Source organism: Elephas maximus, chromosome 3 (genome assembly GCF_024166365.1).
Source record: "Elephas maximus indicus isolate mEleMax1 chromosome 3, mEleMax1 primary haplotype, whole genome shotgun sequence".
NCBI classification, from domain to species: domain Eukaryota; kingdom Metazoa; phylum Chordata; class Mammalia; order Proboscidea; family Elephantidae; genus Elephas; species Elephas maximus.
The window spans coordinates 208656257-208944614 of record NC_064821.1 but is presented as its reverse complement, the minus strand read 5'-3'; the positions used below and the strand labels follow the sequence as shown (position 1 = coordinate 208944614).

At 41.8% G+C, this 288358-nt stretch overlaps 2 protein-coding genes and 1 long non-coding RNA gene across 4 annotated transcripts; all 3 read right to left on the bottom strand.

Moving 5' to 3' along the window:
- Positions 1-75: 75 nt before the first annotated feature.
- Positions 76-9808, bottom strand: RHOU (ras homolog family member U). Its single transcript, XM_049881173.1, has 3 exons — positions 9538-9808; positions 7791-7849; positions 76-2786 (listed from the first exon to the last, which is right to left on the bottom strand). The coding sequence occupies exons 1-3, from the start codon at positions 9806-9808 to the stop codon at positions 2331-2333; spliced, it is 786 nt and encodes a 261-aa protein (XP_049737130.1). The 3' UTR covers positions 76-2330.
- Positions 9809-142570: 132762 nt separating this feature from the next.
- On the bottom strand, positions 142571-226636 carry RCSD1 (RCSD domain containing 1). Its single transcript, XM_049881172.1, has 7 exons — positions 226440-226636; positions 169311-169412; positions 167362-167451; positions 162539-162610; positions 158291-158494; positions 155151-155900; positions 142571-148710 (listed from the first exon to the last, which is right to left on the bottom strand). The coding sequence occupies exons 1-7, from the start codon at positions 226443-226445 to the stop codon at positions 148678-148680; spliced, it is 1257 nt and encodes a 418-aa protein (XP_049737129.1). The 5' UTR covers positions 226446-226636; the 3' UTR covers positions 142571-148677.
- A 10504-nt stretch (positions 226637-237140) lies between these two features.
- Positions 237141-273171, bottom strand: LOC126073925 (uncharacterized). Of its 2 annotated transcripts, none has more exons than XR_007516876.1 (3): positions 272970-273171; positions 242134-242907; positions 237141-237551 (listed from the first exon to the last, which is right to left on the bottom strand). It is a non-coding gene; the product is annotated as an uncharacterized LOC126073925 (long non-coding RNA). The 2 variants fall into 2 exon arrangements; XR_007516877.1 differs by lacking the exon at positions 272970-273171 and having other exon boundaries at positions 242134-242313; positions 242770-243784.
- Positions 273172-288358: the final 15187 nt, after the last annotated feature.

Sequence of the window (288358 nt, the reverse complement as noted above, 5' to 3'; positions counted from 1 at the left end):
ATATTTGCTTTAATATAAAAATATTTAAAATGACTTACCAGTTAAATAACTCCCCCCCCCATGTCCCTCCCCCCCACCACCTAGGAAGAGGCTCCACCTTGCCTTGTGGTCTCCATCTGTGCACATCAAGGCAGGTAAATCCCACGCGGAATGGCTTTCCACACACAGGTAAGCTAGGTATGGCAGGAGGTTTATTCTAAGCATTTCTACAAACGAAGCAATTTTAATTATTCAGGTTGTACCTAAGTGTTTCTGAAAACGATGATATAATCGATTTCAATGTATTGAAAAATAAACAGTGAACAGTACGTGTATTTTAGCGATTTAAAGATTAACCTTTGTTAAGTGAAGAAATTCTTTGATTTTACTTACTAACAGAATTAAGAGAGTCCTTGTTTTTTGTTTTTTTTTTTTTTGACCTAAAGCATAATATGATCTTTTACTTTTTCTGTAGAAAAACAAGTTGGATTTTTTTTTTTTTTTAAATAAAAAAATCCCCCACAAAAAGATAAAACTCTTCTATCCACTGGCTTTATAAAGATTTTCCTGGAGTTAGTTATTTCATTGATGTTGATAAACCTGTTTAACCCACTGCAAGCTTGGCATTACAATTTAATACATTTACACTACCTTTTGGCATGCCAGAAACATACCTATCACGCGGTAAAGACTGCTCTCCTGATAGAGCCTTTGTTTCTCCCAAAGATTAAGCTCTAGAAATCGCTACACTGAGGGACACAATGTTTCAGATACATGCAGTTTTCTTAGCATCCCTCCTGAGGAAGCCGCAGAACATGTGGGAGGTGGTCCCAGCACCCACCTTGCTTTTGATCAGGCCACGGCAGACAGAACCTCCTGGGAGCATTCAGAAAAGTCATCTGGGGATTTAATGGACGGTCTTACCAGGTTTTAAGATGATTTTATTTTTTGCTTTGTTTTAAGGTGGTCAAAAATGTATAAATCAAGATATACTTGCAATCATATCAGGGTAGAATAAAAAAGAAGTCTACTAAAGAACGTTTTAACTTATTCTGAAGCCAATCTTTCTTGAAGTCTGTTTTGTGTGGCCATGCTTTTTCCCCATTAACTTTTTAGAAGACTGAATCAGCAGTAATACAGCCATATATACACACTTGTGTGGGTGTGGGTGTGGGTGTACACAGTGAAGCACATTTTGGCTGACAATGATAAAAATGTACATTTCGTGTTCCATAAACATTTGCTGTAGACCTTTCAAGAATATTCACTTTCCTACAGGTGGAACAGTTTAAGTACAGAAGCTTAAAAAAATTCAGCTAATGCTTCCTATTCCTCTAATGGTCTAGGATTTAGGCAATCTGGTACATCCACTCCAGCACCGAGCAGAGAACACTCCAAACTAAAGACCACGTAAGAGCTACTGACGAACGCCTGTTTCGCGCCAGGTGGCACTATGGCTGTGCTTATACAGTGTAACACAGCTGATCTAAGAATAAAAAATCCCAATATAAGTTTCCTTTTTGGTCTGAACTGTGCCATAGAGTCAGTAGGTGGCTTGTTGGTTGGTTGTTTTTACATCTTAATCAACCAGGTACGACAAAGACAGAGGGCTCTTTATTTTTTCTCAGATTTTTGCTCTTGATAAAATAAAGCGTAGTTTGCATGGAGTTTCAAAGCTAAATTCTTACCATGGTTGACCTGTGTGCTATAGTGCACTATGCATTAAACTAAAAAAAAAAAAAAAACCAAAACCCTTGCTGTGGAATCAATTTTGACCCACAGCAACCCTATAGGACAGAGTAGAACTGCCTCATAGGGTTCCCAAGGCTGTAATCTTTACTGGAGCAGACTGCCACATCTTTCTACCGCAAAGCAGCTGGTGGGTTCAAACCACTGACCTTAGGAGCCGAGCACTTAACACCGCGCCACCAGGGCTCCTTCGCTATGCATTAAGTAGCCTTTAATCAAGGGAGGGTTAATTCCAACATTCACCCTTTCGTTCTTCTGTACATCAGAATGTGGCAAAATTCCATTCTTGACGTCCAGCTCTGAGGTGTCTTTTCCATGTGAGATGTAAATTAATTCAGAGGTGTGGAATTCTAAATTTCCAGAGTTGTGAAAATTTCTTTCTTAATTTAGTTCAAAAATATTTTGCATAAGTATCTCATCCTTAGCTCAAACAAACAAGAAGAAAATGAAAGGCAAGACAGAACCCGGAAATTGTGAACACCCCGTCTAATACACCCACGTTCTCCACACAGGTTCTACACAGTAAAAGGAATGATTTCAGCTAATATAGCTTCGAATATCGATTTCATCTGAAGATTGCTTTTCTGAGTTTCTTGCCAGCATTATACGAAACAGCAATATTTCTTCCACCAGGACTTGGAGAGGTTTTTCATCTTATCTGGAGTCCTGCTCTTGGACTTCTTTGGCTGTTGCTGAGTGTCTGAGTATTGAATGCCGGCAACAATGGCTGCGTCAAAGACTTCTTTGAGGTTTTTCTGAGTCAAGGCAGAACATTCTATGTAAGAGGAGGCTTTGATTTCTTCGGCACACAACTTTGCCGCCTCTTCAGGCACTGGCTTCTCTTTGCATTTGTCCAACTCAATGAGGACTTTGACATCTTCTCTGAGATCTGACTGAGTCCCTACTAGGATGATGGGGGCTTTGGGGCAATGGCACCGGATCTCTGGTACCCACTTCTCAGTCACATTCTGGAAAGACGAAGGGCTCATGACACTGAAGCACAGCAAAAAGATGTCTGTGTTCGTGTAGCAGAGAGGCCTGAGCTTGTCAAACTCATCCTGCAACCAATGGAAGCATCCAGAAGTTACTTTTCTAATCAATTGTCATCACCAAAAAGAGCAGTCTTAACATTAGCCTTAAAAGGGTTCTGGCAGGTAACAGAAACCCAACTGATCATGGAGGGAAGAGACAGCATTTTCAAGACACTATTCTGTTATCTAAGCTGGGTCTATGCTCCCAACGCAGATATAACAGCTGTCTTCTTCAAGGGTCAGCTATGACACTAAGCCAAACCCAAACTCATTGCCATCAAGTCAATTCTGACTCATAGCGACCCTGTAGGACAGAGTAGAACTGCCCTATAGGGTTTCCAAGGAGCAGCTGGAGGATTCCAACTACCCACCTTTTGGTTAGCATCCGAGCCCTTAACCACTGCACCACCAGGGCTCCACGCTATGTTGCCATTCACATCAGGACCTACTTACAACTTACAGAAAAAGTACTTACAGTAGATGAATTTTATAAATAAAAATTTAGCCTTTAGCCCAGAGTAATCCAGACTTACTCTCTTGACTCTTGGTACTTAGCTACTCTTGTAAAACTTAGACTGTATCTATACGAGTCCCCAAAACTTCAACCTGACACCAATGAATTTCAGTCTATCACCATAGTTCCTGTCTTTTAGACCCAGCCCTATGACGGCTATGAAGTATGAAGCGTGCAGATACCATCTCATCTGCACTGAGCACACACAGTACAGAGAATAATGTTAACCAGATGAACTGGCCAACCCAGAAATGGAACTGATGGCCTTGTTAGATCAGACTCTCACTGGCAACTCAGAGAACACGTGCCTCTCAGTGCCACTTAAGATGCTGGTTAGTGCCCTTCCTTGTTTAATACACCTCTTTCTTTTTGCTTCATCTTCTTTTTCTGCTGCATGTGTAATATTACTAACAATTTCCCAAAGGCAAGAAAAAGTTAAACATTAGCTGGGTTTTTTGGTTACTCAACTTGCATTAGCTATAAATTAATATGTATATATGCATTATTCTCTGCCCATGGCTTTTTCTCTAGGTATAAAGGAAACCTGTTTCTCTTTTATCTGAATGTGCTTTCTTCATCTGAGACTCTGTATTACACCGGTGGGGCAATAACCAACTAAATAAATATTAAAGTCAACCAGCCAAAATGACCAGAAATAACTATGGCATTTCAGAATACCACAGCCATTTGCCAGCCTTCTAGAAGTGGGGGTGAAAAGAAGAACAACTTAAGTTTCTTGGTGCCACTGTTGCACTGAAAGAATAAATACAGAAACTCAACCAGGTAGACTATAACTCAGCTCTGAATAAATTTTAATTAAACGTTCCCTCTGTTATCAGAGGATCTCGAAGTAAGAAGTCTAAAAAAATGAGATCAGTTGAAATCAATCCCGCAGGTTGCTACACTTCGCCACTGGAAGGCCAGTCATCCTGGCTATGCCCTGGCCTCTGGGGTTACATTGCCAATAAAAAGAAAGGCAAGCACAAGGGAGCCTGGGTTTGTGACAGGGGAGTGGAAATCTGACTTCACCAGACCTCTTGAGAGTCTCTCTGAAGGGCTCAGGAAGCAAAACAGAAATTAAACACTGCTGCTCATTGCCTGACCAAAAAGCTTATATATTTGCTAAAACAAATGCAATACACATAAGCGTAATAGGGCCGGCTGGAACGCACTACTCAGTGTGCCGTGGTCTGGGGCCAAGTGACTTGCACGTGCTTGCCAGGTCTGCTTCAATGAAACTGTACAAGATTACACTGGGTGGCTGGGTGCAGGTAGGCAGGGCACCGGAGAAACAGGCAGCTCAATAGCACTCTGGTCAATCAGCAACCTGATTTTTTTTTTTCCCCTGAGTAAAAAATTTTTCCAAAAACCTCACAGGTCAGCAGGTTGAAGAATTTTCAGCTCCTGTTGGCAGTCTGCAGTGAACTACTCCCATTTCAACCATACTCCATTTTCCTATGCCAAAGGTATGTTTCTCAGAGTTGTTAGTCTCCGGTCTGTTTTCCCTTGGGTAAAACTATGAGTCCAGTGCTAAAAACTCCTTTTAACATCTTAAATACTCACATACCCTCTGTAACGAGAAAACCCAAAGGCACAAGATGCAATTTCCAGTTACCGATTCAGGTAGTAAAACTATGCTCTTCTCTCTCGCGTCCTCAGCTTCTGTCTGAACCTGCATTTTAGTCTCCCTTTCTGGATTATCTGTGCTCAGGTGCAGTGGGGGTAGTGAGAGGCACTTCCTCAACCCTAGGACGTTATCACCAGCACTGCCTAGAGCAGGGTTGAATTCCATTAGCTGGGTCAACAATAAGAAAACACTGCGGGTATCAATACAAGTCTGTTCAAAAGGAGTTTATCTGGATTAGAAATAGACCAGCTTCACTAACAGTTGAAACAAATGCTAATATATACTATATAATATATATTTGTATATATTATAGCAGTAAAAAAATATGATTTTATTTTTCTGTCTCTGTATTGTCCCCCAGAAAAGCACTTTTTCATAAATGGTTTCTTTTTTTTTTTTTTTTTCGAAGTTGGTTTTCTACAAATTTTTAGATGTTGGTCTCATTACTTAACAGGTATATTTTACTAACCAGTACGTCAGTTAAGAAATATGGTAAATCTCATAAAAACATTGCTGGGAAACCAGAAAAAGAATTTCCAATAAACTGAAGCTTAACAATGTTAACACCACAATCTTTTTTTTCCCCGCTTATAAACTTTTTCTGTAAAATCTCTCTAAAATGATTTTCATGCCTCCCTGACTTTCAGACACACAATACTAAGGATGACTAAGTTCTTCCCTGGTAATTCAAGATCATCTTTACAGTTTTTCTGGTAAAAATCCTATTCCTCTTTCAAAACTCCAATAAGGCCGCTTTATCTCTGGAAACTCGCCAATAGCCTCAGAGCTACCACCTCCCTCTCTCCTCTGTATTCTCCACCAGCTTCTATTAATTAACCTGTTCGCCTCAACTCTAGGCTCAGATTCAGGAAGGGCAGGCCCATGACATCTTTGTATCCCCCAAAACCTAGCACTTCATTCTTCATCCATTCTACAAATCTTTATTAAGCCCCTACTGTGCGCAGTGATTAAGAGCTCAGCTGCTAACCAAAAGGTCAGCAGTTCCAATTCACCAGCGGCTACTTGGAAACCCTATGGGGCAATTCTTCTCCGACTCCTATAGGGTTGCCATGAGTCAGAATTTAAGTGAAGGCAACAAGTTCATTTTTTTGATGTGCCAGACACTGAGCTAGGCTCTAGAAATCAAGCCCCCAGCCTCAGGAGGCTGAGTATTGTGTGGAGAACCCACATGTTACAGAAGAATGTCCACAGGGCAGTGGGATGTGCTGAGCCACCTGCTCCTCCCAAGGACCCCTGACAGCCATGCCTCTTCCTTTCCTGAGTTTTTCTGTCTTCTGTCTTATCCTCAGGCTGTGAGCTGTCACTTCTTACTTCAGTGGGACTGCCTGTATTTAGTGAGGTATTACTCTGCCCACGTTGTAGAGGTCAGAAAACCTATCCGTAATAGGAAAAATTTCTCATTTTATTCAAAGCAGTTAAGCTTTAATTATAAATACCAGTATGGCATTCCGAAAGATTAAATACTAGAAAAGACTGTGTTCTCCGAATTTTCTTTCCATAAACACTGGAATACAGATTGTTCTTTTTTTTTTTTTTTTTTTTCCTGCTCATGGTGAAGGGGAGGCTGAGGGTAAGAAGAGGACAGAAGGGGCTGGGGTACAACTGCTGTGGCCACTGCCAAACTGGTGTTCAGCTGGGACCCAAGGCGGCCAAGGCTGTCATACCTTTAGGTTAAAAAGAACACCTGTCCTCAGCTCCTAACTTACTGTCTCAGGTAAACAACTTGGCTACCCTGTCTTGAACAAGGGGCCTGGGGCCCTGGAAAGCCAACTTCTTAAACACATATGCTGAGATGACAGCACCAGAAAGTGAAGTTACCTGTCTAGGAAGTACCGAACTTCACTTTCCCTAGCTCTAGAGAATACAAGAGAGACAACTTGTCACTAACCTGTCACTTCAGCAAATTCAGGAGGCACACCTCACATCTCTGGGTTCTGATGAGGCACAGAATGACACCAGCGACTTCAACATTTGTGCCAACGGTGTTTTATGAGACGCTGAGCACCCCGTCTCAGGGTGTCCATGGAACACCCCAAAGGGAAGTCACCCAGACCAGTCCCACATCTGTACCTTTCCCATCACTCCCTGATGGTCTCATCTAAGTGGCTGGCCCTTACGACAAGAATAAATGTCCACAATGATTTTGAAAGAATAAGTCCTAGTTTACTCATTTTTTTCAGTTTAGGACATATCTAACATCTGTGTCATTGTTTCAAGAGATGGGGTAGTCCTCAGTGAGTAAAATCATAAATCAGGAAGGGAAAGATTAATACTTACCGACCTAACCAAAACCAAACCCAATGCCATCGAGTTGATTCCAGCTCATGGTGATCCTATAGGACAGAGTAGAACGGCCCCATAAGGTTTCCAAGGAGCGGATGGCAGATTCGATCTGCTGAACTTTTGATTAGCAGCCAAGCTCTTAACCAGGACTCACCTAAGCACCATTTTTTTCTCGAGTAAATTTCTTAAACATTTAGTTCATTGACCTTTAATAAAAATTGTTACCAGATATTGACAACTTATATTCAGAAACAATTGCAAAGCATGACTGATAAATTTTGATAAAAACCCAAAATTAAATGTTAGAAGTTTTTGTAAGATAAGAGCTGTTCTTGACCCCACTTTCCCCTTTCCTGCCGCCCACCCCCAGAGCTGGGCTGGATCCTGTTTGATGAGTGAGCGCCAAGGTGCTCTGCTTGCTTCCCCCATCCCCTTTGAGGAGCTGCCAGCCAGGGTGAGTTTACTTCATGAGGCTGTAGAATGACCGGGTTATTGAAGAAATCATTTGGAAACTCATAAAACGTTATTTGGAAACCTTTAAAAGGCTATTTCCTCTCACAGGACTGGGCAGTAAATTGATACTGACCTGGCCAGCTGTGTCACAGAGCTGGAGTTGCACAGGCCGCCCATCCACAGACACCACGGCTTGAAAACAAGAACAAATGACCGTCAGAAGGTGGCTTTTTAACCCATTTCAGAAGAGTAATACTTTTAGCTTGTCCTGCCATTCTTGCTCCAAGCCATTCAACTCCTATTCTGGGTACTTCAATGAATTAAAGACTTGCCTAAAACCAAGAAACCCGATCCAAGGTAAACATTTTTGTATACAAACCCTTCAGGCTCCACAAGTCGCTCCACAGCAATAGAGGAGACCGCAAATCACTGAGCTCTTTGATGGCACCACCAGAACGGCCCTTGGCTTTCCTTCTAGCCCAAGGAGATTTATTTTCCTGTCACACTTGTTTCAAAGGACCTAAAAACAACACTGGGGCTAAGTGGGAACTAACCTTGTCTTTTTAAATCAGTGGAAAACCTCACAGATAATTCTGTTTTCCTCAGGAAATTTTCCTGAATCCAGGGTTGATCATAAAATCCTAGTTTGTTTTGCGAACATGTGCAAACACTGCCTGCCCTCGCTGTCCTGTTTAGGAGCCAGGTTACTGCTTATCTCCCCAGGCCAGTTCAAAGACAGAATTAAAAAAAGAAAAGAAAGAACACCAGGGTGCTGGTATGTGATGGAGGGGAAGGGGGTGGGGCACTTCATTAGGGAGGCCTTGGAGGTTTCTATTTGGATTAAGTACTCAGTTTTGTCTTCAAACAACTTTCTAGATTGTTCCCAAGTGTTTATACTAGTCAGAAGGGAAAAAAGAAAAGAAACAAAATACTATTTAGGCTGGGAAACTCACTACCATACTGTCTTGGCTGCCCTTGAAATGGAAGAAATCATGGCCCATCATGTATTAGAAAAACCCCAGAAAGAGGTCAGTAAAGTGTTTGTTTTTCTCTTAAAGGGGGCAAGACAATGTTTCACACTAGCTTCTGTGGATTTTAACTTTTTTCTTAAAAGCCAAAAAGACCTGAAATATTAAAAATCAGGCTGTAATTAAAAGGATTCCTTTAGCTTTGTACCTACTAAACCATGTGACATTACAACCCAAATGTGAGAGCTTTAAGTAGCTTAAAGAGACACTGACAAGACTGTTGTGTGCCTTGGAGTCTCTTCGGACGCATTAAAAAAAAAAAACCAAACCCAATGCCGTCGAGTCGATTCCGACTCATAGCGACCCTATAGGACAGAGCAGAACTGTCCCGTAGAGTTTCCAAGGAGCGCCTGGCGGATTTGAACTCCCGACCTTTTGGTTAGCAGCCATAGCACTTAACCACTACGCCACCAGGGTTTCCTTCGGACTCACAGCGACCCAATAAGGACAAAGTAAAACTGCCCCATAGGATTTCCTAGGCTGTAATCTCAGATCGTCAGGCATTTTCTCCTGTGGGTAGGCTGGAAAGGCCGACCTTTCGATTAGCAGTCTAGTGCTTAACCATCCAGGGCTCCTTCCCAATTCCCCAGACTCAGGAAGAAATTGATCTATTTCCCAGCTGAAGCCTAGCACCGTGCCCTGCCAACCCTCTTGGAAACCTTCGAACATTGAACATCGTAATGTCTTCCGGTTGCCAGTCCCTTCATCCTTTCTAAAACCCTGTTAACACCATGGCCGTGGGCAGCTGCTACGATAACTCTCAGGGTGCCTTTCAGCCAGAGGGCTTGACAGCGCGGGAGCGGCGCCCCCCACTCGCAACCCCAACCCCACCCCGGCCGCCAGCTCCCTCACCTGAGAAGTTGTCGAAGGCGGTGGGGATGTACTCGGTGGGGTAGCCGTTGGTGGTGTAGCTCACCACCAGGCTTGTTTTCCCCACCGCGCCGTCGCCGACCAGCACGCACTTGACGCTGCGCCTCTCCGCGCCGCCTGCCCGACAGCGGGTGGCTAGCGGTGCGGTCCGGCCGCTGCGCACGCGGCGCGGGGGCACGGGCGGCACCTCGCAGCCGCAGCAGCCCGCCACCGGCTTGCTGATGTACTCCGGGTCCCCTTGCTGCGGCGGCATCGGTCGCTTGCTCTCGAACGTGGAGGCAAAAGGGTCGGGGGGAAGCAGCGGCTGCGGGTGGGGAAACGGGAGGAGCCCAGGGTCTCCGAGTGCTAACAGCTCCGTCCCTTCACCGCAGTGGCCGCCGAGCGCCCGGGGCGTCCTGGGAGCCGGCTCGTGTCCACGCCGCGGACCCCGGCAAGAAAGGTGAGCCGGGACGGTCTGGCCAACGGCCCCGTGTCCTCCTTCCTCCCGAACAGGGGTGCTGGCGAGCGGAGGGCATCCGCCGGGGACCCGGGAAGTACCCGCGGCCACTCTCCCCTCCGCCCGAAGGTACGCGCGCGGGAAGACCCAGGCTCAAGGAGGCCGGTATCTGTCATGGGCCGTGGGCTGTGGCCATGGGATCTCCCAGAAAGCGGCGTGGCCAGACGCTGCGGCTCCGAGACAAAGGCGATACGGGGGAGGGTCGCAGATAGCGCGCACGGGTGGCTGCACGACCGGCTCCGCTCGCCGGGCGCAGAGAACTGAAGTCGAGGACCGGAGCCCAGCACCGCCTCTCTGCCGGCTCCGCGGTGACACGACTCGTGGGGTGCGGACGGGGAGGGGAAGAAAGAGGCGGCCCGGCAGGCGCGGCGGCGGCGGCTCCCTCCCTGCGCCGGGGCCACAGCGCTCTCTGCCTGCACGCCGCGCCCCTGCACCTTCGGCCCCGCTCGCGGCCGAGCGCGCACACCAGGAGCTGAAGGCAGGCTCCCAGTGGGCGCGGCCGGCGCACGGGACTGCTTCCTCCGGGACAGGAGTCCGAGCCGAACCGCCCGCGCCCATTGGCTAAGGCGGTGGTCCGCCCCTCGTCTCCGCGCTGGCCCGGAAACCTGAGCCACCTTCTTCTTTCTCTCCCCGCTCCCTCCTCTCTCGCTGCTTTCAGTTCTCTTGGTCCTTTACCCACACTCCCGGGGGGGCCCTCCCCGCCGGGGTGTACCCTTAATCCCACCCTACAGCCCGTCTCCCTTGGAGTCTGGGGTATGAAGTTCCCTTCCTCTGCTGCTCACAGCTCGCCACCAAGGGAAGGGGAATGAAGTATCTTGGGGGCCTGTCCTCTGAATGAGACTGGATTAACACAGCCAACTTTTTTTTTTAAGTCTAGGTACAGGCCCGCAGTCTGAGTTTTCTTCTCAAATATTCTCATAAGATTTTGTAGCAAAAGGATGCCAGCTCTATTTTTAGAGCTGATTTACTTTCGCTTTGGCATGCCATAAACCTTTACACTTTTATGGTCCAACAAATTTCTTTATAGCTCCAATTTCTTCATTTACTTAAATGTAATTTGGGAATGTTAATATGCCCTGAAAACAAGATTGCTTATAGCTTTGATTCCTTCCTCCCACAAGATAAATGTATTATACATTTTTTTATGGGACATGAAATAGAATTGATCTGAATTCCTTTGTGCGGAAGGACACAAGCCTGTAGCAGTATCACAAATAGTAAGTTTGTGTAAATTATCTCTCAGTTCTTTCTATAAAGAATATATTAGTTACAAAATGGCAGTGATCAAAGAGTATGAGGCAAAAAACTGCAGAAAAAATAGTATTACAGAGATGTGTGAGGCAGTTAATTGGAATATTGTTTTCTTCCTAATTTTTTTGAAGTTTATGATGTATGTCAGTCTTTAAAATGTGTAATTATGATGCGTTTCTCAGTTTAAATAAGTACCCATTTTTGTGGTAATTTTCCATTCATAATTTTTTATTTCTTAACCCTTTTGTGGATGATTTTAATTTTTGGTGATGTAATTTTTTTTATAATGGAAAGCATCCTGAATCAAAGAGTGTTGGTAATCTTTTCTTACGTAATATGGTTTTTTTATTAATATTATGTGGTGGACATACATACCCGTGAACTCTGGACTTAAGATAGGTTGAATTCAATAAGGGAACATTTTTGTCTTATCAATTCTTTTGTTGTTGTTGAGTGAAACTTTTGAAAATGTGGGGTAACACATAAAGGCACCCTACATTATTGCATAACTGCCCTTACAACTGATTGGCTGACCACATCAGAACACATCATGGAGGATGATTACATCATTATGTAAATGCCAAACCACTGTGAATCATGGCCCAGCAAAGTGGACACACAACCTGAACCATCACAACAAGGTAATAAAAATACCATACCTGGAAACCAATATGAGAATATATAAGTGGAGACATTGCATAATTCCAGCCTCCTGTAAAGCTAACACCCCAAAAGAAAGTGCTGTGGTGGGAACATTACCACAGCCATCAATTGTCTCTTACTACAAAACAAGTACTTACAGCTCAGAAACCCGAAGACAGGTACTTGGTGATTGCACTGCACGAAACCTACATGCAGTACATCAAGGACGCTACAACTTATACCTTCTTTCTCCTAAAAATAATCTTTTCACATGAATATTACCTAACTACCCAATAACACAAAGAAAACTGTAAATATCCTTCCAAGGCTTACGTCGCTGTGCAGAATTCCAAACTACCCCAAAATGTACTTGGTACTTATTTGTTCCTGTGTACATCAAGGATCCGTGTTTACAATGTATTTGGCCTGAAAATAACTTACACATTTGAATATTGCCTAATGTCAAAAACCACACCCTCCCAATAACACAAAGGAAACAGTAAGTTCACTTACAAGCCTTATCTTGCTGAACAGAAGGAAAAAGAGACAAAAGTCATTCGTGGTCACTCCTCCCTGCTGTAGCACCTCCTGCAATAACCTCTCGGCACAACAACATGGCGCCACAAACTCCCTTCCGGGTTACACATTTACAGAAGTCTCTCCCCCACTCCAGCACATATTGATAATGTTACAAAAGTGTACCTGTAAACCTCAGAGGTGGAAAATATGAGGAGCCTCTGGGTGGGTTCAAAACGCCTCTACTTCTGGCCAGTCGTTGATTCTGGTACCCTGTAGCCACCAACTCTTGCTCCCCTTTTGTTTATGCTTTTCTTTTTATGTGGAATATTGTCCCATCCCCACTTTTGCTCCATTTTTCTAGACTCCATCAACTCCCTGCAGCCTTGTCTAAAATGCCCAGAACTAATTCTTCCCCTAGAAGTCCCTGAGTGGTGTAAACCATTAAGCTCGCAACTATTAGCTGAAAAGTTGGCAGTTTGAACCCACCCAGAGCCTCCTCGGAAGACAGGCCTGGCAATTTGCACCTGGAACGTCACAATCTTGAAAGCTCTATGCAGCAGCTCTACTCTGCACATAGAGTTAACTAACACCAACAGCACTGCTTCCCCTATTTATAACACCCCTTTGCTGGCAATGAAGGAGACCAAATCCCATGTCCCATCCACGTCCAAAGTAGAGAGATGATTTGGCAGGGCAGAGCACTAACCAAGACACAGAAAAACGGTGCCGACTACGGATAAGCCACTGAGGTTTGTGTCCCCAGATTGTATATATTCTTTGGTTTATTTCTTTATTGTTTGTCTCCCCTAACAAGCTCCATGAAGTTAGGGACTTTATTTTATTCATTACTATATCCAGACCTTAGAATAGAGTGGGGCAAATAGTAGACTGTTGTTGTTGTTGTTAGGTGCATCTATTCGGTTCCGACTGATAGAGACCCTATGCACAACAGAACGAAACACTGCCCGGTCCTGCGCCATCCTTACATTCGTTGTTATGCTTGAGCTCATTGTTGCAGCCACTGTGTCAATCCACCTCGTTGAGGGTCTTCCTCTTTTCCACTGACCCTGTACTCGGCCAAGCATGATGTCCTTCTCCAGGGACTGATCCCTCCTGACAACATGTCCAAAGTATATAAGACGCAGTCTCGCCGTCCTTGCCTCTAAAGAGCATTCTGGCCGCACTTTGTCCAAGACAGATTTGTTTGTTCTTTGGGCAGTCCAGGGTATATTCAATATTCTTCGCCAACACCACAATTCAAAAGCGTCAACTCTTCTTTGGTCTTCCTTATTCATTGTCCAGCTTTCACATGCATACGATGTGATTGAAAATACCATGGCTTGGGTCAGGCACACCTTAGTCTTCAGGGTGACATCTTTGCTCTTCAACACTTTGAAAAGGTCCTTTGCAGCAGATTTGCCCAATGCAATTCGTCTTTTGATTTCTTGACTGCTGCTTCCATGGCTGTTGATTGTGGATCCAAGTAAAATGAAATCCTTGACAACTTCAATCTTTTCTCTATTTATCATGACATTGCTCATTGGTCCAGCTGTGAGGATTTTTGTTTTCTTTATGTTGAGGTGTAATCTATACTGAAGGCTGTGGTCTTTGATCTTCATTAGTAAGTGCTTCAGGTCCTCTTCACTTTCAGCAAGCAAGGTTGTGTCATCTGCATAACGCAGGTTATTAATGAGTCTTCCTCCAATCCTGATCCCCCGTTCTTCTTCATATAGTCCAGCTTCTCGGATTATTTGCTCAGCATACAGATTAAATAGGTATAGTGAAAGAATACAACCCTGACGCACACCTTTCCTGACTTTAAACCAATCAGTATTCCCTTGTTCTGTCCGAACAACTGCCTCTTGATCTATGTAAAGGTTCCTCGTGAGCACAATTAAGTGTTCTGGAATTCCCATTCTTCGCAGTGTTATCCACAGTGTGTCATGATCCACACAGTCGAATGCCTTTGCATAGTCAATAAAACACAGGTAAACATCCTTCTGGTATTCTCTTTGTTCAGCCAGGATCCATCTGACATCAGCAATGATATCCCTGGTTCCACGTCCTCTTCTGAAACCAGCCTGAATTTCTGGCAGTTCCCTCTCGATATACTGCTGCAGCCACTTTTGAATGATCTTCAGCAAGATTTTGCTTGCGTGTGATATTAATGATATCGTTCTATAATTTCCACATTCGGTTGGATCACCTTTCTTGGGAATAGGCATAAATATGGATCTATTCCAATCAGTTGGCCAGGAAGCTGTCTTCCATATTTCTTGGCATAGACGAGTGAGCACCTCCAGCACTGCATCTGTTTGTTGAAACATCTCAATTGATATTCCATCAATTCCTGGAGCCTTGTTTTTCGCCAATGCCTTCAGTGCAGCTCGGACTTCTTCCTTCAGTATGATCGGTTCCTGATCATATGTTACCTCCTGAAATGGATGATGGTCAACCAATTTTTTGGGGTATAACGGCTCTGTGTGTTCCTTCCATCTTCTTTTGATGCTTCCTGAGTCGTTTAATGTTTTCCCTGTGGAATCCTTCACTATTGCAACTAGAGGGTTGAATTTTTTCTTCAGTTCTTTCAGCTTCAGAAACGCCGAGTGTGTTCTTCCCTTTTGATTTTCCATCTCCAGTTCTTTGCACATGTCATTATCATACTTTGTCTTCTCTATAGGCCCCTTGAAATCTTCTGTTCGGTTCTTTTACTTCATCAATTTTTCCTTTTGCTTTAGCTGCTCGACGCTCAAGAGCAAGTTTCAGAGTCTCCTCTGACATCCATCTTGGTCTTTTCTTTCTTTCCTGTCTTTTCAATGACCTCTTGCTTTCTTCATGGATGATGTCCTCGATGTCATTCCACAGCTTGTCTGGTCTTCAGTCACTAGTGTTCAATGCGTCAAATCTGTTCTTCAGATGGTCTCTAAATTCAGGTGGGATATACTCAAGGTCATATTTTGGCTCTCGCGGACTTGCTCTGATTTTCTTCAGTTTCAGCTTGAACTTGCATATAAGCAATTGATGGTCTGTTCCACAGCTGGCCCCTGGCCTTGTTCTGACTGATGATATTGAGGTTTTCCATCATCTCTTTCCACAGATGTAGTCAATTTCATTTCTGTGTCTTCCATCTGGCAAGGTCCACGTGTATAGTCACCGTTTATATTGGTGAAAGAAGGTATTTGCAATGAAGAAGTCGTTGGTCTTGCAAAATTTTATCATTCGATCTCCAGCATTGTTTCTATCACCAAGGCCATATTTTCCAACTACTGATCCTTCTTCTTTGTTTCCAGCTTTCACATTTCAATCATCAGTAATTATCAATGCATCTTGATTGCATGTTCGATCGATTTCAGACTGCAGCAGCTGATAAAAATCTTCTATTTCATCTTCAGCCCTAGTGGTTGGTGCATAAATTTGAATAATAGTCATATTAACTGGTCCTCCTTGTAGGCATATGAATATTATCCTATCACTGACAGTGTTGTACTTCAGGATAGATCTTGAAACGTTCTTTTTGACGATGAATGCAACACCATTCCTCTTCAGGTTGTCATTCCGAACATAGTAGACTATATATGATTGTCCGATTCAGAATGGCCAATACCAGTCCATTTCAGCTCACTAATGCCTAGGATATCGATGTTAATGTGTTCCATTTCATTGTTGATGATTTCCAATTTTCCTAGATTCATACTTTGTACATTCCAGGTTCTGATTATTAATGGATGTTTGCAGCTGTTTCTTCCCATTTTGAGTCGTGCCGCATCAGCAAATGAAGGTCCCGAGAGCTTTACTTCATCCACATCATTAAGGTCGACTCTACTTTGAGGAGGCAGCTCTTCCCCAGTCATCTTTTGAGTGCCTTCTAACCTGGGGGGCTCACCTTCCAGCACTATATCAGACAGTGTTCCGCTGCCATTCATGAGGTTTTCACTGGCTAATGCTTTTCAGAAGTAGACTGCCGGGTCCTTCTTCCTAGTCTGTCTTAGTCTGGAAGCTCAGCTGAAACCTGTCCTCCATGGGTGACCCTGCTGGTGTCTGAATACTGGTGGCATAGCTTCCAGCATCAAAGCAACACACAAGCCCCCACAGTATGACAAACTGACACGTGGGGGAAATAGTAGGCACTCAATAAATATTTATTGAAGGACATGCCCACTGAGATGGAAAACAACAGGTGTTGATAAAGATGTAGAGAAATAGGAATTCTCACCTATTAGTGGTAGAATTGTAAAATGGTACAACCACTGTGGAAAATGGTCTGGCAGTTCCTCAAAAAGTTAAATGTAGAATTACTATTGTCATTGTCGTTAGGTGCTGTTGAGCCGGTTACAACTTATAGCAACCCTAGGTACCACAGAACAAAACACTCCCCGGTCCTGTGCCATCCTTACAATCGTTGTTATGCTTGAACGCATTGTTGCAGCCACTGTGTCAATCCATCTCATTGAAGGTCTTCCTCTCTTCTGATGACCCTCTACTTTAGCCAGCATGATGTCCTTCTCCAGGGACTGATCCTTCCTGACAACATGTCCAAAGTATGTAAGATGCAGTCTTGCCATTCTTGCTTTTAAGGAGCATTCTGGTTGTACTTCTTTCAAGACAGATTAAGTACATAGAATTACTATATGATCCAGCAATTTCACTTCTAGGTAAATATCCAAAAGAATTGAGTGCAAAAACTCAAACAGGTACACCAATGTTCATTGCAGCATTATTCACAATAACCAAAAGATGGAAAGAACCAGCAGACGAATGGATAAACAAAATGTGAGACATATATACAATGGAATATTACTCAGCCACAAAGATAAATGAAGTCCTGATACGTGGTACAACATGGATGAACCATGAATAAATTAAGCTGAGTGAAATAATTCAGTCACAAAAGAACAATTAGTGTATGATTCCACTTATATGAAATACCTAGAAAAGGCAAGTGTATACAAACCTAAGGTTATTAGTGGTTACTAGGGGCAGGTGGAAAAGAGGGGAGAAGAGAGACTCATTGTTTCAGGGACACCGAGCTTCTGCTAAAGGTGATGAAAAAATTTGGAAAAGGATAACAGTGATGGTTGTACCATATGATGAACATAATTAATGCCACTCAATTGTATGTGTGAAGAATGTTGAAATATATGAATGTCACAAATATACTTATTACAATAAAAAGTATTTATTCAAGGAAAGAGTAAAACATTTACTATTTCCTCTTTTATGCTATTATAAAATATTTTAGAATACATGAATCAAATTCGGCTGCTTGCAGTAATTAATTTGAGACCATTTTTTGGCTCTCTTTTAAAACAAGAATGCATTGTATTGTATGTACTCCTGTTGGTATTCTATCAGTACAGCATAATTTTTTAACTCTGCCGTGAGTCTAATAAATTTGGGAAACACGGGGCAATTACTTGGACACAGAGTTTACATCCCTTCATGATCTGGTCCCTGTGTGGGCTTCCATCCCCAGCTTTAAACATTTCCTTCCCCATCACAATTCATCTCATCTAAGCCTTTCAACATCCTACCCACTGGCTTAACTGCAGCCAGACAAATTCATTATGCTCTCTCTTATCTCCCTCCACTTTGACAGAACCCGACTGTGAATCTGCAGCCCCTGTCCTTCTTCCTCTAGTTTGGTCCTATTTGTCACTCAGATCTCAGCTTAGATAGTTCTTCCCCCAGGAAGTTTTCCCTGACCCCTTACCTTTGGTTGTATGTCCCTTTTATGTGCTGTACTTATCCCCATCATTGTTGTTGCTAGGTGCTGTTGAGTCGGTTCTGACTCATAGCTTCCTATGCACAACAGAACGAAGCACTTCCCAGTCGTGCACGGTCCTCACAATCATTCTTATGCTTGAGCCCATTGTTGCAGCCACTGTGTCACTACATCTCCTTGAGGGTCTTCCTCTTCTTCACTGACCCTCTACTTCACCAAGCATGATGTCCTTTTCCAGGGATTGATCCCTCCTGAAAACATGTCCAAAGTATGTGAGATGTAGTCTCACCACCCTTGCTTCTAAGGAGCATTCTGGTTGTGCTACTTCCAATACAGATTTGTTCCTTCTTTTGGCAGTCCATAGTACAGTCAACATTCTTTGCCAACACCACAATTCAAAGGCCTCAATTCTTCTTCAGTCTTCCTTATTCATTGTCCAGCTTTCACATGCATATGAGGCAATTGAAAATACCATGGCTTGGGTCAGGTGCACGTTAGTCTTCAAGATTATGTCTTTGCTTTTTAACACTTCAAAGAGATCATTTGATTTCTTGACTGCTGATTCCGTGGGTGTTGTTTGTGGCTCCAAGGAAAATGAAAGCCTTGACAACTTCAATCTTCCTGTATCATGACATTGCTTACCGGTCCAATTGTGAGGATTTTTATTTTCTTCATGTTGAGGTGTAATCCATACTGAAGGCTGTAGTCTTTGATCTTCATCAGTAAGTGCTTCAAGTCCTCTTCACTTTCAGCAAGCAAGGTTGTGTCATCTGCATAACATAGGTTGTTAATGAGCCTTCCTCCAATCCTGATGCACCCTTCTTCTTTTTATAGTCCAGCTTCTTGTATTATTTGCTCAGCATACAGATTGAATAAGTATGGCGAAAGGATAAAACCCGATGCACACCTTTCCTGACTTTAAGCCATGCAGTATACCCTTGTTCTGTTCAAATGACTGCCTCTTGGTCTAAGTACAGGTTCCTCATGAGCACAATTAAGTGTTCTGAAATTTCCGTTCTTCGCAATGTTATCCATAATTTGTTATGATTCACACAGTCGAAAGCCTTTGTGTACTCAGTAAAACACAGATAAACATCTTTCTGGTATTCTCTGCTTTCAGCCAGGATCCAGCTGACATCACTTATGTTATCCTTGGTTCCATGTCCTCTTCTGAATCCGGCTTGAATTTCTGGTTCCCTGTCGATGTACTGCTGCAGCAGCTTTTGAATGATCTTCAGCAACATTTCACTTGCCGAAAATTTGTTGCCTCTGTCAGTTTGTCATACCGTGGGGGCTTGAGTATTGCTGTGATGCTGGAAGCTATGTCACTGGTATTCAAATACTAGCAGGGTCACCCGTGGCGGATAGGTTTTAGCTGAGCTTCCAGAGTAAGACCGACTAGGAAGAAGGACCCAGAAGTCTACTTTTGAAAAGAATTAGCCAGTGAAAACCTGATAAATAGCAGCAGAACATTGTCTGTTATAGTGTCAGAAAACGAGCCCCTCTGGTTGGAAGGAACTCAAAAGACAACTGGGGAAGAGACGCCTCCTCAAAGTAGAGTTGCCCTTATGACTTGGGTGGAGTCAAGCTTTCAGGTCCTTCATTTGCTGATGTGAAATGAAAAGAAACAGCTGTAAATATCCATTAATGGAAAGAAACAGCTGTAAATATCCATTAATAATCAGGAAGTGGAATGTATGAAGTATGAACCTAGGAAAGTTGGAAATTGTCAAAAATGAAATGGAACTCACAAACATTGATATCCTAGGCATTAGTGAGCTAAAATGAACTGGTATTGCCATTATGAATTGGACAGTCATATGGTCTACTATGCCAGGAATGACAACTTGAAGAGGAATGGCATTGCATTAATCATCAGAAAGAACATTTCAAGATCTATCCTGAAGTACAAAGCTGTCAGTGATAGGATAATATCCATACGCCTACAAGGAAGACCAGTTAATATGACAATTATTCAAATGTATGTACCAATCACTAAGGTCAAGCATGAAGAAACTGAAGATTTTTACCAACTTCTGCAGTACGAAATTGACTGAACGTGCAGTCGGAATACACTGATAATTACTGGTGATTGGAATGTGAAAATTGGAGACAAAGAAAAAGGATCAGTAGTTGGAAAATATGGCTTTGGTGATGATGGAGATCACATGATAGAATTTTGCAAGACCAATGACTTCTTCATTGCAAATACCTTTTTTCACCAACATAAATGGTGACTATACACATGGACCTTGCCCGATGGAATACACAGGAATCAAATCGATTACATCTGTAGAAAGAGATGATGGAAAAGCTCTATATTATCAGTCAGAACAAGGCCAGGGGCTGACCGTGGTTCTGTTGCTCATATTCAAGTTCAAGTTGAAACTGAAAAAAATTGCAACAAGTCCAGGAGAGCCAAAGTATGACCTTCAGTATATCTCATCTGAATTTAGAGAGCTCCACAAGAATAGATTTGACACTTTGAACACTAATGACTGAAGACCATCATGTTGTGGAATGACATCAAGGACATCATACATGAAGCAAGCAAAAGGTCAGTTAAAGAAATAGGAAAAAAAGAAAAAAACAAAATGGATGTTGAAAGAGACTCTGAAACTTGCCCTTGAGCATGAAGTAGCCAAAGCAAATGGAAGAAATGAAGTAAAAGAGCTGAACAGAAGATTTCAAAGGTTGGCTCGAGAAGACAAAGTAAAGTATTTTAATGACATGTGCAAAGAGCTGGAGATAGAAAACCAAAAGTGGAGAACAAACTTGGCATCTCTCAAGCTAAAAGAACTGAAATTAAAAATTCAAGCCTTGAGTTTCAATTTTGAAGAATCCTACAGGGAAAATATTAAAACACGCAGGAAGCATCAAAAGGAGATGGAAGGAATACACAAAGTCACTATACCACAAAGAACTGATCCACGTTCAACCATTTCAGGAGGTAGCATATGATCAGGAATCGATGGTACTGAAGGAAGAGAGTCAAGCTGTGCTGAAGGTACTGATGAAAAACAAGGCTCCAGGAATAAACAGAATACCAACTGAGATGTATCAGCAAATAGATGCAGCACTGAAGTGCTCACTCATCTGTGCCAAGAAATTTGGAAGACAGCTACCTGGCCAACCGACTGGAAAAGATTCATATTTATGCCTATTCCCAAGAAAGATGATGCAACCAAATGTGGAAATTATCAATATCATTAATATCCCTATCATAGTCCTTCTCTGTTGAAACAATGTATCCACTTGTCCAACTCCTACACTTGATCATAATTTCCTAGGGGGCAGGATCCCTTGCTTTGCTGAACTCTTTATCGCCAGCACAGCACCAGCACATTTTCTAGGATTTTTTTCCATAAAGTACTTTTATCTGTTCCACTAGGAAAAAGTAGCTAATTTTCACAAATTTACTAATTATAGTGAATTTATAGTTTTTTACTATTTTTTTTTTACTAATATATATATATATATTTTACTAATATAAAAAACTGTCCTAATAGACTTTCTTCTGTGTACCTCTCACCTTTTTATCTTTTGGCATATTCAAGAAAAGTTGTTGTTGTGTGCTGTCAAGTCAATTCCTACTCATAGCGACCCTATACGACAGAGTAGAACTGCTTTATAGAGTTTCCGAGGCTGTAATCTTTAAGGAAACAGATTGCCACATCTGTCTGTCATGGAGCAGCAGGTGGGTTCAAACCACCAACCCTTCATAATCAGCTGAGTGTTGCACCACTATGTTATCAGCGTTCCTCATGATAAAATTTAGGGCACGGAGAAGAGTAAGGACAGGGGGATTTCAATAGCATACTTAAGTATAAGCGTTATGGCTTTCACATGCATATGAGGTGATTAAAAATACCATGGTATGAGTCTGATGTACCTGAGTCGTCAAAGTGACATCTTTGCTTTTTAAGATTTTAAAAAGGTCTTTTGCAGCAGATTTTTCTAACGCAATACATCGTTTGATTTTTTTGACTGCTACTTTGATGGGTGTTGATTGTTAATCCAAGTAAGATGAAATCCTTGCAAACTTCAGTATTTTCATGATGTTGCTTATTGGTCCAGTTGTAAGGATTTTTGTTTTCTTTAAGTTGAGGTGTAATCTATACTGGAGGTTGTAGTCTTGGATCTATATCAGTAAGTGCTTTACATCCTCTTCACTTCTGGCAAGCAAGGTTGTGTCATCTGGATATTGCAGGTTGTCAATGAGTCTTCCTCCAATCCTGATGCCATATTCTTCTTCATACAGTCCACCTGCTTGGATTATTTGCTCAGCATGCTGATTGGATAAGTGTAGTGAAAGGATACAACCCTGGGCACACCTTTTCTGATTTTAAACCAGGTAGTATCCCCTTGTTCTTTTCCAATGACTTCCTCTTGGTCTATGTACGGATTCCGCATGAGCATGATTAAGTGTTCCAGAATGCCCATTCTTCACAATATTATCCATAATTTGTTAGGATCCTCACAGTCAAATGCCTTTGCACAGTCCTGTAGTATCTCTAGGTTGGGTGTTACCCAGTGCAATAACTCATAGTGTCACACCCCTACCCATGTGGGTGGGGCCAGCTGGGAATCCACCCCTGGTGGACAGAATGGCCAGGCTGTGCCCCATCCCTGCACAGAGCCCAGCATTGCTCATAGCCCTACCCTTTCTGGCCTGCTGCTCCCAATCCCGCCCCCTGCAGGTCATCCCATCTCCCATAGCCCAAGGCAAAGACCCTTCCTCTGTGCCCAATGGCTGACACTGCAGCCCGGCAGTCCACACCCTGAATGGCAAGTGGGGAGTGGTGGTGACAAGTTACTGCACTAGATGACAGATGACACCAACCCTAGTGACTCCACTGCCTTGGCGGCCCCTCTTCTAGCAACATCAGCTTGCCCGCCACTGCCACAGACCCTGAGGTCCTTTTGGTGTCACACCTCCCCAGTGATGCCACTGGCACAGTCAATAAAACAAAGACAACCATCTTTCTGGTATTCTCTGCTTTTGGTCAAGATCCGTCTGACATCAGCAGTGACATTCCTCATTCTATGTCCTCTTCTGAATTTGGCTTGAATTTCTGACAGTTCTCCTGTACCTATCCCTGGTGGTCTAGTGGCTAGGATTTGGTGCTTTCACCTCCATGGCCTGGGTTCTAGTCCAGTCAGGAAAATTTAGGAAGTTAGTTTTTTAGTAGTTAATTTTTTAGTCATGCAAAACCCCCTGCAGGCCTAATGACTCTCCAAGGTATTTCCTTTCCAAGTTGTTGCATCTTGTAGCTATGCCATGTGGGACGCATGGTTTCCAGGAAAGACAGGGTGAAGGGTCATGTACTGACTATTAACTGCTTCATCCTGGAAATGACTTCTTACAGCTCATTGGTCAGAGAACTTGTCACATGTCCCTAACTAATGGGTAGACAGATGGGAGACACTGGGGAAGCACATAAATATTCACTGATCAGTAAATGTCCTTGTCATACATTTCACACCATAATTGGCTTTTTCCCCTAGAGTAAAGTAGGAACAACAAAAATCCTTAATTTTTCATTAATTATTTTGAAAGTATTGGATTTTTTGATGATTGAAGAAAAAATACACCAAAGTACAGATTTAGGCAAGTTTTCCTTTAGGGAGGAGACTGTCGTAGGCCTTCAAACACATGAGTTTCCCAGTGATACCCCTAGATGTTAGTTGTTATGGATTGAATTATGACCCCCACAAAATGTGTGTATCAACTTGCTTAGGCCATGATTCCCAGTATAATGTGGTTGTCCTCCATTTTGTAATTATAATTTTACGTTAAGAGGATCAGGGTGGGATTGTAATGCCATTACCAGGTCACATCACTGATCTAATGTAAAGGGAGTTTCCCTAGGGTGTGGCCTGCAGCACCTTTTATCTCTTAAGATATAAAAGGAAAGAGAAGCAAGCAGAGAGCTGGGGACCTCACACCACCAAGAAAGCAATGCCAGGAGCAGATCGTGTCCTTTGTACACTGAGTTCCTGTGCAAAGAAGATCCTAGTCCCTGGGAAGATTGATGAGAAGGCCAACAGAGACAGAAAGCCTTCCCCTGGAGCTGACACCCTGAATTTGGACTGTTAGCCTACTTTACTGTGAGAAAATAAACTTCTCTTTGTTAAAGCCATCCACTTGTGGTATTTCTGATACAGCAGCACTAGATGACTAACACATTAGTTAACCCGTGTGTCAAAGGAACCATTGTCTCTATGCTGAATGGCAAACAAAGTTTTCCTAGTTTTAGGTAAAGTAAAATATATAGCATTTTTAGTAACATTCTAAGAGTAGAATGGAAAGGTTACATGTGTCTTGGTGTTCAAATGTCACTCCCTGAGTGAGCATTGCAAACTAAAACCCAACACAGAATCAGATGTTTGTTAAATGAATGTGCTGTTGCCCTCTGATATGAGTTCAGACCTTTTAAGATGTTTCCTATTCACCCCTATAGTCCTCCATCCTTAAAATTTATACCCTCTATGTGCTAGCTAACTACTGGGTGATACAAGGGGTTTGTGATGGGCTGCTAACCTAAATGTTGTTGGATCAAACCCAGCCAATGGCTCCATAGAAGAAAAGTCTGGCAAACTGCTTACATAAAGATTACAACCAAAAAATCCTATGAAACAGTTCTTCTCTGTAATAAATGGGGTTACTATGAGTCCCAATCAACAATATGACAATGAGTTTGGTTTTTGGTTTATGTGCTAGGCCAAATTATACAATTAGCAAACTATTCTTTTAATTGAAAAGTTTTGTCCTGTATTGAGATTAAAAAAAAAAAAAAAACTTTAAGATGGGAATAAAGAATTTCCTTTTTTTTTTGAGGAAAATGCTAATATATGGAACTGGATTTCTTTTCAGATATAGTTTATTTTTATTGCGATAGGTACACATCCAAATTAAAAAGGTTAGTAAAGTCCTATCTTTAACAAGAACTTAGAACTTTTGATTTAACATTATAAGTAAAGCCTATTTATATTTGAAAATAGTATTTTAAAATTCAAACCTGTGCAATAAGACAGTGTAAAGGAAGAAGACATTTTCAACGGGCATTTGGAACTATAAAGGTCTTTTATCCAAAATAATAAAGAAACACTACAAGCTGATAAGAAAAAGATAGAGGGTGGGGCCAAGATGACGGAGTAGTCAGATGCTTCCGATGAACCCTCTTACAACAAAGACGTGAAAAAACAAAAGAAAAGATTACATTTATGACAAGCTAGAAGATCAGAACATCAAAGGCAAAGTTAGAAAATGGACTGAGCAACAGGGAGAGGGAGAGACAGTTCAGAAGAGGAGAGGAGTTGCAGGACCTGAATCATCGGGAACCCTCAGGCAACATTCCCAGGAGTGGCTGCAGTGGGCTGGTGGTAGCCTTTGGCTGCAGTTTCCTCAGGGAGAAACATCCAGCCACACAGCATACTCACACCTCCGGAACCAGAGAAGAACTGCGTTCTTGGCAAAAGCTAAGTATTGCATATATTTTACTGCGCCTCCCACCCCAAAGCTGGATTCAGTGGCTGTCGATTTCCCTGGGCCTGCAATAGGTCCCATTGCATGTCCTGAGCCATGCTCCCAGTCTTGGAGAAGAAATAAATTCACAACTGGGAAGAAAATAATCTGCCAGCTCCACTAACCTGGGGAGCTCAGAACAGAAGCAGCTCCTGTCCAGGCATAAATGGCCCATGGACCTTGAATACCTTTCCCCCCTGCATGGACCTGTGTGGGCCCATTTCAGAAGAAAAGACCTTTGTTGCAGACTGCAACTGTTTTCAGGTGGAGGAGTGACTGTTTGATACTTGACACCGCTTTTCCTATTAAACAAGTTCCTCGCCCACCCACATCAGGGGTCTCAGGACTGATGGCTCCACTCAGGTCACCCAGCCATCCACAATAGGGGTCCAAGGATAACTGGTACCTCCCAGTCCTTACAACCAAAAACATTGGGTGCCCATGGTCCATCTGCAGAGCCCACCCACCTGTACGCTCTAGGGAAGAGGGACACACTTTCCTCTGAGACACTTGGGGGATGATTCTCAGCTTCCAGCCTTGTTCAGAGCATGACTCCCTGCTACAACCAGATACCAGTACCTACACCAATCACCCCTGCCCCTCTAAGACTATAGGACAGAGCCAGCACCACACACTTGATGATCAGCTACCTGGACACCTGAGCTGAATCTATACAAGAAAAGTGAACGGACTCCTAGACTGACGTACCTAAAAACAGCTCTAGCCATCTGAGGACAGGACATTAGAGCTTCAAAGGTGAAAATAATCAAGCTTGCTCACTCAAGAAACCCATTTGGGCATATCAAAACAAAACAAAGCAAGAAGCTAGGAAACAGTAAGCAAACATAAAAAAAACTATTACAATAACTTATAGATGTCTTGGAGACAACAGTCAATATCAAATCACATAAAGAAGCAGACCATAATCGCTTCAACAAGCTTTCAAAACAAAGAATCAAGACATCTTCTGGGTGAAAGTACCTTCCAGGAATTGCCAGATGCAGAATACAAAAGATTAATATACAGAATTCTTCAAGACATCAGGAAGGAAATCAGGCACTATGCAGAACAAGCCAAGGAACACACAGATAAAGCAGTTGAAGAAATTAAAAAGTTATTCAAAAACATAATGAAAAATTTAATAACCTGGAAGAATCCATAGAGAGACAGCAATAAGAAATTCAGAAGATTAACAATAAAATTACAGACTTAGACAACTCAATAGAAAGTCCGAGGAGCAGAATTGAGCAAGTGGAAGGCAGACTTTGTGAACTTGAAGATAATGCACTTGCCACCAATATACTTGAAAAAAGTCAGGTAGAAGAATTTTTAAAAATGGAGAAACCCTAAAAATCATGTGAGACTCTATCAAAAGAAATAACCTATGAGTGATTGGAATACCAGAACAGGGAGGGATAACAGAAAATATAAAGAGAATTGTTGAAGATTTGTTGACAGAAAAGTTCCCTGATACGGGGAAAGATGAGAAGATATCTATCCAAGATGCTCATCGAACTCCAGATAAGGTAAATCTTAAAAGAAAGTCACCAAGACATACTATACTCTAACTTACCAAAACCAAAGATACAGAGAGAATTTTAAGAGCAGCTGGGGATAAATGAAAAGCCACCTACAAAGGAGAGTCAATAAGAATAATCTCAGACTACTCAGCAGAAACCATGCATGCAAGAAGGCAATGGGATGACTTATATAAAGCATTGAAGGAAAAAAATTGCCAGCCAAGAATCATATATCCAGCAAAACTGTCTCTCAAATATGAAGGTGAAATCAGGACATTCCCAGATAAACAGAAGTTTAGGAAAACCATAAAAAATAAGCAAAAATGACAAGAAATACTAAAGGGAGTTCTCTGGCTAGAAAATCAATAATATCAGATATCATCACAAGACTAGAACACTGGACAGAGCAATCAGATATCAACCCAGATAGGGAAATCACAAAAATAAATCAAGATAAAAAAAATGCTCAAAACAGGTAAACAGCAATGTCATTATGTAAAAGAAGCCAACATTAATACAATAAAGAGGGATTAAAAAATTTAGTTATACATCTTTCATATGGAGAGAAAGACAAGGCAATATAAAGAAATAAAAGTTAGGTTTAAACTTAGAAAAATAGGGGTAAATATTAAGGTAACCACAAAGGAATCTGATAAAAAGAAAAAAATAGAGACTCAGCAGAAAAAAAATCAACAACAATGAATAAGAGGAAAAGGCAATATATAAAGATAAGCTACTCAGCACAAAAAATAAAGTGGGAAAAAGAAACTGTCAAAAACACACAAAAAAAGACATCAAAATGATAGCACTAAACTCATACCTATCCATAATTATGCTCAATGTAAATGGACTAAATGCACCAATAAAGAGACAAAGAGTGGTAGAATGGATGAAAAAACATGATCTGTCTATACGCTGCCTACAAGAGACACACCTTAGGCTTAGAGACACAAACAAACTAAAATTCAAAGGATGGAAAAAAATATATCAAGCAAACAACAATCAAAAAACAGCAGAAGTGGCAATATTAATCTCTGAAAAAATAGACTTTGAAGTTAAATCCACCACAAAAGATAAGGAAGGATCCAACACCCATTCATGATAAAAACTCTTACCAAAATAGGAATTGAAGGAAAATTCCTCAACATAATAAAGGGCATCTATGCAAAGCCAACAGCCAATATCACTCTAAATGGAGAGAACCTGAAAGCATTTCCCTTGAGAACGGGAACCAGACAAGGATGCCCTTTATCACTGCTCTTATTCAACACCGTGTTGGAAGTCTTAGCCAGGGCAATTAGGCTAGACAAAGAAATAAAAGGTATCCGGATTGGCAAGGAAGAAGTAAAGTTATCACTATTTGCAGATGACATGATTATATACACAGAAAACCCTAAGGAATCCTCCAGAAAACTACTGAAACTAATAGAAGAGTTTGGCAGAGTCTCAGGTTATAAAATAAACATACAAAAATCACTTGGATTCCTCTACATCAACAAAAAGAACACCGAAGAGGAAATAACCAAATCAATACCATTCACAGTAGCCCCCAAGAAGATAAGATACTTAGGAATAAATCTTACCAAGGATGTAAAAGACCTATACAAAGAAAACTACAAAGCTCTACTACAAGAAATTCAAAAGGACATACTTAAGTGGAAAAACATACCCTGCTCATGGATAGGAAGACTTAACATAGTAAAAATGTCTATTCTACCAAAAGCCATCTATACATTTAACACACTTCCGATCCAAATTCCAATGTCATATTTTAAGGGGATAGAGAAACAAATCACCAATTTCATATGGAAGGGAAAGAAGCCCCGGATAAGCAAAGCACTACTGAAAAAGAAGAAGAAAGTGGGAGGCCTCACCTTACCTGACTTCAGAACCTATTATACAGCCACACTAGTCAAAACAGCCTGGTATTGGTACAACAACAGACACATAGACCAATGGAACAGAATTGAGAACCCAGACATAGATCCATCCACGTATGAGCAGCTGATATTTGACAAAGGACCAGTGTCAATTAACTGGGGAAAAGATAGCCTTTTTAACAAATGGTGCTGGCATAACTGGATATCCATTTGCAAAAAAATGAAACAGGACCCATACCTCACACCATGCACAAAAACTAACTCCAAGTGGATCAAAGACCTAAACATAAAGACTAAAACGATAAAGATCATGGAAGAAAAAATTGGGACAACCCTAGGAGCCCTAATACAAGGTATAAACAGAATACAAAACATTACCAAAAATGATGAAGAGAAACCCGATAACTGGGAGCTCCTAAAAATCAAACACTTATGCTCATCTAAAGACTTCACCAAAACAGTAAAAAGACCACCTACAGATTGGGAAAGAATTTTCAGCTATGACATCTCCGACCAGCGCCTGATCTCTAAAATCTACATGATTCTGTCAAAACTCAACCACAAAAAGACAAACAACCCAATCAAGAAGTGGGCAAAGGATATGAACACACATTTCTCTAAAGAAGATATTCTGGCAGCCAACAGATACATGAGAAAATGCTCTCGATCATTAGCCATTAGAGAAATGCAAATTAAAACTATGATGAGATTCCATCTCACACCAGCAAGGCTGGCATTAATCCAAAAAACACAAAATAATAAATGTTGGAGAGGCTGCGGAGAGATTGGAACTCTCATACACTGCTGGTGGGAATGTAAAATGGTACAACCACTTTGGAAATCTATCTGGCGTTATCTTAAACAGTTAGAAATAGAACTACCATACAACCCAGAAATCCCACTCCTCGGAATATACCCTAGAGATACAAGAGCCTTCAAACAAACAGATATATGCACACCCATGTTTATTGCAGCACTGTTTACAATAGCAAAAAGTTGGAAGCAACCAAGGTGTCCATCAACGGATGAATGGGTAAATAAATTGTGGTATATTCACACAATGGAATACTACGCATCGATAAAGAACAGTGACGAATCTGTGAAACATTTCATAACATGGAGGAACCTGGAAGGCATTATGCTGAGCGAAATTAGTCAGAGGCAAAAGGACAAATATTGTATAAGACCACTATTATAAGATCTTGAGAAATAGTAAACCTGAGAAGAACACATACTTTTGTGGTTACGAGGCGGGGAGGGAGGGAGGGTGGGAGAGGGTTTTTTATTGATTAATCAGTAGATAAGAACTGCTTTAGGTGAAGGGAAAGACAACACTCAATACATGGAAGGTCAGCTCAATTGGACTGGACCAAAAGCAAAGAAGTTTCCGGGATAAAATGAATGCTTCAAAGCTCAGCGGAGCAAGCGCGGGGGTCTGGGGAACATGGTTTGCGGGGACTTCTAAGTCAATTGGCAAAATAATTCTATTATGAAATCATTCTGCATCCCACTTTGAAATGTGGCGTCTGGGGTCTTAAATGCTAACAAGCGGCCATGTAAGATGCAGCAATTGGTCTCAACCCACCTGGAGCAAAGGAAAATGAAGAACACCAAGCCCACACAACAACTAAGAGCCCAAGAGACAGAAAGGGCCACATGAACCAGAGACCTACATCATCCTGAGACCAGAAGAACTAGTTGGTGCCCGGCCACAATCGATGACTGCCCTGACAGGGAGCACAGCAGAGGACCCCTGAGGGAGCAGGAGATCAGTGGGATGCAGACCCCAAATTCTCATAAAAAGACCAAACTTAATGGTCTGACTGAGACTAGAGGAATCCCGGCGGCCATGCTCTCCAGACCTTCTGTTGACACAGGACAGGAACCATCCCCGAAGACAACTCAACAGAAATGAAAGGGACTGGTTAGCGGGTGGGAGAGAGACGCTGATGAAGAGTGAGCTAATTATATCAGGTGGACACTTGAGATTGTGTTGGCAACTCTTGTCTGGAGGGGGGATGGGAGGATAGAGAGAGAGGGAAGCCGGCAAAATTGTCAAGAAAGGAGAGACTGAAAGGGCTGACTGAAGACGGGGAGAGTAAGTGGGAGTAGGGAGTGAGATGTACGTAAACTTATATGTGACAGACTGATTGGATTTGTAAACGTTCACTTGAAGCTTAATAAAAGTTATTAAAAAAAAAAAGATAAGGAAGGACACTATGTAATGATTAAAGGGACAATACACCAGGAGGATATAACCATATTAATATATATGCACCCGATGACACAGATGCAAGATACATGAAACAAACTCTAACAGCATTGAAAACTGAGATAGATAGCACCACCATTGCAGTAGGAGACTTCAACACACCACTTTTGGAGAAGGACAGGACATCCAGAAAGAAGATCAGTAAAGACACGGAAGATGTAAATGCTGCAATCAAACAAATTCACTTCGTAGACATATACAGAACACTCCATCCAAAAGCAGCCAAGTATACTTTCTTTTCCAACGCACATGGAACATTCTCTAGAATAGGCCACATATTAGGTCATAAAGCAAGCCTTAGCAGAATCCAAAACACCAAAATATTACAAAGCATCTTCTCCCACCATAAAGCCATAAAAGTAGAACTCAGTAACAGAAAAAGCAGGGAAAAGAAATCAAACATGTGGAAACTGAACAATACCCTGCTCAGAAATGACTGGGTTATAGAACACATCAAGGATGGAATAAAGAAATTCATAGAATCCAATGAGAATGAAAACACTTCCTATCAGAACCTGTTGCACACAAGACAAGCAATGCTCAGAGGTCAATTTATATCAATAAATGCACACATCGAAAAAGAAGAAAGGGCCAAAATCAAAGAATTATCCCTACAACTTGAACAAACAGAAAGAGAGCAATAACAACAACAATAAAAAACCTCAGTCACCAGAAGAAAGCAAATAATAAAAATTAGAGCAGGATTAAATGAAATAGAAAACAGAAAAACAATTGAAAGTATTAACAAGACCAAAAGCTTGTTCTTTGAAAAAATTAAGAAAATTGATAAACCATTGGCTAAACTGAAAAAAAAAAAAAACAGGACAGGAAGCAAATAACCCAAATAAAAAATGAGATGGGTGATATTAAAACAGACCCAACTGAAATTAAAAGAATCATATCAGATTACTATGAAAAATTGTACTCTAACAAATTTGAAAACCTAGAAGAAATGCGTGAATTTCTAGAAACACACTACCTACCTAAACTAACACAAACAGAGGTAGAACAACAAAATAGACCCATAACAAAACAAGAGATTGACAAGGTAATTTAAAAACTCCCATCCAAAAAAAAAGCCCTGGCCCAGACAGCTTCACTGCAGAGTTCTACCAAACTTTCAGAGAAGAGTTAACACCACTACTACTAAAGGTATTTCAGAGCATAGAAAAGGACGGAATACTACCAAACTCATTCTATGAAGCCAGAATATCCCTGATACCAAAACCAGGTAAAGACACCACAAAAAAAAAAAAAAAAAGAAAGAAAGAAAACTACAGACCTATATCCCTCATGAACTTAGATGCAAAAATTCTCAACAAAATTCTAGCCAGTAGTATTCAACAACATATTAAAAAAATAATTCACCATGGCCAGGTGGGATTCATACCAGGTATGCAGGGGTGGTTCAGCACTAGAAAAACAATCAATGTAACCCATCATAGAAATAAAACAACATATAAAAATCACATGATTTTATCAATTGATGCAGAAAAGGCATTTGACAAAATTTAACACCCATTCATGATAAAAACACTCAGCAAAATAGGAATAAAAGGAAAATTCCTCAACATAATAAAGGGCACTTATACAAAGCCAATAGCCAACATCCTCCTAAATGGAGAGAGTCTGAAAGCATTCCCTTGAGATCGGGAATCAGACAGGAATGCCCTTTATCACCACTTGTATTCAACATTGTGCTGGAGGTCCTAGCTGGAGCAATTAGGTTAGATTAAGAAATAAAGAGCATCCAGATCAGTAAGGAAGAAGTAAAAGTTTCTCTATTTACAGATGACATGATCTTATACACAGAAAACCTTAAAGAATCCTCAAGAAAACTACTGAAACTAATAGAAGAGTTCAGCAGATTATCTGGATACATGATAAACACACAAAAATCAGTTGGATTCCTCTACACCAACAAAAAGAACATTGAAGAGGAAATCACCAAATCAATACCATTTACTGTAGCCCCCGAGAAGGTAAAATACTTAGGAATAAATCTTACCAGAGATGTAAAAGAAAACTACAAAACACTTCTGCAAGAAATGAAAAGAGACCTACATAAGTGGAAAAACGTACCTTGCTCATGGGAAGGAACACTTAACATTATAAAAATGTCTATTCTACCAAAAGCAATCTATAGATTTAATGCAATTCAATCCAAATTCCAATGACATTTTTTGATGAGATGGAGAAACAAATCACCAACTTCATATGGAAGGGAAAGATGCCCTGGACAAGTAAATCATTACTGAAAAAGAAGAACGAAGTGGGAGGCCTCACTTTACCTGATTTCAGAATCTATTCTACCACCACAGTAGTCAAAATAGCCTGGTACTGGTACAACAACAGATACGTAGACCAATGGAACAGAATTGAGAATCCAGACATAAATGCATCCACGTATAAGCAGCCAATATTTGACAAAGGCCCAAAGTCAGTTAAATGGGGAAAAGACAGTCTTTTTAACAAATGGTACTAGCATAACTGGATACCCATCTGCAAAACAATGAAAAAAGACCCATACTTCACAGCATACACAAAAACTAACTCAAAATGTATCAAAGACCTAAAAGTAAAATCTAAAACGATAAAGATCATGGAAGAAAAAAATAGGGACAATATTAGGAACCCTAAAACATGGCATAAACAGTATACAAAACATTACTAACAATGCAGAAATAAAACTAAATAAATCTCCTAAAAATCAAACACCTATGTTCATCCAAAGACTTCACCAAAAGAGTAAAAAGATTACCTACAGACTGGGAAAAAGTTTTTAGCTATGACGTTTCCAATCAGTGCCTGATCTCTCAAATCTATATGATACTGCAAAATCTCAACTACAAAAAAACAAATAACCCAATTAAAAATGGGCAAAAGATATGAACAGACCCTTCACTAACAAAGACGTTCAGGCAGCAGATACATGAGGAAATGCTCACAATCATTACCCATTAGAGAAATGCAAATTAAAACTACAGTGAGATCCCGTCTCACTCCAACAAGGCTGGAATTAATCCAAAAACACACAATAATAAATGTTGGAGAGGTTGTGGAGAGACTGGAACACTTATACGCTACTGGTGGGAATGTAAAATGGTACAACCACTTTGGGAATCAATTTGGTGCATCCGTAAAAAGCTAGAAATAGAACTACCATACGATCCAACAATCCCACTCCTTGGAATATATCCTAGAGAAATAAGAGCCTTTACACGAACAGATATATGCACACCCATGTTCACTGTAACACTGTTTACAATAGCAAAAAGATGGAAGCAACCAAGGTGCCCATCAACGGATGAATGAATAAATAAACTATAGTATATTCACACAATGGAATACTACGCATCGATAAAGAACAGTGATGAATCCATGAAACGTTTCATAACATGGAGGAATCTGGAAGGCATTATGCTGAGTAAAATTTATCAGGTGCAAAAGGACAAATATTGTATGAGACCACTATTATAAGAACTCAAAAAATAGTTTAAACAGAGAAGAAAATATTCTTTGATGGTTACGAGAGCAGGGAGAGAGGGATAGACAGGGATTTTCACTAATTAGATAGTAGATAAGAACTATTTTAGGTAAAGGGAAAGACAACACACAATACAGGAGAGGTCGGCACAACTGGACTAAACCAAAAGTAAAGAAGTTTCCTGAATAAACTGAATGCTTCGAAGGCCAGTGTTGCAGGGGCAGGGGTTTGGGGACCATGGTTTCAGGGGACATCTAAGTTAATTGGCATAATAAAATCTATTAAGAAAACATTCTGCATCCCAGTTTGGAGAGTGGTGTCTGGGGTCTTAAATGCTAGCAAACCATCATATAAGATGCATCACTTGGTCTCAACCCACCTGGACCAGAGGAGAATGAAGAACACCAAAGACACAAGGTAATTATGAGCCCAAGAGACAGAAAGGGCCACATAAACTAGAGACTACATCAGCCTGAGACCAGAAGAACTAGATGGTGCCTGGCTACAAACAATGACTGCCCTGACAGGGAACAAAACAGAGAGCCCTTGAGGGAGCAGGAGAGCAGTGGGACGCAGACCCCAAATTCTCATAAAAAGACCAGACTTAATGGTCTGACTGAGACTAGAAAGACCCCAGAGGTCGTGGTCCCCAGACCTTCTGTTAGCCCAAGACAGGAACCATTCCCAAAGCCAACTCTTCAGACAGGGATTGGACTGGCCAATAGGTTGGAGAGAGGTGCTGGTGAGGAGTGAGCTTCTTGGATCAGGCGGACACTTGAGACTATGTTGGCAACTCCTGTCTGGAGGGGAGATGAGAGGGTAGAGGGGGTTAGAAGCTGGTGAAATGGACACTAACATAGAGAGTAGAGGGAGGGAGTGGGCTGTCTCATTAGGGGGAGAGCAATTGGGAGTATGTAGCAAGGTGTATATAAGTTTTTGTGCGAGAGACTGACTTGATTTGTAAACTTTCACTTAAAGCACAATAAAAATATTTAAAAAATTTTTTTTGGTTAAAATTAAAAGAAAATGATACTGGTGAAGAGTGAGTTTCTTGGATCAAGTAGACACATGAGACTATGTGGTCAGCTCCTGCCTGGAGAAGAGATGAGAGGGCAGAGGTGGGCAGAAGGTGGCCAAATGGACACGAAAATAGAGAGGAGAGGGAAGGAGTGTGCTGTCTCATTAGAGGGCTAACAACTAGGAGTATATAGCAAGGTGTATATAAGTTTTTGTATGAAAGACTGACTTGGTTTGTAAACTTTCGTTTAAAGCACAATAAAAATTTTTTTAAAAAAAGAAAAGAAAATGCTGAAGAATAATGAGCAAGACTCTTAAACAATTTACGAAAGTCTTCTAAAGGGCTAAACAACATATGAAGAAATGTTCAGCCTCAATACTATCAAGGAAATGCAAATTAAAACAAACAAAATACCACGGCATACCTACCAGAGAAAGTAAATATTAAAAAGACTCGAAATACCAAGTGTTAGCAAAGATTTAGAGCAACAGAAACCCTTATATATTGCTAACTAAAATGCAAATTGGTAGAACCAGACTGGAAAAGTATTTAGTATTATCTACCAATGTCAAAGAAACACAGTTTAAGTTATGTATTGCTATATAACAAACCACCCCAAATCTTTGTCACTTAAAACAACAGTACTTATTGTTTCTCATGATCCTGTAGGTGGTTGGGCAGTTTTTCTGCTCATCTCACCTGGGTTCATGCATATGGCTACATTCAGCTGGTGGGTTCATTGGGGCTGAGCATAGCCTGGATGGTCGAACAGCTGGGCCTCTCTTTCCATGTGGTCTAGTATTGGCCTGGCAGGGAGAGATGAGATGTTCTAAGACATTGAAAAAAAATACTATAAGAATTCATAAGGCCTGGACTCGAAATTCACATAGCATCCATTTCTCTACTTTTTCATTGGTTGAAGCAAGTCACATGGCCAGCCATGATTCAAAGGAAGATGAAAAGACTTTACATGTTAACACTTTCATGGATGATTTTTTTTTTTTCTTAAGTTTTTGGTGATGCCATGTTTTTTCACTAAAGGAATGGATGCTGAATCATTATTGGTAATTTTTTATTATTTGAAAAAATGGGATGCCAATTACAAGTGGGCCATATCACTAACATGTTCCATGGAGTACATTACATACACGGTACATATTGGTACCATGGCTCAGGAAGTGCATCACACTTCCTGGTTACACTTCAACCAAAAATATCTTACTCGACTTTCAAAAAATACACAAGAAATACTAAAATATTGCACTTGCTGCACATAATTGTCATTTTGATTTAGAGTGAGCAATATTGGTACCATGTTCTATGAAAAACGTCACACACACGGTACATATCAGGACCAGGGCACAGAAAGTGCATCACAAATTGTTTTCACCTCCAAAATAACTCATTTACTTGAATACTTCTGAATGTTAGTACTTGTACCTTCCCAATAACACAAAGAAAATATAAACATACTCGCAAGCCTTATCTCACTGTACAGAAGCCAAAAGACACTAAAGTTTCACACAATCACTCTTCCAAGAAACATCCCTTCATACAAATAGCTCTCAACACTCAAAAGTGGTGCAGACCAACTTCCTTGTTTTTTAGACAGTTGCACCATTATCTGCCACAATGCCAGAGCATAGTAAAGTGGCTCAAATACCTGCCAATACACCTCCAGGAGCAGAAAATGTGGGTGACAGGTTTGTCTACACATTTTTTTTCCAGTGCCATCAAGTCAGTTCTGACTAATAATGACCCTATAGGACAGAGTAGAACAGCCCCATAGAATTTCCAAGGAGTGCCTGGCAGATTCGAACTGCTGACCCTTTGGTTAGCAACCATAGTACTTAACCACTACGCCATCAGGGTTTCCAACCATTATTAATTCAGGATCTGTGGACTATATGGTTGCCTATCCACTTTTTCCAGCTCTCATGTTTTTTGGGAAGCCATGTTCCCAATAATAGTGCAGGCTGCCCCAAGGCAAAGGCCTTTATGACTGTTTGAAACTAAAAAAATGGGTGTGTGCTGCCAATTACAGTGTTTACAGGATATTGTATGAGATGTGTGCATTTTTGTTAGGAAAAAAAGAAAACTTTTATGTGGGAACCCGTATGTCCCACTGGACATGGTTGGAACTCTGTGATTTTCAGGGTTTGATTTAGTGGGACAATGTATTGTCTGAGGGTAGGCTTGTGCGAGGAAACAAAAAAAAAATCATACCACCTACCAAAAATTTAAACACACTCAATGATTCTTCAGACAGTGTTCTGCTGCTATTCATAAAGTTTTCACTGGCTAATGCTTTTCAGAAGTAGGCTGCCAGGTCCTTCTTCCTGGTCTGTCTTAGTCTGGAAGCTCAGCTGAAACCTGTCCTCCGTGGGTGACCCTGCTGGTATCTGAATACTGGTGGCATAACTTCCAGCATCACAGCAACATGCAAGCCCCACAGTACAACAAACTGACAGACACGTGAGATGTTTCAACAAACAGATGCAGCACTGGATGTGCTCACTCTTCTATGTCAAGAAATATGGAAGACAGCTTCCTGGCCAACTGATTGGAAGAGATCCGTATTTGTGCCTACTCCCAAGAAAGATGATCTGACTGAATGTGGAAATTGTAGAACAATATCATTAATATCACACACAAGCAAAATTTTGCTGAAGATCATTCAAAAATGGCTGCAGCAGTATATCAACAGGGAACTCCCAGAAATTCAGGCCAGATTCAGAAGAAGATGTGGAACCAGGGATATCATTGCTGATGTCAGATGGATCTTGGCTGAGAGCAGAGAACACCAGAAGGATGTTTACCTGTGCTTTATTGACTATGCAAAGGCATTCATTATGGATAACATGGCCAAGAATGGAAATTCCAGAACACTTAATTGTGCTTATGAGGAACCTTACATAGATCAAGAGGCAGTTGTTCAGACAGAACAAGGGGATACCGATTGGTTTAAAGTCAGGAAAGGTGTGCCTCAGGGTTGTATTCTTTCACCATACCTATTCAATGTGTATGCTGAGTAAATAATCTGAGAAGCTGGACTTTATGAAGAAAAATTGGACATCAGGATTGGAGGAAGACTCATTAACAGCCTGCGTTATGCAGATCACACAACTTTGCTTGCTGAAAGCGAAGAGGACCTGAAGTACTTACTAATGAAGATCAAAGACCACAGCCTTCAGTATGGATTGCACCTCGACATAAAGAAAACAAAAATCCTCACAATTGGACCAGTGAGCAACATCATGATGAACGGAGAAAAGATTGAAGTTGTCAAGCAGTTCATTTAATTGCATCCACAATCAACAGCCATGGAAGTAGCAGTCAAGAAATCAGAAGACACATTGCATTGGGTAAATCTGCTGCAAAGAACCTCTTTAAAGTGTTGAAGAGCAAAGATGTCACCTTGAAGACTAAGGTGCACCTGACCCAAGCCATGGTATTTTCAGTCACATCATATGCATGTGAAAGGTGGAAAATGAATAAGGAAGGCCGAAAAATTGACACCTTTGAATTGTGGTGTTGGCGAAGAATATTGAATATACCATGGACTGCCAAAAGAACGAACAAATCTCTATTAGAAGAAGTACAACCAGAATTCTCCTTAGAAGCAAGGATGGTGAAACTGCGTCTTACATACTTTAGATATGTTGTCAGGAGGGATCAGTCCCTGGAGAAGGACATCATGCTTGGCAAAGTACAGGGTCAGTGGAGAAGAGGAAGACCCTCAACAAGGTGGATTGACACAGTGGCTGCAACAGTGAGCTCAGGCATAACAACAATTGTAAGGATGGCACAGTACTGGGCAGTGTTTCCTTCTGTTGTGCATAGAGTCGCTATGAGTTGGAACCAACTGGACAGCACCTAACAACAACAACAATGATTCATCAAGTATCAACAACAACAACCAAAAGAAAACAGAGCAGAAAATAATAGAGTCTTAAAAGAGTTAATGGGAGAAATGGGATTCACATTCAAGGACAGGAGGAATTGCTGACAGCAAACTTGGCATAAAATCTACTTAATGTATCCCTGGCCAGCAATTTACGTTCCCTAGTATATATATATATATATATATATATATATATATATATTTTTTTTTAGTATATACTTAGGTCCCCGAATGGCACAAACAATTCATGCTTGACCTAGTGGACCAGTGGTTAAGAGCTCAGGCTGCTAACCAAAAGGTCGGCAATTTGAAACCACCAGCCACTTCTTAGAAACATTATGGGGCAGTTCTACTCTGTCCTATAGGGTCACTATGAGTTGGAATTGACTTGACAGCAAACGGTTTGGTTTTTTTGGTACTAACCAAAAGGTTGATCGTTCAATTTCACTCAGACACTGAGGAAAAAAGAGCTGGTGCTCTACTTCTGAAAAATCAGCCACTGAAAACCCTACAGAGCATAGCTTTACTTTGCCACAAATGGGGATCATCATAAGTTGAAATAGACTTGACAACAACTGGTTTGGTTTTTTGGTTTAGGTATATACTCAACAGAAATGCATGTACACATGAATTTAATTCTAGGCATGTACACATTCATTTCTCTATGTGTACACATGCATTTTCTGCATTAATACGGGCACGAAACAGTATTTCTTTTGTAAGAACTCAAAACTGTGAACTATCTAAATGTGTCCAGAATAGTAAAATAGATGAGTTACTTTTGGAATATATGTAGTACTATTCAGTTGAGACATTGTGTGAAAACAGACACAAATGGCAAGAAGGAACCTCATCAACACAATGAGGAGTGAAAGAAGCTAAACATAAAAAGAAGACATACTCAATAAGACCAGAAGTTGGTTCTTTGAAAGGATCAATGAAATTGACAAACCATTGGCCAAATTGACAAAAGAAAAGCAAGAGAGGAAGCAACTAACCCGAATAAGATATGGGTGACATTGCAACAGAACCAACTGAAATAAAAAGCGTCATAACTGAATACTATGAAAAATTGTTCCCCAAGAAATTTGAAAACCTAGAGGAAATGGACAAATTTCTAGAAAAACACTACGTACCTAAACTAGCACAAACTGAAGTGGAAAAACTGAACAGAACCATAACAAAAGAAGAGATTGAAGAGAATTTTAAAAAGCTCTGAATCAGCTGGCTTCTCTGGAGAATTCTGTAAAACATTCAGAGAAGAGCTCATACCAATAATACTCAAACTATTTCAGAGTATAGAAAAGGAAGGAATACTCCTTGTATTCCTATATTTTCATTCCTATGAATTCATTCTGTGAAACCAACATAACCCTGATACCAAAGCCAGACAAAGACACCACAAAAAGAAAATTATAGACCAATATCTCCCAGGAATATAAATGCAATGAAATTCAGCATCATATAAAAAATAATAATAATACATCACAACCAAAGTGGGATTCATACCAGGTATGCAAGGATGGTTCAACATTAGAAAATCAATCAACGTAATCCAGCACATAAATAGAACAAAAGAAAAAAATCACACGATCATCTCAATCAAAGCAGAAAAGGCATTTAATAAAGTCCAACACCCATTCCTGATTAAAAAAAAAAAAAAACTCTCGGCAAAATAGGAATAGAAAGGAAATTCCTCAACATAATGAAAGGCATTTATACAAAACAGATAACCAACATTATTCTCAAATGAGAGAGACTGAAAGCATTCCCCTTGAGAACGGGAACCAGACAAGGTTGCCCTTTATTATCACTCTTATTCAATGTGCCGGAAGTTGTAGCTAGACCAATAAGGAAAAAAAGGAAATAACATGCATCAAAACTGGTAAAGAAGTAAAGCTATCCCTATTTGCAGATGATATGATCCTATACCTAGAGAACCCCAAAGATTCTACAAGAAAGCTACTGGAACTAATAGAAAGATTTAGCAAAATAATGGGATATAAGATAAATATACAAAAATCAGTAGGATTCCTCTACACCAACAAAGGGAACTTCAAAAAGGAAATCAGTGAAGCAATACCGTTTACTACACCCCCCCTCCCGAAAAGATAGAATACTTAGGAATGAATCTAACCAGGAAGTAAAAGATCTATATAAAGAAAACTACAAAACACGACTGCAGGAAACCAAACGAGACTTACATATATGGAAAAATATACCATGTTCATGGATAGGAAGACTCAACATTATGAAAGTGTCAATTCCACCCAAAGCAATCTACAGATGTAATGCAATCCTGATTCAAATTCCAAAAATGTTCTTTAACAAGATGGAAAAACTAATCACCAACTTTATGTGGAAAGGAAAGAGGCCTCAGATAAGCAAAGCACTACTGAAGAAGAACAAAGTAGGAGGCCTCACTACCTGACGTCAGAATGCACTATACAGCCACCGTAGTCAAAACAGCCTGGTACTGGTTATGACAACAGACACATAAATCAATGGAACAGAATTGAAAACTCAGACACAAATCCATCTACCTATGGACAGCTGATCATTGACAAAGGGCCGAAGACCATTACATGGGGAAAAGACACTCTTTTTTTTTTTTACAAATGGTGCTGCCAAAACTGGATGTCCTTCTTTAAAAAAAAAAAAAAAGAAAGAAAGAAACAGGACCTATACCTCACACCATACACAAAAACTAACTCAAGATGGATCAAAGACCTAAATATAAAACCTAAACAACAAAGATCATGGAAGAAAAAAAGAGAAAATGCTAGGGGCCCTAATGTATGGTATAAATAGGATACCAAACATAACTGAAAATACACAAACAGCAGAAGATGAACTAGAAAAATGGGACCTCCTAAAAATCAAACACTTATGCTTATCAAAAGACTTCTCCAAAAGAGTAAAAAGAGAACCTGTAGACTGGGAAAAAAAAAATTGGCTCTTATATATCTAACAAGGGTCTAATCTCTAATATTTATAGAAAACTTCAATACCTCAACAACAAAAAGACAAACAATCCAATTAAGAAATGAGCAAAGTATTTAAGGACAGGATTTCACCAAAGAAGGTATTTAGACAGCTAACAAGCACATGAAGACACGCTCATGATCATTATCCATTAGAGAGATGCAAATCAAAACTACAATGAGACACCATCTCACCCCAAAATTACTGGCACTAAAAAAAAAAAAAGAAAGAAAGAAACAGGTATTAACAAATGTTGGAGAAGTTGTGGGAACACTGGAACTCTTATACACTGCTGGTGGGAATATAAAATGACACAACCACATGGAAAATGATGTAGTGCTTCTTTAAAAAGCTAGAAATAGAAATACCGTATGACCCAACAATCCACCTCCTAGATATGTTCTCTAAAGAAATAAGAGCTGTCACACAAATAGACATGTGCACCCATGTTCATTGCAGCATTATTCACAATAGCAAAAAGATGAAACAACCTAAGTGCCCATCAACAGGAATGGATTAACAAAATGTGATACATACACACAATGGAATACTACTCAGCTATAAAGAATAATGACGAATCCATGATACATCTTACAACATGGACGAATTTGGACTACATTATGCTGAGTGAAATAAGTCAATCGCAAAAGGACAAGTATTATATGAGATCACTATTATAAAGAAACAAGAAAAGATTTAAACCCAGTGCCATCGAGTTGATTCCAACTCATAGCGACCCTATAGGACAGAGTAGAACTGCCCCATGGAGTTTCCAAGGAGCGCCTAGCGGATTCGAACTGCTGACCCTTTGGTTAGCAGCCGTAGCACTTAACCACTGTGTCACTAGAGTTTCCAAGAAAAGATTTACACACAGAAAACAAAAAAAATTCTTTGATGGCTACCAGGAATGGGAGGGAGAGGGAGGGAAAATTACCAAGTATATAGAAGACGTGTTAATACCCATGAAGGGAAATGCAATACGCAATATGGGGGAAGCCAACAAAACATGACCAAGGCATGGGAGGACACTGAGAGGAATGCAAGAACAAAGAGCGACAACGGTAATTACTATAGCATAGGCAATCCAGCAACAATAGTATAAGCAAACACTAATTTATGAATGGATACATAGGTAGATAGGTATGCCAAGAGGTGTAGGAGGGTGTAAGGGAATAGGCTGCAGATATAGGCTTGGTGGTGGATATTTCTCCATACATAATTAGCCTATATGCTAAAGTAGACAATAGAGCACACAAGGGCCACAGTCAGGGCAACTTCTTGGACATAACAAAACACCTTGTAAGACGAAGTTGCTAGGCTCAAAGGTGAAGGACCATAGACTCAGGAGACATGTATGTCAGTTGGCACAACCTAGTCCATAAAGACAAAGTTCTGCATCCTACTAATGTCTGGGGTCTTGAAAGCTTGCGAGTGGCCATCTAAGATACACTGGGGTCACAACAGAGGGTCCCAGACAAAGCGGAGAAAAATTGTAGAACAAATCAAATTCATAAAAAATACCAGACTTACTGGTCTGAAAGAGACTGGAGGAAGCTCTAGACTGTGGCCCTAAGATAGCCTTCTGAACTGGAATGGAAGCAATTCCTGGAGACCACCTTTCAGCGAAACCATAGACAGGCCCATAAAATAAACAATAACGCCCAAGAGGAACGTGCTTCTTAGAACAACCAATTATACGAGGTCAAAAGTGCCACATTTGCTCGTAAGTAAGGATGAGAAGGCAGGAAAATGTAGAGAATCAGGACGAATGGAAATGGGGAGCCTAGGATGGAAATAGGGAGAGTGCTGACACTTTGCAGGGAATGAAACCAATGTCATGGAACACTTTGTGTACAAACTATCGAATGAGAAACTAATGTGCTCTGTGAACTTTCTCCTAATGCACACTAAACATTAAAAAAAAAAGGCATACTATGTGATTTGATATATATAAAGTTTAGAAACAGGCAAAATTAAACAACAGTGTTAGATGTAAGGATAATTGTCACTGTTGAGGTGGGGGGCTTTAGGAGGCTTCTGATGTTCCTATGATGTTCTATTTCTTGACCTGAGTGGTGGTTACGTGGGTGTTCACTGTATACTAATTAATCATGCTGTCCACTTGTTTTATTCACTTTATGAATTGCCTTATATTTCAAAATTATAATGGTTAAAATATTCAAATCTATAAATCATATTAAATGGGACTGATGGTTATTTGTATTTCAAAGAACTATTTATTTTTTAGTCTAGCGCAGTTATAATTACACATTGCATACTTTTTAAACCAAACTCCTTGCCATCAAGTCAATTCCGACTCGTAGTGAGCATATAGTAAGATTTAAACATAGTTTAATTTACCATAACTTTACTTATGAAACTTTTCCAGGAACACATGTCATAGAGCACCATTATGCATTATTTGTTATAGTTGTTGTTACGTGCCATCAAGTAGGTTACAACTAATAGCAACCATAAGCACAACAGAAGGAAACACTGCCCAGTCCTGCACCATCCTCACAATCTTTCTTATACTTGAGCCCTTTGTTGCAGCCACTGTGTCGATCCATCTCATCGAGGGTCTTCCTCTTTCCTGCTGACCACGTACTTCACTAAGCATGATATCCCTCTCCAGGGACTGATCCCTCCTGAAAACATGTCCAAAGTATGTAAGACTCAGTCTCGCCAACCTTGCTTCCAGGGAGCATTCTGGTTGCACTCCTGCCAAGACAGGTTTGTTTGTTCTTTCCGCAGTCCAAGGTATATGCAATATTCTTCACCAACGCCACAATTCAAAGGGGTCAATTCTTCAATCTTCCTTATTCATTGTCCAGCTTTCCCGTGTATATGAGGCGATTGAAAATACCATGGTTTGGGTCAGGTGCAACTTAGTCTTCAAGGTGACATCTTTGCTTTTCTACACTTTAAAGAGGTCCTTTGCAGCAGAATTGCCCAATGCAATGTGTCTTTTGATTTCTTGACTGCTGCTTCCATGACTGTTGATTGTGGATCCAAGTAAAATGAAATCCTTGACAACATTAATCTTTTCTCTGTTTATCATGATGTTGCTCATTGGTCCAGTTGTGAGGATTTTTGTTTTCTTTATGTTGAGGTGTAATCCATACTGAAGGCTGTGGTCTTTCATCTTCATTAGTAAGTGCTTCAAGTCCTATTCACTTTCAGCAAGCAAGGTTGTGTCATCTGTGCAACACAGGTTGTTAATGAGTCTTCCACCAATCTTGATACCCTGTTCTTCTTCATATAGTCCAGCTTCTCGGATTATTTGCTTAGCATACAGATTGAATACGTATAGTGAAATGATACGACCCTGACGCACACCTTTCCTGACTTTAAACCAATCAGTGTCCCCTTGTTCTGTCCGAACAACTGCCTCTTGATCTATGTAAAGGTCCCTCATGAGCACAATTAAGTGTTCTGGAATTCCCATTCTCGGCCATGTTATCCATAATTTGTTATGATCCACGCAGTTGAATGCCTTTGCATAGTCAATAAAACACAGGTAAACATCCTTCTGGTATTCTCTTTGTTCAGCCAGGATCCATCTGACATCAGCAATGATATCCCTGGTTCCATGTCCTCTTCTGAATTTGGCCTGAATTTCTGGCAGTTCCATGTCATTATACTGCCCGTCACTTTTGAATGATCTTCAACAATACTTTGCATCCATGTGATATTAATGATATTGTTCGATAATTTCCACATTCGGTTGGATCACCTTTCTTGAGGATAGACATAGATAGGGATCTCTTCCAGTCAGTTGGCCAGGTAGCTGTCTTCCAAATTTCTTGGCATTGATGAGTGAGCACTTCCAGCACTGCCTTCTTTTGTTGAAATATCTCAGTTGATATTCTGTCAATTCCTGGAGCCTTGTTTTTTGCCAGTGCTTTCAGTGAAACTTGCACTTCTTTCTTTTGTACCATCGGTTCCTGATCATATGCTACATCTTGAAATGGTTGAACACTGACCAATTCTTTTTGGTATAACGACTCTGTGTATTCCTTCCATCTTCTTTTTTTTTTAATTGAATGTTAGATGAAAGTTTACAGAACAAACTAGTTTCCCATCAATTAGTACACACATTGTTGTATGACATTGGTTAACAACCCTATGATATGTCAACACTCTCACTTCTCAACCCAGGTTTCCCCATTACCAGCTTTCCTGTTCCCTCCTGCCTTCCAGTCCCTGCCCCACAGCTGGTGCACCCCTTTAGTCTTGTTTTGTTTCATGGGCATGTTCAATCTTTGGCTGAGGAGTGAACCTCAGGAGTAACTTCATTACTGAGCTGAAAGGGTGTCTGGGGGCCATACTCTCAGGGTTTCTCCAGTCTCTGTCAGGCCAGCGAGTCTGGTCTTTCTTTTTGAGTTAGATTTTGTTCTACATTTTTCTCCAGCTCTGTTCAGGATCCTTTATTGGGATGGCTATCAGAGCAGTCAGTGGTGGTAGCTGGGCACCATCTCATTGTACTGGACTCAGTCTGATGGAGGCCATGGTAGATGTGGTCCGTTAGTCCTTTGGACTAATCTTTCCCTTGTGTCTTTAGTTTTCTTCATTCTTCCTTGCTCCCAAAGGGGGGAAACCAGCGGAGTATCCTAGATAGCCACTCACAGGCTTTTAAGACCCCAGATGCTATTCACCAAAGTAGAATGTAGAACATTTTCTTTATAAACTCCATTATGCCAGTTGAGCCAGATGTTCCCTGAGACCATAGTCCCCACAGCCCTCAGCCCAGGAATTCAGTCCCTCAGGGAGTTTGGATATGTCTATGGCACTACCACGGCCTTGCCTTGTACAGGTTGTGCTGGCTCCCGAGTATTGTGTACCGTCTTGCCCTTCACCAAAGTTACTGCTTATCTTTTGTCTATTAAATGTTTTTCCATCCCCCTCTCCCCTCCCTGGTAACCATCAAATATTGTTTCTTTTTTATGTAAACTTTTCAATGAGTTTTTACAGTAGTGGTCTCATACAACATTTGTCCTTTTGTGATTGACTTAGTTCACTCAGCATAATGTCCTTCGCTGAGTTCCTTTTGTTTGTGGATTTCTTTTTCATTTCTTTTGTTTTTGTATATTTTATTTTTATTGAAACTTTATATTTTTCTTCTTTTTATTAACTTTCTTTGTGGTTACCTTGAAATTTACCCTTACCTTCCTAGGTTTGAGCCAGTCTCTTATTACTTGGTATCACCTTACTTTCCTCTCCATTAGAGGGTTCTATACCTGTATGATTTATTCCCTCTTTTATTGTCCTGACTTTGTTGTCATTTACAAATTAACCTCTCTGGTTCCCTGTTGCAATTGTTTAGGTTTTAGATAGTCCTTGAGAGTTCATTTCCTAGATTGGTATCTGGCTGGTACAACCTTGAGTCCTAGATTCAAGCTGTGGTCTGACGTTGTTTGTTCTCAGACCAAAGGACTCCCTTTAATAATTCTTGTAAGTTTGTTTTGGTTTTTATATATTCCCTTAATTTCTCTTTATCTGGAAATGTCCTAATTTCACCATCATATTTAAATGAAACTTTTGTAGGATATATTATTCTTGGTTGGCAATTTTTTTCTTTTCAACTTTTTATGTATGTCATCCCATTGCCTTCTTGCCTGCCTGGTTTCTGCTGAGTAATCAGAGCTTAGTCTTATTGTTTCTCCCCTGTATGTGACTTTTTGTTTCTCTCGAGCTGCTCACAGGATTTTTTCTATGTCTTTGTTTTAGCAAATGTGACTATGATATACCTTGGTGTTTTTCTTTTGGGGCCTATCCTATATGGGGTTCATTCAGCTTCTTGGAAGGTTTTCATCATTCTTTATATTAGGGAAGTTTTCTGTCAGCAATTCTTCAATGATCTTCTCTTGTGTTTTCCATTTTCTCTCCCTGTTCTGGAACTCCAATCACTTGGAAATTTTTGCTTTTGATTGTAGCCCACATAATTCTCAGGATTTCTTCATTTTTCTTTATTCTTTTTTCTAAATTCTGGTGGGATATACTCAAGGTCATACTTTGTCTCTCTTGAACTTGTTCTAATTTTTTTCAGTTTCAACTTGAACTTGCCTATGAGCAATTGATAGTCTGTTCCACAGTCAGCCTCTGGCCTTGTTCTGACTAATGATATAGAGCTTTTCTTTCCACAGATGTACTCGATTTGATTCCTGGATATTCCATCTGATGAGGTCCATGGGTATAGTTGCTATTGATATTGGTGAAAAAGGTATTTGCAATGAAGAAGTCATTGGTCTTGCAAAATTCAATCATGCGATCTCTGGCATCATTTCTATCACCAAGGCCATGTTTTCCAGCTATCAATCCTTCTTCTTTGTTTCCAAGTTCCACATTCCAATCACCAGTAATTATCAATGCATCCTGATTGCATGTTCAATCAACTTCAGACTGCAGAAGCTGGTAAAAATCTTCAATTTCTTCATCTTTGGTGTGTAAATTTGAATAATAGTCATATTAACTGGTTTTCCTTGTGGCATATGGATATTACCCTATCACTGACAACATTGTACTTCAAGATAGATCTTGAAATGTGTTTGACGATGAATGCAATGCTATTCCTCTTTAACTTATTCCTGGCATAGTAGACCATAAGATTATCCAATTCAAAATGGCCAACACCAGTCCATTTCACCTCGCTAATGCCTAGGATGTTTATGCATTCCGTTTCATTTGTGACAATTTCCAATTTTCCTAGAGTCATACTTTATACATTCCACGTTCTGATTATTAATGGATGTTTACAGCTGTTTCTTTCCATTTTAAATCATGCCACATCAGTAAATGAAGGTTCCTAAAGCTTGACTCCACCTACATCATTAAGGTCTGCTCTACTTTGAGGAGGCAGCTCTTCCCCAGTCATCTTTGGAGTGCCTTCCAAGCTGGGGGCCTCATCTTGCAGCAGTATATCAATGTTCCACTGCTATTCATAAAGTTTTCTCTGACTAATTCTTTTCAGAAGAAGACTGCCGGATCCGTCTTCCTAGTCTGTCTTAGTCTGGAAGCTCAGCTGAAACCTGTCTGTCATGCGTGACCCTGCTGGTATCTAAATACCGGTGGCATAGCTTCCAGCATCACAGCAACAGGCAAGCCCCACGGTATGACAAACTGACAGATAGATGGGGGATACGGTATTTACACCTCTACTATTTGTTTTTAATACGGGTATTACCTTCCACGAGTGCTATTTGTAGGTTTTTAAGTATTTTTAATAAGGTGAACTAGTTTTGCAGGATTATGCATATAGATGTCAGTTTATATCTATTAGTTTCTGGAAAAAAATGAAAGCACCAGGGAGACCCCTTGGAGGGATGGTAGGTAAATTTGCACTAGGAGCTCCCTAGAGAGGAAAGGCTAGAGTCACTGCTGATTTTGAAAACAGATGCTGTGCGAGGCAGTTCGAGCTCTGCTGGAGGCACCTTTCTCCCTAGGTCTTTGTTTATTTTCCTCTTTAGTATCTCCCATCCTGGGTCTTCCCAGCTGTTGCAGCTCTGCCCTCCCCCTTGGCCAGAATTGCCTTTTCCATCCCTGCAGAACTGCTGCTGTAACTTTCCCCATTTGACCTCCCAGCTGTTCTGACCCCACTTATAGGAAGAACTCCTTCCCTCCTTCCCTGACCTTTTTAGCAACTGATAAGCTACAGCTTTCCTCCCCAAATACATATCATAGAAACTTCCAAGGACAAACATTTTCCAGCTGCCCAAATTCTCGAAGATGAAAAGAACACTTTAAAACCCCTCTTAGCTGTTGCAAAACCTTGACCTCCTCTAACTTTCAGTCATCTTGAAAATAAGAACTGACCATGTAATTGGTTCATAGCAACCCCAATCACCCTGGCCGGTAATTCTGAAATGATGAGGCTGTCCCACCACCTTCCAGAAACTGTAACGCTCTCTCTTTTCTAGGTCTGACCAGTTGAGGAGACAGAAGCACCTGTAATCTTACAAAACATTTTTTCTATTTTCCAATAGATGTAAAAATACATTGCTGAATTTACATTAACGGTATGGGACTTAAATATGTGAATAGTCAAATGCCATACAAACACACTGTGGTAGGAGATCTGTTTTCTCGTCATATGCATTCTAGAAGAATATGTTAGAAGATAAATGCTGCTTCCACACATTAATATCATGAAATAATCTTACTTTAGGGGTACAGGGGTATGATCTTCAGCTATGTTATTGATCAGAGGGATCCAACTTATGAACTTTGTATGAAAAGCTAAGTGCAAGGAATGGCTATTGATACAAACATTTTTAAAGGAGACTCTTGACTGCAAAGAATTTACAATCCTAATAAGAGAGATATCTGTAAAATAATTGTAGTGTGAAATTATGTATGGTTAGCATAATGAGATGTGCAAAGTGCAATCGAAATTCAGAAGATGCTGCAAACAGACTCCACACACACACACACAAAAAACCTGTTGCCATCTAGTTGATCCCAATTCATAGCAACCCCGTAGGACACAGTAGAACTGCCCCCTAGGGTTTCCAAGGAGCAGCTGGTGGATTCCAACTGCCAACCTTTTGGTTAGCAGATGGGCTCTTAACTGCTATGCCACCAGTGCTCTGCAGAAACCTTCCTGTGCCTGCAGGAGAGAAAACTGCTCAGACAGCCACCTCTCCAACCCCCATTTTCTGGTTGATCATAAATCTTGAACACATTACAGCCACATTGATTAAGCTCATGGTGTCCTCGGTATTTTACATGCATTTTCATATTTAATCCTTACAAAATCTGAACATCCCCAGCTTTACAGATTAGAAAATAGTGGCTTATAGAGATTAAATCTTCCAAGCTTCCCCAGCTAGTCACAGTCAAGACTCTGTCCCAGTTCTGTCTGATCTCAAAGTCAGCAGTTTTTAGCACATCGTATAATCTCTTCATCAAACCACCTGACTTGCACATGACAACAGGCAGTGAGGCAGTCTTCATAACAATAAGTCTTAAGAAACTTCAGCAGCATGGTCACAGTACAGTGCATCTTATTAAATGGTGCATTTGATCATGAATTCCATATGAGATACACACTGATCTGCAAAGAATGACAAAGGAAACAGGCCTCAGATGTTGCGGTAGATATTAGGAGAAGGGAGAAAATTATAAAAGCACGTAAAATAGTAAAACCTAAGAACTAGGAGGGGGAACCCACAATAATTTGAAAGCTTTAAAAATCCTAAACCAGAGATTGGGTAAAGTTTCTCCTCTTAACAGCTATTTTTTTAAGTTTAATTTAAGATATTAAGAGGATAGTAGAGAGAAATCTTAAGTATCATGCTTTATTGAAACATCATTTCACACGTGTGCATTGCAAATAAAAAAATCTTTATGTATTTAATTAATTCCACAAGCATTTATTGAGTCCCTTTGTTAACTTTGTGGGAGCCCTGGTGGCGCCATGGCTAAGCACCCAGATGCTAACCTAAAGGTCGGCGGTACAAACTCACCAGCTGCTCCACAGGAGAAAGATGCGGCACTCTGCTTCTATAAAGATTAAAAAAAAAAAAAAAAAAAAAATTGTGCTGAATCAATTCCAATTCATAGTGGCCCTATAGGACAGAGTAGATCTACCCCATAGGATTTCCAAAGAGGAGCTAGCACAGACTTTTTGGTTAGTGGCCAAGCTTTTAACCACTGTGCCATCATGGCTCAACCTAGGAAACTCTATGGGGCAGTTTTACTCTGTCCTATAGGGTCCTATGAGTTGGAATCAACTTGCTGGCAAGTGGTTTGGTTTTTTGTTTTTTGGTTAACTTAGTTGGGGCTTTTTTTTTTTTTAGTTGAGGCGACTCCAGTTAAAATGATCAAATTTTTTACACTTTAATTTTCTTCTGTAATTCTAAAATTTTATTAATTCAGATAGCTTTCTAATCAGTAAGTCAGCATTGGAATGTTATGAGTTGTATTAAAAATATTTCATAGGATTATCACTGTCTGAAAAGACTGTTCAATGGTCTTTACTTAATGAAAGCATACAAGTCTCTCCAGGACCAGTTGAAGGGTTGGCCATCATTCCACTCTCCATGCTCCCCACTCTGGAGGATGTCCTGTCCCTTCTTGACAATTTCATAGCGCTCAGACGGTGCCACCACTCATGTCAGCTTTCATGGCTCCAGGGCTGCAAAGGGATGGAAAATGAGGAGAGATGCTTAGCTTTGCCGATTGCTGGTCCCATAAGGAGCCTCAGGAAGCTCAGGCAGAGGGGTTCTGTGGCAGTGAGCCTCTTTAAATTGCTGTTACCACACAGCCATTAGAATTCTGGAGCTAAAATCCTAGACCTCTGTTACCTGCCAAGCATGGCAGAGAACCAGATTTGGAAACCACTGGATGAAAAATTCTTCCTAGGCTATTCCTCCATAGGAATGTAGACATAACCTGGTTGTTATTGGGCTCAAATTCCTGTAAACTTTGAAACTCTTCCCTTTGGGACTTGAGTCTATAGAATGAATTTCTGCAGCATATTTCAAAGTGAATGCTTTTAATTTAATTGATCTGAAGTAACCCAGAAGATGAGTATGAATGATAGGAAGGCTTAATACCATTGAGTAAAAAAATATCAGTTTTCTTTTTCTTCTATCTCTGTAGCCATAGAACTGAGATTGAAAAAAAAAAAGCAGAGAATGACTGCCAGGAAAGGAAAGATTCAAGGGCAACCAACCAAAATGACTGACTTTGCTCTGCACCTGGAAAGGAAATGAAGCAGGTCAAATCAATTTTGCTCACTTCAGCCCTTATCAGTTGAATGCCTTTTGTGTGTCGGTGGTGTATTTAATGTCTAAGAGGATAGAAAATGACATAATGAAAGAGGAAGAGTCCCCAAATTATACATATTTAATAAGTAAACTCTTTACCTTGCCTGAGGAAGGAACTTCAAAACAACACATGCTGGCTTTAAATTATTTTGAAGGGAAATTTTTCAAGCTACCATAGATGTAACCTTGTTTCTGAGACTGAGGTACTTTCCAATCTAAATAGAGGAGATTGTGTAGAAGGAATTCTATTAATTCACTCATTCAACAAATATTTATTAAGCACCTACTACATACTTTTTTTTTTTTATACTAGGCACTGTAGTAGTTGGGAATACATCAGTGAACACAACAAAAATCTCTTGTGCTCATGGAGCTTACATTTTCTTGGGGGAAACAGACTGCAACCAAGATAAACAAATTATATAAAACATTACAAATGCAGTAGAGGAGAAAAAAAAAGCAAAGAAGGGGAATAGGAAGTAGGGAGAAGAGATTATATTTTAACCAAGTTGTTGGGAAAGACCTCCCAGAGGCCACATTTGAGCTAAAACTTTGAAGGAAGCATGGGGGCAATTGATGTGGGTAACTAGGGAAAGAGTGTTCTAGGCAACAGAAACTGCAAGAGCAAAAACCCTAAATCTACTAGAACAATTGTGCAGCATGTTGGAGGAACAGCAAGGCCAGTGTGGCTAGGGCAGAGTTAGCAAGAGATCATAGTACAAATTTTAAAAAGAAAATAAATGTAAGTCATGATAAAGATTTTAGTGATCCTGCATGAGCCTGGAGCCACTGAGATTGAGCAGAGTAGTGACATTGACTTAGGTTCTAACAAGATCACTCAGGCTGCTGGACTGAAAATAGGCTACCAAGGTAAGGAAAGCAGGGAGACCAGTTAGGGAACTAAGTTCCAGGCTGGAGATGGTGGAAGCTTGGACCAGGAGTAGCAGTGGATGTGGTGAGAGATGGTTGGGTTCCGGATACGCTTTGAAGGTAGAGCCAGCATGATTTTTCTGAGGCATTGGATCCTGAGTTTGAGTGCATGAGATAAATCAAGGACAACTCCAAGAACTGTGGCCTGACAAACTGAAATTGCCATTAAATAAGATAGATTAGGGGAGAAAGATTAGGAATTCAGTTTTGTACATATGAAGTTAGAGTTGCCTATTAGAAGCCCAAGAGAAAACATTGGGTAGGCAATTGAACCTGTAAGTCCGAAGTGCAGAGGGAGGTCCAGGGTAGAGATATAAGTTATAGTCTCATCAGTATATGAACCAAGCCCTGAAAGTGGACTAGATTTCCAAGAGGGGCTGTGTAGACAAAGAAAAAGGGGCAGTCTAAGGATGGAACTCTGGGAACCCCAATATTAAAATGAAAAGGACAAACAAAAAGTTAAAAATATTAAGTAAGACCAAATAGCAGAAGCTGGTAATGGAGAAACAGAAAAGTATCTGCTCTGTCCCGAGTTAAGTGCCTGGATGAGTAAGAGTTTATCGACACAGGTGCTCAGCACCTGATTTCACTGTTAGGAGTTTAGCTCCATTTGTGTTTGAAATGATCAACTATGTCCTCTGTTTACATTGTTGGCAACCACAAATCTGATACTGACACAGTCTCTATCTATTTACAAAATGCTTGCTTTGTTGGTTTCTAGTACTGGGTTTGAATTTCAGTGGAGAGGACAACAGCAGTAGAAAAACAAATAGTTCTGATGTGTCCTCAGCACACAGCCTAAAACAAAACAGTCCAATTTTCTTAGTTCAGCATCTCTACTGGAATTGGACATTAGATCTGGTTATGTTGATAAATAGACTTGCCCTGAGTTACTATTTCCTGATAAACCCCATGTGTTTCCAAGCTTACTGGAACTAAAGGAGGAACCATAGAGGTTTTCCAGCTCAGCTTTAACTAATAATGAAACTGCAGCCATCAATTTCATTTGAAAAAGTATTAAAATATATAGTTTATGACAAGTATGCCCTAGGAAAAGAAATATTGCCTTGGATTCTTTGAATCATGTGTGAAGCTTTTACGGTTATTGTTTTAAAAGACAAGGCAACAATTAAATTGTAAGTCCATAGTGGGGAGTCAGAAGGCCTGTATAACACGGAATGCCACTAGTAATCTGCTCAGCAAACCAGAAAAGGGCTGTAAGGAGGATTGAGGGGGGATAGAAGAATATGAGTAAAGTAACTTCATTAGAGAAAGGTACTAGTTAATACACAAGAAAAAAGAATATTTCCATGGACTATGTTCCGTTGGGGGAGGCAAATGAGTACAAATTTGAATCAATTGCTTATATGCAAGTTCAAGTTGAAGAACATTAGAACAATCCGCTAGACCCAAAGTACAACCTTGAGTATATTGCATCTGAATTTAGAGACCATCTCAAGAATAGGTTTGACACATTGAACACTAATGACCAAAGACCAGACGAGTTGTGGAATGACATCAAGAACATCATACATGAAGAAAGAAAGAGGTCATTAAAAAGACAGGAAAGAAAAAAAAGGCCAAAATGGATGTCAGAAGAGACTCTGAAGCTTACTCTTGAACACTAAGTAGCTAAAGCAAAAGAAAGAAATGATGAAGTAAAAGAGTTGAACTGAAGATTTCAGAAGCCTGCTAGAGAAGACAAAGTAAAGAATTATAAAGAATTGTAATGACCTGGAGTTAGAAAACAAACAGGGAAGAACACGCTCAACATTTCTTATGCTGAAAGAACTGAAGAAAAAAATTCAAGCCTCAAGTTGCAATATCGAAGGATTCTATATGGAAAATATTAAACGATGCAGGAAGCATCAAAGGAAGATGGAAGGAATACACAGAGTCACTGTATCAAAAAGAATTGGTCGATGTTCAAACATTTCAGGAAGTAGCATATGATCAAGAACCAATGGTACTGAAGGAAGAGGTCCAAGCTGCACTGAAGACATTGGTGAAAAACAAGGCTCCAGGAATTGATGGAATACCAATTCAGATGTTTCATCAAAGAGATGCATCCCTGGAAGCCCTCGTTTGTCTATGCCAAGAAATTTGGAAGAGAGCTACTTGGCCAACCGAATGGAAGACATCCATATTTGTACCCATGAGAAAGAAAAGCAATCAAACAGAATGTGGAAATTATCTAACAATATCATTAGCATCACACACAAGAAAAATTTTGCTGAAGATCTTTCAAAAGCAGTTGTGGCAGCACATCAACAGGGAACTGTCAGAAATTCAAGGATTCAGAAGAGGATGTAGAACAAGGGACACCATTACTGATGTCAGCTGGATCCTGCCTGAAAGCAAAAAATACCAGAAAGATGTTTACCTGTGGTTATTGACTATGCAAAGGCATTCCACTATGTGGATCATAACAAATTATGGATAACATTGCAAAGAATAGGAATTCCAGAACATTTAATTGTGCTTGTGAGGAAACTGTACTTAGACCAAGAGCCAGTCCTTTGAACAGAACAAGGGGATATGGTGTGGTTTAAAATCAGGAAAGGTGTGCTTCATGGTTGTAATCTGTATGCTGCACAAATAATCCAAGAAGCTGGGCTATATGAAGCAGAGCAGAATATCAATTAAGATGTTTCAACAAATGGATGCAGCTCTGGATGTGCTCATTCATCTATGCCGGGTCAGCATTTCTCAAGCTGAAAGAACTGAAGAAAAAATTTAAGCCTCGAGTTGCAATACTGAAGGATTCTATGGGGAAAATACTCAATGGTGTGGGAAGCATCAGAAGAAGATGGGATGAATACACAGAGTCACTATACCGAAAAGAATTCAGCCATTTCAGGAGGTAACATGTGATCAGGAACTGATGGTATGGAAGGAAGAAGTCCAAGCTGCACTGAAGGCATTGATGAAAAACAAGGCTCTGGGTATTGACAGAACACCAACTGAGATGTTTCAACAAATGGATGCAGTGCAGGAAGTACTCACTCATCTGTGCAAAAAAATTTGGAAGACAGCTACCTGGCTGTCTTAGTCATCTAGTGCTAAAAAAAAAAAAAAAGTGCTGCTATAACAGAAATACTGAAAGCAGATGGCTTTAACAAAGAGAAATTTATTCTCCCACAGTCTAGTAGGTTACAAGTCCAAATTCAGGGTGTGAGCTCCAGGGAATGGCTTTCTTTCTCTGTTGGCTCTGGAGGAAAATTCCTCGTCATCAATTTTCCCCTGATCAAGGAGCTTCTCAGGCGCAGGGACTCCAGGTCCAAAGGACATGCTCTGCTCCTGGTGCTGCTTTCTCGGTGGCATGAGGTCCCCAACTCTCTGCTAGCTTCCCTTTCCTTTTTTTTCTCTTGAGAGATAAAAGGTGGTACAGGCCACACCCTAGGGAAACTCCCTTTACATTGGATCAGAAATGTAACCTGGGTAAGGGTGTTACAATCCCACCCTAATCCTCTTTAACATGAAATTACAATTACAAAATGGAGGACAACCACACAATACTGGAAATCATGGCCTAGCCAAATTGATGCACACATTTTGGGAGGGACGTAATTCAATCCACGACATTCCACCCTTTGGCCCCCCAAAAATCACATCCTTGCAACATCCAATCACATCCATGAACAAGGTATGTTTTTTCACTTATATAGGTCTCTTTTGGTTTCTTGCAGTAGCGTCTCGTAGTTTTTTTTGTATAGGTCTTTTATGTCTCTGGTTAGATTTATTCCTAAGTATTTTATCTTCTTGGGGGCTATTGTAAATGGTATTGATTCTGTGATTTCCTTTTTAAAGTTCTCCTTCTTGGTGTAGAGGAATCCAACCGATTTTTGTATGTTTATCTTGCTTCCCGATACTTCGCTGAAATCTATTAGTTCCAGTAGTTTTCTTGTGGATTCTTTGGGGTTTTCTGTGTATAACATCATACCATCTGCAAATAGGGATACTTTTACTACTTTCTTACCAATTTGGATGCCCTTTGTTTCTTTTTCTTGCCTTATGGCTCTAGCTAGGACCTCCAGGACAGTGTTGAATAAGAGTGATGATAAAGGGCATCCTTGTCCAGTTCCCACTCTCAAGGAGAATGCTTTCGGACTCTATCCATTAGGATGATGCTGGTTGTTGGCTTTGTATATAATGTCCTTTATTAGGTTGAGGAATTTCCCTTCTATTTCTATTTTTCTGAGAGTTTTTATCATGAATAGGTGTTGGACTTTGTCGAATGTCTTTTCTGCATCAATTGATAAGATCATGTGGTTCTTTTGTTTTATTTATGTAATGGATTACATTGATTGTTTTTCTAGCCTTGAAATTTCCCTGCATATCCCCTGGTCATGGTGAATTATTTTTTTGATATGTTGTTGAACTCTTTTGGCTAGAATTTTGTTGAGGATTTTTGCGTCTATGTTCATGAGGGATATTGGTCTGTAACTTTCTTTTTTGGGGTGTCTTTACCTGGCCTTTGTATCAGGGTTATGCTGGTTTCATAGAATGAGTTGGGGAGTATTCCATCCTTTTCAATGCTCTGAAATACCTTTAGTAGTACTGGCGTTAACTCTTCTCTGAAAGTTTGGTGGAAATCTTTAGTGAAGCCATCAGGGCTAGGGCTTTTTTTGTTAGGAGTTTTTTAATTACCTCTTCAATCTCTTCTTTTGTTACAAGTTTACTTAGTTGTTCTACCTCTGTTTGTGTTAGTTCAGGTAGGTAGTGTGTTTCCAGATAATTGTCCGTTTCCTCTAGGTTTTCAAATTTGTTAGACAGCAATTTTTCATAGTAATCTGATATGATTCTTTTAATTTCAATTGGGTCTGCTGTGATATCTCCCATCTCATTTCTTCTTCAGGTTATTTGCTTCCTCTCCTGTCTTTTTTTTTTTTTTTTTTTTCAGTTTGGCCAATGGTTTATTGATCTTTTCAAAGAACCAGCTTTTGATCTTGTTAACTCTTTCAATTGTTTTTCTATACTCTATTTCATTTATTTCTGCTCTAATTTTTATTATTTCCTTTTTTCTGGCACCTGAGGACTCCTTTTGCTACTCTTTTTCTCTTTGTTCAAGTTGTAGGGTTAATGTTTTGATTTTGATCATTTCTTCTTTTTTGCATGTGCACATTTATAGCTATAAATTGACCTCTGAGCACTGCTTTTACTGTGTCCCAAAGGTTCTGGGAGGATGTGTTTTCATTGTCATTTGATTCTGTGAATTTCTTTATTACATCCTTGATTTCTTCTATAACTAAGTAACTTCTGAGTTCTTCAGTTTTCCTGTATTTTTTTTTTCCTTGCTTTTTCTGTTATCGATTTCTATTTTTATGGTCAGAAAAGATGCTTTGTAATATTTCGATATTTTGGATTCTGTTCAGGCTTGTTTCGTGGCCTAATATGTGGTCCATTCTGGAGAATGTTCCATGTGCATTGGAAAAGAAAGTATACTTGGCTGCTCTTGGGTGAAGTGTTCTGTATATGTCTGTGAGATCAAGTTGATTGATTGTGGCATTTAGATCTTCCATGTCTTTACTGAGCTTCTTTCTGGATATTCTGTCCTTCACCGAAGGTGGTGTGTTGAAGTCTCCTACTATTATTGTGAAACTATGTCCCTTTTCAATGTTGTTAGAGTTTGTTTTATCTATTTTGGAGCCCTGTTGTTGGATGTGTATTTATTATGGTTATGCCTTCCTGGTGTATTGATCCTTTAATCATTATATAGTGTCCTTTTTTTTTTTTCTTCTGGGTTTCCTTATCCTTTGTGGTGGATTTTGCTTTAAAGTCTATTTTGTCAGAGATTAATATTGCCACTCCTGCTGTTTTTTGATTGTTGTTTGCATGATATTTTTTTCCCCTCCTTTGAGTTTTAGTTTGTTTGTGTCTTTGAGTCTAAGGTGTGTCTCTTGTAGGCAGCATATAGATGGATCATTTTTTTTTTAAATCTATTCTGCCACCCTCTGTCTCTTTATTGGTGTATTTAGTCCATTTACATTCAGCATAATTATTGCTCGGTATGACGGCACTGGGATATGAGTTTAGTGCTGACATTTTATGTCCTTTTTTGCATGTTGTTGACAGTTTCCTTGTTCCACTTAATTTTGCGTGCTGAGTCATTTTTCTTCATGTATTTTCATCTTTTTCACAGTTGATTTTTGTATTTGCTGAGTCTATTTTTTTCTTCTTTTTTATTTTGATGTATAGGATTGTTAGCTTCCTTTTGGTTACCTTAATATTTACCTCTGTTTTTCTAAGTTTAAACCAGTCTTTTACTTCTCGATATTGCCTTGACTTCCTCTCCATGTGAAAGTTCTATGAGTACATTATTTAGTTCTTCTTTTTTGTTTTAATGTTGTCATCTTTTACGTATTGACATCTCTGTTTCTGTATTTTTAGTGTTTTAGCTTTGATTTATTTGGTGACTTCCATATCTAGGTTGATATCTGGTTATTCTGTCCTGCGATCTAGTCTTGGGTTGTTATCTGATGTTATTGATTTTCCAACTGGAGGACTCTCTTGTAATTTTGGTTTGGTTTTTACAAATTCCCTTAACTTCTGTTTAGCTGGAAATGCCCTTATTTAGCCTTCATAGTTGAGAGGCAGTTTTGCTTGATATATAATTCTTGGGTGCCAATTTTTTTCCTTCAAGGCTTTATATATGTCATTCTATTGCCTTCATGCCTGCATGGTTTCAGCTGAGTAGTCAGAGCTTCTTTATTTATTTATTTTGCATGATACAATTTTTTAAAATTATTTTTATTGGACTTTAGGTGAAGGTTTACAGAACAAACTAGCTTCTTATCAAACAGTACACACATTGTTGTATGACATGGGTTAACAGCCCCACAACATGTCCACATTCTCCTTTCTTAACCCTGGGTTCCCTATTACCAACAGTCTTGTTCTCTCCTTGAGTAGTCAGAGCTTAGTCTTATTGACTCTCCTTTGCAGATAGTTTTTTGTTTATCCCTAGCCACTCTTAAAATTCTCTCTTTATCTTTGATTTTGGCAAGTTTGATTATAATATTTCCTGGTGACTTTCTTTTGGAATCTCCTGGGTAGGGTTCATTGAACTTCTTGGATAGATATCTTCTCGTCTTTCACAACATCAGGGAAGTTTTCTGCCAACAAATTTTCAATAATTATTTCTGTAGTTTCTGTTATTCCCTCCCCCCCCCCCCATTCTGGTACTCCAATCACTTGTAGGTTATTCCACATAATTCTTAGGGTTTCTTCATTTTTTTTAATTTTTTTATCTGATTTTTCCTCAAATAAGTTGGTGTTAAGCGCTTTATCTTCAATCTCACTAATTATGACTTCCATTGCCTCAGTTCTGCTATGTCTTTCTATTTAATTAACTAATTCTGAAATTTTGTTGGTAATCTTTTAGATTTCTGTTTTTTTTGTCTCTGTATGGATTCTTGCAACCTGTTAAATTTGTCATTAAGCTCTTGTATAACCTCCTTAAATTCCTCTGTTGCTTTGTCTTTGTGTTCCTTGACTTGGTCTACATTTTGCCTGACCTTCCTCCTGATTTCTTGAAGAGCTCTGGATATTAATCTTTTGAATTCTACCCCTGGTAACTCCAAGACTTTTTCTTCCTTTGGAAGTTTTGTTGGTTCTTTGTTTTGGTCACTTGCTGAAGCCATCATGTTCTGCCTTTTTATGTTATTTAATATTAACCATTGTCTCCAAGCCATCAATAAATTATTATATTTATTTTATGTTTGCTTACTGTGTCCTAGCTTCTTGATTTGCTTTGTGTTGACATGCCCAAATAGGCTGGTTGTGTGAGCTACTTTGATTAATGGCATCTTTGAAGCTCTCATGTCCTGTCACCAGGTGGTTAGAGCTGTTACTTGGTATGTGAGCCCAGGAGTCCATTTACTTTTCTTGTGTGGGTTCAGCTCAGGTGTCCAGGTCATCAGTCACTGAGTGTGTGGTACAGACTCTCACTTAGAGTCCTAGAGAGGCAAGACTATGTAGGGATGATTGGACTAGGCACAGATATCTGCCTGCAGTAGGGGATTATGCACTGAGCAAGGTAGGGGGTTAGCAGCTGCCCCTGCGTGCCTGGGTGGAAGACGTGTCCCTGTACCCTAGAGCATGTAGGTGGGTAAGTTTTGCAGACAGACCTTGACATTCAATGCTTTTGGCTGTAAGGACTGGGAGGTACCATCTATTCTTGGTCCCCTGCTGCAGGTGGCTAGGTGGAGTGGGTGGAGCCGCCAGTCCGCAGGCCCCTGGTGTGGGTAGGTGAGGACCCTGCTTAATGGGCAGAGCAGTGTCAAATGTCATGAATCTGCCACTCCCCCTTAGCTGTTGCAGTTGAAAATAAGCGTCAGCTATATAAAAATTAATTAATTAGTTAATTAAAAAGTTTTTTTTATGTACCCTGTGGTACTTGTTAATGAGGGCCTATGCTGCTGAAATGGGCCCACGTAGGTCTAGGCAGGGTTAAAAGGCATTCAAAGTCCATGGACCTGGTACACCTGTGACTAGGCAAAGGATCTATGCCTGCCCCGAGTGCCTGGCTTGGGGGAACTGGCAGATTTTTCCTGTTTGTTAATTTGTTCCCTCTCCAAAGCCAGAAAAATGGCTCAGGGGGTACGACAGGTCCCATTTCCAGCCCAGGTGACATGGCAATCACTGAAGCCAGACCAGGACTGGAGCAGAGCGGGGAAGGCATGGGTAAATGGAAGAGAGGACTTCCCAGAGGGGAAAGAGTGTTTTTGACCCCTTATGATAGGTTAGATGCTTGCTCTTAACTTTCACAGATTCAGAGCCACTTCTCTCTGGTTCCAGAGTCTTGAGCAGACTCTCTGCCACTCAGTTTCTTCCGGTGTAGAAAACACGTCCCGAGTGCTACTACATGCCTCACCCCGTGAACGCCAGCTGATCCAGCCTGCAGGGTGCTGGCCAGGTCAGGTCTGCCAAACCCTCACTGATTCTGGACTTTCTCCCCCTCCCCCTGGCACCCAGTCCAATTTGTCAACTTTGTCTTTGATGTTCAGGGCTCCTAGATTGCCATATATAATTGAGGCACTTGTTTTATCTTTGTTGTAAGAGGGACCACGGGAAGCATCTGACTACATCACCATCTTGGCCCTGCACTCTCAATGTTTTGTTTTTAAATGTTATTGTCTATGCACAGAAAATCTTCACTTAAGTGCCCATAATCCAACCCATAGGGATTATTATTACAATGTGAGACCAATACAGATGTTCATAAACAGGTATTTTAATCTAACTTTTTTAAGGTATGGGGATATTTTAATGTAATTTTCTTTGGGGTTATTTCAGTTCTGCTTGGGGGCAATGGGAGCATTATCCAAAGAAGCAACAAGTAATGCAGGTCAGGAGAAAGAACTGCTGAGTTAAGACAAAATTAAGATGAATTATATTAGCAGGTGTGATTAAAAGGGCATAAACAAACAAAAGGGTATGGACAGACCTGGCCAACCTGAATTCAATCACAGATTTATCAACTATTAATTGTGTGACTTTGGCTGTCAACAAATATTAGCTCCCTTCTCCTTGATTAGTATGGTAACATACTAATTACACAATATTGTGATAATGACTTTTGGAAAGCAAATAATTTTATGAATTGAAGTTTCAACAGTTGGGTTGTTCTCTTAAGTATCAATGCACAAAGTAAAAGATCAATAAATATTGGAGGGAGGGATGGATGAATGGACCAATGGGCATAAAAGCAAAACATTACAGAAACATATGAGAATTTTTTTCTGAGTCCCACTTGATCTAAAATCTAGCCAAACATTGATTTTTCTGGAGAATCTGGCAGGAAATCTCACTCTTCCTCTTTCTATTCTGTTTATCCTCTCTGAGATAGATGAAGTAGAATAATAAAAAAAATAAAATGTTACATTTCTGTTTTTAAAGCCAGACTGCCTTTTGTTTTATCAGCCATGTAGCTGTGGCTGATTTGGTTTGGCACTGGGTATGATGAGATTCTCACTCCCTCTCAAAACCTACTTCCCCAGCTTGTAAAATATCCAATCCCTCCACAGTAAACTTCCAGGACCATTTGCAGTGTGAACATTCCCAAGTGTTTTGCTCGTGAGCTATCAGATGTTCATATCACTCTGCAACCATCCTAATCCTCCCAAATCACACATGGTTGTTGTTGTTACAGGTGTCTTCGAGTCATTTCCAAATCATAGTTAACCTATATACAACAGAACCAAGCACTGCCTGGTCCTGCACCATCCTTAAAATCACTGTTAAGCTTGAGCCCATTTTTGCAGCCACTGTGTCAATCCATCTCATTGAAGGTCTTCCTCCTTTTCGATGACCCTCTAGCTTACCAAGCATGATGTCCTTTTCCAGGGACTGATCTCTCCTGATAACATGTCCAAAGTATGTGAGAGCTAGTCTTTTGGTTCTGAGGAGCATTCTGGTTGTACTTCTTCCAAGACAGTTTGTTCTTTTGGTAGTCCATGGTATATTCAATATTGTTCTCCAACACCACATTTCAAAGGCATCAATTGTACTTTATTCATCGTCCAGCTTTCACATGCATATGAGGAGATTGAAAACACCATGGCTTGGGTCAGGGGCACCTTAGTCTTCAAGGTGACATCTTGGCTTTTTAAGACTTTCAAGAGGTCTTTCACAGCAGATTTGCTCAATGCAATGCATCCTTTGATTTCTTGACTGCTGCTTCCATGGGCATTGATTGTGGACCCAAGTAAAATGAAATCCTTGACCACTTCAATCTTTTCTCCATTTATCATGATGTTGCTTATTGGTCCAATTGTGAGGATTTTTGCTCTCTTCATGTTGAGAGCCTATTGAGTAATCCATACTGAAGGCCGTAGTCTTTGATCATCAGTGGTTCAAGTCCTCTTCGCTTTCAGCAACCAAGTTTGTGTCATCTGCATATTGCAGGTTGTTAACGAATCTTCCTTCAATCCTGAAGCCTTCACAGTTTAGTTTCTCAGATTATTTGCTCAGCGTACAGATTAAATAAGTATGGTGAAAGGATACAACCCTGACTCACACCTTTCCTGACTTTAAATCACACAGTATCCCTTGGCCTGTTCAAACTACTGCCTCTTGGTCTATGTACAAGTTCCTCATGAGCACAATTAAATGTTCTGGAATTCCCATTCTTTGCAATGTTATCCATAATTTGTTATGATCCACACAGTTGAATGCCTTTGCGTAGTCAATAAAACACAGGTAAACATCTTTCTCATATTCTTTGCTTTCAGCCAGGATCTATCTGACATCAGCAATGATATCCCCGGTTCCACGTCCTCTTCTGAATCTGGTTTGAATTTCTGGTGATTCCCTGTTGATGTACCACTGCAACCACTTTTGAATGATCATCAGCAAAATTTTACTTGTGTGTAATATTAATGATATTGTTCGATAATTTCCGCATTCTGTTGGATCGCCTTTCTTTGGAATAGGCATAAATATGGATCTCTTCCCGTTGGCTGGCCAGGTAGCAGTCTTCCAGATTTCTTGGCATAGACAAGTGAACAACTCCAGCACTGCATCAGTTTCTTGAAACATTTCAATTGGTATTCTGTCAGTTCCTGGAGCTTTGTTTTTTGCCAGTGTCTTCAGTGCAGCTTGGACCTCTTCCTTCAGTACCATCAGTTCTTGATCATAGGCTACCTTCTGAAATGGTTGATTGTCAACCAATCCTTTTTGGTGTAGTGGCTGTGTGTATTCCTTTCATCTCTTGATGCTTCCTGCATAGTTCAATTTTTCGTCCACACAATTCTTCAATATTGCAACTCGAGACTTGAATTTCTTCTTTAGTTCTTTCAGCTTGAGAAATGCTGAGTGTATTCTTCCGTTTTGGTTTTCTATCTCAAGGTCTTTGCAAATATCATCATAATACTTTACTTTGTCTTCTCCTGTCACCCTTTGAAATATTCTATTCAACTCTTTTACTTCATCATTTCTTCCTTTTGCTTTATCTACTCAATGTTCAAGAGTAAGCTTCAAAGTCTATTCTGACATCCATTTTGATCTTTTTTTTTCTTTCCTGTCTTTTTAATGACCTCTTGCTTGCTTCATGTATGATGTCCTTGATGTCATTCCACAACTTGTCTGGTCTTTGGTAATCAGTGTTCGATGCATCAAATCTGTTATTGAGATGGTCTCTAAATTCAGGAGAATTTACTCAAGGTCGTACTTTGGCTCTCGTGGACTTGTTCTAATTTTTTTCAGCTTCAACTTGAACTTACAAATGAGCTATTGATGGTCTGTTCCACAGTCGGCCCTTGGCCTTGTTCTGACTGATGGTATTGAGCTTTTCCATCATCTCTTTCCACACTTAGTCTCTAAATTTCTGGATGAGAAAGGTCATTTTCTAACTTCTCCCAAGTATTCTGCATCTGTACTTTTAGCCACCTTGTGCTTACTTTATGTATCTGTCCTATTCCACCTCTCCCAAAGCTCATAAAGACTCTTATCTTCCTATTGTACAATACTTGTCCCAGCCCATTTCTTCATCCAGGATAAGGTAGTTCCGACCTTTGAAATGAAGCTCAGTTTTTCATGCACTCTTCTTGGCTGCCATTAGGCATGATCTCTTGTGGTAGCCAGCCTTCAGGAGGATCCCAATGATCTCACCTCCTATTATTCATACCCTTGTGTAGTCCCCTCCCATAGTGAATAGGGATGGCTTATGTAACCAATTCTATATTGTGGAAAAGAAGGTATGTGACTACTGGGGCTAAGTTGTAAAAAATATTGCAGCTTCCGTCGTGTGCTTTTGGATCACTCTCTCTGGGGAGAGCCAGTAGCCGTATTGTGAGGGCATTCAAGCACACCTATGGTGAGGTCCACATAGTAAAAAAACTGAGGCCTCATGCCAACATCCATGTGAGTGAGCCATCTTGGAAGTGGATCCTCCAGTCCCAGTAAAGCCTTCAGATTACTGCAGTCCCAACTGACATCTTGGCTACAATCTCATGAACCAGAACCACCCAACAAAGCTGCTCCTTAATTTCTCACCAACAGATACTGAGACAGTAAATATCTGTTGTTTTAAGTCACTATGTTGTGGGTTAATTTATTATGCGACAATAGGATACGTAGTATACCTCCCAGGTTGCCGAAAACTTTGTGTTTTTTGTTGTTAGGTGCCGTAGGGACGGTTCCAACTCATAGCGACCTTATGCACAACAGAACAAAGCACTGCCCGGTCCTCAGGCATCCTTACAATCATTGTTAAGCTTGAGCTCATTGTTGTAGCCATTGTGTCAATCTACCTCATCGAGGGTCTTCCTCTTTTCCGCTGACCGTGTACTTTACAAGGAAGATGTCCTTCTCCAGGAACTGATCCCTCCTAACAACCTGTCCAAAGTATGTAAGACGCAGTCTCACCATCCTTGCTTCTAAGGAGCATTCTGGTTGTACTTTTTACAAAGCAGATTTGTTCATTCTTCTGGCAGTCCATGGTATATTCAATATTCTTCGCCAACACCACAATTCAAAGGCATCAGTTCTTCTTTGGTCTTCCTTATTCATTGTCCAGCTTTCACATGCATATGATGTGATTGACAATACCATGGCTTGGGTCAGGTGCACCTTAGTCTTCAAGGTAACATCCCTGCTTTCAACACATTAAAGAGTCCTTTGCAGCAGATTTACCCCATGCAATGAGCTTTTTGATTTCTTGACTGCTGCTGCCATGGCTGTTGATTGTGGATCCAAGTAAAATGAACTGCTTGACAACTTCAATCTTTTCTCCTTTTATCATGATGTTGCTCATTGGTCCAGTTGTGAGGATTTTTGTTTTCTTTACACTGAGACGCCAGCCATACTGAAGGCTGTGGTCTTTGACTTTCATTACTTCAATGGTGGATCCCATTTGTCCCTGAAACTTATTTGCATCATCCTACCACCTTCCCCTCATGGCCAGAATCAAACTCTTCGGCTGTTTCAAAGCTCTCCTTTCTTTCCTTTTAGCCCATACACTAGAAACAAAAAAATAGGTAATTTTTTTTTTCGGGATGTCGCGGAACTCAATATTATCACCTCTTCATCTCACTTACCTAGATTCTCATTATGACTTCTAATTTGTTTTTTTCCAACACAAATACCAAATGGTGTTTTCTGTATAGAATAAGTACAGACGTAATTTTCACAAAGGAAGCTAACCCACATGAAGTGATCTGTACGTATGTGTATCCTTTATATTCCGATATAACACTACCCTATTAGGCAAATGTATACACTAACTGTGCTAATGATGGACGTGGAATTATCCCAGTCCACTTACTCTTATCCAGGTCTTCTTATGATTCTAAATACACTTTTTAAATGACTGACTAGATTCATGGGTGCTGTGTTCCATCCAAGAACAAGAAACTGTATTATTTTGAAGAAAGAATTAGAACATTACTCTCATTAACTGAGGTGACTGATCACCAATAAATTTTCTGTTCCTGTTAAGAACATTCCACTAAAACTGATTCTCAAACTTTTTCCTACACCAAGATGCCTCCAGTGTAACTCTGTAATGGGAGCTCACCTTGGCAATGATTTTTTATAATGATCTGAGGTAGGGGTGTAAGCGGAATATGTGCCCTCTGCTCCCCAGTCTACTCTAGCCCCCTAAATATACTCTAAGAGGGTGTGTGTAGGTTGCACGTGATTTTGATAATCTCCTTAATCTGAGAACCTCTTCACTGAATTGATGTTAACACACTAAAGAACCTTTGAGGACTGAAAAAGAACTTGTTGCTTATGAATAGTTTGTGTTCTAAAACTTTCTGGCTCTATTCTATACTTATAAAGTGCTTTGTACTTCTTTGTAGTCAGATGATTGACTAACACAAGGTGTTATTACAGAAACAAATGAAGCAATTACATACATCCTTTCAAAGTAGATATATCAAACAGGCATTTTCAAATGGTTTTAAAGATCTGAAATTTTTTGTTCTTCTAAAATCCTCTCAGGGAAAGGTAACGTTTTGTTTCAGTGACGTGAAAAAGCTAAGTCTTTACTGCAGTTCCTCCCAGCTCTGTTATTCACACTGATGGCAAGTGGGTCCTTGGTACTGGACTCCTGAGGAACCACTGCGACAGCTATTTCAAGACTCCTCACGATAGTGCCAGCTGGTTCCAGGCTTCTTAATTACTGGGTAAGAAAATAAAAATAAACTCACTCTGTCAAATGAATGTTTGCGTAATAGAAAATGTACCTCTTCCTATCTCTCAATGATATTTCCTCATGATGAATTTCAGACTGTGCCTGTGTAAGGAAAAAAATCATAATGAGCTGGAAAAAAAAATTTTATATACGTATATTTGGTTTTTTTTACTTTGTGTTTGTGTGTGTCTTAGGTGAAAGTTCACAGTGAAAATTAGTTTCTCATTCAAAAATTTGTACAAAAATTGCTCTGTGACGTTGGTTGCAACCCTGCAATGTGTTAGCACTCTCCCCCTTTCCCTTTCCACTTCAGTTCTCCACATCTGTGCATTCAGCTTTCCTGTCCATTCCTGCCTTCTCGTCTTTGCTTTTGGACAGCTATTTCCCATTTGATCTCATATTCTTGATAGAACTAAGAAACACTTTCCTCATGTTTGTTATAGGATGTAGAACATTTTCTTTATGAACTGTGTTGTGCCAGTTGACCTAGATTTCTCCTGAGGCCATAATGCTCAGCCCTCAGGCCAGTAACTCAGTCCCTCAAGATGACAGGGTGTGTCTAGGAGGTTTCTATGGCTTTGTTTTGGTTAGGTTGTACTGACTTTCCCCATATTGTGTGTTGTCTTTCCCTTCACCAAAGTTAACACTTGTCTACTTTATAGTCAATGATTTCCCCTTTCCCACACCTCCCCTCCCTAACCATCAAAGATTGTCTTTTTCTGTGCATAAATTTTTTCCTGGGTTTTTCTAATAGTGGTCTCATACAGTATTTGTTCTTTTGTGATTGATCTATTTCACTCAGCATAATGCCCTCTGGATTCATCCATGTTGTGAGATGTTTCGAGGATTCATCATTGTTCTTTATCTTTGCATAGTATTCCTTTGTGTGCATGCACATAATTTCTTTATCCATTCATCTGTTGTTTCCATCATTTTGCTATTGTGAATAATGTTGCAATGAATAGGAGTGTGCATATGTCTATTCATGTGACAACTCTTACTTCTCTAGGATATATTCCTGAAAGTGGGATTGCTGAAGCCTATGGTATTTCTATTTCTAGCTTTTCAAGGAAGTGCCATATCATTTCCCATAGTGGTTGTACCATTTTACATTCCCACCAGCAGTGCATAAGAGTTCCAATCTCCCTGCAACCTCCAACATTTGTTGTTTTCTGCTTTTTTGATAAGTACCAATAATGTCAGGTGAGATGGTATTTCATTGTAGTTTTTATCTGCATTTCTTTAGTGACTAATGTCGTAGGCTGGGTTCTCTAGAGAAGTAAAACCAGTGTAGCCTATAAATATATTGTTATAGATTGAACTTTTCCCCCAAAATGTTTGTCAACTTGGCTAGGCCATAATTCCCAGTGTTGTGTGATTGTCCACCATTTTGTCATCTGATGTGATTTTCCTATGTGTTGTAAATCCTACTTTTATGATGTTAATGAGGCAGGATTAGAGGTAGTTACGTTAACAAGGCAGGACTCAATCTACAAGATTAGGTTGTATCTTGAGTAAATCTTGAGATATAAAAGTGAGAAGTGAGCAGAGAGAAAGGGGGACCTCCTATCACTAAGAAAGCAGCACCAGGAGCAGAGCACATCCTTTGGATCTGGGGTTTCTGCACTGAGAAGCTCCTAGACCAGGAGAAGATTGATGACAAGAACCTTCCCATAGAGCTGACAGAGAAAGCCTTCCCCAGAAGCTGGCACCCTGAATTTGGATTTCTATCCTCCTAGACTGTGAGAAATAACTTTCTCTTTGTTAAAGCCATCCACTTGTGGTGTTTCTGTTAAAGCAGCACTAGATGACTAAGATACATATAGAAGAGATTTCTATAAAGGGCATTGGTCCAGCAGTTGTAGAGGCTGGAAATTCTCAGGTCTGTGGGTCAGGCTGGAGGCTTCTCCTGACTCATGTAACTGCAGGTGCTGGGGAATCCAAGACTGGAAGGTCAGATAGCAGGTCTCTGGCTCACAGGCTGTGGAGGCTGACAAATCCCAAGATCAGCAGGTAAGACGGCAGGTAAGCTGCTAGCTCAAGTTTCAAGAACTGGAGATCAGATGAACAGGAGCCAGGTACAGGATCCAGAGCGAGCAAAAGCCAGAAAGTCCACCTATATTGGATGCAGGCCACACCCCCAAGGAAACTCCCTTCCAAATAATTGGCTGCTCACAACAGATCTCATCGTGGAGGTGATCCCATTATATCAGATCTCATTATGGAGGTGATTACATCATTAAAGAGCTGCCAAACTACATCATAACTGCCAAACCACTGAGGATCATTGCCCAGCCTAGTTGACACACAACCTTAGCCATTCCAGCTAATGATCACGAGCATTTCCTCATGTGTCTGTTAGCTGCCTGAAAGTCTTCTTCGGTGAAGTGTCTGTTCATGTCCTTTGTCCATTTTTTAATTGGATTACTTGTGTTTTTGTTATTGAGGTTTTAAAGTTTTCTATAGATTTTAGAGAATAGATCCTTGTTGGATAAGTCATAGCCAAAAATTTTTTCCCAGTCTGTGGGTTCTCTTTTTACTCTTTTGATGAAGTCTTTTGGTGAGCATAAGTGTTTAATTTTTAGGAGCTCCCTATCTAGTTTATCTTCTGGTGTTTGTGCATTGTTAGTTATGGTTTGTATCATATTTATGCCATGTATTAGAGTCCCTAGCATTGTCCTTATTTTTTCTTCCCTGATCTTTATCGTTTTAGCTTTTATATTTAGGTCTTTGATCCATTTTGAGTTAGTTTTTGTATGGGTCCTGTTTCATTTTTTTACAGATGGATATCCAGTTTTGCCAGCACCATTTGTTTAAAAAGACTGTCTTTTCCCCATTTGATGGACGTTAAGCCTTTGTCAAAATCAGGTGGCCATAGGTAAATGGATTTACGTCTGGGTTCTCGATTCTGTTCCATTGGTCTATGCGTTTGTTGTTGTATCAGCACAAGGCTGTTTTGACTATCGTGGCTGTATGGTACATTCTGAGATCAGGTAATTTGAGGTCTCCTACTTCATCTTTTTCTTCAATAATGTTTTGCTTTTCTGGGCTTCTCTACTTTCCATATAAATTTGGTGATTAGTTTTTCCATCTCGTTAAAGAATGCTGTTGGTATTTGGATCGGGATTGCATAATACCTGTAGATACCTTGGGTTAAATTGGCATTTCACAATTCCGAGGCCTCTTATCAATGAATGCAATATGCTTTCCTATTTATGTAGGTCTCTTTTGGTTTCTTGCAATAGTGTTTTGTAGTTTTCTTTTTACAGGTCTTTTATGTCCCTAGTTAAATTTATTCCTAGGTATTTTACCTTTTCTTGGCTATTATAAATGGTATTGTTTTCCCGATTTCCTTTTCGAAATTCTCTTTGTTGGTGTATAGGAATCCAACTGATTTTGCATGTTGATCTTGTAACCTGCTACCCTGCTTAATCTTTCTATTAGTTCTGATAGTTTTCTTGTGGAATCTTTGGTGTTCTCTATGTATAGGTTCAGCTCATCTGTGGATAGGAATAGTTTTACTTGTGCCTTTACAATTTGGTTGCCCTTTATTTCTTTCACTTGTCTTATTACTCTAACTAGGACTTCCAGCACAATGTTAAATAGGAGTGGTGATAAAGGGTATCCTTGTCTTGTTCCTATTCTCAGGGGAAATGCTTTTAACCTCTCTCTGATGAGCATAATGTTGGCTTTTGGCTTTATATAGGTGCCCTTTATTATGTTGAGGAATTTCCCTTCTATTCCAATTTTATTGAGAGTTTTTATCACAAATGGATGTTGGACTTTATCAAATGCCTTTTCTGCATCTATTGAGATGATCATGTGATTCTTTTCTTTTGTTCTGTTTTTGCGGTGGATTATGTTGATTGATTTTCTAATGTTGAACCATTCTTGCCTACCTGGTATGAATCCCACTTGGTCATGGTATACTATTCTTTTTGATATGATGCTGAATTCTATTGGCTAGAATTTTGTTGAGAATTTTTGCATCTATATTCATGGAAAATATTGTTCTATAATTTTCTTTTTTGTGTGGCATCTTTGTCTGGCTTTGGTATCAAGGTTATTCTGGCTTCATAGAATGAATGTGGGAGTATTCCTTCCTTTTCTATGTTCTGAATAGTTTGAGTAATACTGGTGTGAGCTTTTCTCTGACTGTTTGGTAGAATTTTCCAGTGAAGCCATTCCAGCTAGGGCTTTTTGTTGTTGTTGTTGTTGTTGTTGTTCAAAGTTGGTTTTTTTGTTTGTTTGTTTTTTAAACCTCATCAATCTCTTCCCTTGTTGCTGGTCTGTTCAGATTTTTTATTTCAGTTGTGTTAGTTTAGGTAGGTAATGTGTTTCTAGAAATTTTTCCATTTCATCTAGGTTCTCAAATTTGTTGGAGCACAATTTTCCATAGTATTCTGTTATGGTCATTTTTCTTTCATTTGGGCCCGTTGTAATGTTTCCATCTCATCCCTTATTTGAATTTTTTCCTTCCTTTCCTGTTTTCCTTTTGCAGTTTGACCAATGGTTTGTCAATTTTGTTGATCTTTTCAAAGAACCAATTTTTGGCCTTGTTGATTCTTTCTATTGTTTTTCTGTTTTCTATTTGATTTATTTCTACTCTAATCTTTATTATTTCCTTTCTTCTGGTTCCTCTGGTCTTCTTTGCTCTTCTCTTTCTATTCATTCAAGTTACTGGGCTAACATTTTGATTCTGGCCCATTTTTCTTTTGTGATGTATGCATTTATTGCTATAAATTGATCTCTGAGCACTGCCTTGGCTGTGTCCCAAAGGTTTTGGTGTGCTGTATTTTCATTTTCATATGACGCTAGGAATTTTTTTTTTCCCTCTTTGATTTCTTCTATTACCCAGTGATTTTTTGTTTTTTTTAAGCAAGGTATTATTCAGTTTCCACATATTTGATTTTTTTCCTTGATCTTTTTGTTATTGATTTCTATTTAAATGGTGTTATGATCAGATTGTATTATTTCAATATGTTGAATTTTATTGAGGGTTTAAAAATGTTTTTTAAAAATGTGCAATTGTGATTTCCCCAGTGTCCACTAGTTTAAAACATAAAAAAAGCCACACTTGATTATTTTTTATTCATCTGATAAACACTTATTAAATATCAACTACATAGTGTCCACTGTATTAAGTGTTGGGTGTTCAACAGCAAACAAAACACACCTAGCTTTTTTTCTCATTAAATTTACAGACAATAAACAGACAGACAGTATTAAACTAGAAATTATGGTACATGTTATAAAAGAAAAATAAATAGTAAATGTAAACTACTTAAGGTCAATCCCTTGCTTTCTTATTCGTAATCATTTTCTCAATACCTAGAAAAAGCCTAGCTCATAGTAGGTACTTAACATGTGTGGGATGATTTAATAAATTTGTGGATTTATTATCAAAGATTATAACAGGAAGACACGACTTAAATTGTGGGAGATCAGAGGAAAGCATGGCATGTAAACAAAAATGAGAAAGATAAAGAGGAATTACGTACATGTAGTGGGTGGGGTGTAGAAAAGCATTCCAGGAAGAAAGTAAAGACAGTTTCAAAAAAGAAAGAAAAAAATCCACATTTTGTTTTAAGTTGTGGTAAACATATATGTAACGAAACATTTGCCACCTCAACATTCCTCATATGTACAATTTAGTGACATTGATTGTGTTCATGATGCTGTGCAACCATTACCATTATCTGCTTCCATATTTTCCAATCACCCTTAACATAAACTTATTGTCTTCTAAGCAATGAGTCTCCATTTTCCTCTTCCTCCCATCTGCCTCTAATAACCACTAGTATAGCCTTGGGTCTATATACACTTGCCTATTCTAGATATTCTAGATGGAAACCCTGGTGGCGTAGTGGTTAAGTGCTACGGCTGCTTAACCAAGAGGTCAGCAATTCAAATCTGCCAGGCGCTTCTTGGAAATTATACGGGGCAGTTCTACTCTGTCCTATAGGGTCGCTATGAGTTGGAATCAACTCGATGGCAGTGGGTTTTTTTTGTTGTTGTTGTTTATTCTAGGTATTTCATGTAAGTGAGTCATGCAATATTTGTCCTTTCGTGACTGGCTTATTTCAATCAGCATAAAGTTTTTAAGGCTCACCTACATTGTGGCATTTATCAGGACTTCATTTCTTTGTGGCTGAAAAAAAAAAAAAGAATGATAGTCTATTGTATGTATGTGCGAAATTTTGTTTATCCATTTATCTGTTGATGGACATTTAAGTTGATTCTATCTTTTGTCTATTCTGCAATGAACATTGGTGGACATGTATCTGTTTTTGTTCCTGCTTTCAATTTTTTTGAGTATATACTTAGAAGCAAAATTGCTGGGTCATATGCAATTCTATACTTAACTTTTTGAGGAAACATCCTCACCAATGCCTGTTTTCTATTTTTTATACCATGGCCACCTCAGTGGGCATGATGTGATATCTCATTTGTGGTTTTGATTTCATTTCCCTAATGACTAATGATGTTGACCATTTTTTCATACATTGGTTGGCTATTTGTATTTCTCATGGAAATGTCGGTTCAAGTCCTCTGTCCATTTTTTTATTGGGTTGCTTGTCTTTTTCTTGTTAAGTAGTAGAAGTTTTTTTTATATATTCTGGACATTAAACCCTTTTCCCAATCTGCAGGTTGTCTTTTCACTTTTCTGGTAAAGTCCTTCAATGAACAAAAGTATTTCATTTTGATAAGACCCCATTTATTACTATGTCATTTGTTGCTTGTGCTTTTGGTGTCGTATCTAAAAATCCATTGCTGAAATCCAGATCCCAAACCATTTTTTTCTTCAATAATTTTATGGTTTTAAATACTACATTTATGTCTTTGGTCAATTTTGAGTTAATTTTTGTATATAATGTGAGGTAACATTCCAGGTTCATTCTTTATTTTAAATATTTTATTTATTTTTAGTGGCAATATATACAACGAAACATGTATCCATCACAATTTCTACATGTACAGTTCAGTAACACTGGTTATATACTCCACATTGTATCATCATTCTCATTATCTCTACCCATATTGTTTCACTACCCTTAAAGTTTTCATCTCTGCTTTAGATTAACTGTTGTCAGTTTTTACTCGTTCTTTATTAAGAGCACAATTCTTAAGGCAAACATTCTTTATTAATTGGTTTACAGTGTTGTTCGGTTTAATGATGCCTTCAGTTTTGGTTCAAGGTTTAAAGATTATTTCCAGGCATTAATTTCTGTGGCTCTCCCAATTTCAGTAAGTTTGGTCTTTATATGAGTTTGAAATTCTCTTCCATGCTTTTCCTCCTTTTGATCCATCTGTGGGGACCTTGATCAAAATGTTCAGCAACAGTAGCTAGGCGTCATTCATTGTTTCTAATCTCATGGTAATTGAGGTAGTAGTTTATGGAAGCAATTAAACCTGAAGTCCTTTTCCTTCTTTGACTCCTGGGTCTCCTTCTTCCTCCCTTGTTTCAGGCAAATAGAGGCCAATTGTTGAATCTTGAGTGGCCACTTGCAAGTTTTCAAGATCACAGATCTTACTATCATATGTTAACTCTAGAAATGGTTGTTGGTACAGTGATCCTGTGTATTCCTTCTATCTTCTTTTGATGCATCGTTCAGTATTTTGCCCATAGGAACCTTCAAAATTGCAACTCGAGGCTTAAATGTTTTCTTTAGTTCTTTCTGCTTGAGAAGCGCTGAGTGTGTTCTTCTCTTTTGGTTTTCTAGCTCCAGGTCTTTGCATATTTCATTACAAAATTTTACTTTGTATTCTCCAGCCACTCTTTGAAATCTTCTGTTCATTTCTTTTATTTCATCCTTTCTTCCATTCACTTTAGCTACTTCTGCATTCAAGAGCAAGTTTCAGAGTCTCTTTGGACATCCATTTTGTTTTTTTCTTTCTTTCCTGTCTTTTTAATGACCTTTTGCTTTCTTCATATATGATGTCCTTGATGTCATCCCACATCTTGTCCGTTTTTCAGTCATTAATGTTCAATGAGTCAAATCTATTCTTGAGAAGGTCTCCAAATTCAGGTGGAATATACTCAAGTTTGTATTTTGGCTCCCATGGACTTGTTTTAATGTTCTTCAGCTTCAACTGGAACTTGCATATGAGCAATCTATGGTCTTGTTCTCACAGACGATATTGAACTTTTCCATTGTCTCTTTCCACAGATATAGTCTATTTGATTTCTGGACATTCAACCATTTCATGAGGTAGCATATGATCAAGAACTAATGGTATTGAAGGAATAAGTCCAAGCTGCATTGAAGGTATTGGCAAAAAATGAGGCTCAAGGAATTGACAGAATACCAATTGAGATGTTTAAACAAACAGTTGCAGCACTGGGAAGTACTCACTCATCTACGCCAAGAAATTTGGAAGACAGTTACCTGGACAATCAAGTGAAAGAGATCCGTACTTGTGTCCATTCCAAAGAAAGGGGATCCAACAGAATGCAGAAATTATTGAACAATATCATTAATATCACACACAAGTAAAATTTTGCTGAAGATCATTCAAAACTGGTTGCAGTGGTACGTCAATCAGGGAACTGCCAGAAATTCAAGTCAGATTCAGAAGAGGACATGGAGCAAGGGATGTCATTGCTGATGTCAGAGGAATCCTGGCTGAAAGCAGAGAATACCAGAAAGATGTTTACTTGTGTTTTATTGACTATGCAAAGGTATTTGAGTGTGTGGATCAGAACAAATTATGAATAACATTGCAAAGAATGAGAACTCCAGAACAATCAATTGTGCACATGCAGAACCTGTACATAGGCCAAGAGGCAGTTGTTCAAACAGAACAAGGGAATAGTGCACGTTTAAAATCAAGAAAGATGTGTGTCAAGGTTGTACCCTTTCACCATATATATTCAATCTGTATGTTGAGGAAATAATCTGAGAAGCTGGACTATATGAAGAAGAATACAGTATCAGGATTGGTGGAAGACTCATTAACAACCTGCAATATACAGATGACACAACTTTGTTGAAAGTGAAGAGGACTTGAAGAACTTTCTGATGAAAATCAAAGACTATGGCCTTCAGTATAGACTACACCTCAACATCAAGAAAACAAAAATCCTCACAACTGGACCAATGAGCAACATCATGATAAATGGAGAAAAGACTGAAGCTGTCAAGAATTTCATTTTACTTGGATCCACAATCAATGCCCATGGAAGCAGCAGACAAGAAATTAAACAACACATTCCATTGGGCGAATCTGCTACAAAAGACCTCTTTAAAGTGTTAAAAAGCAAAGATGTCACTTTGAGGACTAAAGTGTGCCTGACGCCAGCCATGGTATTTTCAATCACCACATATACCTGCGAAAGCTGGACAATGAATAAGGAAGACTGAAGAAGAATTTATGCCTTTGAATTATGGTGTTGGCAAAGAATTTTGAAGATACCGTGGACTACTAGAAGAACAAACAAGTCTGTCTTTGAAGCAGTAGAGCAGTGAGGAGGAACCAGTCCCTGGAGAAGGACATCATGCTTATAAAATAGAAGGTCAGGGAAAAAGAGGAAGAGCCTCAATGAGATGGATTGACACAGTGGCTGCAACAACGGGGTCAAACGTAACAACAGTTGTGAGGATGGCACAGGATTAGGCAGTGTTTGGTTCTGTTGTATATAGGGTTACTATGAATCAGAACAGACGCAACAGCATGTAACAAAAACAGCAGATATTACTAACTGAACTAGGAGGGAGAACAGAAACTCTAAAATTAACTTTAGACCAATTGACTGGATAGACTCCCGAAACCATGACCCTAAACCTTCAAACTAAAAAAACTAATCCCATGAAGTGTTTAGCTGTACATAAGTAGTATCAACTGGCACAGCCTTTTTTTTTCCCTCCCTTGGCTGCTGTTATAGTTGTAAAATAATGAAAAACACTTTATTTGCCATTTTGCTCTTCTTTTTTTGTTTTTTCATGGTATACAGCTTAATGGTAACAGCAACATTAGTCTGGTTGTGTAGCCAATTTTCCCATCATGATGCACAAAAATTCATGACTTCATAATGAGCGATTTCCCCTTTCCTCCTCCCTCCCCCGCTCCCCTGGTAACCACAATTAACCATTGGTCTTTATATAATTATCGTCATTTTATATAAGTGAGACCATATAATATTAGTCCTATTGTGATTGACTTATTTTGTTCAGCATAAGGTCTTTGAGGTTCATCCATGCTATAGCTAGCATATATCAGGACTTCATTTTTCTTTAAGGTTGACTAGTATTCCTTTGTATGTATGTATCACGTTTTTCTTTATCCATTCATCTGTTGATGGGCACTTGAGTTGTTTCCATCTTCTTGCTATTTTGAATTAATTAATGCACAATAGGAAAAGGTGGAAGAAAAATGTACACATTTGAATTATGGTGTTGGCAAAGAATGTTGAATATACCATGGACTTCCAGAAAGATAAACGAATCCATCTTGGCAGAAGTACAGCCAGAATGTTCCTTAGAAGCAAAGATGGTAAGACTTTGATTGCTTACTTTGGGCAAGTTGTCAGGCAAGACCAGTCCCTGGAGATGGACATCATGCTTGGTAAAGTGGAGGGTCAGTGAAAAAAGAGGAAGACCCTCGACAAGATGGATTGACACAGTGGCTCAGTAATGGGCCCAAATATACCTACTATGGTGAGACTGGCACAGGACTGGGCAACATTTTGTTCTGTCATGCATAGTGTTGCTACGAGTAGGAGCCAACTTGATGGCACCTTACAACAACAGCTATAGTGAATAATGCTGCAATGAACATTGGCGTACATATGTTCATTCGTGTCATTGCTTGTGGGTGCCTAGGGTAGACACCTAGGAGTAGAATTGCTGGGTTACATGGAAATTCTATTTTTAATTTTTAAGGAATTGCCATAATATTTTCCACAGTGGTTGTAGCATTCTTCATTCCCACCAACAGTGGATAAGGGCTTTATGTAAGCGAGACCACAAAATATTTGTGCTTTTGCACTTGACTTATTTTGCTCATCATGTCTTCGAGGTTTATCCATATCGTAGCATGCATCAGGACTTCACTTTTCTTTAAGGATGAGAAGTATACTCCATTGTACATTCTGTTTGTCCATTCATCTGTTGGTGGCACTTGGGTTGTTTCCATCTTTTTGCTATTGTGAATAACGCTGCACCGAACATCGACGTACATATATCTGTACATGGCATTGCTTTTAGTTCTCTAGGGTCTATATCTCATAGGGGAACTCTGGGTCATATGGTAGTGCTATTTCTAATTTTTTGAGAAACTGCCATTCTAATTTCTGCAATGTTTGTACTATTTTACATTCCTACCAACAGCAGGTAAATGATCTTATCTACTGTAACAGTAGATCTCCCCACACCCTCACTCTGATGGTTAAGATTGTGTGTCAACTTGGCTGGGCCATGATTCTCAGTGTTTTGGCAGTTGTATAATGTTGTGATCACTCCCCTCCCGATTGAGATTTGATACGTGATCACTCCCATGATGGGATTTGCTGTGAGTGGTACTGGTGGGGGCAGGGCCTGTGGCAGATCACCACCCCCACCCCCAGCCTTCCTCTTTCTGCCCTCCACCTTCTGGTCCTTCCTGCTCTCCTCGTCAGGGCTTTTGTTTGTTCTAAATCCTACACCTGATTCCTGTTTGTCTGACCTCTGGTTCTTTGAACTTGAGCTAGCAGCTTATCTGTGGTCTTGCCTGACGATCTTGAGATCGTAGATCTTCACAGCCTGCAAGAGCCCTGCTTTCCAGCCTGCCAACCTTGGGTTCACCAGCTCCTGTGGCTATGTGCATCAGCCTCAAGGACTTGGGACGTTACAGCCTCTAACAACCGCATGAGCCATTTCCTTGATATAAATCTCTCTCTCTCTCTTTATGTAAATATATTTATACACTTTACTGGTTTTGTTTCTCTAGAGATCCCAGCCTAAGAAACTCACCAACATTTCTTGTTTTCTATTTTTTTTTTATCATGGCCATTTTAGCTGGAGTGAGGTTGTATCTCATTGTATTTTTGATTTCTATCTCTCTAATGGCTTTTTTTTTTTTTTTTTAATGGCTAATGATGATGAGCATCTTTTCATGTGTTTGTTAGTTGCTTGAACACTTTTTTGGGTGAAATGTCTGTTCATGTCCTTTGCCTATTTTTGATTATTTGTCTTTTTGTTGTTAAGTTGTAGGAGTTTCACATGTATTATATATATTGGAACCTTATCAAATATATGGTTCCCAAAGATGTTTCCCCAGTCTCTTTTAAAAAATAAAACAATTAACCAAAGCTTTTCAATAAAAGTACAGTATGAAACTAGGTTTAAGTGAAGGTGTTTTTTGATACTCTTTATAGTGTTCAAATCTGTCTCAGGTCACATGAGGGTCAATTAGTGTAGAGTCACAATGTAAACTCTGGCCTTCTGTCTGTCTATCCACCCTCAGCAAAGAGTTTCTAGGCCGATAAAGTTAAAGCACCTCAGAATCTTATTTGATCCTCAGAAAATTCACTTGGTTCCAAATGTGGTAAAGGAAGACATTCAAGAAAAAAAGTATTGATATCCAGCTCAAATAAAGAAGCCACATCATTACTTCAAGGTAGTGATTAATTTTAAGCTAATTGATAACTGTGAAGCCAAGCAAAGATAACTCTTAAAGTTAATATTAACTGTTACCAAGGTAATATTAGTTTTTTTCCCCTGTAGGATAGGCAATGAATGAAATTAAAGCCCTAGAATAATAGAATTTTAGAGCTAGAAGTAACAAACTACACGAAAGTTCACAGATTTGTCCTATTTCTAGATTGCCAATGTTCAACAAATTGGCTTAGACAAGATCACAGACTTAGTCAGTGCCAGAACCAGATCCCAGAACTTGCAGTTCAGTGCTTTTTCCATCACTGCACGCCCATTTCAAATTACTCAGGACAGACATTCTTTTCCGTAAAGTATTTAATCAGATGTTGTCTCAGCTGTAAGTCATCTCGTTGTAGCTATGAGTTGGGTGGCTTTGTGAACACTGTTTTTGAGCAACTGGAGTGAATACGATTATAATTAGCCACTAAGGTAACTAAATCACACTTTCTGGACTTATATGCTGATACAGACCCTTTTATTCCTGATATTTCTTATGATTGAAAACCCATTGCCGTTCAGTCAGTTTCAACTCATAGTGACCCTATAGGACAGAGTAGAACTGTCTCATAGGGTTTCCAATGAGCAGCTGGTAGATTTGAATTGCTGACCTTTTGGTTAGCAGCCAAGCTCTTAACCACAATGCCACCAGGGCTCCATGTCTTATGATTAGGATACCAATCAACAACAACAACAACAAAAATTCCCAATGCCATCAGTTGATTCCGACTCATGGCAACACTGTAAGACAGAGTAAATTTCCAAGGCTGTAAATATTTATGGAAGCAGATGGCCAGATCTTTCTCTTGTAGAGTGACTGGTGGGTTTGAAGCAGCCAAACACTTTAACACTGTGACACCAGGACTCCTTATGATTAGAATAAGTGGCCAAGAAATCAGAGATTCTTTCTTTTGACTTATTTGCTAAATGAAGAATTATAATAATTGTTTTGCACCTCAATTTCTCAAAATGTGCATAGAGGCAAAAGAAGTTGTAATAAGTAAAAGCAAAGGAATGTACCAGGAGTAAGCATTTAGAATTTGTAAAAATATAATCAAGGAAAGCCTGTTCTGAATAATCTAACTGTGGTTTCATTAGGAAGTGAAATTATGGTTAGTGTTTACCCATTTTTTTAATTTCTGCATTATTTCATATATTTTACTATACATATATATTTTTTAAGCACAATGCCTTAAAAACTTTTACTCTGAGCCTGATTCCCTAGGAGAAGTTGAGGAAAATGAGCTTACATTCAGTAGAGATTTCCAAATGTTGTGTACGTGTCTTTTTTGTTTCTCATTCATTAGCAAAATTGCTGAACCATTGTAGTTGACATAACTAATGAAAAAATTTCTAGTATTTTTTTCTTGGAAAGAAAGTGCTCTGTGATTATTTGTTTATGAGTTTTTTATGCCTCCTTTTCTATATGTTACCCTTGCTTTCTTTTCTTTACTTCCCGTATTTCTCCTCTTAATAGTTTATTGTCTGATACATGTGCTTTTACATATTATCTTTGATCATTCCCAGAGTATGTTTATGATGGTTAATTTTATGTGTCAACCTGACTAGGCTATAATTCTCCCTGGTTTGGCCAGATACTGGCCTCGAAAGGCTACTGTTCTACAATGTAATGTAATCACTTTCTGTGATGTGATATAATCAGTTGAAAGGGACACTTCCTAGGGGCTGTGGCCTGCCTCCAGAATATAAATGAATATTCTGGCAGAGCTCACACTCTCTCTTGACCTGCACTCTTCTCATTGCCTGACTTCTGGATCTTGGGACTCAAGCCTGCAGAAATCTCTGGCTTGCCGCCTGATCTGCAGATTTTGAATTCACCAGGCCCTACAATCTAGTAAGCCAGCAGAGGTTTCCAGCTTGCTGCCTGACCTACAGATTTGGGACTTGCCAGCCTGCACAATTGTGTGAGCCATTTCCTTTAAATAAATCTCTCTCTCTCTCTATATATACATCTCACTGGCTTTGCTTGTCTAGACAGTCCAACTATGACAATGCTAAATGTGATGACTGACATTGATGAAATAAAAAAGTAAAGATAGTTGGCATTGTCTTAGGCTGGGTTCAGTAAAGCATATGAATATATATATAGAGAGAGATTTATATCAAGGAAATAGGTCATGTTATTGTAGAGGCTGGAACATCTCAAGTCCTTGGGCCAGGATAGAGGCTTCTCCTGATTCACGTAGCACCAGAGGTTGGCAAACCCAAGATCATAAGGTCAGATACCAGGGCTTTTCCTCTCAGGCTGTAAAGATAGATGAATCCCAAGAATGGGAGGCAAGACAGCAGGTAAGCTGCTAGGTAAAGTCCCAAGAACCAGAGATCAGACAAACAGGAGCAAGCTGTAGGATACAGAGCGAGCAAAAGTTCCTGAGCCTTGCCAGAATATCCACTTACATATTCAATGCAGGTCACACAACCAAGCAAACTCCCTTTCAACTGACTGGCTACTCACCGCAGAACCCATCATGGAGGTGATCACATTACATCAAATCTCACCATGGAAGTGATCACATCATCATACAACTCGCAAACTACATCATAATTGCCAAACCACTGAGACACATGGCCTGGCCAAGTTGATAGACAACCTTAAAGATCATTAAAAAAAAAAAAAAAAAAAAAACCACTGCCTTCAAGTCGATTCTGACTCACAGTGATCATAGCACCTTAGAAATCATTACTCCTAAAAAATGAGGACAGGTCAACAGATGAACGGATGAACAAAATGTAGTATATACACACAACAGAATACTATTCAGCCATAAAGAAAAGATGAAGTTTTGATGCATGCTACAATGCAGTTGAACCTTGAAAACATTATGCTGAGTGAAATAAGTCAGACACAAAAGGAAAAATATTGCATGATCCTACTTACGTAAAATATCTAGGATAGACCAAATGCATAGAGACAAAAAGTTTACTAGTAGTTACCAGGGGCTAGGGGAAAGGGAAAATTGGGAGTTATTGCTGAAGAAGCACTGAGTTTCTGCTTGGGGCACTGGAAAACTCTTGGAAAATAGATAGTGATGGTGATTGCACAGCATGGTGAATGTAATGAATGTCACTGAATTGTATACTTGTAAATGTTTAAAATTGCAAACCTCTTGTTATGTATATTTTACTACAATTAAAAAAAAAAAGACAAGAAGAGGAAGCATAAGCCCCCTTTAAGTGGTAAATTCCAAGTTAGTCGGAATCGACTCGATGACACTGGGTTACTGGGTATGTATTCCTAGTGTTCACGTTCCTACCAAATCAGACTACATGGTATAATTATCCCAACTGGCTCATGATCGCATTGCCAGGCCATAATTTTTTTTAAATAATTTTTATTGTGCTTTAAGTGAAACTTTACAAATCAAGTCAGTCTCTCACACAAAAACCCATATACACCTTGCTACACGCTCCCAATTACTCTCCCCCTAATGAGACAGCCTGCTCTCTCCCTCCACTCTCTCTTTTCATGTCCTTTTCACCAGCTTTTAACCCTCTCCACCCTCTCATCTCCTCTCCAGACAGGAGATGCCAATACAGTCTCAAGTGTCCACCTGATCCAAGAAGCTCACTCCTCACCAGCATCCCTCTCCAACCCATTGTCCAGTCCAATCCATGTCTGAAGAGTTGGCTTTGGGAGTGGTTCCTGTCCTGGGGCAACAGAAGGTCTGGGGGCCATGACCACCGGGGTCCTTCCAGTCTCGGTCAGACCATTAAGTCTGGTCTTATGAGAATTTGGGGTGTGCATCCCACTGCTCTTCTGCTCCCTCAGGGGTTCACTGTTGTGTTCCCTGTCAGGGCCGTCATTGGTTGTAGCCAGGCACCCTCTAGTTCTTCTGGTCTCAGGATGACGTAGTCACTGGTTCATGTGGCCCTTTCTGTCTCTTGGGCTCGTAATCACCTTGTGTCCTTGGTGTTCTTCATTCTCCTTTGATCTGGGTAGGTTGAGACCTATTGATGCATCTTAAATGGCTGTTTGCTAGCGTTTAAGACCCCAGACAGCACTCTTCAAAGTGGGATGCAGAATGTTTTGTTAATAAATTTTGTTATGCCAATTGACTTAGATGTCCCCTGAAACCATGGTCTCTAGACCCCTGCCCCTGCTACACTGGCCTTTGAAGCATTCAGTTTATTCAGGAAACTTCTTTGCTTTCGGTTTAGTCCAATTGTGCTGACCTCCCCTGTACTGTGTGCTGTCTTTACCTTCACCTAAAGTAGTTCTAGTCTACTATCTAATTAGTGAATACTCCTCTCCCACCCTCCCTCCCTCCCCCCCCCTTGTAACCACAAAGGAATGTTTTCTTCTCAGTTTAAACTATTTCTCAAGTTCTTATAATAGTGGTCTTATACAATATTAGTCCTTTTGCAACTGACTAATTTCACTCAGCATAATGCCTTCCAGGTTCCTCCATGTTATGAAATGTTTCACAGATTCCTCACTGTTCTTCATCGATGCGTAGTATTCCATTGTGTGAATATACCGTAATTTATTTACCCATTCACCCATTTATGGGCATCTTGGTTGCTTCCAGCTTTTTGCTATTGTAAACAGTGCTGCAGTAAACATGGGTGTGCATATATCTGTTCGTGTAAAGGCTGTTATTTCTCTAGGATATATCCCAAGGAGTGGGATTGCTGGATCATATGGTAGTTCTGTTTCTAGCTTTTTAAGGAAGTGCCAAATCATTTTCCAAAGTGGTTGTACCATTTGACATTCCCATCAGCAGTGTAGAAGTGTTCCAATCTCTCCACAGCCTCTCCGACATTTATTATTTTGTGTTTTTGGATTAATTCCAGGCTAGTTGTAGTGAGATGAAATCTCATTGTAGTTTTGATCTGCATTTATCTAATGGCCCAGGCCATAATTTTATTACTAAAAGGAGAAAAAAATTAAAAAATAGAACCATCAGGATTACTGAAAACTCAGTACAGCTAGATGCAAGAAAAACAAACATTTTGACAGCCTTCTTCTGCATGCTAAATACTCTATACACTTCTCTTTCAATGAATAGTAACTGTGATCAAGCCAGCTTAAAACACGGAGATGTGTCGATACCTTCATATTTACTTTGGAATTCAACCCTCTCCCAGGAATAGCAAGTTGCATATCCTGTAATAAAATGTTATCTTGTATAAGGCACAAAAGCTTTCTATAATATTTTTCCCTTTGTCTCCTTTTCTGCTAAAACAGAGTCATATAGATGCAAAGAACCTGCCAGTATTGTCTCTGTAGTTGTCACAGGCTCTGGATGTACTATATTGTTTTAATCAACAGGGAGTAGTTTTCGCAGTTGCTTGCTTGGTTGATCAGCAGTAGTGGCCAACATTCAGTAAGGCTAAGATATCAGGACTTCCCTAGCATAACGAAGAGGAAGGACTCTAAATGACTGATAGAAATGTTAAAATAGGTTTATCACTTTTGACTGGCATCCTCCTTATCACCCCTGCCCTCCCTCCACCAAGGATCAGAAGACACTTCCTTCACTGGGAGATTGAGAAACGCGTAGGTGAGGGGAGCACAAATATCCTCCAAGAGCTCTGCAGTCGCTGTTCTCTGTGGCCTGGATTTGGTGGGAGATGATGCCATTGAGAAGTGCATATGGGAAGATAGGATTCCAGACAGGCAGAAACTGAGTGGCTGCACTAAACCACAAAAGACCAGTGGGCAAAATGCCCTTGACAGATAGGACTAAATATTAACCAGAATGTTGTGGCCCACAGGATATTTGGGTGTGGCAAATTGGTCACAATATATTCAATATTAACTACACTGTGAAATGCTGAAAGAACAAACAAATCTGTCTTAGGAGAAATATAACCAGAATGTTCCTTAAAAGTGAAGATGGTAAGACCTCAATTTGTTTACTTTGGACACATTATCAGGAAAGACCAATCACTAGAAAAGGACATCATGTTTGGTAAAGTAGCGGGTCAGTGAAAATGAGGGAAACCCTCAATGATGTGGATTGACACAATAGCTTAAACAATGGCCTGAAAATACCAAAAACTGTGTGAATGGTGCAGGACTAGGCAACTTTTCATTCTATTATACATAAGGTCACTATGAGTTGGACCCAACTCAATGGCTACTGACAACAACATCAATTAGTTATAGCATCCTTAGGAATGAAACAGAGAGATGGTCTATTATGATTTATATGACAACAATAATTCTATGTCTTGTTCCACCTATCTATTCCTATGTAACAAATTATCCCAAAATTTAGTAGCTTAAAATAAGTTACTCATCTCTCACAGATCTGTGTGTGCTTCTTGCTTGAATCTCTCATGTAGCTACAGTCAGATGGTGACTTACTCACAGGTCTGGCACCAGGGCTGGAATGGCTGGAAGAGCTGGGGCTGGTCAGACTTTTCTCTCTTTATGCAGTCTCTCTAGGTAGCTAGTGTGTGCTTCCTCACGTTTAATGATCTCAGGGTAGTTGCACTTTTTATATGGTACCTGGCTTCTCCCAAAGCAAATGTTTCAAGAAATAGGAAGTAGAAGCTTCTCTTGTCTTAAGGCCTGGGCCTAGAAACTGGAATGGTGTCACCTCCATGGCATTCTCTTAGTCAATCATTCACAAAGTCTGCCCCGTTTCAAAGGGAGAGCTTTACCTGCCAATGGGAGGAATGTCAAAGGATTTGTGGCTATCTTTTATCTTCCATAGATCCGATTCACAGAAGGCTGAATTGAATCTCTACAGTGGAGAATCATGGCCTCTCATTCAACATTCAGATCGAAGCTCTTCACACACCTGAGGTGCCTTCATTGCATAGGAGCCCAGATTCCCTTGAATGTTCCTGATAACATTGTGTATGCTGCAGTCCTCTTCCAAATCTCCCCTAATGGGATCTGAGACCATTTACCAGGGCGACTTTCAGGGTGTGATTAGATACTGAGATCTGAGTTAATACATAAATGTAGATACACCAAATGTCACTTTCTTTACTGCTTAAAGTGAGACCTTCTGGAGATCAGGTAATTAGAGAAGTTTTGGGCTGAATTACTCTCACAGTGGGCTCAGTGAACCTACAGACTCATATTGTGGTTATTTTCCCAGTTCTTAAATATGAGTAAGCAAACCTTAAAACTGAGGCATTTTTTTTTTTTCACATAGCTGCCCCAGAACTAAAATTAAAAACTCCATTTAAATTAAGCTGTAGTTAGGCCTGGAATCTTCACTTCTATTCTTCTGACAAGACAGTTTAACTTCTTGTAAAAGTTTAACGGTTTATAACATAAAAGAAGCGACGGTCAGGGCTTTAGCTTGTATGGGGAGTTGGTTGTTAAAAGATGTTTGTCAAGAATGTTTCTGAAGCTTGCCCTAGAAAAATTGTTTTACTCAATATTTCCCAGGAGGTTAAGAAATAGAATTGATAATGTTAAGTAAAGATGAAGCCCTGCTATTGTCTTGTAACTCTGTAACCAGAACTGGATGGAGCCCAGCTACTATTACTGAACATTTGATCAAAGATTTATGGAAGAATCCTGATCCAAAGGAAGAAAATCCAGAGCAGAATTTCAAATTATCATGACATCTAGACTTTCTGGAGACACAGAGGCTGGATGAACCCCAAAACTCTTTCCCTAAAATAATCTTTAAACCTTAAACCAAAAGTATCTCTTGAAGTCTTCTTAAAACCAAGCAGTAGTTTAGCTTAACAAGTAAAGAATGTCTGTCTTAAGCATTATGCCCTTTTAAGATTTATCTATATGGAATCAAATTGAAAACAGCAACTCAAAAGATTAGATAGGAACCTTAGGGGGCAGTGACTTTATGATAAAGGAGGAGAAACAACTCAGAAAATGAGGGTGAGAATGGTTGTGCAACTCTATGTAATCAGTGTCACTGAACTGTACATGTAGCAACTTGATTGGTGTATGTTTTTGCTGTGTATCTCCTCAACAGCAACAACAAAATAAAATAAATTATGAAAAAAAATTTAAAGAGATAAAGAAGAATGTATAGTGGTAAAAGAGTCAATTCATCAGATATAACAATTATAAATACATATGTACCTAACATTGGAGTACCCAAATTCATAAAGCAAACATTAAAAGAATTGAAGACAGAAATATACAGCTCTACAATAATAGTTAGAGACCTCAACACACCACTCTTAATACTGGACAGAACATGTAGAAAGAAGATCAGTGAGGAAATAGAAGACCTGAATAATACTCTACACTGACTAGACCTAAGAGATATATAGAAAACCCTCCAACCAATGAAATTCACAGTATACATAATATGTTCTTCTCTAGCATACACGAATCATTCTCTAGGGTATACCACATGTTCAGGTCTCGAAGAAAGTCTCAATAGATTTAAAAAGATTGGAATCAGATGACATATTTTCTCCCACCACAATAGAATGAAATTAGAAATTAATAACAAAAATAAATAGGAAAAAATTCAACAGCACACTATTCAATAACTGATAGGTCAGGGAGGAAATCAAAAGATAAATTGGAAAACATTTACAGTCAAATAAAAATGAAAGCACAATACATCAAAATTTATAATGAAAGCAGTGCTCAGAAGAAATTTTGTATCTGTATGTGCCTGTAAAGAAAAAAGAATAAAGATCACAAATCAAATACACTAACTTTAAAATGTAAGGAATCAGAAAAAGAAGAGCAAGCCAAACCCAAAACAATCAGAAGGTAGGAGATAACAAAGATCAGAAGAGAGAAAATTAAAATAGAGAATAGAAAAGCAATAGAGAAAATCATTGAAACCAGAAGTTGGTTTTTCAAAAGACTAACAAAATTACCAAATCTTTAGCTAAACTGACAGAAAGAGATGATAGATTGATAGATGATAGATAGATAGATAGATAGATAGATAGATAGATAGATAGATAGATAGATAGATAGATAGATAGATAGATGATAGATAGATAGATAGATAGATAGATAGATAGATAGATAGATAGATAGATAGATAGATAGATAGATAGATTAGATAGATAGATAGATAGATGATAGATAGATGATAGATAGATAGATAGATGATAGATAGATAGATAGATGATAGATAGATAGATAGATAGATAGATAGATAGATAGATAGATAGATAGATAGATAGATAGATAGATAGATAGATAGATAGATAGATAGATAGATGATAGATAGATAGATGATAGATAGATAGATGATAGATAGAAGATGTAAATATCTAAAATCAGAAATGAAAGTGGAGACACAACTGACCCTACAAAAATAAAAAGGATAATAAGAGAATACTAAGAACAATTGTTTGCCAACAAATCAAATAACCTAGATGAAATGCAAAAATTCCCAGAAACACATACAATTCATGTATTGACTCAAGAAAAAAATAGATGGGTGTAAATGAGATATAGACAAGAAAAAAATAGATGGGTGTAAATGAGATTGTCTAAGAATATAGAATAGTGAAGCAAAAAGAGCCTGGTCTACAACCTTGAAGAACTATAACAATTATTTGGCAAAGAGGAGGAAGTTACAAAGGAGAATGAAACAAACAAAGAAATAGGAGGCAGACCAGGGAGTATGGTGTGTTAAGGCAACAGGGGAAACTTCTTCAAAAACGAAAAAGAGAATTCAATAAGTATGGACAAAGTTCCACTAAGACAAGGCCTGAAAAATATCCACTGGATTTAATGGCACGGAAATCACTGGTGATGTTTTGGCGAAGTGATACAGCTGGAAGTCGATATGTCTCAAATTTAAAACACGATTTTTACCTTCTTACTAATACTTTTGGCTTTCTTTTATACTTGTTTTCTGTTAAATACACCGTGAGCCTCTTTGTCACCAAAGCTAGCAATCTTGCTCTAATGCACCCCTTCTACCACGACCTCAGTGATCCCAACTCTCCCTGCAAAAGACTGAAAGTGATCTGTCCCACCCTGAACTCCCTTTCTCCTCTACCCAGATGAGCACACGACCTAATTTCACCCAAAGCCGCATTCTGATTCCACCGTTGAATTAACAATTTCTCCTTTAATAAGTAATTTAACTTCTCTTAAACATAGCTTCTTCTTACCGAAAAATGAGTAAACCTTATTTCATGGATTTCCATGAAAATTTAATGAAATAATGAATCCTAAGGACTGGGTAAGTGCTCATTACAGTTCCTGGTAGTGGTAGGTCTCAATGATTTTCAGTTGAAGTTGAATGCAACTCATCCATGCATAATGCCACATATCCAGTTACCGCTCAGAAAAAAAGAAAAAAAAGATTTCAACAAAACCGATAACAAGAGAAGAGTTTGAGTCAGTAATCAAAAATCTCCCAAAAAAGAAAAGTCCTGAACCAGATGGCTTCACTGGGGACTTCTAACCAACATTTGTAGAACTGACCCCAATCCTTCAAAAAACAGAAGAGGAGGGAACACTTCCTAACTCATTCTATGAGGCTAGCATTATTCTGACACCAAAGCCAGACAAAGCCACACAAAAAACTACAGACCAACATGTCTTATGAGTATAGATGCAAAGCTACTCAGCAAAATACTGCCAAATTAAATACAAAAGCATATTAAAAGGATTATACACTATGATCAAGTGAGAATTATCACAGGAATATAAGGGTAGTTCAACATGAGAAAATAATGTAATATACCACATGAATAGAACAAAGGAAAAGAACCACATGATCATCTCAATGGATACAGAGAAGGCATTTGAAAAAATCCAACAGTTGTTTAATATAAAAACACTAAACAAGCTACGATTAGAGAGGAAATTCCTCAATGTGATTGTAAAAATAGCTTGGGGGCACTGTCTGACCTCCTCTAACTTCACAAGGGGGAAGGAGAATCAAGATCAACAGCCCAAGGCTGACTCTATGAGGCAGAGGTCAGACAGCCTCTTGTCTCCACCATCGTTACTGATTCTGACACCAACTGTCCCTCCCACAGCACTCTCTGCAGGGTTAAATATTTCATTGCAATGGCCACACAAAGTCACAGTCGATACTCCCTATTAGAGGATTTATTAGGAAAGTAATAGATTGTCAAAGACACAGCTCACAGGAACGCCTCTCCCTGGCCCTAGGCCTCTGCGCAAAGGCACTCAGCTTTCTCTCTGTGAGCTGGAAAGCCCAACATGCCATCTCCTGCTGGCGGGTCTCTGCTGTCCAGTCTCTCCTGCCACCACTTCTTAGTGTCTTCAGGGTTACAGCTCTCTTTCTTCTCTTCTCCTGCTTCCAGGAGCTTCTCAGCGCAGGGATCCTGGGTCCAAAGGACATGTTGGCTCCTGGCGTTCTCCCTTGGTGGTAGTGGGATTCTCTCTTTCCTGCCTCTGGGTTGGCTCATTTCAAGTCCAGTACTATGGCAAAACTGACCAATCCCCTTGGTGGGCCACAATTACCCTATCACAGACAGTCCATCCAATCACTTGGGTGGGAGTTACAAGACCATGGCTAGAAAGCCACACAAAAGTGATCCATCACACTGCAGGGATAAAGGGCATTTATGAAAAAACCACAGCTAACAATTTTCTAACATCATACTCCATGAAGAAATACTGAGTGCTTTCTGCTTGAGATTAAGAACAAGACAAGGATGCCCACTCTCATTACTGCTACTCAATATTGTACTGGAAATTAAAGCCAGAACAATTAGGCAAGAAAAAGAAATAAAAGGTATCCAAATCCAAATGTCGTTCGTTGTTAGGAGCCATCGAATCACAGAACGAAACACTGCCCGGTCCTGCACCATCCTCACAATCGTAATGCTTGAGCGCATTGTTGCAGCCACTGTGTCAATCCGTCTAGTCGAGGGTCTTCCTCTTTTTCCCTGACCCTCTACTTTACCAAGCATAATGTCCTTCTCCAGGGACTAGTCCCTCCTGATAACATGTCCAAAGTATGTGAGATCAAGTCTCACCATCCTTGCTTCTAAGGAACATTCTGGCAGTACTTCTTCCAAGGCAGATTGGTTCATTCTTTCGGCAGTTCATGGTATATTCAATACTCTTTGCCAACACCATAATCCTTCTTTGGTCAATTCCTCTTTGGTCTTCCTTATTTATTGCCCAGCTTTCACATGCATACGAGGTGATTGAAAGCACCATGGCTTGAGTCAGGCACACCTTAGTCTTCAAGGTGAAATCTTTGCTTTTTAATACTTTAAAGAAGTCTTTTGTAGCATATTTGCCCAATGCAATGCGTCTGTTGATTTCTTGACTCCTGCTTCCATGGGTGTTGATTGTGGATCCAAGGAAAATGAAATCTTTGACAACTTCAATCTTTTCTCCGTTTATCATGATGTTGCTCATTGGTCCAGTTGTGAGGATTTTTGTTTTCTTTATGTTGAGGTGTAATCCGTACTGAAGGCCGTCTTTGACCTTCATCAGGAAATGCCTCAAGGCCTCTTCACTTTCATCAAGCAAGGTTGTGTCATCTGCATATCGAAGGTTGCTAATTAATCTATCTTCAGTCCTGATGCCCCTTCTTCTTCATATAGTCCAGCTTCTTGGATTACTTGCTCAGCATACAAATCGAATAAGCATGGTGGTGAAAGGATACAATCCTGACACACACTTTTCCTAAATTTAAACCAAGTGATATCCTCTCATTCTGATCTAACAACTGCCTATTGATTTATGTACAGGTTCCTCATGAGCACAATTAAGTGTTCTGGAATTCTCATTTTTTGCAATATTATCCATAATTTGTTATGATCCACACAGTCGAATGCCTTTACATAGTCAATAAAACCCAGGTAAACATCTTTCTGGTATTCTCTGCTTTCAGCCAGAATCCATCTGAAATCAGCAATGATATCCCTGGTTCATCTCTTCTGAATCCAGCTTGAATTTCTGGCAGTTCACTGTCGATGTATTGCTGCAACCGCTTTTAAATGATCTTCAGCAAAATTTTACTTATGTGTGATATTAATGATATTGTTCAATAATTTTCACATTCGGTTGGATCATCTTTCTTTGGCATAGGCATAAATATGGATCTCTTCCAGTCAGTGGGCCAGGTAGCTGTCTCCAAATTTCTTGGCATAGACTAGTGAGCACTTCCAGCACTGCTTCAGTTTGTGAAACATCTCAGTTGGTATTCCGTCAGTTCCTGGAGATTTGTTTCTCACCAGTGCCTTCAGTGCAGCTTGGATTTCTTTCGTATCATCAGTTACTGATCATATGCTACCTCTTGAAATGGTTGAATATCAACCAGTTCTTTTTGGTATAATGACTCTGTGTATTCCTTCCATCTTCTTTTACGTTATTTAATATTTTCACCATAGAATCATTCAATATTATAACTCAAGGCTTGGATTTTTTCTTCAGTTCTTTCAGCTTGAGAAATGCTGAGTGTGTTCTTTTCATTTGGCTTTCTACCTCCAGGCGTTTGCAAATTTCATTATAATACTTTGTCTTTTTGAGCTGCTCTTTGAAATCTTCTGTTCAGCTTTTTATTTCATCGTTTCTTCCTTTTGCTTTAGCTACTCAGTGTTCAACAGCAAGTTTCAGAGTCTCTTCTGACATCCATTTGGTCTTTTCTTTCTTTTCTGTCTTTTTAATGAACTCTTGCTTTCTTCATATATGATGTCCTTGATGTCATAGCACAACTTGTCTGGCCGTCAGTCATTAGTGTTCAATGTGTCAAATCTGTTCTTGAGATGGCCTCTAAATTCAGGTGGGATATACTCAAGGTTGTACTTTGGCTATTGTGGACTATTTCTTCAACTTCAGCTTGAACTTACATATGAGTAACTGACAGCCTATTCCATAGTCAGCCTCTGGTCTTGTTCAGACTGATGATATTGAGCCTTTCCATTGTCTCTTTCCACAGATATATTTGATTTGACTCCTGTTTATTCCATCCAGTGAGGTCCACGTGTATAGTTGACATTTATGTTGTTGAAAAGACATATTTGTAATGGAGAAGTTGTTGGTCTTGCAAAATTCTATCATGGGATCTCTGCTATCACTCCTTCTTCTTTGTTTCCAACTTTCGTATTCCAATCACCAGTAATTATCAATGCATCCTGCATACATGTTTAATTAATTTCAGACTGTAGAGGCTGGTAAAAATCTTCAATTTCTTCGTCTTTGGCCTTAGTGATGGTGTGTAAATTTGAATAATAGTCATGTTAACTGGTCTTCCTTGTAGGCATATGGATATTGTCCTATCACCGACAGCGTTGTCCCGCAGGATGGATCTTGAAATGTTCTTTGCAAGGAATGCAACACCATTCCTCTTCAAGGTGTCATTCCCTGCATAGTAGACCGTATGTTTGTCAGATTCAAAAGGACCAATACCAGTCCATTTCATCTCACTAATGCCTAGGATATCAATGTTTAAGCATTCCATTTCATGTCTGACGATTTCTAATTTTCCTAGATTCTTACTTCGTACATTTCACATTTCAATTATTAATTAATGTTTGCAACTGTTTCTTCTTATTTTGAGTTGTGCCACATCAGCAAATGAAGGTCCTGAAAGCCTGACTCCATCCATGTCATTAAGGTCAATACTTCTTTGAGGAGGCAGCTCTTCCCTAGCTGTCTTTTGAGTGCCTTCCAACCTGAGGGGCTCATCTTCTGGCACTATATCAGACAATGTTCCAGTGCTGTTCCCAAGATTTTCACTGGCTAATTCTTTTCAGAAGTAGATCACCTGATCCTTCTTCCTAGTCTGTCTTAGTCTGGAAGCTCAGCTGAAATCTGGCCACCATGGGTGGCCCTGCTGGTGTTTGAAAACTGGTGGCATAGCTTCCAGCGTCACAGCAACATGCAAGCCCCCCCAGTACAACAATCTGACAGATGTGTGGGGGCCAAATATATATATGTATATTCATGTCATCTACAGGAATGGATAATTTTACTTCTTCCCTTACATTTTATATATCTATATACACACACACATTTATATATAGGTTTCATATATATGTATGTCTCATATATATGTAAATGTGTGTGTGTGTATATATATATATAAACCCTAAAGAATCCACAAGAAACTACTAGGGCTAAGAGAGAAATTAAACAAAGTGGCAGGGTACAAAGTCAACACACAAAAGAACATACATCATCATCAACAGAAATTTGAAATTGAAATTAAAGAAATAATTCCATTTATAATAGCATCTAAAAGAATAAAACACCTAGGAACAAATTTAACCAGGGAGGTGATAGACTTGTACACTTAAAACTATTAAAACATTACTCAAAGAAATTTAAAAAGATCTAAATAAACGGATGGACACTCTGTGTTCATGGACTGGAAAATTTAATAATATTAAGATGTCAAATCTACCAAAAGATATCTATAGATTCTGCACAATACCCATAAAAATTCCAAAAGCCTTTTTTGCAGAAATGATAAAGCCAACCCTCAAATTTATGTGGAACTGCAAAGAGCCCCAAATAGCCAGAGCAATCTTGAAAAAGAACAAAGTAGGGGGACTCACACTTCCTGATCTCAAAAAATATTACAAAACTACAATAATCAAAATAGTCTGGTCCTGATATAATGACAGACGTGTAGAGCAATGGAATAGAACTGATAATACAGAAGTAAACCCACATATCTATGGTCACTTGATCTTTGACAAGCATGCTAAATCCATCAAATGGGGAAAGAATACTCTCTTTAATAAATGGGGCTGGGACAACTGATTTTCCACAAATAAAAGAAAGAACCTAGGGGGAAAAAAAAAAACATTCCAAGCAAACAATAACCAAAAAAGAGAAGGTGTGGAAATGTTAAAATCTTACAAGATAGAATTTAAGTCAAAATATATTATAAAAGATTTTAAAAAGACACTATAAACTGCTTTAGGTGAAGGGAAAGACAACACTCAATACATGGAAGGTGAGCTCAATTGGACTGGACCAAAAGCAAAGAAGTTTCCGGGATAAAATGAATGCTTCAAAGGTCAGCCGAGCAGGGGCGGGGGTCTGGGGAACATGGTTTGAGGGGACTTCTAAGTCAATTGGCAAAATAATTCTATTATGAAAACATTCTGCATCCCACTTTGAAATGTGGCGTCTGGGGTCTTAAATGCTAACAAGCGGCCATCTAAGATGCATCAATTGGTCTCAACCCACCTGGAGCAAAGGAAAATGAAGAACACCAAGGTCACACGACAACTAAGAGCCCAAGAGACAGAAAGGGCTGAATGAACCAGAGACCTACATCATCCTGAGACCAGAAGAACTAGTTGGTGCCTGGCCACAATCGATGACTGCCCTGACAGGGAGCACAACAGAGAACTCCTGAGGGAACAGGAGATCAGTGGGATGCAGACCCCAAATTCTCATAAAAAGACCATACTTAATGGCCTGACTGAGACTAGAGGAATCCCGGCGGCCATGGTGCCCAGACCTTCTGTTGGCACAGGACAGGAACCATCCCCGAAGACAACTCATCAGACATGAAAGGGACTGGTCAGCGGGTGGGAGAGAGATGCTGATGAAGAGTGAGCTAATTATATCAGGTGGACACTTGAGATTGTGTTGGCAACTCTTGTCTGGAGGGGGGATGGGAGGATAGAGAGAGAGGGAAGCTGGCAAAATTGTCATGAAAGGAGAGTCTGAAAGGGTTGACTCAATAGGGGGAGAGCAAGTGGGAAAAGGGAGTAAGATGTATGTAAACTTATATGTGACAGACTGATTGGATTTGTAAACGTTCACCTGAAGCTTAATAAAAGTTAATAAAAAAAAAAGACACTATATAATGATGAGTCTATTCACTAAGAAGATATAACAATTATAGATATCTACACACCTAAAAGCAGAGCCCCAAAATTTATAAAGCCAACTCTCACAGAGTTAAAGGGAGAAACAGACAAATCTAGAGCAATAGTAGGAGACTTTAACACACATTTTTGATGATGAATAGAACAACTAGAAGAAGAAGGTCAATAAAGAAACAGAAGACTTGAATAACCAATTGGACCTAACAGACACTTATAGAACACTTCACCCAGCAGCAGCACAATATACATTCTTCTCCAATGCACATGGATTATTCTCCAGAATAAACCATATTTTAGGACACAAAGCATATTTCAATAAAATTAAAAGGACCGGAATCATTCCAAGCATCTTTTCTGACCATAATGAAATGAAGCTAGAAATCAATAACAGGAAGGAAAAGAGTTAAAAAAAAAAAAAAAAAAAAACCCAAATCATGAAAACTGCATAACACACTGCTAAAAACCAGCAAAAAGCAGCAAAAGCTGTGCTCAGAGGAAAATTCATGCCAATAATGGCTACATGTAAAAAGAAGAAAGATTACAAATCAAGAGCTTAACTCTACAACTTGAGGAAATAAAAAAGCAAGAAGAAAAGAAGCCCAAAGCTATTCAAAGAAAGGAAATAATAAGGGTCAAAGCAGAAATAAATGAAATGGAAAAACAATATAAAGAATCAACAAAACCAGAGTTGTTTCTTTGAAAGAATCAATAAAATAGACAAACCACTGGCTAGACTTTACAAAGGAAAAAAAGGCAGAGAATGCAAATAACCAAAATAACAAGTCAAATGAGAGACATTACAACAGATCCAACTGAGATAAAGAGGATAATACGAGAATACTATGAAAAATTGTACTCAATAAAAAATCATGGAAACTTAGATGAATTGGACAAATTCCTAGAAACACATAACCTACCTCAACTAAAACATATAAAACATATAGAAGTAGAAAATCTCAACAAACCCATAAGAAAAGAGATTGAATGTAATTTTTACAAAGTTTATTTTTGTGCCCAGAAATCTTTATCTTTAAAAATAAAAGTTTTGTTGCTAAACATTTTATTGAAAAATTCCTTTGAAATATAAAGCTCCGCTAATACATTACTATATATAATTAAATTTACAGAAATTAGATTTAATATAACGTTGCAGGGACACATTCACGGCACACATCCAGTTGGGTATTTAGTTTCTTCTACATTCTAGCAGATGTTCCAAGCTGCTTATTTGAGTTTTACTCAAGTTTTCTGTACAGAGGTTTCAGCTGGAGGCCTTAAGTAGGCAAAGTTCAGTAAGATAGTTATTCTCTTCAGTAACAATTAAATATATGGGTTATTAACCTATGACTTTTATAAAAATAAATCAAACAATTTTTTAAAGAATATCCATACTGTTTTCCACAGTGATTGTACCATTTTACATTAGTGGATAGGGTTTTATATAAGTGAGACCATACACTATTTGTCCATTTGTAATTGACTTACTTTGCTCAGCATAATGTCTTTGAGTTTTATCCATGTTGTAGCACGTATCAGGGCTTCATTTTTCTTTAAGGCTGAGTAGTACGCAATTGTATATATGTACATTTTGTTTTTCCATTTACTGTTGATTGGCCCTTGGGTTGTTTCCACCTTTTTGCTGTTGTGAATAATGCTGCAATGAATACCCAGGTACATATATCTGTTCTTGACATTACTTTAAGTCCCTAAGTTATATACCTAGGAGTGGAATTCTGGGTCATATGGTAGTTCTAGTTCTAATATTTTGAGGAATTGCCATAGTGTTTTCTACAATGGATGTACCATTTACATTCCCACCAACAGTAGATAAGGGTTACGACCTTCCTACATCATCATTAGCATTTGTAGTTTTCTCTGTTTTTGATCGTGGCCATTTTAGCAGGGGTTTGGTGGTATCTCATTATATTTTTTATTTGCATTCTTTGATGGCTAAAGACAAGGAGCATCTTTTCATACATTTGTTGGCTGCTTGAATATCCTCTTTGGTGAAGTGTCTTCTCATGTCCTGTGCCTATTTTTGATTGTGTTACTTGTCCTTCTATTGTTATATTACAGGTATATATATATATATATTAAATATTAGATACTTCTTATATATATAATTCCAAAGATCTTTTTTCCAGTCTGTAGATTGTCTTTTTCACTCTTATGATGAAGTCTTTTGATAAGCATAAGTATTAATTTTTATGAAATTTTTTGATGAGCATAAGTATTAATTTTTAGGAAATTCTCAGCACAGGGACCATGGGTCCAAAGGATGCACTCTGCTCCTTGTTCTTGCTTCGTGCTAGTGGGGTCCCTCTCCTCTCTGCTCATTCCTTTTTTATATCCCAAAAGATATTGACTCAAGATACAACCTAATCCTGTAGATTGTGTCCTGCCTCATTAACATAATGCCTCTAATTCTTCCTTATTAACATCATAGAGGTTAGGATTGACAACACATAGATAAATTACATCAGATCACAAAATGGTGGGCAATCACACCATACTGAAAATCATGGCCTAGTCAAGCTGACACACATTTTGAGGGGACACAATTCAATCCATAACATTCCACCGTTTGGCCTCCAGAAATTCATTCCCTTGCCACATATAAAACACATTCACCCCATCATATCATCCCAAAAGTCTGAAATCAACTCCAAGTCCAAATTCCATCCTGAGGGAAAATTCCTCTTCATCTGTGAAATCTAAAATACAAGTTGTCTGTTTCCAAAGTACAACGTTGAAACAGTTAAAAAGTAGACATTTATGTTACAAATGGGAGAAATTGGAGGGAAAGAAGGAATAACAGGAACCAAACAAGTCAGCAGAACACATTACTTGAGCTCTCAAGGCTTGAAAATAACTCGCTGTTCTCTGAGACCATTTAGGCAATGGTCCTGCCCTCCAGACGCTGGCTGTTGACCACAGTCTATGTATTCTGGGCTTTAGCTCTGCCTTTCAGGCCCACTGGGACAGGAACTCTGCTACCTCAGACTTGGGCAACCCCATTCTCCTAACCTGTCTGAGTGATGACCTTACCACCCTGTGCCAGCTGGTTCCATCACGGCAGGCCCACTCCCTCAACTTTGGGCAGCAGCCCCATTCCCCCGGTGCTCATGAATGGCAGCTCTGTGCTCTGAAAATGAGTTAGTGAAGATTTGACTCTGAAACCCAGCAGACCATGGTTCCACCCTTTGAGGCCCCAGAGGTTGTGGCCCCACCCTATGAGATTGACGCTGCTCTGCTTCCTATGCTGCTTGTCTTTTCAGATTCTGTCTCCTGATCCTTGGTCTCTTGACCTGAAGGGGCTTAACTCTCTCACTCTGTGGGTCAGCAAGCCTAGCTCCACCAATAAGTGCCCAGAGGCACCCACTCCACCGGCAAGCCTCCTGCCCAAAAACACTCAGCTCTCTTGCTCTGTGGGTCAGCTCGTGCATGGTCTCACCCTGGTCACCTGGTTCTGCTGCTGCTGTTTCTCTGCTGCTGCTGCTTCTCGAGGTGTGCACTGTCTCTGGTGTTACAGCTCTCCTCACTTCCTTCTGAGCCTTTACCAGATTTGTCTTTGATGTCCATAATTCCACAAACAGTCTGTTCAAGGCAATCTAGGCTTTTACTATTAAAAATTAAAAAAAACCAAACCCATTGCTGTTGAGTTGATTTTGACTCATAGTGAACCTATAGGACAGAGTAGAGCTGCCCCACAGGATTTCCAAGGAGCAGCTGGTGGATTTCAACTGCCAGTGTTTTGGCTAGCATTCATATCTCTTAACCACTGCGCCACTCTTCCAGCCTCTACCCATTACTGAATTCCAAAGCTGCTTCCACATTGTAGGTATCTGTTACAGCAGCACCCCACTCCTAGTATCAAATTTCTGTCTTAGGTATCTAGTGCTGCTATACCAGAAATACCACAAGTGGATGGCTTTAACAAACAGAAATTTATTCTCTCACCATTTAGGAGGTTAGAAGTTCTAATTCAAGGCATCAGCTCCAGAGGAAAGCTTTCTCTCCATGTCGGCTCTGGGAGAGGGTCCTTGTCATCAATCTTCCCCTGGTCTAGGAGTTTCTCAGTGCAGGGACCCTGGGTCCAAAGGATGCGCTCCGCTCCTGGCTCTTCTTGCTTGATGGTAATGAAGTCCCTCTCCTCTCTGCTTGTTTCTCTCTTTTAATTCCCCAAAGAGATTGACTCAAGATACACCCTAATCCTGTAGTTTGTGTCCTGCCTCATTAACCTAACTGCCTCTGATCCCACCTCATTAACATCATAGAGGTTAGGATTTACATCACACAGACAAATTATATCAGATCATGAAATGCTGGACAATCACACAATTCTGGGAATCATGGCCTAGCCAAGTTGACACACATTTTTGGAGTCCGCAATTCAATCCATAACACTTAGTATTGACATTTTTACAATATTAAATCTTCCAGTCCATGACTGGAAGTCTTTCCATTTATTTAGGTCTTGCAACAGTGTTTTATAATAGTGTCTTATAATTTTATTGTATAAGTCCTTTACATCCTTATTAGGTATATTACAAGGTATTTATTTTTCAGGTCCAAGGAGTCCTGGTGGCACAGTAGTTAAAGCATTTGGCTGGTAAGCAAAATGTCAGTGATTTGAAACCAACAGTGGCTCCATGGAGAACGATATGGCAGTCTGCTTTTGTAAAGATTTACAGTCTTGTAAACCCTATGGGTCTCTATGAGTCAGAAGCGACTCAACGGCAGTGGGTTTGGCTTTTGGTTTTTGTTTTTGTTTGTTATAAATGGTATTGCTTTCTTGATTTTGTTTTCATATTTCTACTTGTTGGTATAACCCAGTGCCATCGAGTCAATTCTATAGAAATCCACTTATTTTTGTGTGTTGATCTCATACCCTTCAACATTGCTGAATTCTTCTATTAGTTCCAACAGCTTTCTTACAAATTCTTTGAGATTTCATATAGGTAGATAGATAGATGGATGGATGGATGGATTGATCGATCGATAGATAGATAGATAGATAGATGACCATGTAATCTGCAAGTAGACGTAGTGTTACTTTTTTCTTTCCAATTTTGATACCCTTTATTTCTTTTTCTTGCCTTATTGCTTTCACTAGAATTTCCATTATGACACTGAGTAGAAATGATAGTGAGTATCATTTTCTCATGCCCATTACCAAAGGAGAGATGCTCAGTGCTTCTCCATTGAGTACAATGTTGGCAGTTGGCTTTTCATAGATGCCCTTAATCATGTTAATGTATTTGCCTTCTATTCCTATTTTGCTGAGAGTGTTTATCAGGAAAGGGTGTTGAATTTGTCAAATGCCTTTTCTACACATATTGAAATGACCGTGTGGTTCTTTTTGTTTGTTGTTTGTTTTATTAATGTGGTATATTACGTTGATTTTCTAGTGTTGAAATATCCTTGCATTCACGGAATAAATCCCATTTGGTCATCCTGTATAATTCTCTTAATACGTTGTTTGGTTCTGCTTGCTAGAATTTTATTGAGGTTTTTTTGTATCTACTTTCATGAGGGATATTGGTCTCTAGTTTTCTTTTCTTGTGATGTCTTTGCAAGGTTTTGGTGTCAGGGTAATGCTGGCTTCATAGGGTGAGTAAGGGAGTATTCTTTCCTTTTCTATGTTTTGTAAGAGTATGAGTAGGATTGGTGTCAATTTTTCTCTTAATTTTTCTTAAAATTTCCCTGTGAAGCCATCTGGCCTGGGGGGAAGGAGTTGTTGTTGTTAGGAGTTTTTTATGACTAATTGCATCTTTTCTGTTGTTATGGGTTTGTTGAGATTTTCTAACTCTATTCTTTTTAGTTGAGGTGGGTTATTATGTGGTTCTAGGAATTTGTTCAATTCATCTAAGTTTTCAAGTTTGTTTTTTTTTTTTTTTTTTGGAGTACAGTTTTTCATAGTATTCTCTTATGGTCCTTTTTATTTCAGTTGGATCTGTTGTAATGTCTCCCATTTCATTTTTCATTTTGGTTATTTGCATTCTCTCACTTTTTTCCTTTGTCTATTTTACTGATTCTTTCAAAGAACCAACTCTGGTCTTGTTGATTTTTTATATTGTTTTTCTATTCTCTATTTCATTTATTTCTGTTCTGATCCTTATTATTTCCTTTCTTTGGGTAGCTCTGGGTTTCTTTTGTTCTTCACTTTTTTTTTTTCCTCATGTTGTAGATTTAGGCTTCTTGATTTGTGATTTTTCTTCTTTTTACCTGTAGGCATTTATTGGTATGAATTTCCCCTCGGAACACTGCTTGCACTACATCCCATAGGTTCCGTTATGCTGTGTTTTCTTTCTCATTCAATTCTAAGTAATTTTTTATTTCTGTCTTGATTTCTTCTATGACTCATAACAATAGTGTGTTATGTAGTTTTCACGTATTTGGTTTTTTTCCCCCCTTTTTCTTCCTCCCCGGGAACTCCGGGCCCAAAGAACATGCTCCATCCCCGGCACTGCTTTCTTGGTGGTATGAGGTCCCCAACTCTGCTCACTTCCCTTTCCTTTTATCTCTCGTAAGAAAAAGATGATGCAGGCCACATCCCAGGGAAGCTCCCTTTACACTGGATCAGGGATATGACCTTAGTAACGGTGTTACAATCCCATCCTAATTCTCTTTCACATAATCTAATCTTGCCTCATTAACCACAGGCAGAGATTAAGATTTACTACACATAGAAAAATTACAATTACAAAATGGAGACAACAACACAATACTAGGAATCATGGCCTAACCAAGTTAATACACATATTTTGGGGGGACACAATTTAATCTATGGCACATACCTATATATGGCTTTATTGTTTTATTATGCTTGTTTTTATTGTTGTTTATCTTTTATTTAAAAGCCATGCAGGTTACTGAGGTCTTTGGACACATACTCAGCTATGCTGACAAACGCAACTGATGTATAGAAATGAGGTAAGAGCTGTGATAACTTAAAATTATTGATCATCTATTATCTATTGATTCTGTTCAACCAAGGAAGCAGAACAAATTACCATTTTGGACAATTATCCAAAGGAAATTTCAATCTTCAATCTCAAAGTGTTTTGTAAAATTTTGTATCAGTGCACACAGTATTTCAAAACTGTGAATAACCAGGCACAGCAGAGGTGTCAGACCACAAATCAAGAGAAAGTTTTGGGGGGAAAACAGAAATCAGGATTCTGAATGTACTGACCTTGCTTAAGTGACAGCAAGAAACCTGTGCTAGAAGTAGAAGTAAGTAGATGGTAGAACCCAATGCTAATGGGGCCAAAATAGGAGATTTAAAGCTCAAATGGCCTAGTTAGCACTTCTCTGTTTTATGGATGCTGTCCTTATTTCTCAGCCCATAGCTGAGCAGCTTACAAATATCAGCTGTTCTTCTTACACTAAGAGGCAGTGGGAGGATAAGTGACAATCTGTCACAGCTGTAGAAAAATATTAATGTCCATGCCCTTTAAACAGCGGCTTAGCAGTGTTGCCTTATTTAAAAGGCAGTAGGAGCCATGAAGGTGGAGAACAGTATATTGGTTAGGATTTGTTTTAGCTAAAAGTACCATATTCCAAAATAACAGTGGCTCAAATCAGATTCAATTCATTTCAGCACACATTCACTGAGCATCTACTATAAATCAGGCACTGTTCTAGATGTCTGGGGTTGATTCATGAACAACAACAACAAAAAGAACTCTTGGTTTTGTGGAGCTTATACACAGGGATAAAGACAGTATATAGCAAACACAGGTGTGTGTGTTAGGTGTCATTGAGTCGGTTTCAACTAAGAGCAACTCTATGTACAACAGAATGAAACACTGCCTGGCCCTGCACCATCGTTACAAATATTGTTATGCTTGAGACCATTGTTGTAGCCACTGTGTCAGTCCATCTCTTTGAGGGTCTTCCTCTTTTTTGCTGACGCTCTACTTTACCAAACATGAGGTCCTTCTCCAGGGACTGGTCCCTCCTGATAACATGTCCAAAGTATGTGAGGCCACGTCTCGCCATCATTGCTTCTAAACAGCATTCTGGCTGTACATCTTCCAAAACAGATATGTTTTTTCTTCTGGCAGTCCATGGTATATTCTATATTCTTCATCAACACCATAATTCAAAGGCATCAATTCTTCTTCCATCTTCCTTATTCATCTGTGAACTACATCTGTGGTCGTGTTTGCCCAAAGGTCAGTTTTTACTTGCTCTAATTCATTCTCTCCTCCCTGAACCTGTTCTATAGTTTCTTCTATTTCCATTAACCCTTGAATAAAGCATAAGGTGTCTTCTCCTTTTCTCTTGGTAATTGAGTCAACTAACGAAAGAAAGTTTGATAGGATTTCTCCACTATCAGTATATGACATTGTCATTTGATAACAAATCTCACCCTAATAGATTAGCAGGTGTATCATTGTTGAAAAGAAATGTGTGTAAATCATCAGTGGATCCTAAAGATATTGACACTGGCTCTGAATGAGGCAAAATTTTTTCGCCATTTGAAATTCTCATGATTTTAGAAGTTTTGTTACTCCAAAGGAGGAGGTTTCATAAACTCATGAGTTTATTGCTGATGTGGTATCCCCCATGTCAGTCAGGAAGGTACAAGCCTCCCCACTTACTTGGAGAGTTGTCTCTCCCTGCTGTTAAGAGGCACCATGGTGAAAAACCCTAAATCCTCTTGGAGCACCGTCGTTATGACGGGTAATGGAGTGCTGAAGGAGCAACCCTTTGTTAGTTCTTAAATTTTAAACAGTTCCTCTTAAAATGACCAGGTTTCTTATAATAGTTACACACTAGTTCATTTTGGGGTGTATTTGTTTGAGGCTGTGCTTTGGTCGGGATTCTATCATTACTGCCTTTACTCTGCAGCTGCAGCAACTCCAAAGCCATTAATTTCTCTTTCCCTCTCCCTACCCCACTCTCTAGCCTTCAATTTGTTTTCCGTATTCTTTTCTTCCTGAGTTTGAGCCGCTGTAGCCAATTCTGAAAGAGTTACCTTTTCTTAATTAAAATTATGTCTTTTCATTAAGCTGTTAGTTCAGGTAACAATCCCCCCCAAAATGTAGAACTTTTGAATGTTCTTCAAACAGTTTGGAGAAACAATCCATGAAAGTATATACATTTTCTCCCTTTCCCACAAGGCTGAATTCTTGTCCAATCAACATTTTTTTTTTTTTTTGTAAATATTCTTGGAAATGCATTTATCAATTCTTTAACTAAATCCTAGACTTTATCTCTTAATTCTTTTCTTGTAACCCCAGTTTTTGTAACTAAACATTCTTCTGGGTCCTTCCACTTGATTCAGGCACCCATCTAGCTGCTTCTACTGATCCTAGTAGCATATGCAACAAACTATACAAATCCAAAGGACCTGGCTCATAGTTACTAGTCAAGATAGTAAATTCATGTAAAAATTTCTGAGGATTTCCGTGAAGGTCAGGAAAATCTTTTACAATGGCTTTCCATTTAGATTTAGGCCAGGGGTTTACTGTTACTTTCACAAGTCCACCAGCTAGTTTAGGCTAACTACCAACGGCATTAATGGAGGCGGAGACTCAGCTTCCAGTGAATCACAAAAATGGAAAGGTAATTCAGCTAAAAGAGAACTAAGAGTCAAATCAGGATATAAAAAACCAGGTTTTTCCATTTTCGTGTTTTCTTACTGAGTTTTTCCCATCCTCTTTAATACCCACAGGAGTTCTATTCATTAAAGAATCAAATAATACTACCTGACATTTTTGCAATGCCAAGATCTGTTTTGATTGCTTATCAATGTTTTCCAGAACTGAAGCAAAAGTGTTCATTTGCTCTCTTCTCGAAGACTGAAAATACCAATTAAAAATATGTCTCAAAGATTTTTATTTATTTTAGATCCCTTTGCTTCTAACTTACATCTTAAAAAGACTAATCTGGCCAATCCAAAAGTCTCCCACGTAGGTCATTGTAATAAATCTCTTTAAACCATGAAATTTTTCTAAATTCCAAGCTTTCATTAAACCATGAAATTTTTCTAAATTCCAAGCTGAATTAGGCCCAAAATTATTTGCCATATGTGCAATGAGTGTGCTGGATGGTGGGCTGTCAATTTAGTCCCCTCTTGGCTGTTTCCCATTTTTAATTTGGAAAGGGGAAAAGAAAAAGTTTTCAAGGCAGCACTATTTCCCAGGTTTCCTCTGAGTCACAAAAAGAAACCTAGCAAGGAACACTACAGGGTTTGGACAGTATTTTGCTTGTCTTTTATTATATGAGAATTTGCTTGCAGGTAGCAGGCAGCCTAATGCTCTAGACTCTCTGGTGACCAACTTATCCTGTCATGGGAATCTTTAACACTAGCAAATAGCACTAGGAACCATCCTAATGGTTTTTACTGATTGACTCATGCCCAAATTTTGCAGCTCATAGTGACCCAGAGCTCTTTGAAAATAAAACTACCTCTTTAATGTTTCAAACACCCAAATCGAGAACCAAACTGGAGTCACCAAGAGTCACTAGGTGTCACTCTTAACCAAATGATCAAGCAAAAAAAATCTAAGATCTCCTTAATCAAAATAACTGGTTTTCAAATGATATGTGGAATAAAACTTAAGAAATAGTGAGAAAGAGAACAAAAAAGTAAATAAGCAAAGGCTTATTTTCCAAAAGCACTTACTGTCATTGTCGAAGGGATGTGGAGTGCGAATGCGTGGAGTCCAGAACATAAGACCTCTCTTTGGCAACTTCTGCTCCACAGTCCAGGTCTCCTCATGGTCGACAGGATTCATTGGTTCAGAAAATACATCTGCCAATACTCCATTTAATTGTCCAAGGAGCACCTGGTGGATTTGAATTGCCAACCTTTTGGTTCACAACTGTAGCACTTAACCATTATGCCACCAAGGTTTCCGAACTCATTGCCATTGAGTTGGCTCCAACTTATAATGACTCTGTAGACATTATAAATGGGTAAAATCATTAAAAGCTTCACCTTTTCACAGATTGGCTAAAAACTGCTGGATCACCGTGAGTCTACATTTTGAATTGTCTTCCTTAATAATCGTTGATACAAATTTCAGTAATAATAGTCAGGAGTGCCTTCAATGGTCCAACAAATCTTACTATTTACTAAATGCTTTTTTTTAAGCCCTGGTGATGTAATAGAAAAAGATAAGAGTGGAAAATATGTGGGTCTTTTGTGCTCTAAGTATTTGCTTATGTGAAAGATTTCCTAAAAGTTTTTTTTTCCAGGATTGTCCTAGCTATTGTTTTTATACCTCAGGGCTGAGAAGACGTGTTCTTGGGAGTCCTTGTCACTCCAGCTGGATCACATTCTTTATACTCAAGGATAGGCAATAATAGTTCCAAATTTAACTCGTAAGTCAGAAGTAATGGACTGAGAACTCTGGAAATCAGTCAGAGAGAGACAGAGCATCTTCCTTAAAGTTGAGGGGGGTAGAGAAGTTCGTCTCTCTTCAGTGTGGGCTCTCCCAATCCCATGAAAAAAAAAGCCTCTTGTGCAAAAGGCCTTGATTTGTGGCCTAGAGCCCTGTAACTGCACTCCCAGTTGATCAGGAGTATGGGAAAAAGACATAGCTTTTACTGGTGGACTGTTGTATCAGATTCTTAATATCTGTCTGGGGCAAACAGAAAAATTGAGGAGAACAAGGATCCTCACAGAAAGGTCTGCTCCATGCTCCTGGCAGGGCTACAGAAGTGAAATTTAAAAATTCTTGCAAATGCCTCCAGAGACCATGAAACAATCAAGAGCAGTTTATCTTAATGACTGTTAGCAATAGAATTTCAGGAGCTCATATCTGTGAAAGCCCTGTGCTGGAAGGGGAGAACTTATGGTAAAAGTTATAACTCAATAAAACAAAAAGGCAGTTTAAGAAGTTATAAGGATCTGCCTCTCCACCAAAGCATCTATTGCTCCTGAAAGGGCTCCTGGAACTACTTAGGGGCACTGTGTGAATCGGACTTGTAAATCAACCAAATAAGTGCCATATGAAGGGACAAGCAGCTGACCTTTCCTAAGACAACCATGTGTACCAACTGAATAACAACCCCCATTTCTCAGCTCCACCACAGAGGTCAGTGGTGGCCTGTGTTCCTGGAACATCTGCCTGGTGACAGAATTGGCAGTAAGGACATTTTGCTCCAAGATTTGAGGGTTGCACAGATTGCAGAGAAGGCTTGGTCTGAAAGTTTCAAAAGAGAGTGGAGACTTTGGCCTTTTCCTGGAGATGTTATTGCTGGTAGAATCAGTGGGCCAGAGCACCCTCTAGTGAAACCAGTCAGACCACCGAGTGATTGCAAAGATAACAGAATTGGAACTCAAACCTTGAAAATACAGTCGTGTATTGTTTAACGTCCATGATACATACATTCCGTGAAATAAGGCGCTATGTGATTTGGAAGTTGTGCAAACACTATATTATATACCATATAGAGTTCACCTTGAGGCATGGATGGTGGAAGCGATGTTCAGTCTGGGCAGAGAGCACATCCCACACATAGAGTGTGTGTCACAGGCCATTCTCCACGTGAGTTGGTTAGACCCCAAAGATGAGGCTGAGATCTTGATATTTGGGTGGCCTTATTACCAGAAGGATGTAGCTAACATGATCATGAACTTGACTGACTATAACCACCCGCACCAGGCACAATGCTCAGAGAAGGCCTTGGAGCCCAGCATCCAGCAGGTTCCAGAGGCAGCCTGAGAGGCCAGCACCCAACAGGATCTGGACATTGCCCCAGAGGCTGGCACCCAGCAGGCTCTGGAGACAGCCAGGGAGGCCAGGATTCAGCAGGCTCCAGATGCTGCCCAGGTCTGGGTTACCAAGCTTTGAAGGTAGCCTGTGACCAGGGGCAGGAACATGCAGAGGTTAAAATGGAAGCCCTGTCTTGAACCCTGTTCTTATAGGTCCTGCTTCTATCCCCTGGGTTAAGATTGATGGGGTAAGTTTTTTCTTTTTCTTTTCCTATGTTAAATGTTTGCAAACAGAAATTTTAAAAAAGTTCTAATAAAGAATTGAATTAAATATATATATATATATATAACTATAGATGTTTTCATAGATGTATATACAGTTGAACATTGCCCAAACAGACATTATGCTATTCATGACTGCAGTAGCTTGCAAAGGTACTAAACAAATAGTCGGATAAAGCCTATGTCAAGTAATAACAACACTTCCTGTGGAGAGGGAGAACAAGATACTTTCTGTACTCTACTATCTTTTTTTTACCGAAGTACAAGAAAATCTTTTTTACAACACTAGGATGACAAGGGCATTGAAGCAGAGTCCTAGAAATTGACACACATTCTGGAGGGCAATCTCTTCAACAATAACTAGAAAAACAGAGAAGATTAATAAGCAGACAGACTACTACAATCCTTAACAATTGGAGAGAAAAATACATAGACATAGACATTAATATAGATATATATTTATAAATAATGCCACAATACCTGGAGAAGAAGATTCTGAATTTCAGAGTTACCATAGTATAATATTTAAATGTCCTAGATGCAACAGAAAATTACAAGACATACAAAGAAGAAAATGATAGCCCAATCAAAAGAGAAATACATAGAAGCAGAAATCAGCCCTATGTAAACACAGTTAATGGGGGAAATAGAAGACTTCCAAAAGACAATATTAAATTTTAAAAAACCCAGTGCCCTCAATATTAAATATGCCCAAATAATTCAAAGAACACACAGATAACAAACTAAAGGAAATCAGGATCCACCACAAAATGAGAATCTCAATAGAGAGCTAGAAAGTATTAAAAAGAGCCAAACAGAAATATCGAAGCTGAAGAATAAAATAACTGAAATGGAAAAGACATTGGAGGAATTCGACAATAGATTTGAAATGGTAGAGGAAAGAATAAGTGAACTAGAGGATAAATGAATCAAACTTATTGATTCTCAAGAGAAACAGGAGAAAAGAATAAAGAAAAATAAGCAAAGCCAAATGGAATATCAGGATACCATTAGGTAAAACAGTATATGCATCATGGGAATCCCAGCAGGACAAGAACTAAAGAAAGGAGCAGAAAGAATATTTGAAAAAATAATGGCAGAAAGGTTTCTGGACAGGTTTAAGGAGATAAATCTGCAAATTCAGAAAGCACAATGAACTTCAAATATAGTAAACCCAAGAGATCAACAATCAGACATACTGCAATCAAACTTTTGAAAATCAAATATAAGGAATGAGTACTGAAAGCAGCAAGAAAATAGGACAGTATAAGATATAAAAGAGTCGCAAAATATTAAGTGCTAAAAAAATTGAATACTTTTGTATATCAAATGTCTTTATCAACAAAACGAATAGACAGCATACCAAAAAAAAAAAAAACATTGCCACCAAGTCAATTCTGACTCACAGCGACCATATAGTACAGAGTAGAACTGCCTCATAGGGTTTCCAAGGAACAGCTGGTAGATTCAAACTTCCTACCTTTTGGTTAACAGCTGAGCTCTTAACCCATATGCCACCAGGGCTCCAGACAATATACAAATTGGGAGAAAATTTTCAGGGACTATATATCAGATGAGAGCTTAATATTAAAAAAAAAAAAAAAGTATAAAACTTCTACAATTTAACAACAAAAAGACAAAAAATAAAAAATAAACCAGAGACTTGAACAGATAGTTCATCAAAGAAGATATTCAGATGGTCAACAAGTAAACGAAAAGATGCTCAACATCATTTGCCACTGGGAAGATGCAAATCAAAACCACAATGATATACCACTTCAATAAAAAAATGGCAATAATTAAACAAACAAAAAAAGTGTTGGTGAGGTTGCAGAGAAACTGGAACCCTCACCCATTGCTGGTGGGAATGTAAAATGGTGCAGTCACTGGGAAAAACAGTTTTTAGGTTCCTCAAAAAATTGAACATACCATTACCGTAGTATCCAGCAATCCCAATCCTAGGTATATACCCAGAAGAAGTGAAGGCAGGAATGCAAACAGAAACCTGTACACCAATGTGCATTGCAATTTTTACAATAGGCAAAAGGTGGAAGCAACCAAATTGTCCATCAACAGATGAATGGCTAAACAAAATGTACTATATACATACAATGGAATATTATGCTGCCATAAAAAGAGATGAAGTTCTAATGCATGCTACAACATGGATGAACCTTGAAAACATTATGCTGAGCAAAATAAGTCAGTCACAAAGGGAAAAATACTGTATGATCTCACTTATAAAAAAAAAAAAATTTTTTTTTATAAGTGAGATCATACAGTATTTCTCACTTATATGCAATAAGAAATATATAGAAACCAAAGATTAATAATTACTAAAGGTGGGAAACTAAAAAAAAAAAAAAAAAGGTGGGAAAGGAGTTTTTTTTGTTGTTTGTTTTTTGTTTTTGCAGCGAAGGCACTGAGTTTTGTTAATGGTGGTGGAATGCTTTGGATGAGGACAGCAATAACGGTGGCTGCAGTGCAATGAATTACTTAATGTGGCCTTTCTCTCCATGGTCTTGTAAATCCCACCCAAGTAATTGGGTGGGACTGTGTAACAGGGTAATTGTAGCCCACCAAAGGGATTGGTCAGTTTTATCATTCCACTGAGTTTGAAATGAGCCATCCCAGAGTCAGGAAAGAGGAGATTCCACCACCACCAAGGAAGAACAGCCAGGAGCTTCAATGTCCTTTGGACCCAGGATCCCTGCGCTGAGAAGCTCCTGGAAGCAGGAGGCTGAGAGAGTGTGCAGTAACTCTGAAGATGTAAGCAGCAGTGGCAGGAGAGACTTGGCAGCAGGAGATGGGGCAGTGGGCTTCCTCGCTCGTGGAGAGAGAAAGCTGAGTGCCTTTGGGAAGAGGCCTAGGGCCAGGGAGGGGCGTGCCTGTGAGCACAGCTGGGAAGAAGCTGTCATTATGGAAGAACTGTATTCTGAGTGTTCCTGAGCCTGAATTGTAACTGTAACTTCCCTAATAAACCCCATAAAGGTGAGTATGGTCTGTGAGCTCTGTGTGACCATTACAATGAGTTATTGAACCCAGTACAAAGTACTGTGGGAAGGACGGTTGGTGTCTGAACTGGTAAAGATGGTGAAGGGAGGAGGCGTGTCTGACTGCCACCTCATAGGAATCAGCCTTGTGCTGTTGATCTTGATTCTTCTTCCCCCTTGTGAAGTTAGAAGAAGTCAGACACTGCCCTCAGGCCATTTTTACAGTGGCACAACATTAAGACATAATAAATGTAAAAAAAGAATATTAAGTGCTGATTTCTCATCAGAAACTTTGGAGACCAAAAGCCAATGGAATGGTACATATAAAGTTCTAAAAGATAAAAACTGTCAACCAAGAATTCTTTAACATAACTGTTCTTCAAAAACAAGAGTGAAATCAAGACATTCCCAAATAAACAAAAGTTGAGGAAATTCATTATCCCTAGACCTTCCTTGTGAGAAATGCTAAAGGGAGTTCTTCAAATGGAAAGGAAAAGACTCTAGACAAATACTTGAAGACATACAAGGGGGAAAAAAAGGAGATCTCCAGTAAAGGCAATAGTACAGACAAATAAAAGAGCCAATTTCACAGTATTTTCCATTGGTAAATTTAGTTGTTATGTTCTACAGCCTTTATAACAACAAACACATAAGAAATGAGTATAAATTTAAATTAATGGGCTTATGATGTATAACAATGAAATGATGACAAGTCCAGAAATGAGTTGGGGAGAAGAAGCAAAAAAAGATTTTCCATATGCTAATGTTGTATGATACTAGTTTGTATGTTACTTGTTGGTATCATGTTAAACTAGGTTGTTATAAATGTAAGATGTTAAATGTAATTTCTGTGGTAATCACAAAGAAAATATCTTTTTAAAATACACATAGAAGGTAGATAGAAGGGAATCAAAAGGGTTCATTGCAAAAAAAGCAACAAAACACAAATGATAAAATTGCAAGAAATGGTGGGACAAAGAATAATAAAGACATACGCACAAGCAGTTAGCAAAATGAGAGAAATAAGCTCTTCCTTATTTGTAATTACATTAAATGTAAATAGACTAGATTCTCCAAGCAAAAGGCAGAGAGTGGTAGAATGGATAAAAAAAATATGATCTATCCACATGCTTTCTACAAGAGACACATCTTAGGCCCAGAACACAAACAGACTGAAAGTAAAAGGATGGAAAAAGTAATCCATGCAAATAGTAACCAAAACAGAGCATGTGTGACCATATTAACATAAGACAAAATAAGTTTTAAATCAATATCTTTTACAAGAGATGAATAAGAACAACATAAATGATTAAATGGTCAATTAATCAAGAAGATATAGTAATTATTAATATATATGCACCTAAGTTCAGTGCCATAAAATATATGAAACAACAACTGACAGAACTAAAGAAAGTGTCAGTTCTAAAATAACAGTTGGGGACTTTAATACGCCACCTTCAATATTGGACAGAACATCTAGAAAGAATATCAGTAAGAAAGTAGAGAAGAGCATGACTAAAATGAAATAATACTAGAAATTAATAGCAGAAGGAAAACACCATATATATACCTGGAAATTAAACAACACGTTATTAAACAACCAGTGGGTGACAAAGAAATCAAGAGAGAAATTTTTTAAATGCCTAGAGTTGAAAAAAATGAAAAAAAAAGAAAAAACAACATGGAAAACACATGGGAGGCAGCAAAGGCAGTGCTCAGAGGTAAATTTATAGCAATAAATGCCTACATTAAAAAAAATCAATAGCTTTACTCTAGAACATGAGGAGCCAGGAAAAGAAGAGCAAATTAAGCCTAAAGGTACCAGAAGAAAAGAAATAGCAAAGATCAGAGTAGAAATAAATGAAATAGAGAATAGAAAAACAGTAGAGGGAATCAACAGAAGTTGCTTTTTTGAAACTATCAATGAAATTGACAAACCTTTAGCTATACCGACAAAGAAAAAAAGGGAGTAGATGCAAATAACCAAAGTAAATAAAATTGGTGACATTATGACTGACCCAATAGAAATAAAAAGAATCATATCGGAGTGCTATAAACAACTGTTCACAAACTTCATAACTTAGATGAAATGGAGAAATTCCTAGAAACACTCTCATAGTTATCTAGTGCTACTGTAACAGAAATACCACAACTGGGTGGCTTTAACAAAGAGAAGTTTATTTTCTTGTAGTAAAGTGAGCTAAAAGTCCAAATTCAGGGTTTCAGATCCAGGGAAAGGCTTTCTTTCTCTGTTGGCCTTCTCATCAACCTTCCTCTGGCCTAGGAGCTTATCTGTGCAGGGACTCCCAGTCCAAAGGATGCAGCACTGCTTTCTTGGTGGTACAAGGTCATCCTGTCTGTCTGTTCACTTCTTTCTTTTATATCTCAAGAGGTTGCCTCAAGACACAATCCAATCTTGTAGTTTGAGTGCTGTCTCACTAACACAACTGCCGCCCATCCCTCCTTATTAACATCATAGAGGCAGGATTTACAAAGTGTAGGAAAATCACACAATACCGGGAATCATGGCCCAGCCAAACTGACACACACATTTGGGACATAATTCAATCCATGATAAACACAATCTACCTGAACTGACTCAAGACAAAGGAGAAAATCTCAACAGACTCATAACAAATGAAAAGATTGAATCAGTTACCTTTCTTCATTATAATTATAGATTCAAAGTTTCCCAACAAAATACTAGCAAACAATTCAACAGCATAGTAAAAGAATTGTATATCATGACCAAGTTGTATTTGTTTCAGGAATGCAAGGACGGATCAACATCCAAAAATCAATGTAATACATCACATTAGTAAACAAAGAAAAAGAATCACATGATCATTTCAGTTAATGAAGAAAAGGCATTTGATAAGACCCAGAAATATTTCTGAATTAAAAAAAAAAAAAATCCAAAAGATAGGAATAGAGGGAAAGTTCTCAATATGATTATGGGCATTTATGAAACACCAACAGCCTACATTATACTCAATGAAGAAAGATTGAGAGCTTTCCCCTTAAGAGTGGGAACAAGACAAGGATGCCCACTCTCACCACTGCTCTTCAACATTGTATTGGAAGTCCTAGCCAGAGTAATAAGGCAAGAAAAATAAATGCAAAAAAAAAACTAGGAAGAAAAAAGTAAAATTATCCCTATTTGCAAATGGTATCATCCTATAGAGAGAGAATCTCAAAGAATCTAGAGCTAATGAAGGAATTCAGCAAATTTGCAGAGTACTAGGTTAACACCTAAAAATCAGGTGGGTTTCTATACTCCAGCAATGAGAAATCTGAAAAGGAAATTAAGGAAATAATTCCATTTACAACACCATCTAAAAGAACAAAATACCAAGAAATACACTTAATCAGGGATTGTAAAAGACTTAGGCAATGAAAATGATAAAACATTGCTGAAAGAGATTAAAGAGGACCTAAAAAAAAAAAAAATTTTTTTTTTTAAATAAATGGAAGAACTTTCCATGCTCATGAATAGTAAGACTTATTAAGATGTCAATACTACCCAAAGGAATCTACAAATTCAATGCAATTCGGATCAAAATTCCTGTTGATCTATTTCCTACCACGTGTGCTTAAATTTAAGTAACATTTAGTCTATAATATGCAATGTTCTTATTCATACACCCATTTTGTGTGTGTGTAAGGATAGAGACAGCCTTATTTTCCATTACATCTCCTAAAGACAGAAAAGGAGTTCCTAGGTGGCACAAATGGTTAAGCCAAAAGGTTGGTGGTTCAAACCCACCTAGAGGTGCCTTGGAAGACAGGCCTCGCAAACTGCTTCCAAAAGGTCACAGCCTTGAAAACCCAGTTCTACTCTGCACACACGAGGTCACCATGAGTCAACAACAACTAAGACAGCGGCGGGATGTGGCAGGTGCCAGATGAGTTTTTGATGAATGTAAAAATGTTTGTCCTTCCCCGTGCATAAGATCATTGTAGGTAGGGCCAAGTGTTTTATGTCTTATGTACTTGTCTTAGTTGCCTGTTGTTGCTCTAACAGAAAACACCACAAGTGGATGGCTTTAAAAAACAGAAATTTATATTCTCACAGTTCAGGAAGCCAAAAGTCCAAACTCAGGGCACCAACTAAAAGGGAAGGCTCTTTTTCTGTTGGTTCTGGGGGAAGATCCTCATCTTTTTCAGCTTCTAGCCCTGGCATTCCTCAGTTCCTTGGTGATCTTCACATGGCACCTATCTTCTCCCCGTTTGTTTTTCCTTCTGTGTCTATTCTGCTTTTTTATAACTCAGAAGTGATTAGGTTTAGGACACACTCCACAATGACATAGTTCTGTTAATATAACAAAGAAAATCCCGTTCCTAAATAGTATTACAACCATAGGTATAAGGGTTAGGATTCCAGTACATATTTTGAGGGAACACACTAAAACCCATAATAACACTGCTTGTATTAAAGGTCAAATTAAATTGTTTTTTTATGGTGCAATAAACTCCATTATTTGGCCTTTTCCCCTCAGTTTTTTGGGGAAAAAATTTAAGAAATTTCCTGGGTCATTGACTACCCCTGAAAATTTTTTACCTCTGGTCAGTCTGGCTGGTCAGCCCACCCCATAACTGACAAGGAGCATGTGGACTGTCTTATAAAAGCCCTGGAATATGGAGGTTCAGGAGCTTCCTAGTTGACAAGAGGCAGGAGGGATATAGCTTTTCCCTTGGGACACAGAAGCCCCAAGCTGAAAACCCTTCCAGGCCCAGTTCAGAGCTGTACGTGTTAGGAGCAGAGTGGTAGCTGACTGAGAGCAGGGTGGCAGAGACAGGCAGCTAAAGCGGAACGCAAGTGGCAGCCAGCAGAAACAGGAAGTGGCAGCAAATGGTGCCAGCTGTGACAAGAAGTGGAAGCAAGCGATGCCAGCCTGGAAGCAGCAGAGAGCTGTACCAGCTGAGAGTGTTCCCAGCCAAGAGATGTCATGGGCTGCTGTTGTCCTGATCAAGAGTTGCTTTGACTGAGAGTTCTTTCAGTTGGGAGCTCGTCTGCTCTTAAGCTTTCTGAGGGCCGTTTCAGCCAAAAGCTTGTCTGTTCCAAAAGCTGTCCAAGAGCTGTTCTGGCTGAGAGCATGTCTGCTCAGGGAGCTGTTTCAGCTGAGATCTGCCCTGGTTGCTGAAGGGAATGGATGTGCCCTCTGCCCGTGTACCTCTTCCTGATGCTGGTCCTAACTCGCTTCCTGCTACTTATGGTTGTATCCTGTTCCTTCCCTTTGTATCATGTTATTCCTGAGTTGTATCTTTTTACCCTACTAAACCACATGACCGTAAGTATAGCCTGTGAGTTCTGTGAAACACTGCTGCAAAATATCAAATCCAAGAGAAAAAAAGTGTCATGTGGGGAGCGACTGGTGTCAGAGACAATGGAAAAGTTGGAAAGCAGGAATATACTCGACCTCTGCATCGTAGCAATCAGCTTTATGCGGATTTTTATTCATGAAGTTACGGTTTAGTATTTAAAGAGGTTTTTTTTTTTTACTTATTCTAAATGCTGTCTCCTATTTCTTTTATGTAAAGTCTTTATTATAAATTACATCTTTAAAAATTTTTTAAATTACAGAAAATTTCCAAATGTGGAGAGGATAGCATTACCCCAGAATCCACCCAATCCAGTGCATGAGAATGGTTTCCATGAGAATGAGGATAGCATTATAACTCCCCATATTATCTTCAAGTTATGCACATTTTATTGGCAGTATTTTTTTAGCTCAGTACTTTAGGGGTGCCTTATAGAGGTTTTTCTGTGCTGGAGAGCTCATGTATTATTACCGATTTAAGATAACCTGAATGTTACCAGAAACTGAGTCCCACACACCTATGTGCGTTCTTATCTTGTTTGTTCTTCTCTAAAGGTCATGTACAATTCCTAGCAGCACAGAGGTGACTGGAAACTCTGGATGTGAGTGCTTTTTAGCAGTTTGTTTCTTTGAATCAGAATCTAGATACATTCCATACATTTCAATTGTTGATATTTTTCTAAGTATTTCATATTTTTTAATTGTGCTTTAAGTGAAAGTTTACAATTCAAGTCAGTCTCTCATACAAAAACTTATACACACATTGTTATGTGACCCTAGTTGCTCTCCTTACAATGTGACAGCACACTCCTCCTCTCCGCCCTGTATTTCCCATGTCCATTCATCCAGCTCCTGTCCCCTTCTGCCTTCTCATCTCATCTCCAGACAGGAGCTGCCCACATAGTCTCATGTGTCTATTAGGGCTAAGAAGCACACTCCTCCTCAGCATCGTTTTATGTCTTGTAGTCCAGTCTAATCTTTGTCTGAAGAGTTGGCTTCAGGAATGGTTTTAGTTTTGGGCTAACAGAGAGTCCAGGGGCCATGACCTCTGGGGTCCCTCCAATCTCAGTCAGACCGTTAAGTCTGGTCTTTTTTTTTTTATTAGAATTTGAGGTCTGCATCTCACTCCTGCTCCATCAGGGATTCTCTGTTGTGTTCATTGTCAGGGCAGTCATTGGCGATAGCCGGGCACCATCAAGTTCTTCTGGTCTCAGGCTGATGGAGTCTCTGGTTTATGTGGCCCTTTCTTTCTCTCTCTTTTTTTTTTTTTTTCTTTCTCTTGGGCTCATATTTTCCTTGTGTCTTTTTGTGTTCTTCATTCTTCTTTGCTCAAGGTGGGATGAGACCAACTGATTTTAGATGGCCACTTGCTAGCTTTTAAGACCCCAGACGCCACTCACCAAAGTGGGATGCAGAATGTTTTCTTAAAACACTTTTTTATGCTAATTGACCTAGATGTCCCCTGAAACCATGGTCCCCAAACCCCTGCCCCTGCTATTCTGTCCCTCAAAGTGTTTGGCTATATTCTGGAAACTTCCTAGTTTTCGGATTAGTCCAGTTGTACTGACTTTGCCTGTATTGTGTGTAGTCCTTCCCTTCACCTAAAATAATTCTTGTCTACTATCTAATTAGTGGATACCCCTCTATTCCATTAAAGAATGTTTTCTTCTGTGTTTAAACTTTTTCTTGAATTTTTATAAATAGTGGTCTCATACAATATTTGTCCTTTGCAATTGACTAATTTCACTCAGAATAATGCCTTCTGGATCCCTCCATGTTATGAGATGTTTCACGGATTCATCCCCGTTCTTAATCATTGCATACTTTTTCATTGTGTGAGTATACCATAATTTGTTTATCCATTCATCCATTCATGGACACCTGGATTGTTTCCATCTTTTTACGATTGTAAACAGTGCTGCAATGAACATGGTTGTGCATATATCTATTCGTGTGAAGGTTCTTATTTCTCTAGGTTATATTCCAAGGAATGGGATTGCTGGATGGTGTGGTAGTTCTATTTCCAGCTTTTTAAGGAAGCCCCAAATCGATTTCCAAAGTGGTTGTACCATTTTACATTCCCACCAGCAGTGTATAAATGTTCCAGTCTCTCCACAAGCTCTCCAACATTTATTATTTTGCATTTTTTAGATTAATGCCAGTCTTGTTGGGGTGAGATGGTATCTCACTGTAGTTTTGATTTGCATTTGGCTAAAGATCATAAGCATTTCCTCACATCTGTTAGCCGCCTGAATGTCTTCTTTGGTGAAGTGCCTGCCTGTTCATATCCTTTGCCCATTTTTTAATTAGGTTATTTGTCTTTTTGTTGTTGAGGTTTTGCAGTATCACGTAGATTTGAGAGATTAGATGTTGATCACATTTGTCGTATCCAAAGATTTTTTCCCAGTCTGTAGGTAATTTTTTACTCTTTTGGTGAAGTCTTTGGATAAGCTTAAGTGTTTGATTTTTAGGAGCTTCCAGTTATCTGGTTTCTTTCCTGGTGTTTGTGCATTGTAAGTAATGTTGCATATACTGTTTATGCCATGTGTTAGGGCTCCTAGCATTGTCCATATTTTTTCTCCCATGATCTTTATCATTCTAGATTTTATATTTAGGTCTTTGATCCATTTTGAGCTAGTTTTTGTGCAAGGCATGGGTCTTGTTTCATTTTTTTGCAGATGGATATCCAGTTATGCCAGCTCCATTTGTTAAAGAGAATTTTTTCCCCCCATTTAGCAGATTTGAAGCCTTTGTCAAATATCAGCTGCTCATAGGTGGATGAATTTTTGTCTGGATTTTCAGTTCTGATCCATTTGTCTATGTATCTTTGTTGTAGAGTACCAGGCTGTTTTGACTACTGTGGTATAATAGGTTCTAAACTCAGGAAGTGTGAGGACTCCCACTTTGTTCATCTTTTTCAGTAATGCTTTACTTATCCAGGGCCTCTTCCCTTTCCATATGAAGTTGGTAATTTGTTTCTCCAGCTCATTAAAAAAAATGCCATTGGAATTTGGATCAGGATTGCATTGTATCTGTAGATCCCTTTGAGCAGAACTGACATTTTCACAATGGTAAATCTTCCTATCCATGAGCAAGGTATGTTTTTCTACTTATATAGGTCTCTTTTGGTTTTTTGCCGTAGTGTCTTATAATTTTCTTTGTATAAGTCTTTTATGTCTCTGGTTAGATTTATCCCTAAGTATTTTATCTTCTTGGGAGTATTGTAAATTGTATTGATTTGATGATTTCCTCTTCGATATTCTCTTTGTTGGTGTAGAGGCATCCAACTAATTTTTGTATATCTTGATCCTGATGCTTTGCTGAAAACTATTAGTTCCAGTAGTTTTCTTGTGGATTCTTTGGGGTTTTCTGTGTATAAGATCATATCATCTGAAAATAGAGATAGTTTTACTTCTTCTTTACCAATTTGGATGCCCTTTATTTCTTTTTCTAGCCTTATTACTCTGACTAGGACGTCCAGCACAATGTTGAATAAGAATGGTGATAAAGGGCATCCTTGTCTGCTTCCCATTTTCAATGGTAATGCTTTCAGACTCTCTCCATTTAGGATGATGTCGGCTGTTGGCTTTGTATAAATGCCCTGTATTATGTTGAGGAATTTCCCTTCTATTCCTGTTTTGCTGAGAGTTTTTATCATGAATAGGTATTGGACTTTGTCAAATGCCTTTTCTGCATCAGTCGGGATGAATCCTTGAAACATCTCATAACATGGAGGAATCCGGATGTTGTCTTTTGTTTTATTTATATGGTGGATTATTTTGATTGTTTTTCAAATGTTGAACCATCCCTGTATACTGGTATGAACCCCACTTGGTCACCGTGAATTATTTTTTTGATATGTTGTTGAATTCTATTGCCTAGAATTTTGTTGAGGATTTTTGCATCTAAGTTCATGAGGGATATACATCTGTAATTTCTTTTTCTTTTTTTTTTTTTTCATGGTGTCTTTACCTGGTTTTGGTATCAGGATTATGCTGGCTTCATAAAATGAGTTTGGGAGTATTTCCTCCTTTTCTATGCTCTGAAATACCTCTAGTAGTAGTGGTGTTAACTCCTCTCTGAAAGTTTAGTAGAATTCTCCAGTGAAGCCGTCAGGGCCAGGGCTTTTTTTGTTGGGAGTTTTTAAATTACCTTTTCGGTCTCTTCTTTTGTTATGGGTTTATTTAGTTGTTCTACCTCTGTCTGTGTTAGTTTAGGTAGGTAGTGTTTCTAGAAATTTGTCCATTACCTCTAGGATTTTAAATTTGTTAGAGTATAGTTTTTCATAGTATTCTGTTACTATTCTTTTAATTTCAGCTGGGTCTGTTGTGACATGGCCCATCTCTTTTCTTACTTGGGTTATGTGCTTCCTCTCCTGTTTTTCTTTTGTTAGTTTAGCCAATGGTTTTTCTGTTTTATTGATCTTTTCAAGGAACCAGCTTTTGGTCTTCTTAACACTTTGGATTGTTTTTCTATTCTCTATTTCATTTAATTCTGCTTTAATTTTTATTATTTCTTCTGGTGCCTGAGGGCTTCTTTTGCTGTTCTCTTTCTATTTGTTCAAGTTCTAGGGTTAGTTCTTTGATTTTGGCCTTTTATGCTTTTTGGGTGTCTGCATTTATTGCTATAAACTGATCTCTGAGCACTGCTTTTGCTGTGTCCCAAAGGTTCTGGTAGGATGTATTTTCATTCTCATTTGATTTGAATTTCTTTATTCCATCCTTAATTTCTTCTATAACCCAATAGTTTTTTTTAGCAAGGAGTTGTTCAGTCTTCATGTGTTTGATTTTTTTTCCTTGCTTCTTCTGTTATTGATTTTTACTTTTATGGTTTTATGGTCAGAAAAGATGCTTTGTAATATTTCAATGTTTTTGGATTCTGTTAAGGCTTGCTTTATGATTTAATATGTGGTCTATTGTGGAGAATGTTCCACATGCATCGGAAAAGAAAGTTATACTTAGCTGCTTTTGGATGGAGCATTCTGTAAATATCTATGAGGTCAAGTTGTTTGATTGTGGCTTTTAGATTCTCCCTGTCTTTATTGAGCTTCTTTCTGGATGTTCTGTCCTTTGCCAAAAGTGGTGTGTTGAAGTCTCCTACTATTATTAAGGAGCTGTCTATCTCTCTTTTCAATGCTGTTAGAGTTTGTTTTACATACTTTGGAGTCCTGTCATTGGGTGGGTAATTATTATGATGGTTATGTCCTCCTGGTGTATTGACCCTTTAATCATTATATAGTGTGCTTCCTTATCTTTTGTGGTGGATTTAACTTTAAAGTCTGTTTTGTCAGAAATTAATATTGCCATTCCTGCTCTTTTTTGATTGTCGTTTGCTTTATATATTTTTTCTCCATCCTTAGAGTTTTAGTTTGTTTTTGTATTTAAGTCTAAGGTGTGTCTCTTGTAGGCAGCGTATAGCCTGATTATGTTTTTTTAATCCATCCTGCCACTCTCTGTCTCTTTATTGATGCATGTAGTCCATTCACATTCAGCATAATTATTGACAGATATGAGTTTAGTGCTGTCATTTTGATGTCTTTTTTTGTGCATTGTTAAGAGTTTCTTTGTTCTACTTAATTTTCTGTGTTGAGTCATTTTTCTTTATATATCTTCTCTTCCTCTTTTTCATTGTTGTTGATTTTGTATTTGCTGAGCCCTTAAGTTTTTCTTGTTTTTTATTTTGATGTGTAGGATTGTTAGTTTCCTTTGTGGTTACCTTAATATTTACCCCTATTTTTCTAAGTTTAAACCAATATTTTTTTATCTCTTTATATTGCTTTGATTTCCTGTCCGTATGAAAGATCTATGACTACATTTTTTAGTCCCTCTTTTTTTTTTTAATGTCATCCTTTACACAATGATGCCTCTATTTTGCTGTTTTGAGTGTTTTAGCTTTGATTTATTTTCGTGATTTCCCTATCTGGATTGATAGGTGGTTGTTCTTTCCTGTGTTCTAGTTTTGGGTTGTTATCTGATGTTATTGACTTTCTAACCAGAGGACTCTCTTCAGTATTTCTTGTAATTTTTTTGTTTGGTTTTTGCAAATTCCCTAAACTTCCGTTTGTCTGGAATTGTTCTAATTTCACCATCTTATTTGAGAGAGAATTTTGCAGATATGTAATTCTTGGCCAGCAATTTTTTCCATCAAAGTTTTATATATGTCATCCCATTGCCTTCTTGCCTGCATAGTTTCTGCTGAGTAGTCCGAGTTTAGTCTTATTGACTCTCCTTTGTAGGTGACTTTGTGTTTATCCTTAGGCACTCTTAAAATTCTCTCTTTGTTTTTGGTTTTGGCAAGTTTGATTATAAGATATCTTGGTGACTTTCTTTTGTCATCTACCCTGTGTGGAGTCCAATGAGCATCTTAGATAGATGTCTTCTCATCTTTCACTATATCAGGGAAGTTTTATGCCAACAAATCTTCAACAATTCTCTCTGTATTTACTGTTATCCCCCCTTTCTGGTACTCCAATCACTCTTAGGTTATTCCTCTCAATAGAGTCCCACATAATTTTTAGGATTTCTTAATTTTTTTTAATTCTTTTATCTGATTTTTCCTCAAATATGTTGGTGCCAAGTGTTTTATCTTCAATCTCACTAATTCTGACTTCTGTTGCCTCAGTTCTGTTCTTCTGACTTTCTATTGAATTGTCTAATTCTGAAATTTTGTTGTTAATCTTCTGAATTTCTGTTTGCTCTCTCTCTATGAATTCTTGCAGCCTATTCAATTTGTCATTGTGCTCTTGTCTAATCTGCTTCAGTTCCTCTAATGTTTTGTCTATGGGCTGCTTGGCTTGTTCTGCATTTTGTCTGATCTCCTTCCTGATATCTTGAAAAGTTCTATATATTAATCCTTTGTATCCTACCTCCAGTAATTCCAGGAAGTTTTCTTCATCTGGAAGATTTTCTGATTCTTTGTTTTGGGAGCTTGCTGAAGCCATCATATTCTGCCTCTTAATGTGATTTGATATTGACTGTTGTCTTCGAGCCAGCAATAAGTTATTACATTTATTTATTTTATGTTTGCTTCGTGTGTCCTAGCCTCTTGTTTTGTTATGTTTCGATATGCTCAAATAGGTTGTTTGAGTGAGCTAGTTTGATTATGGTCGCCTCTAAAGCTTTAATGTCCTGTGCCAAGTGGTTAGAGCTGTCACTAGGTATGTGTGCCCAGGATTCCATTCACTTTTCTTGTATGGATTCAGCTCAGGTGTCCAGGTGGTCAGTTACCAACTGTGTGTTGCAGGCTCTCACCTACAGTTCTAGAAAAGCAGGGGTGATTGGTGTAGGCACAGGTATCTAGGTGTAGCATGGGGTCAAGCATTGAGCAAGACGGGGCTGACAACCACCCCTGAGTGTCTATGAGGAAAGCATGTCCCTGTTCCCTAGAGCACATAGGTTGGTGGGTTTTGCAGCCATACTGTGGGCACCCAATGCTGTTGGCTGTAAGGACTGGGAGGCACCACTTATTCTGGGACCCCTGTCACGGGTGGCTAGGTGTCATGGGTGAAGCTACCAGTCCTCAGGCCCCTGATATGGGTAGGTGAGGACCCTGCTTAATAGGCAGAGCAGTGTCATATGTCACAACCCTGCCTCTCCACAGTGTAGCTGAAACAGTTGAAGTTAGACTTCAGGTATGTACCCTGTTGTAATGTGCTAATGAGAGTCTACACTGTTGAAATGGGCCCACACGGGACTATACAGAGATAAAAGGCATTCAAAATCTGCGGACCCCTTATGCCCATGCCTAGGCACAGGAGCAGTTTCTGTCCTGAGTTCCTGGTTTAGGGAAGCCCGTGGATTATTTTTCCCCATTTGTTAACTTGTTCCCTTTCCAAGGCTGGGAGAATGGCTCAGGGTGAGTGCAGGGTCCTTCTTCTGGCCTGGGGGATGCAGCCAGCTGGGATCCAGGGCAGAGCAGGAAGGATGCAGGTGAGTGGGAGAGAGGTTTTTCCTGAAGGGATATTTTTTAATCTGCAAGGTAGGTTAAATGCAGGTACTTATCTATTTGTCAATTGAGGGCTGCTGCTTGCTTTTTCTGGAGAGTCGAGCAGACTCTCCATCGCTCATTCTCTCCTGATGTGGAAAACACACATCTCAAACGTCATTGCTTGCGTCACAGCGCTCTCACCAGCAGAATCAGCCTGCGGGGTGCTGGTTCCTGCAGGGTCAGGTCCGGCAACTCCTCTCTGCTTCTGAATCATTTCTCCCACTCTCTGCTGCTCAGTCTGATTCCTCAGCTTTGCCTTTGATGTCCAGCATTCCTAGCTTGTCATATGTAATTGATTCACTTGTTTTTGAGGGGTCTTCGTTGTAAGAGAGACCACAGGAAGCATATAACTACTCCACCATCTTGGTCCTGCCTCATGTTTTGTATTTTTCATTAAACTTTTAGTTTTGAGATAATTGTAGATCCCCATACAGTCATGCAGTTGTAAGAAAGATCCCATGTACCCAATTTTTCCCAATGGTAACGTCTATCAAAACTGTAGTACAATATCACAGTCAGGATATTGACAGTGATACAGTCAAGATAGTAGACAGTTCCATCACCACAGGGACCACTTATGCTGCTCTTTTAGGGCCACAATCCCTTTACTTCTCTGCTATCACCCTCTCTACTCTCTCCGTCTCTCCCACCCCTATTCCTGGCATCTGGAAACCACTGTTCTCCATTTTTGTAAACTTCCATTTCAAGAATCTTATATGAATGGAATCATGCAGTATTTAATCTTTTGGGCTTGGCCTTTTTCATTCCGCTTAATTCTCTAATATTCATCTAAGTTTGTTTGTGTTTCTAAGTAGCATATCCATGGTACGATGTACCACGGTTTGTTTAACCATTCACCCATTGAAGGACATCTGGGTCATTTTCATTTCTGATCTATTACAGATGATGCTTCTATGAACATTCATGTACAGCTTTTTTGTGAACATAAGTTGTTATTTGTCTGGGATAAATGCCCAGAAAGTGCAATTTCTGGGTCATATGGTAGTTGCATGTCTGGTTTCATAAGAAACTCCCAAGCTGTTTTCCAGAGTGGCTGTACCATTTTACATTCTCACCAGCAATCTATGAGTGATTCATTTTCGCCATATTCTCATCAGAATCTGATTTGTCATTATTTTAATTTAGCTATTGTTATGGATTGAACTGTGTTCCCCAAAATTACGTGTTGTAAATCCTAACCTCTGCCTGTGGTTATAATTCCATTTGTGAATGGGTTGTGTTTGTTATGCTAATGAGGCAAGATTAGGTTATGTTAATGAGAATTAGGTTATGTTTATTATGTTAATGAGGCATGATTAGGGTGTATTTTGAGTCAATCTTGTTTAAGATAGAGATTAACCAAGCAAGCGAGAGAAGCCAAAATGGGAAAAGAGAAATAGCAAGCCACATGAAGATCACCCAAGAGCAGAAGCTCAAAGAAACAAGGATCTTCCTTTGAGCCAACAGAGAAAGAAAGTGTTCCCCTAGAGCCGGCACCCTGAATTCAAATTCTTGCCTCCTAAACTGTGAAAAAACAAATTTCTGTTTGTTAAAGCCACCCATTTGTGGTATTTCTGTTATAGCATTGCTAGATATCTAAGACAGCTATTCTAATAGGTGACATATGATTTTTATTTTAATTTGTATTTACCTAGTGGCTAATGATGTTGACCATCTTTTCATGTGCTTATTTGCCATTTGTATATCCTCTTTGATGAGATGTATGCCATGCCTTTTGCCCATATTCTGACTGGATAGTTTTTCTTTTCTTTGCTATTGAATTTTGAGAATTTTTAAAATATATTCTTGATAGTAATTTTTTGCCAGATATGTAGTTTGCAATTATTTTGTTTTAGTCTCTCTTAGTTACCTATTGCTACTGTAATAAAAATATCACAACTGGACGCCTTTAAAGAACAGAAATTTTTTTTCTCACTGTTCTGAAAGCTAGAAATCCAAATTCTGGGTGTCAGCAGGGTTACTATTTCTTTGCATCTTCAGGGGGAAGATCCATTCTTGCCTCTTTCCGTTTCTGGCAGCCTCAAGCATCTCTTGGCATTCCCTGGCTTGTAGATGGATCCTTACATGGTGTCTTTCCCCTGTGTGTGTCTCTCCATCTGTTTTCCCTTTTTATATGACACAACTCAGAAGGAATTAGACTTAGGATCCAACCTACTCTGGTAAATTAATATAGCAAAAGAAAAACACTTATGGATTGAATTGTATTCTCCCCAAAAAATATATGTTGAAGTCTGAACCCCTGTACTGGTGAATGTGATCTTATGTGGAAATAAGGTTCTTCTTTTATGTTAATGCAGTCATACCAGAGTAGAGTGGTTCCTGAACCTAATTCCTTCTGAGTAGTGTATTATAAGGGGAGTACAAACACAGAAAGACAACATGCAGTGGGAGATGCCGGGTAATGATGGAAACAGAACCATCTGCTAACATTAAAGGAATGCCAAAAATTGCAGAAGTCACTAGAAACTAGAAGACAGGGCCACAGAAGGAACTGATATAGCCAAGACCTTGATTTGGGCTTTTAGCCTCCAGAACTGAGAAAATAAATCTCAGTTCTCTAAAGCCACCCACTTTGTGATATTTTGTTATGGTAGTCCTAGAAGACTAAAAAAAAAAAAGAAAAAAAATTAAGGCTAAGACACTCTATTCCCAAACATATTTTTTGGGAGGGCACAGTTCAATCTATGGACAGTCTTGTATTTTAATCATTTCCACAGGGTCTTTTACAGAGCAAAAGTTTTTAATTTGATAAAGGCCAATTTAGCAATGCTTCCTCTTTTATGGTATGTACTTTTGGTGTTAAGTCTGAGAACTCTCTGACTAGCTTAGATACTAAATATTTTCTCCTATTTTTTCTAAAAGTTTTAGAGTTTTACACTTTACATCTAAGTCTATGATCCAATTTGAGTTAGTTTTTGTTTAAGGTATGTGGGTTAAGTCTGAGGGTCTTTTTTTTTTTTTTTTTTTTTTTTGCTGTTGTTGTTGCTAGGTACTGTCAAGTCGGTTGTGACCCTATGTACCACAATATGAAAAACTGCCCAGTTCTGCTCCATGCTCACAGTCATTGTTATGCTTGAGCCCATTGTTGCAGCCACTGTGTCAGTCCATCTCATTGAGTGTCTTCCTCTTTTCTACTGACTCTCTACTTTACGAAGCATGATGTCCTTCTCCAGGGACTGATCCCTCCTGACAGCACGTCCAAAGTACATAAGATGCAGTCTCACCATCCTGGCTTCTAAGAAGCATTGTGGTTGTACTTCTAAGACAGGTTTGTTCATTCTTTTGGCAGTCCATGGAAACCCTGGTAGAGTAGTGGTTAAGAGCAATGGCTGCTAACCAAAAGGTCAGCAGTTTGAATCCACCAGGTGCTCCTTGGAAACACTATGGGGCAGCTCTACTCTGTCTTGTAGGGTTGCTATGAGTTGGAATCTACTTGACAGCAATGAGTTTGTTTGTTTGTTTTGGCAGTCCGTGGTATATTCAATATTCTTCATCAACATCACAATTCAAAGACATCAATTCTTCGGTCTTATTCATTGTCCAGTTTTCGAATGCCTATGAGGCGATTGAAAACACCATGGCTTGGGTCAGGTGCACCTTACTCTTCAAGGTGATGTCTTTGCCATTGAGGAGGTCCTTTGCAGCAGATAGGCCCAATGCAGTGCGCCTTTTGATTTCTTGACTGCTGCTTCCATGGCTGTTGATTGTGGATCCAAGGAAAATGAAATTCTTGAAAACTTCAATCTTTTCTCCATTTATCATGATGTTGCTTATTGGTCCAGTTGTAAGATTTTTGTTTTATGTTGTGGTGTAATCCATACTGAAGGCTGTGTTCTTTAGTCTTCATCAGTAAGTGCTTCAAGTCCTCTTCAATTTCAGCAAGCAAGGTTGTGTCATCTGAATATCACAGGTTGTTAATGAGTCTTCCTCCAAGTCTGAGGACCCAATTCTTCTTCATTCAGTCCAGCTTCTCGGATTATTTGCTCAGCACACAGATTGAATAGCTATGATGAAAGGATACAACCTTGACCCACACCTTTCCTGACTTTAAACCACCCAGTATCCCCTTATTCCGCCTGAACAACTGCCTCTTGGTCTGTATATAGGTTCCTCCTGAGCACCATCAAGTGTTCTGGAATTCCCACTCTCGGCAATGTTATTCATATTTTGTTATGGTTCACACAGTCAAATGCCTTTGCATAGCCAATAAAGTTCAGATAAGCATCCTTCTGGCATACTCTGATATCAGCCAGGATCCATCTGACATCAGCAATGATATCCCTGGTTCCACATCCTCTTCTGAATCCAGCCTGAATTTCTGGAAGCTCCCTGTCAATATGCTGCAGCAGCCACTTTTGAATGATCTTTAGCAAAATTTTGCTTGCGTGTGATATTAATGTATTGTTCGATAATTTCCACATTCGATTGGATCACCTTTCTTGGGAATAAGCATAAATATGGATCTCTTCCAGGCAGTTGGCTGGTAGCTGTCTTCCAAATTTCTTGGCATAGAAGAATGAGCACTTCCAGCACTGTATCCGTTTGTTGAAACATCTCAATTGATATTCTTTCAGCTCCTGGAGCCTTGTTTTTCACCAATGCCTTCAGTTCAGATTCGTTGAATTTCGACCAGTTCTTTTTGATATAATGACTCTGTGTATTCCTTCCATCTTCTTTTGATGCTTCCTGTGTCTTTTAATATTTTCCCTATAGAATTCAATATTGCAACTCGATGCTTGAATTTTTTTTTATTAACTTTTATTAAGCTTCAAGTGAACGTTTACAAATCCAATCAGTCTGTCACATATAAGTTTACATACATCTTACTCCTTACTCCCACTTGCTCTCTCTCTATTGAGTCAGCCCTTTCAATCTCTCCTTTCTTGACAATTTTGCCAGCTTTCCTCTCTCTCTATCCTTCCATCCCCCCTCCAGACAAGAGTTGCCAACACTCTCAAGTGCCCACCTGATATAATTAGCTCACTCTTCATCAGCATCTCTCTCCCACCCGCTGACCAGTCCCTTTCATGTCTGATGAGTTGTCTTCGGGGATGGTTCCTGTCCTGTGCCAACAGAAGGTCTGGGCACCATGGCCGCCGGGATTCCTCTAGTCTCAGTCAGACCATTAAGTATGGTCTTTTTATGAGAATTTGGAGTCTGCATCCCACTGATCTCCTGTTCCCTCAGGAGTTCTCTGTTGTGCTCCCTGTCAGGGCAGTCATCGATTGTGGCCAGGCACCAACTAGTTCTTCTGGTCTCAGGATGATGTAGGTCTCTGGTTCATTCGGCCCTTTCTGTCTCTTGGGCTCTTAGTTGTCGTGTGACCTTGGTGTTCTTCATTTTCCTTTGCTCCAGGTGGGTTGAGACCAATTGATGCATCTTAGATGGCCGCTTGTTAGCATTTAAGACCCCAGACGCCACATTTCAAAGTGGGATGCAGAATGTTTTCATAATAGAATTATTTTGCCAATTGACTTAGAAGTCCCCTCAAACCATGTTCCCCAGACCCCCGCCCCTGCTCGGCTGACCTTTGAAGCATTCATTTTATCCCGGAAACTTCTTTGCTTTTGGTCCAGTCCAATTGAGCTGACCTTCCATGTATTGAGTGTTGTCTTTCCCTTCACCCAAAGCAGTTCTTATCTACTGATTGATCAATAAAAAACCCTCTCCCTCCCTCCCTCTCTCCCCTCTTCGTAACCACAAAAGTATGTGTTCTTCTCAGTTTTTACTATTTCTCAAGATCTTATAATAGCGGTCTTATACAATATTTGTCCTTTTGCCTCTGACTAATTTCGCTCAGCATAATGCCTTCCAGGTTCCTCCATGTTATGAAATGTTTCACAGATTCGTCACTGTTCTTTATTGATGCGTAGTATTCCATTGTGTGAATATACCACAATTTATTTACCCATTCATCCGTTGATGGACACCTTGGTTGCTTCCAGCTTTTTGCTATTGTAAACAGAGCTGCAATAAACATGGGTGTGCATATATCTGTTTGTGTGAAGGCTCTTGTATCTCTAGGGTATATTCCGAGGAGTGGGATTTCTGGGTTGTATGGTAGTTCTATTTCTAACTGTTTAAGATAACGCCAGATAGATTTCCAAAGTGGTTGTACCATTTTACATTCCCACCAGCAGTGTATAAGAGTTCCAATCTCTCCACAGCCTCTCCAAAATTTATTATTTTGTGTTTTTTGGATTAATGCCAGCCTAGTTGGTGTGAGATGGAATCTCATCGTAGTTTTAATTTGCATTTCTCTCATGGCTAATGATCGAGAGCATTTTCTCATGTATCTGTTAGCTGCCTGAATATCTTCTTTAGTGAAATGTGTGTTCATATCCTTTGCCCACTTCTTGATTGGGTTGTTTGTCTTTTTGTGGTTGAGTTTTGACAGAATCATGTAGATTTTAGAGATCAGGTGCTGGTCGGAGATGTCATAGCCGAAAATTTTTTCCCAGTCTGTAGGTGGTCTTTTTACTCTTTTGGTGAAGTCTTTAGAAGAGCATAGGTGTTTGATTTTTAGGAGCTCCCAGTTATCGGGTTTCTCTTCATCATTTTTGGTAATGTTTTGTATTCTGTTTATGCCTTGTATTAGGGCTCCTAGGGTTGTCCCTATTTTTTCTTCCACGATCTTTATCGTTTTAGTCTTTATGTTTAGGTCTTTGATCCACTTGGAGTTAGTTTTTGTGCATGGTGTGAGGTATGGCTCCTGTTTCATTCTTTTGCAAATGGATATCCAGTTATGCCAGCACCATTTGTTAAAAAGACTATCTTTTCCCCAGTTAACTGACACTGGTCCTTTGTCAAATATCAGCTGCTCATACGTGAATGGATTTATATCTGGGTTCTCAATTCTGTTCCATTGGTCTATGTGCCTGTTGCTGTACCAGTACCAGGCTGTTTTGACTACTGCGGCTGTATAATAGCTTCTGAAATCAGGTAGAGTGAAGCCTCCCACTTTTTTCTTCTTTTTCAGTAATGCTTTGCTTATCCAGGGGTTCTTTCCCTTCCATATGAAATTGGTGATTTGTTTCTCTATCCCCTTAAAATATGACATTGGAATTTGGATCAGAAGTGCATTATATGTATAGATGGCTTTTGGTAGAATAGACATTTTTACTATGTTAAGTCTTCCTATCCATGAGCAATGTATGTTTTTCCACTTAAGTGTGTCCTTTTGAATTTCTTGTAGTAGAGCTTTGTAGTTTTCTTTGTATAGGTCTTTTACATCCTTGGTAAGATTTATTCCTAAGTATTTTATCTTCTTGGGGGCTACTGTGAATGGTATTGATTTGGTTATTTCCTCTTCGGTGTTCTTTTTGTTGATGTAGAGGAATCCAAGTGATTTTTGTATGTTTATTTTATATCCTGAGACTCTTCCAAACTCTTCTATTAGTTTCAGTAGTTTTCTGGAGGATTCCTTAGGGTTTTCCATGTATACGATCATGTCATCTGCAAATAGTGATAACTTTACTTCCTCCTTGCCAATCCGGATACCCTTTATTTCTTTGTCTAGCCTAATTGCCCTACCTAGGACTTCAAGTACGATGTTGAATAAGAGCGGTGATAAAGGGCATCCTTGTCTGGTTCCCGTTCTCAAGGGAAATGCTTTCATGTTCTCTCCATTTAGAGTGATATTGGCTGTTGGCTTTGCATTAAAAAAAAAAAAAAAAAAGATGCCCTTTATTATGTTGAGGAATTTTCCTTCAATTCCTATTTTGGTAAGAGTTTTTATCATAAATGGGTGTTGGACTTTGTCAAATGCCTTTTCTGCATCAATTGATAAGACCATGTGGTTTTTATCTTTTGTTTTATTTATGTGATGGATTACATTAATGGTTTTTCTGATATTAAACCAGCCTTGCATACCTGGTATAAATCCCACTTGATCAGGGTGAATTATTTTTTTGATGTGTTGTTGGATTCTATTGGCTAGAATTTTGTTGAGGATTTTTGCGTCTATGTTCATGAGGGATATAGGTCTATAATTTTCTTTTTTTGTAATGACTTTACCTGGTTTTGGTATCAGGGAGATGGTGGCTTCATAGAATGAGTTGGGTAGTATTCCGTCATTTTCTATGCTTTGAAATACCTTCAGTAGTAGTGGTGTTAACTCTTCTCTGAAAGTTTGGTAGAACTCTGCAGTGAAGCCGTCCAGGCCAGGGCTTTTTTTTTGTTGGAAGTTTTTTGATTACCGTTTCAATCTCTTTTTTTGTTATGGGTCTATTTAGTTGTTCTACTTCTGAATGTGTTAGTTTAGGTAGGTAGTGTTTTTCCAAGAATTCATCCATTTCTTCTAGGTTTTCAAATTTGTTAGAGTACGATTTTTTGTAGTAATCTGAAATGATTCTTTTAAATTCATTTGGTTCTGTTGTGATGTGGTCCTTCTTGTTTCTTATTCGGGTTATTTGTTTCCTTTCTTGTATTTCTTTAGTCAGTCTAGCCAATGGTTTATCAATTTTGTTAATTTTTTCAAAGAACCAGCTTTTGGCTTTGTTAATTCTTTCAATTGTTTTTCTGTTCTCTAATTCATTTAGTTCAGCTCTAATATTTATTATTTGTTTTCTTCTGGTGCCTGATGGGTTCTTTTGTTGCTCACTTTCTATTTGTTCAAGTTGTAGGGACAGTTCTCTGCTTTTGGCTGTTTCTTCTTTTTGTATGTGTGCATTTATCGATATAAATTGGCCTCTGAGCACTGCTTTTGCCGTGTCCCAGAGGTTTTGATAGGAAGTATTTCCATTCTTGTTGCATTCTATGAATTTCCTTATTCCCTCCTTGATGTCTTCTATAACCCAGTCTTTTTTCAGGAGGGTATTGTTTTATTTTCCAAGTATTTGATTTCTTTTCCCTAGTTTTTCTGTTATTGATTTCTAGTTTTATTGCCTTGTGGTCTGAGAAGATGCTTTGTAATATTTCGATGTTTTGGACTCTGCAAAGGTTTGTTTTATGACCTAATATGTGGTCTATTCTAGAGAATGTTCCATGTGCGCTAGAAAAAAAAGTATACTTTGCAGCAGTTGGGTGGAGAGTTCTGTATAAGTCAATGAGGTCAAGTTGGTTGATTGTTGTAAGTAGGTCTTCCGTGTCTCTACTGAGCTTCTTACTGGATGTCCTGTCCTTCTCCGACGGTGGTGTGCTGAAGTCTCCTACTATAATTGTGGAGGTGTCTATCTCACTTTTCAATTCTGTTAAAATTTGATTTATGTATCTTGCAGCCCTGTCATTGGGTGCATAAATATTTAATATGGTTATGTCTTCCTGATCAATTGTCCCTTTTATCATTATATAGTGTCCTTCTTTATCCTTTGTGGTGGATTTAAGTCTAAAGTCTATTTTGTCCGAAATTAATATTGCTACTCCTCTTCTTTTTTGCTTATTGTTTGCTTGATATATTTTTTTCCATCCTTTGAGTTTTAGTTTGTTTGTGTCTCTGAGTCTAAGGTGTGTCTCTTGTAGGCAGCATATAGATGGATCGTGTTTCTTTATCCAGTCTGTGACTCTCTGTCTCTTTATTGGTGCATTTAGTCCATTTACATTCAGTTTAATTATAGATAAATAAGTTTTTAGTGCTGTCATTTTGATGCCTTTTCATGTGTGTTGTTGGCAATTTCATTTTTCCACATACGTTTTTGTGCTGAGATGTTTTTCTTACTAAATTGTGAGATCCTCATTTTCATAGTGTTTGACTTTATGTTAGTTGAGTCATTACGTTTTTCTTGAGTTATGGAGTTGGTATACCTTTTTGTGGTTACCTTATTATTTACCCCTATTTTTCTAAGTAAAAACCTAACTTGTATCGTTCTATATCGCTTTGTATCACTCTCCATCTGGCAGTTCAATGCCTCCTGTATTTAGTCCCTCTTTTTGATTATTGTGATCTTTTACCTATTGACTTCCATGATTCCCTGTTATGTGTATTATTATTATTATTTTTAATTAATCTTAATTTATTTGTTTTTGTGATTTCCCTATTTGAGTTGATATCAGGACGTTCTGTTTTGTGACCTTGTATTGTGCTGGTATCTGATATTATTGGTTTTCTGACCAAACAATATCCTTTAGTATTTCTTGTAGCTTTGGTTTGGTTTTTGCAAATTCTCTAAACTTGTGTTTATCTGTAAATATCTTCATTTCTCCTTCATATTTCGGAGAGAGTTTTGCTGGATATATGATCCTTGGCTGGCAGTTTTTCTCCTTCAGTGCTCTGTATATGTCGTCCCATTCCCTTCTTGCCTGCATGGTTTCTGCTGAGTAGTCTGAACTGATTCTTATTGATTCTCCCTTGAAGGAAACCTTTCTTTTCTCCCTGGCTGCTTTTAAAATTTTCTGTTTATCTTTGGTTTTGGCGAGTTTGATGATAATATGTCTTGGTGTTTTTCTTTTTGGATCAATCTTAAATGGGGTTCGATGAGCATCTTGGATAGATATCCTTTCGTCTTTCATGATGTCAGGGAAGTTTTCTGTCAGGAGTTCTTCAACTATTTTCTCTGTGTTTTCTGTCCCCCCTCCCTGTTCTGGGACTCCAATCACCCGCAGGTTATCCTTCTTGATAGAGTCCCACATGATTCTTAGGGTTTCTTCATTTTTTTTAATTCTTTTATCTGATTTTTTTTTCAGCTATGTTGGTGTTGATTCCCTGGTCCTCCAGATGTCCCAGTCTGCATTCTAATTGCTCGAGTCTGCTCCTCTGACTTCCTATTGCGTTGTCTAATTCTGTAATTTTATTGTTCATCTTTTGGATTTCTACATGCTGTCTCTCTATGGATTCTTGCAACTTATTAATTTTTCCACTATGTTCTTGAATAATCTTTTTGAGTTCTTCAACAGTTTTATCGGTGTGTTCCTTGGCTTTTTCTGCAGTTTGCCTTATTTCATTTGTGATGTCTTGAAGCATTCTGTAAATTAGTTTTTTATATTCTGTATCTGATAATTCCAGGATTGTATCTTCATTTGGGAAAGATTTTGATTCTTTTGTTTGGGGGATTGGAGAAGCTGTCATGGTCTGCTTCTTTATGTGGTTTGATATGGACTGCTGTCTCCGAGCCATCACTGGGAAACTAGTTTTTCCAGAAAATCCGCTAAAAAAAAAATGCAGTCAGATCCCTATCAGAGTTCTCCCTCTGGCTCAGGCTATTCGGATGTTAATGAAGCTGCCTGGGGAGGGTGGGGGAGGGATCAGAGAGATAGGAGAGTAGCACCTCAGAATATAGCCAGAGTTGCTTGTCTTGCTTGGAATGACTATTATATCTGAGATTTCCACGGGGCGCGTCACCTATGTGTGCTGGCTGTGTGGAGATTGCCCCCGGGGGGTCTGGCCCACTGGAGTCATGGTCAGATCCTCTGCTTCCAGCCCCATGCCCAACATCAAGGTTCCCCTACTGGGATGGTGCACTCCCGACTCCAAAATCAGTCGCTGCCTCCCGGGGACTCCCCGGCCCGCCAGCCGCGTCACCGCGCCGCCCCCGAGAACCGGCTGGCCCCCCCCCGAAGTCAGCTCAGGCAAGCGGAGCAGCTCCCCGTGCCTGCGCCGTGACCGCGCGTCCTGCCTGGGACGCCGCTCTCCCTGCTCCGAGACCAGTCACTGCCTCCCGGGGACTTCTCCCACCAGCTGCGTCGCCACGCCTCCCGAGTGAACCGGCTGGGCCCCCTCCTGGGGTTAGTTCAGGGGGGTGGAGCAGCTCCCCGCACTTATGCCGTGCCCCGCCCCGCCAAAATCCCGGCGGGACGGCTCCCCGGCTGGGATGCTGCTCTCCCCGCTCCAAGACCAGTCACTGCCCGGGGACTTCTCCCACCAGCTGTGCCGCCACGTCGTCCGGGCGAACCGGCTGGGCCCCCTCCCGGAATGAGTTCGGGGGCCAGGGCTGGGCCCCTTGTTTGTGCCGTCTTCCCCCCTGGGCTCTGCCCCAAATCGGGCGCTGAAGTCACCTGACTGGTATGCTGGCTCCAGGCTCTGAAAACAATCGCTGCCTCCCTGTATTTGTTCGTTCTCCGTCTCTAAATCTGTGTTTGTTGTTCAGGGTTTGTAGATTGTTATGTATGTGATCGATTCACTTGTTTTTCCGAGTCTTTGTTGCAAGAGGGATCCGAGGTAGCATCTACCTAGTCCGCCATCTTGGCCCCGCCGATGCTTGAATTTTTGATTCAGTTCTTTCAGATTGAGAAATGCAGAGCATGTTCTTCCCTTTTGGTTTTCTATCTCCAGCTCTTTGCACATGTCATTATAATGCTTTACTTTGTCTTCTCGAGCTGTCCTTTGAAATCTTCTGTTCAGTTATTTTACTTCATCATTTCTTCCTTTAGCTTTAGCTGCTCGACATTCAAGAGCAAGTTTCAGAGTCTCCTCTGACATCCACTTTGGTCTTTTCTTTCTTTCCTGTCTTTTTAATGACTTTTTGATTTCTTCATGTATGATGTCCTTGATGTCATTCTATAACTTCTCTGGTCTCCAGTTGTTAGTATGCAATGTGTCAAATCTATTCTCGAGCTGGTCTCTAAATTCAGATGGGATATACTCAAGGCCATACCTTGGCTCTCACCAACTTGTTCTAATTTTCATCAGTTTCAACTTGAACTTGCATATGAGCAATTGATGGTCTGCCCTGCAGTTGGCCCCTGGCCTTGTTCTGACTGATAATATTGAGCTTTTCCATAGTCTCTTTCCACAGATGTAGTCAATTTGATTCCTGTGTATTCCGTCTGGTGAAGTCAATGTACATAGTCGCCATTTATGTTGCTAAAAAAGTTATTGGCAATGAAGAAGTCTTACAAAATTCAATCACGCAATCTCCGTTATTGTTTCTGTCACCAAGGCTGTATTTTACAACTACCAATCCTTTTTCTTTGTTTCCAACTTCCGCATTCCAATAACCAGTAATTATCAGTGCACCTTGAATGCATGTTTGATGAATTTCAGACTGCAGAAGCTAGTAAAAATCTTTAATTTCTTCATCTTTGGCCTTAGTGGTTGGTGCGTAAATTTGAATAATAATCGTATTAACTGGTCTTCCATGGAGACATATGGATATTATCCTATCACTGACAGTGTTGTACTTCAGGATAGATCTTGAAATTTTTTTTTGACCATGAATGCAATGCCACTCCTTTTCAGGTTCAATTATTATTCCCCGCGTAATAGACCATACGATTGTCTGATTCAAAATGGCCAGTACTAGTCCATTTCAGCCCACTAATGCCTAGGATATCAGTGTTTATATGTTTCATTTCATTTTTCACGATTTCTAATTTTCCTAGATTTATACTTTGTATATTCCAAGTTTTGATCATTAATGGATGTTCGCAGCTGTTTATTCTCATTTTGAGTTGTGCTGCAACAGCAAATGAAGATCCCAAAAGCTCGACTCATCCACATCATTAAGGCCAACTCTACTTTCAGGAGGCAGCTTTTCCCCAGTCGTCTTTTGAGTGCCTTCCAACCTAGGGGTTCATCTTCCGGCACTATAGCAGACAATGTTCCACTGCTATTCATAAGGTTTTCACTAAATAATTCTTTTCAGAAGTAGACTGCTGTGTACTTCTTCCTAGTCCATCTTAGTCTGGAAGCTCAGCTGAGACCTGTCCTAAGCCTTGAAGCCCAGTAAACCAATCCCATTTGTTTATGTCTAAACTGTGTCACCCATGTGCTTTGTTATATATATGAATATATAATCAGCACACACATACGTATACATATGCCTATAGATACACCTGGAGCCCTTGTGATACAGTGGTTAAAAACAACGACTGGTAACCAGAAAGTTGGCAGTTTGAATCTACCAGCCACTCCTTGGAAACCCTATGGGGCAGTTCTATTCTGTCCTATAGGGTTGCTATGAGTCAGAATGAACTCGATGGCAATGAGTATAGATACATTTATACATTCACATGTGTATACGCACATATACCTACCTATACACATATATGCATACATACCTACCTGTGTAACCACACACCTATTTTTTGGCTGTTGTTGCTGTTGTTTCAAAATTGTATATGTTAGTGCATTTACCAAAAATATCCTTTATTCTTGTGTACTTCTTAGCGATTCTTGGTGACATCATTTACCTTGGTCAACTTGTACACAATTCACTCACATTCTGTGTTACCTTTCCTATCATTGAAAACAAGTGCCTACCATCCAGAGAGTGGCTCCCCTTCCCTTTCATCCATGATTAAAAAAAAAAAAAAGCCACCAGTGAATATTTGTTTTTTTATGTATAGCTTCTGTAGTCTGTTTATAATATCACTATTATAGTATTTGTCCTATTGTTATTAACTTATTTCCCTCAGCATAATTCCCTCATCCACGTTATATTTTGAGAACTCATTATTCTTTATGGCTGCTTTATTAACATCAGAGAGGTATTTACAACACATACATCAGATCACAAAATGGAGGACGACCACACAATACTGGGAACATGGCCTAACCAAGTTGACACACATACTGGGGGGACACAATTCAATCCATAACAGTTGGTTAACTGACACGTGGACCAAGAGGTGGCCTACACTAAATGAAGTCAAAATGCCAACTTCCTTAGTACACTGTAGAAGAAGGTATCCAAAGGCTTAGGGAAATTGGAATGTTAAAGTGAATTTATCATGTTGGACCCATAGACCCACCCAGGGAGTGCCCAGAAGATACACCTTTCACCAAAACTGTGAGGAATAAATTTGTGAAGGGAGCCCCAGCACCCTCAAAGACTGCTGTGACTGCTCTTCTGTCGTATATTACAGTGGAAACTACTCTAACTAAATTGAGACACCTAACTATAATAGTGGTGGTTGGATCCCAGGCTGGTAGAGGCAAAGTGGCAACACTTAATCACCAAAGACAAGGTGGACATGGTTACTGTAATAAGACAGCAGAGCCACAGCAGTAACCAATCACAGTAGTCTGACTCACATGGACTTATGGCGTTGGCTACTTAGTCATGGTGTCCATAGGAGTGAAATAGATGGAAAATCTAGTACATATTTACTTGATCTGTACAAGGGGAAGAATTCTAGGTCAAGTGAACAGAAGTCTAACTTTAATCATCAAAATAGTCACAGCCCCTCAATCAATTCCCAAAAATTAGCCAGTTTACAGACCTACAACCACTTAAAAGAAGGCCAGGTACCCTTGAGGAAGACCCCACACTTCCAGAAATTCATACTATTAATCTTTTTCCCATCCTTCACCAAGGGATCTATAGTCTTTTATAAGAGTGACTATTCACTGGGAAAAAAAAATAATCAGACTCCTTAGGGATTACTAGACACTGGCTCTAAACTGACACTAATTCCAGGAGACCCAAAATATCACTGTGGCCCATCAGCCAGAGTAGGGGCATGTGAAGGTCAGGTTGTTAATGGAATCTTATCTCAAGTCCATATCACAGTGAGTCCAGTGGGTCCCTGAACTCATCCTGTAATGATTTCCCCAGTTTCAGATTTCATAATCCGAATGGATATACTCAGCAACTTGAAAACCCCTCACATTGGATCCTTCACATGTGGATTAAGGGCTTATATGGTAGGAAAGGCCAAGTGGAAGTCATTATAACTGTCCCTACCTAGGAAAATAATAAGCCAAAAGCAGTTCCCTATTCCTGAAGGGATTGCAGAGATTAGCGCCACCATCAAAGACTTAAAAGATGTAGGGGTGGTGATGCCCACCACATCCCCATTCAGCTTGCCTATTTTGCCTGTATAGAAAACAGATGGACCTTTCAGAATGACAGTTAATTATCTATCATAAACTTAACCAGATAGTGACTCTAATTGCAGCTGCTGTTTCAAATGCAGTTTCATTGCTTGAGAAAATTAATACATCTCTTGGTAACTGACGCGCAGATACTGAGCTGGCCAACGGGTTTTCCTCAATTCCTATTGCTAAAGAGCATCAGAAGCAGTCTGTCTGTAGCTAATAAGGCCAGCAATACACCTTCACTTTCCTACATCAACTTTCCAGCCTTATGTCAAAATTTAGTCCAGAGGAAGCTTGATTGCTTTTTCCGTCCACAAGATGTCACACTGGTCCATTATGTTGATGACTCTATGTTGATCGGACCTAGTAAGGAAGAAGTATCAATGACTCTGGGGTTACTGGCAAGACATTTGCATGCTAGAAGGTGGGAAATTAAAGTGACAAAAATTAGGGGCATTCCATCTCTGTGAAATTTTTAGGGGTCCAGTGGTACAGAACATGTCAAGATATTCCTTCTAAAGTGAAGGGTACGTTGTTGCCACTGGCTCCTCCTACAACTAAAAAGAAGGCACAATGTCTGGTGGGCCTCTTTGGATTTTGGAGACAGCCTATTTCTCATTTGCATGTGCTACTCTACCACATTTATCAAGCAACTCGAAAAACGGCTGGTTTTGAGTGGGGCCCAGAAAAGAGAAGCCTCTGCAACAGGTTCAGACTGACGTGGAAGCTACTCTGCCTCTTCAGCCATGTGATTCAGCTGATTCAATGGTGCTCAAGGTGTCAGTGGCAGATAGAGATGCTGTTCGGAGTCTTTGTCTGGCCCCTTATGGTAAATCACAGCATAGGCCCTTAGGATTTTGGAGCAAAGACCTGCCGTCCTCTGCAGATAACTACTCTTCTTTTGAGAAATAGCATTTGACTTGTACTGGGCCTTACTAGAGACTGAATGTTTAACCATAGGCCACCAAGTCACCATGTGCCCTGAGCTGCCCATCATGAACTAGATGTTGTCTAACTCACAAAGTCATGAAGTTGGATGTACCCAAGAGCACTCCATCATTAAATGGAGGTAGTATACAAGAGATCAGGCTCCAGCAGGACCTGAAAGCAAAAGTAAGTTACATAAGGAAGTGGCCCAAATGCCGTGGTCCTCATTCCTGTCCCATTACCTTCTTTCTTCCAGTATGACCTACTGCCTCGTGGGGAGTTCCTTATGATCAGTTCATTGAGGAAGAGAAAACTCGTACCTGGTTTAGAGATGGTTCTGTGCAACAATACAGACACCACTCAAACTTGAGACAGTGGCAGCAATACAGCCCCTTTCTAGTACATCTCTGAAGGACGGTGGTGAAGGGAAGTCCTCCCAATGGGCAGAACTTTGAGCAGTTCATGTTGTTCACTTTGCTTGGAAGGAGAAATAGCCAGATGTGCAACTGTATACTGATTCATGGGCTGTGGACAATGGTTTGGCTGGATGGTCAGGGACTCAGAAGGGACATGATTGGAAAATTGGAGACAAGGAAGTATGGGGGAAGGTACATGGGTAGACCTCTCTGAATAGGCAAAAGAAGTAAGATATTTGTGTCTCATGTGAATGCTCACCAAAGAGTGACCACAGCAGAGGAGAATTTTAACAATCAAGTAGGTAGCATGACACTTTCTGTGGACACCAGTAAGCCTCTGTCCTCAGTCACTTCTGTCATTGCCCAGTGAGCTCATGAACAAAGTGGCCATGGTAGCAGGGATGGAGGTTATGCATGGGCTCAGCAACATGGACTTCCATTCACGAAGGTGGACTTAGTTACAGCCACAGCTAAGCGCCCAATCTGCCACCAGCAGGGACCAACGCTGAGACCCCAATATGACACCATTCCCTGGGGCAATCAGCCAACAATCTGGTGGCAGGTTAATTACATTGGACTGCTTCCATCATGGAAAGGGCAGTGTTTTGTTCTTAATTACTTCACAGCAAATTAAGTGTGGCAATAGGCCTTTGGTCAGAAATTCATTGATCTTCCCATGTTCCCCATCATCCTGAAGCAGCTGGTTGACTAGATTGATGGAATGGCCTTTTAGGGCTTGAGACGCTGAAACAGCACCACAGCCCCCTTTTCATATATGGGTGTACCCCTTCAAAGCACCCAAGTTTTCTTGCTCCCTCTCTGGGGAAAGGAAGAACAGGTTTGAAATTCAAGCTAGACTATAAAGATAGTAAAAGGATGATTCTGACTCCTCTCTTCAGTTTTGTAGCTGTGAAGGACCAGTGTTTTCTTTCCAGCCCATTAAGGAAATCTGAAAGATAAAAGGTCTTCCTAGCCTGGTAATGACTTGGTGCTACCTAAGACACAAATGGATGTCTTTAATCCCGAATTTTGCAATCTCAATATCAACCTTGGCGACGCAGAGCCTAATCATAGTTCCTCCAGGAAAGGGGTGCTCTAAGCAAGCAGGCTGCAGCATCGAGGAACAATGCCTACACTTCAAGAATGTCCTGCCAAGAGCTCCCTTCATTAATTAGTCCCTGGGTATGGGACCTCTGTTTTCTCACAATGTAGAACAAATAATGTAGCTAACAGGCGACTAGGGAAACAGGAAGGTATTTTGACACCGTTAAGTTTGCTTCTTCAGCATCATATTCTTGCCATATTTTTTGTTGCTCCTTTCACATTTGCTATCATAACGTATATTCAAAAAGAAAAAAAAGTTGCCCTTGAGTCAATTCTGACTTATGGCAACCCCGTGTGTTACAGAATAGAACTGCACTCCATAGTTTTCAAGGCTGTGACCTTTCAGAGGCACATTGCCAGACCTTTCTTCCAAGGTGCCTCTGCGTAGGTTCAAACTGCTAACCTTTTGGTTAGTAGTTGAGTGCTTAACCGTTTGCGCCAGCCAGGTCACCATTCGTAATGTACAAGCCCTCCATACGGAAAATAGCTTTATTTCCATATCTACATCTTTCGTTCCATTCCTTCCTCAAGTGAGGAGAAGTGGTAGATAACCCCTTTTATCACACACACTCCCAATCATGCATATACTCATAAAACTCTTGCCCAGATATGTGTGTGAGCGTATAAAAAATTCAAAGATATAAATAAATAATACCATGTATTATTTAGGGGGTATGCATTTCTATCAAAAGAAAGAAAGAGAGACAGATAATATATAGACCACAAAATAACAGACACACACATCTCCCAAATTCTGCTAAAAATCAAACTTATTATAGCTATGACAATATCCATCTCAGTTGGGTAAAAAGCCTTAAAAAATGAATTACATTTTAAAGTAGTTTTTGAAAAATATACATATCCCCAATATAAACACTATCCTGGAGTTAGAAAAAACTGTAAATAAGATGAGAAAATTGAGGTACCAGGGGTGACATAGGCCTTTTCATCTGGGAGACTCTTCTTTGAAATCAAGGTAGGATGTGGTCTAACAGATCTCCAGAAAAACAACTGCCTCACCCACCAAACTAGCAAGTTGAGACGCTGAAATACTCTGATTAGATAAGGACCAACCCTAATGAGCAAACATTTCTTTGGATTCATGTCGTTTAGCAGGAGCGCATGAAGAGGCAAGGAGACTTAAGTCAAGGAATGGGAAGTTAGACCCACTGTTCCTTGCAAAACCTCTTGTACTTTCAAACATAATCTTAAGGAGCTGCCCAATGAGAACAGAGAGAAGACCCCCAACTCACTCCTCCTGAATTGAGAAGATCCCAGGCTTGGATTCAAGAAAAGCTTCCCAGGGAAGCCAGGAAGGATGTTTATCATTAGGTAGCTTGCACATCACGGTGCTCAAAGCACCTGCCAGGAAATAGCTAATCCATCCTTAAGGGTAACCTTCTGGAAGTGGAAAATTTATCCTCACAGGATAAATCAGAGGGCAGGTATTGTTCACAGCTGTGCTTTCAGGATGCGGAAACGCAACGCACTGATATCTGCCTCTCCATGGGAGTACCACGTTTTCAAAGGTGGTAGAAGGGAGTGAACTGAGATGGTCACCTCCCATGGTAGTCATCAGCTAGAAAACTACGGCAGGGGAAGAGCTCCTGTTGACGGAACAGACATATATAGTTTTAATATTTCAGTAATTATCTCATCTAGCCCAATGTTTTAAAAATGATTGGCCAGTTCAAATTTGAACAAAGCTAGAAGGTTGTCTCAAGACTCTTGATATTATTTAAGGTCCTCTGTAATTTAGATTTGTATTTTCAGCAATACCATTTTCTTTTGTTTCTGGTCACCTTGAAATTAGTTTTTACTTACAATTTATGAACTGTAAGAATTCCAGAACAGTTAAAAAGGCTATAACTTCATACAAGCAGAATCTGATAAACTAATTCAGAGTACGGTTCAGAGGTCAGCTTCAGGGATAGGTGGGTGTGGATCGTATCTGGGGCCCCACAGGCTGACCAGTGTCCCTGGGGCGTTGTCACCATAGTAAATTATTTTAAATAAGTTTTTTTATTGTTGTTTGTTTTAAATCAAGTCCAACAAGTGCCGCCTTGACCCAAATTCAAGCTGATAAAAGTCTTCTGCCCTCAGAGCCAATCTCCATCTGTGAGGTTCCCTCAGTGCGTAGACCAGGAAGCAGTGCACCACCTATCTTCAGGCTGACTCCCTCCCCTCGGCATATTCTGCTTCTGTGATGGCTTCATTTGCTGATGCTGCTGTTGTTACTGCCACTTCCAGCAGCTTTATCACAAGGGCACGATAAACTCTTCACATTTTAGCGTCCCGGAGAGGGGTGTTGTCCTGTGAACAGAGGAGGAAAGACTGAATCAGGAAGACATTTGTGAAATCCTGACACTCAGTGTATCTGCCTGGGGATGCTAGGTCAGGCAAAAATAATAATAGCAACAATAGTCACAGTAAGAAGCCCTGTGGTACAACGGTTAAGCACTCAGCTGCCAACTGGCAGTTTGAACTCACCCAGCGGCTCTGAGGACAAAGACCTGATGATCTGCTTCCATAAAGCTTATAGCCAAAAAAATCCTATGGGGTAGTTCTACTCTGTCACATAGGGTCACTCTGAGTTGGAATCAACTCGACTTAATGGCACACAACAGTGGAATAATGGAATAATGCACACATCAACTCAATAGCAATATGAGTTAGCTACTTATATTAACTCTGTTTTACAGATGATGCGAGTAAGGCACAGACTGGTAAGTCTATTCTCTTAGGTTACACAGCTAATAAGTGGTGGGGTCAGGATTTAAACAGAAAGGGGTAAGCTAAAGAGGTGCTAGATGTCTGGGGTCTTAAAAGCTTGTGAGCAGCCATCTAAGATACAGCTATTGGTCTCTACTCATCCAGAGCTAAAGAGAAAGAAGGAAACCAAACACTCAAGGAAGAACAAATAGTCTACACTAACAGTGACATCACCTACCTTGAGACCAGAAGAACTAGAACTAGATGATGCCTGGCTACCACTACTGACAATTCCCAAAAGATGGTCCCAGACAGAATGGGAGAAAAATGTAGAACAAAATTCAAATTCCTAAAAAAAGTAGAGACTAGGTGAACTCCTGAGACTATCACCCTGAGATACTCTTTAAACTTGGAACTCAAACCACTCCCAGAGGTCATCTGGCATCCAAATGACAGATTGGTCCATAAAACAAATAATATCACCAATGAGTACTGTGTTCCTCAAAATAATCATCTAGATGAAATCAAATGGTTAACATTTACCCTAGACTAAAGATGAGAAGACTAAGGGGGACAGGGAAGCTAGATTAATGGAAACAGAACAACCAAAATGGAAATAACAAAATGCTAATACATTGTGAAAAATGTAACCAATGCCATTGAATAACACATATAGAAATTGTTAAATGAGAACCTAATTTCCTGTGTAAACTTTCACCAAAAACACATTAAAATATTTTAAAAAAAGAAGTGCTAGAAATATAGAAGGATAAATGAATGGGAACATCTAATCTAATCCCTAACTTAAAATGCACATATACGTCCCACAAATATACTGTAAAAATGTCCAGAAAATGGCAGTAGGGGTGGAAGCTAGAGCACAGTGGACAAGGGAGTTGATCTTATCAAGGAGAAGGGGTATTTCCTCTGAGTCAAGGTAAAAGGAGACACTGGAGGACTGGGTGATTTTCCTTTTAGCCAAGTAGAAGGTGAGGTCATTTTCAGAGAGAGAGGATGAGGTAGGATTGGGAGTTTGAGGAATGTAGGGTGAAAACTGAGGATACCAGAGATGCAGTGAGAGGATTTCCAGGTAGCAGTGAGGAACGAAGGCAGGCCAGCTGAGTTGATAATAGTTTATAATGGATCCAGGCAGCTAAGTTCTGTGAATTCCACCAACGATATACCCACAAGTCTTGGCAAAGACAATGGTGTGAGAATGACTTACTTTGGGGATTACTATGGAGAGAGAACAGGTCAAAAGTAAGAGGGGGATTAAGATGCAGAAAGACAGCATTTAAGTGGCTGGCCATGGATGTGGCCTGGGTATGGCAGGGAGACAGGCGACCCCAGGAGCACAATGAAGGACAAGTTCAGAGGAACTGAGGTGGGAATGCAGGTGAGTGTGGCCCCAAGAGAACTGAGAAGGGATAAGGGCCAAGAACTGAGTCTTGGGGAGCTGCCCAGTTAACTGAGAGGGAGAAGAAAGGAGGGAGCAAAGTAAACACTTAGTTTCAAAGGCAAGGGAAGTCTCAAGAAGGTTTTGTCTTATCAGCTGAGGGAGAAAAGTATTTCAAATCAAACATCAAGAAATCAAGAAGAATGACTTGGAAAAGCAATTGAATTGGGCAATTAGGAAGTCAGCACTCACCATAAGTATAACAAAGTCTTAGATGTAATGTCAAAACATTTCAAATGTCTTTGTTTGGATACGTTTGTCTTTGGCATACCTGAGTGCCCAACACAGTACTGGATACATAGAGTGTTTGAGAAACACTTGTTAAACTTATTTAAAGTATTAGAGTTGGATCTCATTCAATGGACTCTTTCCAGGGCTGCTTTACCTCTAAAGAAAATCTTAAGTGCTGTGATTTGATATGTCCAGCCTGCCCTATGATGGAAATTGCCAAGATGGCTCATTCTTTAAGCATAAAATGTTAAAATACTTGTGATTAGCAACATAATAGATAGTTAACACTTCATGGTGTTTTCACTGATGCCTTTGGTCTATTCATGAAACCTGCTCCTGCTTTCTCCTGAAAAATGAATTGGTCCATCCTTTGTACTTCACATGGTGTGGTATGGTTGTTCCCAGGCAGAATCGCATGTATGCTACTCTCTTATGTTTATTTGTTTGTACATCTGTCTTTTCCACCTTTGAGCCTCCAGTAGCTCTCATAGTGCTTGGGATAACCAGTGCTTGGTTAATGTTGATTGCACGAATGAAACCATAATTAGTTTATCTGATCAATCCATTTCTACCAATCAAGGAACAAGATGGAGATGAATTAGGGGACTAGAAATCTAACTCTTAATGAAGTGTGCTCTCTCTGCCAGATGCAGGGAAAGACCTGGAACAGACATGGGGGTTCCTAGGGATGCCAGTGATCAAAAGGGCTGGCTTCACAGTTGTTCTCACTGGTGAATCCTTTTGCCCGAGTTTCTGAGGCATTTTGGGTCTAACCAGAATGGCTCTAACCTTGAACAGGCATGACAGAGATAGTGGAGAATTGGAAGGAATGTCCCTTTCAGATGAAATATGTTTTGCAGATGTGTAGAGGTGCTTTGTAAGCAGCTTTTTATGATGACTAGAGCAGGTACCCAACATGTCAATATGGATTGAGTTCTGTGACCTTGTGCAACACCTGTCCTCTCTTGGAACCTCAGTTTCTTCCTCTCTAAAACCAGGAGATTGGGCTAAATGATGTCAAAGTTTTGCATCTAAGTGATGGATAAAGAAAGGGAAAAATTGAAGGGGTGGTAAATGTAGCTTCTCTTTCTTTACCTGCTCGTTTGGGGGAATAGTGATCCTGAGGGTGCTGGGAAGTCTCCTTCCCTTGCCAGGGCTCTGTCAGGAATATATAGAAGTGGCAAAGTTTGAGAGATTATCAGAGCTGCCCCAAAGCTCCTGGAGTTTCTACAGGAAGCCCTGTTTCACTTGAGACCTTCCTGAACCAACTTCGTTCCCTACTAGCTTCTCAACCATAATGACTTCTTAGCCCTTCAAGACCAGAAGATGCTGCCAAGAAGATGAGAAGGTCTTCTAGCAAGGCAGGTACCTCCTATCCTGAAAATAAGATGTCAGAATCACTAGCAGGTTACTATTTGGACTCAGTTACTTTATCCTTAAAATGGAATGAGAATTTGTAGTATGTATTTGCCTTATGGAGAGATCTCTGGGCTAAAGGGACCAGATTGCTCATTTAGAACAGATGGTGTTAGAGAGATCTAAAGCATATTTGCCTAAAATATCAACCAGGGGGATCTCAGTCATAAGTCATGGGTCTTTGGGACTCACACTCTCTTCTCTTCAATTTAGTGTGACAAGAATAATGTGAGGGCCCCTTAGCAGCCCCTCCCCAAACACACCAACCCCACTTACACCTCTAGTTGTACCATTAGCGATTACTTCTTTTGGATCAATTGATATTGTCTCTTCTTTTAAAATGCATTCATTCACTCAATAAATTTTTTAAGGACCTACTATTTTTTTTATAAGCCAGGCATTAATTATAGTAAGTACCGGGAATACAGTGGTGAAAAAAGAGTAGAGAGAGACAGTAAAAAAATGAACAACAGAATTTCAAACAGCTCTTAGTGCCATGACAACAGAACAGAAGAAAGTCACTGAGGGGGATAGCTTCCTTTAGACAGAGCAGTCAAGACAGGCCCAAGTGAGGAGGAGCGATTTGAGCTGAGACCTGGACCTCAGGTAGGAATTGACCATGTGAGGATCAGAAGGAAGTGTGTGCCAGGCAGAGGGGACAGCAAGGACAGAGCTGCGGGGTAGGAACAACCTTGGTGTATTTGAAGAACAGAAAAAATGTCTGCGTAGCTGGAGCACAGCGATGGGGAGAGTCAAGGAGAGGTAGGCAAGGGCCCACTCTGCAAGGCCTCATAGCCATGGTCAAGGATTTGGATTTTATTCTGAGTACAATAAGGATTTGGATTTTATTTTGAGTACGATATGAGGCCATGGGGCAAGGGGGTGGGGAAGTTTAGTGGGTTAAATTGTATTCCCCAAAAAGATACCCAAGTCTTAACCCCTAGTAACTATGGATGTTACCTTGTTTGGAAATAGAGTCTTTGCAGATGTAATGAAGTTAAGGATCTTGAGATGAGATCAGCCTGGATTAGGCTGGTCCCTAAATCCAATGACTGGTCTCCTTACAAGAGAGAGAAGAGGGCAATCCGAGACACTGAGACCCCGGGGAAGGCTGTGCGAATACGGAGGCAGAGATTGGAGCCATGCACCTACAAGCCAAGGAACGGCAAGGATTGCCAACAACCACTAGAAGCTGGAAGAGGCAAGGAAGGATTGTGACCTGGTGGTCCCTGGCAGCCACCAGAAGCTAGGAGAGAAGCATGGAGCAGATTCTCCCTCAGAGCCGCCAGAGGCAACCAACCCTGCTGACATTTTATATTGGACTTCAGACCTCCAAAACAGAAAATAAACATCTGTTGTTTTAACTTGCCAAGTTGGTGGTAATGGCAGGATTAGGAAACAAAGACAGGAGGTGAGTAATTTTAGCAAAGAGTTCATCTAGAAAACCAAACAACCCTCTGGCTGTTGTACAGAGAATGGACCCTAGAGGGGAAGCAGGATGCCATAAGGGACAAATGTTTAGGCTGGGAGGAAGCTGATGGGGGTTTGAGTGAATGAATGCACTAACAAAAAGGGAAGGACAAACACCTGAGAGTGACTGAGTTGATGAGATTGTGGGGGAGGGGGCAGACACTGAGCTTTTCTTGCGGAACTTCTAAGCCTCCCCAGGGCTGGTCTTGCTCCCAAAGCACAGATGGGTGGGCTTAAGGTGGACTTCCTGGGAACTGGTAGGGAGGAGACAGATTAAGCGGGAAGGTCCAACAAGTGTAGGCCCAGACAGGAGGGCAGGGGCTGCATCATCTCCCTCTTTCTCCCATACAACAGATGCACAATACCTGTGAGAGAATGGATGTAACGTAAAACCTCCTTCTTTAAAAGCCCAACTCAAACACCACCTTCACTCTGAAGCTTCCCCAATGTCTTTCTCCCACTCTGCACACACAAATTGTTTCTTTCTTGACCTTGTGCTTTGCGCTGCCTTAGGACTGCCTGACTGCCTGCCTACCCACCTGCCCATTGCAGAGCCCTGGTGGCACAATGGTTAAGCACTGGGCTGCTAACCAAAAGGTCAGTCGTTGGAACCCACTCAGCAGCTCCGTGGAAGAAAAGACCTGGCAACCTGCTCCTATAAAGATTTCAGCCTAGGAAACCCTATGGGGCAGTTCTACTCTACTCTATAGGGTCGCTATAAGTCAATTCCTCTAAGTCTGCTAGAGGACAGTGGCGGTTCACTGGTAGAATTCTCGCCCTCCAAGAGGGAGTCCACATATGATTGCTGGCCAATGCACCCCAAATGCAGCCGCCATTTATTTGTAAGTGGAGGCCTGTGTTGCTGTGATGCTGAACAGGTTTCAGGGGAGAAGAGAGACAGGCTAAGACAGATGGGTCTGGTGATTTTCTGAAAATCAGCCAATAAAATCCTTCAGGTCACAATGGTCTGATCCCTCGTGTGTGGGGTCCCCATGAGTCTACAGCAGCTAACAAGAGTACAGAGCTGAGCTGCTGGGCTCACGTGCTAGACTGTGAGCTTGGTTTACAAAGGAGCAGCCCCTTCCTCTCTGAACACCCTACAGCGGGAGCCCAGGGCCCTGCACTTAGTAAGCCTTCAGTGGTGCTTGCTGACCTGAGTTACTGAGTTCTGTCAAGTCTCAGTCACTCTGTACACACCCAGGAGCTCAGCAGATCTCCAAGTCAGGGAGAAGCTGGAGGGGTCATGAGACACGACTTCCCTTTTTTGTCCATTTGTCCTGTCACAGGTCAGAGACAGCCTGTCCCAGCCCAGTGTGGCACGAGGTGGGTGCCTGGCGCCTTTGTTACTGCACACTGAGCTGATTCATGACGGGACTAAGGAACCGGCATGTGATAGAGAAGGAAGAAAAGGCCGGTTCCCCAGCTGGGCCCTGCACTGCCCTCCCAGGGTGAACAAGACACCACTTACCTCTGCCGTGGGGACTGCTCCTCTACTCAGGGCCTCATCGTGGGTCTCCAGCTGGGCAGGGCCAGTCTCAGGGTGGCATCCTGTCTCAAGAACGCCGCCCCCCACCTCTTGCTTTTCCTCATCTTTCGCCTGCTCTGAGGTGCTGCCACCCTCCATTTTTCCAGGGGGATTTGTGGGGGCCTCCTCCCCAACGGCGCTCTCCTCCTGCTTCTCTGTGTCTTGGCTCTTTTGCCCAGGCTTATCCTCTTCATTTTCTGCCCTCTCCTCCTTCACTTCTGCAGACTTTTCCGTCTCCACTTCCTCTCCAGCCATGGTTTCTTCTGTGGGGGTCCCAGGCCCATTCTCTGCCTTTGGGCTGGAGGTTTCGGGTTCTGCAGCCTCTCCCTGGGCTGGACTCTGGGGCTCCTTGTCTGCTGAATGCTCTGCAGCCTTCTCCCCATGCTTGGCTTCCTCTGCAGCCCTGCCCTTCTCCTCACGCGTCTCTATCATGCTGGATGTCCTCCTCAGAGGAGGCTTTTCCTCCGACCCCATGCTTCTGCTCATTTCCTTTTCCACTGCCCCGTCGCTGGATGGAGGGGGTCCTGGGGCCTTACTCTTGGGTGTGAACACCTCGTCCTCATCCTCTTCCTTGGCTCCATTCTCCTGAGATGACTCTGCAGCCCTGAAGTTTCCAAGGTCCCCACAGTCAGATTGAGACCTGCGGAATTTCCTGGAGGGAGGGCGCCTCTTTATTGAGCCCCGTGTCCGAACCTGGAAGACAGTGGTAAGAAAAATCATCCAAAGCCCATAAAAAAGGCCAGGAGAAGAACTGTCTGTTCTTTCAGTGCCAGTCTAAACCACTGTTTAATGAGCCCACCCAAAGACTACTTAATTTTCTAGGCAAATCTACCATTGTCTGCTATTTATTATAGGTGAGAGCCCTGTGAAATAGTGGAATTACATGTGAACCTACAGATTTGTGTCCCCTGAAGATGCAAATGCTTTCCAACCAGTAAAAAAATATAATTACGGTTTTGTTGTCCTGTAAAAATTAACTGGTTTTGTGTCTAACTCAGCAATTTTATTCTAACATTTGTTCTATTAAATTGCCTAAAATAACCCACTCTTTGAAGGCTCTTTCAACCAGCTTTACCCTCTTACAGGTTTCCTCATAAATTGACAAGTTGAATAAAATCTATTTATATTTTGTATGAGTCATGGTTTTTAACTTTTTGAAAATTATAGTTTGACAAAAGTGAATTGAACAGAGAAGAGGGTTAGAGTCCCACTGATGGCCGGCCCTGGTACAGGGACCTCATGGCTGTTGGGTTGGACAGCTTGTGACCAGCTTCCTCCCTGTTTCTGACTCCGCCCTCTCAGTCCCCCGTGAAGCTGGCTGATACTGGGAGCGTCAAGCAGCCAGGGCCATTTGCTTTGTAGGAGGCAGGTCCACCATTGTTAGAAGCTGTACCTGAGGAGCACCCAGCAGAGCTGCCAGAAATGATTTCTGCTCCTGGAGTGTGTGAATCTCTGAGTCAGGCCTCATCTCGGCCCACCGGACTTTGTCAGAAGGGCAATGGAAATGTTCAGATAGACGCCTTACTTCACTCAAGTCATGTGTCTTTCAAATTTTATATGTAAACTACATTTGTGTAAGTCTTGTTTTCCCACTGCTTCATATTTTGGTGTCTGTCAGTCCTAGCTTCATCTCAGAGGTTTGGAATGAATACTTGGTTTCTAAGGCTTCCACAGAGAGCCCAGCGCTGAGGTACAGCAGGGCCCTCAGGGCCAGCAGGTTTAGAAAAAACATTGCCTGCTCCTCACTGCCTAGCTGAAGCTCCCTGACACTAGGACCAGGGAGCAGCACCTCCACCTCCCCGCCCATGCTCCCTACCGAGAAGACAGCTGTCTGCCTTCAGGGGTCTCTCCACCATCTTGGGCTGGGGGATCTGTGCATTAGGGCAGCATTTACAGAAATGAGCTCTGTCATTTACCTTTTTGCAAAGGGAACAGTTCTTAATTTTGGATGTACTTAAACTGGGGCAAGCTGCAGTCACAATTTGAGTCGGTAATGGGACACTTAGGATTTAGGATTATTCACATCAGGCCAGAACAGAAGGTTGTGGAGACCTGGTGACCTTGTCAGGACTTTAGCTTTTGCCTTCAGTGTTTTGTTTTTTTTTTTGTAGTTTATTTAATTTATTTTTTATTGTTATTATTGAGAATATACACAGCAAAACATATGCCAATTCAACTGTTATTACATGTACAATTTAGTAACATTGATTACATTCTTCAAGTTGTACAACCATTCTCACCTTCCTTTTTTGAGGTGTTCCTCCCACATTAACATAAACTCACTGCCCGTAAGGTTCCTATCTTTCTAGTTGTTGTTGTGAGGTTGTCCCATACATATAGGTCTTAAAAGAGCATAATGCTCAAGGCAGACCTTCTTTACTAGTTAAGCTAAAGTATTGTTTGGTTTTAAGAAGACTTCCGGGGATATTTTTGGTTTAAGGTTTAAAGACTATCTCAGTACAATAGTTTTGGGGGTTCATCCAGCCTCCATGGCTGCAGGAAATCTGGATTCCATGAAATTTTAAATTCTGTTCTGCATTTTCCCCCTTTTGAGCAGGATTCTTCTTAGCATCTTTGGTCAAAATGTTCAGTAAGGGCAGCCAGGTGCCATCCAGTTCTTCTGGTCTCATGGCAAAGGAAGCAGTTGTTCATGGAGGCAATTAGCCACACATTCCATTCCCTCCTCCTATTCCTGACTCTCCTTCCTCCGTTGCTCCTGATGAATACAGAGCAGTGGTTGGGCCTTGGAAGACTGCTTGCCTTCAGTTTTTGACATAACTCTGTAGCTGGGATCATCCTGAGTACCCACCCATTCTCTACAAAGGATAGAGCACTCCATTCCCTAACCTGCCTTTCAGGTGGATAGTGCAGTTAAAGGCAGAGGAAATGAGAGGTAGAGGGGTGACCGTAGTTCAGGGAAAGCTTACAAAGGAGAAATTTCACCTCTATTTAAAAACCAGCTCCAACTACAGCTCCAGATGTTTCCTCCTTTCTCCAGCACAGCAACAGGGTAGGGAAAATTTGGGATTGTCCAGTCCCCATATTTCCACAGACACACCACAATACTTTGACCCAGACTTTACCTTATTGTAACAGGTCAGATGACTACCTTCAGGAGGCTGGTCGAAGCTGATGGGCACCTCCTCTGGCTCACTGGACCTAGACTGCACACCAGGGCTACTAGGAGTGGAAGGTGGGCTGTGAAATGGTGACACCACGGCCTTGAGTCCAGGACTCTTGGGTGAGGCCCCAGGCAGCAGGGCCGCTGGATCAAAGGCTAAATTGGCCTGTCGAGAAAAAATAAAGAATTTCAAGGGGATTGGAGAGAAGATGAGAGCCTCTGCTTTAGCTTGCAGGTTACCTGGCCTCAGAACTGTTGAGACTAGGTTACATGAAGCTTTTGATGTTATTTCCCAACCAGTTATTCATTGTCTCATCACATCCTCCTCCCGGAAGCGCTGTCTACTCAATCCAGCTCCTGCTATCCTGTGTGTAACCAGCTGCATTCCAGAATGCCTGGACAGCACTGTTGTGGATCCACCAAAAATGCCCTGGCAAGAGCCCTGAGTTATGGACAAAGCAGTCGAAACAGCAACCAGCAGGCACCTGTAGGCTCCAGGATCTTACAGTATGCTGTCTTTCTCAGACAGAATCAATAATAGTTGCTGGTTACTGGATGCCCGCTATTTGCCGGGCACATGCAATTTTTCCTCTACAACAAACCTGAGTGTTCAGCGTTGTTTTCACGGCACAAATTAAGGAAGTAGCTAAGGAATCTGCCCCAGGACTCAAGCCAAAGTTGTTGTCCCTCAGGTCTCAAGGTACTACGACCTCTCTTGGTAGCTAGCTAGAGTGCTGGACACAACAGGCTGCCGAGCTATCTATTCCAGGAGGGAGGCCCCAGAACAAACCAGTGTGTGCTACCACCTGGGACATCACAGTGCAGGTGAAACCAGATTAAAATGAACCATAAGGGCAACCAAAGGGGAGAGGTTACCCAAAGGTAACCAAAGCCGAAGGGAGTTATGAGTTTGGTAGGGGAGAAGGTGGGTGGTCTCCAGAACCACCCTATTACCATGGAGAAGGAGCAGTGCAGAAAGGCAGTCTTTGGGAGGATTATACATGAGAGTCCCAGAGCTTCTGTAGCGCCATCTAGGGGTACTGGTCCCCCTCCGGCCCTCTGTATTTTCAAGTCACCACCAGCTTGAGGGGCCCTGGTGGTACAGTGGGTAAGCATTTGGCTGCTAACGAAAAGGTTGGCAGTTCTAATCCACCAGCCTCTCCTTAGAAACCCTATGGGGCAGTTCTACTCCACCCTATAGGGTCACTATGAGTTGGAATTGACTCAACAGCAATGGGTTTTTGGGTTTTGATACAGCTTGAGGAGTCCCTGTGTGGTGAAAAGGGTTAATGTGCTTGGCTGTGAACTTAAAGGTTGGTGGTTTGAATCCATCCCGAGGCACCTCTAACGAAAGGCCTGGTGATCTGCTTCTGAAAACCCTATGGAGCACAGTTCTACTCTGACATACATGGGTCACCACAAGTCAGCACTGACTCCATGGCAACTGGTCGGTTGATTGGCTGGTTGTACATCTTGATCCTCCAGACCCTGTGGCACTGCCAGACCTGAGAGAGGCAATAATGTCTCCCAGAGAAGCGACAAGGCTTGAGGAGCAGATGGTGCAATGAAAGGTTGGTTCGTGGGCTTGCCACGCCAACAGATCTGGGGCCTTTAGTGACTCCAATACCTTTATCCAAACTTCTTAGCCTAAGGTCCAAATTGTTTTACAATCTGGCCCCCGTTTACCCTCTTCTGCCACTAATCTGACTCACACCAGCTCCTTCCAGACTCCCCCTGGCACCATCTACCTACCAGCCAAGGAATTCCGTTGCCTGGAAAATTCCTATCTCTTTTTTAGGCCTCATAGACAATGAAGCATTTTACATGCTTAGGGAGGTATTAATATTATATTGTTATTTTAAGAAAAAATTGTAATATAGTTGTGGAGACAAAACTAAGTCATGGTAAAAATTAAAACCATAAAAGTTAAATAGTAACACTGTCAGCCCAGCCATGTCAAAAAGCAACATATGGTTGAGATCACATTGATAACAGTGACTCAAAAGGTTAGATAGGAAGCTTAGGGGCCAATGAGTTTATGTTAATGGGGGAAGAACAATTCAGAAAAGGAAGGTGAGAATAACTTGAAGAATGTAATCAGTGTCTCTGAATTGTACATGTAGAAATTGTTGAATTGGTGTACGTTCTGCTGTGTATATTTTCAGCAACGAAAAACTACAATACATTATATCAGAAAACAAAAGAGCACATGATGGGTAAAAGGGATGGTTTGACCACGAATGCTGTGGGAGCGAATAAGCAGGCATGGCCCGGAGGGCTTCCTGACAGAGGGGGCTCTAACTCCAGACTTCAAGCTGGGAAATTCCCTCGGAAAGAATGCTTGCAAATAAAATGAATCTTGCTAGCCAGTAGAAAACTGGAACTTTATATAACTTTTTATGTATGATTCTATATATATAAAATCATAGCTCCTAAGTCATCCAGTAGAATATTTAGAAGAAGAATTTAGCTCATGATGCATTTCTTAGTTCTTTTTACCCCAGATACACTCCCCCACCACCCCACCACCAATAATAAATAAATAAGTTTCCTACGGGATTTGGCCAATTTTTCACATTAATTGTTGACATTCTTAATGAGCTGAAACAATTACAGACCAAAACCACATTCTCAAGCTGCCGTGTCCCTTAAAGAGGCTCACTCATGACTGAAAGAAGGGACGAGATGGACTGCAGGGCCCAGAAAACATGGGAAAGAATTTATGGAGCATGATGAGGGTGTGGTGGGCTGCAGGGAGGCAGAGGGAGGGTTCTTGGACTGCTTCCCTCAGTGGGCTGCAGGAGGGACGTTGAGGTTCCAGGATTCCTGCTGAGATCCCTGTTCTATACATGACATGAATGCAGCCTCCCTGAGTGACAGGCAGCCCCACGCTCTCCCTGCAGCTGGGTGGAATCAAAGTTTCTCAATATGAATTAAGCTTCAGGGAGACACTACAGAGGCCTCCCCACCTCTCCATGGGGTAGGCTTATGGCCAGAAACCAGAGATGCTTCCCTCCTACCCCCAAATCAGGCTGGGAACCAAAACCCCGGACTCTCCCATGGTGAGAACTGCAGAGGTTGTGGCCATTTTTTTTGACACCCCCCCCCCGCCCCCCGACACCTGAAGAATGGAGTCAATGATCCAGTTCTTAGTTGGGCCTGAGGCCTGTCCGTTTTCCTAGCTGGCAGCCGCACAGAAGGGGCAGGGAAGGCAGGACCCTCTCCTCCAGGCCCTGCCTGGACACAGCCTGCCTCCCCTCCTCTGCACTTCTATTCACACCATTTACCACACCAGGGGTACCTTCCTCCCTCCTTTCCAACTACCCATCCTTTAAGGACCAATTCAGCATGTAGGCACTTCATGAAGCATTCATTAATTACTCCTACTGACTCTACTCTCTTCTTGCCCTAGAATTTTAGAGCGTGGTTCTCTACTGGGGACAATTTTGGCATTTGGGGACCTTTGGCAATGTCTGGAGACATTTTGGTTGTCACAGCTGGGGGGGTGCATGGTATCTAGATGTGGGTTAACAGCCTACAGTGCACAGGACCGTCCCCCACAGGGAATTATCCAGCCCAAAACGTCAGTAGTGCTGCGGTTGAAAGGGCTTGGTTGACAGCAGTCAGGTGCAATTTGATTTGTTGTATTTCCCCTCTATTACAGCATCAGATGTGAATATCTGTCACCCCCAAGAGACTGTGAGCTCAGGCACAGGCCTTACACTTCACTTACACTCCAGGAAAGGCAGCCTAGCAGTGCCCACAGTGGGTGAGCGCTCTGGGCACACAAGGTGATTGGAGGAGAGGTAGGCAGAAGGTTTTCCAGACAATGAATTTGGCCATACGTGGGCAGTGCCTAGCTGCTGAATTGCAGCCCATGTAAGGGAATGGTTTGTGGCTGCATTCAGGCTGTGGGTGAGAGGGCATAATGTCCTTTTCCTAAAAGATTCTTCAGGCATCCTCTTATGCATCAATTACCAACCATTATTAGGTGGTAACTACATGAGATCATGTTTGATATGGTCATTATCTTAGCCCTTAGCCAACAGGTAGAGGCTGTGAGATCCTTATCCTTTGGAACCGTTTGGTCACTAGGTGGTTATCAGAAGGCAACTATCAAAGTGGCAAAGATGGGGCTACCCTTAAGACCCCAAAGACACTCAAATGTTGGGGAAGAGGTAGCAGTGGGCAATGATAATTCTGTACTTACCTGAAGCTTCTCAATCAGAGGTGAGCTCTTCACCTTGATTTTAGGATGGTGGCTTGCATTGGGTGGTGATTTCTACAGAGCAAATAGACCAAAACAACCAAATGAGTGAGGAGTACAGAGATAGGTTTCTGGCTGGGAGTCAGAGGCCACATGGGGAAGGAGAAGAGAAGAAGACGGTTTCTCCACTTCATCGCTTAGTTTCTGTAGACCACTTACCTCGTCATGGCATGAGCTCCTCTCTTCTCCCCCCACCCCCCTTCTCACCACTAGCAAGAAAGACCACTTGAATATGTAAGTCAGAGAAGTCAGGATAGACATCCGTAACAGAGGAGGACTCTATCCCAGGCAGAACGACTTCACAGTCATTATGAGGGAACAAATTCTGTATGAGAGGAGCAAGACCATCACTTCGTGACTGTCAACAATGCGAACCAACAATATGAGGGACTCTCAGAGACAAAGGGCAAAATGGCCATCCATTCTGTTTGTCACAAGCAAAACAAGAAACCACAGGACAAGAGGGAAACTTGATAAAGGTATTATTGAAATTTCCCCTCAAACTAATGACATTTTAGAAAATTCCAAAGGCGTTGCTTATAAATTATTTTCCAAAACATTAAATTTCATTTTAATTAAGCAGATGTCAGTCGAGGGTCTACTACATTCCAGCACTGCACTAGTTATATAAAGATGGATATGATTTAGCTTCTGCCCCCTAATAGCGATCAATGGCTGACATATACAGATACATACATACATATATGTCTATATATCTACACATTTATATCATTATATAAACCAAATGTATGCTATATTGAAAAAAAAAAAACATTGCCATTGAGTCAATTCCAACTCATAGCAACCCTATAGGACAGAGTAGAACTGTCCCATAGGGTTTCTAAGGAGCAACTGGTGGATTTGAACTGCCAACCTTTTGGTTAGCAGCTGAACTCTTAACCACTGTGCTGCCAGGGCTCCGTAGGCGATATTAGTTGTAGATATTGTTGGTGATAATGTCTATCAGAAATCCTGTCTGTCTTTGGATTTTATACGACCTAAAAATATTAACTCCATCTTGTGTTGTATAAAATCTCTGCAGCTTTAGTCCAGTTCCACGGGTACGCTGCTCCTCAGCATGGAAGAATGACAAAGTGATAACCATGATAAAGGTGAAGAAAAAGAAGATCCATGATGACTCTCACTGTTGGACAGAAGCCAAGACAGAGATGGCATTTTTCTGTAGTTTAGAGATGCGAAGTATAGAATTCCCTCCCCACACCTCCACATACTAACTTATCTGAATCATAAGAGGAGGAAAAATGTTCAATCTGTTAGAAATATTCTGAGATATTTATTGAATGAGATGACTACAATTTAGTGATGGAAGGGGGGAGACTTATTCAACTCAACTCAACTCCTTGTAACCTTCTTAGGGCCCAATGCTGAGCGAGAGCATGCTAGAGTGGGACAGTCACTGGCTGGGACTCTGGAGACCCCCTTCTAACTCTGGCTTTGACAGGGGGCAAGTTGGATGTCCCTGGCCTCAGCCTCCTCCACCCAAACACGGGAGGGCTGGAGTAATGATTCCTGAGGACTCTTCCAGCTCTACCATCCCTCTGTCAGCCATATTCCTGGAGCAGTCTTTCAAGTAGACTTTTGCCCACAGTAAGTGGTGGGTAAAAAGAGCTTCCAGGCCAAGTTGCATTATCCTTGATTTCTATGCTTTACAGCATAATTTCACATGGGCCGGTGTTTTTAAAGATACTGTTAGAAAAACTGCAGCAACATTTTGCTGGTAAAACTCCCTTTATGAAATTCTATAAGCTGTCCTCTTCCCCTACTGACCTCTGTCCTCTGAAGACAGTGGGCATTCAGTAAATACTGTCCCTTAACCCCAGGACAGTGCCGGTGACCCAGCTGAAGCTCCATTAGGCCCTTGCTGATTTGAGTTAAACTTCAGAATAACCCAGACCCAGTGCCGTCGAGTCAATTCCCAGGCGGAAACAAACTTGGCGTACTACAAAGCAGGAAAAAATCCGAAACACACTAATGACAGTTCCCAGGAAGGGCGGCAGGTGGCAGCATTCTTTAACGTGTAAATAGTGGCAGGCTCCGTGGCTACTTTAAACACCCTTTTGGTTGGGTCCTCCTGAGAGAGAGACCCCCCGGTCATCCAGGTGGCCTGGCCCCACCCTATCAGGCCTGAGCAGACACAGGGAGAGGGCGGGGGTGAAGAAGGGATGGGAAGCCCCTTCCCAGAACTGTGCATTGGGACCAAAGGGGCAGACTGACCAGGGCCCTCCCTTCAGGTCCACCCACGGTTTATGGCACAGAGGCTCCTGCGGGCTGGGTTACAGGAGTGTGAAAGGCAAGTGTGGGCCTGGCCTGACAGAGCTGGCCATTCTTTTTTTTTTTTTTTTTTTTAATTGTGCTTTAGGTGAAAGTTTACGGCTCAAGTAACCTTCTCATTAAAAAATTTATACACTTTTTTTGTGACATTGGTGGCAATCCCCACAATGTGACAGCACTCTCCCCTTTTTCACCCCAGATTTTCTGTATCCATTTGTCCAGTTTTCCTGTCCCTTCCTGCCTTCTCATCTTTGCTTTTGGGCAGGATTGCCCATTGGTCTTGTATTTTTGATTGAACTAAGAAGCACATTCCTCATGTGTATTATTTTTTGTTTTACAGGCCTGTCTAATCTTTGCCTGAAAGGTGGGCTTTGGGAGTGGTTTTAGTTCTGAGTTAGCAGAGTGTCCAGGGACCATAGACTCGGGGGGTTCTTCCAGTCTCTGTCAGACCAGTAAGTCTGGTCTTTTTTCATGAATTTGAGTTTTGTTCTACATTTTTCTCCCACTCTGTCCATAGCTCTCTGTGGTGATCCCTGTTAGAGTGGTTACTTGTGGTAGCTAGGAACCATCTAGTTGGCCATTCATTTTATTTCTATGTATATTTCAAGGCCGTGAGAAGTCAGAGACCCCCAGAGGCAGTCTCCTTCTGTGTGCAAGCACTTGTCACTCTAGGCAGGACTTCACTCCAGAATCCACCTTCCTATTCATTCAGCCCCGGCCATGAGATGCCTTTAACTACTGGATGGGTTCTGTGGGATGGAACCTGTACATTTATTTCCCCCAGAGACATTGAAAACCAAAACCAAACCAAACCCATTGCTGTCTCGTTGATTCTGACTCACAGCAACCCTACAGAACAGAGTAGAACTGCCCCATAGGGTTTCCAAGGAGCAGCTGGTAGATTTGAACTGCCAACCTTTTGGTTAGCAGCTGTGGCACTTAATCACTGTGCCACCAGGGCTCCAAGTCACTGAAAAGGGCTTGCTTTAACCAATTACCATTAACCTGACTCAATCCACTTTTACTCCAAGGAAAGACTTGCCCAGCCAGCCCCCATGATCTGTTTGCTTAGTGTTCTTGACCCTGTGTTACAAATAAGGGAACTGGCTCAGTGTGGTGAAGTGACTTTGCGGCCAAGTCCAGGTCCTCAAGGGGCAGGCTCCCATTAGGCTCCTTCATGGCTGCAGTGTTGGTCTGTTGCGTAACCACAGAGGCACGAAGACCAGAGGGTGAAGGTTATAAGGAGTTGTTGACCCTCAGTAAAGTGAAGTTGTTGATATGTATTTGGGGCTGGTAATCCCATGAAATCACAGAATCATAATGTTAGAGCTTAAAGAGACCCCAACAAAAAAACCTCAGTGTTAAACTTTGCTCCTTGGGGTTTCCATCCCAGAATAAAACCTTTGTTCAGTGAATTTAAGGATATTCTCAGAGCAGATGGAGTTCCAGAACCCTTCCCCCTCCCTGCCCCCCATCATCCCACTCAACCAGGAGCAGCTCTGAGTTTATCTGTTTTATCTGATCAGCTTCTGACTATAAGCCTTGGGTTGACAAGAATATTTGAAAACCATGGATCTATTTCAACTCTCATTTTAGAGATGAACAGATGCAGGCACAAGAGGCTTGCCCAAGTCCACGCAAGTATCTAGTGTCCATCATCAGGATGTTGGTCCCCAAAAGGAGAGGAGAAAAAAACAAAAAGAGGGAGTTGAAGTGGAATGTGGGAACTGAACTGCCCTTGGCTTGATTGCTGTATTTGGGGCTAGACCTCCCAGGCTGGACAATGGAACATGCAAACTCATTTCTGGAAGGGACTAGGATCACAGTGAAGTCCATTGGCAGCTGAGATAGGGCGTGGAGAAGTCACTCTTAGAGCTACAATTAGATAAATAAGGATAGGTGAATATGCAGGCAGGGAATCTACTACTGGCTGTGATCTACGATACCAGAGCCCTCGTTCCGCTGGCAACATTGGCTATTTATATCTGAGGGCAGTGAGGCCTCCTGTGTGCTCTGGTTTTTTTCCAATGATCCAGGACAACAGCCAGCCTTTCCAAGGGTTCCTCAGAACCATGAGATTCTCTCTCATTACCATTCTGCCTTGTGCAAGTGTCTCCCCTCTTTCTAGTATGTTCTCCACATGTAAGAGCATATAAATCAGCCCTGGGAAGAAAGCGTAACTTTGCTGCCCCAGGATCAAGCATGCTGATCATCTGTGGCCCAATCTCTTTGCTGAAAATTCTCTGGCTTGAAAAATAGTGTTCCCATCCTTGATAACTCATAAAGGAGGCTGGGTAAGAGAGAGTGGAAAAGAGCCTGGTTTCAAAGTAAAGCACTCGGGAAGTGTTAAGAAGCAGAGTCTGTGATGGAGAAATTCCCTGCGCAGCACTGAGGTCCTCAGTCTTGTGCCCTTTCCTACCAGGAGGAGAAAGAAAGCCCACAGCCAGCGTCCCATGAGCCAGCACAGCACTTACCTCCTCACCATTCTGGCCCAGCTCTACCTTGGGGGGGAACAGGGGGAGGGAGCAGGGCGGTCTCCTTCTTGCTGGTTTACTGGCTGGTGTCTAGAGGTTGGGTGACAGACAGACACACAGAAAGGAAGAGAGAGAAAGCTAGTCAGGCACAGTGAGAAAGTGGAAGGAAGTGGAAACTGGTTTTAGGAATGTTTAGGGAGGTCTGTAGGAGTACGAAAGGATGAAGGGGACTGCCCATTAATGTCTATGTAAACTAAGTTTATTTAGCATCTACCCATGTTGACTTTCAGCCTCTCCTCTGGTCTCCCTTCCTGTAGAGCACCGCTTTAATCTGAGACCCACTGTCGTGCACCACAATCTCACAAGGTCATCTATATCCAGCTTTCAAGCAGTGCCTTTAAACCGTTAGGTCCATGCTGTCTTCTTCACCCTGTATGACATTCTTATAATCTCTAGAAATTATGGATCTGACTTTTCAGATGCAAAAACAGGCATCTAAGAGATCATGCCAACTCTGTACTCCTTTGCCCTGAGGGGCCATATAAACTACCCCCACCTTGGGCCACCCTGCCCTCATCTCACTGCTAATGAGCTCCTCAGACCATCTGACTAGGGAAAATCTAGCCCAAGTCTCCCCAAAGTTTGGACACACCCTCCTTTTCCCACTTTCCTCTCCAGCAGAATTCCTCGAGACTCACTTGGTCCCTGGATCCCTTTCCTTTCTGACCCCTGTCTGCTGTCTGGTCGTGCTTCCCTTCTGGTCCTCTCCTCTTTCTCACATCTCAGTTTGGAATCTTGCCCGGCTATTGATTCTTAGCTTGGGGGGCAGGTGAAGGGGACCTCTTTTTTTTAAATAATATTTTACTGTGTTTTTGGTGAAAGTTTATACAGCAAATTGGGCTCCTATTTAAAAATTTCTACATAAATTGTTCAGTGACATTAGTTACATTTTTCACAGTGTGTCAACATGCTCAGTAATTTCATTCTGGTTGTTCCATTTCCAGTACTCTAGTTTCCCTGCCCCCTTACCTTCTTATCTTTGCTTTAGAGTAATCGTTGATCATTTAGTCTCACAGATGATTTTTTAAAGAAGCACAGTACTCATGGGTGATATTCTTTATTTTACGAGCCTGTCTGTTATTTAGCTAACAGGTGATCTCAGGGGATACTTTTGGTTCGAGGTTTAAAGAGTATCTCAGGGCTACAGTCTCGGGAGTCCCCTAGTCTCAATCAATCCAGTGAGTCTGGGCTTTTTGAGAATGTGAATTCTTCACTGTGAACCAACCCAGGCCTGGCATAACTGTGAGATTTAAGACTTTATCAGTGGACAATCTAGACGAAAATGAAGCAGACCTTTGTCTTAAAATGAATCCATAATGTAACTGATATCACCAAATTGCAAATGTGGGAAAAAAAAAAAAAAAAACCTGAACTGGCAATTATATAAAACCAAAAAACCAAACCTGTTGCCGCTGAGTCAATTCCAACTCAAAGTGACCCAAAAGGATACAGTAGAACTGCCCCATAGGGTTTCCAAGGAGCAGCTAGTAGATTCTAACCACTGACCTTTCGGTTAGCAGCTGAACTCTTAACCACTGCGCCACCAGAGCTCCGTGTTTTATATCAGAATGGACTCGATGGCAGTGAGTTTTTCATATATACATATATATATACTTACAATAGATTCCCATCTCTAGCGGGCAGGGCTGTCACTTTCTTCCCTGTGGCTCAGCTCCTCCCTACCAGAGCCTCACTCTGGTGGGGAAGGCTCCTGCACCAGGCCCAGAGGCAGTGGTGACATTCCTTGCATTCAAAGAGACCCCTCTCTGGCTTCTCTTCCTAATTTGGCAATTACCAAGCCTCCTCCTCCTTCTCCTCGGGCCTAACCCAGACTTCCCCTCCCTCTAAGCGCCCTCCCAGAGGAGGGGCTCCAAGGCCCCCTGACTTACCTCCTTGGCTACAGCTGCCTGCTCCCTAAACCGCCCGGCCAACTGGGCCACTGATGGGGGCGCGGAGTTGTCCACATTGGCATTGGTCTCTGTCGGTCTTCCCTGGCAAACCAAGGGAGAAAAGCAAAATTAATCAACAAATGTGTCCTCTGGGTCTTTTGTGTTGGGTACCGGGTGCTGTGCAAAGCATTTGTGTGGCCACAAACGGGAATGCTGTGACAATGAGGTATTTCAACAGCATTTTTCAACTGGCTCCTGCATGAAAGGTTTTTAAAAAACACTCAGTCGACCCCATTTCGTGAATATGTGCAGTGTGCTTGGCCCTGGGTGTGGTACTGGGGATCTGCCAAGGAGTGAAACCTGGTTCTGTTCAGCAGGACTGCCAGGGACCTCGGAGGCAGTGCAAGCCAGGGCGGGGTCTCTCAGTCCTCAAAGATCCCACCTGAAAAGGTGTGTCATGGAGACCGTGTAGGAGTCTCTTTCTTTTGTTCAGATGGCGGCTGGCAAAATGTGTATGGAGATGCCTTTTAATTGCGTGTGGCAAGGGGAGCAAATGCCCTGTATTGAACATTTAACATCTGAGTTTGTGCCTGTCTCCTCTATCTGAGTGGTTGGGCAAAGGCATGTTCAGTAAATATTTGTCAAATGAATAAATACATAGCATGAGAGACAAGTAGCACAGTGAGTAGGAGCCAGACTGCCTGGATTCAACCGCTAACTCGCCCCATCTCCTAGGTGTTTGGTAACCTTAGGGAAATTTCTTAACCTTTCTGTGTCTTGACAGGGATGATAGTAGCACATCATTTGAAATTTGTCTTGTGGATTAAATGATTCACTATAAAGTGCTGGGAAAGGCCTGATGCGTCCTAAGTGCTTTATAAGCATTGTTATTATTACCAGCAATGGGGCCCTTCAAAGAGCATTTCTGACGACTTAGGTTAATTGCCTATCTCCATGGCGTAGGCACTGGCAGATGGCCGACTTTTCTCTTCTAGTCCTTTTTGCCGAAAGAATAACCTGAAAGTTAGGTTTGCCCAAGCTGATGTGGCCAGCTGTGGAGAGGAGCCGCCCGCCTTCAAGGCGCTTCCAGGCTCCATGAACTGACTGTTCGCTTCCACATGGGTTTGTCTTCAAGGCCTGAGACAGGTCGGTGAGTGCTGGACACAGCGCCACAGCTCTGCATGGTTATACTCAGTGGCCTACATAACCACCTGGTTATAATGCTGTTTTTGTCACCGTGATGAAGGCATTTCTTGCACAGACTGCAATACCCCTCCACCACTTCCCTTTCTCACGCCTACCCTGAAAGTGGGGTGCTGGGGGCAGTGGTTGGCCCGACAGAAAGTCCATCTCCACCTTTCCATGGGGCTCTTCGCTACAAAGACAGAGCATGCTCCCACCAGCAGCAAGCTTGGATCCCTACACATCACACACACACACACACACACACTTACTTCCTAGGCCCTCTTTGTTGTGCTGAAAGCATCTCCAAGCTTTCTTATTTGTGTGCTCCCTCCAAAGTAAACGTCATTGGTCACTCTTAGAGCAGACAAGAGGCAGACAGCTTGGCCCTGCTCATGAAGCGAATTAACAGAGGCCAAGCTTTGGGAAGAGGGCTTTGTTCAGAGATGAGGAAGAACTGATGAGGCCATGGACTACAGACAGGGTCTGGGACTGGGTTGTTCTGGAGGAAAAGACAGGCCCCTCTTTACTGTTTCCTGCTCTAATTCAACTTCTCCCCTTTCCTAGCCTAACCGCCAATGTTGATTTCACATAAAGACATAAAAGGGTTCACCTCTATCCAAGATGCCAGATTTCCCCCTAACACTGGGGGACAGCCAGGGGGATCAGATGCCCTGCCCTGATTAGCACAGCCTCTCACCCGTGACAGAACTTCCAAGACTCACACCTGTTTGACTGTCACACTTGAGACGTTAGGAGTGGTCAGGGATGAACACCTTGTCCTTCTAGAAGAATGGCGAGACTTTAGGGATGGTGTGTGATTAACTGAGCCATGCTTGGCAAAGACACTGGGCTGATCACTTTGTCCATCTGTCTAACTCCCTGCCGCATAACAGCTCTGTCTCCCTGTCCGTTGCTATTTATTGCTCGGGTCCTGCTGACAGCGCACTGTACCTCGGCTTCAAAGGCGCCAATCACTGGTGGCACAGAGAGATACATTCCAGTTAAAAATAGAGCTATACAGGAATCAAAAACCCTCCCTGACTTCCTTGTCTCGAAACTGGGCTTGGGGAGGGGCTCAGAAGAGAGAGAACTATGAGTCTTCTGCAAGCATTTAGGGCTTAAAAGCCAGATTGAAAGAAAGGTTATAATATGCCCGAGTTTTTTGTTTGTTTGTTTTTTGCTTTCCTGGAGCCCAGTGAATGGGCTTTCTTCAGAATGTCTAAGGACTCCAGAGTTTAAGTCTGGCAAACCCACTCGCCACCAGCCCCTCTCCAGATGTTTCTCATCCTGGGTTGTGGAGGACTGGCTGTGATTATTGTCTGCTACCAGCTGCGTACATAGAAGCCCAGAGAATGCAAGTGGCTTAGCCAGAGTTACCCAGCAGCGGCAGAACAGAGGATAATCTACAAAACACTTGATTCCAACTCCTGATAATCCAGCAATGGACATCAACCAAACAGCACAATTTGCGAAAGTGTTTTTGAAAGCTATAAAGTGCTATGTAAACATTGAAATTAGTAGCCACTGCGTCGCACAGGACAATGGAAGAAGCATGGTCATGGGGATGAACAGGTGCCAGGCATAAGCCTGTTTGAGGCTTTGCCTTGATTTCTGCTTTACAACTCTCCTCTGCCAGCAGGTACCACTACTGACCTCCTCCAGTGGGCTCACATAGTGCCACCTCAGCACCGGGCCAATAAGACCCATGGAGCCTTCCTCAATAGCTCTCTCTTGGCTCTGAGGCTGCCGTGGGAAGGCCATGTTCCTACTTGGCTGTGTTCTCCATTCTGAGAAGGGCTTCAGTGACCCCAGCTACAGTCCCAGACTTTCCTGGGACCCCTTAGTCTTCCAGGAACTAAGAGTTCTCTCTTTCTTCCTCAGATGTCCATAAGGGACTTAGCACAGAGCCTGCCATGTAGAAGGCATTCATCTAAGGGTGGTTTCTTCCCTCGTCATCCAACACAGTCTGCCAGTGTTGGGGCCTGGGCATCTGCTCCCAGAGCGCACTGATACCCTCAACTCATCTCTTCAGACCACACCCAGTTACAGGACCCTCACCTGCCTGCACCCACATGCTGGCTCCCAGTCGCTGCTTTGACCTCAGCTTGTCCTTTCTTCCTGGTCCAATCTCCTGGTCTTCAAGCTGGTTTCTGGACTCGTCTCTCTCTGGGTCCTGCTTAGTTCACACCTCTCTTTACAGATTAGATTACGGACTTCCCCCTCCATCTTCCTGGGCCCAGGTCTTGCTTCCAAGTCCTCCCTGCCCAGGCCTGCCTCTGCCCAGCTTTAAAAACCACTCCTGTGGTTCCTGTCTGACTTTGCCGAGGCCAGAAGAACATTACCTCGGGTGTTTACTTTCCATTTCTGTGGGACTTCCTTCTGGGAGCTGAGGAGCCCCTGTGTCTGGATGGCATGGAACTTTCTCCACACAGTTGCTATGCTGAGGAAATATATTTTTGGATGCTGTCTACCAGCCGCATAGTGGAACCTTTGTGGACAGGCCTGAATTGGGCTTTACCTACCTCCTTGGCTCTGCCTCTGTTTCACCATCCTGCTCCTTGGTCCAACGACTAAGAGTCTAACAGTCTCTGGGCCATGGTTTAGGGAAACGAGGCACCAGGGAGGCCCCCTGGTCTACAGCTTGGGAGAAGCAATGAGGGGACTATGCCTGGGGGCTGAGGAACCCTTGTTCTGGGTTAAAATGAATGTCCTCTGCTTACCAAGGAGTCTCTGCATGGTTAACATGCTCATCTGCTAACTGAAAGGTTGGAGGTTCGAGTCCAGCCATCGAAAGCCCTGTGGAGCACAGTTCTATTCTGACACACGTGAGGTTGCCATGATTCAGAGCTGACTTGACAGCAGCTGGTTCTGCTCACCAGAAACAGGCCAGAGAAGCTAACGCCTCAAAGGTAAGGCTTGCTTGCTTCTTTGCTTTCCAGAGCTGCAATGGCTCTTAATCCAGCTATATAAGGTACTCACCCCCCTCAAATATCACCATGCTTAGGCGATAATCTCCAAAGGACCAACGTTTGGTCTCTCTCAGATGTTGTGAGGATCCCAGAGTCTTCCTTTACACACTTACTGGGATGGATTAGAGTCAGAGATAAGATAATCATGTAAGATGGAAATGATGGTATGATGGAAAGAGCACAGGCCAGGGAGATCCATTTGATCGATTGACCAATCTATCGACCTACCTATTATGGGTTTAATTGTGTCCTCCAAAACGATATATTGAAATTCTAACCACTCGTACCTGTGAATGTGAACTTGTTTGGACACAGGCTCTTTGAAGTTGTTATTAGTTAGATTAATATGAGGTTATACACAAGTGTGGTGGGTCCTAATCCAATATGACCAGTGTCCTTATAAAGAGACAGGAGACACAGAGGGAAGGAGGCCATGTGAAGACACAGGCAGAGATTGGAGTGATCCATTGGCAAGCGAAGAAATGCCAAGAATTACCAGTAACCACCAGGAGCTAGAAGAAACAAGGGAGGGTTTTCCCTAGAGCCTTCAGAGAGAGCATATCCCTGCTAACACCTCAGTTTCAGACTTCATGACCCCAGACCTGTGAGAGAATAAATTTCTGTCTTTTTAAGCCATCCAGCTCATGGTACTTTGTGGGAGGCATTGTTCTTGTAGCAGTTGCTTTGTTTTTTGTAATTCTTACAAGACCTCTAGATGAGGAAACTAGAGCCCACAGTTGCTAAGTAACTTGCTATTCAAGTTAGTAACTGCCAACACCAGAATTTTCCGGATTCCAAAGCACTAGCTCTTCCCAAACCAATACGCTATACCAGCTCTACTTACACCTTTACGGGGGAGTTATCTCATTCAGTCTCTCACATTTTTACTGTTTTAGGCCCTGAGGTTGTAACAGTGAACAAGTCAAGTCTTTGTCCTTAAGGAGCAGTTATTCCAGCAAAGGGAGCAGACAACATACACAAACAAGATATTTGTTAAGTGTTATGAAAAAGATAAAATAGGGTGCTTTATCTCTGAGGTGTGGGAAGACATACCTGGGCAGGGGTCACCTGTGTTGAACCCAGCTGGGGAAGAAGTGAGAGGAAAGTGGGCCAAGCAGAAGGCACAGACGGGAACAAAGGGTAAAGATAGAGAAGTGCGGCAGAAGCACACTACACAGGAGAGAAAGGGGAAGATAAAGGGAAATAGGTAGTCGGGGGCCAAGCATGTGGGGCCTCATGGACCACGGCAAGCAGCTTCATTTATTCTGAGTGAATAGAAGGCCATTTCAAGGAATTTAAGTAAGGATAGGTGTGATCTGAGTTACGCACACATCGAGAAGCTGCTCTGTGCAAGAGGGACAAGAGTGGAACCAGGAAGATCAGTGGGAAGGTTCCAGCAGTGGTCCAGCTGAGGAATGATGATGGAGTGGACGAGGCTGTGGTAGGGAGATGGTGTGGTCCAGCTGAGGGCTGAAGGTGGAGTGGACCAGGCTGTGGCAGACAGGTGGTATGGTCCAGCCAAAGTCTGATGGTGGAGTGGCCCAGGCTGTGGCAGGGACACGGTGTGGTCCAGCCAAAGGCTGATGATGGAGTGGATCAGGCTGTGGCAGACAGATGGTATGGTCCAGCCAAAGGCTGACGGTGGAGTGGACCACGCTGTGGTAGGAAGATGGTGTGGTCCGGCTGAGGGCTGAAGGTGGAGTGGACCAGGCTGTGGCAGACAGATGGTGTGGTTTAGCTGAGGCTGATGATGGAGTGGATCAGGCTGTGGCAGACAGATGGTATGGTCTAGCCAAAGGCTGATGGTGGAGTGGCCCAGGCTGTGGCAGGGACATGGTGTGGTCCAGGAGTGATGGTGGAGGCTGTGGCAGGGAGATGGTGGTAAGGGGGAAGATTTGGAGGTAGGACTGATAGACATTAGGTGCGAGGTGTAGGGGAAAGGGAACTCAAATATGACTCCTGGATTTTTTACTTGGACAACTGAACATATGGGTACTTTTTTCTCAGTTTGGGGAAGGCTTGTTGGGGAGAGAGATCTGGTGTGAGTTAATAGGGAATGAATAGTTCTTTCTTGGGCATGAAAGTTTGAAATGTCTACTAGACTTCCAAGTGGAGATGTAGCAGACTGAGTTGAACACACTTAATTCTGGGATTCAGAGGACTGGTCCAGACTGGAAACAAAGCTTTGAAAGTCACTAGTCAGAGATAACATTTGAAGTTAGAGGACTGGATAAAGTCAGAGGAAGTACAGAGTAGGGAAGAGAAGAACTCTGCTGTGTCTCCTAATTGACACTGAGCTGGTTTTCATTCACAAAGGTGAGAGGACTGCTCCTTTATTCCGATGGGGAGCCTCAAAGACATTTTGGCCAGATTGCAGATGGGATGGGTTAGGACCAGATTTCTTTGGCTTAGGTGATGGAGGGTAAGAAATTCTAGAATCCACTAGAAGGAAAAACATCTTGTCCACCATCCATGCTGTTGGGTCATTTATTCACCAAACACTTCCTGAGCATCTACAGACAGGATGTATTGGGAAAACAGTAATGGCTCTCAAGGAGTGAGGAGTTTTTGTTGGTTGTTTTTCTGTTGTTGGTGGTGGTGGTGGTGAGGGGTAGAAAATGTAGGGGAAGGGAAGAAGAACAACAACAAAAAATAGATAATGCAAAGGAATGTTGCTAGGTGCCATCAAGTCGATTTCAACTCACAGCAACCCCACGTGACAGAGTAGAACTGCCCTATAGGGTTTTCGTGGCTGTAATCTTCATGGAAGTATATTGCCAGGTCTTTCTCCTGTGGAGCCACTGGGTGGGTTCAAACCACCAGCCTTTCAGTTGGCAGTCCAGTACTTAACCGTTTGCACCACCACAGCTCCTTAAGGCAAAGGAATAGAAATGGGTATACGTGAACAATGATCAAATATTGCAAACAAGGCCAAAAAATCCCCAAATATTCAGTACCGACCAACTTGTAAGCTTTCAGGACCTGAAAATGGCAGGTCATTGTCCTCTGGGATTCTTTCCCAAGGAAAAGCCCAGTTAAGGTTCTCTGCACACACACTGACCTGGATCATGTGTCCCTCTTTGAGACCTCCAAGGACTTCCCATTTTCCCTCAGGACTTAGCTCCAACAGGGCCTAGCAGCCCACAGACAGTGGAACACAGTCCTGACTGCTGCGGTGGTCCTTAAAATCAGTGTAGCCCAAAGCTTCAGGCACCCCTGAGGGTCCGCCAGGTAGTACAAGGTCAGCGTCTGGGAGAATTCCCAGGTAGCAACAGCGTACAACAGAGAGCTGGGAGGGAGATGTTCGTTCTGAGTGTCAGTAGTGATACAACCTTAGCAATATAATTTGGGAGATAATGTACGCGAAATTTCCATATAAAACCTGTTAACTGTTGTATAAAGAAAGAATTACTGAGTCTCTGGTGGGGTTGCGTGCGCACAGAGACAATATGATGTAAGTGGAAAGAGTAACAAATGCAGAGTCAGATCTGGGATTCAGTCTTGCCTCTGACATATACTGAATGTGGAATTCTCTGAGTCTCAGTTTCTTCATTTGTAAAATGAGGTCATTGGCATCCATGGACCTTTGCTCCAGCCCAGTATGCAAACACGTGCCCCACCTGATCAATGATTAGAATGGAATCATGACACCTGGTAACTGCCAACAATATTACCGTTCCAGATATACTCAAGGTCCTACGACTATGGCCAGAATGCCTAAGTAAACAGGGGTCTATAATCTGGGAAACTGGACTTTTATAGCATGATCCAAAATGTTGATACATCTAACTTATTGAACAGAAGGCAATAATGCAGAATTTTCCCTTCCAGTTTGCATTAAATTAATTAATACTCTGAATATTACTACTGGAGAAAAAACACAAACTATTCCAGTCCAGATTGAAGTTGTCAAGGATTTCATTTTACTTGGATCCACAATCAACAGCCATGGAAGCAGCAGTCAAGAAATCAAAGGATGTATTGCATTGGGTAAATCTGCTGCAAAGGACCTCTTCAAAGTGTTGAAGAGCAAAGATGTCACCTTGAGGACTAAGGCGTGCCTGACCCAAGCCATGGTATTTTCAATCACATCATATGCATGTGAAAGCTGGACAATGAATAAGGAAGACTGAAGAAGAGTTGACGCCTTTGAATTGTGATGTTGGCGAAGAATATTGAATATACCACGGACTGCCAAAAGAACGAACAAATCTGTCTTAGAAGAAGTACAACCAGAATGCTCCTTAGAGGCAAGGATGGCAAGACTGCATCTTACATACTTTGGACATGTTGTCAGGCGGGATCAGTCCCTGGAGAAGGACATCATGCTTGGCAGAGTACAGGGTCAGTGAAAAAGAGGAAGACCCTCAACGAGGTGGATTGACACAGTGGCTGCAACAATGAGCTCAAGCATAACAATGATTGTAAGGATGCCTGAGGACCGGGCAGTGCTTTGTTCTGTTGTGCATAGGGTCGCTATGATTTGGAACCGACTTGACAGCACCTAACAACAACAACATCCCAGTCCATACAGGAGAAAGAATAATAAAAATTATTAATGAAATGTATCATCTAACCAAACCAAATATTTCTCTGAATGATGTAAAATTCACCCCGGATAAATATGACCAGGTAAGCAACCACCTGAAGCAGGAATGAAGCATATACAATCCATGACCCAAAAGGTAAATAAGGAAAGAAAAACAAGTTTCCAAAAGTAATGATTAACTTAAGCACAGTGTTTATGGCATCTGCACATAAATAGAACATGCCAGCAATGCTTGTACCTTCATAAGTGTAATAAAGATGAGATTTACCTGGACAAAGAACTATCGGGGAAGTTTGTTTGGATGGTTAAATAAGTTAAGCTTTTGGAATTTGGGGAAATGGATGTCAAACTTTGTAAAAGAAGCTTTTGCTTTTACCATACCAATTGTATTGAGAATATTTCTGTTAAAACTTGCTTTAAAAAGGCTGTGTGCTAAGGTTTGCAATCTGAAATATGATTTGAGATCAAGGGGTAGATTGTTCTGTACGTTGCTATAATGATCTCAAATCCCGCATGTGTTGTTACTATTATGCTTTCAAAATGCATATGTATAAACATTCATAATATGAATTTAGAAATATGTCTACATTTGTGAGACTCTAACATTAACTGGAAGTCATTAAAAAAAAGTCATTAGTAATCTATAATTCATGAGAAAGTTATTTGGAAATTTTCTGAATTTAGGCATAGAAACATGTAAAGAACAAAAACACCCTGTAAATTCACTTTGACCCAGCATGCTGCAACACAAGAAAACATAACATAAATCTAAACAACCCCCCCAATCTCTAACCTTGACGAGAAGATGTGTCATTCCGCTACTCTCTAGCCCTGGAGAAAAGACATAACCTACTGGACTTTGATGTCACACTGGCCCTCGTCATGTGGAGCCAAGGTGACAAATTCACATATAATCCCTAAATTTCTGCTCACTCACTGAGAGAAGACTGAGAGAGAAATGAGATCCTGTCTGCTGCCGTCAACCTTGGACCCTAGCTACTTGGACCTCCACCAAGTTCAAGCTGTGGTTAAGCCTTCCTCCCAAGATCTCTTGTTAAAGGTAAAAGCCTGAAGTCTAAAGAGCTGGACACTAACCACTGAGCTAACACTGTAACTGTAATTCTTAATTCTGATTCTCCATTTCTAAATGAATGTCATAAGGTCTTACTTGAGTGTCTTATCATGACTACCCTGCAATAAACTAACTGAGTTTCTGCATGACAAACCTGAGCATCTCTCTATTAATTTCTAAGATAAAATCCTACAGGAAGAAATGTATAGTGTGTGAGTGGAGAAGTGCCAGCCTGGCCAACCTTGAGGGGTGAAGAGAGCTCACCACTCTGCTGCTGAGGGAGCCGCATGTGTGAAGTCTGTGAGGCCAGAGGGAGCCTCAGGGAACGACAAGCAGTCCCTAAGGCAGGAGAAGGCGTTCAGGCTGAGTGGCAAGATGAGGCTGCACAGGAAACCGGAGGCCAGACTGTGAAGGGCCTTCTACGTAAAGCCATGCAAAGTTACCAGACGGTTTTAAGGAAAGAGTGAATCTATTAGGTTCATTTCTGCAAGGTCCCTCAGGCAGCAGTGGAAGAAATGGATGGCAGGGTTGGGGAGCTGGGTGGTGGGGCACAGAGGGTGAGTTATGAGGCAGGAGGACCAACCATTGTTATAGAAGGTGAAAAAATGAGCAAATTTACAACTACGCCGCCTCCCACCGAGGGGGATCCTGGGCCCAAAAAACCCCTTTCCTGGCCTGAGCTTGTTGGGAAGAATGAGGGTGGAGGGGCAGGTGGGATCAGTCAGACCCTGAGAAATGGGCAAGGGCTGCCCATCCTGGGGCGAAGGGGAAGAAAGAAACATCTGGTGATGGGGTGACCAAAAAGATTTAGAAGATCAGGAATCTCTAATCCTTGATTTAAAGTTGTTTGCTGTGTGGTGTCAGTGTGATCCCTTCCTGTAATCCATGAAGCTTCAGAAAAAGTTCCACTGCAAGCAGCGGCCTTTTCTTTGCGGGTGCTTTTTAAAGGGGTAGGGTGGGGATCAAGGGAAAGTGTCTGTGTCCCTCATTTAGAGATGTTACTGAGTCCCTATGACACGCCAGCAGAGTCCCTGGGTGGTACAATTGGTTAAGGAGCTCGGCTGCTAACTGAAAGGTCAGAGTCCACCCAGAGGCACCTCGGAAGAAAGACCTGACAACCTATTTCCAAAAAATCAGTCACTGAAAATCCCATGGAGCACACATGGGGTCACCACGAATCAGAACTGACTCCACATCAACTGGCTTTACTACGTGCTAACACTAGGCTAGGCTCCAGGGACACCTGATGAGCAGAGCAGACGGGGCTCCTGGTCTCATGGTACTTAGGTCTAATCAGCTTATGGGAGAGTGGAGAGCAAGAAGGGCAGGTGCAGAAAACTGGGACAAAGGTGACCAAGGGCACATTCGCCCCCAGAGCTCCTCCTGGGAGTTAGTAGATACCCTGAATATGGGTTTGACATAGGATTGGAGCTAATATTCTATAGGCTAGGGACGATGGTGGCCTGAACCAGGGCAGGTAATTAGATAAGACTTATAGGCAATTTAGGAGGAAGGATTGACCAGAATTGGTGACTGACTGGGAAGGTGCCAGGGGAAGTCAAGATACTGCCCAGATTTCTGGCTCCCGCTGCTCGGGGGACAGGAGAGGGAGAGAGGAGCCCAGGAAAGGAAGAGATGAGGGCTTCCCCTGAGAGTTAGCTTAGAGATGGCCAGCCAGGGAAAGACTGTCAGAAAGGCTGAGTGGACAGAGAGAGTAGAAGGTCCAGGACAGACCCTGCAGCACCTTGCCTGGGAATTTTCGAGTGAGACTCAGCTAAAGTTGAATCTTGGCTCCCGTGACAAAGTGACACCAGAGTTTGGAGACAGGCAGGTTGAGAGAAGGCTGCAAAGGGGTGAGGAGGATGCCAGCAACCCCTTCAGCATTTTTCTCCCCTCCTTTCTTCTCCCGGTTGCCAGCAGAGGGTGTGCTGAGGCAGAGGAGCAGACCAAATCCAACCTCGTCAGCCTGGCAGCCTCTGAGCAGCTCCGTTTTATTTTACTTTTTGGTGGAGAGGGGAAGACTGTGACTGAAGAGCCTCTTCATGGCTGGCCCGGGTGATGGATGTGGACTCTCTCCTCTAGGCCAACACATAAATTTAAAATCTGTTGCTGTCCCATACAAGTTCAGAAACTCCTATCGTGTGCTGCTCTCTCAGTGGTTAGTGCAGTAAACTTGGTTTCCACTGACAGCCCCACAGAGACTGAGGGGCAGGTTGGCTCAGGTGCACCCTCACCAGCCCTGAGGTACACCACAGACCCCTGGAGGCCCCATGTAAGTAGCCTCACTAGGGGCCACTCCTGCGTCCCCACAGAGTCACGTGACAGTGTGTGTGTCCTGGGGTCTGGGACATTTGTCCTTCAGGCTGCAGCAGAAAGCTGAGACATACCTTCTAAGATTAGAACAAGTTGCCCAAGGACCCAGGCCTGCCTCCCAGTCAGCTGCAGCTGCTCCTGTTACAGCACCTTCCCTCCCCCACCCCTCACAGCCTCTGGGAGGGAGCAGTTCTCAAGCTGGACACCCTGCCGGTTGGGTCATGGGCACTGTGCTGGGCAATCTGGTCCCTGCCCTTGAGAGCCTCACAATAGCTGAGCTCCCTTCAGTTTACACAAAACCATTCATCTGTAAGGCAGATTGTTGTTGTTAGTGGCCGCCGACCACTAACTCACAATGTCCTGAGCACCTACCATGTGCCAAGCCCTCTGCATGTATTGTCTCATTTATGTGTGTATGTAACATAACACCAGAAGGGAGTCGCTTTATTACCGCTGCTTGACTGAAGAAACTGAGGTACAGTTACATTGAGTAACTTGTTCACAGTTACACAGATAGTGAATGGTAGAGGGAATATTACCTGGGGTATTCAGTCAGAACTCTCTTACACAGGGGACATTTGGTTCAGTGGTAGAATTCTCGCCTTCCGTGCCGGAAACCAGGGTTTGATTCCCGAGCAACGCATCTCAGTCACAGTCAACACCCATTTGTCAGTGGAGGCTTCCATGTTGCTATGATGCTGAACAGATTCCAGTGGAGTGTCCAAACTAAGACAGGCTAGAAAGAAAGGCCTGGTGATCTACTTCTGAAAATCAGCGAATGAAAACCCTACGGATCACAAGGACCTAATCTGCAACCGGTTGTGGGGATGGCGCAGGATGGGGCAGTGTCTCATTCTGTTGAGCATGGGGCTGCCGTCAGTCAGTGGCGGACTGGACGACGGCCACTAACAACAACAATCTGCCTTACGAATGAATGGTTTTCTGTAAACTGAAGGGAGGAGACAGGGCAAGGGCCATGCTGATGACCAGAGGAGGCCCTGACCCTGCTGAATGATTTCCGAGGGTCCCTGGGTTCCTCCCTGCTCTAAGCCCCACTATCGCAGGCTCATATCTGGCCTGGAAGTGACAGGCCAGGGAGGTTCACACATGCCCAGCGCACAGCCCGGTGCTTGTACTGCAGAGGCCAACAGACCTTGGCCCTTCTTATCAAGGTGATGGCAGAGCAGGAAGCTAAGAAGGAAAGGACATTTTCCACTTTAATCAAGACATGCCCAGATGATTTTACAAAACATGGCCACTTGGTCAAGTTGCCAATCATCATTTGTCCATGAGCTCTTGCAAATTCCAGATACAAAACCCTGTAGCCCATACGTCAAGGACTTTTGAAGTCACAGAGTCAACAGATGATTAATAAATGTGTAAAGACTTTCTCATCTGCACCATTTACTTACTTGATCCTTGATCGTACGTAAAATTAATGTACCCCCACAGAGTGATGGGGATGTGTCCAATTTGGAGGCAGAATAAGAAAAATAATTGGATTCAGAATATTAGAAGCACATGAACTTAAGTTTTTATAGATTACTGAATTCACAAACCTACTTAGCAAAACACTACACAAAACTCTAGGGAGAACTTTGGGGAGCCTAGCAATCCACACAGTTTGAAAAACTGACATCTGATCTTCTTTCAGGGGTCCTGGTGGCACAATGGTTAAGTGCTTGGCTACTAACTGAAAGGCTGACAGCTCAAACCCACCCAGTGGCTCCACGGGAGAAAGACCTAACCCATAAAGTTATAGCCAAAAAAAAACCCCTATGGGGCAGTTCTACTTTGTCACATGGAGTCACTATGAGTCAGAATCAACTTGATGGCACCTAGCAACGAAGAGCTTCCTTCAAGCACAGTTCAGTCCTGGTCGCTTCTAGCAAACCCTCTCTGGTGCTCCCCTGACCCACCACCCACTCATCCCCATTCAGGCAGAATTGGTTGCTTCCTCTTTTTGTTTTACCACATCTGGGACATATTGATTGATTGATTTGTTCATTCTTCCTGTACTCCAGGCCCTATACCGGGTGCTCGTGGTTTAGCAATGGATAAGATGACACAGGTCCTTTCATGATGGAGGTTACAGTCTAGTCGGGGAGAGACATACTCAGCAGCCATCATCACCATTTTAACTCCAGGGTATTGTTCATGAAGGTAAAAAATACTACAGAGGTAAAGAGCTATGAAAGCAAATGACAGGGGACCTGACCCAAAGTTGTGACAGGCTCTACCCACTCTTAAAGCCTGCTCAGCTGGCATGGGGCCACAGGGATCTTGAAGTGGACTGATTTCTTTCTTTTTCCTTCCAGCAAGAAGCAACAACTGTTTATTTGACTAATTTTTTTTAATCAGCCTTCCCATCTCCTTTCACTAGCCCCCTTCTTAAAAAAGAAACAAATATAAGAGAAGGCTGCCCCAGCTGAGTTGAGTTGCTTCATTTGAAAGTTCTCTTGGGTTTTATAGAGCAAAGCTGCTGGTTTGCAGGCAAGAAAAGGGGAGACGAGGAAGGGCGGGGTGTTTGGTGTTGGGCCTTCAAAGGCTTGTAGGTGGCCAGACCTCTCCTTTGTACTTGCCCTTCCCTCTGAGCTCCCTCTAGGGTCTGGGGCTGATTCCCAGTCAGATGTCCCCTCCGGGAATGCCCGAGGACACTCTAGGGGTCCCACACGAGCCCAGACCTGCATGAGGTGAGTGGCTGCCAGGCTGCTCAAGGGCACCTCTGTACTCAGCGTCATCAGTACACTAAATGGTTCCACGTACACCTCCTACCATTATTCAAATGCCTCTCTTCAGAAACTGTTTTTGAATTAGTAATAGTAGCTTTCTCTCATGTGTTTTTCTCATAAATAATAGAATAGTTAATTTACTGAATGTTTATTGTGCCAGGTACCGTGCTAAGATTATCTCATTTATCCTCAGAACATCTCTGTGACCTGGGTTCCATAATCACCTCCATTTTTCTGATGAGAAAATTGAGGCTGAGCATTCAAATAACTGGTTGAGGGCTGCACAGCTAGCTACTCGTGGCAGATCTGGAATGGAACCCATGCTCAGGTGGTCTGCTAAAGCCTGTGCTCCCATCCCCAATACTGCACTGCCTCCAGCAACAAAAGCATTTGGGAGTTAACATTTTGGGGATTAAAAAGTACACATCGAACTCAATAAAAATAAGACAAGCAACCCAATAAAAAATGGGCAAAGGATTTGAACAGACACTTCACCAAAGAAGATAGAAAATCCAAACCCATTGCTGTCGAGTCGATTCTGACTCATAGCGACCGTACAGGGACAGAGTAGAACCACCCTACAGGGTTTCTAAGGAGTGGCTGGTAGATTCGAACTGCTGACCTTTTGGTTAGCAGCCAAATTCAACCACCACACCACCAGGGCTCCAAAGAAGACACAGGGATGGCAAATAAGCTGTGAAGATGGCGCAGGACCGGGCAATATTTTGTTCTGTTATACATAAGGTCAAAACTAACAACAACCTTAACGATAAGCCCATTAGTCGTTACGTAAATACAAATTAAAATGACAAAGTGATGCCACTACACTCCCACTAGAATTGGCTAAAATAAAACAAGCTGACAATACCAAATGTTGGTGGGAACATAGACTAACTGGAACTCTCATACGTTACTGGTGAGAATGCTGAATAGTACAGCAACTTGGAAAAACATTTTGGCAGCTTCTATCAAGCTAAACATATACCTACCAAATGACTCAGCAATTCCATTCTTAGGTATTTACTCAAGAGAAATGAAAACTTATGTCCACATAAAGACTTGCAGCAAATCTTCAGAGTAGCTTTATTATTTATAGCCCGGTTATAAACTAAATTGTGCCCCCCAAATATGCATTGGAATCCTAACCTCTATTTATACCTGTGATGTAATCCTGTTTGGAAACAGAGTTTTCTTTGTTGTGTTGATTAGATCATACCTGAGTATTCCGACTCATAGTGACCCTACAGGACAGAGTAGAACTGCCCCTATAGGGCAGAGTAGAACTGCCCCATAGGGTTTCCAAAGAGCGGCTGGAGGATACGAACTGCTGAGCTCTTAACCACTACACCACCGGGGCTCCTTACCTGAGGAGGGTGGGTTCTAAATCTAATCACTTCTGAGTTATAAATAGAGTGGATTAGACACAGAGACACCCACTCATAAAAGACGGACGCCATGTGAGGAAAATCTACAAGCCAAGGAACCAAGGAATGCGCCGGCCCACCTAGAAGGAAGGAACTGACATGAACAAGACTTGATTTGGACTTTCAGCCTTTAGAACTCTGAGAAAATAAATGTCTGTTCTTTAAAGCCACCACTGGTGGCATTTCTGCTACAATGGCACCAGGAGACTAAGACAAGCCCACACCTAGAAACAACCCAAATGTCCATGAACTGGTGAATGGATAAACAAATTGTCTTACACGTATATCATGGGATACAAGTCCGCAATAAAAAGGAACAAACTACTGACATACACAACATGAATGAACCTCAGAAACAGTCTGCTAAGTGAAAGAAGTCAGACACAGAAGACTACACACAAGCCCACTTACTTGGCATTCTTCAAAGACAAAGCTGTAGTGACAGAAAGCAGAGCAGTGATCGCCTGGGACCGGCGTGGGTGCAGAGAACCGACTGCAAAGGGTACAAGGGAACTTTCCCATGTGATGGAACTGCTCTATGTTTTTATTGTTTTACTGTAGGTAAATTTGAACTTGTATAGCTGATGACAAATATTTTTTAAATGCTCATGTTGTTGTTAGGTGCCGTCAAGTCGGTTCCGATTCATAGCGACCCTACATACAGCAGAACAAAACACTGCCCGGTCCTAAGTGCACATAGTTTTTTTAAAAGTTGAGAAGCACTCCACCTATATAAACATGAGGTTTCCTCTCACTTGCCCTAGGTGCCAGGGAGGAGACCCTGGGTGGCGCAAACTTGTTAAGCACTGGACTACTAGCCCAAAGGTTGGCAGTTTGAATCCACCCAAAAGCACCTCGGAAAAAAAGGCCTGGCGGTCTGCTGCCAAAGGGTCACAGCCTTGAAAACCCTGTGAGCGGTTCTAATCTGCACACATGCCATCACCATGAGCCAGAATCGACTGAAAAACAACTAACCGCAGGTGCTAGAGGGCTCATCACAGGCCCAGGATGCCAGCCCCATGGGCCCCAGGGAGCCAGGAAGGAGGTGCCGTGATTGCAAGAAGCTGGCAGCCTCTGGCCACTGCCAGGAGCAGACCACACCCAGCCATCCCCGCCCACCCCAGAGCCACCACCAGGGCCCATATGGTACGAACAGTAGAGACAGCACAGAAGCTGGACAAGCCAAGGTTTGAAGCCCACTTGGGCAAGTGCCTTAACTGCAAAGTGTCAGAGTGACATCTTTAAAAATGGGGATAATAACACCCCCTAAAGGTGGCATAGTGGTTAAGTGCTATGGCTGCTAACCAAAATGTCGGCAGTTCGAATCCACCAGGCGCTCCTTGGAAACCCTATGGGGCTGTTCTACTCTGTCTTATAGGGTCGCTGTGAGTTGGAACTGACTCGATGGCAGTGGGTTTAGGTGTTTTTTTAAGGGCTGGGGGGACATTAAGAAATACTATTTGATTAGAGTCTGAGTCCAAATCTGAACCCTGCCCTTTACCAGATACATGATCTTAGGCAAGACGCTTAACCCCACTGAGCCTCAGTTTTCCCACTTATAAAATAAAGTTTATAATTACACTTAATTCATAGAAATTATTCTAAACTGCAAATGAGAGACTGCATGTAAAGCACCAGCACAGTGCCTGGCACAGGATAAGCTTTCTCTCCATTTTAGCTGTTACTGTTGGTGGTGCTGCTACGTCACCTAGGATACCGACCGATACACGGTAGGTGTTAGCTGGTCCCCTTGCACTCCCTGTAGGGATGCCAGGCTGTTGCCAGTTAGGCCCTGAAATATTGCCATTCCCATTTTGCAGAACAAGTCGGCCAGCCAGGTGGTTTGGCATTGCATCTGAGTGCCAGAGGAATTCACAAAAGCTAGTCTTCTGAATCACACAAAAGAGCAGACTGGCTAAGTGGAGTGTGATTCTGGACTCCAGCCACTGGTATCCTAACTCAAAGCAGGGCCATTCATGCTCAGGGCCATTCATAGCAGGGGTCATTCGGACATCTTGAGGATGTGGGGTGGGGTAACAAGGGCAGGGACGGCTGGCAGGAAGAAGTCTGCTTCTGGCTTCTGTAGGTGAACGAGGGCCTTGCACTATGAAGGGCCATAAAAGGAAAGCCCGGTGTTTAGCTGGCCTCAGGATGTGGCCAGAGTGGGAGGGCTGCGCCTGCCCCTTCATGTCCAAGCTCTATCAAGATAATTTCTCAAGTGGGAGCAGGGCCCTCAGGGTCTACTATGCGTGAATGGTTTGAATAGCTCTCCAGGGGCCATGCCTGGCTCCACATGCTGCAGGGAGTGGGAATAAGAGGTTGAGTCTCTGGGCAGACATGTTCTGTCCTGCAGAGTCAGGCTGGAAGACCAGGGCGAGCAGCCCAGGGGGTGGGGCAGTCAGGAGAGCTGTGTTCCCTCACCCCCTCCACTATGCCTTCCACTCCTTCTCTGTGAGGTGAGATGAGGTCTCGCTCTCAACTCTCACAGCACTGTGAAGAAAATCGGGAGAAGCTGGGTTCCATGTCGATGAAAACAGAGGCGGACAGCCCTACGTTCAGGAACAATGCAAACAAACTCTGACAGAAACTCAGAATCCTGAGGCCACACAGCACTACACCCTCCTTCCCCCGAGCATCTTCACTCACAACTCCTGGCAAGTAAAGAAGTCTACCCCTCCTCTGCCTTCTCCTTCCAGTGAAAATTCTGGGTCTGGAACCTACTCCCACTCAAACCGGAAATAAAATGTGCAATTTTATTTCTAAACTTTCATTCTGAATGAGCAGCCCCAGGTCAGCATTTCTTTGGAAAAGGAGAGTTTCAGGAGAGAAGGATGGCATGGCTCAAATAGCCTAGGAGGGGTCTGAAAAGCAAGCAAGAAGTGGGAGGAAAGCCTGTGAAGAACAGCAATGACCCAGATGAGTCGAGGCATAAAGGCCAAAGAAGTGTAACTGTAAGGGAAAAAGTGAAGGCGTGAAGCAGAGAGAGAGCTCAGCTCCTCCCAGGGGTGCTGCTGCCCAGGTGGGGAAAGAATGGCCCTCGCTTTGGCTTCCTCAGGGACGTACAAAGAAGGAATGATGACAGGTTCCATTTTCCTTCATGCACACCCGTTTGGCGTCTGCTGCACCAAGAGAGCAGGAGTCCCTGCGTAGCAGTTCGAATTCACTCAGTTCTAATTCATCCAGGGGCACCTCGGAAGAAAGGCCTGGTGATTTATTTCCAAAAGGTCACGGCCATTGAAAACTCTATGGAATGCAGTCCTACTCTGACACACATTCAGATTCAACTCACCAGCAACTGGTACTGGTGCTACACCCCAGTAGGGAATAGGCTCAGCCCCCCGGCCAGCCAGAGAGCTTTGTGGTGCTTGAAAGCTTCCAGGTTCTAAAGCTGGAAGAGTCGAGGCAGGGATCAGGGGCTCTGAGAATAGGAAGCACTTGGAGAAGACCAACAGGGCTCTTCACCAGCCCCCTGAGGGAGTGAATCTCAGGGGCCTTCTGGGAGGGAGGAGAGAGCACGCTTCCCCTGGGAGCTCCCAGGCTCTGAGCAGAGCTAACCTGCACAAGGCTGCCTGCCAGGCAATCTGCACGTTATATCCCATAGGAAACCCAAGAAGGTCCTCCCAGTAGTGAGTATAGAAATACACCGGGCTCCCAGCCCAAGAAACCACATGTACAAGATGCAATATGCACATAAACCAACCTCCTCCTACGACACTGGGACCACAGCACCCACGCCACCCTCTGCTGCACGAGAACTCCCTCTGTGGACCCCGCACCGCCCTCCGCTGCACGAGAACTGCCTCTGTGGGCCCCGGCCAGTCTGCTCCGGGTGTAGGTAGTCGGGCAGAAGATTCACAAGATGATTTGATTTTCTTCCCAACAGTGGAGTCGTGGGCAGGCCGGGCAGTGCTTTATGCCATCACGTGGCACATCCCCCACACACCTCTGAGCTGCCTCCAGAGAACCCAGGAAGGAACCTGCGAGGCTTTCCGAAGAAAGGGGGCTGCCCCTGTAGAGCCTCCTAACTCCACTCTTGGTGTCTTAAGCGTCCTTCACAGAGAGGGCCTGGGATTGCAAAAGACCCCCAGAAAGCAGAGAGCAGAAATGGTGTTCACTTCCAGCCCAGAGCCAGCATGGCACTAGTAATGGGGTCAAACTGGTCCATGCTGGGCCCTCTGCAATCAGTCTGGAGCCCAAAACCAGGTTGGCAAGGGCACAGTGCGAGTAGGGGACACACAGTCAGGGTCGTAGGGTCCTAGTTCCTGAACTGCCTCTCACAGCAGTGTGACCTTGGACAGGCTACTTACCTCCTCTGGCCTCATTTTCCTCCTCTGTAAAGTGGGTCAGTATGAAGATTAAGTGAGATAATGTGGGTGGGAAGTGCCTTGTAAACCAACGTGTATTGTTTCTAGTTTCCACTGATTTTACTGAATTGCCCAGGAATGGCCCATGTTGGGGTTACAACCTGTTTGATGGTCAAGACCTTAAGTTAGGCAGAGACTTCCGCAGGCTCATAGTTGCATATATTTTAAAGCCAAGTGGAATTTAAGAAGAATCAATACTGAATAATTTGGAAAAGGCTAATGGTGATGGCTGTACAGCACAACGAACATAATCAACATCACTGAATGGTACATGTAATAGCTCTAAATTGGCAAACGTGTCGTTACATCTATTTTTATCAAAAAAAGAAGATTCAGTATCCTATGGAAGTCTTGGCTAAATCCTGTTTTGGTGTAGGCCAGAGGAAATCCTGAAAAATATCAATCAATCATTCAACAAATGCCAAATCAAAAACCAAGCCCACTGCTGTGGAGTTGATTCCGACTCATCGCAACCCTGTGGGGCGGAGTAGAACTGCCCCGGAGGGTTTCCTGGGCTGTAATCTTTACAGAAGCAGACTGCCGCATCTTTCTGCTGCAGAGAGGCTGGTGGGTTCGAAGCCCCAACCTTTCGGTTAGCAGCCAAGCGCTTAACCACGTGTCACTAGGGCTCCTTATCAACAAATGAGAAGAGGGTTACAGAGAAATTTAGTCACGGTCTCTGCTTTGTTGAATCCTACAGTCCAGCTGGGGAAATACGAAGCAAAGGTAGATTAAGATAAAAGCCCTAATTAAGAAGACAACGATAGAGAAGATGTAGGGCAGCGGGACGCGATTTACAGCCCAAGCAGCAGCCCATGCGTCACGTGGCTGTGCCTCAGGACCCAGGAGAGAGAAGTGAGGGGTAAGGATGGGGTGGTATGATGGGCTCTGCTGGTGCTTAGGAACAGTGCTCTGGAGACAGAGGTCTGATTCATATCCCCCACTCTGCTCCTTACTAGTTACATGACCTTGGGCAGGTACCTTAACCTTCCTAAATCTCAGGGGCCTCATCTATAAACTGGAGTCCCTCGGTGGTGCAAACGGTTAACGCGTTTGGCTGCCAACAGAAAGTTTGGAGGTTTGAGTCCACTCAGAGGCACCTTGGAAGAAAGTCCGGGTGATCCTCTTCCAAAAACTCAGCCATTGACAACCCTACAGACCACAGTTCTGCTCTGATACGTAAGGGGTAGCCGTGAGTCAGAAATGCCTCCTTGGCAACTGGCTACTGGCTCATCTGTAAAATGGGGATAATAACACTTAAGTCAGGTAAGATAATAACACTTAGCTCGTGTAAGAATCAAATGAGAAAGCACGTGTAAAGTGCTTAGCACAGAGCTTGGCGCATAGTAAGTGCTCAGTAAATGCAGGCTATTATTAAACATTAAGCCAAGGTATTTGGAATGCATCCTGAAGTGGCAATACAGCAACGAGTTTAAGGGAAACCAAACCCGTTGCCATGGAGTTAATTCCAGCTCACAGTAGCCTATAGGACAGGGTAGAACTGCCCCATGAGGTTTCCAAGGCTATAATCTTTAGCAAGCAGGCTGCCACAGCTTTCTCCAATGGTGGGTTCAAAATGCCAGCCTTTTGGTTAGCAGCCTAGTGTTTAACCACTGTGCCACCAGGGTGCCTTAAGGGAAACCGCTAGTTCTGAATTCTTACCAGGCAAACCAAGACACCAAAGAAGTCTCGGGCAGCCCTTGCTGTGATGCAAACATCCTTTTGGAGAGAGGGTTAGATCTCCAGGGAAGGGTGGCGACCAGGCTGAGATGGCAGGAAAGGACCCTATGACCTTTGGAAGCTCTGGAGCAGAGAGGCATGGAGAGTTCAAGGACATTCCACATCCACCCCACTAGAGAGAAGGACAAAATACAGAAAGAAAAAAAAGAGCTGGGAAAACGGAAGGAAAACTTCCATTTAAGGAGCAAATGGAGAGAGGGAGCTGGCAGGGAAGAGAAGACAGAAGCTAAGAGGCGGAGACAGAAAAATTCCAGGCTGGTATCAGCTGTATCATCTGGCCAGAGAAGGGACACGTGGTCTGAGGGGAACCTGTGATAACAGTTCCCAGCATGCTCTGCTGAATTCCCACGCTTGGCTCTCGGGTTCATGGCACTTTGATGGAAAACTGAGTACTTAGCTGAAACTTAGGCTGCAACAGCAGAGAAAGAAAAAAGAGAAAAGGGTGTTAAAATGAAACGTTTCCCTCTTTAACTAAGACAAATCCCAGGAGCCATAAAAGGAAAAAATATATAGTCACTGTAACTATAAAAAATAAAACAAAACTTTTTTCATGAAAAAAATAATATAAATGAAGTAAAGAGAAAATAGATCTGGGAAAGTATTTTTAACACAGATGAAAAAGAGATCATATCTATGTAATAAACAGCATGCCCAGAAAATGACAAGGACAATACAGTAGAAAGGCTACAAACAGGCAGCTCATAGAAAAGCAAATGCAAAAAACTCCTGTACAGAAAAAGATGCTCAAACTTACTAGATGTCAGGGGAATGAAAACCAATTCACGCTGAGATTTCTCTTTATGCTTGTCAGGTCAGGAGAGAGAGGGACCAGGAAAGAAGGAGAAAGGGAGTGAGGGAAGGAATGGGGGGTTTTGCTGATGGAGAAGTGGGGAAAAAGAGCTTTCATATATTGTGGGGGAAATGTGATCTGGCAACATCCATTACATTAGATTACCCGTATTGTTCAAGCCAGGCCACTGCTCCTGAGAATCTACCCCATAGACATAAAAACACCAGTGTATAAGAACTTGGAGGTTGATTGCAGCCTTGTTTATAGTAGCAAAACACGAGAAACAAAGGGAATACCCATAGGAAGGGAAATGGTTTACGGTCCATCCACAGGACGAGTTATTATGAAACCAATAAAAGAATGAATTAAAACACTCTAAACTTCCATAAAAAACCATGAAGTGACAATAGTAAGATGCAGAGAAGTGTATTTAATATGATTCTTAATAAAGAAGCAACAAAAAAAAACCTACCCCCATATGTTTGTATATATTTATATATACAAATGTCCATGTAGAAGGCATAGGTAATAATTTATAGTTATACAAACATAAAGTATCCTACATAAGGATCTCTGTTGGCGCAGTGGTTAATTGCTCAGCTGCTAACTGAAAGGTTGGCAGTTCCGACCCACCCAGTGGCTCCACAGAGAAAGACTTGTCGATCTGCTCCTGTCAAGATCACAGCCTACAAAATGCTATGGGGCAATTTTATTCTATCACTTGGGGTCCGTCACTATGAATCTAAATCGACTCGATGGCACACAACAACAAGAACACAGAAAGGTATTATGAGGGTCTGGAGAATGGAGTGGTGGTGGTGAGGAAGCTAATCAGGAAGAGGCAAACAAAAAGAAAAACCAACGCTGCCCATACAAACCCAGTCCACTTCATATGATCTCAGTTGTGTAAAATGATATGTATGTGTGTTTGCATGGGTAAATCAGAACTGATTTATAGGGCTGTCCATGTTATACATTTAAGGGAAAGAAAGCAAGTTGCCAAGACATATAAGATGAAAAACGTCGAATAAAGAGCATTTAAAAAAAAAAAATGAAATGAGAATTCCAAGCACTGCTCCCCACCGTTTGGGAAAATCTGGTTTGAACAGGGAAACAAATAACCGAGTATGTTATCAGTCTCCTTAAAATATCAAAATTAGGTCCCGAGTGCCTGGGACAGGGCACGCACATTCAGAGGAAAGGGGGAGGAGGTGGTAAGGTTATTAATAATTCCACAAAGATGTTTTGTTAAGTTTAAATATATGCACATTGAAGCCTTTTCCAAAAAGTATGAGACATACAAAATCTAGGCCAACTTGCCCCGTTTGCAGTAGCCCCAAGCACATTTTCAAGTGCTGTCCCTTCTCTATTACATTCTGCTTTCTGCTCAAGGAAATGATCCATCTGAAGCCCAAAGGGCATCATCCCTGTTTATCCTCTCCCCTTACCATCTCAGCTCTAAGTCCTAGAAAAACAATTAAAAGAGAAAGGAGACTCAAACACAGGGGATTTCCGTTAGGCCCCACCCCTGATGTTCTGTGGGTCTAGGGCAACTCCGCATAGACTCATTTACATCCTTGGTGATAAAAAGACTCTATGTCCCCGGGGGTCATGTATTCATCTGTTTTAGAAAGGTAAAAGAGGATAGGAGTCTAACTTGGTTGAGTGCTTACTCTACCTACCGCACATCACAGATCACTTAAGCCTGTTAACAGCCCAAGGAAGTAGAAGTTGTATTATTTACAGGGAAGGAACATGAAGCATACGGATAAAGTAGATTTCCCATGTCCACATTCTGGTAGAATTCTGGTAGAATGCTGCTGTTGTTAGGTGCCATCGAGTTCGTTCCGACTCAAAGCTACTTTATGTACAAGAGAACGAAGCACTGCCCAATCCTGCACCATCCTCAAAATCGTTGCCATGTTTAATCCCATTGTTGCAACCACTGTGTCGATCCATTTTGTCAAGGGCCTTCCTCTTTTTCACTGGCCCTCTCTACTTTACCAAGCATGATGTCCTTCTCCCAGGGACTGAATCCTCTTGATAACATGACCGAAGTACATGAGACAAAGTCTCTCTATCCACACTTCCAAGGAACATTCTGGCTGCACTTCTTCCAAGACAAATTTCTTCATTCTTCTGGCAGTCCTTGGTACATTCAATATTCTTCTCCAACACCATAATTCAAATACATCAATTCTTCTCTGGTCTTCCTGATTCATTGGCCAGCTTTCACATGCATATGAGGCCATTGAAAATACCATGACTTGAGTCAGGCACACCTTAGTCCTCAAGGTGACATCTTTGCTTTTTAATACTTTAAAGAGGTCTTTTGCAGCAGGTTTGCCCAGTGCTGTACATCCTTTGATTTCTTGACTGCTGCTTCCATGGGTGTTGATTTTGGATCCAAATAAGCTTAAATCCTTGACAACTTCCAACTTTTCTCCACTGGAACAGTTGTGAGGATTTTTGTTTACCTAATTTTAAGGTGTAATCCATAATGAAATCTGTAGTCTTCGGTCTTCATCAGTAACTGCTTCAAGTCCTCTTCACTTTCAGCAAGAAGATTGTATCATCTGCATATTGCAGGTTGTTAATGCGTTTTCCTCCAATTCCGATGCTGCTTTCTTCTTCATTTAGTCCAGTTTCTCAGGTTATTTGCTCAGCATACAGATTGAATAAGTATGGTGAAAGAATACAACCCTGACACACACCTTTTCTGATTTTAAACCACACGGTGTCCCTTGTCCAGTTCAAATGACTGCCTCTTCTATGTACAGGTTCCTCATGAGCACAATTAAATGTTCTGGAAGTCCCATTCTTCACAATGTTATCCATAATTTGTTATGATCCACACAGTCAAATGCCTTTGCATAGTCAATAAAACACAGGTAAACATCTTTCTGGTATTCTCTGCTTTCAGCCAAGATCCATCTGACATCAGCAATGATATCCCTGATTCCATGTCCTCTTCGGAATCTGGCAGTTCTCTGTTGATATACTGCTGCAACCACTCTTGAATGATCTTCAGCAAAATTTTACTTGTGTATGATATTGTTCGATAATTTCCACATTCTGTTGGATCACCTTTCTTTGCTATGGGCACGAATATGGATCTCTTCCAGCTGGCTGGCCAGCTGGCTGGCCATTCTCCAGATGTCTTGGCATAGACAAGTGAGGGCTTCCAGAGTTGCATTCCTTTGTTAAAACATCTCAATTTGTATTCCGTCAATTCCCGGAGCTCTGTTTTTCACCAATGCCTTCAGTGCAGTTTGGACTTCTTCCTTCAGTACCATCAGTTCCTGATCACATGCTACCTCCTGAAATGAATGAACATTGGCCAGTTCTTCATTTGATGCTTCCCTGTGTCATTCAATTTTTTACCCATAGAATGTCATGGATTGAATTGTGTCCCCCCAAAATATCTGTCAACTTGGCTGGGCCATAATTCCCAGTGCTGTGTGATTGTTTACCATTTTGTCATCTGTTGTGATTTTCCTATGTGTTGTAAATCCTATCTCTATGATGTTGATGAGATTGGATTAAAGGCAGTTATGTTAGTGAGGCAGGACTCAATCTACAAGATTGGATTGTGTCTGGAGCCAATTTCTTCTGAGATATAAAAGAGAAAAGCAAGCAGAGAGACAAGGGGACCTCATACCACCAAGAAACAAGAGCCAGGAGAACCATGAGTCCTTTGGACCCTGGGTACCTGCACTGAGAAGCTCCTAATCCAGGGGAAGATTGAAGACAAGGACCTTCCTCCAGAGCCAACAGAGAGAGAAAGCCCTCCCCTGGAGCTGACGCCCTGAGTTTTGACTTCTAGCCCACTAGACTGTGAGAGAATTAGCTTCTGTTTGTTGAAGCCATCCACTTGTGGTATTTCTGTTATAGCCACACTAGATAACTAAGAATCCTTCACTATTGCAACTAGAGTTTTGACCTTTTTCTTCAGTTCTTTCAGCTTGAGAAATGCTGAGGGTATTCTTCCCTTTTGGTTTTCTAACTCCAGGTCTCTGCACATTTCATTATAACACTTTACCCTGTCTTCCTGAGCCACTCTTTGAAATCTTCTGTTCAGCTCTTTTACTTCATCATTTCTTCTTTTTGCTTTAGCTACTCTATCTATGTTCAAGCACAAGATTTGAGTCTCTTCTGACATCCATTTTGGTCTTTTTTCCCCCCTTTTCTATCTTTTTAATGGCCTTTTGCTTTCTTCATGTATGATGTCCTTGATGTCATTCCACAACCCATCTGGTCTTCGGTCATTAGTGTTTAATGTGCCAAACCTATTCTCAATATGGTCTTTAAATTCAGGTGGTATATACTGGAGGTCATACTTGTGTGTTGCTGTGATACTGAAATCTATGTCACCGGTATCTGAAATACATAGGGTCACCCATGGTGGACAGGTTTCAGCAGAGCTCCCAGGCTAAGACTTAACAGAAGGATCTGGCAATCTACTTCTAAAAAACTGTACTGTGAAAACCTTACTAATAGCAGCACAACATCGTCTGATAAGGTGCCGAAAGATGAGCCCCCCAGGTTGGAAGGCACTCAAAATTCAACTAGGGAAGAACTGCTCCTCAAAGTAGAGTCAACCTTAATGATGTGGATGGAGTAAAGCTTTTGGGACCTTCATTTGCTAATGTGGCACTACTCAAAATGAGAAGAAACAGCTACAAACATCCATTAATAATTAGAACATGGAATGTACGAAGTAGGAATCAAGAAAAATTGGAAGTTATCTAAAATGAAATGGAATGCTTGAAGATTGATATTCTAGGCATCAGTGAGCTGTTATGGACTGGTATTGGCCATTTTGAATCTGCCAATCATAAGGTCTACTATGCTGGGAATGACAAATTAAAAAGGAACAACATCGCATTCATTATCAAAAAGTACATTTCAAGATCTCTGGGTTTTTTGGGTTCTCCTGAAATAGAAAGCTGCCAGTGATAGGATAATATCCATACCCGTACAAGAAAGACCAGTCAATACAACTATTATCCAAATTTATGCATTAACCATTAATGCCAAAGATCAAGAAATCGAAAATTTTTGTCAACTTCTGCAGTCTGAAACGGATCAAACATGTAATCGAGATGCATTGGTAATTACTGGTGATTGGAAAACAAAAGTGGAAACAAAGAAGAAGGATCAGTAGTTGGAAAATATGACTTTGATGATAGAAACAATGCAGAAGATTGCATGACGAAATTTTACAAGGCCAATGACCTACTCACTGCAAATACCTTTTTTCAACAACATAAACTGCAACTGGAAACCCTGGTGGCGTAGTGGTTAAGTGCTATAGCTGCTAACCAAAGGGTCAGCAGTTCGAATCCGCCAGGTACTCCTTGGAAACTCTATGGGGCAGTCCTACTCTGTCCTATAGGGTCGCTACGAGTCGGAATCATATGTTTTGTTTTTTTAAACTGCAACTATACATGTGGACCTCGCCAGATGGAATACCAAGGAATACAACTGACTACATCTGTGGAAAGAGACATGGAGAAGCTCAATATCATCAGTCAGAATAAGGCCAGGGGCCAACTGTGGACAGACCATCAATTGCTCATATGTAAGTTGAAGCTGAAGAAAATTAAAAGAAGTCAATGAGAGCCAAATTACAACCTTTAGTATATTCCACCTGAATTTAGAGATCATCTCAAGAACAGATTTGACACATTAAACACTAATCATATAGTAGTGTACTTGGGTCTAAAATTTAACCAGTTTAATGCTACGCGACTGTCATGCCTTGAGTTATGTCCCCACCCTCTAAAAAAATATATGCATTGGAATTCAAACCCCTATATCAGTGGATGTGATCTAATCCAATGTGACTTTCTATAATACAATTTAAGGTAATGTAATCAGTCAATTGGTTGAGGTCGTTGTGGTGTAGGGTGGGTCCTAAACCTAATCACAGCTAAGTTATAAAAAAAAGCAGAATGGATGCAGAGTCATGCACAAACAGGGGAAGATAGATGCCAGCCAAGGACTGAAGGAATGCCTAGGACGACTGACAAGGAAGGAATCAACATGGCAGGGACTTTTAGCCTCCAGAACTATGAGAAAATAAATTTCTGTTCTTTAAAGCCACCCGTTGTGGTATTTCTTTTACAGGGGCACTAAGAAACTAGACAGCCACCATGCTGCCTCGTTTGAAATCTACTTCTACACTGCACATAAATATTATAAATTCATGAGGAAGTCAAGCACCTGCCCAGGGGGTGCTGTCCTGAGAATGCAGCTTGACACCTGGGAGCAATAACCCCCTTCAGAGCAGATGGGAAATGGAGACCTCCGCAATGAGCAAGTCCCATTCCGATCCTAAGCTGCCATTGCAGCCTGTTTCCACTGCTCCCTTCCCCCTTCATCTAGGGCCAGTGTTGCAAACTGAGTGCCTTCAGAGGCCAGACAGGCCATGTAAAGGAGTAGGTGGGGTGGTTGGGAGAGACTTGTGCCCACCCAAATCAAAGGGGCCGCTGCTACTCAGCTGCAGCCCAAGCCCTGCCCGTGTCAGAAATTGGGTCAGTTTTCAAAAGATCATTCAAGGCCCAGCATCACCAAATGATCTGGTTTTTCAAGAGAAGGTAAAAATCCTGATTTTTAAGTACAATCTATTGATTTTTACTATCAGCTAAATTAAAAGAGAGAGAGAGGAAGAGAGAACCTCAGTTAGAGGAGGGAAGAAAGTCTACCCACTGCTTTTGCCCAGAAGGCAACGAGGTTGCTATTTCTGATTTATGGGAAGAATGCTTTGTTCATATTCTGCTTGTTTTCCTAGACACTCCCAGGAGGTTTCTTTTGGTTTAATACATTAATTTATTTTAAATTATTATATTTACACCTCTATATCATTGTTCTTAATATTACATAATATCAAAAGTGTCATTACCTCCTTGTTAAATTCTATGGGAGATTATAGGATAGGCTCCCAGAAAGAATGAGAAGACCTGGGTTCCGGTCCTGCTTCTGCCCTTTAGCAGCTATGTGAACATTACTAGATCCTTAACCCCTCCAAGTCTTAGTTTCCTAATCAGCAAAATGGTCAGTAAGACCCACCTCAGAGAATGGCTGTGAGGCTTTTAAAGGATAAACTATCATACGGGGTGTCACAAGGGTTGGTGTCACCCAGTGCAGTAACTCATGGTGTACCCCCAGTGGACCTCCTCCCATATCAGACCCTACAGAATCCTTAGTAATGATTTTTGTACTAATGTTACACATGAATTATAACTCCAATATATCGCTCTTTCTTTTCCTTTAGTAACTGCTACATTCTCAAATAAGTTACTGATAGAGATTCACAAATACTGCTTACCACAATATTGTAGCTAAAACACCAATATTTTTTACAAAATCAAATCAGTGACTATAAAAACACCAGCAGCTTGAAAACAACAGCACATGCTTATATCACCTCAGACGAAACCATGTGACTGGAGGTGTCATTGTAATTGGGTAATAATGACAGCTCTGACCTCAGCACATTAAAAAAAAAAAAAAACCAAACCCAGTGCCCTCCAGTCGATTCCGACTCATAGCGACCCTATAGTATGAGTCTCATATAGTATAGTATACTCATATCGTATATAGTATACTCATACAGTATGAGTTTGAGTCTCAGCACATTAGAAGGTTCAAAAAGTAAATTAGCATAGAGTTTTAGCCTTGTAGGTATATCGATACTTGAAAGCTGAGCTTAAAAAAATGGTTGTGTTGTTATAACTAATTACTGGGATATATTTGTAAAAAATAATAAATTTCTGCTGAAACACTGCAGAAAAATTTTCTAGACAGTCATTTTGGTGTCACCCCCTCTGACAGTGTCACCCAGTGCGGTCGACGCTCCCCACACCCCACTAGCAACTCCACTGCTGTCATAAAAGAATGCAATAAATATTTGTTCCATTCCTTCTAAAAGGCCCCACATTTGCATGTATATTGTAAAATAGATACGTTGAAGGTGATTACGTTGCTTTACTAATAGGTTTTTACTTTATCAAAGAATTTCCCCTAATGGTCTTCTCTAGTGCATGTGAAGAAGCCCTGGTGGCAGAGTGGTTAAGTGCTCGGCTGCTAACTGAAAGGTCAGAAGTTTGAACCCACCAGCTGCCCCGAGGGAGAACGATGTGGCGGTCTGCTTCCATAAAGATTACAGCCTTGGAAACCCTATGGGGCAGTTCTACTCTGTCCTATAGGGTTGCTATGAGTCAGAATCGACTCGATGGCCACAGGTTTGGGTTTCATTTAGTGCACGGAAAATGTTTTTTCCAAAGTTTTAGTTTACACATAGCATCTTTTTTGTAAAAATGACCAAGTAGTCTGCCTTTCAATAACGAAGGCATTCTCATCTGTTGTACAAGGTTGTTGTAACTGTTTGGAGATGGGAAGGTTCTACCATATACAAGCTCCTTATTGGCTCTGTCATCAATGCCATGGGAGATGGGGAGTCAACAACCGCCAAGTATTGCTGGAGACCAAAGACCTCCTCCTCTGTGCCTCCTATCAGTTGGTATTAAGGCAGAGTCCCACTTACTTCACAAGGTGAATGATGGAGGGTACAGCATAGGTGGAGGGTGGGTAGCATTTTACTCCACCTTGTCCAGAGGGGATTTGAGGTGGTACACACTGGTTAACACAGGGAGACCTTGGAAATCTCAGAAACAAAGCTGATTATGTCATGGGCTCTGTCCTTTCCAACAGCAACACCATAGGAAACACCTGTAGACAGCAGGAAACTAGAGGAATTAAAAATATCTGTCTGATCTCCAAAAAGTAAATGAGAGGAACGTAAAATGGTCCCTTTTCCTCACAAAGAAAACAAACAAAGCCATATCTGGTTTGAGCCATTTCCTCTCTGCAAAGCACATCCCTCCCGAGGCAGAGATGGGCCTGGACCACATGCTTTAACAGCCCAAGACATCCGGATGCCTGCGGGTGGTTGTCAACGAGGGTTCTTGGAGCAGGTTCCAAACCTCCAAGTTTGAGATTTCTTTTGCAAGACGGAGAGTAGGGGAAGCTGAGCTCATTTCCTTGGGGAGAGGTGTAATAGCCATCCCAGATTTGGAGACAAGAAGCTCTTGTGTTCTTCCGCTGCTGTCTTCCCAATCCCAGGAAGTCAGTCACTGAGATCCATGAATATCAGGGATGACGGGGCCCATTTGCAAACTACACAATTGCTGGATCTGCAGGATCCAGCTGAGATCAGAAGCACATCTGGGGAGGCCAGAATCAGGAACCATCATATTCCACTCTCTCCTCTGCCTTCTCACATCCAATAGGCCACTAAGCCTAGTCATTTCATCTTCTACAGATCTTCCTGATCCAGCGTCTTCATCCTCACTCTGATCCAGCGTCTTCATCCTCACTGTGGCCACCACACTTCAAGCCCTCTCCATCTCTCCCTTGAGTTTAGAGAGATTATGGTCACTTAACTGATTTCTTTGCCTCTGCTATTCTCCTTCTTGTCCATTCTCCCTTCCGTTGCCCAATTTATCTTTCTAAAATATAAGTCTGACCAAGTCTTTTCTGGGTTTACCTACTATATATGCCCTGGTGGCATAGCGCTTAAGAGCTCAGCTGTTATCCAAAAGGTTGGCAGCTCGAATCCACCAGCTGCTCCTTGGAAACCCTATGTGGCAGTTATACACTGTCTTATAGGGTCACTGTGAGTCAGGATCAAATTGATGGCAATGGATTTTTTTTTTTTTTTTTGGCTTATATAATAAAAAATGGAAGGAATACATAGAGTCACTGGACCAAAAAGAATTGGTTGAAATTCAACCATTTCAGGAGGTAGCATATGAAAAAGAATCTATGGTATTGAAGGAAGAAGTTCAAGCTGCACTGAAGGCACTGGCAAAAAAACAAGTCTCCAGGAATTGACAGAATACCAATTGAGATGTTTCAACAAATGGATGCAGTGCCAGAGGTGCTCAATTGTCTATGCCAAGAAATTTGTAAAACAGTTACCTGGTCAACCAAGTAGAAGTGATCTGTATTTGTGCCCATTCCAAAGAAAGACAATCCAACAGAATGTGGAAATTATCTAACAATATCATTAATATCACATCCAAATAAAATTTTGCTAAAGATCATTCAAAAGTGGTTGCAGCAGTACATTGACAGGGAACTACCAGAAATTCAAAGTGAATTCAGAAGAGAACATGGAATGAGGGATATCATTGCTGAGGTCAGATGGATCTTGACTAAAAGTACAGAATACTAGAAAGATGTTTACTTGTGTTTTACTGACTATGCAAAGGCATCCAACTTGTGGATCGTGACAAATTATGGATAACATTGTGAAGAATGGGAATTCCAGAACACAACTGTGCTCACAAGGAACCTGAACATAGACCAAGAGGCAGTCGTTTGAACAGAACAAGGGGATACTGAACAGTTTAAAATCAGGAAAGGTGTGCATCAGGATCGTATCCTTTCACCGTACTTATTCTATTTGTATATCCTGAGCAAATAACCCAAGAAGCTGTACTATGTGAAGAAGAACCCCTTTTAGAATTGGAGAAAGACTCATTAACAACCTGTGATATGCAGATGATACAACCTTGATTGCTGGAAATGAAGAGGATTTGAAGAACTTACTGATGAAGATCAAAGACTACAGCCTTTTAGTATGGATTATACTTCAACATAAAGAAAACAAAAATCCTCACAACTGGACAAATAGGCAACATCATGATAAATGGAGAAAAGACTGAAGTTGTCAAGGGTTTCGTTTTACTTGGATCCACAATGAATGCCCATGGAAGCAGCAATCAAGAAATCAAAGGATCTGTTTCATTGGGTGAATCTGCTGCCAAGGACCTCGTTAAGGTATTAAAAAGCAAGAACGTCACTTTGAGGACTAAGGTTCACCTGACCCAAGCCATGGTATTTTCAATTAGCTCATATGCATTCGAAAGCTAAACAATGAATAAGGAAGACCGAAGAAGAATTGATGCCTTTGAATTGTGGTGTTGGCAAAGAATATAGACTATACCATGGCCTGCCAGAGGAACAAATCTGTCTTGGAAGAGGCACAGCCAGAATGCTCCTTAGAAGCCAGCATGCTTGGGAGAGTGGAGGGTCAGTGTAAGAGAGGAAGACCCTCAACGAGATGGACTGACACAGTGGCTGCAACAATGGCCTCAAGCACAGCAACGATTGTGAGGATGGTGCAGGACTGGACGGTGTTTCATTCTGTTGTACGTAGGGTCACTATGAGTTGAAACTTACTTCACGGGACCTAACAACAGCAACATATAAACAAATCATCTTAGTATAGAAAGTACGGCATCCGTCCACCTCTTCTTCCAAAAATGTTACACTTAACTCAGCAATAATAGTCAACACTCACTGAACATTTACCACATGCCAAATACTCTAAGTGCTTTACAAAGATTGTCTCATTTGATACAGTCACCTTCTCAGCTACCAAGCACAAATGTTCATCAGGCTGTGGCTGGGGAATTAAAGCTTGTTGATGTTAGCTGCTGCTGAGTAGGCTGCATCTCACGACAGAATGAAACATCGTCCTGTCCTGTACCATCTTCCAGATCGTTGGTATGCTTGGGTCCACTGATGCGGCCACTGTGTGTTTTGAGTGTCTTCCAGCCTAGAGGGTTCATCTTCTAGCACCGTATCAATGCTCTGTTGTGATCCACAGGGCTTCCACTGGCTAATTTTTGGAAGCAGATTGCCTGAGCTTTCTTCCTAGTCTGTCTTCATCTGGGAGTTCCGTAGAAACCTGTACACCCTGTGTGACCCTACTGGTATTTGAGGCACTGGTAGCATGGCTTCCAGCACCAGAGCAACATGTGAGCCACCACAATATGACAAACTGACAGACAGGATGTGGGACTGGAGCTTAGAGAAGCTAAATAACTTGTCCAAGGTGACAAAGCTGTGGAGCTGGGTTTTCAGCCTTGGCGGTCTGACTCCAGTTCCCTGCTCTTCCCTCCACGAACCTCTTTTGCAGCCCTCTGAACATACAGTGATCCTCGTTATTTGCGGTTCAGTATTTGCTAATTTGCTTACTCACTAAAATTTATTTCTAACCTCAAAATCAGTACTCGCAGCACTTCCCTGGTCATTGATAGACATGCACACACACCGGGTGGTAAGAAAGTTGAGTCACCGGATACACATTCCCAGCTAGGGTGGAACAAGCTGGTTCAGTGTTGACTAATCCAGCCCTCACGGGGACTGTATAGAATGTCGCTACTGTGACCAATGAGAATGGACTGTACTATGCATTCTCGCGCCTCCTTGTCTTTGCACATGCTGTTTCTCTGCCTAAAATACTTTGATCCCTATTCCTTCCACCTGGGTAGCTCTTCTTTGTTGTCCAAGGCCCAGGGTCTTGCTACCTTCTTCAAGAAGCCTTCATGGAACCTCTCTCCTGGGTTGTGTCCTCACAGTCACCCCATGTACTGACCTCGCTACACTGACCTGCCTGTCCTTCTGACCAGGGTGTGACCCCCTTGCAGGTAGGGACCACAGCTTTTATCTTGGCTGTCTCTTATCCCTAGCAGAATGTCCAGCACCTAGTAGGTGTGCAATAACTCTTTGTTTGCTTAAAGACATCAGCCATTGGATAAAGACAGAGGCTCTGGCTTCTTGATCAAGTGTCTGTACCCACAGAGCCTCGGGGTCTCCATCCGTTAAATGAGACCAACAGTCTGCTCAGTTCCTCTCTTTTATTTCCAATGGGGCCCAGGTTTTGGTATTAAAAAAAAAAAAATCTCCCCAAACGACTCTGACATGCAGTAACTGTGGAACCACTGGTATAATCTGAAGAAGATGTAGTGGACACAGGGCTGCCAGGAGAGGTGCTTGCTAAGGGAATCACACAACATGCTTATGCATGTGAAATCTGTCTAAAATAAACATTGGAAAGCAACTGAAGGAGATCAACTTCCAAATTAAGGAGAGAAAGTGGTGACCCAAACTTATCACTTGGGAAGATCCTTGATATTGATAGTAACTAAGAAAACGCAAATTAACTTGAAGGTGCCCTTACACAAATGCTAGACTGGCAGAAATATGTCACAACGGTAAAAAGTCTAAGCTGCCAGCGTGATGGGGAAAATCGCGCCCTTAAAAACTGCAAAACCGCTGTTAGCGTTACACGTTGATAAATTCTTTCCTCTTTTGAAACAATAATTTGGGGCTATGTAACAAGAGCTCAAAAACGATTTGTTCTATTCTTAGAATATATTCTAAGCAAATAGAGAAGAAAATGCAGTTTATACAAAAGCATCTACAGCAGCGCTTTTCATGTAAAGGTGAAAAATCAGAAACCATCTGAATATTCCATTCTAGGGGATAGTTAACCCACTCTGGAAACCTTGGTGGCGTAGTGGTTATGGGTTTGGTTTTTTGGTTCAGGGGATAGTTAAACTATGGAACATAATGGCAGTGGAATGTTACGTTCCCATCAAAAATGACTAACATTTCTGAAACACTGTTCATTGAACAACAACAAAAAATGGTTGAAAAATCCACAGTGCCATGGACACAGTGATGACGTAAAACACGTGAAAGTACATTGACAGAGATTGGAAGTGAATTTGGAAGGATGGGGAAGGAACTTAATGTTCGTTAGCTTTGAAGTTGTTCCCATTTCTTGAAATTAGAAAACGTGTGCTCCTGGGGCAGCAATCAGCCGTCCCCTCTCTGCTGAGGAGCAGGTCTGGTTCCAGTCTGACAACTGCTTGATCTTCACCTAGGCCTCTTGGCTGAAAATATATCCAAGTATCTGGCAACGGTGAGGTTTCAACTTGAAAGGGGCCCAGTCCTTTCAACTTAAACTCTTTCCAGTCCAGATGATAAGAGGGGAATCTCAGGCTCCATGAGGAATGAAGGGTGAGGAGAGATAGGAGCCAGAGCTGGGGGAACCTCCCTCCACCCAGGGCCTGGTAACAGAGCACCACCCGCCTGTGAGAAAAGGCATTGGCGACCGTCTGGGTGAGAGGAAACATCTGGGGCCCCCCACCCAGATAAGGGTTGAGGTGGGGAGGAATGCTTTCCCCTGCAGGAACAACTGGGAGAAATCCTGTCTGAGGCTACAGCCTCTTCCTGCCTGCCCTCACTGCCCCAAAAGCCCCCATGACAGGGCAGATAAGGGGAGGACTTACTAACCATGCCTCCTGCCCTGGTTCACCCCATATTTGCACCCACTTCACCTTTGTCTTGGTTGGGTAGACATGGTTCCCCAAATGGAATAATGATTGGAGAATAAAAGCCCAATAATAACAAAGCTACCTGAAGGATGATGGGGAAGAGAAGAAAGGCATTCAAGGCAGAGGGACCAGCAGAAACAAAGACCTAGAAGACACCAACCATTTAACAAGTCGATTTCGAACCGATTCTGACTCATGGCCACCCAACGTATATCAGAGTAGAGCTATGACTTGATTTTTCAGAAGCAGATCACCAAGCCTCTTCTGAGGTGTGTCTGGGTGGACTTGAGCCTCTAATATTTCGGTTAGCAGCTGAGCATATTAACCATTTGCACTATCTAGGGACCCCTCTGGAAGACCCAGGGAGCTGAAAGTAGCTTCAGACAGCTGGAAATGCCATGGTCACTGCCCATAGCATTGTTCTCTGTGTTGGTAGGAGAGAGGACACAAGCTTATCTACCAGAAGGAGGTGATGGACGTTTTGCCTGGGGTTGAGGGGAAAGCGGGGAGTGTATGGAAAGCTCACAGCAACACTGCCAGTGCAGAAGGCGCATGGCTCTGGCTCTGGTTCTGGTGCTCTTTCTAGAATGCGGCCCAGGGATAGGCATGATAGAAGTAGCCAGGCATAGAGTGAAAGGTGGCAGCTGGGCCACTCAGGCCTAAGGATGGCCGGCGTGGACTGGGTATTTTTTCAGAGCCCTTGGCTTTCTATCTCTGCCTTTGTGGCTGTGGTTGGGAGTGGCGACCTCTTTTGTGGCCTTTCCATTCTCACAGCAAAAGTGGAACTCCAGGGATGGGGCCCTGAAACTGGTCTTGTGGAAGCTACCTCTGGGGCTTCCCACCACCACGATACTATATGATTTCTTGCTCATATATCGTGTCAGGGTGAAGATGCCTCATATCTCTTTCCCCTAAAAAAAAAAAAAAATGATTTCTTGCTCATATATCATGTCAGGGTGAAGATGCCTCGTATCCCTTTCCCCTACTCTGTTGAAACTCCCCAACTCCAGGCAACAGAGCCATTGGCTGGGCTGGAGTTCTGGCCATGTCCTCTCCCCCTGTTCTTAATTGGTGCTTTTGTTTCTAAAACTCAAACGCGTCACTGAACAGAGAAGAGCCCCTGCAGCTCCTGGACTTTGACCTTGACTGTGGCGGGAGCTGAATTCCTGGCCACTGCTCCTGGCAGTGGTCCTTCTGGTATGGATGGCAAGACCTTCCTCACAGCCCGGGGCCTCCTGGTGGGCCCCTGGGGTATCAGGCCAGAGCCATGGACTTAAACCTTAGAGAGTCAGGAAGTCCTGCCCACCCTGTCTGGTTTCCTCTTTGTGGCTTCAAACACTGCCTCTGCCTCCAAGTCAGTGATCTGAGCCCGGCCCAACCTGGCTGCTTATCTGAAACAGCTGCTCCTGAGCTTCAAAGGAAGCCACAAGACAAGGAGGAAGCTGAGGCCAAAGCAGAGGCCACACCCCACAGCTTGACCCACCCTCCCTTGCACCCTCAAGCTCCAGAGGGCCTGCTTCTCATTTCCAGACATTTCCCCATGCTTTCCAGAACAGAGGGGTGACAATACCTTGCACCTGTGCAGTCCTTTATACCTTCTCCAAGTTTTCCCATGTACATTATCTCATTTAATTCTCCAGTAACCCAGGCAAGGATGGAATTATCATCCATGAGGCCTCCAAATCTTGTGTTGTCTGTTAAGACCCCACAGCAATTTAGTGATGGAATTAGGTCCAGAGCCCCGAACCCACAGCCACCACCATACCTGTCTTCAACTGGCTCGAGTTTCACACTCAGTTGGGTCTCCTCCAGCACACACACACACACACACACACACATACACACAATTCACCTGTGTAGGTCCCCGGGATGTGCAGATGTGCTGCCAGTCCCAGATTTGTCTGCCCTTTAAACATGATGCCCACGTCTGGGCTTCCCCATGGGAGCAGAGGTCACATTGCCCCCGCCCTTAGCCCTTAGCTAGGTCTTAGGTAGAAAGGGTCTTCCTCTCAAACTCCCTTCTCCCTCTTCTGCTTCCGCCACCCCTCCTAAGGCCCAGCTCGCCTTGTCTTTAGCCTGGACGACTGAATAGCCTCCTAAAGGTCTCTCTGCAGCCCATTCGCTGAACTTTCCAAAGTGTGAGTCCCACTGCCCAGAGAATAAAATGAGCGGTGACACCACAGTGGCTTTTGACGGCTTTAACTTCCCCTATAATCTAATTAGCCGTTCCAAATAAGTCTCCAATTGCAGGTAAAAAGTAGGCTTGCTATACAAATGCAGCTTTGAAGCTAGCAGTCACATTGCTGCCCCAAGAGGCTTCAGTATAGAATAATTCTCCACGAGATCAAACCCTAAAGTGGCCCTGAGGTCTGCATGCACTGTCCCCTGTCCGCCGCCGCTGCCTCCCCACCCAGAACATCTTTTTCTTCCCTCCTCATCTATGTCCTCCTCGTCCTCAGGACGCAGCTCTGGTAGCACCTCCCTCGGGAAGCCTTTCCTCCCCACAGCCCTCCTTCCCTCCTCATTCTGGGCAACATACCCAGTTCCCCCAGCACCCTGGGCACAGATCTAACAGGATACTTAACTGAACTGGTGCAATCAGCTGCCATCTTTCTGGCTCCCTTAGAGGACTGTATGCTCCCTGAGGGCAAGATCCAAGTTTTATTCCCTTTTGTGTTGAGAATTCCCAGCACAGAACCTGACACAGTGGGCACTCATTAAATAGTTATAAAGGAACATGACCGTGAGTGATTACATCTCCTCCCTGGCCCATGACCACTCTTGCCCATGACCACAGGGACTTCCTGGAGGACAAGTTCATAATTTCCTAGAAGCTAGCCCAAACCCTCCCCTGACCAGTGCGTGGATCCTGTGTCCCCAGGCTCATCTTCCTCTGCCCCCGACTCTTCCCTGGTATGTAATTTCCCCCAATCTGCAACTGCACCGGTCATGATTGCTTCATTTCCCCGGGTGTCCACACCCCCTTCCTGCTTCCCCTCCCCCTATCAGCTAAGTCCACTTTTTAACTCTTTTTTTTTTTTTAGGAAAAGTGTTGGTTTACATTAAGTTTATGGTTAGCTGTTGTTGTTGTGTGCCTTTGAGTTGGCTGTGGGTTCGGGGCTCTGGACCTAATTCCATCACTAAATTGCTGTGGGGTCTTATAGCAACCCTGTAAGACAGAGTAGAACTGTCCCATAAGGTTTCCTAGGCTGTAATCAAAACTCTCAAATCCTTTGCATATTAACTGAATGCACTGAATTTTGAGAGCTGGCAGGAGCGTTGATGAAAAGGTGCCCTTTGCTGAACAAGGCTCCATGGATCTCTCTTCATTCTCCCTCCCCTCCTGGCACATCTGGCCAAGCCCGCAACTTGTGCACATCAGGTACAGTGAGACTTTGTGGCAGGAAGGAAGGCCAGGGCCAATTTGGCAACACTCATCGAGAGCCATAAAAACATTCATATCCTTTGAACTAATAATCCCACTCCTGGGAATTGATTCCAAAGAAATAATTCAAAAGGAGAAAAAAAAAAAATGCAAGCACTGCTTATACTATGTTATTTATAATGAGGATGGAGTGAAAGCAAATACCACGTCCCAAAATAGGAAAATGATTAAATAAATTATGGCGTATTTGTATAATAAAATATCATGCAGACATTTAAAATGAAAGTATGACAATGCAGAGCAGGGATGTTGGCGTGGAAATAATATGAAGTGGAAAGATAGAGCACAGAGTTGCATATGTGCTGATTATAATTATGTAAGAATTATGTATGTGGCTGAAAATAATAAAGACCCACAAAATTGGATGTAGTTATGTTTGGCAGGGTTGTTTTTCCCCCCAGTTTCTTTCTTTTTTTTCTTAATGATAAAAGGAATAAAATTGAGGATCAGAAGGGTGTAAGGAAAATAAAATCATTGTGTTAGGATGATGAATTTTTACAACTTTACCTTAAAAAGTTTAAGATAAATTTAATTAATTAATTAATAATTTCATAATTAATAATGACTAGAAACTAAGGAAAATATACTGAACACAAAGTCCTAGGGTTTTCTAGAAGGATTTTTTTTTTTTTTTTTTTTTTTTTTGCTGGTTGTGATTTTATCATTGCTTTTGAAATAACACCAAGAAAATGCCAAATCCAGATTTTCTCAAATGTGGCCGTGGGTTTATACATTATTTGGTGTGGGGGGAGGGGTAAGAGAGAAAGATATCAGAGTGATTGCTACCAGAAGCACTTAAAAGACATGTGCCTAATGGATTCCTAATTCTGTCCCCTCCACTCCCATTCTCCACCTAGGCTACCACCTGCCCAGCTTCCCAGTCCTCGCTCAGAGGCCCCAAGGACACTGATTCCTGAGAGGCCCCTGGAGGAGGCGAGCTGGCTAAGACATCTCAAACCACGCTTAAAGAACAGAACAAGGAGAATCATACAAGAAGAGAGTTTTAGGAAGGACGCCTGGCCAGAATAAGGAACTGTAAGTCCTGTATTTGCGGGGCATAGAGATAAGCCTGAATTTAAGTCTACTTTGTCTCCTTTTAAGAAAAGTGTTGGTTTATGTTACACTTAGGGTCAGCTCAAATTCTCCAATCTTTTGCATATTATTTGAAGCAGACCTTCACCAGCCCTTAGTCCTCCAATTGTTTTCAATGTGAGGGATCTCTAATGGGCTGCCCCTGGCCTGCTTCTCTCTTGACAGCGGCCTCTCACCTCCCAGGCTTCAAAGACCACTTCCTGCAGATGACCACTGAACCACGCCTGGACCAATGCCCCTCCAAGCTTCAGATCTGAATTTCCAACAGTGTTTCCTGTAAATGCCTCAACCTGAATTCAATCTCTTCCCCCCCAAACAAGCATAATTTTCCGCCTTGTCTCCTGGACCGAAAATACAAAATCCCCCTGATATCTTTCTCTCTCACCCCTGCCCCCATAGCAGTCTCCAGACAAATATCCCTTGGTTTATTTTGCTGCTTCATTGCCTTTCCAATCCCAAATCCAGCTCTCACTTTTGGCCTCTGGAGCCTCCCTGCCCATTCATCTGACACACTAGGGCCGAACTAATGGCCCCGAAGCATTCTTTTGATCCCACGAGTCCCTCTCCTCAAGGGCCTTCATTATGCACTGAAGGAAAGCACATATTACCAATTTTGTGTTTCAAGGATGTGCATGCTCTAGCTCCATTCTACCCTTCCGGCAGTTTCTACCCTACCTGTCCTCATCCCCGTGTGAACGCCCACATGTACATACACATGCCCACATGCCAGAGGCCTTCCATCTTCGTTACTCGGGTACTCATTGTTCCTTACAGGCTTCGTTCATTGCTCTTCCCTGGCACAGGAGCTTATGAAAGCCCTTCTCACCACCACACCTTCTTTGCCACTTCCTTATTGCCACCCGTTAAAAATCTTTCTAGTTTTCAGTGCCCAGTCTGATGTCACCCCCTCGCATGAAGGCTTCTCCCATTGCACAAGTTAGGGGTGTTGTCTGTCTCCACTGGATTCCTCCAGTCCTGTGGTCTTGTCACTTATATGCTTTGTGCCCTATATTTATTTGGAGACATATCATTTCTCACCACCACTACCAAAATGTTAGCTTATTGACATATTTTCTTTATATTTGACTCCCTGCAAGAATCCAGGCTGCATCTCTCATTCAGTAGGCCCAATAAATATTTGTGGAATGATTGAATAAATGAGTGGATGCATAAATGGGTATTTCCAAACCAGCTCTGTCCTGGTGCTCGAAATTTTCCTAAAGTTAAGCAGAGGACTCTGCATTCATCCATGTTTAAGTTCATTTTGTTGGTTTTGGCCCAGCGTTCCGCCTTATATAAATCATTTTGAACTTGAATATATCATGTATCATATTAGCTATCCCAGCTGTGGGTCATCTGGATTCTTTCTATTTTTCATCCAAGCCATTAACAAAAGTGTTTACATGTCAGGGCCAAGGACAGAGCCCTGTGGCCTGCCACTGGAGACCTCTCCCGTGACAAACCTGGCGTTCTTAATCAGAACACTTTGGGAAAGGTAGCTAAACCTGCTCTGAACTCATCTTACCAAAAAATCCTCTGTAATACAAATAATGTGACTGAAAAATCAGAGTAACCATGTTGGCATACGAAAGCACTCAACTCTCTAAGACCAGCCAGAAGTTCAAGATTGATGTCAGCTGGAACATCAGCCTGGGAGAAAGGCTCTGCTTTGAATGGTTAGCCTCTCACCCTCCAATCTGTCTTAGCAGCTGTCTTAGCAGTCTCAGGATCCCACCCTGTTCAGTTCCCTAGAAGGGATCTCCCCATGGCGGTGTGAAAGGTGAGGATGTGTCAGGGCAGAGGTAATTCAGGTAAGCAATGGGGAGGAGGAAGAAGGGAAGCTCTACTTCAGTCAAACAACTTCTCCCATTCCCCACCTCCTTATTTCACCACTCCACCAGGGTGAACCCACAAACCCTCTTTCCTTTTTTTTGAAATGCATTTATTGAGTCAACAGGACTCCCTTCTTCTTGCAGTTCTTGGCTGCCCTATGAGCTTGCAGCTTGAATTTTGTTACTTCATGCCCAAGGCACCCCAGTTTCCCAGGTTCTAGAGCCCTGGTGGCACAAACAGCTGAGCGCTTGGCTGCTAACTGGAAAGTTGGCAGTTCGAACCCACCCAGCTCCACAGGAGAAAGACCTGGCCAAGAAAACCCAATGGGGCAGTTCTACTCTGTCACATGGGGTCACTAGAGCTGGAATTGACTTGACGGCACCCAACAACAGTCTGGCTTTATATAGGATACTGTTGCAGCTCTGCCTCCGAGGACCAGCCTCCTACTTTACCAGCAGAGGTTTGCATGTGGTATACACTGACCACCCCCTGCCCCACAGGGAGTCAGAGGCTCTCCAGCTGGAGGAGAACTTCAGACATCCTCTTGTCCACCCTGTGCCCAGTCAGAAGTGCATCAAAAGCATGGAAGGCCTTTGGTGAGTGGCATCTGAGGTCTTAAACACTAGTAAGCAGCCATCTAAGATGCATCAATTGGTCTCAACACACCTGGAGCAAAGAAGAATGAAGAACACCAAAGATACAAGGTAAATAAGAGCCCAAGAAACAGAAACAGTCACATAAACCAGAGACTCCATCAGCCTGAATCTAGAAGAACTAGATGGTGCCTGGCTACCACCAATGACTGCCCTGACAGGGAACACAACAGAGAATCCCTGAGGAAGCAGGGGAACAGTGGGATGCAGACCTCAAACCCTCCTAAAAGGACCAGACTTAATGGTCTAACTGAGACTAGAGGGACACTGGAGGTCATAGTCCCCAGAGCCTCTGTTAGCCCCAAACTGGAACCATTTCCGAAGCCAACTCTTCAGACAGGGATTGGACTGGACCATAAAACAGAAGATGATACTGGTGAGGAGTGAGCTTCTTGGCTCAAGTAGACACATGAGACTATGTGGGCAACTCCTGTCTGGAGGTGATATGAGAAGGCAGAGGAGGACAGGAGCTGGTTGAATGGACATGGGGAATACAAGGTGGAGAGGAGGAGTGCGCTGCTGTCTCATTAGGGAGACAGCTGCTAGGAATACATAGCAAGGTGTGCATAAGTTTTTGTATGAGAGACTGACTTGATTTGTAAACTTTCGCTTAAAGCACAATAAGTTAAAAAAAAAATTTTAAAAGCATGGAACACTGTTCTCTTCTAAACGATTACAAAAAGTCTACTTATTTCTTCAGCAAACAATTCCATCACAACTAATATGTGCCAGGCACTGTTCTAAGCACTGTACACAAACAATAGTTCATTTAATCCTCATAACAACCCTATCAGGTAGGTACTATTATTTTTTCCATTTTATGGATGGGAAAACAAAGGCACCAAGAAGCTACAAGCTAGTAAATGACAGAACCAGGGTTCAAATCCAGCCAGCTGGCTCCCAGGTGTGTGTTCTTAACCTCTCCATCTGTGCTCTTAATCAAGGATGCTGCTGCTTCTTCATGGGGCAATATGAAGCCTACATTCCTGCCTTCATTGAAAAGGGTGTGTTGAATACCTATTACGCCCAGTGGAGGATACCAGGCCTATGAAGGGGGTTATCAAGCAGACAGTACAGTTTAGGAGATATGGGAAAGTGCTTTGAAAATAAAGTGTGGCAGAAGTGTGAAGTATTTCCCTGATTACCACTGCACAGATCCGAGTCTCATGCATCCTCATTGACCTATAACAGAATCATTAGCTTTGCTCATACTCACCAGTGTCACCCTCTTTGCCCTCCTGCCCTCCACCTTCCATTAACAGCAGGCAAAGAGAACAGCAGTACTTCCCTACAGAAGATACACTCAGGGTTCTTGCAATTAATTTACAATTCATAAATATTAGTAACACCACCACCAAGAATTCGTGGAATATTTTAACTTTTTTTCAATGTACTTTCATAAATTATCTTGTTCATCACATGCATGTAAGGTGGGTAAAGCAGGTGCTTTAGACACAAAAGGCTTATGTATAAAGCTTATGGAAAAGAATGGCAATTCTAAATGTTATATTAATATATGTAGGAAAAAGAGGCACAGATTTCCTATTCACTAAGAGGGCAAGCTTTCAAGTCAAAAGAGCTTGTGGATAATTCAGCCATGGTGGCAGAGTGACTGGCAAAGAGATTTCCAAATCCCAGGAGCTATACAGAGTCGCTATGAGTTGGAATCGACTCGACAGTGAGGGTGTTTTGTTTTGTTTTGTTTTGTTTTGTTTTGTTTTGTTTTAGTAAGGGCTATGGAGCCCCTGGGTGGTGCAGTTATTGCTCTCGGCCGCTAACTGAAAGGTTGGAGGTTCCAGTTCACCCAGAGGCACCTCACAAGAAAGGCCTGGTGATCTACTTCAGAAAAATCAGCCATTTAAAACCCTATGGAGCACAGTTCTACTCTGGCATATATGGGGTCACCGTGAGTTGGAGTCAGCTCAGTGGCAGCTGGATATCAAGGCTCTAAGCTGTATCTCCTGAAGATGTGGTCTGTGGAATTGGCTATTTCAGGACTAGGGTGTTGGGACAACATTTTAAATAGCTGTACCTAATGGTTCGTGTTTATATTTTTCTGATATGTTTTCATATAGGTTGTATATGTGTCCCCTGGCTTCCCCTTCAAACCAACCTGCTTCTCCTAATGGCCCCCCCAAAGGAAAAAGAAAAATTGAAGTCATTGACAATGTTCTTTGTGCCGGCGAAGCAGCTGTCATTTCAATCAGGAAGAGCTTCTCCTACTACGATAGCTGTTACGTCTCAAGGGAATGAGCCCTGAGTGGTGTAGGTAAGTGTTTTCTTCCTCAGCCTCCATATTCTTGTCAGCCTGAAAAACACATGGTCTTCCTTCCAGACCCAGCTCAAAGATCCTCTGCTCTGTGAAGTCTTCTAAGACTCCTCCAGGCCATAGGTGCTCTTCCCGAAACACTTCTCGTTCTCACCATTCAGGGCAGATGGGGGATTATGCTTTTTGGCCCCGTGGTTGGGTGGCCAGAGCATCCAATGGCCAGTGCAAGATCCTCCAGAACCCTCTGCCAGGACAACCAGTAGTATTCCACGATGCAGCTGCTCCATCAGCCTGGGCCCAGAGGGGTCAACAGTGACTTGGAACAGAGCCTTAGCCACCCCACGATGGACATGCACTATGAGTGAGAAATAAACCTTTGCTGTTCTCAGCCACTCAGACTGTGTCGTTGGTACAGTAACACTAGCCATCCCCCAGTCACAGCCCCCTGCCCCCACTTGTACAGTCACATGCTTTACTTCCTGCATTTACGGAACCAACCACATTGCTCTGTAGCCATTTCTTTTATTTCTGCCTCCCCCCAAGACTATACGGATCTTGAGGGCAGGTATGATGTCTTACTAATTCTCATTTGGTAGCTGCTCATCACATGTCCTCAAATAAATGAAAGGATGGATGACTGAATAAAGTATATGGAAACAGAGTATCACTGAGATCATGTAAAATGTAATTTTATAATCTTGGTAGGCACGATCATTTCTAAAGGTGGGGATGATCTTGGATAATCTTGAGTAGTTCTTCACAGCCAGCCAACACGATAGTTACGTCACTAGAAAGGGACCAGAACAGTGGGAGCTACACTCTCAGATCCATGGAAATGCTCCATGACACCCTGGAGTCCCGTCTCCCAAATGCTGCTCTCTGAACAGAAAGAGGACACAACAGTGTATGTGGGCTAGCCAAGTGGCAGGAAATCAGTTGCATAACAGGTACTCAATGAATAACCATTGTTAATTCATTCCCTGGAGTCCTGGTGGCGCAATGGTTAACAGCTGGGCTGCTAAACAAAAGGTTGGCAGTTTGAACCCACCAGCTACTCCTTGGAAACCCTATAGGGCAGCTTTACTCTATCCCATAGGGTTGCTATGAATTGGAACCAACTCAACAGCGAAGGGAGTCTGGCCCTGCTGACACCTTGATTTCAGACTTCTGGCCTTCAGAACTGAGAGAGGATAAATTTCTGTTGTTTGAAGCCACTCAGTTTGTGGTGCTTTGTTACAGCAGCCACAGGAAATGAAGACATCTGCTAGCTCCACTGGCTCTGGGTTCTCCATCTGGGCAGGGCGTTGGCAGTCTACGGTAGCCCGGGGCACCAGGGGTCTCTCTGGGTCCTCCACTCATCTCCCCTAGGTAAAACAAGGGTTGGGAATCATCCTTGCTCTTCTTTTCCTGCATTCTTCAATCCAGGCCTTTGTGAGAGGATTCAGCCATGACTGGAGTCCAGAGGGCGTCCTCAAGGCCTCATAAAAGCAAGCCTAGTAGAACAATGTGTAGCACTGCACCTGGCAGGGCTGGGCCCTCTTTGCCTTTGCTCTGGGTCTCCTGCCACTTGTTGGTTAAAATAATGATAATAAAAGCTGTTTCTCTCCCCACCCGCCTCTATTATCCACAGATAAAGGTGCGTCATAGATATGACATGGAAAACTGAGTGCCACTGATGCAGAGGGCCTTGGAGAGCATGGAAAGGACAGTACACGTAAAAAGGGACACAGTGAAGTGATTATGAGCCAATTTACACACAGGTATCAAAACTGTCCTGTAGAAGGGAGGCCCTAGGGTAGGGCATTAGAAGACCTTCGTCTTAATTCTGACCTTGCCACTAACTGGCTATAAGTGTGGTCACTGGTAAATCCTTTACATAGAGTTTCCTCATCTATAAAATGAAGGGAATGGGAGAAATCATTAAGGTTACTTCTTGCTCCCAAAATTCTAAGCTCTAAAGATGAGTCAGGTTTTGTTTGTTTGTTTTTTAAACATCCTTTTCTGCCTTAGACGTTGGCACTAGTCTCACCCAGAGACACAGTGGAGCATTCCCGAAGTCTTTCAGCTGTGTATATGAGAGCTCAGACTAAATCTGTGCCAACCCTTAAAAGCCCCAAGCCTTGAGTCTCCTGGCCTGCACTGAGTGCTGGCCCTGAGCTGGAGGAAGATGGCCATGCCGGTGGGCATGTGGCCCCTGAGAGCCCACACACGCTCTGTGAGGCAGCCAGAGTGACCCCAGTGCAAGCGAATAAGCAGGAGCCATAGGATCCCAAGCGATAGGGAGGGTGCAAATGTTGGCTCTCCTGGTAATGACCTTCCAGACTTCGGGCAGACTGTTTAACCATCTCGAAGCATCTGTATCCTCATCTAGAAAACAGACGTAATTAGACTTTGTCGTCGTCATTATTGTTGGTGTTGTTAGATGCCGTTGAGTTGATTCTGAGAACTGCTCCATAGGTTTTCGTGGCTATAATCTTTACGGAAGCAGATCACCAGGCCTTTCTCCCAGGGAGCCACTGGGTGGGTTCAAACTATTAACCTCTCATTTAGCAGTCGGGCGCTTAACTGTTTGCACCGCGAGTAAGACTTTATAGAGAGTAGTTTACATAGACTTTATATAGAGTAGTAAGACTTTATGAGAATTTAAAAGGTTAAATGTATGCAAAACGTCTGGTACATAACAGGCATTCAACAAGTGATAGTAATTACCATCACTACAGCTCTAGGTTTCTCCCACACAGCCAACTGCATGCTGCTCAGAGATGAATTTCCCGTCATCCATCAAAGCATATCTTGAAACCCAGACAAGCAAAGGACCCAAGGCCTGGGAATGTGTTTCAGAGGCTGAGGCAGGCGGGGGTGGTCCCATCAGGGAGGTATAACTGTCCATCCAGCTCAAGTGTTTGGAATGAACTATTGGGGGATCTAGAGGGAGAGGCCCGGAGTCCTGGTGGAGCAGTTTGGCTGCTAACCAAAAGGTCAGCAGCTCAAATCCACCAGCCGGAAATCCTGTGGAGCAGTTCTACTCTGTCCTATAGGGTCGCTATGAGTCAGAATTGACTTGACAGCAATGGGTAGAGAGGAGGCCCAGGGGAAGTTGGAAGCCTTCTATGGCAAATTGAGATGCAGCTTCCCTGTGACCTCTGGTGTGGCTCTTGGGTTGTGCAATCACAGCCACAAGGCTCAGCTTCTTGTTTCTGCTGCACTGTTTAGCTGGGACAGGGCTGGTGCCTGCGGTCTCCTCCTGGGCCCACCCAGGCTCTTCCCTGCTCTGCCTCTGGGCCAAGGAGAGAAATGCTGGCTTTCAGGGTGTGTACAGAACGCTTAGCCGCAGTGGGCAGAGTGAGTGGGGCTGTAGGTGGAAGCTCCTGCATGTGCCGTTTATTCCCAGAGACCCCTTCCTGTCAGAGAAAGTAAGAAGGCCTTAACGACGACAACCACCAGGTGCCGTCGAGTCGATTCTGACTCATGGTAACCCCATGTGTGTCAGAGGACAGCTGTGCTCTACAGAGTTTTCAATGGCTGGTTTTTTGGAAGTAGATCGCCAGACTTTCTTCCAAGCCAACTCTGGGTGGATTCGAAACTCTGACCTTCGGGTTAGCAGCTCAGTGTGTTATCTGCACCCCCCGAGGTTTCTAAGACAGCCTTGTTGTTGTTGCTAGTTACTGTAGAGCCAACTCTGACTTAAGTCAACCTGCAGGGACTCCTGAGAGGGCCTTGGGGGTGGCTTTTGGCAAGCCCAGGGTCTGTTTCAAATTTGCTTAGCAGGAGCCTTTGGGTGTAAGCACCAGGCAGGAGTGCCGTCATCATTGGATTGAAATCCCCTATCCGTTGTGTACTCCCAGGCTGCCAGGAGGCCCGGGGAGAGCCACCTGCGTACAGGGATCCCCGGCAGAGGAAGCAGGTTTCTCTGTCTCCTGGGAGAGAAGCTGACTTTGAACTCCCACATACCTTTGAGCTTATCAAGGTACTCTTATTTATTTATTTATTTTTATGTCATGTCATGTGTGTATATCTTGTTTCCCCAAATAGAAAGGAGTTCTTTTTATGGCAGGAACTGCAACTTATATTTCTCTGTAGCCCCCCCCGCCGCCCCGCCCCATCTAGTCCCCCCTTTCTCTCCCTTTATCCTCCAGGAATGAGCTGCTGGTAGTTCCCTGCACATACCATGCTGTCTCTTGTACCACCGGCTTTGCTCTGGCCATTCCCCCTGCTTGGGATGCTCTTCCCAATTTTCTGTGCTTGGTTAACTCCTACTCATCCCTCAAGACTCAGCTCTGAAGCCATCTCTAACGGGACCTTCCCCGGACCCCTGGGCTGGGTACGCCCCTCCTCCACGCCTGAGCTCGCATCACTTGTTCAGCATCGTCTGTTGAGGCTCTTACCTCCCTCCTAGACTCTGAGTTCTTCGGGGCCAACAAGTAACACACACCTTTTTGTGTCCCCAGTGCCTGACGAGCAGTAAAGGCTCAATGCACTTTTGTTGAACCTAAAGAGCTGGTGCTTGGAGTGCTATGAACTCCTACTGAGGGATGACAGAAAAAGTTGTGGCTGCTGCCCTGAGGCCAGGAGGGTGGTGCAAAGAGGTTCAAAACAAAGGGCTGGAGGCACCTGATGGTGTAGACACCCACTTCCTTGGCCGCACTGGCTACCCAGCTCTATCTAGTGTCCAGAGCTTCGCAATGCTCCCATCCAAGAGTTTCCAGCCTGAGGGCCCCTAATCCTATCCACTAAGGATGGGCTCTAATGACATCTCAAGGGGGTCTCTTCTAGAGACTCCAGGGAGTCCCCTTCCCTGGAATAGGCTGTGACCCACCCAAATACATGACTTTACAGGGTGAGCTTCACAGGCTCAACAATCATTTCCCACAATTCCTAGAAAGATAAATATTCAGGAAACTCAAAAGGAAAAAAAAATGGGAAACTCACTGTCCAAAAGACCAAGGGACGAGGTCAGTCCTCTCTGGTTTGGCTCAGGCAGAGCTACTCAGCTGACCAGCTTCTGGAGGCTCCTAGAGCAATAATGCTGATGGTGGTGACTGAGTCTTTATACATGTCAGCAGTATCCTTGTGTCCTCTTTACACGGAGAGATAAAAATGTCTGCATAAACCCTGAAGGTTCACACATGAAGTGGCTATCGCTTTGGTGAGGAAATTTTGATAATATCAGAACAAGTCTTTTTGTCTTACTGCTTAAGGCTTACACTGAGTTGTTCCCCAAGTGAGAGAAAAATTGCATGCTGCTGGCTTTCCAAATCCTCAGGCAGCCTCAGTGTACCTCTCTGTGTCCCTGACAATATGGCAGGGAGGTATTTAAAGATTGTTCCAATCTACCCAGAGCACTGAGACTTTTAGATCCTAGTCAGTGGAATGGGGTCGGCAGGCTGGCTCTGCAAACCTAAAACATTATTACTAGAGAAAGGCAGAGACTTGGATTTCTCTGGAACCAAAATGCTTTCTTTTGCTGCCCTGATAAGATTACTAGTCCACTGAGCCGCCAGCATTCAGATTTCCCATGGACCTGATCACACCCAGGCTCCAACTTGCCTTGCTGTGAGGAGCCATGCTTTGGTTGAGGCTCTGAAACCTGACTCCATTCCAGGAACATACACTCCTGCCCTCCCGTGATAGGTCCTGGACCTGGCGGGGTTTCCTGTTGGGCCCTTGGGTCTGACTACCCGCAATTCCTCCTGTCATCACAACCCAGCAAATGGAAGGTGTCTGCTAAATGGGAGCCAGTGTCACTGTGAGGGTCCCACAGAGCGACTGGGAGCCAGAGAGGAATTTGGGGGTATTCAGGCATGCCCACACATCCACTGAGCCAATGTCCAATTTCCAGCAGCCATTCAATCCCTCATTATGACCCACAAGCTCCAGCCAGCAACCAGCAAATGGGTTAGTGAGAGGGTGGGTCAGAACACAGCAAGGGTTGCTGGGGTTTCTATCCACGCTTGATGTGTAATTTTGAATTCATTCTCTAGAGCCTAGAATTCTGCTTACGAGTTTCTCTACCATCCTCTAACCCTATAATTTTTAATCAGCACTTCAAACACAAGATCTGGTATATAATAAGTACACAATAAATGTTGAGTAAATGGATAAATGATACATAATCTGAAAGATCTTGGAGTCGCCTCAGAGAAACGGGCTCACTAATTGTGTCCATCTAAGTTTATTTAGTTTAGAAATATGGAGCCCTGGTGGCACAATGACTAAGTGCTTGGCTGCTAACCAAAAGTTGGTGGTTCAAACCGACCCAACTGCTCTCGGGAGGAATACATGGCAATCTGCTCCCAAAAGATTATGGTCTAGAACACCCTCTGGGGCAGTTCTACACTGTCACATAGGGTCGCTATGAGTTGAAATCAACTCGACGGCACCTAACAACAATTTAGAAATGCCTGATTTTTTCAGTGGCAGTAATGTTTCATTTTCACCAACTAAATTCTTCATTTATTCAATTAAATAGTGGAAACATGGATATGGAGAGATGCAAACTTTTTTTCAAGCACCCCTAGGCTAGTTGCTAGTACCTACAATTTATATTAAGCACCTAAGGGTATTAATTTAAATTCAATGTCCTAAGTTTCCAGCTCTTTCTTTATAATACACCTCCCTCGCCTGGGTTCCTATCCACAATAACTTCACCTGTTATCTCTTCCAGAGGAAATCATATTTGCATATGAAGTCCCAACATCATAAGAGGCCTTTGATGGACATTTCTGCTTAGGACAATCAAAACCAAGATATTCAACCATGATTTTTTAATAACCTGATCTTTCTCCCATCTTTAGTCATTTATTCACTCACTCAGCAAGCACTTATTGAGTACCCATCAGGCCCTGCAAGTATAAGACACGGTCCCCGCCTTTGAGGAGCCTTCCAGGGAGAGAGCCAGGAGACCGATGGTTACCTAGTGATCTACTGGTGGTTTGAACAAAGTGCCCCAGAAGCACCGTGAAGAGTCAGAGACCATCTGGGAAGGCTTCCAGACGTGGAGACATACAAGCTGCACACTGAGTGGGGAAGGGACTTCCCATTTCTGTTAATTCATTTATCAATTTGTCGATTAGAATCGAGAAATTAGATGATTACATGCTAGGCGCTGTGCTCATCTCTGGAGACTTAAAGACTAGGAAGACAGTCCCTGGCTACAAAAGTCTTATATGAGGTGTAAAATATGGCACCACAATTCTCTCTGGCCCCTCGGACAATACCCTGGCAAGTTCAAACACAGAATGTGGTTTCTTACTTCTCCTCTAGCACCTGCCTGGTCTTCACACTTTTCCATCTTCCCATTCTTATTGCTTCTCAAAGTCAAAACATACCTAATACTCTCAGAGAAGCTCCCAGACCTGGCTTACGGCTCACTCTAGTAATTTGCACTTCTGCCATGTCATCCCTGCTGCATCACAGCTGCCATCTTTCTCAAGACCTTTCAGAGTTCCCTACTGCCCAGGGAACAGGATCCAGGGCCTTCTACAACCTGGCCTTCTAGGACTGCAGCTGCCTTCTGTGGGAATTAGAAAAAGGCACCCCGTTGAGGCACAGCTAAGCAAGGCGCCTCTGTACGAGGAAAAAGCCACCCTTTCCTCCTGGTGGCTTGGATTTCAGCCCCACTTACCCACTTGGCCAGGCATCTACTATCCCTGGTGGCCCTCTGGCTTGATCTTATTACTTTCATTTTTCTCTCTCACTGCTCCCCTAGCAGCCTCTCACTGCTCTCCAGACACATGGCCTGCTTTCTGAAGAAAGCTGACATGTTCTCCCTGCACCCATTTGCCTATGTCTTCCCCTCTTCACCACTCACCTTTCTTTCAAAGCTTGTTTTGAGTCTCCCATACTCGAAACTCCTAGAGAACTTATGGTCTACACCAGTCATTCATTTGGCACTTACGCATTTGAAAATCATCCCCATGACAGGAGACAGAGAGTCTCATTCCCCCTGTTGGACTGAGAGCTTTGAAAAGGCAGGGATCAGATGGCACTTCTACCACATTTAGTTCAGGAGGCTTAATGAGGGCTAAAGTCATTGATAATAGGAACAACTTACAAGAAAATTTCCCAAAGACAGCCAATAGGTAAGTGGGCGCTAGAGAACAACTGTTCAGTAAGCCTTGTTGGCCTTCTTTGAATTCCTAACACTGTGAAGTAATATAACTCAGTTTCTTCTCAAATACAGCAGTCCCTTCATATCTCAAAGGGGGATTCGACTCTCAAATAAGGGTTTTATGCTGAGATTTTCAGGATCCCCAAATCCCACTCCCTGAAGATCATGTCCCACTATAAAAAGTTTACTTTCTGCCTAAGAATCATCAGGTCCTCAGCCTCTTGGTTTCCTCTTCACTTCCTTCACCAGTGGCTAGCAGTTGCAGTTTTGTTTTGTTGGGGTTTTTTTTTTTTTTTCTCTCTCTCTTTTTTTTTTTTTCCTGGCTTTTTGACAAACTTCAAAAGCAGTCCCTGCCAACCAACAGCTCCATGTCCTGCCGTAAACGCAGGGCCATCGGCAGCCTTCCTTGCTTCTCTCCCTCCTTCCCTTCCAGGCTTCTGCCTCTCTCCCAGCCTCAGCACCAGAATGTTTGGGTATCTTGGTGGAATCACGTATCAGTTACTATACACCTCGGCTTGTGGACCAGAGGGCCTTCTCTTTGCAGGGACCTCCCCCAAGCCACACAGGAAATTGCTCAAGAGATCTTTCCAGGGTCTCTGCCATACTGTGTTCCTTCCTCAGCTGAGGGAGAAGAAATGCAGGATTCCCTGTGTGTCTTCCTAGAACAAAGTTCAAACTCCAACTAAAAGCAGTGACCTGCTTTTAAGCCTAAAGCTTGCTTTTCTCTTATCTCCTACCCACTTCTGCTGGAGATTAGGCAGGTCATAAATCATATGGAGCCTCCAACCTGGGGCCTGAGGCACCCTGCCCTCTCCCAGAGGAAGGAACCAACTTTAGAAGCCTCATCCAACCCAATAAGCTGGGCGTCCCTGAGCCATCACTGTCTCTGTCCTGAAGCTTTAGCCAGTTCCGAGAGATTTCCATTGTTCTGTGCATACACTATCTTTGAGATACATCCTGAAGGCAGACTTGTGCATACCACCTGGCGAGGGCAAGTTTTTCTGTGTGTGTACCTATGAGTCGAAATCGATGTGATGGCACAAAACAACAGCTCCCCCAACCCTGATCTACCCATGTTTCCCCTTCTAGCAATAGTTTCTAAAGAGGGTCTACTGCAGACTCTAGGGGATTCCACGCTCCCTAGTACTTTATAAAGTCTCCTGAAGGTGACCCCTGTTATTTGAAGGTAGCCTGAATACAGCTGCCCAGGACAAGCCAACTGTCCCCGCAGAGAAGTCAGAGAGCTTCTGAGGCCAAGCGATGAGTCTGGCTTAGAAGAGATGGCCACGGCTAAGGGATAAGCCAGAAGCTGGGAAGAGAGAGCAGAATTGACTCTCAAGCCTGATTCTTGCTCATCACAACCTAGTGAGGAGCCTGGATTTCCCTTTGAATAGGGGTGGAATCACCTCCGAAGCTTACATAAAGTTTGCACTTTCTCTTTTCTTCCTTTCAAAAGCCCCAGGCCTTGTTAAGATTGACTTGGGGCTAAATGTCAGGTCTCATTTTCAAAAGGGAAATCTACGGAAGCCTCAAGATGTGGAGCAGAGAGCAACGTGGGAAATACACACTTCTAGCCTCTGCTTCACTAGAAGCTGACTGCCTGGACTCCGCTGAGGTACGAGAAAAGTCCCCAGGAGTCCCCTCAGCAGGCAGAGGAGCGGTGGGCCTCACCCTGGTACAGCCTCCAGATGTGGACAGCACACCCCAATACACACCATCTCAGAGGGCGCGGGCATCCAGGGGAGTCTCAAGTTTTATCACAAATAGTGTCATCGGAGGGTCCGGTGAGGGGGGCTTTTCAGAAAGTTATGAGAGAAGATGCGACTCACAGAAACAAGAGGACGACCGGACTTTCTAAAAGGACAGTTTGCAAGCAAAAAGGGAAGCCCACAGACGCACACAGAAGACAAGCCTCATTTTGCCAGTTCTGTTTCTCTTTCAGTACCCGTCTCTGTCTCTTCAGACTCAGCAGCTTCTGCTTTCTGGCAGAGTTTGTGCTCCCACATGTTTGCCCGTTTACAAGCCTTGGCTGCTCCTAACGTTTTTTTTCTGAAGCATTTAAGTCCTCAGCCAAGACACCTGCCCCCCGCCCCCCCCCCCCCGCCAAAGGCCTCTCTTCTCTCCCTCTACGTCTTTCCCGGTACACCCCCTGCCTGCCCAGGGGGGTCTCCTGGAAGGACCAGGGTCGATCCCCAGGAGTTGGCCAAGGAGGCGTCGGAGCAGCGGGCATTTGCCCTTCTTGGCAGCAGCGATGAGCCGCGGGCTCCCTCCTCCGAGCCAGGGCAGCTGCCTGGGGAGGGGGCGCCCTTGACTCCGCGCCTCGCGCGCTCGTGGCTTCCCGCGGCCGGCGTAGACGCGCGCCCTGCGCCCCCAGCCAGGGTCCCTTACCTCCATGTCCCCCAGGTGCCGACTCCGCCGCGAACGCGCACGCACGTCCGGGCCGGTGCTCGTGGTGCCTGCTCTCCGCTCCTTCCCGCCCCGGCCGGGCTCGGGCTGCGGCGCGCACGGGGCTAGGGCGGCGGCGCGGCGAGCCCGGCTCCGCTCGGCTGCGGGACTGCCCGGGCCCAGGGGCCCAGCTCGAGAGAACGAGGAAGGAGGAGGAGAGAAGAGGGAGGGGAGGGGTGGGGAGGAGGGGAGGGAGGCAGGCGATCAGGGTTTAAATTTAGACACAAATCTAAACAGATACTGTCCCTCCCAGGGCAGGACTCAAGAGAGGGAGCCACGACTCCATTAATCTGCCCAAACATGGGGATGGGACAGCCGCCTTGCCCCTCTTTCTGGCAAAGTTTCTCTAGAACCCTGGTCTTTGCCACAGTTTCAGTTCTTCGCAACTTCTCCCGCGTTTAATATGCCTTCTTTCTTTTTATTGCCCTATAAATTAGAGTTGTTCTATCATTCTTATTTTTCCTCCTTTCTGTTCCCTTCTTTTATTTGCACGCTTACTGCTTTCCTTTTCCCTACTCCTTTTTTTTTTTTTTTTAATTACGTTAAAGTCTACCTAGTTCTCCTGGAGTTTTAGGGTGGAAAGTTAAGAGGATCTTCCCTCCCTGGTCCCAGGAGAGGAGCAGTTCAGACGGAGGCTTCCACCCCGGTGTGGAACTGACTGGACCAGCTTTCCCTTCTACATCTCTGTCCCGCTACACCTTCAGCCTCACATTTTCAGGAAACCACCACCTATCAGTCTATCATCTTTGCTCATCCGTGTTTCATCTTCTGGAGAAGGAAAAGGAAAATAACTTCAAGCAAACCTTTCAAGCTCCCTGTAGCAGTCAATCTTTTCCTCTCCCCCTGATGTGATTGACGCGTTTGACTTCATGAGAATTTCAGCTCCCACAAGCTGCTTGCTGGAGTGCCTTTTCTCTGTTCCTATTAAACACAGTAAAGGACAGGACCCTGAATGTCGGATTCCCATAAGGCTCAGCACTGCAGCCCTCCCCCAGGGCAGTCCCAGCCCCATGGGTAGCAAAGAGGCTGAAGAAGAGGAGGCTGCACCCGAGGGATGCAGGGACTGGAATCTGGTCCAAATTCTTTCTCTGCTTCCAGCTTCCATACTTGCCGCCTGCCAGCCCTTGGTGCCCCTTCTGTATCCCTCCCCCTCTGGCAAAGAGGAGGTGGGGGAGTGACTTCAGAGTTTTGTGAGTGGAAGGAACCGGCTGGCAGGGGTACCTCTGTGTTATTCTGTAACATTCTCCTGCCCACCTCCACTCCCTAATCCCTGACCCAGATTCTGCCAGGGAAAGGGTAAAGGGTAGAACCCGCGATGGTAGGCGCTGTGGAGGGAGACTTGCGGAGAAACCAGGCAGAGGAAATAAGCTCAGAGTTTGCTCACGTTAAGGAAAAAAAAAAAAAGGAACACTGCCCTAATTCTGCCTCACATCCCAACACCACCTTCTGCCTTCCAGGTACTTAGTTAGATTGCTGCTCTAGTTACCAGTCTTGGAGACATGAACATCTTCCTGTCATAGAGCCTCCTAAGGTCCCACTTTCTAAAACAGCCTTAATGCCAGAGTGGTTTCTAGTTCCTTTACCTTCGCTGAGAATAGGGGCTCCACCCCTGAGTTCAGATTGAAGGTTCCATCCTAGTTCTGCTACACTTTAGCTGTGTTTCCTTAGACAAGCCACCTAACCTCTTTGGTCCTCATTTTCCTCATCCTATAAAGCGAAGGGGAACCCTGGTGGTGCAAGTGGTTAAACGTTTGGCTGTTAACTAAAAAGTTCGGGAGTTCAAATCCACCAGCCACTGTAGAGTAAAGCAGGCATTTTGTATAAATATAATGCTTAGGCTCATGTAAAGTTTTAAATGACTCCCTGTTGCCATCAAGTCTATTCTGACTCATAGTGACCCTAGAGGACAGAGTAGAACTGTCCCATAGGGTTTCCAAGGAGCAGCTGGTGGATTCAAATTGCCAACCTTTTGGTTAGCAGCCATAGCTCTTAACCACTGTGCCACCAGGGCTCCTTTAAATGACTAGGGACCCGGTATCTCTTTCATTTAGAGCCTGGCACTCTGGGGCCCACTGGAAGGGACTCCCCCCCCCCCACCCAGGAATTGATGGTGAGTCTCCTCCCATTCCAGTCACAGAGCCATGAAGGTGAAGACACTAGGGCAGAGTTGGCAGCAGGAAAGTAAATTTCCCTGTGCCCTGCAGTGCACTCTTGTGATTTCTTTTTCTTTATTTTTTTTAAGGGTATGGGACTGAGCTGGTGATGAAAGCATCGCTGTTAGTATTTCTGTTAACCCTGCACAACGAGGCTTTCCTTTCTCCTTCCATCTAGCCCTCCTTTCTGCTTAGAAGGGGGTTGCCCCTGCACAGGTTTTTGGCTTCACAAACAGGAGGGCGGAAGTGCCTACCCAGAGGAAACCGTTAGGCCCAGATAGCATCACAGTCACCCGAGGTGACTTACAGCTGCTCCCCTCGCCCTGCCCAGGCCCTTCCCTTGGCAGAGAATGAATGACCCACAAAGCAAACAGGTTTTGTCTCCGCCATGCTCTTGGGTCCCAGGTTGCAATCTGTTGGAGCTTGCACGAGAGTCAAGAAGTACAGAGCCAGGGGCTGCTTCAGAGTCCTTAGGCCCCAAGCAGAGACATTCACTGAGAAGAAGGGGTAGGAAATGGGGAGGAAGGAGCCCCTTACCTGCCCTTTCCACCCTTCCAGAAATCAGAATGGAGGTAACCCAGTAGGTAAATGCCTATATTTTCTGGGTTACTGATCTGCTGCTGTGTGTGCTGAGAGGAACTGACAGCCCAAGGGGAAGGGAAAGTGGCTGTCTGAGGGGTTATTTCCCCTCTTTTCTGGGGGGCTGGCTGGCCCACAAGGATTCATTTCTTTTACTCTCCTTCTTGGCCTACCCCTTCACACCTACCTGGTAGTTTGAACCAGCAAAGCAATAAATATAAGCCAGCACAGAGCAAAGAATGAGGAACACCAGATATGCAGCCTGGGCCAGGGAGGGATTTGTGGAGGAGCCTATGTTACCATGGAGTACTCTGGGCACGTAGTAGGCTGTAAAGGGACATGTAGAGGAGCCCATGTTACCATGGGGAGTCCTGGGCACATAGTAGGCCAAGGAGGCACCTGTGGAGGAAGCCATGTTATCGTGGGGTGCCCCAGGTATATAGTAGACCTTCAATAAATGTTTGGTGGATGAATAGATAGCTGAATGAATGGATAGATGACGATTTTGATGCAGCAAATTAGATCTTTGCCTTTAACCCACTCAAGGCTTTATTATTTTCTGCTTTGAATTTTTTTTTTTTTTTGGATGCCATTTGTTTTCATTAATGGACGCATGCTGAGTCATGGAGTGTGTTTAAATTTTTGGTTGGTAATATGAATTTTGAGAAATATTATTTGGGAATATATGGGTCCCACAAACCTCAGGGGGTCTCAGGTGCCAGGATTGGTGGGTACCTGTCTGTCCCACCGGTCATGGGTGGCAAGATTTCTTGCAAAACTCACACAGACACACACACACACACACAGACACATACACACACCCACTAGTACTCCTTAACTATCACAAAAAAAAAAGGAAACCATAAATACTCTTACAAGGCTTACCTACCTGTAAAAAAACCAAACGAGACAAAATTTTTTACCCCATCACACTTCCTGAATGCACTACCTCACATTTAAGGTTGATATCCCAGCTATTTTGCTTCAATGAATATTTCTTTCACCTTTCACCCTTACACAAGTTCCCACTGGAGAGCAGCACATACTTTTAGCAAAGCCAGAGAAACCCAAGAGACAGAAAAAGTGGGTGGGACACTACATGTCACATGGGTCTTGATCAAAGGCAGAGCCCTTTTCCATGAATAGGACTCCAATGGGAGAAAAGACCCAGTGGAAGAAAAGACCATCGAAGGCCACAGTATATTAATCAGTTACTTAGTTTTCCAGGAGAACTGCAAAAAGCTCTAATTAATCACCTTTTAGTAAGTGATTACACTGTGCTGCTGATCATCTGCTTTTAAAATTAAGAGAAAGAAGAAAACATGCTATAATGCTAATTTCAAAATATGTATACTTCAGCCTTAAATCTCAGGAATGTGGAAAAAAGCAGAAAAACAAAAAAACAACTCATTCTATCACAAGTGATTGTCATTGAGAAATGGAATTGAGTACCCTGAAATAAAAACACAAAGGCTTGTGTGTTTTTATGTGTTTAAAGCACAGCAATGGAAGGTTTCCCAGAGGAAGACAGTAAATGTTTTTAACATGTGAAAAGTAAATGGAGAAGGAAGACAGCAGGGCAGAAATGGGGGCTGCACAAGGAGGGTTTGGGGGTGGTAGAAGGCAGCCAGCAGGGGTTAGGGATCCCATGAGGAGAGTTTTCCTCTGGGCCTGTTGGGAAATGACCTTTAGCAATCAGGAGATTGACTACATAGGGAAATTGAGCAAATCAGTAGACATGTTGAGAGCAATGGGAGCCAGGTTTCTCACTGTTGGAGAACGGAGGTACAAATATGCAAAGAGTAAGGGCTAGAGTGGACCCTGTGGTATTGTACTGGAGTGGGAGGTGTTAGTGTGAACCCACAGCTCGCAAAATATATACATAAATATAGAAATAAATGTAGATGAAAATGTAATACATACAGAATTCTCACCTGCCACAAGGAAGGCCTGGGTTCGATTCCCAGCCAATGCAACATTCTGTTTTTTGGGGCCCTGGTGGTGTGTAGTTGTTAAAGAGCTTGGCTGCTAACCAAAAGGTCTACAGTTTAAATCCACCAGCCACTCCTTGGAAACCCTATGGGGCAGTTCTACTGTGTCCTATAGAGTCACTATGGGGCAGAACTGACTCAACAGCAATGGGATTTTAAGGACGTACATATATCTCCTAGTCTGATCTGCTGAAAGGGTCTAGTAGGACTGACACCCCAGCAGGAATGAATACACACAGAGCCCAGATCTTGGTTTCTAAGTACCATTCTCCACTAAAGGAACCAGGGCTCCTTGGAGGAAATGGTTGATTACAGGGCCAGGGCAGGTACAGAACAGGACAAGCCTGGAACATTATATTGTGCCAGAAGATTCTCAATGAATGAATGGGGACGTGTTAAAAGGATACAGAAGTCACCTTGCAGGAGCTCCAACTGACAATACTGGGATAATTTAAGCATCGAAATAAATAATGGTAAGTAAATAAATAGTAAATAATGCCAACAATGGATTATAACCCATTCATTAAAACAGGAATGCATGAATCAATACTGATATAAATAAATCAGTGGATAAACAAATGCAGAGAAGAGAAAGATTTCTTTACAACTGAACGTCAACTTACGAATGTAAGAAAAAAATTAATTTAGAAAATTCACCATCTGGCAACCATCATAGTTATGATAATCTCAGGTAGAAATATCAGAGGATCCTAAATCTAGTGGGTAAAAGTCAGATAAGGACTGGAATTTCACACAATTTCAAAGTATCTCCCCACAACATACGTATTCCTTACAAAGGGAGAAAAAAGTAACTTTACAGAGAAAAAACCTGACAAACTCCATATTAACCAAGTGATCAAAGTTAACACCACTGTGGTGAAATGAGTTTCTGTATGTGGCCTTTTGCTTTGGTTCTTTGGAAAACATTTTGAGAAATTTTCCCCCTAAGCCCTGAAGAGTTACCTTTCCCCTAGTTTTCTGCCCCTGAGGGTTTGTTACCTTGTCCATGGTGATTGACTTTTCTTGGATAAACTGTCCATGGTGATCAACTTTTCCTTGACTGCAGCTTGCCCTGTGCTTGGTATATACCTTCCAGGGATTGGTCAATAGACTATGCAAATGACAAGTCTGTAGCCTACTATGCAAATTAAGTATCTGTGGCCTACCAAGAGGGGAGTTCGTGGCCCCCTGCTGAAGGAGACCATACCTTGAAATTGATCAAGAGTTTGTGTATATAAGCGGCCAACCTCACAGAGGTTTTAGAGACAGAAAGAAGCAGGAAGAGCAGGAAGAAGCAGAAGGAAGAAAGCGAGAAGAAGCAGCTCCTAAAAGAGCCATACCATGCATCAAGGGCTGTAATATTGAAGACAGCAAGAGACCCAAAAGGGGCCCGACAGCAGAGATGGTGAAGACAGGCCTGGGAGGGGTCCTGTGGTAGAGTTGGTGGTGACAGACAGCAGGGCCAAGAGCAGCCCTTCCTGAGGGGGCCAAGAGGAGCTTGTCCTCAGGGGGCTGAGAGGAACACTGCACAGCCAAGAGAGTTGCTGAGAGAGTTGGCCTGCACTGAAGAAGGGAGACTTTGCCTACCTGCTTCCTGACCCTGATCCCGACTTGTAACCTATTGATCCTGATCCCAAATTGTACCCTGTTACTTCCTTATTAAACCACTTCACTATAGGTATGGTTTGTGAATTCTGTGTGGCCGTTGCAACAGATTACTAAAACCAGAAGAGAAGTAGAGAGTGTCATGGGAGGGACAGCTGGTGTCAGAATTGTTAAAAAGAAAAAAAAGAGGTTGGAGGGCAGAGGTATATCTGACCACCACCTCACGGGAATCAGCTTTGGGCTGATCCTGGTTATTATCTCCCTGGTCTTAAACAAGTTCGGACATTACTACTAACACCCTTTTACAACCACCAGTAATGGGACACATTAAGTTCATGTACAACCTGACAGAATGCAACAAGAAGAACTTATCATCACCTCTATGATATTCTGGCCAAAATACAAAACCTGAATGTAATCATGGGAAAACCTTGGACAAATCCTGTCATGTGATGGATCACTTTCGTGTGGTCTTTCTCGCCATGGTCTTGTAATTCCCACTCAAGTGATTGGGTGGAACTGTGTGATAGGGTAATTGTGGCCCACCAAAGGAATTGGTTGGTTTTGCCATCCCGCTGGGTTTGAAATGAGCCACAGAGGAGCCTACCACCACCTAGGAAGAAGAGCCAGCACATCCTTTGGACCCACGATCCCTCCACTGAGAAGCTCCTGGAACCAAGAGGCGGAGAGGGAGAGAGAGCTGTAACACTGAGGGCAGTGAGAAGTGGTGGCAGGAGAGACCGAAAGTAGAGACCCAGCAGCAGGAGACTACGTGTTGGGCTTCCTGGCCCATGGAGAGTGAACACTGAGTGCCTTTGGGCAGAGGCCTTTTAGGGCTAGGGCCAGGGCCAGGGAGAGGGATGCCTGCAAGCATGGCTAGGAAGAGGCTATCCTGAAGGAAGAGCTGTATCCTGAGTGTTCCTGAGCCTGAACTGTAATTGTTACTTCCCTAATAAACCCCATAATTGTGAGTATTGTCTGTGAGTTCTGTGAGGCCATTGCAATGAATTATCGAACCAAGTAGAGAAGTAGAGCGCTGTGGGAGGGATAGTTGGTTTCAGAATTAGTAAAGATGGCAGAGAGAGGAGGCATGTCTGACCTCCACCTCATGGAAATCATCCTTGGGTTGTTGATCTTGATTCTCCTTCCCCTTTGTGAAGTGAAAGGAGGTCAGACACCACCCTTAAGCAGTTTTTACAAACCCAGATAGGGAGACATTCCTCAAACTGACTGCTCTGTAATCTTAAAAAGTGCCAATTTTAGAAAAGTCAGGGAAAGGCCAAGGAAGTGCTCCAGGTTAAAGGAGACTAGAGAGCAGTGACAACAGGGTTCAATGTGTGATTCTGGATTGGCTCCATTGACTATAAAGTGTATTAAGAACTTTATAGTTCTTAATATACTTTATAGACCCGAAGAACAAAATTACATGTTCCAAGTCAATTTTTTTACTTTCTAATTTCCAAATATAACTTTTGTGTTAACATCCAAATTTGAATGTAATTTTTACTTTATAATTTTTTTTTCGATTATTCAATGTATTTGTTACCAGAATAAGGTTCTTGCCTCTCACTGGTCAAGAATGAGCAAGTAAGTCACGTAGAGTTTTCCACACGAGCAAAGCTTTATTGAAGAGGCTTGCAAGCAGAGACGAGGAGGGCCTAAGCAAAACATACCCCTGTCTCACAGAACAAAAGATGGGCCTGGGTTTTTAAAAGCTCTTGGGTGGGAAAAGATTCATGTTTATTCATAGGCACAGGTGGGGATATGTTAACTAAGGTGTGTGTGCAGCAGCTTTCTAAGATGGCGCCTGTCCCAGAGGCCTCTGGGATTTGTAGCAGAACTTATTATGGGGTGTTGCGCCTGCGCAGTCTCCCGGCTGCTGCTGCTGCCCCTCACTGCCCCTGGTGGATGGTCACACAGGGGTCACAGGTGTGTGTTCTGGTCCCTGGGGCTGGTTTTCTCCAGCTGCTTCTGAGAGACAACTTCAAAGAAGTTTGCAGGCTAGTTTCTGATACCTTGTCCCATTGGTCTGGGGAATGGCTTTGTTTCCGCACCCTGGCCTATTTCTTTTTACTTTGTTTGCAGATTTGGGGGGGCCCTCTGTTTTCTGTCTTATATTTGCTACAGTAGAACCAAATTTAAAAGGTGACATAATTTTATATCCAGGTAACATAAAATGGCTACAACTAAGTGGAACACAAAAATGAAAGCTCACAGAAGATAAAAAGAAAAGGATATGTGAATTCCTAAAGACAATTCCAAAATTAAACATAATGAATGAGAAGACACTTCTTCCATTGAACGCTTGGGTTTAATGGGTACAAATTGTTGTACTAGTACTGCTAGTGCTGAAATTACTAATAGCAATATGAATATAACAGAATTTGTTCCAAATTCTGCATCCATCCCTTGCTATAATAAAAAAATTAATAATGGCATAGAAAATTAAACTATTTTAGAATCTGAAATTGTCACATTTGCAGACCCCATAAATAACAGAAATACAGATCCTGTTTTGTGGAATAGTATTTCTGGTAATGATATAAATTATTGGATCAAAAAAGAGGGCCAAGTGATTGTCAACATCACAGTGGACCATTTGAAAATTCATGTAGAAAATTTCTGGATGGTAAACAAACAAGGGTCTATAGCCAGAATACATTTCTAGGGTGCAATGCTAATGGTGAAAATTATACAAGGAAGCAGCTACTATATTCTCTGTCAGCTCTGTATATTGTTTTGTTTGCAAACTGTTTAGCCCTGAGTCATTTAATTCTCAGTTTGCTATGGATACCCTTTGCCATCAAGTCGATTTCAACTCATAGCGATGCTACAGGGCAGAGTAGAACTGCCCCATAGAGTTTCCAAGGAGCGCCTGATGGATTTGAACTGCAGACCTTTCGGCCAGCAGCAGTAGCACTTAACCACAACACCACCAGGATTTCCAATGGACTTAGAAATTGGTGCAACTTGAATATGATAAACATGAAAACAGTTCAATTCACAGAGATTGTATTGGTGTCATATTTAAGCAGAAGACATAGTTTTGGCTTACCTCATGAACCAAAAACACAAATTAATGAAGAACGTCAGTATTAGAAAGCCTTTTTGCAGTGCATTATTGCTGTCATTTGTAACAATCGATGAAGGTGGACTATCTTTTTTAGGAAGAAACAAAGCATTTGGTTCCCCACAAAATGGAATTTTTGGGGGGTTTACTTGACCTTGTTGCTCAGTTTAATCCATCTTTAGCGCGTCACATCTCAAAATATGTTAACACAAGAAAGGGCAACCTACCGTATTATGCCAAAAACAACATGTGAAGAATGAAAAAACTTAATAAATGATAAAGTTTGATCAACTTATTTTCAGTGAAATAAGTATAGCTCGATATTTCAATTTGTCTGTATGTTACCAGAATAAGATTCTTGCCTCTTTCTGGTCAAGAATGAGAAGGTAAGGCATGTAGTTTGCCACATGAGCAAAGCTTTATTGAAGAGGCTTGCAAGCGGAGACGAGGAGGGCCTAGAGCAATGCTTACCCTCATCTCACAGAACTAAAGATGGGCCTGAGTTTTTAAAAGTTCTTGGGCTTGAAAAGAGTCATGTTTATTCATAGACACAGGCGGGGATATGTTAACTAAGGTGTACACGCAGCAGCTCTCCAAGATGGCTCCTGTCCTGGAGGCCCCTGGGATTCGTAGCAGGACTTATTATAGGGTGTTGCGCTTGTGCAGTCTCTCACTCCCCTGGTTCGATTCCCCAGCTGGAGCTGTAACCCCTCACTGCCCCTGGTGGAAGGTCACACGGTGGTCACGGGTGGATGTTCTGCCCATGTCCCTGGGCCTGGTTTTCTCCAGCTGCCTCTGAAAGGCAACTTTAAAGAAGTTTGCCGGCTATTTTTAGATGCCCTGCCCCATTGTTCTGGGGAATGGCTTTGTTTCTGGGCCCTGGCTCTGTTCTTATTTCTTTGTTTACAGATTTGGGGGCCACTCCGTTCCTTGTCTTAATAAGTTCCTAAGTTCCACACCCAAACCCCTATTACCTCCCTGATAAAAAAAAAAATCCCTGGTAGTATCCTCTATTTCTCTTTTACTTGCTTCTCCTCTAACCACACCAGTCTTTTCGCTGTTTCTCAAACAGGCACCCTCCAGTCTCAGGGCCTTTGCTCCCTGTCTTATGTACATTCCACTTCTGATCATTTTCATACAGATCAGCTAAGTATTGGTCAAAGATGCTGTCTTAGTCGTCTAGTGCTGCTGTAACAGAAATACCACAAATGGATAGCTTTAACAAAGAGAAGTTTATTTCCTCCTGGTAAAGAAGCTTAAATGTCCAAATTCAGGGTGTCAGCTCCAGGGGAAGGCTTTGTCTCTGTAGGCGTTCTCGTCAATCTTCCCCCTCTCTGCGCAGGGACCTCAGGTCTGAAGGATGCGCTCTGCTCCCAGCACTGCTTTCTTGGTGGTAGGAGGTCCTCCATCCCTCTGCTAGCTAATCCCTTTTATATCTCAAGAGATTGCCTCAAGACACAATCCAGTCTTGTACATTGAGTCCTGCCTCACTAACACAACTGCCGCCCATCCTCCCTCATTAACATCACAGAGGCAGGGTTTACAACTAGGAAAGTCACACAACACTGGTAATCATGGCCCAGCCAAACTAATACACACATTTTGGGGGGACATAATTCAATCCATGACAGATACGTATCTCCAACACATGGGAAACCTGTGGAGAGATTTATCACACTTACTAGGTAAAAAGTCATACCGGTAAAGAAACTGCAAATCAAGTATTTCACTATTTATGTGAAGCTTGCGAAATTGATTTTTCTAAGTACAGAGGCCAGTCCTCCGACAATGTTGCCAGTATGTCAGGGCATTATAAAGGTATGCAAAAGAAAATTTTAGAACATAATGTACGTGCCATTTTCATACCATGTGCTTCGCATTCACTTCATCTTATATGATGTAACACAATCGATTGTTGTCTGGAAGCAGCTGTTTTTTTTTTCCTACTGTTTAGTTACTCTGTACATTTTTTGCCTCCTCTATTCAATGGACAGTTCTTAAAACATATTTAGGCAGTGGTTTAGTCTTAAAATGTCTTTTTTTAATTATTGTACTTTAGATGAAGGTTTACAGAACAAACTAGCTTCTGACTAAACAATTAGTACACATATTGTTTGTTGACATTGGTTGCCAACCCCATGACGTGTCAGCACTCTCCGTTCTTGACCCGGGGTTCCCTATTACCAGCTTTCCTGTTCCCTCCTACTTTCTAGTCCTTGCCTCTGGGTTGGTGTGCCCCTTTAGTCTCGTTTTGTTTTATGTGCCTGTTCAATCTTTACGTGAAGTGTAAAGAAGGGTAAGGAGTGGCTTCAGTGCTGAGTTAAAAGGTTGTCTCCAAGAGCCATACTCTCAGGGTTTCTCCAGTCTCTGTCCGGCCAGTAAGTCTGGTCTTTTTTTGTGAGTTAGAATTTTATTCTACACTTTCCCCCAGCTCTGTCTGGGACCCTCTATTGTGATCCCTGTCAGAGCAGTCAGTGAGAGTGTCTGTCGCACACATGTTGGGACGTGCCTGCTGTAGCAGTGAGTGTAATCCTAGAATCATACGCTCAGATTCTAGATGTCTTAGAAAATACTGCTGAAAGCTAGACACAAAAAGAGATACCAAAAAAGAAGCTGAAAACATCACTAACAAAATGCAAACACTAGACTGTGTATTTATGTTGGTTATGTGGAGTAATACTTCGCAGCATTTTCATCGGACGTGTCAAGCTCTCCAGGACTCAGGAGTAAATTTAAAGGATGCACAGATCTCTACCCGTCATTAATAGGATGTTTATATAATTTAAGAGAAGATTTTGAAAATACAACAAAGCAAATACTGATTATCAAGCAGTTCACCATCGCAGAAATATTAGAAACAAGTGAATGATAGAAGAGCCAGAGATCAATTTCACGGAACCACATACTACACACCATCATTGACACACTTGAATCTTACGTGAAAAAAGAAGAGTAAAAATGTATAAAGTTCTTTCAAACAAATTTTCCTTCTTAAACAAAGTGGATATACCTGATGAAGAACATATGAAGGCATCCAAGAAATTAGTGCAGGCTTATCCTGACGACTTAAATACAAACCTTTACAGAGAAGTGTGACAGTTTCTTTCTTACATGAGAACTAAGTTTACGGATTCAGAAAAGACAAATTTCACTCACATAGGCATGTATGATTCCACAATAGAAAATAAAATACAATGCATGTTTCCCAGTGTTGATATTCCTTTATGCATATTCCTAACTTTAATGATCACAAACTGCACAACAGAACGCTCATTTTCATCCCTAAAGAGACTCAAAAACCCTCCGTGTAAAACAGTGATTCAGTGAAGACTTGATCCATTACCCTTGTTATGTATAGAAGCAGATACTGTTTGGCAGCTTAATTGTGATGAAATCATTGAAGAATTTGTAAAAGTAAAGAATAGAAAGAAATGTTTTTAAGTATAACATGTTGAGACAAAATATTTATTTAAAAATAAAATATAGTAATTTGTTGTAATATTTGTTTTCTGATCATTAAGCTTTCTTTTATGACATCTTTTCATTTGTTCATTTATAATTATAGCATTTATTATGAAACAGGCATCAAAATTGAAGTATGAGCCATTTAAAGTAAAACTGATGAAAGTCAGTTTTTTGTTGTGGGAGGTCAACAGAATTTTACATTGATTGTTGAAACAACAAAGTTCACTGACTCATTTTCTTTGTTTGTAGAATATGTAGAATATTCTTTTTGTAGAAAATGTGGTATATAGTAAAAATCTTAGTAACCTGCATCCACTAAAAATTTTTTAATCCAGTTCATCTCATTTCACTAAAAGGGCTTATGCCACTTTGGTGTTCAATCGCTGATATTATAGTACGTTTAAAAAGAAGTTACATCACGGATAGCTAAGACACATACACACACATACATACATGTAGACATAACTCACATATCTCATTGAAATGCGTGAGCAAGCAGAGGAGGGGCAACACAGATTATTAGTGTTGAGGGCCTTCACATGCCTTAATGCGGGCTTGGCCTGATGTTGGTAATGCCATTCTTCTAGAATGATGAAGGAGGGAGAAGGGAAAGTTTTTCAAGTCTTTCTTTGTAAAAATATCTTTGTGTTCTTTCAGTAGTTGCAGTGAACACTTGTACTTTTGTAATTTTGGAGGAGAATTTTAATTAAAAAAAAGAAGAGAACGGAAGAGCCAAGCTGGGCTAAGGAAAGGCTGGACATGCTGAAGGAGACTGCACTCAGCTCAGGGAAGCTGAGGGAGGGGCTAGGTGTCTGCAGCTGAGAGAAGGGCCAGCCAGAGATTTCCTGGGATTGGGCCAGAGGAAGCTGGGCCAGGACACTGGGGTTAATCACTAAGGTCTAGAAGGAAGCTCAAGTATTTTCATACCCAGAGAGTATATGATGCAGAACACCTGAGAGGGACTACAGTGGGTCTCAACTGAGGCTGGATAAAATGACCAAGGGATTAAGCTTTGAAGAAATTTTTATGCTTCGACCCCACCCCAGATCAATAGGGAATGGTGTCGGAAGTCAGTATTTATCTTTGGTGCCAAGGTAAATCCCATATAGCCTAAGCAAATGGTGGAAATACAATTGTCCTTGCCAGAAACTAGTTTAGGAAGGTATATGTGAAGAAATTTTGGCCGATGAGATATAAACAGGAATCTTTCTCTTTCCTGATAAAGAAACACACAGGAAGAGATGCCCTGCTAAATATAGGATGCTGTCCTATCTGATATGATGCCTGGAACTGCAGCAACCATCTTGCTACCATGAGGCAAAGTTGGGAAAAACCAATGCCATGAGGACAGGTCTCTCTCTCTCTCTCTTTTTAATCAGTGTGCATCCCATGTGCCTAAATCAAGGCCAGGCACAAATAGGCACTCAAATATTTATTGAATAAAGAGCCCAATGATTTTGTTGAGGCACTAAAACTGACCAACCCTGAAGTGACTTTTCCCTGAACTCGTTATGTGAAGTAATAAATTTTTTATTGCTTAAGCACTTTGGTTATGATCTTTTGTTATAGCTTAAGGCATTCAGCTGATTCAGATAGCCTCATCTCACAACAAGATGTGAAAATAAGACACATAAGTCAGTACAGAGAAAGAAGTAATCCCTCAGAAAAATATCAAGCAGAGATAGGGAAAAAGAGAAAGAGAAACACGCATGCAAACACACACTGAAATGGATAAACAGAGAGACCAGAAAAATGTAAGGCAGAAAGAGAGAGTGGGAAACCTAATTAATATTGAGGAAGGAAAGCTTTTTTTTTTTTTAGATTAGACAAATAAGTAATAACCATCAGAATTTGAAGTGTTTTAATTCCCATCTAAGTTTTAGACAACAGGTGGCCTTGAACATCCTCTATCTTTTATTATTATAAACAGGAAAAAGAGCTAATTTTTTTTTTGACAGTAAATGGGGTGACATTTACAGAATTAAAGGTATATTTTTATGAAGAAATTCCATATCACAATGCCTTTAAGGATTGTTAGGAATGTTAAGTGATATTGCAGTTTTGCCACTAGAGGCATTTATTAATCTTGGACTGGGAAATGAACTGCCAAAAGCTGGAGGTTACCCTCTTGGCTTTAAAATTAATATATCCAATGATTCTACACTAATAAAGTGAAGGAGTCCTTTGGTGGTGCAAATGGTAAACACTCTCAGCTGCCAATTGAAAGGTAACAGGTTATAAGAAAGAATGGTACCCAAATCCCACCTACCATCCATTCCCTTTGTCTTTTTACATGGATAACAGACAGAGAGTTATGCGGAAAGATTTCCACGTAATGAATTCTTGTTTTCAACCCTGGCAAAGTGTTTATTTGCAAAAATCTACTAAAAACCTGTGCCCCTACCTGTTAATCTCTCTTTCCTTCCTAGGGTAGTCTCACGGACCATCCTTTTGCTCATGATGGAAACCTAGGAGTCATTCTTGATTCTTCCTTCATTTTTACTACCGAGCTGCTGAAATTCTAGCTCCGAAATGTGTCTCTGTCCCTCCTGCCATCACCTGCCCCATCACAGTCACTGCCTCTTTCATCGGAATAATGCAAATTGTGTCTTAGTTAATTTTCATATCTCCTAATTGTTCTTCTGGACTTCAGCCTTGACTCACCACCTCCCCTCGTCGATTTTCTTGTCTTCAGGCAGTAATCTAAAACATGTAAACAGCTCCTAGGTGCACTCAGAAGAAAGCCTACCTTCTGAAATACCTCCCTTGCTTACCTCTTCTCAACAGAGAACACCTTGCACTCCACACTCCAGCCATCTTGAACTGCTGTCAGGTTCCTAAATAACTTTTCTTCCTCCTGAAACATGTTTGTTGATTTGCACCAAGCTAAAGCTTGGCGGGGCCAAGATGGCACAGTAGTCACATGCTTCCGGTGAAACCTCTTACAACAAAGCCTCGAAAAAAACAAGTGAAACGATTATATTTATCACAATCTAGGAGCCCTGAACATCAAAGGCAAAGTTAAAAAATGGACTGAGCACAGGGAAACGGAGAGACAGTTCAGAAGCAGAGAGGAGTTGCCAGACCCGAATCGCTGGGAACCCTCAGGCGCCATTCCCAGGAGCAATTGTGGTGGGCTGGTACTAGCGTTCAGCCACAGTTCCTTCAGGGAGAAACAGCCAGCCACACAGTCTACTCACACCACTGGAACCAGAGAAGAACAGGGCTCTCAGCAAAAGCTAAATACTAGCACATATTTCACATGCCCCCAGGCCCCAAGCCAGCTTCAGTAGATGTTGATTTCCCTGGGCCTGAGATAGGCCTGCTGAGCACCCTGAGCCATTCTCCTGGCCTTGAAGAAAGAATAAATACACAATTGGGGGAAAAGATAATCTGCAAGCTCTACTAACCTGGGAGCTCAGGACAGAAGCAGCTCCTGTCCAGGCATAAACGGTCCGTGGACTTTGAATACCTTTCCCCCGTGCATGAACCAGTGTGGGCCTATCTCAGAGGAATAGGCCCTTGTTGGAAGACTGCAACTGTTTCAGCTGTGTGGTAGAGAGGTGGATGTTTGATGTTTGACACTGCTTTGCCTATTAAACAGGGTCCTCACCTACTCACGTCAGGGGCCTAAGGACTGGTGGCTCCACTCAGGTCACCCAGCCACCCACGACAGGGATCCAAGGATAACTGGTACTGCCCAGTCCTTACAACCAAAAGCATTGGGTGCCCATGGTTCATCTGCAGAACCCACTCACCTGTGCATTCTAGGGAACAGAGACACGCTTTCATCACAGACACTCTTGGGATGGTTGTCAGCCCTCTGCCTTGTTCACAGCTTGACCCGCTACTGCAACTGGATACCGGTACCTACAACAATCACCCCTGCCCCTCTAAGACTGTAGGACAGAGCCTATACCACATACTTGATGACCAACTACCCGGACACATGAGCTGAATCCATACAAAAAATTGAATGGACTCCTAGATTGATACACCTGATAACACCTCTAGGCATCTGGTGACAGGACGTCAGAGCTTCCAAGGTGAAAATAATTAACCTAGCTCACTCAAGCAACCTATTTGGGCATATCAAAACAAAACAAAGCAAGAAGCTAGGATACAGTAAGCAAACATTAAATAAACTAATACAACAACCTAGAGATGGCTCAGAGACAACAGTCAATATCAAATCACATAAAGAAACAGACCATGATTGCTTCAACTAGCTCTCAGAACAAAGAATCAAGGGATCTTCTGAATGAATGTGCTCTCCTGGAATTACCTGATGCAGAATTCAAAAGACTAATATACAGAACTCTTCAAGACATCAAGAGTGAGATCAAGAAGGAGATCAGGGAATACACAGAACAAGCCAAGGAACACAGAGATAACGCAGTTGAAGAAATTAAAAAGGTTATTCAGGAATATAATGAAAAATGAATAATTTAATAAGCTGGAAGAATCCATACAGAGACAACAATCAGAAATTCAGAAGATTAACAATAAAACTACAGAATTAGACAACTCAGTAGAAAGTCAGAGGAACAGAATTGAGCAAGTGGAAGGCAGAACTGGTGAGACTGAAGATAATGGACTTGGCTCCAATATATTTGAAGAAAAAACAAAAGAATTTAAAAAAATGAAGAAACCGTAAGAATCATGTGGAACTCTATCAAGAGAAATAACCTAAGAGTGATTGAAGTACCAGAACAGGGAGGGATAAGAGAGAATACAAAGAGAATTGTTGGCAGAAAACTTCCCTGATATTGTAAAAGATGAGAAGATATCAATCCAAGATGCTCATCAAATGCCACATAATGTAGATTTTAAAAGAAAGTCACCACACATATTATAATCAAACTTTCCAAAACCAAAGATAAAGAGAGAATTTTAAAAGCAGCTAGGGATAAACGAAGAAAGGCCCCAAATCAAAGAATTATCCCTACAACTTGAACAAATAGAAAGAGAGCAACAATAACAAAAAAAAAAGTCAGGCACCAGAAGAAAGTAAATAATAAAAATTACAGCAGAATTAAATGAAATAGAGAACAGAAAAACAATTGAAAGAGTTAACAAGACCAAAAGCTGGTTCTTTGAAAAAATTAACAAAATTGATAAAACCATTGGACAAATGGACAAAAGAAAAACATGTGAGGAAGCAAATAACCTGAATAAGAAATGAGAAGGGCGATATTACAACAGACCCAACTGAAATTAAAACAATCGTATCAGATTATTATGAAAAATTATACTCTAACAAATTTGAAAACCTACAAGAAATGGATGAATTTTTAGAAACATAATACCACCTAAACTAACACAAACAGAGATAGAACAACTAAATAAACCTAAAACAAATGAGATTGAAAAGGTAATTTAAAAAAAACTTCCAACAAAAAAAAAGCCCTGGCTCAGACGGCTTCAGTGCAGAGTTCTACCAAATCTTCAGAGAAGAGTTAACACCACTACTACTAAAGGTATTTCACAGCAAAGAAAAGGACAGAATACTCCCAAACTCATTTTATGATGCCAGCATATCACTGATACCAAAACCAAGTAAAGACTCCACAAAAAAAGAAAATTACAGACCTATATCCCTCATGAGCTTAGATGCAAAAATCCTCAAAAAAAATTCTAGCCAATAGAATTCAACAACATATCAAAAAAATAATTCACCATGATCAAGTGGGATTCATACCAGGTATGCAGGGATGGTTCAACATTAGAAAAGCAATTAATGTATAATAATATATACCACATAAATAAAACAAAAGAAAAAAAAGACAAGAACCACATTATCTTATCAATTGATGCAGAAAAGGCATTTGACAAAGTTCAACACCCATTCATGATAAAAACTCTCAGCAAAATAGGAATAGAAGGAAAATTCCTCAACATAATAAAGGGCATTTATACAAAGCCAATAGCCGACATCATCCTAGATGGAGAGAGTCTGAAAGCATCGCCCTTGAGATCAGGAACTAGACAAGGATGCCCTTTATCACCACTTTTATTCAACATTGTGCTGGAGGTCCTGGCCAGAGCAATTAGGCTAGATAAAGAAATAAAGGGCATCCAGATTGGCAAGGAAAAAGTAAAAGTTTCTCTATTTGCAGATGACATGATCTTATACACAGAAAACCCTAAAGAATCCTCCAGAAAACTGCTAGAACTAATAGAAGAGTTCAGCAGAGTAACAGGATACAAGATAAACATACAAAAATCAGTTAGATTCCTCTATTTCAACAAAACGAACATCGAAGAGGAAACCACCAAACCAATAACATTTATAGCAGCCCCCAAGAAGATAAAATACCTAGGAATAAATCTTACCAGAAACGTGAAAGACCTATAAAAAGAAAACTACAAGACACTACTGCAAAAAAATCAAAAGAGACCTGTGTAAGTGGAAAAACATACGTGGCTCATGGATAAGGAAGACTTAATATTGTAAAAATGTCTATTACACCAAAAGTGATCTACAGATTTAATGTAATTCGATCCAAATTCCAACGACATTTTTTAAAGAGATAGAGAAACAAATCACCAACTACATATGGAACGGAAAGAGGCCCTGGACAAGTAAAGCACTACTGAAAAAGAACAAAGTGGGAGGCCTCACCCTACCTGATTTCAGAACCTATTATACCACCACAGTAGTCAAAACAGCCGGGTACTGGTACAACAACAGATACATAGACCAAAGGAACAGAATTGAGAACCCAGATATAAATCCATACATATATAAGCAGCTGATATTTGACAAAGACCCACAGTCAGTTAAATGAGGAAAAGACAACCTTTTTAACAAATGGTACTGGCATAACTGGATATCCATATGCAAAAAAATTAAACAAGACCCATACCTCACACCATACACAAAAACTAACTCAAAATGGATCAAAGACCTAAATATAATATCTAAAATGATAAAGATCATGGAAGTAAAAATAGGGACAATTTAGGAGCCCTCATACATGGCATAAACAGCATAAAAAACATTACTAACAATGCAGAAGAAAAACTAGATAACTGGGAGCTCCTAAAAATCAAACACCTATGCTCATCCAAGGACTTCACCAAAAGAGTAAAACGATTACCTACAGACTGGGAAAAAGTTTTTAGCTATGACATTTCTGATCAGCGCCTGATCTCTAAATCTACATGATACTGCAAAATCTCAACTACAAAATGACAAATAAACCAATTAAAAATCGGCAAAAGATATGAACAGACACTTCACTAAAGAAGACATTCGGGCGGTGAGCAGATACATAAGGAAATGCTCTCAATCATTAGCCATTAGAGAAATGGAAATCAAAACTACAATGAGATTCCATCTCACCCCAACAATACCCCATTAATACAAAAAGCAAAATAATAAATGTTGGAGAGGTTGTAGAGAGACTGGAACACTTATACACTGCTGGTGGGACTGTAAAATGGTACAACCACTTTGGAAATCCATTTGGTACTTCCTTAAAAAACTAGAAATAGAACTGCCATAAGATCCAGCAATCCCACTCCTTGGAATATATCCTAGAGAAATAAGAACCTTTACATAAACAGATATGTGCACACCATGTTCATTGCAGCACTGTTTGTAATAGCCAAAAGATGGAAGTAACCAAGGTGCCCATCAACAGACGAATGGAATACTATGCATTGATAAAGAACAATAATGAATCCCTGAAACATTTCATATCATGGAAGAATCTGGAAGGCATTATGCTGACTGAAATTACTCAGTTGCAATAGGGTAAATAGTGTATAAGACCACTATTATTAGAACTCGAGAAATAGCTTAAACAGAGAAGAAAATATTCTTTGATGGCTACTACAGTGGGGAAGGAGGGAGAGAGAGGGGATTTCACTAATTAGATACTAAACCCAAAACACCCAGTGCCATCTAGATAAGAACTATTTTAGGTGAAGGGAAAGACAACACACAATACACGAGATGTCAGCACAACTGGTCTAAACCAAAAGCAAAGAAGTTTCCTGAATAAACTGAATGCTTCAAAGGCCAGCATAGCAGGGTTGGGGGTTTGGGACCATGGTTTCAGGGGACATCTAGGTCAATTGACGTAATAAAATCTATTAAGAAAACATGCTGCATCCCACTTTGGAGAGTGGCGTCTGGGGTCTTAAATGCTCGCAAGTGGCCATCTAAGATGCATCAATTGGTCTCCACCCACCCGAAGCAAAGGAGAAGGAAGAACACCTAAGACACAAGGTAATTATGAGCCCAAGGGACAGAAAGGGCCACATAAACTGAGACTACATCAGCCTGAGAGGAGAAGAACTAGATGGTGCCTGGCTACAACCTGTGACTGCCCTGACAGGGAACACAACAGAGAACCCCTGAAAGAGCAGAAGGGTGGTGGGATGCAGACCCCAAATTCTCGTAAAAAGACCAGACTTAATGGTCTGACTGAGACTAGAAGGACCCCAGAGGTCATAGTCCCCAGACCTCTGTTAGCCCAAGACAGGAACCATACCCAAAGCCAACACTTCAGACAGGGATTGGACTGGACTATGGGATAGAAAATGATACCCGTGAAGAGTGAGCTTCTTGGATCAAGTAGACACACAAGAATGTACGGGCAGTGCCTGTCTGAAAGGGAGATGACAGGGCAGAGGGGGTCAGAAGCTGGCCAAATAGACACAAAAACAGAGGTTGGAGAGAAGGAGTGTGCTGTCTCATTAAGGGGAGAGCAACTAGGAGTATACAGCAAGGTGTGTATGAATTTTTGTATTAGAGACTGACTTGATTTGTAAACTTTCACTTAAAGCACAATAAAAAAAAATTTAATTAAAAACTTCAAAAAAAAAAGCTCTTACTCATCTCTCAGTCTTCATTTTAGGCTTCCTCCAGGAAGAGGGCCTTGACCAGCACCACCCCTCCCCCCACTTCCCTACCACACTTCCTATGTGCTACCACATGTCTGTACTATTCCTGTCATTGCAAGGATTATTGTATAATTGCCTCTTTGCTTTATCTTTCCACTAAACTCTAAGCTTAATGAGGGCACATTCCATTCTGCCTTGGACAAAGTTCTATGATCAGTGCTGGGTTCAGATTTGGTGCTGAATAAATATATTGTTGTTAGGTGCCATTGAGTCTGTTCTGACTCATAGCGACCCTATGCACCACAGAACAAAACACTGCCAGGTTTCTTACGCCACCCTTACAATCGTTGTTATGCTTGAGTCCATTGTTGCAGCCACCATGTCAATCCACCTCCTTAAGGATCTTTCTCTTTTCTGCCAACCTTGTACTTTACCAAGCACGATGTCCTTCTCCAGGGACTGATCCCTCCTGACAACATGTCTGAAGTATGTAAGGTGCAGTCTTGCCATCCTTGCTTCTAAGGAGCATTCTGGTTTTACTTCTTCCAGGACAGATTTGTTTGTTCTTTTGGCAGTCCAATATCCTTCATCAACACCATAATTCAAACGCATCAATTCTTCAGTCTTCCTTATTCATTATCCAGCTTTCCCATGTGTATCAGGTGATTGAAAATACCATGGCTTGGCTCAGGCGCACCTTAGTCTTCAAGGTGATATCTTTGCTTTTCAACACTTTAAAGAGGTCCTTTGAAGCAGCTTTCCCCAATGCAATGCGTCTTTTGATTTCTTGACTGCTGCTTCTATGGGTGTTGATTGTGGATGCAAGTAAAATGAAATCCTTGACAACTTCAATCTTTTCTCCGTTTATCATGATGTTCCTTATTGGTCAAGTTGAGAGGATTTTTGTTTTATGTTGAGGTGTAATCCATACTAAAGGCTGTGGTCTTTGATATTCATCAGTAAGTGCTTCAAGTCCTCTTCACTCTCAGCAAGCAAGGTTGTGTCATCTGCATAACACAGGTTGTTAATAAGTCTTCCTCCAATCCTGAGCCCCATTCTTCTTCATATAGTTCAGCTTCTCAGATTATTTGCTCAGCATACAGATTGAATAGGTATGGTGAAAGAATACAACCCTGATGCACACCTTTCCTTACTTTAACCACTCAGTATCCCCTCGTTCTGCCCGAACATCTGCCTCTGGATATATGTACAGGTTCCTCATAAGCACAATTAAGTGTTCTGGAATTCCCATTCTTCACAATATTACCCATAATTTGTTATGATCCACACAGTCGAATGCCTTTGCATAATCAATAAAACACAGGTAAGCATCCTTCTGGTATTCTCTGCTTTCAGCCAGGATCCATATGACATCAGCAATGATATCCCTGGTTCCATGTCCTTTTCTGAATCCAACCTGAATTTCTGGCAGTTTCCTGTCAATACACTACTACAGCTGCTTTTGAATGATCTTCATCAAAATTTTGCTTGCATATGATAATAATGATATTGTTCGATAATTTCTGCATTCGGTTGGATCACCTTTCTTTGGAATAAGCATAAATATGGGTCTCTTCCAGTCAGTTGGCCAGGTATCTCTCTTCCAAATTTCTTGGCATAGATGAGTGAGCACTTCCAGCACTGCATTCTTTCGTTGAAACATCTCAGTTGATATTCTGTCAATTCCTGGAGCCTTGTTTTTCGCCAATGCCTTCAGTGCAGCCTGGAATTCTTCCTTCAGTACCATTGGTTCCTGATCATATGCTACCTCTTGAAATGGTTGAATGTCAACCAATTCTATTTGATATAATGACTCTGTGTATTCCTTCCATCTTCTTTTGATTCTTCCTGTGTCATTTTATATTTTCGCCATAGAATTCTTCACTATTGCAACTCGAAGCTTGAATTTTTTCTTCAGTCTTTCAGCTTAAGAAATGCCAAGCATGTGCTTCCCTTTTGGCTTTCTAGCTCCAGCTCTTTGCACATGTCATTGTAATACTTTACTTTGTCTTCTCGAGCTGCCCTTTGAAATCTTCTGTTCAGTTCTTTTAGTTCATCATTTCTTTCATTTGCTTTAGCTTCCTCGATGTTCGAGAGCAAGTTACAGAGCCTGCTCTGACATCCTTCTTGGTCTTTTCTTTCTTTCCTGTCTTTTTGATGACCACTTGCTTTCTTCATGTAAGATGTCCTTGATGTCATTCCACATCTCATCTGGTCTTCGGCCATAAGTGTTCAAGGTGTCAAATCTCTTCTTGAGATGGTCTCTAAATTCAAGTGAGATATACTCAAGGTTGCATTTTGGCTCTCGTGGACTTGCTCTGATTTTCTTTAGTTTCAGCTTGAACTTGCATATGAGCAATTGATGGTCTGTTCCACAGCTGGCACTGGCCTTGTTCTGACTGATGATATTGAGCTTTTCCATCATCTCTTTCCACAGATGTACTCAATTTGATTCCTGTATGTTCCATCTGGTGTAGTCCATGTGCATAGTTGCCATTTATGTAGGTGAAAAAAGGTATTTGCAACGAAGAGGTCATTGGTCTTGCAAAATTCTATCATTCAATCTCCGGCATTGTTTCTATCACCAAGGCCATATTTTCCAACTACCAATCCTTCTTCTTTGTTTCCAACTTTGGCATTCCAATTACCAGTAATTATCAATGCATCCTGATTGCATCTTTGATCCATTTCAGACTGTAGAAGCTAATACAAATCTTCTATTTCTTCATCTTTAGCCTTAGCAGTTGGTGCGTAAATGTGAATAATAGTTGTATCAACTGGTCTTCCTGGTAAGGCACATGGATATTACCCTATCATTGACAGCGTTGTACTTCAGGATGGATCTTGAAGTGTTCTTTTTGACACTGAATGCAACACCATTCCTCTTCAAGCTGTCATTCCCTGCATAGTAGACTATATGATTGTCTGATTCAAAATGGCCAATACCCATCCCTTCCAGCTCACTAGTGCCTAGAATATCAATGTTTATGCATTCCAGTTCATTTTTGACAATTTCCAGTTTTCCTAGATTCATACTTCATACATTCCAGGTTACAATCATTAATGGGCGTTTGCAGCTCTTTAATCTCATTTTGAGTCATGCCACATCAGCAAATGCAGGTCCTGAAAACATTACTCCATCCACATCATTAAGGTCAACTCTATTTTGAGGAGCCAGCTCTTTCCCAGTTGTCTTTTGAGTGTCTTCCAACCTGGGGAGCTCATCTTCCGGCACTATATCAGACAATGTTCTACTGCTATTCATAAGGTTTTCACTGGCTGATCCTTTTCAGAAGTAGACTGCCGGGTCCTTCTTCCCAGTCTGTCTTAGTCTGGAGGCTCAGCTGAAACCTCTCCTCCATGGATGACCCTGCTGGTATCTGAATACCAGTGGCATAGCTTCCAGCATCACAGCAACACCCAAGCCCCCACAGTACCACAGACTGACAGACAGGTGGGGGTGAACAAATATATGTTGTATGAATGAATGGACACTAGCCCCATGCAAAAGAGTCAGATAATTCATTTTGCAATCTGGTTCTTTCATGTCCACCTAAAAATGTAGTTATAACTACGTTTAGTATGGGGCCACATAGCATAGGGATTGAAAGACTAGCACTGCAATTAGACCTTCTGGACTCAACTGTCACCTTGATCAAGTTATTTAATCATTTCATACCTTAGTTTCCTCGTCTGTAAAATGGGGATAATAAGAGAATTTACTATATTTGTTCTAAAGATTAAATGAGTTAATACATAGGAAATGCCAGTGCATAGTCAAAAAAAGAACCAAAACAAAACCTTTGCCGTTGAGTTGATTCTGACTCATAGTGACCCTACAGGACAGAGTAGAACTGCCCCATACAGGTTCCAAGGAGTGCCTGGTGGATTTGAACTGCGAACCACTTCGTTAGCAGCCCTAGCTCTTAGCCACTGTGCCACCAGGGTTTCTGGTGCATAGTAAGTGTGATAAATGCTGGGTCATTATTATCCTGGTAGCAGTAGAAGCAACAGCTGCACATTATCATGAAGAAATGATTCCAACCAGGGGCAGGTCCAGACAGTCAATAGCACGTCCTTCACAATGTGATTCCATGTTCACCTCTCAATTCCCAGCCATCACTTGTGATTTCCACCTTCTTTTTATAACTATCTCTGCCTGGCTAGAACCCATCTTTGGAGGAAACACTCATCTTTGTCTTCCTTTCTCTCATCTGCTCTTTACTCAGTAAGTCTTGAACATTCTAAGTTCGGATGCATTCCTGCACTTTATGTTTTCACATGCCAAAAAATGGGGGCGGGGGGGTAAATTTTCATTCTTCAGTCCAGAACAAATTTCACTGTCTGGAATAGTGCTTCCTCACTTTGGAAACGGGCTGTAAGTTACCTCGAATTAACTAATAAATGTCGGAGGGTTTTGCCAGCATAGTCAAGGATTTGAACTTCTTTCCTAAATTTTACTACGTATAGAATACTTTGCTTGCTTTCATCCCATTGCATAAGCTTACAACTCCTGGAGTCAACACCTTTTTCATGATTTTACTGTTTTGAGCTATGTCATTATTACATTGCCTAAACATCGGAATCAACTCCACAGCAACGGGTTCTAAACTCAGACATCTTCATTCGCCTTTTCTGCTTTCTGACCTGTGATAGTTTTTGAGACTTTTTTAGATTGTGCAAATCTTTGGTGTACCCAATACTATTGTAGGACTTCTAAGGCAAACACAGGGTTCTTATCTTCAAAGAAGGCAATAATAGGCCATTGAACTTTGCATCCTAAAGGAGTATAAGGCTGGGTGCCCCTGGGCCCAGAGGGAGGCCAGAGCGACAAGGGATGGGGTGGTCAAAGAAGGCTTTGGCAAAACAGAAAGGAAGTTAAACTTGGTCTGGCCATGACGAGGAGGATGGTTGGGCTCTGGGTGGAAGGATCATTTGAGCAAAGGGCCTCAGAAGCCTGAGCAGGAGGTGGAAAGAGAAATGAGAGCTTGTCAGAGACCATCTTTAGACCTCCCCAGACTGGCAGGACCTGCTCCAACAGGGCAAATGTTAGCTTTTTGAAGGAGTATGAAGTTGGAATCCATCCTAGCCTCATTATGGAAAGCCAGTTGCTCCCACAGTGTTGTTCTGGGAATGTTTTATGCTTGGCTTCTGCTTCTGTAAAAATAGGTGATATTTGCATTTTGAAGATATTGAACTTGAGCAGAGTTGCTTCTGGTTTGCGTTTTCTGTTTCTGTTTCCATTCTCGCATGTAAAGGGTATTTTAGGAGAGAACAAAGAGAATGAGATGGGGTGAGAGTGAGCAAGGGAAAGAAAGAGCCACTCACAGCCACCTACCTGTAGAGACCCTGTATGGAAAGGGGCCAAGCTAAAGATGGGGACTCAAGGACCTTACCTCACATTTTTTTTGTAAACGGCAAAGTTACTCAACCATTCTCATTTCTGTATTTGATGTTCTTTGTCATCATCACGTAAGAATGCAGTAAGGAGCTCCTAATCAAAAAGACCAAAATCATAAAACCAAAATCCAAAATCATAATGAAATGGCACAAGCACTGAATCTACCCTGCAAAGCCCAGCTGGCAATGAAGCAAAGGATGCAGACTGCCCTGAAGAAAGGGACACAAGGGATGAAAGCATCTCTGCTATGGAAAGGGGAGTGGTGTGGGTGGCAGCCATGGGGGAGGGATGGGGTCGGCTGGGGAAGGAATTTGCATCTCATGGCTTAGTCACATCTGAAAGCTAACATCCTGTTTTTCTGTAGGTTGGGCACATCAGTAGCTGAAAGCCTTCTCTGACTATGGCCAGGAAGTGAGTGTCAAAAGAGTTGCAGATGGGAACCCAGCTCCTGAGTGACCATTCCTGAAAACGCATCCCACCCCGACCTGACCCCACATCCAACCAGGCCCCCTGCCCTCCCCTCTCCCCCAATTCTAGGACTTCAGACCTCACCCCTCCTCCCTAGAGACTTATCAACAGGAAGTTAAGTCAGCTGGAACACTCTGTTCCCCTGACATTTTTGTTTTAATTCTGCAGCTGTGTGCAAGGCTGCATGAATTCTCTCTCTGGCTCTGTGTCTTGGGTCTGTCTGTTTGTCTGCCTGGCTCTTTTTCTTTCACACCCATGCACCAACTTGTGATTACCACTAGGACAGTAGACCAGAATGAGAGCTAAGGCTTGGTAGGAAGGACTAGGGAAGGTAAGAAAGCACGTTGTTGTCGTTGTATGCCACTGATTCTGACTTATAGCCACCCTATAGGACAGAGTAGAACTGCCCCATAGACTTTCCAAGAAGCACCTGATGGATTCGAACTGCCGACCTTTTGTTAGCAGCCGTCGCACATAACTACTGCGCCACCAGGGTTTCCCATTACTGAGGAGAAAGCATAAGTGCTGAGGAGAAATTTCTAAATCATTAACAGTGGGCACTGTCCACAGCCTTCCCTTGCCCATCCCCACGTGGTGTTCATCTCTACCTCATGTCACACTGAGGCGTGGGCATGTCTTCTCTCCCCCACATTCCATAATGCCTTCTTAGCAGATGCCTTCTTCACACTAAGTGCCCAGGAGGCAGTTGGTAAATGAATGAATAAGGGTCTCTCCTTCCTACTTTTATCTTAAGTCAATTTATCACTTAAAAAAACAAGATGTATGGGGAGGGAAAGACACAAACTAGATAGCCGATAAGTAGTAACTTTGGTGAAGAGTAAGACAGTACACAATACTGAGGAAATCAGTACACCTTTACCAGGGCAAAGCCATAGAAGCTTCACAGACATATTCAAACACTCTGAGAGACCAAGCTACTGGGCTGAGGGCTGGGGACCATGGTCTTAGGGGGCATCTAGCTTAATTGGCATAACATAGTCTATAAAGAAAATGCTTTATGTCTTACTTTGGTGAGTAGTGTCTGGGGTCTTAAAAGCTTGTGAGCAGCCGTCTAAGATACTCCACTGGTCCCACCCCATCTGGAACAAGGGAGAATAAAGAAAACCAAAGATGCAAGGGAAAGATTAGTCCAAAGGACTAATGGACCACGACTACCACAGCCTCCACCAGATTGAGCTCAGAATAACTAGATGGTGATTATCACCACCGACTGCTCTGGCAGGGATCACATAAAGGGTCCTGGACGGAGCAGGAGAAAAATGTAGAACAAAATTCAGATTCACACACACAAAAAAATACCAGGCTTGCCAGTCTGACAGAGGCTGGAGAAATCGCAAGATTATGGCCCCCAGACTTCCTTTTAACTCAGTGCTGAAGTCACTCTTGAGGTTCACACTTCAGCCAAAGATTAGACAGGCCTATAGGGTCAACAATAACACACACGAGGGTTGTGCTTTGTAATCAATCCTGTATATGATACTAATGGGCACACCAGCTCACAAGCAAAGCTCAGAAGGCAGGAAGGGACAGGAAAACTGGACAAATGAAAACAGGGAACCTGGGGTGGAGAAGGAGAGAATGTTGTCACATCACAGGGTTGGCAACCAAAGTCACAAAACAAATTATGTATTAACTGTTTAATGAGAAACTAATCTGCTCTGTAAACTTTCAGCTAAATCACAATTAAAAAAAAAAAACAAACAAGATGCAGCTCCCAATGTAAATTGGTCCTGTTTGAAGTGCTATCTCTTAATCTCCTGCAGTTGTTATTCATAGTTCCATCTCCTTACTTGCTGACTATTTGGTTTTTGTATCCATGGTACATTGTTCTGAGACTCATCAGGGCACCATTTTGTTTTGTCCTCATTGTTTTTCCTTCTACTGCCTCTCAAACTTAGAGATCTTGAGTCTCTAAAGCTACAAAGTGGCTAGAAAGAAAGTGGTGATTATTGTCTTTGCAAGTTCTTCAAGTCACCTTAACAGACCCAAGAATAGTGTGCCCCACTCATTGTAGTGTTGGTGCATTGAACTCACACGTATAAAACATCCAGGCTTTAAAAGGCAACTACAGCAAAAGTATATACTTAGTCAGTTACACAGGTTGGATATGCTTGCTGATGACTCCCCTTGAAACGTAAATCTGAGGGAACATGGCCTACAAGACAGGTATGGATCCATGTTGTTGTTGTTAGTTGCTATTGAGTGGGCACTGACTCATGGCAACTTATGTATAACAGAACGAAATGTTGCCCAGTCCTGTGCTATCTTCATGACTACTGGTATGTTGGAGCCCATTTTATCAATCCATCTCATTCAAGGTTTCCTTCATTTTAGCTGATTCTCTGCTTTACCAAACATGATGTCATTTTCTAGTGACCAGTCTTTCCTGATGACATATCCAAAGTAAGCAAGTTGAAGTCTCACCATACTTGCTTCTAAGGAGCAGTTCTGGTTGTGTTTCTTCCAAGAATGATTTATTTGTTCTTCTTGCAATCTATTTTAAAAAAAAGTTGCATGGAGGAACCTGGAAGGCATTATGCTGAGTGAAATTAGTCAGTTGGAAAAGGACAAATATTGTATAAGAGGAACTCGAGAAATAGTTTAAACAGAGAAGAAAATATTCTTTGATGGTTAGGAGAGGGAGGAGGGAGGGAGGGTGGGAGAGGGGTATTCACTAATTTTTTTTTTTATAAAAAAAATTTTTTTTTAATTAAAAAAACTAGATAAAAAAAATAGTACGTAGTAATTACTTTAGGTGACGGGAAAGACAACACACAATACAGGCGAGGTCAGCACAACTGGACTAAACCAAAAGCAAAGAAGTTTCCTGAATAAACTGAATGCTTCAAAGGCCAGTGTAGCAGGGGCGGGGGTTTGGGGACCACGGTTTCAGGGGACATCTAAGTCAATTGGCGTAATAAAATCTATTAAGAAAACATTCTGCATCCCACTTTGGAGAGTGGCGTCTAGGGTCTTAAACACTAGCAAGTGGCCATCTAAGGTGCATCAATTGGTCTCAACCCACCTGGACCAAAGGAGAATGAAGAACACCAAAGACACAAAGTAATTACAAGCCCAAGAGACAGAAAGGGCCACATAAACTAGAGACTACATCATCCTGAAACGAGAAGAACTAGATGGTGCCCGGCTACACCAATGACTGCCCTGACAGGAAACACAACAGAGAACCCCTGAGGGAGCAGGAGAGCAGTGGGATGCACACTCCAAATTCTCATAAGACCAGACTTAATGGTCTGACTGATACTGGAAGGACCCCAGTGGTCATGGCCCCCAGACCTTCTGTTGGCCCAGGACAGGAACCATTCCCAAACCCAACTCTTCAGACATGGATTGGACTGGGAAATGGGTTGGAGAGGGATGCTGGTGAGGGGTGAGCTTCTTGGATCAGGTGGACACTTAAGACTATGCTGGCATCTCCTCCCTGAAGGGGAGATGAGAGGGTAGAGGGGGTTAGAAGCTGGTGAAATAGACATGAAAAAACAGAGTGGAGGGAGGGAGCAGGCTGTCTTATTAGAGGGAGAGCAATTGGGAGTATGTAGCATGGTGTACGTAAGTTTTTGTGTGAGAGACTGACTTGATTTGTAAACTTTCACTTAAAGCACAATAAAAATTAATTAATTAATTAATTAAAAAAAATAATCTACTAGAATACCCATTTTATCAGACTTGGGAGCTTTTTCACATTTGTAAAAACGTCTTCAAAGTAACAGGTCAAATTAAAATAATAGAAATTTATAATACAAAATAACAAGTTATGAAATTTATAATGTTCTTCAGAGAAATGTCTTCATTTTTAACAATAGTTTGAAGGTTCAAATATACACAAAAACGAGGCCATGCAATGTAATAATCTGTTTTCAGAGATAATAATTTGAGGTATTCCTTGCTTCTGATGTAGTTAAAATAAACATTAATTATTTCTGTCTTGCAAAAAAAAAAAAAAGTTGCATCGAGTCAATTCCGACTCATAACGACCCTATAGGACAGGGTAGAACTGCCCCATAGGGTTTCCAAGGAGCTGCTGGTGAATTCAAACTGCCAACATTTTGGTTAGCAGCTGAGCTCTTAACCACTGTTCCACCAGGGCTCCAGTCTATAGCTCTTAACCAGTAAGCCACCACAACCCCCAAAAACCAAAACCCAAACCCATTGCCATAAAGACAATTCTGACTCATAGCGACCCCACAGGACAGAGCAGAACTGCCCAAAAGGTTTTCAAGAAACAGCTGGTGGATTCACACTGCCAATCTTTTGGTTAGCAGCTGATCTTTTAACCACTGCACCACCAGGGCTCCAGTCTATAACACAGTGTCCCATAAAACTACTTCTAGAAAATCTACATGCAGATGAATTCTAATGCCTGACTGGTGTTTGCCCATATATTAAAACTGATTTCACGATCAGTGTTTTAAAAAGTAAAGCTATAAACACTTGTGTATGCCCTGTCCTAGAGTTAGAAAACCAAAAGGGAAGAACAAGCCTCAAGTTGCAATATTGAAGGAGTCTATGGGGAAAATACTAAGTGAGGCAGGAAACATCAAAAGAACATGGAAGGAATACACAGAGTTACTGAGCTGAAAAGAGCTGGTCGATGTTCAACCATTTCATAAGGTAGCATATGATCAAGACCTGATGGTATTGAAGACATTGGTGAAAAACAGGACTCAAGGAATTGACAGAATACCAACTGAGATGTTTCAACAAACAGATGCAATGCTGGAAGCACTCACTAGTCCCTTATATGCCAAGAAATGTGGAAGACAGCTAACTACTTGGCAAACTGACTGAAAGAGATCCATATTTGTGCCATTCCAAAGAAAGGTGATCTAACTGAATGCAGAAATTATTGAACAACATCATTAATATCATACGCTGGTAAAATTTTGCTGAAGGTCATTCAAAAGTAGTTGCAGCAGTACATCGACAGGAAACTACCAGAAATTCAAGCTGGATTCAGAAGAGGACATGGTACCAGGGTTATCATTGCTGATGTCAGATGAATCTTGGCTGGAAACAGAGAACACCAGAAAGATGTTCACCTGTGTTTTATTGACTATGCAAAGGCATTCGACTATGTGGATCATAACAAATTATGGATAACATTTCGAAGAATGGGAATTCCAGGACACTTAATTGTGCTCATGAGGAACCTGTACCAAGAGGCAGTCATTTGAACAGAACAAGGGAATACTGTTTGGTTTTAAATCAGGAAAGGTGTGCATCAGGGTAGCATCCTTTCATCATATGTATTCAATCTGTATGCTGAGCAAATAATCTGAGAAGCTTGGTTATATCAAGAAGAATGCAGCATCAGGATTGGAGGAAGACAATAACAACCTTTGTTACGCAGATGATACAACCTTGCTTGCTGAAAGTCAAGAGGACTTGAAGCACTTACTGATGAAGATCAAAGGCTACAGCCTCCAGTATGGATTGCCTCTCAACAAAAAGAAAGCAAGTTCCTCACAACTGTACCAGTAAGCAACATCAGGATAAGGGGAGAAAAGATTAAAGTTGTCAAAGATTTCATTTTACTTGGATCAACAATCAACACCCATCGAAGCAGCAGTCAAGAGATCATAGGATGTATTGCATTGGGCAAATCTGCTGCAAAAGACCTCTTTAACGTGTTAAAAAAAAAAAAAAAAGCAAAGATATCATTTTAAGGACTAAGTGCACATGTCCCAAGCCACGGTGTTTTCAATTGCCTCATATGGATGCAAAAGCTGAACAATGAATAAGGAAGATGGAAGAAGAACTGACGTATTTGAATTATGGTGTTGGCAAAGAATGTTGAATACACCATGGACTGCCAGAAGAACGAACAAATCTGTCTTGGAAGAAGTATGGTCAGAATGCTTCTTAGACTTTTTCTCACATACTTTGGACATATTATCAGGAGGGACCAGTCCCTGGAGAAGAACATCATGCTTGGTAAAGTAGAGGGTCAGGGAAAAAGAGGAAGACTCTCGATGAGATGGATTGACACAGTGACTGCAACAGTGGGCTCAAGTATAACAATGATTGTGAGGATGGCACAGAACTGGGCAGTGTTTCATAGGGTCACTATGAGTCAGAAACAACTCGATGGCACCTAACAACAACATAAACACTTAAATATGCTTGATCATAAATTGTCACCCCTGTGGACCAGCCCTACAAGAAATACCAGAAAAAGTCCTCCAGAAGGGAAAACAAGGGCACTAGACAGAAGGTTGAAGTTGTACATATGGGAGGGAAATGTCAGCACTGGTGTCTATATCAAAGACCAGGCCTATGAGTAACTGGGTAAAAATTTCTAAAATGCAGGTTTGGCATGAGTAAAGTGAATACCTTTGTAACACCTAGGCTTGCAGCTATGTTCTCCCTTGTGAAGGAATATGTTCCCCAGCATTGGAGATCACAAGCAGATTTCAAACAGTCACTCAAGGGGAAGTTATAAAGCATCCATGTTCTGAAAGAGTTGAATTGCTTGACTTTCAAGGGAATTTCCAAGGCACAGATTCTATAAGCCACAAAACTGGCTGAGAACTGGCAATAGAAGTCCCTCTGGTTTTGCAAATCATCTCATTCTCTCAGATTAGGTCATGAGATTGTCTGCTGAAGCCACAGAACAAGCCCAATTTGAGTAGATAAGGTGTAGGATGGTTAGAGAATAGGGATAACAAGGAGGCGGTGAAGTAGTTAAGTGCTCAGCTGCTAACTAAAAGGCCAGCAATTGGAACCCACAAGTCCCTCTGCAGGAGAAAGATGTGGCAGTCTGTTTCTATAAATATTTAGAGCCTTGGAAACCTTATGGGGCAGTTCTACTCTGTCCTAGAAGGTTGTTAGGGGTTGGAATCAACTCTATGGCAATGGGTTGAGTTACTTGCTCTTAGAAAGGAACCCTGCTGGTGCAATGGATAAGCACTTGGCTGCTAACCAAAAGGTTGGTGGTTTGAACTCGCACAGTGGCTCTGAGGGAGAAAGAAGACCTTTCGATCTGTTTCTGTAAAGATTACAGCCATGAAACCCTATGGGGCAGCTCTACTGTGTAACATGGAGTTGGTATGGGTCAGAATCAACTCGACAGCATCCAACAAGGACAGCTATATGGAAAAAAAAGCATGTCTGGGAGTGAGAGGCTGGAGTAGAGGCAGGAAGTAAGCAAATCTCTTGGGGAGTGACAGGGATAAGGGAAGCTTTAGAATGGGCAGCATCAATTAATCTTATTAACATCTTTCAAAGTGGGACAAGACATTATATGCCTCCTAACAGGATACAACAGGAGCCTTACTGGCGTAAGGCTCAAAAACTTCAAAAAGTCAGCAGTTCAAATTCACCAGCTGCTCCTTGGAAACCCTACAGGGCAGTTCTGCTCTGTCCTATAGGGTCCCTAAGAGTTGGAGCCAACTTGACTGCACCTAACAACAGCAACAATACAATAAAAGGTACACAGTACCACCTGCGATATATTGTTCGCAACAACAAAATTAAGCCTGAATCTAATCAAGCCTTCAGCTCTAACTCCCAGTTTAAGGAAACACAGCATAGGGCGGATAGAGGCATGTGTAAAATGACCGATCCTCGTGAATTCAGTCAGTAAAACCCAGAACGTGGGAAATTTCTATAGATCAAATGAATCTATAACAAATACCCACCCAGTGAAAGTAACATCAAAAAAGTAAAGAAAGAGGGAGAGGGAACTGTTATAAATTTAAAGAGACATAAGAAAAGTATCAACAAAATGCAATGCAATTGGATCCTGATTCAACACACCGACGTTTTTTGAGACAATTGGGAAAACTTGAGCACAAGGTATTAGATGATACCAAGAAATCTTTGCTACTTTTCCCAGGGGTGATGGCGACATTGTGGTTATGTTTAAAAAAAAAAAAAAAAAAAAAGTCTTTATTTGACCAGGATATATATTGAAGTGTTTGTAGCTAAAATTACGTGAGGTAGGAGATTTGCTTTGAAATACTCCAACACGTATAAATAATAGCATGTACGAACTCATAACACAGTTCTCTCTGGGTCTGTGTATCCTTGTAAGTTTCTATAACACAAAAACAGTGAACAGAGCCAAGGCTACTACTGGGCACCAGGGACAGTTTCGTGGTGTAGGAGAGAAGGGGCACGGAAAACTGTCAGATCAATAAAAACAGCTTATCTACTTTAGAGGTTACAATAAGGGGAATCTCCTTCATAGAGCTGTTGTGAGAGCCACTTTATTCACTTCCTTAAAAAATTTGAAAGAATACTCCCATATCCAGGTATTTGTTGTTAGTTGCCATTAAGCAGGCCCTGACTCATGATAACCTTACGTATAACAGAACAAAACATTGCCCACTCCTCCACCACCTTCACGACCATCAATATGTTTGAGTTTACTGTTGTGGCTACTGCGTCAATCCATCTCATCGAGGGTTTCCTGGTTTTCACTGACCCTCTACCAGGTATAATACCAACATAAATGAGTGCATATATCTATCAAAAGATATTTACAAGAACGTCCACATCAGCTATATCTATAATAGTAAAAAAACTTGAAACAACCCAAATGTCAAAGAACAAAGAAACAAATTGTGGAATACTCACATGATAAAATGTTACTCAGCGATAAAAAAGAGCAAACAGCTGACACACACGACCTAGATGAGTCTCAAAAACAACGTTGAGTAGAAGAACCAGACGCAGAATACATGGTGTGAAGAAGTTCAAGATCAAGCACAACTATCATATTTTTACACAAATAACGTGTGCATTATGCGTTTTTTTTGCCAACCTCACAACCCCTCGTGCATTATTTTCCTAGGCACACTATACGCATTATATGTGCAGGTGTGTTACTTACATGAGAGCATTATTTGTGGAAAATATGGTAATCGGGGTTGATAGACATTAGAATAAGACCCCTAAGCCATGACATTGACCAGAAAGGGGCAAGAAGGACCCTTCTGAGGTGATGGAAATGCTGTACTTCTTGGTCTGGGTGCTGGTGTATACAAAGTACTTATGTAAGAATTCATTGGGCAGGGCATTTAAGATCAATGAACTTTATATACTAGACACTATGGATGCTATAACTCAATTACAAAACATAATTGAAAATAATAGAAAAACAAAAACACTAGAAGTGTTTTGGATTTCCAAGAGAGAACTACGTGATGATGAAATTTCAGATAATATTTTTTTAGGGTCTAAGAAAAAGTCACTTCCTAGGCAAATGCTCTCTGGAATGTTCTATAGTTCAGAGGTCAGAGATGGAGCTCCAGTGCTAACCCAGACTCCCATCCTGCTTTGCCCTTTGGAAAACGTATCATCTTGGCTTAGTCAATTATTTCTACCAGTAGTAATTAAAGAATCCATTTTTTTCTATTTCATTTTTCTACAAGTATTCATGGCAAAGTCCTAATCATCACCAATTCAATACACTGAACCAAATTTAGTTGTCACCTATAGAATAATGAGCATGTAGCCTGCAAAGGACAAAGGGTTTGTTTTCCAGGACCTGTTCCTAGGATGGAGTCCCTGGGTGGTGCAAACGGTTAATGTGCTCGGCTGCTAACTGAAAGGATGGCAGTTCAAGTCCACCCAGAGGTGCCTCAGAAAGGCCTGGCAGTCTGCTTCTGAAAAATCAACCATTCGAAAACCCTATGGAAGAGCACGGTTCTACTCTAAAATATATGAGGTCACCATGCGTTGGAATTAACTCAACAGCAACTGCTCCTACGTCCTGGGGTAGTAGTCGGGGGAGTGGTGCCTGGGAGTGGGGGAGAAGGGTGGCAGAGTGCAGCAAATGAGTACTAGACATAGAGGAAAAAGACTTGGATTCTGGGTCTAGCTCTTTCTCTTTTGTGTGTTTAGGGACAAACCAGACAACCTCTTTGATCATCAGTCCCCCATTTGAGAAATGGGGGTGGTGAGATTCAGTTTTTAGGGCTGTTGTGACCTTGCAAGGGTACAGCAGCCAGCACAGCTCCTGCCACTCAATAAATGGTGACTAAAATAGACCCAAAGTGGAGGGTCAGCGAAAAAGAGGAAGACTCTCAACAAGATGGATTGGCACAGTGGCTGCAACAATGGACTCAAGCATAGCAACAATTGTGAGAATGGCGCAGGACCAGACAGCATTTCCTTCTGTTGTGCTTGGGGTCACTATGAGTCAAAATTGACTCGACGGCACCTAACAACAGCAACAAAATAGAAGAGCAGGAAAAACCAACATGTCTGAGTTTGTTCTTTTTACCCTTCTCCTTGTCCCCTCTCTTCTCGTAACCCCTGGTGCCTGAGAGTCCCAGCCCCTCATGCTATGGTCAGCATGCTACTCAGTCCCCTTCCCTTCGGCAAACCTGAGATAAGGAGAGACGTGGCCACCACCTCAAGATGCCCTGGGACTGGTGCAGGGACGGGGCAGTGGAGAGAACTGGGGTGCCCAGGAGGGACTCTCACTGAAGAGGCAACGCTGGGATCCATAATGATGAATCAAATGAGATTTTTCTAGGCAGTGTGATCCTCAGGGAAACCCTGATGTTAAGTGCTACAGCTGTTAACCAAAAGGTTGGCAGTTCAAATCCACCAGGTGCCCCTTGGAAACTCTACAGGGCTTCTCTACTCTGTTCTATAGGGTCGCTATGAATCCGAATCAACTTAACGGCAACAAGTTTGGGGATAATCAGGTAAAAACCAGAGGATACATGAAAGGTGCAGTGTGCTGAGAGAAAAGCTAAGTCCAGCGCAGCTGGGATGGTGGAGAGGAGAGGGTGGGATTTGGACCCACTACAGAGTTCAGAAGTAGCCCTGGTGTCACAGTGGTTAAAGCGATCGACTGCTAACCAAAAGGTCAGCACTTCGAAATCGCCAGTAGTGCCACAGGAGAAAGATGTGGCAGTCTGCTTCCGCAGAGATTTACAGCTTTAGAAACCCTAAGGGGTCACTGTGAGTCGGATTTGCCTCCACGGCAGTAGGTTTGGTCTGGGTTTGGAAGTTTAGGCTTTTTCCAGACATCGCAGGATAGACGTGCACTTTTAAGAAGACGACTCTGACAGCAAAAGGAATCAGAGGCAGCAAGTTTGTTGGCAGGAAAAGGAGGCAGGAAGTGGTCGCCACATCAGCTAAGTCACAATGAAGGCCTAACCTGGAGCGGAGGGAAGGGGGTTGAAAGATACGACAAGGTTGATTCTCCACAATGGGATGTGAGGATAAGGAGGAGGAGCTAAGAATAACTTGAAGTTTTCCAAGTAGGGTTGCCTGGTTTGTCAAATGAAAACACAGGGCATCCAGTTAAATTTGAATTTCAGATAATTAAAGAATAACTTTGTGCTATGCAATTGGGTATTTTATCTAGCAATCCTATATCAGAGTCCCTCCCTAATACACACATCTGACCTGCTTAAACCATGGCTATCTTAATTTGACTTGCCAGGTAAGTATTCCTACTAGAAAGAGGCTTTTCTTGTTAGCTGGAAGGAGTATTTAGCTCTCTGAGCAATTACTTTTCCCATTTTCATTCAGAGAATCAGCATAGTAAAAGGCTCTATCCCACGTTCTCTTTGTCTCAATGTCATGGGCTACCTGTACCATCAGTTACTCAATATTTTTAGAGCTATCTTAAATTCGAAGTCCCTGAGTTGTGCGAAAGGTTAATGTACTTGGCTGCTAACCAAAAGGTTGGAGGTTCCAGTCCACCCAAAGGTGACTTGGGAAGAAGTCCTGGAGATCTACTTCCAAAAAATCAGCCATCGAAAGCCTGACACACATGGGTCACCACGAGGGAATCGATTTGATGGCAACTGGTTTGGTTAAATTTATTCACTTTTTAAATTTATCATTGTCCTGGGTAATATCTGTGAAATCACCAGTTTGATGGACTAGTTATTTCTATACCTATTAAAATAAACATGTAACTATAAAATAAAATCCTTCATCCCCACGCTACCTGAAACTCACATGCCACACTTTGGGAAATACCAGCAGAGGCGGGAAAGCTGTGCCTGGGCCTGAGACCAGCGGGTTCTGGTCTGACACAGACACTGTCCCAGTGGGGAGGTGGACACTCCTGTATGCTGTAAACCCTGCAGCTGACTGCACCAAGTAGGAGCAGGAGGAACTGCTGAGTCTCCGATAAGGACTGGGCAACGGGGACTGCACCTCAGTCTTTGGGAGCTTAGCGGGTCACACTTGGTCAGCCAGTGAGGAGCAGCATGGGGACTGTGGAGGGCTGAGAAGCTGGCTGGAGGCTGTAGATGAGGAGTTTAGCCCCCGGGTGAACAACAGCTCTCTCCAGGGGCTGTAAGCTGATATTAAAGAATGCTGTTTGTGGGGTTTGGACACACACTGTGAGCTACCTGCTTACATAATGCTTAATTGTTCCTAAGCTTCTCCTGATACCTGGTAGGGGTTCAGGTTGATGTCAGCCCCTGGGCTGTCCAGCTGAGAGGTTTTCCCAGGTTTATCGATGGAGACTGGAGCCACCAGAATTGTGACACCCTGAACTCGAACCAATGAGTCATTCTTGCTGAGGCCCCTCTGACCCCAAGGATCATGCTGAGAGCCTATCGGTCATGATCTCAATGCTTCATCCCAAATGCTACAAGGCTCTCCTCCCCTGGTTTCATTGCGCCACCCTGCTTGTACTAAGCCTCTCAGACTATGCCAATGCTACTCTGGGCCCTCTCTCTCCTCATCAAAGTCCAGGTGCCTTGGTGTGGGCTGATGGATCCCTGGGTATGTTTTCCTATGTGATCTTCCTTGGTGGGCTGGGGAGACAAGCGGCAGTAGGGGTGAGGCCAGCACTCCTTCTCTCTACTCCCTTGTCATGGATTGAATTATGTCCCCAAAAAATATCTGTCCATTTGGCTAGGCCATGATTCCCAGCATTGCGTGACTGTCCACCATTTTATCATCTGATGTGATTTTCTTATGTGTTGTAAATCCTGTCCTTATGATGTTAATGAGTGGAATTAGGGGCAGTTATGTTAATGATGCAGGACTCAATCTACAAGATTATATTGTGTCTTAAGCCAATCTCTTTTGAGATATAAAAGAGAGAAGCAAGCAGAAAGACGGGGGGCGGGGGGGGAGTGGACAACATACCACCAAGAAAGCAGTGTGGGGAGAAGAGCATGCCCTTTGGACCAGAGGTTCCTGCACAAGCTCCTAGACCATGGCAAGACTGATGACAAGAACATTCCTTCAGAGCTGACAGAGGGAGAAAGCCTTCCCTTTGGAGCTGATGCCCTGAATTTGGACTTGTAGCCTACTAGACTATGATAGAATAAATTTCTGTTTGTTAAAGCCATCCACTTGTGGCATTTCTGTTATAGCACCACTAGATAACTAAGACAGCCCTCTACTCCTGCATCTCAAGCCTGTTCTGTGTGGGGCAAGCCAGAGGGGCCGGACAGGAGAGAGGGTATCAAGTATCCAGTGTCTTTGATATGTCAACCATTGGGCTAAGCTGATCTCACAGTGATCCTGAAGGCAGGTGTCAGCATTTTCATTTTACAGATGAGGAAACATAGGCTTAGAAAGATTAAGTAACTTGCATAAGGCAGAAAAAGCAGAGCTGAAATTAGACCTAGGGACTTCTGACCTTAAGACTGTTGCTCATTGAAGTGTGCCACTTGAAGTGACTTTGAGGGGGTGGATGATTGCTGGCTCAATTTCAATGCGATAAGAATTTGGAAGGGTAACTTCTCTGTACCTGCCACATGAGGACTCAACCTAGTGAATGTAAGTCAGGTGACACTGCATCAGATGATGCCTACGGCTGACATTTCCTCCAAAATGTTGGCTAACACTCCCATACTTCTTTATTTATCATCCCAAATCTTCTTTTCTCATGACTACTATCAGATACATACACCATGTTGTCATGTGCCATCGAGTCAATTCCAACTCACGGCAACATTATAAAACAGAGTAGAATACCCCACTGGGTTGTTTGGGAATCTTTATGGAAGCAGATTGACACATCTTTCTCTTGTGTAGCCACTGGGTGGGCTCGAACTGTCAACCTTTTGGTTAGCAGCCCAGTGGTTAACCATTGTGCCACCAGGGCTGCTTATACCTGCATTAGTTAGGGTAAATGTCAGGCTGTGGCAACAAAAAGGCCCAAAATGGCTTAGACTTAAGCTTAATTTTCTCTCACATAAAATAGCAGGGAAGTGGTTCAGAACTGGTATGACCCAAACTGGCTTCCTCAGCTCCTCCCAACACATTCTGCATCCCTATCAACAGGAAGGAGGAGAGCACATGCCTTCTTTTTAAGGGTCTAACATATTACTTCCACTTGTAACCTATATTGGCCCATATTACATGCGTAACTGCAGCTGCAAAGGCAGCTGAGAAATGTAGTCTTTTGCTGAGTTCCCATGCGTCTAATAAAAACTTTCATTGCTAAAATAGGAATTGAAGGGAAATGTTTCAACATAATAAAGGTCATTTATACAAAGCCAACAGCCAACATCATCCTAAATGGAGAGAGTCTGAAAGCATTCCCCTTGAGAATGGGAACCAGACAAGGATGCCCTTTATCACCATTCTAATTCAACATTGTGCTGGAGGTCCTAGCCAGAGAAATTAGACTACATAAAGAAATAAGAGGCATCCAAATTGGCAAGGAAAAATTAAAAATATCTCTATTTGCAGGTGATATGGTCTTATATACAGAAAACCCCAAAGAATTCACAAGAAAACTACTGAAACAAATAGAAGAGTTCAGCAGAGTATCAGGATACAAGATAAACATACAAAAATCAGTTAGATTCCTCTACACCAAAAAAAAGAACATCAAAGAGGAAATCACCAAATCAATACCATTTACAATAGCCCCAAGAAAGATAAAACACTTAGGAATAAATCTAACCAGAGACATAAAAGATATGCACAAAGAACACTATAAGCCACTACTGCAAGAAACCAAAAGAGACCCGCTTAAGTGGAAAAACGTACCTTGCTCATGGATAGGAAGACCCAACATTGTGAAAATGTCTATTCTACCCAAAGCGATCTATAAATACAATGCATCCTGATCTGAATTCCAAAGACTTTTTTTAATGAGATGGAGAAGCAGATCACCAACTTCATGTGGAAAGGGAAGAGGCCCTGGATAAGTAAAGCATAAATGAAAAAGAAGAACAAAGTGGGAGGCCTCACACTACCTGATTTTAGAACCTGTTATACCAACACAGTAGTCAAAAGAGCCTGGTACTGGTACAGCAACAGATATATAGACCAATGGAACAGAATTGAGAATCCAGACATAAATCCATACACATATGAGCAGCTGATATTTGACAAAGACCCAAAATCTGTTAAATGCGGAAAAGACAGTGTCTTTAACAAATGGTGCTGGCATAACTGGATAACCATCTGCAAAAAAATGAAACAAGACCCATACCTCACACCATACACAAGAACTAACGCAAAATGGATCGAAGACCTAAATATAAAATCTAAAATGATAAAGATCATGGAAGAAAAAATAGGGACAACACTAAGAGCCCTAACATATGGCATAAACAGTATACGAAACATTAGTAACAATGTACAAACACCAGAAGAGAAACTAGATAGCTGGGAGCTCCTAAAAATCCAACATTTATGCTCATCCAAAGACTTCACCAAAAGAGTAAAAAGATTACCTACAGACTGGGAAAAAGTTTTAGCTACAACAAATCCAATCAGTGTCTGATCTCTCAAATCTACATGATACTGCAAAAAGTCAACAACAAAAAGACAAATAACCCATTTAAAAAATGGGCAAAGGATATGAACAGGCACTTCACTGAAGAAGACATTCAGGCTGCTAACAGATATATGAGGAAATTCTCACAATCATTAGCCATAGAGAAATGCAAATGTGATACCATCTCGCCCCAATAAGGCTGGAATTAATAATAAAAAAAAAAACCCACAAAATAATGGATGTTGGAGAGGTTGTGGAGAGACTAGAACACTTATTCACTGCTGGTGGGAATGTAAAATGGTACAACCACTTTGGAAACCGATTTGGCATTTCCTTAAAAAACTGGAAATAGAACTACCATACAATCCAGCAATTCTACTCCTTGGAATATACCCTAGAGAAATAAGAGCCTCTTCAGAAGTAGATATATGCACACCCATGTTCACTGCAGCACTGTTCACAATGGCAAAAAGATGGAAACAAACAAGGTGCCCATCAACGGATGAATGGATAAACAAATTATGGTATATTCACACAATGGAATACTATGAAACGCAAATATAAAGAACAATGATGGATCCTTGAAACATCTCATAACACGGAGGAATCTGGAAGGCATCTTGCTGAGTGAAATTAGTCAGTTGCAAAAGGACAAATATTATATGAGACCACTATTATAATAACTCAAGAAGAAAATATTCTTTGATGGTTACGATGGTGGAGAGGGAGGGAGAGGGGTATTCATTAATTAGATAGTAGACAAGAACTATTTTAGGTGAAGGGAAAGACAACACACAATACAGGGGAAGTCAGCATAACTGGACTAGACCAAAAGTAAAGAAGTTTCCTGAATACAACAACCAAACACTTGAAAGGCCAGAGTGGCAGGGACAGGGGTCTGGGTACCATGGTTTCAGGGGACATCTAGGTCAGCTGGCATAACAAAATGTATTAAGAAAACGTTCTGCATCCCACTTTGGTGAGTGGCATCTGGGGTCTTAAACAATAGCAAATGGCCATCTAAGATACATCGATTGGTCTCAACCCACCTGGAGCAAAGGAGAATGAAGAATACCAAAGACTCAAGGTAAATATGAGCCCAAGAGACAGAAAGAGCCACATAAACCAGACACTACATCAGCCTGAAACCAGAAGAACTAGATGGTGCCCGGCTACCACCCATCACTGCTCTGACAGGGAACACAACAGAGAATCCCTGGTGGAGCAGAACAGTGGGATACGGATCTCAAATTCTTGTAAAAAGACCAGGCTTAATGGTCTGACTGAGGCTGGAGGGATCCTGAAGGTCATTGTCCCCAGACCCTTTGTTAGCCCAAGACTGGAACCATTCCCTAAGCCAACTCTCCAGACAGGGATTGGATTGGATTGGCCTAAGATAGATAATGATACTGGTGAGGAGTGAGCTTCCTGGCTCAAGTAGACATATGATACTATGTGGGCAGCTCCCGTCTGGAGGCGAGATGAGAAGGCAGAGGGGGACAGGAGCTGGTTGAATGGACACAGAGAATACAGGGTGGAGAGGAGGAGTGTGCTGTCTCACTAGGGGAGAGCAGCTAGGGGTACATAGCAAAGTGTCTGTAAGTTTTTGTATGAGAGACTAACTTGATTTGTAAACTTTCACTTAAAGCACAATAAATTAAAAAAAAACTTTTATTGCTACAGAAAAATAGAACTGATATTGGGGGAAAAATAGCAGCTGCAACCACAATAATTTAGGGGAAGCTCATGCATGGATTGACAGGCTATTTATATATTTTTTAAAGAAGTCTGGACTTGGAGTCAGACCACGTGGCTTTGAGCCACAATTTGCTATTTAGGTATGATCTTGGCAGGTTGTGTAACCTCTCTGTTTTTTTTCCATACAATGGGGTAATAACAATTAGTCTGCCAACCTCCCTAGGGAAACCCTGGTGGTGTAGAGGTTAAGTGCTACAGCTTCTAACCAAAAGGTTGACAGTTCACATCCACCAGGCGCTCCTTGGAAATTCTATGGGGCAGTTCTACTCTGTTCTATAGGGCCACTATGAGTCAGAATCAACTTGACCGTAAAGGGTTTGGTTTTTTGTTTACCTCACTAGGGGAGCCCTGGTGGTGCAGTGGTTAAGAGCTTGGCTGCTAACCAAAAGGCCCACAGTTTAAATCCACCAGCCACTCCTTGGAAACCCTATGGAACAGTTTTACTGTGTCCTATAGGGTCACCATGAGTCAGAAGCGACTCGATGGCACCTAACAACAACAACATCTCACTAGGATGATGGAAGGCCTAAATAAGCTAATGTCTTTGAGTGCCTAGTGTTGTCTGCAGGGTCACAAAGTAAAGGGCTGCTGCATTGGGCAGCCCAGAGATTCCTTATTTTCCTTTGTAATTGTAAGCCTTTGGCCCTGCCTACCCAACTTGGTTCAGTGTGAAAACCACACATGGCATTTTTTTTTTTGTATTATATTCCCATTCCCAGGGACAGGGGAGTGGGGTAGGATTCTTTGGAGTGACAGGTATCTATTTACAGAAAATAATACAAATGGCCGTTAGTTTTAAATTGCTGAATGATCTCTCACAGCTGGAAGGAAACTGCAATGGCCAATAGAAACTGCTGGCTAGTACCCCTCCTCAAGTGCCACCCAGAGCACACGCCCTGCCTGCTGTACCTTAATTACCTCTCTGTGGGGAGCCTGGTGGTGCAGTGGTTAACCATTTGGCTGCTAGCCAAAAGGCTGGCAGTTTGAATCCACCAACCACTTCTTGGAAACCCTATGGGGCAGTTCTGCTCTGTCCTATAGGGTCACTATGAGTCAGAATCAACTCTACGGCAATGGGTTTGATTTTTGGGTTTTTGGTGTCCTATTTACTTCTGCTGGTTACCCCCACTCCCCTCACCCCCCCCCCCACACACATATACACTGTGACCAAGTTCCTCCCCCCAGAGCCCTGCAGCTCTCCTGGGCACCCTTCCTTCCCTCGGGTGAGATTCACTGGCAACCACCCACACTGGCTCTTTCTGAACTCCAGTCACACGTGGCTGATGAAGCCCCCGGAAGCTTCCCTCCTTGTAAAGTGGATTTGAGCAGAGAGCCCCGGGACAGAACCAGCAGAAAAGAATCCAGCAAACCCCCTTAGCAATGCCAGTCTGAGGTATTTCTCCCCAACTCACATGCAACCAGCCACAAAAGGCAGCCTTGGCACGCTTCACACCGCTAGTTCCACTCGTATTCCAGTCTGCATTGGCGATGGTTATCGCAGAACCTGCTTTTATCTGTTAGCCCCTAAGCTCTTTAAGGGCGGAAGTAAGAGAAGCTTTTCTCGGCAGCTATTGTATCTATCGTAAACAAGCTGCCACCATTTCTCCCTCACCCGACTTCGCAGCCAGCAGGTATTATTACTCCCTTATTTGTAGATGAAAAATCTGAGGTTGAAACCACCACCGCCCCCACACACACAAAAAAAACCTAAAACGTTTTATTGCTTTCAAGCTGAATCCTGCTCATGGCCACCCCGTGCGTTACAGAGTAGAACTGAGCTCTATCGGGTTTTCTTGGCTGTAATTTGTGTGTCTCGGTGTGTGTGTCTGTGTGTGCACTTTAAGTGAAAGCTTACAGAGCAAGTTAGTTTCTCATTCAAAAATCTATGCACAAATTGTTTCATGACATTGGTTGCAATCCCATATCGTGTCAGTACTCTCCCCCTTTCTCTGTCTACCAGATTCCCCAGTTCCGTTCATGCAGTTTTCCTGTCCTTTCCCACCTTCTCGTCTTTGCTTTGGGGTAGGTGTTGCCCGTTTAATCTCATCTACCTGATTGATCTAAGAAGCACGTTCCTCACATGTTAGATGTGATTTTATGGAAACAGGTCCCCAGGTCTTTCTTCTATGGCACTGCTGGGGGGGTTGAACCACCAACTTCTCAGTTAACAGCCAAGCATAAACCACTGCACAACCCAGGGGCCTTTCTGAGGTTGAAAAAGCACCTCAGTATCAAACAGCCATCAAGTGGGGGAACCAAAATTTGAGCCCAGATCCTCTGACGTCAAGACTGGCTCTTTCCACAATGCCATGGTTATTTTTATTATAGTTAAGCATGAAATGGTAGGAACCACGTGTGGAGTCTCTGTATTCTCCCCAGAGCACTGGCAAGATTTCATACCCACAGCAGAGACTCAAGAGTTAGCATGAATGGTTGTTTTCATCATTTTATCTCTGGCAGTGCACAGCACCTGACATGCCAAACAGGTCATCATAGGGCTTATTGGATACACTCAAGTTGTAGCATGGATATTTTAAAAAGAAACATAGCTGTGTTCCAAGAGTTGAAGGTGAAAGCTCCTTGTAAAGCCTTCATGGAAGCAGGATTGTCACGCAGATCAGCAGGTGAGTGAAATCAGGGACATAGCCCTTCATGCCTTGCTTCTGGGCAAACCAAAGCCGAGATTAAGCAGTGGTCCACTGTAGCTGGTGTCTGAGCTGCACCCACCGCCTTGAGTCTGCGGCTACTGCAAAAGGAACTTCTGGCAGGCATGCCCCAGGGGAGAGAGCTTCCCACAGGGCCTGCCCGTGCATGGCCATCATCCACCCTGGGTTTCCTGACATGGTCCAGTTTGACGTCTTCCTTCTCAAAGTCCCTAGAAGGGCATGTGTCTCCATTGGGTAATGAGCCTGGCTTTTGAATTTGGAAAATATGGCCACAGCAGGCATGTGGAAAGTGCCTTTTATTGCTTCCTGTGGGTAGGTAGATCAAAGGCAGAGAGCTCGCCTGCCTAGATCAGCCTGCTTTACCAGGGAAAGGGAGGGTATTCGGGGCTCATGAGCTGTTTTGTGACTCTGCTCAGCTCTGGAAACCAGGGGGAACTTTCTGATAGAGAAAGCCAGCCAGGGCCAGGGCAGCAGGGCTGCAGGCCTGAGGCTGGGTCCTGAAAGAGGCAAAGAAAGCGACCACAGGAAAGAAGGGGGGCAAAAAATGCTCTTTCGATCTCATTGCGCAAAGGAAGGAGATGGCTCAAGGTTGCTTGCGACACACAAAAAAGCATATTTGGGGAAATGGGTGCTCACCCTGCACCTCCCTTCAGATTACAGGTCAGGCATGGGTGGTCCCAGGGCAGGCTGGGAGGCTTTTCTGTGGTCACGGCTCCTTCCACACCCAGTGGGGTCACCACTGGGTAACCCTGTCCCACATAAGCATGGCCAAAGCAGGTTGAAAGCCTATTTGTTTTCTGGAATGAGGCAGTTAAGGCCCCCTCCTGCAGCTCCTCAGCCGCCAGCCTCAGCTGGGTAGGTCTCTGTGGGTTAGGCTCTGTGCTGGGACCCAGGAGACCTGGGTTCTCACCCTGAGTCCCCACTAGTCAGCTCTGAGGCCTTGGGCACTTTTCCCTCTGGCCTCTGTTTTATCATCAGTCAAATGAGGGGTAGAGAAGACTGACAGAGTTAGAGAGCACTAATTTTTTTTTTTTTTTTTTAAGTAAAGAGCCATGGTAGCACGATGGTTAAGAGCTCGGCTGCTAAACAAAAGGTCAGCGGTTCAAACTCACAAGTGGTTCCACAGGAGGAAAGACCCGGTAATCGGCTCCCGTAAAGATGACAGCCTGGTAAACCCTATGGGGCAGCTCTGCTCTGTCATGTGTGGTTACTATAAGTCAGAACTGACTCGACAGCTCCTAACAGTAAGATTGCTTACTACAAATAGGGCTGGTTACTTTGCCCGGAGGTGATTCAACTAGCTGATCCCACACTAAAAAAAAGACTTCAAAATTTTAGTTTTCCTCAGTCCAGTAAAATCTTTGCAGTTCTACATACCCCGTTCATTCATTCATGTAACAAACATGTATTAAGCGCTGCTGTATGTCAGTACTGGTAAGTAACAAATAGTATTAGCTTCCACTTATTGGGTCCCTACTAGGTGTCACCACCACCCACCTATCAGTTTGTTATGCTGTGGTGGCTTATGTGTTGCTGGAAGCTATGTCGCCAGTATTTCAAACACCAGCAGGGTTACCCATGTTAGACAGGTTTCAGTGGAGCTTCCAGACTGAGACTAGGAAGAAAGGCCTGGTGATCACCTTCCAAAAATTAGCCAATGAAAACCCTATGGATTACAACAGAATATTGTCTGATATAGTGCTGGAAGATGAGCCTCCTTGGTTGGAAGTCACTCAAAATACACACTGGCTGTAATAACAGACTCAAGCATACAGTGATCATGAAGATGGTGCAGGACCAGGCAATGTTTCATTCTGTTGCACATGGGTCGCCATGAGTCGGAACTGACTCGATGGCAACTAACAATAACTAGGGGTCACATGATATGCTAGATGCTTTAGATAGATCATCCCATTTAATTATTCCCACAGCTCTGTGGGTGGTGTAGGGGTTAATAGCTATGGCTGTTAACCAAAAGGTCGGCAGTTTGAATCCACCAGGCGCTCCTTGGAAACCCTATAGGGCAGTTCTACTCTGTTCTATAGGGTCACTATGAGTTGGAGTCAACTGGACGGCAATGGGTTTCTTTATAGCTCTGTGAAGATATTACTTCAACTTTTAGGCTAAAAAAAAAGGTTAAGCAATTTGCTCTAGGTCATGTAATTTTCACTCTAGATCTGTGGAACTGCAAGCTGACATTTTAATTACACTGGTTCTGTGCAGCACAGTTAACTGAGACATCATCAGTCCTGACCTCAAGGAGCCTCCAACCAGCTACCCTGCAACCAGGATACCAGCTTGCAGGCCCTGAAACCTTTGGTATTGTTTCTCTGGCATGTTAGCAATACATCCTACCTGTTTCAGAAAACCCAGGAGCCTGGAACACATAGCAAACCACTTTTCTTTTCTGGCTTCCAGCCAAGAGTTCCACAGACCTAGTTTCTAGCAAGAATGTCTAAACCTGTGTATAGAAAGAGTGCCCTCGTGTGTTAGGCAGAGAATACACACTGATCTCAGGAGAAAGACCATTTTAAAAAGAACGTTAAAGCAGGGAGCATTTTGGTTTTGGTTTTGTTTGTTTTTGTTTTCTGTATTTTTGAAACATGTTGGGGAGAAATGATGAAAAAAAACTCTAACCCAGCAGAACTCTGCCCAGATAGAATGAAGGAAAGTAACGTTGGAACAGCCCCTTGCTGGGAAGTTCCCATGTCCTACACCAGCCAGGAAAGCCCAACGCTTCTGCAGATTCAGCCTGAAAATTATCCTTACCTCTTCCCAGGCTTCCTTTCTTCCTTTACACTTTCTTTCTTCATTCCTTTTCTCTTTCTCTATTTTACCCTTCCTTTGCTTATTTTTTTTTTAATCCCCTTCTCTACTCTTTCCATCCACTCCTAGAAATAGTTCTTTTTTCTTACAATTCACAGCACTTCAATCTCTCTCTTTTATGGACATTTAAAAGTTTACCTCTTCCTTTGTGTGTGTTTTTGTTGGGGACAGTGATGGGAGCAGAGGGCTGCAGAGATGGAAACATGGGGACAAAATAGAGAGAAAACCAGACTTGGATTTGGAAATTCTGAACTTGTCTCCATCTGTCGCCCGTCTCCATCCCTCTGTGAGCTTTCCACAAGGATTAGCAGTCATTTACAAAAATGCAAACAATTAAAATGATACACATTTAGGAGACATGGTGTGGGGAAAAATATGTTAATAATAAAAAGGTCAGGGGTAATGCCTACCACAGACAGTCCTGTACATTTGCTCAAAGTACTTATTGTTAGGTGCCCTCGAGTCAATTTTGACTCATAGTGACCCCATGGGACAGAGTAGAACTGCCCCATTGGGTTTCCTAGGCTGTAATCTTTACGGGAGCAGATCATCAGGCCTTTCTCCTATGGAGCTGCTGGTGTGGTCGAACTGCCAACCTTTTGATTACCAGCTGAGTGCGTAATCGTTGCACCACCAAGGCTCCTTTTGCTCAAGTTAGGTCGCAAAATATTTATTTGTGAAGTTTCTCAGAAACCAAGTCAAACAGGAAAAAATAATTAGTAATTAGATTTAGCATATCCATTAAATTAAAACAAGCCAGTTGTGCTTTCTAATATGGAAACCTGATAGAAATTTTGCTCATGGGTACTCAGAAAGAAAGTACTGTGTTATGGCTGAAACCATCCTCAACAACAGCCCTACAATAGCTTCAGTAACAAGTTTCTGACAGCTATTTCTATGACTAGGCTCGAATGAGGCTGATAGTATAACTCCTGAATGCAAGTCAGTAGAACAAGTTCACATAGGTGCCCAAATAATATGATCTGAATCTCATATTTTTGCACGGATAACGTGCACACTATACTTTTTTTGCCAACCACGTGGCTCCCCTGTGCGTTTTTTTTTTTCCTAAGTGTGCTATACCAAATTTTTGTTAAGTGTTGCTAACTTCAATTTCTATTTCTGACCACGTGAAAACTTCACTTGTTAGGTATTAATTTTATATTACTTGAAATTTACGCCAGAAGTATTTACTGTAAAATCAACTGTTGAGCTAATGCCCTGTAATTACCAACTTAAATTAATAGAAAAAACACACAGTTTTCATTGTTTTCCAATTATCAGAAGACTACCAAACTCGATCCATGACTTCTTGACCATGGCTTATACCGTTATTATACATTTATGATCAAAAGTAACATTTTTGGACTATTTTATATACATAAACAGAAGATTAAAGAAAATGAACAGAACTATATGACTTCCCTGTAATATGGGAGGACGGGTGAATGAGGCTCAAATTCACCTTTGGAAGTGCCATGAGTCACGCACGGTACATGCATGAGTTCATTATGCCAGAACTGTTTTACTTTATTTCATCATTTCCTCTCCTTATATGTGTGGGTGTATTATTTATGTGGGTGCATTATTGGTGAAAAAATACGGTAATTCTCTGATCCTTTGATACATTTCAAGGGAGAAATTTAGAATATTTAAAAAATGAATGGCCTGCATGTCCTTAAGAAATCCTCCACAGGTATTATTTCTTTTAACTGGGCTTCCCCCCGCGCCAGGTGTTTATAGCAGCTTTATTCATAAGAATAAAAAAATCCATACAACTCTTATGTCCATCATCTGATGAACTGATAAATAAATAAAAAGAATGAGCTATAATATATAGGAAAATATGAATAAATATCAAAATATGAAGCACCCTACCTGGGTTTTTCATAACACTGAGCATGGCAGGATATAAGGGTATAACCTCTGGCAAGACCCCTTGTGCCAGAAGATCTTCAGGCCTTTAACAACAAAAAGGGAAAAGAACAGTGTTAAGTTTTTTTTTTTTTTAAGAGAATTAAGGGTTCTACTGAGACACATGACTGATTGTTGAACACCTCATTTTAGTAGAGACTAGATTAAAGGAATACCTAGAAACTGAGGAGTCCCTGAGTTGTACAAATGGTTAAAGTGCTTGACTGACAAAACGAAAGGTTGGATGGGGGTTTGAAACCACCCAGAAGCACCTCAGAAGAAAGGCCTGGCAACCTACTTCAGGCAATAAAAACCCTCTGCAGCACAGTTCTACTCTGGTGCACATAGGGTAGCCATAAGTCAGAATCAAGTTCACAGATACTGGTTGTTGTTAGAAACTGAAGCCAAAATCCCTGTCAGAAAAGTTTGGCATCCACTCCAGTTCATGAAAGAAAGAAGATAGAGACCTCAAATGGATTCTCAAATTTTAGTGTGCATAGAAATATAAGAAGTATGTATGAATGTCCAAAGTATGCATCTAGGGAAAATGGAAGTTGTCAAAAATTAAATGGAATGCTTGAAGATAGATATCCTAGGCATTAGTGAGCTGAAATGGATTGGCATTGACCATTTTGAATCAGACAATCATATGATCTATTACACTGGGAATGACAAATTGAAGAAGAGCTAGGTCACATTCACTGTCAAGAAGAACACCACAAGATCTATCCTGAAGTACAACACTGTCCGTGATAGAAAATACCCATACGCCTACAAAAAAGACCAGTTATTAAGACTATTATTCAAATTTTCACACCAACCACTCATGCCAATGATGAAGAAACTGAAGATTTTTGACAACTTCTGCAGTCTGAAATTGATCAAACGTTCAGGAAGATGCATTGATAATTTCTGGTGATCAGAATGAGAAAGGTGGAAACGAAGAAGGATCAGTAGTTGGAAAATATGGCCTTGGTGATAGAAACAATGCTGGAGATCGCTTGACAGAATTTTGCAAGACCAACAACCTATTCATGGGTAATACCTTTTTCCAACAACATAAATGGCTATTATACATGTGGACTTCGCCACATGGAAAAACAGGAATCAGATTGACTACATCTGTGGAAAGAGATGATGGAGAAGTTCAATATCATCAGTTAGAATAAGGCCAGGGGCCAACTGTGGAACAAACCATCAATTGCTCATATGAAAGTTCAAGCTGAGGCTGAAGAAAATTAAAACAAGTCCACAAGAGCCAGAGTACAAACTTGAGTATATCCCACCTGAATTTAGAGACGATCTCAAGTACAGATTTGACACATTGACTGCTAATGACTGAAGACCAGACGAGTTGTGGGATGATATCAAGGACATCATACATGAAGATAGCAAAAGGTCGTTAAAAAGACAGAAAGGGAAGAAAAGATCAAAATGGATTTCAAAAGAGACTCTGAAAGTTGCTCTTGAACGTAGAGTGGCTAAAGCAAATGGAAGAAATGATGAAGTAAAAGAGCTGAACAGAAGACTTCAGAGGGTGGCTCAAGAAGGCAAAGTATTATAATGAAATGTGCAAAGACCTGGAGTTAGGAAACCAAAAGGGAAGAACAAACTATGTATTCTGAAGCTGCAAATACTGGAAAAAAAATTCAACCACGAGTTGCGATATTGAAGAATTGTGTGGGCAAGAAGGATCAATGCAGGAAACATCAAAAGAAGATAGAAGGAATACACAGTCACTGTACCAAAAAGAACTGGTTGATGTTAAGCCATTTCAGGAGGCAGCATATGATCAAGAACCGATGGTTTTGAAGGAAGAAGCCCAAGCTGCACTGAAGGCATTGGCAAAAAAACAAGGTTCCAGGAATTGATGGAACACCAACTGAGATGTTTCAACAAACAGATGCGACACTGGAAGCACTCACTAGTCCCTTTATGCCAAGAAGGTGGAAGACAGCTAGCTATTTGGTAAAATGACTGGAAGAGATCCATATTCGTGCCCGTTCCAAAGAAAGGTGATCCAACCAAATGCGGAAATTATTGAACAATATCATTAATATCACACACAAGTAAAATTTTGCTGAAGTGCTTTCAAAAGTGGTTGCAGCAGTGCATCAACAGGGAACTGCCAGAAATTCAAGCAAGATTCAGAAGAGCATGTGGCACAAGGTATAGTATTACTGAGGTCAGATGGATCTTGGCTGAAAGCAGAGCATACCAAAAGGATGTTTATCTGCATTTCATTGACCATGCAAAGGTGTTTGACTGTGTGGGTCATAACAAATTACAGGTAACATTGCAAAGAATGAGAATTCCAGAACACTTAATTGTGCTCATGAAGAACCCGAACATAGACCAAGAGGCAGTTGTTTGAACAGAACAAGGGGATACTGTGTGGTTAAAAATCAGGAAAGGTGTGTGTCGGGGTTATATTCTTTCACTATGCTTATTTAGTCTTTATACTCAGCAAATAACCTGAGAAGGTGGACTATATGAAGAAGAACATGGCATCAGGATTGGAGGATGACTCGTTAACCTTCAACATGCAGATGACATAACTTTGTTTGCTGAAAGCAGAGGACTTGAAGCCCTTACTGATGAAGATCAAAAACTACAGCCTTCAGCATGGATTATACCTCAACATAAAGGAAACAAAAATATTCACAACTGGACCAATAAGCAACATCATGATAAACAGATAAAATATTGAAATTGTCAAGGATTTCATTTTACTTGGATCCACAATCAACACCCATGGAAGCAGCAGTCAAGAAACCAAACAACATATTGGATTGGGCAAATTTGCTGCAAATGACCTCTTTAAAGTGTTAAAAAGCATAGATGCCACTTTGGACACTAAGGTGTACCTGACCCAAGACACGATATTTTCAGTCACCTCATATGCATGCTATAGCTGAACAATGAATAAGGAAGATGGAAGAAGAATTGATTTATTTGAATTACGGTGTTGATGAAGAATATTGACTATATCACGGATTACCAGAAGAATGAACAAATCTGTCTTGGAAGAAGTACAGCCAGAGTGCTCCTTAGAATAAGGGTGGTGAGACTCTGTCTCATGTACTTTGGACAAGCTATCAGGAGGGACCAGTCCCTGAAGAAGGACCTCATACTTGGTAATGTAGAGGGTCGTTGAAAAAGAAGATCCTCAGTGAAACTGATTAACACAGTGTCTTCAACAATGAGCTCAAACATAGCAACAATTGTGAGGATGTCACAGGACCCTGTAGAGTTCATGCTGTGCACATAGTCACTATAAGCTGGAACCAACTCGACGGTACCTAACAGCAACAGGAATATACCAAGACATTTGTTTAAAATGCAGAGTCCCTAGACCCACCCACCTCCAGAGATTTTTATTCCATTGTTCTAGAGTAGGCCTATAAATCTGCATTTTAAACAGTTATTCAAGAAATTTTAATTCAGGGACACTGTCTTACATCAGGGCTAGGAAAAAATTCAAATCAAATGTTCATGATTGGATAAAATTCTCTCAATAAAATATCTGGGCTTACATTAATTTTCAACTATTGCTTCGTGGTAAATCCTCTAGGGTAAATTAGTTTATAATTGTGCCTTCTAAGTAAGTGAATGTTTTGATCTGTTATATAGAATTGCTTCTATAAGCCAATTTTATGTTGGAGAACATCTGCCAGAATTGATGTGATTTGATAGTAGATAAACTCAAGCCATTAGATCCTTTAGGATTAGGGTTGGCCACATGTGACAGAAAAATAACAGTGGCTTAAACAACATTGAAGCTTATTTCTCTTTCACATAAGTGAAGCTCAGGGCCTGACAGTCCTGCGTGGACATCATGCTTTACAACAGCAGGGGCCCAGGCTCCTTCTATTGCTCTGCCTCTTCAGCGTGTGGCTTCTACTTCATGCCCAAAATGGCTGCTGGGGTTCCTGCCATCACTCAACATTGCAGACAACGGGAAAGGAGAAGGGCCAAAGGCAGTCGCACTCTCTCTTTAAGGATACTTTCCAGAAGTCATATCCAGCATGTCTGCTTACATTTCATTGACCAGGACTTAGTCTCATGGCCACCTCTAGTTGCAGGGGGTAGGGCTAAGAAATGTAATCTTTATTTTGCATTGTCATGTGCCCAGCTAAATTGGGGATTTATTGATTACAAAGAAAGAAAGGGAAAACGGGTACCAGGGGACATCTTACCAGTCCCTGCCACAGCCATTTGTGGACTTAGGTCAAATGACCGGATCAATCGTCTGTTGAGGCAACATCAAAGCCAAGTCACTTCCCTTAGAGAAAAGCCTTTCTGATCTCCACAGTAGATGCGCATGCTTCCACCTCATCGGAAACCAAAACCAAACCAAGCTCGTTGAGGTCGAGTTGACTCCAACTCACAGCAACCCTAAAGGGCAGAGTAGAATTGCCCCCATAGGGTTTCCAAGGAGCAGCTGGTGGATTCGAACTGCTGACGTTTTGGTTAGCAGCCAAGCTCTTAACCACTGTACCACCAGGGCTCCAGCACCTTATCTGAAAGCAACATCAATTTCGTAAGACACACATGGAGAAAGTGGCAGGTCAAAACCCCTCTGCTTTTGCCCAGTTTTACTGTTTTACATTTTTTTACTTGTAATACATATGACAAACTCAAGCAGCACGGTAAAAAGTAAACAGTGCGAGTCCTCTTCCTCCCCCTTCCAATTCTACCTCAAGGGCAGGCTTGGTTAACATTTTGGGTGTTTCTTTACAAACAAGATTTATGACCCCCATTCAAATTTGTTACCTGATCTATCAGGATCCCATTCTTGCGTGCGTGCATGTGTGTGTGTGTACGTAAATTTATTTTGTTGTTGTTGTTAAAAATATACACAGCAAGAGTGAAATAAGTCAATCACAAAAGGACAAATACTGTATGAGACCACTATTATAAAACACACAGAGAGAAACAATCTTTGACAGTTACAAGGGAGGGGAAGGGTGGGGAGTGAAAAACACTAAGCAGACAATAGAAAGGTAGTAACTTTGGTGAAGGGTAAGACAATACACAATACTGGGGAAGCCAACACATCTTCACTAAGGCAAGGTCATGGAGGCTCCACAGACAAATCCAAACTCCGTGAGGGCCCAAATTACTGGACTGAGGGCTGTGGGGACTATGGTCTCAGGGAACATCTAGCTAAATTGGCATAACATAGTTTATAAAGTTTACCTCTTACTTTGGTGAATAGGGTCTGGGGTCTTAAGAGCTTGTGCACAGCCATCTAAGATATTCCACTGGTCCCACCCCAACTGGAGCAAGGGACAATGAAGAAAACCAAAAACACAAGGGAAAGATTAATCCAAAGGACTAATGGACCACAACTACCACAGCCTCCACCAGACTGAGTCCAGCACAAGTAGATGGTGCCTGGCTACCACCACTGACTGCTCTGACAGGGATCACAATACAGGGTCCCAGACAGAGCTGGAGAAAAACGTAGAACAGAATTCTAACTCACAAAAAAAGACCAGACTTACTGGTCTGACAGATACTGGGAAACCCTGAGAGTATAGCCCCTGGACACCCTTTTAACTCAGTACTGAAGTCACTCCTGAGGTTTACCCTTCAGCCAAAGATTAGACAGGTCCCTAAAACAAACAATAATACACGTAGCTCAACCATGTATAGGAGACTAAATGGGCACACCAGCCCAGGGGCAAGGACTAGAAGGCAGGAGAGGACAGGAAAGCTGGTAATGGGGAACCCCAGGTCAAGAAAGGGAGAGTGTTGACATGTCACAGGGTTGGCAACCAATGTCACAAAACAATATGTGTGTTAATTGTTTAATAAGAAACTAATTTGCTCTGTAAACCTTCATCTAAAGCACAATAAAAAATTAATTAAAAAAAGAATACACACAGCAAAACGTACACCAATTCAACCGTTTCTACATGTACAATTCAGTGATGTTGATTACATCCCTCAAGTTCTCACCCTCCTTTTCTGAGTTGTTCCTCCCCCATAAACATAAACTCACTGATCCCTAAGTTTCCTGTTTAACCTTTTAGGTTGCTGTTATCACTTTGATCCCATATAGATAGTTCTTAAAAGAGCATAATGCTCAAGGCAGACGTTTTTTACTAGTTAAGGTTTTAAGAAGACTTCATGGGATATTTTTGATTTAAGGTTTAAAGATCATCTCAAAGCAGTAGTTTCAGGGGTTCATCCAGCCCCCATGGCTCCAGCAAGTCTGGAGTCCATGAGATTATGAAATTCTGTTCTACATTTTCCCCCTTTTGATCAGGATTCTTCCACAGAATCTTTGGTCAAAATGTTCAATAATGGTGGAACCATCCAGTTCTTCTGATCTCATGGCAAAGGAGGCAATTGTTCATGGAGGCAATTAACCACACATTCCATCTCCTCCTATTCTTCACTCTCCTTCCTCTGTTGCTCCAGGTGAATAGAAAACAATTGTCATGCCTCAGATGGCAGCTTGCAAGCTTTTAAAACCCGATGCACTACACAAGAAACTAGGAGGTAGACCAGAAGCAATAAATACATTATTAGGCTAATTAACTGAGTTAATTAATCAGCACCCCATTCTTACACTGACTTTGATTTTGTGTTGTTTCATATTAGTTTAGAGTTTTACTGCTATTCACTGTAAGGAAGAATGCAGTGAGGGTCAAACATTACAAATGCTAGAAAGTGAAAAGGGTTCAGGAAATTGTGGTGCATTCTTACAGCTTCTTGGTTAATTTGAAATGTAAATGGGACTAAGCTTGCTCTTTTTTTCCCCACTTGATTTAAGAAATTTTTTAATTTAATTTTTATTTTGTAATATTTGATGCATACAAAGGCAACTATGTAACATATATTTATGAAGCATAACATAACAAAATTTGCAAATCCTTTGCCAGATTTACCAACTAGATTACTACCAACACCACTGAGACTACCAACGTATCTCTCCTTACGGCCCTCTACTGCCCACACTATCCTGAATTTTGGGATTTAATGCCTTTTCTTTTTAAAAAGTAGTTTTACCACAGATGTAGATATTTATAAACCATGTATTGTTTAGTTTTGCTTCTTTTTGAGCTAAAGAAAGGTGGCATATGGTTGATGTCTTTCTGCGACTTGACTTTTTTTCATTCAACTGTATGTTTCTAAGACCCATCCACGCTGATGCAGATTTTTTGTTGTTGTTAGTTACCATCCAGTTGGTTCCAACTCATAGTAACCCCATGCGTGCAGGGTAGAATTGCACTCCATAGGATTTCCAAGGCTGGGAGCTTTTGGAAGCAGATTGCCAGGCCTGTTTTCCAAGTTGCCTCTGGGTGGGTTTGAACCACCAACCTTTCAGCTAGGACTTGAGTTCTTAGCTGTTTGCCCACCTATAGGTGGAAATACTTTGTTGTCATTGCTATGTAATATTTTACTAGGTGAGTATTCTACAAGTGATTTGTCCATTCTCCTGTTGGTGGAATTTGGGTAGATTCCATTTTATTTCATTTTTGCTGTTATAAAAATTGCTGCCCTGAATATATTTGTGCATGCTTCCTAGGACACATGGGAGAAGATTTCTCTAGGGTATTATTTCTGTGGCAGGAACAGCTGTGTGGTAGGACATATGTCTGTTTGGCTTCAGAATACAATGACAATTTGTTTTCCATAGCGGTTAAGCAAATCCACATTCCCACAGTGATGTGTAACGCAATATCAACACCCAATTTATTCCAACTTTGTAACCTTTGTCCCTCTAACTCATAACCAGAGGAGCCCTAGTGGTGCCGTGGTTAAAGTGCTTGGCTGCTAACTGAAAGGTTGGCAGTTGGAACCCACCAACCACTCCACAGAAGAAAGATGTCACAGTCTGCTTCTGTAAAAAATTATAGCCTTGGAAACCCTATTGGGCAGCTCTACTCTGTCCTATAGGGTCTCTATAAAAAGTCGGGATCAATTCGACAGCAATGGGTTTGTTTTGTTTTTTTGGCTTGGGAACACATAACCTACAACCTGTAGCTGTAGAGTAGATTCCAACTCATGGCAACCCCATGTGTTACAGAGTAAAACTGTTCCATAGGGTTTTCTTGGCAGTAATATTTACAGAAGCAGATTGCCAGGGCTTTTTTTCCATGCTGTTGCTGGTTAGTAGTCAAGCATAGGCTCTTTGTGCCACCCCAGGAGCTTTTTGTGCATTTACTGGGTATAAGACATTGTTTTCGTTTTCTAATTCACAGTGTAGCCTAGCATTTTTTCAAAGTGGCCTTACTCTAAACTTTAAGGTGACCAAAGGTCAATGTTAAATACATGCGGCTTTGACCTATAGCCTGTTCCTACCCACAGGGTCAAAGAACGCAGAAAAAGGGTGGAGCAAACATGGCTCTATAGACAGAAGCACCACACTGTCCCTCCACAACAAAGACCCAAAAAATTAAGTAAAACAGAGACAAATGTCAATCCTAGAACCGTAAGCATCAAATGAAGGGATAAAAAAAAAAACTATCCCCTATCCGCCAACGCAGTACAGATCCACCGTCTAAGACTCCTATCTGAGATCAGCGGACAGGGAACACGAGAAAGCAGTTTCACAGAGCTCCCAGCAGGAGACAGAGAACCTGGTAACCAGCAAGACACTTTCCCACCCTACACCCTGCCTCCCCCTGCTCAGCCGTCGCAGCTTCCCAGCTGGCCGATCTGGGACTTCCCAGCCGGCCAATTTCCAGCTTCCTAGTGGGCCAACCTGCTGCTTCCTAGTAGGGTGTAACCGCAGCACGGGTGCAGGGGGGGATGCTGATTCCTTGCTGTGAAGATTCATGCCCACACCAGCTGCCTTCTTCACTGCCATTTCTTTTTTGCCAGTGTTGCTTTTTTTGGCCTCTTTTGGTTTCTTCCCTACCTCTCACCTCCTCTCCCTCCTTTCTCTTGAACAACCGACTCCGTGCGCCATCTTTGCTTCTTCTCGAAAGGCTATGAAGTGCCACTCAGCTGGGGAACAACTTTCGCAAACTCAGCCGCCACACTGGTGGGACGCCTGGGTTTTTTTAATTTTTTTCTTTTCTTTTGTTTGTTTGTTTTCTCTTCCTTTTTTCTTTTCTACTTTTCTTCATTTCTCAGTTTCTCATCTCTTTCTACTGACCTTTTCCTGTCTCCTGAATACCTTGGGCTGTTTATCATCTCCACCCCTTATAGCCAGGCTGTACAGCGTGGTTTGGGAGCAACTTCCCTGGTCCGTGAAGCCACATTGGTGTGATCCCTGGGGCACTTTTTTTTTTTTTTTAAACTTTATTTCATTTTTCCTTTTTGTTTTTCTTCATGTCTTGGTTTCTTGTCTCTCCACGCCAAAGGCAGGCTCCCTCAGGATTTTTTTTTTTTTTGCTCCTATTTCTCTCTCCTCTCTTCTTTTCCATACCAAC

What these genes read in the sequence shown, in the direction of transcription:
- RHOU (XM_049881173.1), bottom strand. Translation starts at nt 9,808, where the DNA reads ATGCCGCCGCAGCAAGGGGACCCGGAGTACATCAGCAAGCCGGTGGCG. An exon ending in CGCCTTCGACAACTTCTCAG is followed by an intron (nt 7,850 to 9,537) that starts GTGAGGGAGCTG and finishes CTTGTTTTCAAG; the next exon opens with CCGTGGTGTCTGTGGATGGG. An exon ending in TCTGTGACACAGCTGGCCAG is followed by an intron (nt 2,787 to 7,790) that starts GTCAGTATCAAT and finishes CATTGGTTGCAG; the next exon opens with GATGAGTTTGACAAGCTCAG.
- RCSD1 (XM_049881172.1), bottom strand. An exon ending in AGGCAGCTGTAGCCAAGGAG is followed by an intron (nt 167,452 to 169,310) that starts GTAAGTCAGGGG and finishes CCCAACCTCTAG; the next exon opens with ACACCAGCCAGTAAACCAGC. An exon ending in ATCTGACCTGTTACAATAAG is followed by an intron (nt 155,901 to 158,290) that starts GTAAAGTCTGGG and finishes ACTGTCTTCCAG; the next exon opens with GTTCGGACACGGGGCTCAAT.